The sequence below is a fragment of the Thrips palmi genome, unplaced genomic scaffold (assembly GCF_012932325.1).
Source record: "Thrips palmi isolate BJ-2018 unplaced genomic scaffold, TpBJ-2018v1 HiC_scaffold_15, whole genome shotgun sequence".
NCBI lineage: Eukaryota > Metazoa > Arthropoda > Insecta > Thysanoptera > Thripidae > Thrips > Thrips palmi.
The window spans coordinates 7,006,285-7,271,840 of NW_023144624.1; the positions used below are offsets into that span (position 1 = coordinate 7,006,285).

At 56.3% G+C, this 265,556-nt stretch overlaps 23 protein-coding genes and 3 non-coding genes across 43 annotated transcripts; 14 read left to right on the plus strand and 12 right to left on the minus strand.

Moving 5' to 3' along the window:
• Positions 1–24,091: 24,091 nt before the first annotated feature.
• On the plus strand, positions 24,092–24,542 carry LOC117641133 (uncharacterized histidine-rich protein DDB_G0274557-like; the record flags this gene model as incomplete). The annotated part of the gene is made up of 1 exon (XM_034378250.1): positions 24,092–24,542. A coding segment is annotated over exon 1 (345 nt), but the record flags the coding sequence as incomplete, so codon positions are not given.
• A 79-nt stretch (positions 24,543–24,621) lies between these two features.
• Positions 24,622–36,831, plus strand: LOC117641526 (homeotic protein deformed-like). Of its 2 annotated transcripts, XM_034378938.1 has the most exons (3): positions 24,622–24,852; positions 29,933–29,977; positions 34,609–36,831. In XM_034378938.1, the coding sequence occupies exons 1-3, from the start codon at positions 24,747–24,749 to the stop codon at positions 35,409–35,411; spliced, it is 954 nt and encodes a 317-aa protein (XP_034234829.1). In that variant the 5' UTR covers positions 24,622–24,746; the 3' UTR covers positions 35,412–36,831. The 2 variants fall into 2 exon arrangements, with proteins under 2 accessions (XP_034234829.1, XP_034234830.1); XM_034378939.1 differs by lacking the exon at positions 29,933–29,977.
• An 11,663-nt stretch (positions 36,832–48,494) lies between these two features.
• LOC117641210 (lipase 3-like) lies at positions 48,495–51,001 on the minus strand. The gene is made up of 10 exons (XM_034378362.1): positions 50,845–51,001; positions 50,686–50,765; positions 50,449–50,597; positions 50,255–50,369; positions 49,927–50,173; positions 49,613–49,765; positions 49,467–49,551; positions 49,251–49,393; positions 49,008–49,170; positions 48,495–48,863 (listed from the first exon to the last, which is right to left on the minus strand). Exons 1-10 carry the CDS (start codon positions 50,971–50,973, stop codon positions 48,730–48,732), a joined length of 1,398 nt encoding a protein of 465 aa, XP_034234253.1. The 5' UTR covers positions 50,974–51,001; the 3' UTR covers positions 48,495–48,729.
• Positions 51,002–64,643: 13,642 nt separating this feature from the next.
• LOC117641135 (homeobox protein Hox-B3-like) lies at positions 64,644–99,260 on the plus strand. The gene is made up of 4 exons (XM_034378252.1): positions 64,644–64,682; positions 67,215–67,356; positions 68,071–68,422; positions 99,131–99,260. Exons 1-4 carry the CDS (start codon positions 64,644–64,646, stop codon positions 99,258–99,260), a joined length of 663 nt encoding a protein of 220 aa, XP_034234143.1.
• Positions 99,261–99,850: 590 nt separating this feature from the next.
• On the plus strand, positions 99,851–133,557 carry LOC117641138 (homeotic protein proboscipedia). Its single transcript, XM_034378254.1, has 6 exons — positions 99,851–100,454; positions 120,917–120,928; positions 128,688–128,830; positions 130,451–130,750; positions 131,332–131,723; positions 131,809–133,557. The coding sequence occupies exons 1-6, from the start codon at positions 99,851–99,853 to the stop codon at positions 132,290–132,292; spliced, it is 1,935 nt and encodes a 644-aa protein (XP_034234145.1). The 3' UTR covers positions 132,293–133,557.
• A 1,311-nt stretch (positions 133,558–134,868) lies between these two features.
• On the plus strand, positions 134,869–136,859 carry LOC117641401 (sodium/bile acid cotransporter 7-A-like). 2 transcript variants are annotated; one of them, XM_034378686.1, is made up of 7 exons: positions 134,869–135,092; positions 135,226–135,445; positions 135,526–135,676; positions 135,791–136,034; positions 136,118–136,240; positions 136,321–136,468; positions 136,549–136,859. In XM_034378686.1, exons 1-7 carry the CDS (start codon positions 134,975–134,977, stop codon positions 136,565–136,567), a joined length of 1,023 nt encoding a protein of 340 aa, XP_034234577.1. In that variant the 5' UTR covers positions 134,869–134,974; the 3' UTR covers positions 136,568–136,859. The 2 variants fall into 2 exon arrangements, with proteins under 2 accessions (XP_034234577.1, XP_034234578.1); XM_034378687.1 differs by having other exon boundaries at positions 135,018–135,117.
• Positions 136,860–136,982: 123 nt separating this feature from the next.
• Positions 136,983–139,089, minus strand: LOC117641400. 3 transcript variants are annotated; one of them, XM_034378683.1, is made up of 6 exons: positions 138,948–139,089; positions 138,597–138,766; positions 138,407–138,505; positions 138,099–138,323; positions 137,937–138,023; positions 136,983–137,864 (listed from the first exon to the last, which is right to left on the minus strand). In XM_034378683.1, the coding sequence occupies exons 2-6, from the start codon at positions 138,693–138,695 to the stop codon at positions 137,217–137,219; spliced, it is 1,158 nt and encodes a 385-aa protein (XP_034234574.1). In that variant the 5' UTR covers positions 138,696–138,766; positions 138,948–139,089; the 3' UTR covers positions 136,983–137,216. The 3 variants fall into 3 exon arrangements, with proteins under 3 accessions (XP_034234574.1, XP_034234575.1, XP_034234576.1); XM_034378684.1 differs by having other exon boundaries at positions 138,858–138,993; XM_034378685.1 differs by having other exon boundaries at positions 138,912–138,984.
• Positions 138,968–140,984, plus strand: LOC117641403 (GDP-L-fucose synthase). Of its 5 annotated transcripts, none has more exons than XM_034378693.1 (7): positions 138,968–139,073; positions 139,459–139,593; positions 139,677–139,791; positions 139,860–139,988; positions 140,079–140,292; positions 140,374–140,502; positions 140,577–140,984. In XM_034378693.1, the coding sequence occupies exons 2-7, from the start codon at positions 139,460–139,462 to the stop codon at positions 140,810–140,812; spliced, it is 957 nt and encodes a 318-aa protein (XP_034234584.1). In that variant the 5' UTR covers positions 138,968–139,073; position 139,459; the 3' UTR covers positions 140,813–140,984. The 5 variants fall into 5 exon arrangements, with proteins under 5 accessions (XP_034234584.1, XP_034234579.1, XP_034234580.1 ...); XM_034378688.1 differs by having other exon boundaries at positions 139,009–139,135; XM_034378689.1 differs by having other exon boundaries at positions 139,051–139,145.
• Positions 140,985–141,112: 128 nt separating this feature from the next.
• Positions 141,113–146,230, minus strand: LOC117641405. Of its 2 annotated transcripts, none has more exons than XR_004587482.1 (8): positions 146,097–146,230; positions 144,504–144,573; positions 142,177–142,212; positions 141,850–142,050; positions 141,705–141,756; positions 141,526–141,581; positions 141,337–141,442; positions 141,113–141,254 (listed from the first exon to the last, which is right to left on the minus strand). XR_004587482.1 is itself a non-coding variant. In XM_034378694.1 (8 exons), the coding sequence occupies exons 1-8, from the start codon at positions 146,100–146,102 to the stop codon at positions 141,228–141,230; spliced, it is 561 nt and encodes a 186-aa protein (XP_034234585.1). In that variant the 5' UTR covers positions 146,103–146,230; the 3' UTR covers positions 141,113–141,227. The 2 variants fall into 2 exon arrangements, 1 of the variants encoding a protein (XP_034234585.1); XM_034378694.1 differs by having other exon boundaries at positions 141,526–141,588.
• Positions 146,231–149,722: 3,492 nt separating this feature from the next.
• LOC117641549 (heterogeneous nuclear ribonucleoprotein A1, A2/B1 homolog) lies at positions 149,723–153,873 on the minus strand. 2 transcript variants are annotated; one of them, XM_034378986.1, is made up of 7 exons: positions 153,683–153,873; positions 152,829–152,971; positions 152,625–152,745; positions 152,339–152,549; positions 151,774–152,256; positions 151,444–151,681; positions 149,723–150,467 (listed from the first exon to the last, which is right to left on the minus strand). In XM_034378986.1, the coding sequence occupies exons 1-6, from the start codon at positions 153,728–153,730 to the stop codon at positions 151,467–151,469; spliced, it is 1,221 nt and encodes a 406-aa protein (XP_034234877.1). In that variant the 5' UTR covers positions 153,731–153,873; the 3' UTR covers positions 149,723–150,467; positions 151,444–151,466. The 2 variants fall into 2 exon arrangements, with proteins under 2 accessions (XP_034234877.1, XP_034234876.1); XM_034378985.1 differs by having other exon boundaries at positions 151,768–152,256.
• An 86-nt stretch (positions 153,874–153,959) lies between these two features.
• Positions 153,960–160,859, plus strand: LOC117641550 (glycine-rich protein DOT1-like). Of its 3 annotated transcripts, XM_034378987.1 has the most exons (12): positions 153,960–154,216; positions 154,812–154,950; positions 155,029–155,216; positions 155,293–155,665; positions 155,895–155,969; positions 156,248–156,531; positions 156,611–156,718; positions 156,857–156,898; positions 160,124–160,214; positions 160,291–160,396; positions 160,470–160,641; positions 160,767–160,859. In XM_034378987.1, the coding sequence occupies exons 2-9, from the start codon at positions 154,832–154,834 to the stop codon at positions 160,207–160,209; spliced, it is 1,275 nt and encodes a 424-aa protein (XP_034234878.1). In that variant the 5' UTR covers positions 153,960–154,216; positions 154,812–154,831; the 3' UTR covers positions 160,210–160,214; positions 160,291–160,396; positions 160,470–160,641; positions 160,767–160,859. The 3 variants fall into 3 exon arrangements, with proteins under 3 accessions (XP_034234878.1, XP_034234879.1, XP_034234880.1); XM_034378989.1 differs by lacking the exon at positions 155,895–155,969 and having other exon boundaries at positions 153,967–154,216; XM_034378988.1 differs by lacking the exons at positions 160,124–160,214; positions 160,291–160,396; positions 160,470–160,641; positions 160,767–160,859 and adding an exon at positions 157,517–158,066 and having other exon boundaries at positions 153,966–154,216.
• On the minus strand, positions 160,585–162,560 carry LOC117641551 (dehydrogenase/reductase SDR family member 12-like). 2 transcript variants are annotated; one of them, XM_034378991.1, is made up of 8 exons: positions 162,499–162,560; positions 161,979–162,061; positions 161,753–161,886; positions 161,578–161,673; positions 161,387–161,511; positions 161,176–161,311; positions 160,880–161,099; positions 160,585–160,811 (listed from the first exon to the last, which is right to left on the minus strand). In XM_034378991.1, exons 2-8 carry the CDS (start codon positions 161,986–161,988, stop codon positions 160,699–160,701), a joined length of 834 nt encoding a protein of 277 aa, XP_034234882.1. In that variant the 5' UTR covers positions 161,989–162,061; positions 162,499–162,560; the 3' UTR covers positions 160,585–160,698. The 2 variants fall into 2 exon arrangements, with proteins under 2 accessions (XP_034234882.1, XP_034234881.1); XM_034378990.1 differs by lacking the exon at positions 162,499–162,560 and adding an exon at positions 162,166–162,346.
• A 1,012-nt stretch (positions 162,561–163,572) lies between these two features.
• LOC117641555 lies at positions 163,573–164,991 on the plus strand. The gene is made up of 2 exons (XM_034378996.1): positions 163,573–163,823; positions 164,485–164,991. The coding sequence occupies exons 1-2, from the start codon at positions 163,652–163,654 to the stop codon at positions 164,592–164,594; spliced, it is 282 nt and encodes a 93-aa protein (XP_034234887.1). The 5' UTR covers positions 163,573–163,651; the 3' UTR covers positions 164,595–164,991.
• Trnav-cac lies at positions 164,803–164,875 on the plus strand. Its single transcript has one exon. It is a non-coding gene; the product is annotated as a tRNA-Val (tRNA).
• Positions 164,992–165,032: 41 nt separating the features above from the next.
• On the minus strand, positions 165,033–171,369 carry LOC117641547 (ATP-binding cassette sub-family F member 1). The gene is made up of 11 exons (XM_034378980.1): positions 170,428–171,369; positions 170,175–170,218; positions 169,857–170,098; positions 169,550–169,775; positions 169,242–169,474; positions 168,901–169,138; positions 168,639–168,813; positions 168,353–168,531; positions 165,857–166,090; positions 165,700–165,772; positions 165,033–165,622 (listed from the first exon to the last, which is right to left on the minus strand). Exons 1-11 carry the CDS (start codon positions 171,248–171,250, stop codon positions 165,435–165,437), a joined length of 2,655 nt encoding a protein of 884 aa, XP_034234871.1. The 5' UTR covers positions 171,251–171,369; the 3' UTR covers positions 165,033–165,434.
• Positions 171,370–171,511: 142 nt separating this feature from the next.
• LOC117641548 (protein SDA1 homolog) lies at positions 171,512–175,806 on the minus strand. Of its 3 annotated transcripts, none has more exons than XM_034378983.1 (19): positions 175,721–175,806; positions 175,308–175,406; positions 175,023–175,226; positions 174,760–174,942; positions 174,609–174,674; positions 174,431–174,523; positions 174,277–174,348; positions 174,099–174,197; positions 173,961–174,030; positions 173,710–173,871; positions 173,573–173,631; positions 173,405–173,481; positions 173,111–173,285; positions 172,925–173,038; positions 172,535–172,846; positions 172,217–172,449; positions 172,054–172,138; positions 171,807–171,962; positions 171,512–171,710 (listed from the first exon to the last, which is right to left on the minus strand). In XM_034378983.1, the coding sequence occupies exons 2-19, from the start codon at positions 175,392–175,394 to the stop codon at positions 171,666–171,668; spliced, it is 2,292 nt and encodes a 763-aa protein (XP_034234874.1). In that variant the 5' UTR covers positions 175,395–175,406; positions 175,721–175,806; the 3' UTR covers positions 171,512–171,665. The 3 variants fall into 3 exon arrangements, with proteins under 3 accessions (XP_034234874.1, XP_034234872.1, XP_034234873.1); XM_034378981.1 differs by having other exon boundaries at positions 171,611–171,710; positions 175,729–175,791; XM_034378982.1 differs by lacking the exon at positions 175,721–175,806 and adding an exon at positions 175,521–175,539 and having other exon boundaries at positions 171,611–171,710.
• Positions 175,807–176,010: 204 nt separating this feature from the next.
• Positions 176,011–178,220, plus strand: LOC117641552 (putative lipoyltransferase 2, mitochondrial). Of its 2 annotated transcripts, XM_034378994.1 has the most exons (7): positions 176,011–176,150; positions 176,257–176,366; positions 176,506–176,638; positions 176,707–176,792; positions 176,871–177,015; positions 177,081–177,179; positions 177,264–177,460. In XM_034378994.1, exons 1-7 carry the CDS (start codon positions 176,100–176,102, stop codon positions 177,315–177,317), a joined length of 678 nt encoding a protein of 225 aa, XP_034234885.1. In that variant the 5' UTR covers positions 176,011–176,099; the 3' UTR covers positions 177,318–177,460. The 2 variants fall into 2 exon arrangements, with proteins under 2 accessions (XP_034234885.1, XP_034234883.1); XM_034378992.1 differs by lacking the exons at positions 176,011–176,150; positions 176,257–176,366; positions 176,506–176,638; positions 176,707–176,792; positions 176,871–177,015 and adding an exon at positions 177,857–178,220 and having other exon boundaries at positions 177,264–177,776.
• Positions 178,221–178,292: 72 nt separating this feature from the next.
• Positions 178,293–179,185, minus strand: LOC117641554 (DNA replication complex GINS protein SLD5). The gene has a single exon (XM_034378995.1). It carries the CDS (start codon positions 179,075–179,077, stop codon positions 178,418–178,420), a length of 660 nt encoding a protein of 219 aa, XP_034234886.1. The 5' UTR covers positions 179,078–179,185; the 3' UTR covers positions 178,293–178,417.
• Positions 179,186–179,491: 306 nt separating this feature from the next.
• Positions 179,492–179,598, plus strand: LOC117641909. The gene has a single exon (XR_004587519.1). It is a non-coding gene; the product is annotated as a U6 spliceosomal RNA (small nuclear RNA).
• A 217-nt stretch (positions 179,599–179,815) lies between these two features.
• Trnal-cag lies at positions 179,816–179,899 on the minus strand. Its single transcript has one exon. It is a non-coding gene; the product is annotated as a tRNA-Leu (tRNA).
• A 4,219-nt stretch (positions 179,900–184,118) lies between these two features.
• Positions 184,119–196,317, plus strand: LOC117641409 (nose resistant to fluoxetine protein 6-like). Of its 2 annotated transcripts, none has more exons than XM_034378699.1 (14): positions 184,119–184,253; positions 189,357–189,882; positions 191,127–191,305; positions 191,479–191,696; positions 192,227–192,444; positions 192,784–192,954; positions 193,023–193,116; positions 193,208–193,396; positions 193,472–193,637; positions 193,740–193,819; positions 194,225–194,450; positions 194,531–194,705; positions 194,784–194,926; positions 195,021–196,317. In XM_034378699.1, the coding sequence occupies exons 2-14, from the start codon at positions 189,456–189,458 to the stop codon at positions 195,144–195,146; spliced, it is 2,412 nt and encodes an 803-aa protein (XP_034234590.1). In that variant the 5' UTR covers positions 184,119–184,253; positions 189,357–189,455; the 3' UTR covers positions 195,147–196,317. The 2 variants fall into 2 exon arrangements, with proteins under 2 accessions (XP_034234590.1, XP_034234589.1); XM_034378698.1 differs by lacking the exon at positions 184,119–184,253 and adding an exon at positions 185,100–185,355.
• On the minus strand, positions 196,315–197,837 carry LOC117641411 (exosome complex component RRP4). The gene is made up of 6 exons (XM_034378702.1): positions 197,596–197,837; positions 197,265–197,511; positions 197,052–197,186; positions 196,783–196,962; positions 196,570–196,698; positions 196,315–196,483 (listed from the first exon to the last, which is right to left on the minus strand). The coding sequence occupies exons 1-6, from the start codon at positions 197,718–197,720 to the stop codon at positions 196,400–196,402; spliced, it is 900 nt and encodes a 299-aa protein (XP_034234593.1). The 5' UTR covers positions 197,721–197,837; the 3' UTR covers positions 196,315–196,399.
• Positions 197,838–197,959: 122 nt separating this feature from the next.
• LOC117641410 lies at positions 197,960–201,598 on the plus strand. The gene is made up of 13 exons (XM_034378701.1): positions 197,960–198,157; positions 198,263–198,450; positions 198,530–198,593; positions 198,667–198,808; positions 198,890–199,256; positions 199,330–199,485; positions 199,563–199,809; positions 199,893–200,249; positions 200,348–200,424; positions 200,506–200,726; positions 200,817–201,092; positions 201,179–201,291; positions 201,377–201,598. The coding sequence occupies exons 2-13, from the start codon at positions 198,274–198,276 to the stop codon at positions 201,454–201,456; spliced, it is 2,277 nt and encodes a 758-aa protein (XP_034234592.1). The 5' UTR covers positions 197,960–198,157; positions 198,263–198,273; the 3' UTR covers positions 201,457–201,598.
• Positions 201,599–204,909: 3,311 nt separating this feature from the next.
• Positions 204,910–213,415, plus strand: LOC117640860 (chaoptin). The gene is given in 17 exon segments (XM_034377798.1): positions 204,910–205,225; positions 206,558–206,840; positions 206,912–207,171; positions 207,249–207,430; positions 207,510–207,825; positions 207,900–208,105; positions 208,183–208,402; positions 208,475–208,894; positions 208,968–209,390; positions 209,472–209,756; positions 209,847–209,865; positions 209,868–210,040; positions 210,138–210,272; positions 210,417–210,692; positions 210,777–210,893; positions 210,977–211,209; positions 211,321–213,415. Coding segments are annotated over 17 exon segments (3,879 nt in total). The 5' UTR covers positions 204,910–205,222; the 3' UTR covers positions 211,649–213,415.
• A 57-nt stretch (positions 213,416–213,472) lies between these two features.
• LOC117640863 lies at positions 213,473–222,833 on the minus strand. Its single transcript, XM_034377800.1, has 7 exons — positions 222,616–222,833; positions 222,222–222,351; positions 221,771–221,827; positions 215,396–215,635; positions 215,012–215,309; positions 214,775–214,917; positions 213,473–214,683 (listed from the first exon to the last, which is right to left on the minus strand). The coding sequence occupies exons 1-7, from the start codon at positions 222,726–222,728 to the stop codon at positions 214,540–214,542; spliced, it is 1,125 nt and encodes a 374-aa protein (XP_034233691.1). The 5' UTR covers positions 222,729–222,833; the 3' UTR covers positions 213,473–214,539.
• Positions 222,834–223,613: 780 nt separating this feature from the next.
• On the minus strand, positions 223,614–229,224 carry LOC117640861. Its single transcript, XM_034377799.1, has 10 exons — positions 229,059–229,224; positions 227,371–228,693; positions 227,217–227,268; positions 227,072–227,117; positions 226,722–226,987; positions 226,412–226,608; positions 226,157–226,291; positions 225,915–226,061; positions 225,594–225,800; positions 223,614–225,501 (listed from the first exon to the last, which is right to left on the minus strand). Exons 2-10 carry the CDS (start codon positions 228,688–228,690, stop codon positions 224,215–224,217), a joined length of 3,657 nt encoding a protein of 1,218 aa, XP_034233690.1. The 5' UTR covers positions 228,691–228,693; positions 229,059–229,224; the 3' UTR covers positions 223,614–224,214.
• Positions 229,225–265,556: the final 36,332 nt, after the last annotated feature.

Below are 265,556 nucleotides of genomic sequence, written 5' to 3' on the forward strand. Positions count from 1 at the left end.
CAGGAGACGGGGCGACGGGGGCGACAGGCGGCAGGAGTGCGTCCTGTCTAGCCGATTGCGAGTCAAGCAGCGCGGCAGCGCCGTGCGGTGCGATGGGATGCGATGGCTGCGATGGGATGGACGATACGCCACACCAACTTCTTTGACGTTCCTGTTATCTGCGGCCGCCTGGAGGGCCTGCAGGGCCCACGGCAACCCGGTCACCCCTCCTGGCCTCTAGCACTCCCAGCACAGCCTCCAGCAGGCCGACGCTGACGCCGCCTCCCTGTGGGGTGGCAACATTGCGTGCCAGGCAAAAATTCCTTCGATGTACCCGTGTCGAAAAGGTTGCCAACCTCCGCCTGCTCACTCGCGGCAACTTCTCGAGACCAAAGAACTAGGTGGAGGTTGGCAGCCCTATTTTCACTAGTGCACCACTGGGGATTTTTGCCTATTTATGTGGCAACACTGCTGCCCCCGTCGGTCGGTACCGCGCCTGTGTGGAAAGAGCGCGGGCGGCGTGGGCGGAGTGACGCCCTGCCGCCCTGCCTCGTGGCTCGACTTCACAAATTACCATTCTCTACTTGCGGCCAGTAATGAGCCTCATGACGGCCTGCATGGACGCGTCACTCGCACATCAGCAAGAGAGACAGAGAAGGAGGACTCGCACATCAGCAAGAAAGACAGAGAAAGAGGACTCGCACCACAAAAAAAGTGATCTTGCTGCTGTTATGAGGCCCGCGAGATTAAAATTCTGATATTGAATTTAAGGCCCCCTCCCGGGCGGCGCCCCACCCCCACGACGCGGGGGGCCGTTGGCCGCCCAGTGGGAAAGGGTGGGAGGGTTCCTGCCGCTGGCCCCGCTGGCCCTGCTGGCCAGCGCCGCCGGGTTTCTGCACCGCGAGCGATGAACCCTGGCCAACCCGAACCAACGCGACACCCTCCCCTTCCCCGTCCCTCTCCCTCTCTCCTCCCCGCTGGCACTTTATGACCTAATACTAACTGTCGCCCCGAAACCTGGGGCTATAATTTATGTTAATGGTCAAGCGAGATGGCGGGGGGAGGAGAGCGGGGAGAGGCGCGGGGCTCGCTGTCTCACTCCCACCGTACGCATCCCCCCTCCGGCCTCCCCCGTGCCCGCCGTGCCCGCCGTGCCGTACTTTACTTTTCTCTGCCGCACACTCTGGGCGTGGCAGAGGCCGTCCTCGTCGCGCGGCTCGCGCGGCCAGTGTGGCCCCCGCCGCCACGCCACGCCGCCAGGCCGCGCCGCGCCTCGCGACCAGGACTGACTGCTCAGTTCAGTTCCGTTGTGGAGGTCGGCGTCGGCGGTGCCGGTGCCGACGACGGCGACGGCCTCCCCGCGGGTGTTGCCGGTGTGCCGGCGGTTCGATCCAGCCGGGGCTCGCGTCACGGTGTTCGCGGTGGTCACACGGTGGTCACAGACGGTGGTCACAGACAGCAGTCACGGTCGACCCGTAGCGAACTTCGTGGTCAGTGCTCGACGGACTTTTCAAGAAAACTATGTACGTGTGGATCGATTTCTTCGCGTTATCGTGTTCCTCGTGTTGCGAATCGTGGTGGCTGGCAAAGACCTTGCCAGGACGGGACAGTGTGCTGACGACTTTTGGCGCGAACGACGTTCGGAGGTACACTGAGAGAAAAGTTTTGTTGCCAGAATCGAACGTTCGGTAGCCACGACTAAACCTGTTTGGTAACTTTTGAAGTAATCAAACAGTTCGGTTCCCAGTACCGAAGTTGTTTTTTGATGCTGCTTGATGCTCATTAACAAACCAGAATGGGCCTCCGATGACCCTAGTTAGTAGCTGGGTAAAAAACAAGTTTATTTCTGACTACCGAACAATGTTTGATCGGTTGATCGACTGCATTGATCATTTTAACAGCGTCGGGCAAAATTGTCTCAGCCCGCGGATCCGTCTTTCCCGCCGGTATTCAATACCCACAGTCCATTCCCTCGCCATTCAAATGATTTGTGCGCGGGAAAACTGGTTACGCATCGCCGGGAGTTGAACCCCCGCCGAACCCGTCTCACTATCCAGCCTCCAGGCACGGAACCAACTGAGCCACCGTGACAACTGAGAAGGGACGGGATGTCGTAGCCTCTAGACTGACAGCCCGACAGCAGTGACGTCATTCGTCATGTTGCCAAATTCATCATAAGTCCTGTCGAGCGTTGTGTTATTCTATCGATACACCAACCTAAGTCCAAAGTAGTTTAGTAGCCACGACTGAACTGGCGGCAATCGAACCACTTTCATAGTGTACATCATTTTGATTTTGATTGGATGGACCAAAGTTGTTCGTTTGTGCAGACAAAACACGATTTTTATCGGATACAAAAGGGGTTAGTGTTCACGACGAAACTCTTTCTACCTGGTTACCAAAACGTTTATTACCTGCGACAAAGCCTTATCAATCGAACAAAGTTCAGTACCGGCATCAAAACATTTTTCTCAGTGGGTAAGCGAGTGCAGTGATCGGCAGGTCTGAGTAGTGCATCTGTAGTGCATCCGTAGTGTCGAACATTGAATGGATCGAGCGCAATATGCGATCGTTCACCCCCATTTCACGAAAATGACAAAAATTACCTCACATACCGTCTCGGAGATGCATCGTCGGTCCCGCCTTTTCAGCCGATTTGTGCAGCTGCGGAGACACTGGTACCGCTCGCGTCCTAATCGTTGTCCGTAGCAGTCCCGTAACGTTTGCCTCGTGACGCGACGCGTCAGCTGACGCCGGCCTGACGGCGAGCTTGACCTTCTCAAGGAGGTGACGTCACCCCGCAGGGCCGCAGGGCCGCAGCGCGCGGTGGCGGTGCTGTGGGTGGGGCCCTCATTAGTCACGAGCAGCACCTGGGCTGTCCAGCCTGTCGCGTGCGTCGCGTGCGAGTCCGGTGGTCCGTTCGGAGGGCGCCGCGCTTGGGACGCGTTTCGGACGCGTTTCGGACGCGTTGGCACGGCCGGGGGGAAAGTCAACGCACGCGAGCACACACACCAGCGAAGGGCCGTCGAAGGGCCGCGCACAGCGAGTACAGCGCGTAGTACAGCACAGGGCGGCCCGGCATGGGCGTGGTTCGGCCGCGGCAACACCGAGCAGCGCCTGCTTTTCAGGACCGAATTTCCCCCCGCCAGCGCTGTGAATTTCGTTTTGCAGTGTCTCCGAGCAGAGAGAGCAACAACGGTGTATCGGCGCGCTCCTTTCAATTCGCCACTTTTTGTGATTTTAGTGCCTTCTTCGAATGGGGAGAGCGCATCGAGCGCGTCGACATCTACCTGGACGCGCTCCAGGGTGCTGCTCTGGGTGCTGCTCTGGGTGCTCCGGCAGAGGTGTGCTCGGCGCTCGCATTGTACTGCGACTGCGGGAATGTTCGGGAATTTTCTTTGATACGCACAAAAAATAGCCTGGAAAATTAATTTTGCTAGCCGAGTTAAAATTCGCGCTGATCATCTTCAACGACGTATTATTAAATTTACTGTTTGTTGTTCTTGGAGCACATTTTTATAAGTGACACCGAGTCAAAATCGAATCAGATTGCCCGGGCAATGATGGCCTTGTGCTTTGCGTCTTCCACGCCTTCTCAGACGAGTGACTCTGCTGGGAAGGTTGGGCGGGCAGGGCGCGGAGTGCGTCTGTTGTTTTGCCCTGCCCAATTTGACCACACTTGGAGCTGGCGGCGGGACGCGGCGCACGTATTGATTAGGGCTGGCTGCTGCATGCTGGATGCTGCTGGACCAATGGCTGAGCCGCCATGCCCTCCATGCACGAGCTGTCAGCCCTCGTCAAGCAAGCTCCGCGCTGGCAGTGCGGGCAGTGCGGGACGCGCAGGGGGTGGGGGCGGCAGGCGGCACCAATCCCTGCCCGGGACACACACACACGGCACCCAGATTATATCATGGTCCAGAGGCTCCTTTTCGGGTCGCGTTTTGTGGCGTTTTCTGGCGTTTCGTGGCGTTTCACCCCGCGGCGCCTGTTTTGCATTTAAACGCCGCCCCTGCTCGCCATCCTGCTCGCTCGCCGTCCGCCCTCCGCGCCCTCTGGCGGCGAGCGAGAGAGCGAGGCGGGCGCGGCCCTTTGGCGGCCCCCACCCCTCGTGCGCGCGCACTCCAGCATCCCCTGGCCGGGCTGGCTGGCGTCGTGTAGCGTCGCGGGGTGGCTGCTGGCTTCATCCCTCAGTGGAGCCTCGGCAGCAGGAGGGTGCGGCCTGCGGCGGCCAGGCAGCAGGCATGGCCGCGCCCCGCCGCGCCCCGAGTGAGTAAAAACAAGGACGGGCTATGCATGCAAGCTGGAATGAACGAACGAATGAATGAATGGTGGCTCGAATCGGCACGAATGCATGGACGAAGGAACGAACGGACTAACTAATTAAGAAACTTGTGAACGGTAGAATGAATGGAATCATGGGTGACTGAATGAATGGATGGACGGGATGGACCAATCAACGAATACTGAATGACTGAATGGATAAACGGATGAATGGGTGAATGGGTGAACGAATGATGCAGCGTTTAATGCATGCGCCAAGCTCAGTGGCCTAGGCCAATTTGTATGACAAATTTAGCTGATGCATCGCAAATAATGATTGTGTGTCGAGACGAGGAGCGGCCAAAGGATCGTGCTAAATGTGTAGACTAGTTCAACATGATCAGTGGCGTCGGAAGTGGGGTGACGAGGGGGCTCAGAGCCCCCCCCATCGCCAGCCAGGGGGGGCTGAGCCCCCCCCAATTTTTTGGCCCGAGCGGAGCGATGGCCATATTTAATTTTTGCGCGTAACGCTATTGGACGCACCTGGAGGCGACTTGACGTGTCGCAGCAACCACGCCACGAACAAATGGACATTTCAAAGCATGCTCCTTGCTTTCATCTTGTAGTTAAAAGTAAACAAACGTCGTTGGCTTGAAGCTCGCTACGCTCGCACTTTGAAGTAGCTTTTCGAAGTGACTTTATTTCTATGCAATAACATGTCGTTCACAATCCATGAATATTTACCATGTCAAAAACATTGAAAATCTAAAGAGAAAACAACCGCAAATTTTACATTAAATTTCTTAGACAAATATTCATAGTGCAAACCTGTGCAGGAGTACCTTTGGATTAAAATAGGCACGCACAATTGTTCTCTTTAAACAAAATTTGACCTGTTGTAAGTATCACGTAAAATGGGGGGGGGGGGGGTCGCGCTTAAGGATTTTTAAAAATATTTGAGCCCCCCCCAGCGAGAGGGACTTCCGACGCCACTGAACATGATTGCTTGTTGGCCGTCGGCCCGTTTACGAAATTTTGTTCGAGAGTCCGTTTCGGAAACGCATGAGCCAGCCAGCCTGTCGCCTGCTGATGCTTCAGCGCTTCAGCGCCACCCGCATAAGCCCCATCCGGCAGTTAGCGGCCTGGGCGCGCCCCGGCGGGCCTCAGTGTCATCGCTGCTGGGGGAGTCGCTGTGTTAATTCACCGAGTAATTTATACATCCCGAAAAAACAAAAATAATAATTAAAACCCTCGGCGGCCTGGGCTGCGTGACCGATGGAAGTGCCCTGCCCACCCCGCCTCTCCGCCGGACGCTGTGCTGCCTCGGTGTACAAAATTCCTCGGCGTTTCCCCCAGGACCGTCCGACAAAATGCCTTCCCTTCCCGCGCTCTCGTTCTCGTTCCTCGCTTCGACGAGGTCGAACTATTTCGGACGTGAGCGCGTGGCGGGCCGGGCGGGCCGGCGCGGAAACAGCTGAGCAATGCTAAACAAACGGGCAAAGCGGCGGAGAGGCGGAGCGGGACAGGAAGCAGGCGGAGCAGACCTCCGCGTAGCAGAGTGAACGGGTGAACGGAGACCTTCATTCACCCCTCTGAATCGGGTACTATGATAGAGCTCTTTTTGCAAAGATAAAGTCATTCCGGCATCGCGATTTTTTCCTTGCGTTAAAAATATTTTGACAGAAACTCAAAGAAAATTTTCGAAAGCCTAAGAGAGCTCAACGCCTCTATGTGAATCCTAGCCAAGTGAAACAATGTATGAATGAATGCATGCGTCGCGATGAAATTTTGATTGAATCTAGTACGTGGCTGGATGAACGTCGAATTGAATCCCACGCAAATGAATGAACGGCCACGCGTTGAGGGCAGTGTACCGTAAGCGCAGGCTCCATGAGAACAGCTGCTGAATGTGTGTGAAGGGGATCAGAAATAGATCTACAAGCATGACGCCACGCCTCGGGCCGGCCGGGCTGCTGGCGATCAGCTGTTGGCCAGAACGGATCGGCATCGGCACGATCGGCACCGCTAAGGCACCGCGCGCTTGCGGCAGGAAGGACGGCTGCCCCGCCTTTGGCGCGAAAAGTCACACAGCCGGTTGAATGACTGCCGTGTCGGCTCGGCTCGGCTCGGCTCGCGTCGGCTCGCGTCGTCGTCGGGTTCAACGAGGACGGCGGTCGGACGGCGGTCGGACTCGTCGGACTGCACCCACGCTTTCCGCGCCACTTTGGCCACTTGGCCCGGCCGGGTATCTGCCCCGAGATCGTCACGTCGCAGTTTCAGCCAATTAGAGGAAAGCCCCCCGGGCCCTTCTTGCCCTCCTTGGACCTGTTGAGGCGTCGGTCGCCGAGGCGCTCGCCGTGCCCATGGCCGTGCCCGCGCCCTCGCGCACCTTGAGGACGTCGGTGTGGACCACGGCCGGGTTGGCTTTCTCATTTCTTGACATGTGTCGAAATGGCACTGAGTGCACCGAGGCACCCCCGGTGGAGGGGGTGGCCACACTGCCCGGCCGACAGTGGAGGGGGTGGGTCGATCGAGCGCTCCCTCCCCTCCGCTGCCTCTGCCGGCTGGAAAACAAAGAGAAGCTCCCCTCCGCCGGCCGGCGGGCAGGCAGAGCAGCCAGCCAGCGCGGCAGCGCGGCCAGCAGCCAGCGAGGACAGGTCTTGAGCGAGCGCCCCGCGCCCCGCGCCCCATCCCGAGGGACCGGCCACCGCGTCGCGCGTCCAGGCGCGTCCAGGCCTCCACGCCGAGGGAGAGTCCGTTTTGCACCTCCGAGGTGCTTCCATTTCGAACCTCTGCCGCGACGCGGACGTGAAAGTGCGCGTGGCTTCGAGGGCGCGTCCGCTTCGATCAGACGAAGGAGTCCGTCTTGGTCCTGCTGTCCTGCTCGAGTCCCGGAGGGTCCTGCAGCAAGGCAAGCTTCACCTCCTCCCTGCCGCGCCGCCAGGTTGGGTACGGACCCCCTCCCCCGCCCCGGGCCCCGCCGCGCCGTGTTCGGCCGCCAGTACTTGTTGCTAACCGAGTGAAGCGAGTGATGTGCCCCTGCCTGTGTAGCCGTGTAGTCTGTGTGTTCCGGGCTCCCTGGCCCTCTGCCCGCCGCGAGGCCCCCGCCTCCCCCGCCTCCCCGCGCGCCGCCACTGAGTCTGGACCTCGCATGCAAGAGCACGTCCTGGCCGAGCTTAGCGAAGCCAGCCAGCGTCTAGACCGGCAGCGACACGTCGTTTGCTTTGTCTCATTTGGCAGCAGTGCGCCACAGTGCGCGCGCACCGCGGCAGTGCGTTCAAGTCTCAGCCGCTCCGCCCATACTGTACACTGACGAAGGTGGCGTGTTGGCTCAGTCAATCAAGAGCCTCCCCGCGGCGCGCCCACCGCGACGCCTGCCGAGTCTCTGTTTCTCTTGCACTCTACGGGCCGCCCGATGAGTGCGACAGAGACAGCGACCTGTGCAGCGGCTGGGCCCGGCTCGGCCTCATACGGTGCCGCCTTTCGGGCATTGCAGCACGCGCTTCGGTCACACCAAGTTGGCCCCGTTTGGCTTGGCGGTGTGACGGCGTGCGGCAGTGGCGAGGCCCGTACAGGATGTCCCATTTAGGCCCTTGCCCCGCCCCGCGCCATGGAGGCCGAGGCCGAGCTCGCCGTGAGCACTTCGACGGGCCAGGCCGGCTGGCCCTATTTTCCACTAAAAGTACGTGTCCACTGTTACGCGGCGGCGGCGGCACGACGCCGGGATGGGTCCTCCGTCGACCTGGAGTCTCGGGCCAACAGGCTGGCCGCGTGGGGGAGAGAGAGGGAGGAGAGTGAGAGAGGCAGAGAGAGATGTTGAGAGGGAGGGGCTGTTCGAACTGAGCCTCCTCGTACTGCTCGTACGGCCTGCCAGGGCCCCATGGCGTCGCGGCGTCGCGACGTGCCTTCCGCGCGCCCCTGCAGTGCCTGCCCCTGCCTGCCATGGCCTGCCGCCGCGCATATCAACCAGGGAGACGGCCGGGCCGGGCCCCGGGGGGCACGGGGCCCCAGTGGGGGTACTACACTGGGGGTACGTACTACACTGGCGGCCGCCTGGCGTCGGCGGACGAACGGACGGAGACGCGTCCAATTTCCGGCGTCGGCGTTCCCCGTTCTCCACTCCCGCTTCTTCGCTCTGTCTCTCTCCCACCCCTACGGAAGTCCCCATGAGTGCGAGAGAGACCGAGCGACGAAGCACTATTTCGGAACGAGCCTGCAGGGGGTGGCTTAGGCCGCGCATTTTGTCGACGCGGTGCTCGCCAACCACCGAGCAAATAGCCGGCGCGTTTCGGGTGGCGTGCCACGACCGCCACACTGGAACGAGGGGCGGCGGCGGGTCGACGCACGGAGCACGGTGTACGCGGTGAGCATGGAGTGCGTCATCCACTGCCCCGCCGGCCGACACAAAAATAGCCCAGGGGTGGCGCGGGCGCGGCGGGCGCGGCATGTTGCTGTCCTGGACGTCGATACCGCGCTGGACTACACAGTCGCCGCCGTGGCCGCGCCGCCGGTGTACAGCAACACGGTGAGCACGGAGGTGGGGCGCGGCCGGGCGGGCGGCCTGCAAGACCAGCGCAACCCTACCGCCCTACGGCCCTGCCTGCGCGCTGGGCCCCTACGGGGGTGGGGCTGGGTGTGCTGGCGAGGCTAGCGGGCAAGGGCACCGAGCCTGTTGTGGCCCGCTCGCGCTAGCCCGCGCTCCGCGGCCACTCCAAGTTGTTGCTGGTGCAGCCGCCATTATCCGCGTCCCTGCCAGTTCCGCCGTTCGCTCCCTTCGCTCCCTTCGCCACTGCTCCCTGGGGAGCCCCCGCCCGCCCCGCCCGCCACGCCCGCCACGCCCCTCGGCACTCCGCGCCCCGGCCGCCGGTGAAGGGAGGGACGCGGAGGGGATGCTGTGTAGCAAAAGAGGAGATAACAGCCCTGGGGGAAGCGCGAGGCAGTGCGAGGCAGGGTGTGGCGCGGCGCGGCGGCGGTGCAAGGGGTGAGCATTGGGCACAGGAGCGGGAGTTGGTTCGGCAACGCGGCGCAGACAGACAGACAGACAGACAGACAGACAGACAGACAGTCACACACACAAACACGCACACCCGCGCACACAAGGCGATACTGTACACGGGTGGTGAGGGGTGCATGGCTAATTTCATTTGGTCAAGCCAGAGTGCGCTCGCGTCGCGGTGGCCTGCAGTGCGTGCAGCGGGGGTTGTGCTTTGAGTGGGGTGTCGCCGCGTCGCCGTGCCGGCCGTGCCCGCGGACTGGAGCGCCTGGAGTCCGAGTGCTCATCGAGCGTCCATCGCGAGATTAATCGCCCTGGGCAGCCGATTGGACGGGGCCAGTTTCATCCGGGAAAGAGCTTCCGTCTCTCTCGCACTCCCCGCAGAGTGCCAGGCGCGCGCGAGCGAGGCAGCGGGACGACGGTTGTTCGGAACCGAACGGCGTCGGCGGCCGGTAAACTTTTGCTGAAATGAGTGCCCTTTGAGTTTTTGTCGTGTTACAGGTGGGGCCCGTCCCGCTGGCCGCGGTAGCCCCGGCCGGTGCTCTTCAGGTGGTTGCTGCGCGCGCGGTCCGAGCGGGCAGTGGAGTGGGCGCCGCCGCGTCGATCTCTCATTTCTTGCTCTACATCTACCCTGTAGATCCGAATTTGTTTGAATTGAAGGGACAAATTCGGTTCTAGAGAGGTTTGTGTGGGGTTTACATTTCATCGTGGGAATCATCATCGTCGTTTGCTTGTCATTTTACTTCAAAACTACTGTATTTTTTCTCCTTCTTTTGGTGTAATCTATTGTGATTTTGAGTTCAGGATGCATTATTGAATAAATTTAAAATAAAAACACCTCCCGTGTCAGCAAAAATCGACCGAGTCTTCATTGCACTACTCCTACTACTCCCTCCCCTCCTTCCCGGGAATACTCCTCGCCACCAGAGTCCACCACGGCGGGGAGTAGCGACGGCCGGCTGGCCGCGCAGCACCGCGCCGCCGCCGGGGCGTGGGGTATATCCAGCAGCGACTGGAGTCGCCGGCAGATGGCGTGGCGAGCTCGGGGCGGGCTCGGGGCGAGGGTCGAGCATGGCATGGAGCTTGCTGTCGAGGATCGGCTGCGGAAAAGAGAAAAAAGCAGAGCCATAGGGAAGGGGTAAGCTTGTGATGAAACGAGGACCCACTGAAAAATGGCGCCCATGCGATTCCAAACAGACAATCTTTGGGATGGGATCGAAGCCCACCCTCTTATCGCACCCACGAGTTAGATCAACAAATTCACGCTACTACAGAAAAAGATTCAAACTAAAGTAAATATTATGTTTTAAAATTTTTTATTTTCATTTTTGAAATTTAAAACCTTACGAAAAGTGCATAATACATTCTAGGAATAGAGAGGAAGAGAGAAACGAGAGAGGACAGGCGGCGCTGCTGGCAGACAGACGAGGGGTGTGGGGCGGCCCGGGAGGCGGAGGGGAGGGGGAAAGGGGAGGGGGTGATTAATGATATTTGTCCGTGCAGAACCCTGCGACGTCCTTAGCAACAAAACAACGAAAAGTAGGACTAGACCCTTACTGCTCTGATATAGGCCAGCCTTCAGGGGAGGCAGGCAGGCGTCAGGGTGCGCGCGCGGGCCTTTGCGAGATTCCGCCTCCAGAAATTTCCACAAATTCTGACCAGCATGACCGTGTTGCTCTCACTACACAGGCGCCGTCTACGTAGAGAAACGCGGGCGTAAAGAATATACACGTACAGGGTTCACCCGCCAGCCATTGAATCAGCGAGTCGAGCGAAATTCGCGTCATTCGGAGCATCTGTCTGCCTGCCTGCCTGCGGGTACCGCGGGCCATCGCTGTCACCGCGGCCGTCGAGGTGGTCCATGGTGGTCCATGGTGGTCCGGGCCGTCGAGGTGCGGCGCCCTCATCGTTTCCCGATTCATTTCGAGGCCCGGCCGCCCGGCCCGCCCACGCCAGGCAGGACGCCCTATCCGCTCAGCCGTCGGCCGCAAAAAGAGGCCAGATAAAAGTGATGTTATTCTAGACGACGAGCATCCTGCGGGCTGTGACGGGCACGCCGAGATCGGCGTGGCGCGGGGCGGGGCGGGGCGGGGCGGGGCGGGGCGGGGCGGGGCAGCGCCGGAAGCGAGAGGCCGTCTCCGTTTCATTCCGCGAGCCCCACGAGCCCCGCGAGGGGAGCGAGATCTTAATTCTTCCGGCTCCCTGCTCCAATCTCAATCATAGCGAGGCGCGGCACGCCACGGCACGGCGTGCAGTTCTATAGGATATCTCGCGGGCCGGAGCGGCGCGGCAGCACGGCGCACGCGGGCAGTGACGGACAGCTTGACAGGCGGCGGGCAGGCAGGCAGGCAGGCGGCGCCGCACCCGCCCCTGAGGCCCCGTGGGGCACGAGGCACGGCTGTCACTCGGTTCGAACTGGGCCGCGCTGGCCGTGCACTTGCCTCTCATTACGCACCATTGATACGTCACGCGCCGGGAGGTGCGTCCACCGCGGCTACCGGCCTCCGCGGCTACCCGCTACCGACTCTCAGCCACCGCAAGCTACAGGGCCTGCCAGCTACTGCACGGCGGCGCGGCGGAGTGGACAAGCTGAGCCCCTGGACGCCTAATGCCGAAAACTAAACGAAACCAATCAACTCTATCACTGCTAACTTACGGAGATCCGAACCAGAAGCTCACGAGGTTCGGACCCAGCCGCTCGACCGCGGTCAGGAAAACTCTACTCCGAACTCACTGAGCTACGTTCCCGCTGGCGCCGGAGACGTGAGACACGTTCATCGACATCGGAATATTGCTTTCAAACTAGTTACAACGCTAACCGAGGTCGCCACCGCGAGCGTGCGGCGGCTCGGCGCGCGCAGCGCCATCTCGCGGCGACTCGCGGAACCTCGTCCGCGCGCGAGGCCAGTTTGAGCGGTGACAAAATCTCCTAGTGTCTACGCAATGATCTCTCTGACCAGCTCGAACGGAGATACGCCCGAAAGACGAGTCGAAAAGGGAGATCGATTCCTGTCGGTCAGAATCCCAAAAAATGGCGATGGCGATCGCGGTGGCGGCCGTGTCCGTACGCGCCGCGGTGGGCGTATGTCGCGTGTCTGCGGCGTCGATGGCGTCGACGGCGTCGTCGTGACCAGACACTGTAAACACTCTCATGGCGAAGTAATGAGGCGCGGATGATGAACTGTGCGGGAGGGGTGGGGGGAAGGGGGGGGGGGTCCTGAGCGCCCCTGCCAAGGACGAGATGCCTGCGCGGTGCCGTCGCTGTTCTTGACGAGGCCCTGATTAATAAAATCGAGGCAAGCATGCAGCGCATTAGGCAGGGCAGGGCAATGACGCGGACTAAATGCCGATGCCGCCCCGTCGCGGCGTTTCCACGACAAATGCCTTCATCGCCTCGGCGCTGCTTCGGCGTTGCCCGGCGCGGCTCGTTCGCAGCCCCGCCGAGCCCCGCGCTGTCCCCGCCAGAAGGCGCCACCTCTCATTGGCACCGGCAATCGAGCGGCAATCGCGTGCCACTTGTTGGCGGCAATAATTTCCGGCTTCATCTCCATCTGCCTGGCCGTGCCTGGCCGTGCCTGGCCGTGCCGCTGCAGCGCCAACTTGTTGGGGCCGAGTCGTTCCTCGTCGTCCTCGTCGTCCTCGTCTTCCAGGACGGCGGCGGCGCAGTTTCACACACGCGGAGAATTAATGATGGCAAAGCAGCAGGCCGTGGTGCCGTGCCGTGCCGTGGCGTGCCGTGCAGTGGCGTGCAATGCCGTGCTGTGGCGAAGCCAAAAAGGCGCTTTCTTTTCCCGGGAAGCGACAATAATGGGACAATAATGGCGGTGGGGTTGGCATCCCTGCTCGCTGCTCGGGGTTGGCACGACTGCGGGGCGGCGGAGTAGGCCAGTCACTAAAGGCAGACAAGAGCTCCCAGTCCGTTCGACAGGCATCTCAAAGCAAGGGGTAACCAAATCGAGATAATCAGCGAAGGTCCAGTTGGTCCAGACGCGAAGGCCGTCAAAAAAAGGCAAATACTGGATTTTCCGACATTTTGAAACTGTGTGAGGGCGGCGCCGCTTTTAAACTAAGTGTAGTGTGGCGTTTCGAAAATTCCGCGCCGTTTTCCAGTGCGGGGAGCGCGTGGTGCGAAGTGCCGACGGTGCCGACCGCGGACGCCCGGCGTTGTTTGTCACGATTATCCAGAGAAAGCGCCGTGTCGACGATTCGGTGACAATTCCTCATATATCTCCTGCCTGCCGATAGAGACGTTTCATGGTTCGCGCGGCGGCCGGGGGCGGCGGGGGGCGGCGCGGGGGGCGGTGGGGGAGGCGGCGACGTCCGGACGACGGGCCAGAGATAACAGATGAAAAGGAGTCCCCAATACACTGAGTTCTGAACGAACCCTGAACCCATGTTCACAAAAAAATATCAAAATACGGGAAGCAGGCAGAGGTTCGAGTCCCCGTGGAAGTGACCTCGTTTCGTTCCCGGCGGAGGCCGTCCGGGACGTCCCCGTGGTGCCCCCAGCGGCAGCAAGCGGCAGCCCCTCGGGTGCGCGGCGCGGTGCGGCCTCAAAGTGAGTCGGCACAAAATACACAGATATGGTAAAGGGCGGGCGTGTCCTGGCGTCCTCGCCGTGTCCTGCGGTACTGCGGCACTGGGGCACGCACCGCAAGGATTCCGGGACGCTGTTTTGTCATCCTTCCAGCGAGCAGCCGCCGTCCTGCCGCCGCCTGCCCCCTGGGGCCCCTCAGCGCACTAAACAGCTGAGTCAATGTGTCCCCGACGTGGTCCAGGACGTCGTGGACCAGCACTGCTGTCCTGGCTCGACTCCTGGCGAAGTCTTAGGTCCGCGCGCCGCCGAGCGCCGAGGGACGTTGCTTCGGAGAGCCGCGTCCTGGGGAAGTACTAAATCAGTCGCAGACAAAGTTCGCTAGGAGACCAGAATGTGGAACCGCGACAGCGAGTTGAAACTGTGGCGTCACAAGACGTTCTCGGTACTATCACTGTTTTGACAGTGTGTTCTCGCCACGGCGTCGCGGAGTTTCATCCAGCACCATCGGTGTTCTCTTCCGCGGCCTGCCATGTCGTTTCCGCCCCGGGTCCGCTTCGCTCCGGGACGCCATTGCCGTCTCTCTCGCTCCACTCCTCTCGCTCTCGCCCCCGCGCTGCCTGCTGCCACAACACTGTAGAGGCCCCGTTCCGCGCCGTTCCGCGCTCTTCATCCGGGGACGTAAATATTTAGTAAACACTCCGCGGGGCCGTGGAGAAGACCGCCGTAACTGCGGCACCGCCTCACGCCACTTGGCGCGCACCGGTAGCCCTCAGGGCAGCCCGGCGCAGCCCGTCCCGGCCCGTCCGCATCGCCAAATGGATCACCCTTCCGAGACGTCCCCGATTCAGGGGCAGCCCGGAGGACGCACGGGGCGGCGCGGGGCGCGGAGCGGGACCCTTTCAAAACAGCTGTCTCTTCTTTGTGACGCGTCCCTGCAGCAGTCGTACACGTTTCCTGTTTGTTTCGTTCACGTCGTCGTTTGGCGAAAGCAGGGACTGAGAGGGCCGCCAGACGGACGGACAGACAGACAGACAGACAGACAGACGCGAATTCAAACGAACAGGCCGGTCCGTGGACGCGAAGAGAGAGGCGGCGGTCTGGCCGCGGGCGGCCTGGAGCGCCTGCTGGCTAGGCAATCCGTGCGCCGGCGTGCGGGCGCGTTGCCGCGCTGCCAGGCGCCAGGGCCCTACTTGCGCGAGGGCGGCGACGGCGGGCTGGCGGTGCCCGCGCGACCCCGCGGCGGCCATCTTTGCTACCCCTGCGCGACCTCTGCCTGCCACGGCACTGTTCACACCCCCAGCGAGTGCGCCGCGTACCTGAACAGCCAACTGGGAACGTCGCACAGTGGAGGCGGCCAAAATTCTAGACGCGTTTTGAGCTCCAGAGTCGGGACAGCAAATTTCCGAGATTCGACCATTTTTTGACCAACTTTGGTCCCAAAATCGTTGCGGTCAAAGGCAAAATCGTTGTGGTCAACGTCTTCCCGATACAGGGCATGAAAGAGTAGGGTCTTAAGAATACTAGGGCGTCGAGGGAGGCCTTTTACGGCAACTAGATTGGACACAGTGGTCACCCAAAGTTAGCAAAATCAGCAAATTTCCGAGATTCGACCACTTTTTGACCAACTTTGGTCCCAAAATCGTTGCGGTCAAAGGCAAAATCGTTGTGGTCAACGTCTTCCCGATACAGGGCATGAAAGAGTAGGGTCTTAAGAATACTAGGGCGTCGAGGGAGGCCTTTTACGGCAACTAGATTGGACACAGTGGTCACCCAAAGTTAGCAAAATCAGCAAATTTCCGAGATTCGACCACTTTTTGACCAACTTTGGTCCCAAAATCGTTGCGGTCAAAGGCAAAATCGTTGTGGTCAACGTCTTCCCGATACAGGGCATGAAAGAGTAGGGTCTTAAGAATACTAGGGCGTCGAGGGAGGCCTTTTACGGCAACTAAATTGGACATAGTGGCCACCCAAAGTCAGCAAAATCAGCAAATTTCCGAGATTCGACCACTTTTTGACCAACTTTGGTCCCAAAATCGTTGCGGTCAAAGGCAAAATCGTTGTGGTCAACGTCTTCCCGATACAGGGCTTGAAAGAGTAGGGTCTTAAGAACACTAGGGCGTCAAGGGAGGCCGTTGGCCGCAACTAGATCTGACGCGGTGGCCGCTCAAATTCAGCGGAAACGGCTACTTTTGGAGATTCAAATGACTTTTTGACCAACTTTGTAGATTTTTCTGCCTGTCTGCCCTGGCCAGTCCGAGCCTGCTCAAAACGTGTCTAGAGTTTTGGCAGTCTGCACCGGTCTTCTGGCCCACTGTGCGTCGGTGGCGCTGCCCGTCCCGCTCCTCCCTGCTTATTTCCTTCTTTATCTCTGGTAATGGGCGAGCTCATGCGTATGCGAGCGTGGCCTGATGATTCTGCGGGGCTGGCCCAGGCTGGCCGGCCGGGGCGGCGGGGCGGTGAGGCGGAGAGGCCCGCGGGGCGTTCCGATGTTACTTTTGTAATTGTGGTGATAGCGGTGGTGGCCGGGCTGGGTCTGGCCGGGCCGGGCGGTGGTTGGCGGTGGTGGCGGTGGCGACGGTGGTTGTCATGGTGACGGTGCTGGCGGGCGGCTCGGCCCGGCTCGGCCCGGCTCGGGCTGTCGGGGTGCAGAAAGCATGAGAAAGTCCATTAATCATCCTGTTGGCCGCTACCCCTCCGCCCTGCCCCTCGCCTCCCCTCCCCGCCCCTCCTCGCCCCCCGCCCGGCAGACCCTGGGCCTCTTTCGGCCCTGCTGCACAGCCCCTCCCAAAATCCCACAGCCCGAGGCACCCCTCCGTCCCAGTCCCCACCCGGCCCGGCAGGCCCAGCCCTGCCCAGCCCGGCCCAGCCAGGCCCAGCCAGCCCCGAAGACGAGTTCGGTTGGAGAACGCGTTGCGGTCCCATTCTGCGACCCCCGGGTAAATTCTCGATCCAGATTTTTTGGGAGGCCCCGTAAAACAAGCTGTAAGGAATCCAGCAGAATCGTGCGTCGCATCTTGCACTATACTTTGTTCAAAGAGCCTGACGATTTTGTACAAACACACGCACAAAATCGTTAAAAAAAATCAAAGTAAAAAAAAATTAATTTGCTCGAAAACGAAGTTTATTTTACATGAAGCGCGAAACAGAAGTCTTCAAGCAGAAGGACTGATAAAGTCTTCAATTACCTTTTCTACCGTATCCATTATGTCATTACAAAGAAAAACAGCCCCTAAATTCCAATAAATTAAGTTTACTTTTACACATAGTGGTCCTGGAATTTGACAATTCGGAATCACCTGCTTAAAATTATCGAAGAATTCGAAGCTTGCTGAACCAGGAATCCTATAGGAACGAGAAGTCCACACACTCAGGTTGCCGAGCGACGAGGCGCTCTATGTAACAACCATTAATTGAACGGAAGCGGGAAGGCGATTGATATGTTTATCAACAAGTGTCACATTACGGGGCAGTTTTCACGGCGCACGTGGTTGGCACGCCATTAAGAACGCGATGTCTCCATCAAGTAAAACAGGACTTCCACTGGACGCGTATAATTGTTTTTTTTTGTTTTTGTTTTTCTGTTCCTTGTTTTCTTTACCACTAACGACATGACGAGTGCGGCCGTAAAATTAAAATCGTCACTTTGCAACACGCGACAGCAACTAGCGCCCGTAAATGTTTCGATTTTTCTGCTGTCGCAGCGCCAAATTTATGAGACTTACACCTTGAAAAGTAGCGTTTGGGTCGTGTGAAAAGTGTGGCAAATTTTTGTAAAGTTGGCGCGCTGGGCGTGTACTGAAAGCTCCAACCGCTCCGTGGCGTTGCGGTGCGCGCTGCCGGCCGCTCCATGCAAAGGGTGCCAATCACCCCGCACCACACAAGCCATTAAACACGGCCCACGTTCGAAATTCAGCCCGGACGTTTGACCAACCGAAAAAAAGTTTCGTAATTTTTGATGTCGAACGTTGATCTTCATTGACTATTCTGTTTGAGGAAAATCAAAAAACTTTCTTCTTCCGGTTATCATGAGTCCAAAGTCCAATTAAAGCACAAAAAATATTTGAGTTTATTGGTTCTTTTTTGGAGAACCTATCTTTCTTGCTTGGGAAGCTTTTTCCTCATCACGGAGCCCGAAAGAAGAGAGGAGGGACTGGCGATCGCATCTGAGCGCATTAAACTGTCTCGTCAAAGCGGCAAAGCGGTAAAGCGGCCTGATGAATTCATTCAGGGAGGATCGACTCGAGCCTCCGAATCTTCGAATCTTCCGACCGGCCGCCGAGATCCCCTTCACGCTATTGGCAGTCGGGGGAAACCAATCAAGGCAGCGCTTGAAAATGCAGCGGGGACCTCAGCTGATCATCGGGATGCGAAGCCTCAAGCCTCTCGCAGCGATTCCTGAAAAGTGTCTGCAGTTGCTCGTCTTCGCGCAGGGTTAATTTCTCATATTTTCTGCACATCCTAGTGTGCTGCAAGCTGCGAACAGTCCTTTCGTCACCCTGTCTCTCCCGCACTCACGAGGCGGCCGAGAGAGAAGCAGCTGTACGAATAGCGCAATCAGACTATTGGAGCGGCGCCGCCACGGCCGCGGAGCTTGCAAAAGGGGTTCGCCGAAAAATGTTGCAGAGGAACTGGATGGCATGGAGGAATCGTCATATGCTGCCAAAATACTCTCAACAGTATCGTCCCTTCGCCCACCCTCCCTCGGTACGCCACCCCCTCCCCCTCCCCTGTCACTGGCTCACACAATAAATCACTGTGGCATCACGCCCCCCTCCCCCGCTCCTACCCCCGTTCCTACCCCCGGCATCGGCCAGCCAGTCCTCACTTCGGCGAGGCCTGCATGGAGGTTAGCAGCGAGTGGCGAGTGGCAGCGAGAGTACAGTGTAGGAACCTGCGGGAAACTTATTGGCAACCTTTCGCTACCGATTCAAAAGACGAAAAGACAGTACTTTTTTCGCAGAGCGAATCTCCCGCTGCCGCCTCGATGTGGCGTCGTGTGACGTTCTCCTGCAGGCCGGCCGCCTCCCGCGCTGCGACTCGTAAATAGTTTCACTGCTTCCGGCTGGATCCATTACGGCCGGACTTTTTGCTTCTTCTCCAAAATGTTTGCAGATGCCGACGGCGGGATCGGTTTTCTCGGCGCACTGCTACAACGTGGGCTTCCTTTTCCCACCAAGTCCTCGACAGCGCCTGGCTTGTGGCTGCCTCGGTGGAGGACTTGGAAAATCACTTAGAGTCCTTGCGCCCCACCTCGCCCCGCCTCACCCCGCCCCGCCCTCCACGCCCCGCCAACACACGACAAACACAGCACCACAATATAGCAGATGGAAGGGATCTATCACAATTTGTGCGCACTTAGCAACCCCTCGTGGAGCGGCCCGGCTCTGTAGTCTAATAGCAGTGCGCCAAACACGAAAGCAATACGCCATAGCGGCAACAAAAATCCTATTTCTCCTTCTTCTTCGTTTTTTTTTTAAATTGAAAAATCAAAGCGACCGCCGACAAATTTGTGCGGCAAATACCCACAGCGCCGAACTGCAGATTTGGCCAATGGTAATTTTCCAACGAGCACCTGCGCAAACTAAGATTTGTCAGTGTGTGTATGTGTGTGTGTGAATAAGTGTGTCTTGGCGCGCGTTGTGTGCGTGCGTGTTTGCGCGGCTGTCGGCGAGGCCTCGCTCCATTGGCGCGTCTGCGGGCGCGTCTCTCCCTTCACCCCCTCTAATCTCTCCCTTCTTCCAATGGCCGGGGCTGCTGCCTCCCTTTGCCGCCATTTCTGCGCCACTTCGCTCCGATCTATCTCCTTTTTTTACACCCTTCTTTTTCTTCTTATTGCACTTCCCTGCCTCGGGCGGTTGGAAATAAAGGGAGGAATCGGCGGCGGCTCCGCAACATCTTCTACTCTGTCCGAAAAAAAAAGAGCGTTGTGTCTGGGATTGAGATTAGAAATAAGTAGTGTGACGTTGGATGGCTGGTTACAAACGCTACGAAAATTGCTCGAATCGTTGGTCGAGCTAATTGCCTGTGCTCCCCCTCGCCCCGATTAGCCCAACACGTCTTCAGCAGCGGGCCGCCCACGCCGCCCTGCAAACAAAGAGGCTATTTTTCTTTTTTTAACGTTTCTTTTTGGAACAACCGATTATATTCTTTTCATAATCGTTCTTTTTCAGTGGCTTTTCACAGCTCGGCTTGGAGCAGACGGACGTACCGTCGTCGTAGTGTTTGTTTGTCAACTTTCGCATTTGTGTAATGCACGCGTGTGTGTGCGCGTGCGTGTGTGCGTGCGTGCGCGCGTGTGTGTGCGTGCGTGTGGGAGAGAGACGGAGAAAAGAGACGGTGGCCGCTCGCGCGCTGTGTGTCCGGTGGGCAGATATGATTAATGATACAAAAGGGAGACAGGCCAATGAATGCGAGTGGAGAGAGAAAGAGAGGGAGAGGCGGGACGGGGGGAGAGAAGAGAGCGAGAGAGACATGCGGGCCGGGCCGGCCGGGCCGCCGAGGGTTGGGGCATTCGACCACTGGCCCTACCATGCTTGTAAGGTATGCGCCCGTCCCTGACAACTATACGGACAAGGCAGACGGCCGGTCGAACGGACCGGCGGACGGACAGACGGAAGGACGCACAGACAGACAGACAGGCCTCCGAAAGGGCGCACCGTGCTTGCCTCGACACGTTCAAAGTGAGGGGCGCTGCGTGTGACGCGCGCCAACGCGAGCAACTTGGCGTGGCGTCGCCTAATGTTCCCCGGGACGCCATAAAACGTAAAGCGCGGCTGCGCAAGGCGGTGCTTCAAAGAAGCGGTACAGTCGCGCAAAAAAAATAAATAAGATGTGAGTTTCCTCCTTTCGGTTTTGACTGTACCACCGGCAGCAGCACGGCCACCTTGAGGGCGGTGAAAGGTGGGGACGGGCCGCGCCGGACCGCCCCTCTGGAGGCCGAAGTGCTGAGCTGGCGAGGGCTGGAGCGGGCGGGGGCGGCTGACCGGTGGTGTCCGGGGCGCCCCCTGGGATGGCGCCCGCTAATTTGAGAACGACCACTGGCCACTGCGGCTGGAGGGGAGGAGAAACAGGGAAAGCTAGTCCTCTGCTCCAACCGACGTTATTTTTCACTGTAAAGTACAATGCCGGAAATGAAAAATTTCTGCAAGATTTGAACACAAAATAATTACACACGCAAGACCCTAAAATAAAGTTTTGAAACAAGCTGAGATGGAAGTTGGCACGACCCAGCCCGCTCTGACGCGATGATCACGGCTCCGCGTGCTGCTGCACGCACTGCTTCTGCAGGCTCTGCCGCCTCGCGGCCGCGCTGTCCGAAGGTTCGGCGTGTCGCGGCCGACAGCCCATCCTCGGGGGACGGCAGGCCGGCCCCGCCTTGCCCTCGGCGTCCCTCCACTGACCCGTCCGTCCGGCGAGGAGGCCGACAAACAACGCGCCGCCCCGGACCGTCCCGGCACCACTTTGAGGACGCCGACGAGGCCGTCAGTGTCTTTGCAGTCCCTGGCTTTCTCACGCTGAACTTGCTTCTTTATGGCATGTGGTCTGGAACCGTTCTGGAATGCTTCCATATTCGTCTTGGGCTGGTCTGTTCAACAAAGGCGCAAAGAGGATTTCGTGAGCTGCAGAGAACACTCGGATAATTTTATTGACTAAAGAGTGTAGCTGCAAGCACAAAAAACGCTGAGATGAGAGCGCTGTGGCCGCAAATACTTGGCAGCCACTCCAGCAGCCTTGAGAAAGCGGCCAGGCCCGGCCAGGGCCAGGCTGTGCACGAAGTGCCCCGCACACACATAGGAAATCAATGGCAACGCCACCCCCTGCGTGACCCCTCGCATTTCCATTCAGAAGTATATGGGAATGAAAAGCCAATTGCGATAAAAATACTGTTCTGACTGGAAATTTGCTGGCGTTTTTGTGTGTGTGGATGTGTATGTGTGAGCTTGTGTGTGAGTGTGTCTGTGACGTGGAGGGAGGCGGTAACCGGTGGGGGAGGTCCAAAGGGGCTTGTCAGAGTGTCACAGTCTGGAACGCTCTAGCTCCTCTACGCCGCCGCTCGGCTCCACCCTTCGAGCGAAAACACGCACACACGCACACACACACACACGCACACACACGAACACACACACGCACTCGCAGGGTGATATTCCCCGCACCCCTGCGCACGGCTCGACACGGCTCGGCACGGCTTTCCCCCGAACTGCTCGGGATTTGCTCAAGAGGTCGGTGTTAGAGCAGAGCAGTGGCCCGCCCACAGGGAAGTGCACTAGCTCCCTGCGTGTCCGCCTGTAACCGAGGGTATAACCAGAGCTTAGATCTCTAATGCACGGCGTTGTGTAACTGGGTCAGGCGGGGTGCTTTCGTCTGTCCGTCGACTCGGACGAAAAAAAAAATTGAAATAAAAGTGAAACACTTAGAAGGGCGTTGCAGCCTGAATGGCACCTCTCAGCACCTCACATCCATATCCCTCGGCCTCGGTGTCAGTGCGGCAAGCCAGGCAGGCGCAGTCGGGGCGGCGGGTCGCCTGACTTTCGGTTCATTTATAAACAGCTGTCGTCAAAAGGACCGCGCCCGACTACGTCCCACTGCGTCCGACTCGTCGCGCGGCCGCCTCGGTACAGTTTCATACACTTTTCAACCGGAAGGCCGGATGGCAGACGTCCTACGTTTCGGAAAGAACTCTGAAGCAAAAGTCTGCGTTTCCTTCTTCTTGCGCTCCCGGAAACTCGAGGGGTGTTGTTACTCCCTACTGCTCGCACTCCGCCTACCGATGGCGCGCTGTTTTGACTGTCAGTCTAGCCTGGCGTGGCGCCTCCCTGGCCGCCCCGGCCGCCCCGCCCCGCGGAGCGCGTCGCGCGCGTCGCGCCCTGTAAGCTGTAACTGAGATTCGGGAACCCAGAGGGCGCTACCGTCTTTGTCTCCCTGTCACTCAAATGGAGCCGCGAGACACTGCGAGGGAGCGCGCGAGGAGGGAGAAGAAGAAGAAGAAGAAGAAGAAGAAGAAGAAGAAGAAGAAGAAGAAGAAGAAGAAGAAGAAGAAGAAGAAGAAGAAGAAGAAGAAGAAGAAGAAGAAGAAGAAGAAGAAAGGGAGGCGCAGGGTGCCGTCAATGCCATGCACCCCGCATGCATTGGCTTGCTCCCGAACTGCTCTATGCGTCGCCCTGTCTCCCTCGCACCCCTGCGGTACTCCCCGCGAGCGCGAGAGAGACAGGGCGACAACGCCGTTCGGACTCGGCCCTCTGGCGCCGCCTCCTTTTTCCCCGTGCGTGTTGTTGATACCGTGTCCTCGTTTCGACGCGGGCCGTCTCCACCCCTCAGCCATGCCTCTAGCCGTGCCTCAGCCGCCGTGCCGTGCAACCCCTTCCCCGCCATGGGGGATGCGCGCCACCCCACGCGAGGAAAAACGGAAAACATGCTGATGCCTCGACCGTCAAAAAAAAGTTTCTATTTTAAAACTTTCCCCCAGTTTTGGGTGCCTGGCGCGTGACCTATGGCCCTTGTAGTTTTGAGCGCACCGCTTAGGGGTGGACCCCAACGTCGTGTGTGTGTGGCTGTGTGTGTGTGTGTGTGTGTGCGTGTGCAGGGCCTGGATGCACTTCTGCAAGTCACCCCGAGGCGGCCTTCGCTGCAGACCGGCGCTGGGCTCCTACCCCAACCTACGCCCTCCTACGCCGCACAGACGGCCCTCAGGTACACCAAAAACAAAAAAAAACGAATATCGTGGTTTTGCTTCGGTTTTGCTATCGGGAATTCGGAAAAAGTTTGAGCATTTGCATTATGATGCTGTCTTTCCTCCGCAATCTTGACGCGCGGCAAGGTGACGTCCTCCGTTCGTCCCTGCGAACGCTGCGAACGGCCCTCGCGTCATGCCGTGTGTTCGCGACGCGTTGAGGACGTGCGAAAGCACCCTCATTGGCTGCCCCAATTCCCCCGCAAACCCCTGGCCCTGGCGGCCCTTGCTACTCAGTCGCTCTGTCTCTCTCGCACCCCTGCGGAAAGCCCACGAGGGCGAGAGAGACAGAGTGACGCTGGTTGTCGCCGTTCGGCCCGCTCGGCCCGCTCGGCCAGGTGGTGCTGGGCAGGTGCAGCGGGGCGGCGGGGCGGCGGGGCGGCGGGGCGCAGGGACAGGGACGCAGGGACGGCGCTGCTTGGGACGGATCCATGATGGTGCGCGGCAACGCCGACGCCGCTCTCCCATTGGCCGGCGCGGCTGCGAGGCGGGGCCTGGCGCGTGGTGGGGGAGTGGGGGAGGGGGAGGGGGAGGCAGGACGCCGCGCCGTCGACGCGCTGCGAGATGCCGTCCCGCCTCAGTCCCTCCAGGGAAGTCAGTGCAGGCAGCGCGGCGCGCCTGCGTGAGCCTTTCCGTGTGCAGTGTGAGTGAGTGAGTGAGAGTGCTGCAGTGAGTGCGCCGAGCGCGGCCGGCGCGCCGCCATGAGCTCCTACCTCATGAACCCCACGTACCACCACCAGTCGCCGGCCGTCATCGTGGACCCCAAGTTCCCCCCGACCGAGGAGTACAGCCAGAGCAACTACATCTCGGGCGCCGATTTCTTCGGCCACCACCACCACCATGTGCAGGGCCAGCACCACGGCCACCAGTACGGCTACCACCAGATCCCAGCCCCCGTCCCGTACGGCGCCACCGCCACCACCACCATCCAGATCACCACCAACGCCCCTGGATATGGTGGCTACGGGGGCAACTACTACCACCCCCATCCCCACCCCCATCACCACCAGCACCAAATACCCCCTCCCCCTCTGCCCCCCGAGACCGCGGCGATGCCCCCCGCCAGCAACTGTGCCCCCCTTCAGCCCCCCATGGTGGCCGAGAGCCCCCCGGCCGCCCCCCAGCAACCCCAAAGCCAGCAGGAGCTGCCGCAGCAGCAGCCCGCGCCCCCGCAGCACCAACAACTGCCTCAGGATATACAGCAGGACGATGTGGAGGACCACGACGACCAGGAGGAGGGCTCGGACGACATGGGCTCGCCGCTCACCATGGACGATGACGAGGACGGCGACGAGGACGGCGACGGCGACAGGGTCATCTACCCGTGGATGAAGAAGATCCACGTTGCCGGCGCAAGTGAGTGCTCTCATTTGGATAGCTAGCAAAGCGGGCGGGAGTGCTCGCAGTGGGTCATTAGCACGGGGAGCTGCTGTTGACAATTTTAAAAATTACTGTGTTGAGTGACGTGTGTGGCTGATTTGCTTGCAAATCGAGGGACATGAACTATCAAAAACGTAAAGCATGCTGTACATTGTAGAATGAATATTGTCTGCAAATTAGTTGGAGCAAAAAACAAATGTATTTTTTACATCTATCGCAGGATGCATTTCATGCCCCTAGGAGACACTTTCTTTGAATTAATGAAAAATAATTGCCTTAGAAACGGCTTGGTAATCGATGTCAATTTTTAACATTGAGTCAAAATAATTTTAGTGAAAACTTCAATTTTTCTCTGGTCCAATGAAATGTTTCCGTGAGTGTGGGCTCTAGAAGCATTCTCTGCCTGCCACTCCATGCCATAATGTCGCCAGGAGTGATGCCCATCCTGTTGGAAACGACCCCCGTGCCACTCGTCGGTGCAAATGGCTCCGAATCGCTCCCCAAATCGGCCCCCGTCGTTTGCCGGGACGTTTTCATCATGAAATGGGCGAGCCCTCCCCTCCTGCGTTCCCGCGGCCCGCGGCCAGGCCACCTCTTCCTCCTAATGTCAAAAAAATAACGGGCCGATTTGTGGGTCTGTCAGCTGGGCGCGCGCGCTCGCCGCGTGACACGCCGTGACGTGCCGTGACGCGCCGTGTGACGGTGACGCGACGTGACAGCCGCGTGTATCGATCGCGCTTCCGCCGCGACGCCCCCTTAATTTGTCGCCGTCGTGTTTGGCGCTATTTCCGTGGCGCTCGTGCTAATGAGTTTCGGTTTGTTTACTTCTCGCCCCTCTCGCCCTGCTTCGCGCCCTCCTACAAATTCTGATCCGCCCGGCTGCGCGCGTTCGAATGAATCGCCCTCAATGAGGGCTTGTTAGACCTTTCAGCAGTAAATAGAAAATCAGATTTTAGATGGCTTTATTGTCATTATTACTAAAATTATTATCGACAATTCATTCTGGTGGCTGAAAAAAAAGTAAATTCTTATTAAGTAATTTTCACCTAATTTAAAAATTAACTTAAAATCAAAAATTTTGGTCTTGAAAGAAAGCCAGGTAAAAAATGTTTCAAATACCATAAACCCCCTTTTTCTGGGTGAAGGGCGGGCGCGTCAATCAACCACTTTTCTCTGTCACACAAGCACACACACACACACACACACACACCACATGCACGCACACGCAGGCACGCACGCTCACACGCACCTTATGTCGTGACGCGGCGTGGGCGGCCTCAGCTATCGATAGCAAGGTCGGCGGGCTGGCCGGGCCCCCAAGCTTGCTCGGCCCCTCTCGGCCCCTGGCTCGGCCCGGCGGCTGTCGATGGGGCCATTGCGATAGGCCGCGGAGCCTCGGGGGCCCTCAACGACTTCCGATTGGACAGCGGGGGACTTATTGGAGGCCTTATCTCACTGTCTGTTTAGCGCTAACAAAGCGGGGGAGGCCGACCGCTAGCTCACAAAAAAAATATGAGAGAGAGGAACCGTTTCAAATTCGCAATGAAATTGGAAATCAAAATCACGCTCAATTTAAATTTGAACTCTCATTTTTTTTTCAGTTTGTAAAAATAAAAAAATCACTCAGTAAAATAGGAAAAAATCGGAAATTTCCATTTTTCAAGTGCTGACAAAATCCTTTTTGTTAGGGTTCCTTTTCAAAACTTGCTGGTCTTTTTTCTCTCTTTTTATACATTCCACGGCGGTTGGCAGGCGCCTTGCGTGGCGCGCGTGCGCCTACATTTGTTGCCGACGCTAGGCTGTTTACGATACAGGGGTCAGCGCGGAATGGTTCCGGGAAGACAAGGCGCCTGTCGCGACGACGCGGACGTCGCCGACCACGTCGACCACGTCGACCACGCGGTGGCACTGCGCCATGCATCACCGGCCCAAAGTTATCGCCACTGCGCTCGGCCGTTCCGCGAAGCGGCCCGCCTAGCGCCCGGATTGGGCCCTTCGCGAATGGGTGCGCTTGGGCTTTCTCCTGCCGTGCTGTCGCTAGGGGCTTGCAGCTCTCCGAGTGTGTGAGCGTGTGTGCGTGTGTGTGTGTGTGAGCGTGTGAGCACGAGCACAGGGAACAGGTTGCCACGTTGTTGCCGTTTACGGCGCTGCATAAGAGCAGCAATTAAAAAGCAATGATTGTGATACTTTAAAAAAGTTGAGATGCACTTCTGGGAAGGGGGGAGTCGACCTGGTGCAACCTGCGAGGCGGGCGCGTCGCGCTCAGCCCGGATCGTGCGTTCAAGTCACCGCTGGATAGGACTCTAGCCACGCTTGGCCAGTTCTCCCGTATGCATAGTTCACTACGTCGTGCAATTAAAGTCAAAAACGAAGAAATTTGCCGATGACGCAGGATGGAGTCAGTCGCATAGAGGAATCCAAGCCACCTTTTCATTGGGAAAGCTCACCTCGCGAGGAAGTTACTCTGTGAACTTTCGTCGAGTGAAGCTTTCTTCTCTAATGATCGCATGAATGAAACGCAGTGGCAGTGGTCAGCCACGCCCGGCCAACCCTTTGTGCCGATCGCACAAAGTGAACAAAGACTGACCTCTTTCCCTTTGACCCACTCTCCGCGGTTCTTATCATTACCGTTTTCTGGAAACGGTGTATGTAGCCTTGTGTGGATGCATGTGTGTGTGTGTGTGTGTGTGTGTGTGTGCCCGTGTATGTCTGTGCCTGAACGTCCTCCGAGGAATGCTTCCTTGAGCGCAAGGAGCGTGGCAAGGTGTGTTTGCCATTCCCCTCCGGGCGTTCCGTTTAAATTTGTGGCGCCATGCGATGGCGCGCGAAGCCGTGCGATCGCCAACGAAGCCCGGCTCTCGTATAAATTAGCGGGACAGGTGTTACGGCACCTCCCTTTTACCACCCCGGACAATGTTGACTTTACAGCGGCGCGACCGCCGCGCGCGTTTTAATATCAGTCCCCCTAAAATACGATGCTGTAAAGGCGCCTTTAATGAGTATGGACACCGTCGAAATCATATTTCTCCTGCTTGGAGCGGCCGACTCGAAAGTGCCAATAAAGAGGCAGGGAAGGTACGCGGAACAAGATTGGGATAGTCTTTATTTCATTGCGTTTTCTTTTGCTTTTTTTTTGCTGCGCTGGTGCATGTGAAGTAGTGTGTCCTTGCTGCCTGCGAATTCACCTGAAAAACGAAAGGGAACGCGTTTCTCGCTTGGCTGTTGGCACGCATGTCCAGAGCCATTACCGTGCCAATCACTTTCACACAATGACAATGGCGGGTTTTGTTTTGAGTGTTTCGACAAGTTGCCCCATCTTTCTGCGGAAACAAACAATGCCAGTCATAAGGCGAGCCACTCTGTCCCCGCGAGCAGCACTGCGAGCAGGGACCTGACCCTTTGTGGCCATTGGCAATAAATTAGCCCCATACAACTCTTTGAGGTTGAGGTATTCAATTCATGTTCCCAGGGCCCCTCCTTGATCGCGCTCTTATTGTTGTTGTTGTTGTTACTGCTGTTTCTGCAAATTGCGCGGTCAGTGTCATTCTCTCGCAACACCGATAAAAAAGTTGAAGTCGTTTTGCAGGTTTGGCGAGCTGTCAAGCCTTCGTGAATTTGAAGCAATCGCTGAAGGCGGTTTGCATGGTTTTCACCACGTTGCCAACATGTGTCATTGAGAACAAATAACAAGATATGTTGACCCCTTGGGATGACATTGCCTGATGAAATGGCTTCAAATGTTTGATAAATGTTGGGTTAATCGCATCGAGATCAGCATGAAATGTTTCAATATTCTTGTGAATTATTGTCTGGCCAAAACAAGGGTGTGCACTCGTACTTAGAATTTCATTCAATCTCTTCGTGCAAATGCCCCTCCCCCCAAAAAAAATCACTGATAAAAAAGTAACTGTCTCAATGAAAAGGTTTTGAATGTCAGAAATTGGCATTGATTCTAAGCCGTTTCACATAATGTATTTTATGAATGAAATAGTTTTCTTAGGTTTTGTGTCTGAGCGATTCGCACAAGCTGGTCCTAGAACCCCATGAGGCCCACACACACACACACACACACACACCAAACACCCACGCAGGCCACCCCTTGCGGCCTGGGGGATAAGACGACGGGCAACAAATCTGCGTTGACGCAAGCCCCGCCGCCTCGCCGCCCCGACGCGACGCCCCGGCGCGTCCCCCGCCGCCGTGACCTTGGCAGTGACGACGATACAAATGGCCGCTCATTACTTTGGGTGGAGGGCCCTGCCCGGCCCCACCCGGCCTGCCACAACACGTGTTTGTCTTGCTATTTACGCGTGTTTTGGGGTGGTCGCCGCGGATCGCCGTTTGAGAGTGTGTGTGTGTGCGTGTCGGCGGGGCTGTGCGGCCGGCTGATGGGATGCGATTTGTACGAGCATCAAATGACACTCGCGTTTGATGAGGGGCCATCGATCTCGAGGCTGGCGTTATTCGCTTCCAAGGTGCGTGAGTGAATCCAATCCCCCCAAGCCGAAGGACAGCGATTTGTAAAATCGATGAAGGAGGCTTTAAGAGGCCGACCAACCCCACTACTTGAGGGAGGTTATGTGTGGCGATGAAGCAATGTGTATGAGTGCTTTGCTAGGATTGCCTTCTTCTTCGTTACCATTGCCAGGAAAATCGTGCAGGTGACGTTTTTGAGGACTCTGTACGCTCAAATAGGTCCATCATTTGATTTCAAAATGTAACATTTGCGTGGACTTTTGAGAAAGGGCTTGACGTATGCGGCGTCAGTTCGTCGCCCGAGCGACGCCAAGCGACTTGGTCTCTCCATGCCCCTCATTACGCCACCGACACGTGTCACTGACAAAAAAGGCGTCCTGGACCGGTATGGCCGTCCGCTGCGACCTTGCAAGGCATTCCGCCCCGCCAGCCTGCCAGCCCCGCCAGCCCCGCCAGACGATGCTTTGTGTTGTAAAGTCAGGAACAAAGTTTGGGACCGTTTTGCCTGTTTGAATGCTCTTGCTGATGATGCTGATGATGTGCTTGTCATTAACACTGTGCAATATCGTGCTGTTGATAGGTGGCGCGTATGGCTCGAGAACAGGAGGCGACAACGTCCTGAATAGTAGGTTCCAACTTTTATTCTTACCACATTTTACGTTAAGAATATTTGGCACCAGTAACTTCCTTTCTCTCGCTGCGCTCTTTCCCGCTTTTCGGCCGGGTCGCCTGTGACCCGGTGCTAGGCAGACGTAGGCAGGCCGCCCCGCGGTGGCCACACACTTTGATTTTTCGCAGCCCCGCCCCGAGGCCCCCGAGGCCCCGGAGGCGGTGGCCGGCCCGGTGGCGGCGGCAAGGCGGCGGCACGCAAAGGGAGCCGGCCGTGGAACGTGTCAACGTGTCCGCCGAAAACTGACCTACATTGGGCTCCGCGGCGGGGGCAGGGGGCGGGGGCGGGGGCAGGGCACCACCCACCGAAAGACAAATGGTGCGAGCGGGTTGCAGTGCATCCTAATGCGTGTTTACGGAGAAGCCATGCCCGGCCGCCTACGGCCGCCCGCCCCGCCGGCAGCGCGGCGTTGCCACTGTCGCCCCGCCGCCGCCCCGCCGCCCGACGTTGCCGAATCGCTGTTTGAAAAATCCTTTCGGACGCGTTGTCTGTCTCGTCGGGCCGCCGCGCGCGCACTTTGAGCCTCTCTCCTTCTTTCGTCTTCCTTCCTTCTCCGCCGCGCGACCTTCAGGCGTGTGGCGCTGCCGAGGTGTTCCGGGTCACTACTTCGGCGCGGCATGTACTTGCAAAAAAAGATCTAAAAATTGCTTTTGTCAACGGCAGTGTGTTTTTGGTTCCTCCTCGCCTAGATACACTTGCAACACGTTTCGATCCCGTTTTCAAAATTATCTTACTTTGGTAAACAGTGCTGGGCGTTCAGTACGACCTATCATTCAATTTCTTTTATTGTGAACTGATTCTTGAATCCCACTGAATACCATACAATCATTTCATTCATTTAATCCGGGCGACCTCAGAGTGACAATATTATTGTATAGCTCAGACTAATCTGCTAGACGATGTTCCGTTGTAACCCGCCAATGGCCCCTCATGGAATAAACAAACATTGCATCACGGTCGTCTGTGTGTGCGCCCGTGTGTGTGAGTGTGTGAGTCTGTCCGCTTCTGTGACTGTGTCTCTGTGTGTGAGCGTGTCTGGGTCCATCGTGACGTTGCATGATTGCTGGCGATGAGACGATGCGCCCAAGGTGACGGTCATCCAGTGTTGCCACGTTTTGCAGGGGGTTTCCCGCCCAAACTGAACGCCATTTGACGCTTCTGGATTTAGGACCCGGGTACAAATGGGTTCTCGAGTCAACATCGATTTCACATCAATATCGGTTTAAAGGGTTCGTAGGTGAAAATTTTACGCCACATCGACGTCTATCAATGTCATTTGACGACTTCTCAAAGACCCATTTCTGACCGGGTTACAGTTTTTCTTCTTTTCTTAAAAAAAATTAAATGAAAATGAAAATTAAAAGACTTGCGACACGGTAGGCGTTGGGTGGATTGGCGTCAAAGCAGCAAAGCAGCGTGGGTGTGCGAGGAGCATTGCGGCAGCGGATGGTGGCCGTGCGCGTCCTGTGCCGAGCGGCCGAGCACGCGGAGGAAGCGGTGGGCGTGGACGGGGCTTGCGGCCCACTTTGACATGGAAATTCGGCAAGGCTTACGGCACGCCGCCAGCTCAAGGCCTGTGAATTTTTCATACCACGGGCACGGAGTGACGGTGTTGAGCAAAGGGGTTGAAGAGGAGGGTCGGCTGTAAGGCCCCCGGATTACCGCAAATCCATTCCGCTCTGCATTCCGCGTGGTCGGGGCAGGGTCGGGGCTCCGGCCTGTCCGTGGGGCCCGAGGAATCCTGCTCACCGCGGTTCGGCCAGGAACCAGGACGGCCCACAACCAGCAAGTTTTCAGGAATTTGTGCGCCTTTTTTCGTGGTTGCACTAGGTTAGTCAGTCTGGGTCCGCCCGCAAGGTGGGGTGGTGAATGGACAGCGCGCCGCGCTGTGACTAATGACTTGGCAGGGGCCGTCCTCAAACGAGCCAACGACGTTACTACGATGTTCGAAAGGGAGACTTTGTTGTCTGTATTCAATTAAACGAAAAATTGGTTTTAAATTATGAGATATGTTGGCCCAGACTTGTTTCATTTCTTTTATTTTTGGTCAGTGTGTGTGAGAGAGTCTGACTGCAGCCATGCTGTGTCGAGGCGTATCGCGCGGTGGGGGTAAGAGGGGGCTCCGGGGGCCCAAGTCAGACGTCTGTCTGGCAGGCTCGTCTTCTGGACGGTCTTGTCTGGCACGGCGTGGCGTGGCATGGCGTGGCGGTCTGACCAGCCCAGCCCGGCCCAATCACCATGCGAGCAGCTGTCAGACGGGGCCGCATGCGGTGTCCGTCACACGAGGCCCCAGACGGTGCTCTTCTTTTTCCCGTCTTATTATTCCAGGCCTTCGTGTGTTCTCTCCTGGAGAAACCCCCACCCCCTCCGCTTGGAAGGAAAAATTCTTTCGCCTCCGATGAGCAGTGTGCTTTAGGGAGGAGTACACTCCAAAATGTCGGTGCTTGTCAGTCTAGCCGAAGGTTTAGAGCCTGGAATATTTTCATTATGACGTGATCTGTGGCGTTTTTGATGATAAGAGGTCAACCGAACCACCTTAAAAAGTCAGTTACGGTCAAACCATTGGGATCTTGCTCGCGCAGCACAAATAATTACAATACTTCTCTTATGACGCATCGGGTTGGTGGTTACCAGATCGTGAGTTCAAATCTTCATTATTTTCCTTTTTCTCCCTTTTCTTCCTTGCTGTTATTGTGAGGAGCCCTTGCGGAAAGAAGTGCCGGGATGGCGGCCCTCGCCCTAACCCTCGGCCCTCGGCGTGTGTGAATCGTTCACACGCTCCCCATCTCTCCTTCCCCTCCGGAGGGGAGCGTCAATCAGCACTCCCTCCATTCAATTTCTGCCGCCCTCGCCGATTGGCTGGCCCTCTTTCCCTCTCCCTCCCCGCTCTCTCCGTCTCTGTTCTCTGGAGAATTCCGCCACACGTCGTGCGTAGTGCGTCGAGGAGACTTCAAAAGCGTACCTCACGAAATGACGAAGAAAAAGTTGAATTTGTTGTGTAGTGCCCCTTTTTCCCGTTTTGCGGGCCGTCCTCCACCCGGTGTCGCTGCGTGCCTCTGGCGTGCCTCTGGCGTGCCGTCGGCCTGCAGTCCGCACCCTCCGGCCCGTGAGCTCTCATGAGCCGTGTGAGTCCGTTGAGCCGGCCTTTATTGCATTGTGGAGCACTGGCGGATCTTCGTAAGCCCTGCCTCCCCGTCGGCACCCCTTCTCCGAGCCACAGCCACTGCGTGTGTGTGTGTGTGTATGTCTGTGTGTGAGAGAGGGAGGGGGGAGGGCTGGCGTCAGGTGCTGCAGCTTGTCGAAAAGTTGGCGTAGTTTTCAAATCGAATCGAACGCGCAGCCGGAAAGGCAAAACAAAGGAATGAGCTTCTGCTGGCTGGGCAACCGCCATATTGAGATGAGCCAAGTGTTGTTGTTTACACACGGTGTCGCAAAAAAAGGCACAACATGTGCGCCGTTTCTCGCGTGATGAGTCTGGCTCAGCACTCCGTTAGCGTCCCAGTCCCAAGCCAGCGACCTCACCAATCCTCTTTTCTGCGTTTTTTCTCTCGTAAAGACCACCTTTAGTAAATTGTCTTAACTGACATTGCCTCAAAGGACGCGTCCAAATGTTCGTACTTCCGGCAGTGGTGCGCTCTTGGCGTCTGAAGCGGCTGCTGCCGGCAGTATCGTCCCCGGGCGAGGCCCGTGCAACATCTGGCAGCGCGGAAAAATAATCCATTTTCCGTGCCATCCCTCCACGAGTCCCTGGTCGGGCGGGATGGGCTCCGAGGGTGCCATCGTGCGGCCATTGCGCCATCCCAGCGTGATGGCAGCGGGCGGGCGGGCAGGCGGGCAGGCAGGCAGGCAGGCGGGCGGGCAGGCAGGCAAGCAGGCAGGCAGCCGGGCAGCCGGCCGGGCGGGCTGGCTGGGGAGGGAGGGAGGGACGCGCCGGCCCGTCCTACCCACTTGCCGCCCGCTAGTGCTGTCCGCGACTGACGTTGTTTCGCTGCCCTGAAAACCTCTGACACGCGCGGTTTTTGAACTTTTTGTCTATCGCTGATGAACATGTGAGGGCGTTGGCTTGTTGCGTCGTGAGCGCAGTGGTGATTGCCACTCTGAGAGCACCGACGCTGGACGTGGCACTGAATGTGGTTCAAATGGGCTTGTCCCTCAAGCAACGCGCTGGCTTGTCCACTCGGCTGACTCGAGTCCACGCACTGGCATCCTTCTTCAGCCCTCGCGCGGCCAGACAATTGACGCAGGATGACGTCAGACAGTTGGGCAGCCCAGTCTGGCCGAGTCGGGCCGCGGCGGCTGCGTCCGAAGCCATGAGCCCGCCCGTCACGAGCGCAGCAGCCTTCCCTGCCCCAGGAGGAAAAGGTTTGGGCGTGGCGGCTGTGCCCCGGGCTGGGCGAGGCGCGGCCGCCCTGGGTGGGTAGGCGGGTAGGCCCGGGGCGAGCAGCCCGTCCGGCGGGAATTCTTTCGATACTCGTCCACTGCCCGAAAGAAAGCGGCGTTCGAGCAGGCGGATAGAAATATAGGAGGGAAGCCATGGTTAAAACGTGTCCGGAAAGACTAACGCGGTGCTGCTCTGTTTGTTGCAGGCAATGGCGGCTTCCAGCCCGGGATGGAGCCCAAGCGGCAGCGGACGGCGTACACGCGCCACCAAATCCTGGAGCTGGAGAAGGAGTTCCACTTCAACAGGTACCTGACGCGGCGGAGACGCATCGAGATCGCGCACACGCTCGTGCTGTCGGAGCGCCAGATCAAGATCTGGTTCCAGAACCGGCGCATGAAGTGGAAGAAGGACAACAAGCTCCCCAACACCAAGAACGTCCGGCGGAAGACCAACCCGGCCGGCGTGACCACCACCGTGGCGGGCGCCAGTCCGAAGGGCGGCGCCAAGACGCGCAAGAACAACAACAACAACCGGCGGACGCAGAACAACAACAAGGAGAGCCCCGACATGGACCTGCCGCCGGAGGGGGGCGCGGTGGGCAGCGCGGGCAGCACGGGCAGCAGCGGGGCGTCCCCGGACCTCATGCACCCCCTGGCCGCGCTCAGCCACAGCCTGGCCACCAGCGGGCACTCCAGATCGCCGCCGTCGCAGGGGACCACGCTGTCGCCCCCTGGCGGACTGAAGCAGGAGCACCTCGGCGACGGCCTCCACCACCACCACCAACAGCAACAGCACCACCACCTCATGGGCATGCCGCACCAGCAGCAGCACCAGCAGCACCACCAGTGGGGCAGGCACAGCTCGGGTGGTGGGCTGCTCGCCGACGGCGGCACGTCCCCGTCGTTGCTGCACCAGCTCGGCCAGCTCACGCCCCTCACCCCCGCCATGCCCGCCATGCAGACGTGCTCCCCCGTCATAAAGTCAGACTACGGACTCACGCCGCTGTAGCGCCGCATCCCAGTTCCTCTTAGTTGTTAGCTCCCACGCCGTGATTCCTGCCATCACTGCCACACTGTAAGTGTCGCCAATTCGTGTCGGAACCAACCCCGTGTACATTTTAGGTGGAAATGTTGACAATAATGCACCAATGCAGCGCGCAGGCATGTCGGTGATATTTTATTTTGTGTAGTCAGAGGACGCCCCCTGTCGATATGTGTTATGTAAATAGGAAGAGCATTCAATTGTGATAATCCCTGTAATCAGATGTTTGTTTCGCCATTTTAAAAGCCAGAAGTTTAGGTAAATGATTCCCGTAATGTGTTTGATCATGTGTGACTAGATGTACATGTAAATAACTCTCCGTTTAAACCAGTGCCCACATCCAGCGGACACCGTGAGAGTCTTACCTCACGGTTACAAACGTTACTGTCAATTCTGTATGTTTGCGAGAAAGATGTCTCTTCCTTTCTTGACATTGTGTTCGTTACATTCGTGCAGACACTGCTGAGTACGTGACATCGGCTCATTTTCGTGATAGGTATTCTAGTTGCAGCGATAAGAATGACCTTAAGCAGCCAAGTTAAAATTTAACCATTTCATGTTGTGATTTGTTTTGGGTTTTTGGAATGGTGCTACCATTTCAACGTGACTTACTTATCTGCCTCGTTCTTCAATAGGTCCTATTTTGAAATTATTTATTATAGAAATATATATTATACTAAAATGTTTCATGGTTCTTGACATTAGTCGAACAGAGTGCAGAACGTACAACTTGGTAACCAAAACAGGCAATTATTTCTTCATGTACGTAGGAAAAAATGTACAGATAAAATACTTATCTATGATATTTTTCGGTAAATAAGCTTTTGGAGGAATTGGTGCGATGAGTGTCCTGTGTATGTGAGGTGTTTTAGGATTCGGTGTTGTAACTCGAACTTCTTTGTGCCATCGTTATGTTTTCCTGATCCTGGATATTTGGTTTCATTAAATTTGAGAATTTTATTGTGCTTGCAAAAGTCGTGATAAAAGAGCTCAGTATTTTTACTTTGAAGAAAGTACTGATACAAATTGTGTCATAAGGTATTGTATGTTTGTAATTTAAGTCACCCATTGCTTACTTTTAGTGAATGCAAGACTGGCGCACATTGTAAATACACATTTTATTGTTGTCTGATTTTTAATTGTTCCTTTAATGCAAAATGTTATTTTGCAGAAGTTTATTAGTCATTTCGTTTATAGTGCGTTTACCTCGGGGACGCAAAACTTATATCCACTCTCTCCACGTTCCGTTGCCCATCTTTATTACGTGCCACAATAGTCTAAGCCGTTGTCTGTCACAAAGTTGCTTTAGACAGTCATCTGTGTAGTGTAAACGTGCTCTACAATAATGCAACCGAAATGTACTAAAAGTGTGATAATTTCTGTTGGAGTGGAGAAAATGAATAAAAAAAATCGAAACAAAAATGTGAGACTTTGGCTTCACGTTCCCCCGCATAGTGAGGCGACTCGACCGACCTCTTTGCACACGACTTGACTGACGTGCCTTTCAATGTGCCGTCAGACAGTCTTCAGACAGTCTTCAGACGCACCGTCGGCTTGGTCGGCGCGGTGGACGTGTGGGAGGCCTTGAACGCAGGTGTGTTCCAGTGCAGCCACGTGAGTGCACGGCAAAAGTACCGCCTGGGATTCCCAGGCGCATCATGGGGAAAAGGGCCTATTTTCCAGGCACCGCCTGGGAATCCCAGGCGGTACTTTTGCCGTGTGTGCGTGTGTGAGAGTGACGGCGAGAGACATACAGGGGTCAAAGGACAAGCATACTAAAAGCATCTCGTTCCTCCTCGTTTCCGCGTGTCGCTTTATTGACACGGACCAAACAAGTAATTTTTTTTACAAAAAAAAAGATCACAATTTTTTAAAAGTAACTTCCACACAAGTAAGGAGTACTCCTCTCCTACTCACAAGGGTATCGTCGTGTCGTGCCGATCCCGGAAACGCGCCGACAAGGCGGCAAGGCGGGCCGGGCTGTGTTTGTTTGACAGCCCTTTCTGGCGAGCCCAATTTGACAACCCTTCGACGGCAGCCCGGCAGCCCCCTGGGGAAGAAGCCCTTCCGAAAAGAGGAACAATGCGGTGATGTGCTCGTGCACTCGGCGGCACGGCATTTAGTTGTCACGCACTGACATCGGTGCCGCATCGGCCACCTCGTTTTCCTCGCCAATATTTATGGCGGCCTCGTCATTGTCGGCGAGAGTGAGAGTGATACTGTCTCTCCGCATTAGCGACTCAATGTGCGATGTGCGTGCGACGCGTGGGATACGGTACTGTTTCTTTCATATTTTCGTTTTTCATGGGGATTTTATTGTGAACTATCCGAGCAGGAAAGTGCACCCACCACGAATTAGTTGTACTTGCCCCGTAACACCGCAAAAAAAAATACCGGGAGAATTAAAAATAACGTACGATCTAAGAGCAAACTAGGCGGCGCGGCGTTTCGCGAACACGAGAGCACAGCCAGGACTTGGACCGGACCGGGAATCTCGTGGAGCCGTCACGAGTGGGAGAGGCAGACAGGTGTGCGATAGCAGAACCAGGGAAGCGTCGGTGTGGGTTGGGTGCTGGGAGCCCCGCTGCGCCAGCATGGGCCAGGCCGGGCAGGCGGTGCCGGACTGCTTCAAGGCGGAGAAGAAGTCGCTTTTTCGAAGGCGGTGTCTTGGCAGTGTGTAGCAGTGTGCTGCTCTGCGGCATCGCGCGGCTCACAACCATTAATCACAATGCCACATAGGCAACCCGCACACACTCCAACTCACACACACACACCTACACACGCACTCACAGTCGCTGTGACAGGCCAGCGAAAAGGGCGATCCGGCGGCGTGGCAGAGTAAGAATATCTTCTGAGTTCACACCCCCTCCCTCCCTTCCGTCCGTCCCCGAAGTCGAAAAAAAAGAGAGAGAGATTGCTTTGAAAGCTTGCTTGTCCGGCGCGCTCGATGAGTTCACATAGATGTAAAACAACGACAGCAGAAAATTCCGGCGAAGGACGTATCTCTCCCCGGGGACCAAAGCGACTCTCTGTCGGCGGGCGGCAGGCGGCGGCCCGATGAAGGCTGTCTGACGAACCCGGTCCCACCGCGGTGTCCCAAGTTGGTCCCCGTTGGTCCCAGTCCCACCTGTCTGCAGTGTGACCGCGCCGCCGCGCCGCCGCGCCCTGTCCACCGGGACGCTCAAAGGCGTCGCCGCCGAGCCCTCGCAGGCAGCCGTCCGCTTGGTGGTTGCCTACCCGCGCCGCCATTACCATTAAGGGCTAGACCACACATGATCGTATGCCATTTCGGGCCCGACTCATGCTCGCCTGCACTGCGAAACGAGACAAGCCCCCCAGGCCTCCAGGCCGCCCTCCGCTGGCCGCGCAATCTGCAGCCCTTCCTGCCCGCGTCGCTATTCATCACCGAAACTTTCGGCTTTCCCGATTTGTATCGCTGACGCCGTGCCGCGCCGTGCCGGCCGCGCCGCGCTGCAGCCGGCCGGCTGGAGCCTGCAGCTGACAGCGAGCGGCGCGGCGGCTGACGGGCCGCGCAGTTTGGCGCGCCTCGCCGCCGTGCCGCCGCCGTGCCGCCGTGCCACGGACAGACAGTCGCTGCAAGGCAAAAATCAGGGCCGACGCCGCCGCCGACGGGGAAGTGGCTCCATTACAGCGGCAGCCCTTTTTCGGCCCGCGGGGAACAGCAAATACCGCCCCTGGAAACCGGGACAGTAGCGGAGGAGGTGGGGGAGGGGTGGAAAATTCTTTCCACCGAGCAGGCAAGATGCAAAGAGGCAAACCGGTGTGGCAAAACACCCTCTCAGGAAGTGTGGCTTACGCCATGCTGAACCAGTGCAGAAAGGGTGGCCAACCTCAGTCTTCGGCTACGTCCCCGCATAGGCACTGTCGGCCCTCGCTATTTGGCGTGCAGCTCGGCCCGCTCGGCCACGCGCGTGTTTTCGGGACGTGCGGGCAATCGCAGGCGCCGTGTGGCTGTCTGGCGGCCTGGCGGCCTGGCTGCTCGCGGCGGACTGGCGATGCCCGGCGACGCCAAGACCGCCCTATCCGCGGCCCGCGCCGCCACCGTTACCGCGGTCTTCTCGGCCTCGGCCGGCGTGTGACGGGAGGAGACGGGACGGGACTGCCGGCAGCGTGGCGGCAGCGAGGCGGCAGCGGCGGGCAAGGGTTGGAAATCATTAGTCACTCCGCGGGCTGGCTGCGGCCCGCGCCGAGCTGGCTGTGTCGTGCCGTGCCGCCGTGCCGCCGTGCCGCCGCCACGCTACGCGCTACGCGCCGCCAGCCCCGAACGCAGCACCACTACTTCAGCAGCTATCAAGGGTTTTATCATTGGCACGGCGGGGAATGCATGTGTCGCATAAAATGGTGCGAGTGGTTCGAATGGTTCCCCTTGGACCGAGGTGCACGCTACGGGCAACAAAGTCGACAAACTCGCAGCAAAGTGGCGGTACTTCGGGAATCTTACCAGGCCGGCGTCGTATCCGAGCGCAAAGAGAGAGAGAGAGAGAGAGAGAGAGACGCTGCGCGGGGAGGGCGATATTCTAATTGCTCGCTGCTTTCGGGATTACGAGTTCATTCCGTCCTTCCAATCCATTGCCTGCACCGCCTGCCCGCCACGGCCCCGCCGCCCCGCCACGCCGAGCGCTTGTTTTCTAAGGGTTGGACAAGCGGAAAGACTCCCCGCGGGGGTGGGGTGGCGGCCAGGGGGCGGGGTGGGGCGGGGTGGGGCGGGGCGGGGTGGGGCGGGGTGGGGCGGGGCGGGGTGGGGCGGGGCGGGGCGGGTCCAACATGGACGCCCGCATCTTTGTTAAATTGCCTCGGCCGATCGGGCGCTGCTGCGCCGTTGCTGGCCGAGCCGCGCGGCGGGGCCGGTCGGCCGGTCCCTCCCACTCACGCACACACTCACACCCCTCACACACACGCGCACTCGCTGCTGGTCCCGAACACGACGGGCCGGGCAGGGCCGGGCAGGGCAGGGACTCGTAGGGACGTGGCGCCAGGAAGGCCCTCCCCTCCGCACCGCCGCAGCGCCGCCTGGCCGCCGCCTACACTGTCATGAGGAAGCCCAGAACACCCCAGCAAGGGCCTTCCTTCAACTCCGTACTGCTCCATCCCTGGTTTGGCTCAAGACTCAAGTCATCGCTGCGCTTCGCTTTTGCTGCGTCCCGTCCAGAGCCCCTGCGGACTCGAGGGTAGGCAACCCGGTGGGCAGCGCAGCCCAGCTTGCGGCATCGAAACGCACGTTCTCGACAAACAAAAAGCAAAACGAAAAGCAGTGAATTTCTTTTGGAAACTCAACCCCGCCGCGGTCGCGTCCCGACGAAACTCGATGCTCGTTCGATGGATCGAGGCTCGATAGGTCTGAGTGACGGCGCCCCCGTGCGGGTGCCGGTGAGGCCGGCCGACTCCGAACGGTGCTGCCTCGTCGCTCCGTCTCTCTCGCACCCCCGCGGGGCGCCAGGGGACGCCCCACGAGCGCGAGAGGGACGGAGCGACGCAAGCACCGCTCGGACTCGGACCACTGGGAGCTGCCCGAGAGCTGGGAGCCCCCTCGGCCCGTCAAGCCTTGCGTCAAGCTGTACGCCCGGATCGGCTTTGCCCGGCACATTGGATCGCCGCTATCCCGACACGATCGCCAATGCCAGACAAGAACATCAGAGGGGGCTGCGAGCTCGCTGCGAGCGCCCCCACACTGCAAGCATCTTCCTCTGCGCGTTTCTGTTTCTAGCCTCGCTTTGTTGTTGTTATTGTTGTCGTTTTTGGTTGTTGTTGTTGTTGTTGTTGTGTTCTGTAGTATCGCCCCGCGCCCTGTCGTGTCTGACTCCACACTGGACGCCCTGGACCTCCACGAAGCGATCGAGGCGTGGCGTGGCGGGGCGTGGCGGGGCGTGGTGGGGCGTGGTGGGGCGGGGCGAGGCGAGGCGCGGTGCGGCGCGGTGGGGCGGGGCGGGGTGTGGTGGCGGGCGTGACTAGGGCGGGGGGTCAGGTACGGCACTGAAAACCGGATTTGGATGCCTCCATTTGTAATGTTCCGCCGGCACTGCTCCGAAAACGAAGAAAATACCGAGGAGTGCAAAAACTGGTCGTAAACGGGTCCATCTTCGTGTGGGTGGGCTTTCCTCGCATCGAACAGCAGCAAAGCGCCCGCACCGCGCGACCTTTCGCGGAGCCCGCATGTCCAAGGCTGATTTTGAACAGCGCTCTCGTCGCTCTCTCTCTGTCTCGCACTAGAGTGTGTTGTCCAGTGTGGGTGCGAGAGAGACGGAGCGAGAGTGCAGGCAGGCGAGTATTAATCACGGCCAATAAGCCTCGTGCGGCCGATCGCAGCTCCGCGGCCTCGCGGCCCTGCGCCATTTGGCCGCGGACAGCGTCGTGACTCCCGTCCGGCTCCCCGTCTTGGACCTCTCCCTCCCCTTCCCTCTCGCGCGGAAAAAAGGAAAGGGAGCTTAAGTGACGTCACAGCCGGCACGGCACGCCGGCGTACGTCGGATGAACAGCAGCCAGACGCACGGAACAACGGATGCAGGCGATGCCGGGCGATGCCGAGCGATGCCCGTACAAAAGAAAGGAGGTGCCGTACACCAGGCCAGCGCGTTCAGAGGGGGGACAGCGCGCGCAAGATCCCGGGGAACGCATGATTAATAGTTTTTTTTGGCGAATAAAAAAAATGAAAATAAAATGGGGGAGAGTAGTATTTGGGTGAGTGAAAAGACTGAGGCTGGCGGCGGTTGCGGGGGTATCGGTCCACATGCGATCCTCGGACTGATTCCGCACGTCTCTCTCGCACCCAAGCGGAATGCTCCGTCAGTGCGAGAGAGACAGAGCGGCGAAAGCAGCGTCCGGAATGATCGCTGTGCCGTTCCAACATTTCACTCGGCGCCCAGCACCTCTTGGAGGCGTTCGCGGAGGTCCAGTCGGCCCGGTCGGCCCGGACGTAACGGCTCAATCCTTCTGCAGCCAGACGGGCCATTTTTCTGCCTGGATCGTCGGCCGCGCCTTCTCTTCTCCAATGAGTTTGTCGAATCTCGCGCTACTGGACCGCCAGACACTGGGCAGGGGCTGCGTCCAGTGTAGGGCCAGTGTGTCACACATTTTGCGGACTTTCGAATCAACGTGGTGCCTACCAGTGGATTGTCCTTCGAGCGAGGAATCCATAATTGCTCCCCACGGCGTTCTCCGTGCCTCACCGCGAGGCTGCAGGCGCGGCTGCCCCACAGTGTGGCGCCGCTGGCACCGCTGGTGGCGCGGCCTGGCGGTCTGCCGGGGACACGGCACCACAATCAGGCGCCTCTTTTCCGGTAGTCGATAAACAAGGATCATTAGCCAGGATAAATGGGCGCGTCGTGATGCAGCGCCTTCGCGCGGCCGCGAGCCTGCGGGGCTGCGGGGCGCATCGCTCGGACAAGTGTGCGGAGTGAGGGAGAGGGAGAGAGAGAGAAAGCCTTTCTCGCCACTCGCAGGTACCTGTGGCCGTGGCCCCGCCCTTGCAAGAAAACATACTGTCAAGCGTCGTCTGAAATTATTTCTTAGAGAAAGGATCGACTCTTTCTCTAGGGGTATCATTCGGTCTCGCAAATGGTTGGCAAACTCTCTCTCTCTCCTTCTCACACACACAGACGACCTGTGGCTTCGCATTAATCACCATCAGAATATTTCTCTCGTAGAATCACGTCTCGGAGTACAGAATGTGGGGACCATAAATACGAGAAAACACACGCACACACACATACAAACACGCACACACGTCATCCCAAGCTACCCCCTCGGACCGCCATTGTGACATGGTCAGAAATTTGTATAGCGTTCAGGCCGACTGTTTGCCCCGTGAATTCTTCTAATGCGTCCGTTGCGTCGGCCGGCCGCTCTGCAGCGGAGCAGCCAGCGGAGCAGCGGAGCGGGACAGGGGTGACGTCTTCATGCTGTTGCGAGACGAAGAAGTGCCACCGGATTATTTTGTCAACCATTTATCAAACGTGTGTGTTTGTGTGCGCGTGTGTGCGTGTGTGTGTGTGTGCGTGCGTGTGTATGTGTGTTTGTGTGTGTGTGTGTGTGTGTGCGTGTGCGTGCGTGTGCGTGTGTGTGTGTGTGGAGAATGGAAAAATGGGGAAAGCGAAAGAACGAAGATGACTTCCCTGGCGGAATGTCTAAGCGTGCTCTGTTGCGAACAAAAATAAAATGTCAGGCTAATTCCGTCCGTCGAAAAGGAACTCAAGAATTATCCAACGCGCGCACCTCTGTCTTTTTTTTATTTTTTAGATTTAATGTAAAACCAGAAAAATTGGTTTGCACAAGACCAGCAGATCAGAGTGCAAGAAGAGGCCCCAGTTTAACTGTCATTCGGCATTGTGCAGTCGCAGCTGCAAAATAACAGCCAGTCCGGCCGAGTCGGCCGAGCGCAGCACACGGCACACACACAACACAGAGCACACCCCGGCCGGCCAGCCTCGCCAGCCAGCCCGTTCCGAGAAGCCGGCCATCTTGGGCCTGGGCCGGCCGCAGCCTCACGCAACCTCTGGGAGCCGCCCTGCCTGCCCTGCCCCGCCATTGGCCGATCGGCGGGGCCCGGCCCGCTGCACTGGCTTCACGCACATGGCGCGCCCCGGCCCGCCAAAACTGTACAAAAACTTGCCGCGCCAACCGGAACTTTGGAAAGGCGGGAAATGGATAAACCCGCCGCGTCGACAGAATACCAATCGCGGAGGGAGGGTTGGTGTGTCGTGTGTCTGGAACACTCTTCTCACTGTGTGACGAGCGCGGGACTGTGGAACGTATACACCCCGCGTGGCGCCGCGTCGCGCGCACTGGAATAATTTAAAGGAGTACCGAAATGAAAGGCAGCGCGGGCCGCCCGCTCGCATTTTGTGATTGGCTGAATGCGGCATGACGGCCCTTGTTTATTTACAAGATTAATTGATGGAATCAGGTGGAATTGAGCCGCGAGGCGAGGTGCGGTGGGGTGGGGCGGGGCACCGTGCGGCCGCATTTATAATTATTTTCCCATCCCTGCCCGGGCCATGCTGGCTATGCTGGCTATGCTACGCTGTCGCGAAAGCGACCCACGGACGCACCACTGTCATATTATACGGGAGATGTATTACGACGGGCTGCTACCATGTCAAAATCGTCGCAGAAGAAGAATTTTCAAGAGTTTTTTTTGTCGCGTCGCGAGTCGATTGTAAAAAGATTCGTGAAGCAGGATTAAATTTATCTAACACCCCCACGTGCTCTCAAATCGAGTAAAAAACGCTGTTTCCATCCATGTGTTTCGGGTAAACTGCTGGCTCTCCTTTTCCCGCCGTGCACTTCGTGCTGCTTCCCCGCCGCGGCCGTTCGCACCACTGCCTACACGGTGGCTCCGCCGCTCGGCAGCCGGGCCAGGCCGGCCAGCCCGCTCATCAGCGCCGCCAATTGGATCAATGGCTGTTAGGGCCTCGGCTAGGGCCGCCTCCAGCCTGCAGTACAGTAATTGGGCTCAGGGCCGCTCCACTGCCTGCCCGTCTGTCCGTCCGTCTGTCTGTCTGTCTGTCCGTCCGTCTGTCCGTCTGCCCGCCTCCCTCCGGCGAGGGTTGGCGCCAGAGGCCCCAGTGGAAATCAGCGCGAGGATTACCGAGTCATCGCCCAGCAGAGCGACGCAGGGCAAGCAGCGCCAAACAGAGCGGAGCACCCTCCCCCCGGCCCTCCGGCCTCTGGAGTCCGACCGGCCGACAGCCACGGCGTGCCACGGCCCCACACACACCGGCCAGGCCGGCCACGGAGCCCCCGCTGACAGAGCCAAGTTAATAATTGTTTTTACACCCCCGCGCCAGGGCAGGGCTGGGCCGGGCCGCCCTGCTGGAGGACATGATCCACGATGATGTCCTCCCAGAGTGCCGGCCGAGAGCGGACCGCGGCGACGGACAGCGCCGCCCGCGAAGACCACGCGCGTGCAGCGGTGTGGCCACCCACGCTCACCTGTCGGGCTCACGTTGTCGACAGCGAGCAGGGCGGAGCAGGGCCTCGCGGCGGCCACACTGTCGGGGCCTACACTGCATGTCGGCTGAAGAGCCGAAGATGCGCGCGATCGCGTTTGTTTCTATTTCCGCCACGACGGCGGCGACGGCGGCGTGCCTTTCCTTTGCAGGCCCTGCACTGCCTGGCTCTGCCTGGCTCTGGCCCGCCGGGGGCCGCCAGCCCTACGACTATTAGTCATTCTACGCGGTGTGACGCCCCGCCCCGCCCCGCCCCGCCCCACAGCAGCCCGAACCCGGACGGGCGACGAGCTCTGCGACGGCGACGCGACGTCGTCCTTGCCGACGCATGCCGACGCACCAGGAATGTCTACCGCGGCGTCGGTACTCGAACCCCGGTCCAGGACGGAAGCGATCTTGTTTTGGTGGTTTTGGCGACCAATCGTGTCGATGGGATTAGCGGAGCGGAAGCCCCGTGTTCCTGTTCATCGACTTTGGTATACTTTTCAATTTTCGGGGAGTCCGTCGTTGGCCAAGAGTTCTGAGTTCATTCCACATCCGGCGTAAGGTGGGCGGCGGGAGACTGTCACAGCGAACGGTGATGAATTCATTCATGTCCCGATGGCGTGGACGGCGACCTACCCCAGCGATCGCCGAGTAGTAGTACTAATGAGATAGATCGTGAGCTAAACACGCTGAGCTAACTTGCCAGGCATTTATGTCCTTCCCTGCAAGGGGTATTTTTTTTTTTTCAGTTTAAAATCAGAGACTGCACTGTTGAAGCTATTCACTGCTCTAGGCTAGCGCGGGCGCGCGCGCACACACACACGCACACACACACACACACATGCCCGCACACACTACTCCACCAGGGCGACGAGCAACGCCAGCAGGGCCCGGAGGCATCCGGCTCCCGAAAGAAGACGGAGGGGAAGAGAGACGGGTGGAAAGACGAAGAAAAGGAAAAAATATAAAAGAGGGAAAACTAGACGTTGATTTCATTAATCATGTTGTGTTGAGCCGAGCGGCAGCGGAGCGGAGGGCTGCTGGAAGCACGCTGGAAGCTGCGCTGGAAGCTGGGGCTGGCTGCCGTAAGGCTGCCGGACCGGGGAAGGCCGGACAGCCGAGGCTGGCAGCCAGGGCACAATGTGAGTGGAGGGGCAGCAGGTGCCTTGTGCAAAACACCATAAAACACCCAAAACTCTCAGTTTTACTGCCCTTGAACTCTGTTGCTTTGCCTCGAGGCTCCTCAAACCTTCGTATTTTCTGCAAATGTGTGCCGCCAATCGTAGGACCCCTGCCTGCCGACGCGCTTGGACGCGCCGACGCCCCAATGAGTTGACCATGGCCACAGAGCAAAGCGACTGTGTCACTTGAGAAACCAAGAGCCGCGGACGGTGTCCGGTGTCGACCGGCGAGTTGCTTGACGGTGTAGGCTCGTGGCGTTTTTACGGCTCGCTCGTCAGCGCTGCTCGCCGCATGCGTGGAACCGCATTGTCGCACGGAGGACGCGCGGAGGCGCGACCAATCGACCAATTGCAACGCCAATGGGAATAAAGGTCGGACGGGCCGCCTTTGCGCCGCTTTGCGCTGCCCGGGTCACCATTGGCGCCAAATTCGCCAAAAGTGGCCGGAGTCGAGCCGGAACCGGGCAGATGCCATGAACCGCGAGGACTCGGGGCTCTTCGTTTTCTGGTCAGAGTATAGTGGCGCTACGCCCGCGATTTGACAGTACCATGGACAACTCGTAGTTCCAAGGGTGGCCACCACGCCGGGGCAGGCGGCGCTGAGCTTTGCCGTCGAACCCCTATCCATCCCCGTGCCGGCGTAGCTTCGCGTAGCTACCCCCGCCCGATAGCGATCTCCGCGGCGCCGTGGCCGCCGCGACGCCGGCGTCGGTGCGCGAGGCGCCCTCTGCGCGGCGGGGCGTCGAAGCGCGCACGCCGCGCTGCCGCTGGAGGCGGCTAGTCGCGGCGGCGACCGCCAGGCGGCGCCACCGATCGAATCGCGGCGTCGCGGCGCGTCTCCGCGCACGGTCGCCGCGCCGGAGGCTGCCGCCCGCCGCCGTCATTTGGACGCGCTGTCTGTCTCGCTCCCGTGCGCGAGGCCCTTGGCGAGGCCCTGTGTGCGCGACGGAGACAGCGACGAAAGCCCTTCGGAATGAGCGAGGCGTCTGGCACGCTGGTAGGAACGACCCTCGACGCCCGGCTCGCTGGGCGCAAGGCGCTGGCCAGGCGCTGCTAAGGGTTGCGTGTGACGCGTCCCGCCATTTCAAAGGGATTCCACGGCGGCCTGCCCGACGGCTGCCCTGCCCAGTGCCCGGCCCATCGCGCGCAGCGGCACTCGTCTTTCTGCAATCGATATTGAAATGCCGCCCCTCTATCGGCCAGGGCGTGCCTGGGGTGTGCATGGGAGGGCATAATATGGGATGGCATGGGACGGCATGGGATCCCCGACAGTGGTACTTGTCCGACAGCTGGCCGCGAATGCGAGACGAGACACGGCCCCTGATAAAACGGCTGCGTCCTTGGCGTCTGAAAGGCAAGCAAATGATCGCCATTAGGGTCCCCTACGTGGGGTGCCGTCCCGGCCCGCCCCGGCCCGCCCCGGCCCGCTCCCGCCATGAGAGCGAGCGAGACAGACACTGGAAGCCTTTCGCGCTGCCGCCGTCTCGCGAGAGACGCCGCCAAAGACGCATGCCAACAAACACCTCCACGATCGAGCACAGTTTGATGAACTGGGCTCCATTTTTCGGCATTTTGTTGGGGAAGGCTGTGACGCGCCCTCCGAGGCGGCGGTCGAATATGCCCCTATTTGTCTGGGCCCTGGCAGCCCCGGAGGCCCTGGCAGGGCTGGCAGACAGGGATCAATCAGCCTGTCATCCCCGGCCGCGTCCACACAGTGCTCACAGAGCTCACGGTCCTCACAGTCTTCACAGTGGGGCGCGCAGCAAGGCCGGAGGGAACTCCTCGTATTTTGACTGCAAAGCGACGGTGATGTATGTGGGCTCTTTGATTGGCCGGCCCGACTTTTGAGTCACTCATTTCTCCTCAATTTGTATCTCCGAAGCAAACAGGGCTAAAACTGCCGGCTGACTGGCGTGGGCTCGTTTCTGTTATTCTGTATTGATGTATGCGAGGAGGACCGACTGGGCTCATGATCTAGACACCCCGTGTCGATGCTTGGGGTGCCGCTCTCGTCTCCAATAAGGTGGTTCCCCACAAAAGTCAAGTCTCCTCTGCAGCGCGCCCGGGCGGCAGGCAACCCATCCGGCCCGGCGGTCGCGCTGGCTGCCCGCCGTCGCCCCGTCAGGCGCTCGGCGTGGAGCGCAGGGGCGCGCCTCACTCCTCGTGCACCATGTTGGGGCCCTCGCGCGCCGTCTTCGAGTTCAGCCAGGCCTGCAGCTTCCGCTTCGTCTTCTTCATCTCCTTCTCCTCCGCGGCCGGACTGCCCGAGTAGCCTCGCGGAATGAATCCTGGAACACCGGCACATCACTTTGTATATCGATTGCGTCACTTGTATCGATTGCTTGAATTCATCGACTTATCGATTCATTGATTGCAACACCATCTGGCAGCTGGCGCGAGCTGGCGCTAGCGATGGAGAATTCGGGACCCACCTGTCTTCTCCCGGATGTGCCTGGCGTGGGCCAGCACGGGCTGATGGACGTACTTGTGCTGATCGCGTGCCGTGATAAAGTCCCCGTGGTTGAACAGTTTGAACGGGACCTGGTGCAGGGCCGGCGGGCTGGCCCGGAACAGCTTGCTGAACGCCACCACGTCCTGCGATGCGTGATTACAGATTACAGGCCCTCTTGCCTGAAATCAACTGCGGAGCAAAAAAAGGGGGGGGGGAATCGCACCTCGGGCACGGTGAGGACGTCGCCCGCGCCGTACATGAAGGTGGCGGGCACCGTGACGCGACTCATGTCGTACTCCGGGGCCGTCGTCGAGTTGTACAGCTCCTGGTTGGCCGTGCCGAAGTCGAACCGGCGGAAAGACTCATCTGCAACCTCGCCAAGCTCAAGCTCCTTCCGTCCGCCTGGCTGCTCGTCGGCTTCCTAGGGAGGGGTACTGACTTGCCGCGGCGATCTGCCCGTAGTGGACCACCTGCCTGACGGAGAAGTCCCCCGGGAGGTACGCGCCGGTGATCTCGGCCTGGCCCTGGGAGTGAACGCCACATTAAGACGCTTGCGTCTCACCGAGCGGAGCGTGATCCACTCACCTCGAAGCTCTGCTTCTCGTCGGAGCCGAAAGTGTCGAAGAAGAAGTTCTGCTTGCAGGTGTCCTTGAAGATGGCGCAGAGCGCGGCCCGCGGCGTCGACAGCAGCGGCGTCTCGGATGAAAAGTGCGTCAGCCCCAGACTGTCCCAAAGTTCCTGGAAGCAAACAAAAGTGTGGCCGCCTCCCCTCCTTCTTTCCCCGCCCATCCAACTTGCGCCATAAAGCCGACACCCGCGTGTCTCATTGATAACTTGGATCAGTTTCCTCCGGGTTCATCCTTTTTGTTTTGCTCCGTGCAACTCGCTGCACAACTCACCACCGTCTGGGCCAGCTTGTTCTTGAAGTCAACCACGCTGGGGTTCTTGACCCGGCCCATGAAGCCTGTCGGCGCCAGGGCGAAGTGGTGGCGGATCCTGCTGTCGTACTCGGGCCTCACTGCGTTCATCACGAACATGATGGTGTTGCCCATGGAGTGCCCGGCGTACCAGGTCTGCTTGAAGTTGGTGGCGTTGAGCACGAAGTCCACGATGTTGGGCAGGTCGACCGCGCCCTGGTCGTGCCACCTGGCCGCCGTCAGAAGACACGCTCTAACAAACATCCCTGTCGGATTTCTGTTTCGCACTAAAAGTGGAGGCGATACTGACGAGAAGTCCCAGAACTCGTCGGAGTCGGCGGCGTGCTGGACGTGCTTCTTGCCGTACTTGCTGCCCCTGCCGCTGGCCAGCCACACGTCGAAGCCCGCGTCCGCCAGGGCGTACGCTGCCGGCCAGAGGAGTTATTGAAACGCTAAAACGCCAAAGCTGTGCGGTGTCTCCAACGGGCCCTTGCTGTTGCTCACCCAGACTCTTGCCCGGCCCGAACATGACCCACTCCGCCGCGTTGCCGGCCATGCCGTGGTGCAGGATGAAGGGCTCCAGGGCGGGCGGCTCGGCCGTCGAGGCCTTGCGCTTGCCCTTCTGGCCCTCGTCCTGGGCGGGGCCCTTGATCCTGGAAAAGCGAACCGCAGCAAGGGCGTCCTCCACTCCATTGCCATTTTTGAAAACGGCGTGTTCGCTATGATCTGACTCCGCCTCACCTGAACAAGGTCAGCAGGTACCCATCGCTATCCACCTCGTGTTCCTCCGTGGGGTAGCCGTAGCTGGCGGCGAGGGCGGACTGCATCCGGAACGCCAATTAGGAATTAGAATCGGTCTGAGATGTAGTGTTCCAGTGCACTGTGTAGTGACGGGTGTACCGGCGTGGGTGGCTCCTCCCCGAACAGGTACGGCGGCGTCACGATGAGGGGCTCCAGCGCGGTGCCGTCCTCCAGGGCGGCGCAGAGGAGCGCCACGAGGACGCCGACGACGGAGCTGCTGGAGGTCATGGTGGGACTGCGCCAGACTGCGCCAGGCCGCGCAGGCACACTGTACGGCTGGAAGCCGAATCCGTGCCTCGTCCCAGCGAGCGATGCGATCAGCGGTGACGTCAACTCAGTTCGGATCAGAGAGAGATTGGCCGCCGCCGAGCAGCCCGGGGAGCACGCACGCCAGCAACGCCAGCAACGCGGCCCGGTGCATCCAGGTCCCTGCTGTTCTGTTCCGGTTTTTGGCTCCAAAGACTCTGCGCTGGGCCCCGATAGCCTTCAAGTTGTTGCATCGACAATGCGAGATAGAGACGTGCGGCGCGAGTGTGGTCTGTTCGCGGTGAGCGTTGTTGCTTTATTTCACGATTTGCCGGACGTGAAGCCACGCCAAGGCTGCTAGTTGAACCCCTAACTTGAAACTTGAAACCTTCGCCGTGATTGCGATAGTAAATCAGCTGTCCCTCAGGCACCACGTGTTGCCTAGCACGCGGGCGCTTTCCCAGCGCGCGTGGCGCACGAATAGGATGTAGGATGGGTTGCCTGCCTCCACGGCGGTGTCGGTGATCAGGCAGAAAGAAATCCCTGCGTGGGGCCGGGGCTGGCCGGGGAGGCAAGCCGGGCGGGCGCGCTGGGGCCCTCTGTGGGGTGGCGGCGGACCAGCCTGGGGCATGCTGGGGCCAAAGGTCAAAGGGCGGTGAAACGCGCAAGGTGGGGTGAAACGTCAAAGCGCCGCCAGTCCGCGCCGTGCCGTGGGCATGCCCACCGCGCCGTGCCCACCGCGCCGTGCCCACCGCGCCGTGCCCACCGCCCGCGCCGCGGCCTCATCATTCTTTCCCTCGCTAAACTCCCGCCTCTTTCTTCCACGGCATTGCTCGCCGACGGGAACAAAGGTCGGACGCGCCCACGCGAAATAAAGTTTATCCAGTCCGTGCGTCTGTCGGCTTGTCTGTCTGTTTGCCTGTCCACCTGTCCGTTTGCCCGGCCCTGCCCGTCCAGACCGTGCGTCGCCTGCCGCTGCGCCGCGCTCCGCCGCCGCCGCCGTCCTGGAGTGAACTTTGAACCCTGCGGGCCGGGCGGGCCGGGCCCTACAGGGACGAGGGGAAGAGGGAGGCTGCGAGCCAGCCCGGTGGCACTGAAGCCTTGGCGGCGCGTAGCGGCGCGGCGCCTTGGGTCGATATGGTACAGACGGGGTGGGGCGAGGGTGACGAGGGAGCGATTCGCGGTGAAAGGAAGTCCATGCAGGGCTGCGTGTCTGTCCGTCCGTCTGTCTGTCTGTCTGTCTGTCTGGCGTGCTGGCCGCAGCACCGAGTACATTGTGCAGGCCGGCCTTCCCGTTTCACTTTGCGCGTGTGTCATTACCCCCACGCCACGCCGTGCCGAGCCCTGCCTTGCCGGCCGTCATCTGCCGTGCCGTGCCGTGCCGTGCCTGCCCTGCCCTCGGAGGGCTCTAACCAGTTTAAACACCCCTCGGCAGCGCAGCAGCGCCCCGCTCACGCTCCGGTCGGAACCGGCTTGGCGGGGGAGGCAGAGCGAGGCATGGCGAGGCATGGCGAGGCAGAGCGAGGCAGAGCGAGGCATGGCGAGGCAGAGCGAGGCAGAGCGAGGCAGAGCGAGGCAGCGCGGCGGGCGGCTGGCAGACACCCTTGCCTGCCTGGCCGGCACTCCGGAGCAACCTGATCGGCCCTCCCTCCCCGTTCACGCCCCCAGCCTCTCCCCGTTCGCACCGCGGTTTGCGAGGGGGTAGTTCTCTTTGTTCTGCGTGTGCCCCACGGCCCCACCCCTGCAGGCCCAGCCCGCCACACCCAGAGCCGCCCAGAGCGCCGCGTGCGCCGAGTGCGCCGCGCCCCGGGCGCTGCTGAGCGCCTGTCCTTGAACTTGATGAACCCGCTCGCCGAGCCTCGCCGCCCCGATGCTGCTTGATGCGAAGCGCAAGCACAGCCTGGCACAGCCGCACAACACAAGACTGCCTCAGGGCTCACTCGCCCTCTCTCTCCCGTGCACCCCGTCCTTTCACCCGCAAGCGCTTCGCTCGGCAATCGTCAGCGGAGAGAGTCCGAACGTCGCTTTCGAGCCTCTGCCTCTCTCGCACTCGTTCCTTCCGTGGGAGCGACAGAGAGCGACGAAGGACGAAACGCTATGAGCGCAATCCAGCCAAATTATCGAGTGTGTCGTTCCCCGTGTTTGACTCGCGCCACCCGTGTGTGTTCAGGCTGGTTGCCCCCGGCACACCCGAAAGGTGTTGGCCGACGGCGACGTCAAGCAGAGTACACGCAAAGTCCGCATGTGGGCGCCACCGTCGCGACGTGTGTCGGGTGACTCGGGGCGAACACTGCGCGAAAGAGTAAAATGGAGTCGTCGAAAATTGGCAGTGAGATGACTGTGATTCCTAGTGTTTAATTTAACTCAAAACAGAACCACTAGATAGATTCAACAAAAATGCACCAACTAGCTTTTTTCGACAATTCCGTTTTACTTTTTTGATAGTGCGCAAGGCGAAAATTGAAGAATCAAGGCACAAGAGTACAAAACCATAAGAGCAAAACATAAACCAAACACTCAACTGTTCACCGTTCATAGGTGAGGTCAGGAAGTATAATTCGACACACAACAATTATTCTACAATAAGGAGTTGAGAAGAGAAAGAGAGATAGAAAGAGAAAGGGAGAGAGGGGGAAAGAGAAAGAGAGCAAAGCAGTGGAAGTCGGCGGCGTCTTCGAGTCGTCCGGCGGGAGGGTGAACGAAGCAGAAGCGAGGTCTATCATCCGTGAGATACCTGTAGAGTCGAGCTTCTGATATCTACTGATTTCTACAAAAGCCCGGATCTACAGGGTAGATCACGAATGTGCCCTGTGTCGGTGACCCAGGTGTGGCGTGGTCGTCGCACGGTCGTCGCGGGGGCGTCGCGGCGTCGTCCGGGGTGAGCGGGCAGAGCGCACGCTGTCCCGGTTGCCCGAGCTCGTTCTGCCAAAGGGCTGCCGGCTGCCCTGTCGCTGCGCCCTGGCAGCCCTGGCAGCCCTGGCAGCTCGGCGCGGTGGAGGGTGGAGGGTGGGGAGGCCTGGCTCAGCCTCCGACAACCCCGCCACGCCCCGTCCAGCCGCCAGCGGCACGCCCTACGCAGCCCTGCGCGGCCCAGCGCGGCAAGCCCAGCGTCGCTCAAGGTCGTTCACCCATGACCTCTCCCACACAGGCCCAGCAGGCCCAGCGCTCCGCCCTAAGGACTGCCTGCGGGTGCTTCCCTCAGGGCTCGTCCTGAGGGCGGAGGCACTCGGCCTGAACGAGGCCCTCGAGGAGCTGGCGGGCGCGCCGGCTGCGGCCGGACTGACGGCGAGCTCGGTTCAGCGCGGCTACCGGCTCCGGCCCGACCGAGCCGAGCCGATCCTGGAGAAGAAGTTGACGAAGGACTCACCGCTGTTCTCGACGGGGGCCTGTGGCGATGTCCAGGGGCGCCTCCCTGGAGCGGGCACTGGAGCGGGCACTGGAGCCTGGCCCGGCTGGACCCCAGCTGGAGCCTGGAGCCTGGAGCCAAGCTACCGGCATGTGCGCAGCTTCCAAGCCGAGTGGAAAGGCGGCGCGCGCGCCACGCCCGCAACCCGACCGCCCTTCGCCTGCCTCCGCCGCGGGGTGGAGGGGGATTTCCCATGATGCTTGGCGCCGCGCGGGGGCGGCGCGGGGCGGGCGGCGGGGGCGGCGCGGGACGGGGGGAGGGGGAGGTTGGGGCAGAGCAACATGATGATCAATAAGCAGGAAACAATGACAACAACAACAACAGGTGCAGAGTGACACACGGGGAGTGCAAGGGGGATGGCGATGTGGCTTACACACACACACACACACACACACACACTCACTCACGATGTGCAAGGGGCAAGGGCAGGACTGGCAGGTCTGGAGCCCGGCCAGGACGCGAGTCGCCGGTACTCGACCCGCCGCGCCTCCGTTACCAACAAACAGGCAGAGTGCGGCGCGCCGAGGCGCTTGACGGCGTGGACCCGAGCTCGGCAGGGCGGCGTCCTGGTGGCGGCCTGGAGGCGGCCCGGCGACGGCGCCGCGGTGCCAAGAACCACGCCGAGGCCGAGGCCGCCGAGGCTGCTCGGCGCCGCTGTGGAATGATCCTGGCTGGAGGCTGCCTGGACCGCGGCCCGCGCCGAGCCACGGCCCAGCCGCGCGCAAGGACACCGCGGCCGTCGCCGTCGCACCGCGTCGCGCAGCATCGCGCCGTCCTCGTCGCCAATATCGAGCGGCCGAGCGGAGGGGCGTTCGGCCGCGCTCGGCCGCGTTCGGCGGGGCTTCGGGGGGCGGCGGAAAAACCCGAACGCACCGCACGTCCCCGGCCGCCTCTCGCCTCCTCCTCTCCCCGCCCGGGACAGCGAGGCACAGCGAGGCACAGCGAGGCACAGCGAGGCACAGCGAGGCACGGGGACGCAGCACAGCGAGCTACCCTTGAGGGCTCCGGTGGGGTGGGCGCGGCTCTCCCTTTCTCCATGACCTCCCTCCCTTCCCCTCCCCTCCCTTCCCCTCGCCCCTGCCTTGCCCTTCCTCTCATGACTCGCGGCCGGGCACTGCCCTGGCACTGTCCTGGCGCTGGCCCGCGACCGCCCGGGCCAGCGACTCTTTGTCTGGCATGGTGACGAGACTCGGATATGCCATCACGAGCGCGCGCACACACACACAACTACACGGGTACAAACACGCACTCACGTACACGGACAGGCCTGTGAAAGGGAGGCGTGGTGTGTGAATGCGCTGGATTAGCATAGAGATGTCCCCGTCCGCCCCGCCCCGCTACAGCTCCGCTACGCCGCTGCTCGGCGCGCAGAGTTTGCCCATCTGGAGTCCGCTGCTTCAACATGTCATACTCGTGCACCGGTAAATGGAAAATGGCTGAAATAGTTTCCAGTTCGGCAGTGTGCCTCTGGCGGCGCCCATTCAACGCCAGTCACCCCACCACTGGACAAGTAGTCCCTCCGGCCCACCTGTTCGCTTCCCAGGCCCCAGTCCGGCAGCATGCTGCACGGCGCAGTCCGGCTCCTCAACCTCGGTTCGAGGCTCAAGCAACCACTCAGCCACTTTTCAACGCGTTGTCCGGGGCGCGCAGTAACTGTTGCTGTCCCGGTGCGCGGCGAAGGCGTAGGCACCTCGCAGCAGGGAGGGAGAGAGAGCGAAGAGAGAGAGAGGGAGAGAGAGAGAGAGAGGGGGGAGGGAGAGACCGCCGCCCTCCCCTCGCGCAGCCGTGCGCAGCCCTTTGGTGCCGGTGACCACTCCGATCCACTCCGCACTTCGCCATGTGAGGGAAGCGAACACCCACAACAAACAGGGTATTGATCGAGTGTCGTGGCGCGGCGGTGTCGGCGAGCGGGACTTACCTCAGGCTCAGGACGACGGCACGCTGCGGCACGCATATCACGCCTCGCCGACGGCAAAGTGCGGATCGAGGAGGCCCCCTTCCCCCGCCATCCCTTCAAGGGTTTCGACGCGAAGCGTGAAGCTGTCTTCGCCTTGGCGCGGGCGGCGCGCGGGCAGGACTTCTTCACCTCGCGCCTGCTGGAGAAACCATCCCTATCTCCACCGCTCTGCACGTTATTTGCAGCCACAGTGTCAACCCCGGCCCCGGTCCGGTCGGCTGCTCCATGCTGCGAACAAACACGCGTTATTCGCCCTGCTGGCCGCCTCGCTGGACCGCGGCCACCGATCCGCTCCCCGGCCGGGCGTCGCCAGGCGTCGCCCCTGACGCGGCGCTGCGAGGGCGCGAGAGGGAGCGAGAGGGAGAGAAGGGGAGGGGGCGTTTTATTAGCAACAAGCGGAATACGCGGGCCGCGCGGCAGCCGCTGGTCCGGGCAGCGGGAGAGAGAGGGAGCGAGAGGGAGAGAGAGGGAGGCTGGCTGTTGGGTCCGCCGTCTGGCAGGGGCAGCCAGGGGCTCCGCTCGGGTTGAGCGAGGCGGCGAGGCTTAGGGCCGCGAGTCGGAGCCCTTCCAGCTTCCAGCCCTGTTCGCCCTGTTCCAGCCCTTCCCTGCCTTACAGACATGAAAGCCTTTAACCTTGAACGCCCAGCAGGGAGCAGTGCGTGGAAGTGAAATCCGCCAACTTCGTCTTTGTTGTTTGCCTAAGCGAAAATCGCGTTTGGCGGAAAATGGTCCGTTGCTCTCCCCCTCCTTTTTTTCCGGTTCCGAATCTTCTTCCCCCCCGACGTGGCCAGGTGCAATAAATTCATCTTACGCGCGCGTTCGCGTCACGGGAAGGCCAGAGGTCAAAGGATGCGCTGCGCGGCTGCGCGGCCGCGCGGTCCCCTCCGCGTCCTCGCTCCAGCGCGTCCCCTCCTTTGTTGTCACCCCACGTCGCTCTGTCTCTCTCACTCCCCTGCGGGACGCCCCACGAGTGCGACAGAGACAGAGCGACGGAACGATGCTTCGGAATCGTTGACTTATTCCTCCGGTTTGAATTCAGCTGCTTGCATCCCTCTCAATGGGATGGTGATTGAGCTGCTGTATCTGTGCGTAGTCGGGGATGGATTTCGTGGAGTCAAATGCCGCCAAGCTTCATAAAAAGTGGAGGTGTGCTTTGCAGCTTCACGCTTAAAGAAATCGATGTGCTCGCGCTCAGCAGCACCGACACTGACGAGTAGTCCTGCGGCTCGGCTGCTGCACCGCTGCAGAGACTAGGAAGAAGACACCCAGCATCTTGTTGAAGACATCGGGTACAGTGGCCTTCGCGTTGGGTTGCATTGATGTTGCGGTAGGGTGGCAACCCGTTCACGTTCGAAGTCCTAATCTCCATCGCAGCCAACTTGGGCTGCGCGGGGTATCTCCATCGCGGCGGAGTAGCGGCGGAGCCTGACGCGGGGTATCGCCGCGCCGCCACACCTGTTGCCGTGGCGGCGGCGTTCCCCGCTTGACGCCCGGCGTCTTTTCAGCGCGCGGGGTAGAGACGGACGGAGTCACCTGCCGCCCGGAGTATCGCCACCCGGTTTCAACGAGGCGGGGAGTCGGTCTGTGCTGTTGGTAGCCATGCGGTAATTCCGTTCGAGTGTTTTCCTTTCGCTCCCTTTCCCTCTGGTACTCGGAAACTCCCGTCCACAGCAACCACGATGTGCATGCGCCAAATTCAAACATGCGAAACAAGGTAAATTTTGGCTCCACTTAAACAAAATATGATTACTTATTAATTTTTTTTGAAAAGTAAATACATGAAAATACTTGCTGAAATCCACCCTTTTCGAGCTTCCCTGTCCGTGCGTCTGTCCGCCGTCTATCGGTCTCGGTCGGTCCGTCGACCCGGTCTGTCCTGTCTGTCAGCCCGTCTGTCCGTCCGTCTGCCTGTCTGTCTGTCTGTCCGTCCGTCTGCCTGTCTGTCTGTCACTCAAGCCTGTCTGTCCGCCCCGTCTCCCTCCTCGCCCCAGCTCCATCAATCATGGGCTGCCACACTCAACCAGACAATCGTATACGTCTGCCTCTCGCGGGAGTCGAGTCACACCGCGAAAAAGTGAAAAGAAAAGGAAACCCAGGGAAAGTGAACGAACTCTTTGTAGCTATCCGCGGGCACCGTGGTGGCATCGTGGATTACCTAAGTACATAGATTAATTTGAAGGTGGTGCACCTCTGTCCATCCCTCTACCTCGGCCCCTGCACTGCACACTATCCCACTGCTAAAGTCAACGGGGAAGTAGGGCCGCCAGGGAAAGAATATTTTTTCCGTCGATATTTTATTCCGCTTTATTTATTAAATAATTGCAATCTGTCGCCGCGGGGGCTCGGCGTGTCGCATCGCAAATATACGTCCAATTATTGATAACAGATGTTGCCTGCCTGGGCTGTGATGTGTGGGGGCGTGGCGTGGCGTGGCGTGGCGTGGCGTGGCGTGGCGCGGCGTGGCGTGGCGTGGCGGCGCGGGGGTGGCGGCGTGGACATTAGTTCTGCGCGGCATAGCGCAGCGCACTCGCATGCATATTCAACAATATCCCTCACACGTTCTCCGCATCCTGTGGTCTCACCTTCTCTGCCCTGAAACCTATTTTTTTTTTTTCAAAAAGTTTTTCAATTTTTGCTTTCTAATTTCGATTTTTCTTCGCATCATTTTGTTTGATCGGCGTTCCGAACGAAGGGGCTGCAAGTTGAACCCCTTTCTTTTTCTTCGAGACAGTCGACGCTCAGCTCGCAGTTTCCTCCTCTCTAAAATAACGTCGCTTTTAAATTCTTTGCCAAAGTCGTGAGTCACGGCCCCGCGGCCCCGCGGCGCGGGTGGCGCTTCCTCGCGGCAGAATGAAGCTGAGTGGCGAGGCGCCGCGCGGCCCGGGCAGAGCAAGAGCAGCCTCTCGACAACAAAGTGGGGCTGCCATTTTGCGGTTTGTTATGAAGTCGAGGACGGAGGACGCCTCCCCGTGATCAGGCGGCATATGGAAGGCTGGGGCCTGGAGGGCCTGGGAGGCCGGGAAGGGGGAGCTTGCGGGGCGACTCCGAACGAGCAGCGCCTGTCGTCGCCGCGTCTCCCTCGCACCCACAAGGCGCCCCGCAGCCCCGTGCAGTGCGAGGGAGACGCGGCGCCGAAAGCGCCTCGCCAGGGCTTCGTCCGGAGTCAGCCCACTGCCAGCGACTCACATAATGAGGGCGATGAGAAGCGCTGCCAGAGATAGGAAGGGGTGGTGGCGGCGGCGGGCGGCGGCGGGCGGCGGCGGGCGGCCCGGGTTCCGGTCGGGTGAGGGGGAGGGGAGAGACAGTTTGCACGCTGCTCTTGGACAAGAAGAAGGCCCCCTACGCGACGCTGCGCGACGCCTGCCGACGCCTGCCGACGCCCCACCCCCAGTGTGTCTATAAGGACGTGTCCGTCTTATCAAGGACACGTGCTGGCTGCGCGCCATGCGGCACGGCGCGGCGGTGTCGCGGCGGCCTGCGCTGTACAGGAGCTAAGCAGGGCCTGCTTGATGTGCCCCAGAGTGACCCCCGGAGGTGGCCAGCAGGGGGAGGACGACGTAAGCAGCGTTCCACGCAACAAGAACAAGTCAATAAAATCAAGGAAAACTCACCTCTATTGTGGGACATTGAATCCTCGCGCGACCGTCGGTGTCGGTAAAGTAGTGCTGAGCCGCAACAGTTCATCCCCCAACTCCACACACACAAGCACACAAACGTACACACGCACACTCTCACACACACACACTCACGTCGCATGGACGCGTGCCGGACAGGAGTTCATTGGGGCACGTCCACCACGTCCACGGCGTCTGGGCGAGATTCTAACCCGGTTTGACTAATGGTGCCGTGGCCAGCCCCTTGTGTGTGTGTGTGCCCTTGCTGGACCCATTTTCGCCTTGCCGGGGAAAGAGAGACGGAGTGGGAGAGGGAGAGAGAGGGAGAGAGAGAGGGAGGCACGCCGCAAACTGACCATGTTCTATTTGTCAACGCGAACAATAATTCACTTGTCACTGGGCCAGTGGAGGACTAATCGAGCGACCCCGCGTCGCACCTTCGGGGCGCGTCAGTCTGTGTGTGTGTGTGTGGGGGGGGGGGTTCTGTCAGTCTTTTTGTCTCCAAGGCGCACCTGAAACATGCGGGCTCTGAAGCAATGTGCAACGCGCGGGAAATTCATCCCCGAGCCGAGCGCGCCTGCGGGCTGAGGTATGCAACCCGGGCGGCAGCGCTGCCGTGGCTTTGCGGCGGTCCGGGCGGCGGTCCGGGCGGGCCGACTGGCCGGGAGCCGCTTCGCCCGGTTTGGCTTTGGCTTTGGCGCGGAAGCAACTCAATCCGGTAGGCCGTGCCGTGCTAGGCCGTGCCCGCCTGGCTGCGCAGGCTACGCTAGCACCGCGCGCTGGGCCAGTGGGACAACATTGCTTTCACATCTCCATAATTTAGCTTAGTGCCGCCTCCCCCTCTCTCACCGTGTAATCTGCCCCGCGCAGCGCGGCGCCGCCCCCGCCCGTCTCTCTCGCACTCGCGGCGCCACCCGCGCTGGCCCCGACCCTCTCTCTCGCACCCGCGAGGACGCCGCCGAGCCGCGCCGCCGGGACGGCCGGGACGCGCTCAGTCACTCTTGACGGAGTTTAGGAATCCTCGTCTAATTGTTTCATTAAATTTAATATCGCGGTGGTGTCGGCCTGGTCGGGGTGGCGGTGAGTGGCGGGGTGGGAAGGGGTTGTCGGCTTACGTGGGGCTTATGAGAGATTTGTCGGTCTGAGCCGCGCAGCCCGCGCAGCCACAACAAGGGTGGGACCAGTGTGGGGCCGTGTGGGGCCGTGTGGGGCCGTGTGGGGCCGCCCGGGCCGCCCAGGTGCTCCTCGCGTCCACGGCGTCCGCGGACAAAGGACAAAGGAAAGGACAAGGGACGCGGCCACTGACAGTGTATCGTCTAGAGCCACTTCAGGCGCCACTTAAAAAGCTATGCGTAAATAAGCAACAAGCAGGACATTTATTCGCCAGTTTTCAAAGTTTCACCCCGGCAGTGACCCCTATGGGCCAGCGGGTGGAAAGCATCTTCACGACCTTCAAAGCATTGCCGCCCGTTCCTACGACCACACCGCACCGCCCCACACCCCTCGCCCGCCTCGCCCCGTTCGCACGGTTTTATGAAACGACGCGCCTGCCCGGAGTGCAAGGCGTGCGTGGCTTGCGTGGCGCCATTTGGAAGTGAAGGTAACGCGGTTCGATTCCCGCTTTGAATTATGAGTTTCTTTTTCCTGCGCGACGCGCGCCCTCTCCCCCGTCCAAGGTGCGCGGGGCGAACGGCGACAAACAACAAAGGGGTGACGTTGTTGTTGTTTTGCATCGCGGTAAATTCAAAGTGCGGCATGTGTTGGCGGGAAAGTGTTAGCCGCACTTACGGTGGAGGCGTCCACTGGCCCGCCGCCGCCTTTTAACTTCCAGCACACGATCCCGCTATACAAAACACTTTGCTCCTCACCTCCCCAATCACATCACCCCCTCTCCCTCCCCCTCCCTCCACACACGTCGCGGCACGGCGGCACGGCGGCGCGGCGGCGGGGAAACTAATTTGGAACGCATCGCGCGGAATCGCGCGGCGCAGAGAAGAGAAAAGAAAGAAAGATTCCTTCACCCTTGCCTCCCTTATCCTTCCGCGTCTCGCCCTGTCTTTGTTTTTTTTTCTGTCTCCTTTCTTTTTCTTTTCTTATTTTCTTGGTCCCTCCTCCTTCCTTGCCTTGAATCGCATGATCCGAAGATAACCGTGCGGATCAGAGCCGTGTCTTTGCTGTGCTTGAAGGTGGCCTGTGTGGGTTCCCGTCAGCAGAGAGAGTGTGTGTGAGTGTGTGTGTGAGAGAGAAAGAGAGAGAGTTGCGCGCGCGCTCCACCCTCCACCGCACTGGTGGTGCAGGCTGAGCAGCGCTCCTTGCTGGCAGATCTCCCCGCCATGTTTGATAGATGGCGCGGTTTGGGGTCTCCCCTATCACTCAAGGGTTGCCACCGCGCCGCGCCGTGCCGCGCCACGCCGTGCCGCGCCGCCGCCGGAGGAAGGGTTCCCGCGAGTGCCTCCGAGAGTATGTGCGCCTCCCGATCCGCAGCGCGCACGGAGCGCACGGAGCGCACGGAGGGGAATGAGGCACTGCCTCGCGGGAAAAAGAGCGGCGGCGTCGTTCGTTGTTTCACCGGCAGTGTACCATCAGTTTCGGTCGCGTCGAGTACGGAGAGAGTACCCCTTTCTGGCCAGGCGAGGCAGAGGGCGGTAGACGGCGGGGTGGCTAGGCGGCAGCGCGGCAGGGCCTCCTGTTGCTGGTGTTGCCGCCGGCCGGGCCATTCATTTGGCCGTTGGAGAGACAGAGACAGGAGATTGATGGCGCGACCTTGCCGTGCTTGGCCGTGCTTGGCTAGCTATGCGCTGTCATACTAGTACCTGCCTGGGCTGTCCAGGTTGTCCACCAGGTTGTCCACCAGGTGTCCAGGTTGTCCAGGCTCTCCAGGCTGTCCAGGTTGCCGAGGTTGTCCAGGCTGTCCAGGTTGCCTAAGCTGCGCACAAGGGGGTAGCAGATGTGCCTCCTTTGCCTTTGCCGCCTGGGAGGTAGGCAGCCAAAGTGTCACGGGCCCGCCGCGGTGCGAGAGGTGCGAGCGGCCGCCACCACCACCACCACCACACCACCACCACCACCACCACACTGGCGGCTGGCGGGGTCCGCAATGCCCCGGAGTGCGGTGCCGCATGTCTGCGAATCCCGCTCAAGTTCGATTTGCCTTCCAAAATTCGGGGAAAGAAAAATACCGAGGAGACGCACGCGGGGCCGAAATTGAGAGCGGCAGCGTGACAAAGATGGCGAAGACGGGGTGGAAGGGGGGGGGGATATGAAATCATGACCGCCGGGCGCCTGGCGGGAAGCACTGGGAGCAGCCGTCGGGGGCAGGGCCTTGCAAGGCCTCGGCGGGGGCGGGCCGGGCGGGGCCCGCCGCCCAGCCGCAGCATGAGCATGTAGATGACGGGGATCACGGCGGAGCGGGGGACGAGGAAGGCGCGGCGTGCACGGCGGGCACGGCGAGATGGAAAGGAAGTGTCCTTTCCCCTTATCTTCGTGACTTCGGTGACTGACAAGACGTGCCCGTCATACCGCCACCTACGCCCCGACGACAGCGCCCCACGACGACGACGACCCCGGAGGCGGACCGGCCGGAAATTTTCCGTCGACAGGCCGGGGAGGGGGAAAGGGGGTGGGGTGCAGAACAAGATCAAAACCAAGAGGATCAGGAACAAAAACAAGCGGAGAAACAGAAACAAAGACAAAACAAGCAAAACAAAGATTCAGATTTTGGAACAATGTCACGTTGCGTCCGCAGATGCCCTATGTGGCTGTGCCACAAATCGAGGTGACGACCGCCAGCGGAAATAAATTCATCGGAATGGTCTCGGTTTCCGGAAGCCGGGCGGTGGCCGAGCCGCGGCCGAACAGTCACAGCGCGCCGCCCCCGCGGTGCAACCAACCCGAACCCACCCGCCGACTGGCCGACCTTGCCGCGGCGCTCGCCGGCACTCGCAGTGTGGCGGCAGGCAGCCGCGGTGGCGGCGACCGTCCCCCGTCAACACTCACACTGACGCGGTACACAACAGCAATAGTAAAGTAGCCCAAATCATATACCGTGCTGCAGTTTGTCAACTGGCATTGCTACGACCCTTCCCCCCTCCAATTTCGCAATCTCCCTCCTTTCCTCTCTCCCTTCTCCTGCATGCGTGATTTTTCATAGCTAGGCACGCGCGCATATTGCCAAGTGTATGAGAAATCGGCGTGGACGATGTGCCGCCGCCCGCACACACATGACACACACACCAACACACACCGCACCAGACAGCGAGATAACATGACGCAAAAAACGGTCGATATCACTCTGTCATCGCACCGCAAGAATCCCCCTCCCCCTCCCCTCCCCCTTCCCCTCGCCGCCCCGAATCGTGTGCCCACCGGTGAGGCTCGCGCATACCGCGACACCATTTGATTTGCGCGTGAGGAGAGCGGAGAGAGACAGAGAGAGAAAGAGGGGGAGAGGGGGAGAGAGCGAGGGTGACAGAGGAAGAGAGAAACGGGGTGTGGAGATCGATCGTGGATCGGAAGTAGCCCCGAGCCTGATAAGACGCGGCCTGATGACGCTGGCCGAAAATAGCTCCAGCACCGCCGCCCCGCCGCCACCCCGCCACCCTCCCGACGGCCCGGGCGGGCTTGGCCGGGCTTGGCGCACCGGCCGCAACATGCAAACAGCCGTACTGTTCCTGGGGTCATGAGTCTCCGCCACAACTCGAAACTATTCAGAGATCAGGTATGAATAAGAATAACGCGAATGTTTGCCGCGGGCCCTGTTTCTTTGGTGGCCCGAAGTGGTGGCGTTTCATTGATCGATGGATTACATTCTGCAGTCGCTCTCAAATGGGGAAGCAGAATAATCGCGAAACCGAAACAGCCGGCGGCGATCCAGTAAGAAACGATTTGGATGGGACGCATTATATTTAGCTGGTCAGTGCTTATTCTCAACTCCCAACGTGTTATGTGTAACAAGCAAGGAGTGCCCAGCGCGGCGGGGTGACGTCTGCTGCGGGGAAGTACCAGCCCCGCGCGGTGCCCGGGCTGCCCGGACTGCCCGGACTCTGCGGGGCGTGGCGGCGCGGCGCGGGCAGCCCCGCCGGCCCCGCCAGCCGGCGGACTGCAGCAGACGACGCGGCAGTGGCAGTGTGTCACCTGCAGACTCTGCCGACGGACGACGCGGACGACGGACGGGGCGGCCCCCTCACTGGCAGCCACCTCACTGGGCCGACCGGCTGCTGCGCCCGAGCGCGCCGCCTCTGCCTTCGTCCGGAAGTGACCGGAAGTGACCGGAGGACCGCGGCGAGGGACACGAGAACTGCCCAGCGCCCTGCCCTGCGACGGGGGAGGGTCCGAGCGGCCGTCTCAGACACGTGAGTGCAGAGTGACTTGAACGCGAGGTGCACCTCGACGGCCACCTGTCAGCCTGCCATTCCAATCGCGTTGCTGCCGATGCAAACCGACTCATTCGCCTTCCTGGGGGATCGCTCGTTATTTCGGCCGTGTCGGTGCGTGTCGGCTACATTGTTGCGGTCCTGTCGATGGCACGGCAGCGGCACGCGGCGTGTGGACCAGGCCCGACCAGGCTTCGCAATGGCAGCGCGCCACGCGAGTGTGTATCTTGATTTTGCTTATCTTGCTGTAGTTTTAAATTGGATTGTTTCTTGGCTGTGAAAGCATGTAAGGTCAGCCGCCATCGACATTATTTTTTCAACTACAATTTTTTTCATTCATTTTTTTTTTTTAGAAAAAGCGAAATATTGGCAGCGTGATAGGGGAGGTCCTAATCAGTCCGCGGTCTCGGCCCGGCTGGTGCGGCTGGTGGCTGCGGCGCGCTGAAGGGTGACGCGGCTGGACAAGATAAAACAGCGAGCAAAATAGTTCGCCGAATCGACGGCAGATAGCGCGCCGCACCGCAACGCACCGCCACAGTGGCCACGCAACGCGATCGAAAAGTAGGTAGGCGGCCTAAAATGCGTCTCCGGACGAGGAAATCGAAATCGGCGACGATTATTTTTAGTGGCCTCGACGAAAAGGCAGTGACTCTGAAAAGCGGACTGGCAGTCGAGTTACGATTTTCTCTGCGATTACAATTTAATGGTCTTCAATTTTTCACTAATTTTTCAAAATTTTACTGAATTTTAAACAGAGCAGCAGTTTTTTTTTTCGTTTGTTTATCAGTGGAAATGTTTTCGGGCACGAGCGAGTGCCTCGGAGGCCCCGACGAGTCAGCCGCTGTCTGCCTCGCGAAAACAATAAGCAGGTACTGCACTGCACATGCCCCTCGCGCGCCACGCCACCCCGCGGCACGGCACGCACGCCACGCCACGCACGCACGCACGCCACGCCGCGGCACGGCACGGCGCGGCCCGCGGCGGGGCAACACGCAGACGCAACCGGGCGCTGCGTGGCGCGGGGTGGCGCGGCGCGGGCGGCGCGGTCAGAGAGAAAAAACCCAAAGAAGGGCCGAACTGACATCAGCGAGGTTGTTGTTCGGACCGGCATTCTGTCGGAGCCGAAGTCGCGCCGGCGGAAATAAAGAAGACGCGTGGAAAGGTTGTTGTTGCTGCTGCTGTTGGTGGACCATTGGTGGTGCTTTTGTTTAGGAATTGTCTTGGCCAGGTCATGTAAAGCAAATAACTTAAATTTTCGTTCGGCGCAGAGAAGGGCTGCAATGCGTTGGGTGCTACGGTATTTCAGTGCATTCTTGTTCCGAAATGGCGCATTCTGATTGGCCATCCCCCTCTGCCCCCAGGCTCCCCGAGTGTACTCCTCGGACATGGGCGACGCGGCGGCCGGCGCCGACCTCCCGCAACTCGCCCAACAGGAGGACCTGTCCCCGCTGGTGGCCAGCTTCGTCTTCAGCTTCGACAGCGGCGACGGCGGCGTCACGACCCCCTCTGGCGGCGGCCTCGGCAAGCTGGGCCAGCCCGTGGCCGCGGACACTGGCGGCGACGCCATCGAGTTCCTGTCCGTGTTCGACCTGGACTCGCAGCGCCACGAGGACCTCCTGCAGCTCGACAACTACGACCACCGGCCGAGCTTCGACGACCTCGCGCAGGACCAGGATCAGGACATGCTGCTGAAGCACTACTTGATGTGCCTGGACCGCACGGGCCCCGGCGCCGGCCCGGTCGCCGCCCCCGTTGCCGCCCCCATCGCCGCCCCCGTCGCCGCCCCCAGCGGCATGGCGTGGCGGCCGCACGAGGAGCCCCCGCCCCCACATCCACCCCCCGCCCCGCTGCCGCCCCCGCACTACGCCCCGCCACAGTACGCCGACTACCATGTGTCCACCACCACGCTGCCCGAGTGCACGGAGCGCTTCCACCACCACGACGACGACATCGTGGACGAGGACGGCGACGTCGTGTCCTCCAGCGTGGGCCTCGACCAAGGCATGGGGTCCCTGAAAGGTGCGCGATGTAGCCTGAGCAGAGGGTAGCCGCTGCAACTGGATTGACCCGGCGTGCCCGGACCGAAGGGGCCGAAGCCGGGCCGCCCTGACAGAGGGGCCCTGCTGATAACCTTGCCAACGCGCGCGATCCCACGGATCCCTGAGGGATCGCTCGAAATCCCGTGGAATCCCGCGGACGAAGTGTGTCGGGCTGCCGAGCCAGCCTAGACAGCCGCGCGGGGTTTGGGGTTTTGCGCTTCGGCCGCGCCGAGCGCCACCCGTCCAAGCCCTCTGAGCGGGATGGAAAGCCGGCATTCAAGTTGGAGGAGTTTGGGAGGGAGGGGGGAACTCTGCAAATCCGTCGCCGGCCGGCGGGAGGACACAGTGCCCGGTGCACACGGTGCGGATAGATTCTCGCCAGTTTATATGCTCAATAAGTGTACAGCGGCGTGGCAGGTCTGTCTGTCGCCCAGGGTGTGCGTCAATCCAGCAGCAGCCACTCACTCCAGCTTCCAGCCTCCAGTTTCTAGTTTCCTCCGGCTTCGCGGAACGATGATAAGATGCGACACTTTTGCTGGTGGATAGCGCCACCGCCGCTGCTCTCCCACCGGGGACTTCTCGAGCGGGACGTTCGAATACTCACGCGCTACGTATACGAGTCGATTGCTGGAACAGAGCGAATAAGTTTTTCTCACGTGCTTCCTTTTTGTTCAACTGAGTCTTGTGTTCGCAGACCTCTGCTCGGGCACCGCGTCGACGAGCGGTGATTCGGCACTGGACTCGGTCCTGGACGCGGCGGCCTCCACGTCCAGCACGTCGCCGTCGACGGCCAGCAAGCGCGCGCGCACGGCCTACACGTCGGCGCAGCTCGTGGAGCTGGAGAAGGAGTTCCACTTCAACCGCTACCTGTGCCGGCCGCGGCGCATCGAGATGGCGTCGCTGCTGAGCTTGACGGAGCGCCAGATCAAGATCTGGTTCCAGAACCGCCGGATGAAGTACAAGAAGGAGCAGCGCGGCCGCGGCGCGGACGACGTCAAGTCCGTCAAGCCGAGCCTCAGCCCCGCGGCCTCGGTGTCGTCCAACAGGTCCGCGTCGCCGCCGGGCTGCGGCCGCGGCCCCTGCACGCCCCCGCCGCCGCGGCGGCACAGCAGCGCCCACGTGGGCAGCACGCTGCAGTACTTCGCGGCGGACGCGCCGCAGCCCTTCCGGCACCTGCACGCCGAGCACGCCGAGCACGCCGTGGACGCGGACGCGTACCAGTGCCGCTTCCCCGACCCGTACCGCGCCGCCGCGCCGCCCTTCGCCGACCTGGCGCTGCCGGCCGCGATGCTGGACCGCAGGGACTCCTCCAGCGACTGGGAGGCGGACGCCGTGCTGCCCTGGATGCAGGCGTCGCCGCACACCGCGTCGCCGGGGGGCGCGGCCGCGGACTGCTAGCGCGGCGGGGCACTTGTTGTCCAGCCGCACGCCGCGTTCTCGGTCTCGGACGCCCAGCCCAGCCCAGCCCACGGCCCGGCCCAGCCCACGGCCCGGCCCAGCCAGGTGAAAGACCTGGCGCTGCAGCGCTGCATCGCTCCGAGCTTTATCTTATCGAGCCGGAGCCACCGGAGCCACCGGAGCCCGGACCTGCCTCGGCCGTGCCGCCTTGGTGCCGCCACACCGCCACGGCCATGTCATGTCCGCATCAAAATAACAGCCTGGACGGCAACCTTCCGGGAAAGATTGGCCTCCCCCACGCCGCTCTTGTTCGTCTCAAGGCTGGGCCGAGTCGACCGACCCGTCGGACGCGTGTGTTTTAAGGTACATAATATTGTGATAACTTTTAAGATTATTGTTCTACGTCGCGTTGCGTGTGATTGTTGTTGTTTGTTGCACCGTTAAATAAATTTCCGTGTGGAGTGATTACTTGCTGAATTTGTCTTACATTACAAACAGTCCGACGGACTGGAAAACACCGCAGCCCCGCCAAACACACATAAAACGCGATCCTGGTGAAGGAACTGGCGACAGTCCTCCCCCTCGGTGTTGATCCGGCAGGCCAGGCCGGGCCAGCGCCTCCATGACAGAAGTTGACAGACAGGCGCGCGCCGTGGCCGCCAGGGCCGCCAGGGCCGCCATGCCACGGCCGCCATGCCACGGCCGGCCGGCAGGGATCCCATGCAGATCACACCGCAAACTTTGCCAATAAGGTCTGGGGATGGGGAGGACGGGGCTTCCCTCGCCGCCACCACAGCCCCGCTCCTTACCATAACCATGTTAGTATTCCCAAGTCTTTTCGCGTCATGGATACTGGTTCCAAACAAACGCAACCGCCGCCTTGGACCGATGAAATTCCGAGTTTTGTCCGAGGTAGGGTGTAGGGTGGCCGCGTGGCGTCCGGTTCTCTCCGTCGCGCCACCCCTTTGGGCCCTTCCCCCTCCCCCTCCCTCCGCCTCAGCGCTGCGTCCCATTCGCCTCTCTTTCCCAAATCCCCGCCGGTCCCTGCGCTGCAAGTCAAACTTCTGTCTCATGCATTTCAACGTCAGCCACCTCGGGTGTGTCATGGCTGTTTTATTGCTTCTTCTTTCGTCCCCTTCTTCTTCTTGTTCCGCCTTTCTTCGCCGCCGTTTGATTATTTATTCCCGCGCTAGTAGCGACGGTCGCACCGGTGGGGGTCAAACCGTCAAACCGAAATCTCCCTTGCATTCCCGGTCTTATCCGGGCGCGGATAAGGGCTGAGCCCTGAGGTGGGCAGGGGCTGAGGAGGGCGTCCTCGCCACGGGCCGAGGCAGCGGGGCAGCGAGGCAGCGGGGGCCGCTGACTGCCGACGCGGGGGAAGCTAAGGAACCGAATGAGTCCGCACTTCCCCGCGGCCGCCAGGATATTGTTGCGGGTGCCTTACATGACAATGGGCAGCAAGGAGCGGGGCGAGCGGGCCGGCCAAGGAGAAGGGCGAGCGCCGTTTCTGCTTTTTTGGTGGCGGTCGCACGCAGGGCACACAGTGCAGGGCAGCGCGGGGCCAGCGCGGCCGTAAGACGTCGAACTACCACGGCGCCGGGGGAAGGGCGAGCATTCTGTGTGTGTGCGCGTGTGTGTGCGCGCTGACGCTGACCGCGATTTCCTGGATCCCTTTGTGCTGCCGGCCCCGCCGGTATTATGCTTTTGGTCTTCCCCGGACGGCGCCTCGCCCCTATCGCACTTTTTGATTCCTTGCGCTCGTACTACACCCTACACCACTTCCGCACTGTAAGTCCGCGCGAAGTTTTCACGAGGATGATAAAGCTACCGTCACTTTCACTTTGATGAACGCACCTTACTTCGGTCGTACTTCGATAGGTCGATCGTCCCCTATCGATGCCGTCCACGTGCGTGTCTGGCCTGGCCGCGACAGGGTCGTTTTCGTCGTTCTGTCTCTCGCACTCGTGGGGTAGCCCGCGTAGGTGCGAGAGGGACGAGAGAGACAGTGTGCTGACTGAATCCCCATTCACGTGTCTGTGGCCGCTCGGCCCGGCCCGGCCCGTCTGCCAAAGAGTTGGCCGGCCGGCCCGCGCCATCTCCGCCAGTCATCTCTGCGCTCATCGCCTGCCTCGCCGCGCCTCGCCGCGCCTCGCCGCGCCTCGCTACCTAGAAATAGACACGGCCGGACCGCGGAAGGGAAACTTGTTAATAGTGTGGGGGCTATTCTCAAAGCGGCGGGCGGACACGAACGCGCGAACGCGGGTTCGAATCTCGGCCGGGGCGAGATGTTCGGCCGAGATGCCGAGGTGTTCGGGGGAGGCTCGGTCTCCCCCGAGCGGCACGGCACGGCCGTTCGAGAATGGCAAGCATCCGACGCTGGACATTCCGAGACGGGAGGGGCCGCCCTGGCCGCCCAGGCCGCCGCGCCGTGGGGCTTGCGCTGGCGTGCTGCAGTGTGCTGGCGGACGCCCCAAGGCCGAGACCGCCGAGACCGCCGAGACGGAGAACTCCCTGGCCGATAAGGCCCCCCGCCCAAGGCCTCACGGTCACCTCGCAGCTATGCGTGCATGGCGTGGCAGGGCATGGCCTCGGCCGAGAAGCGCCTTCCACAGATTTCACCATTCTCTGGCTCTCCGTTGGGAGTGGGTGCCGCATGTCCTGGCCGGCCGGACGCGCTTCCTGGCGCTTCCCGGATCGAAGCCTGCACCGCCTGTCAGCGCGACGCGGTGGAGACGAGCGGCGCGACACGCCAACAGATTCGCGCTTCCGAAATGTGTTGACACCCTTGTAAAATGTCGCGTGTGTTTACAGCGGTTACTTTTGAAAGCTGTGCGGCCCTTCAGCGCCCTGGCCGCCCTTCCCCGGCCCTTGCCCCCTCCCCCGCGCCCCGCGCCCTGGCCGGGGCCCTGTGGCGGCGTCGCCCAAGTCCTCCCCTCGTGGCGTCATCTTGCGGGAAGTACCTTGAACTAAAAACGTGACCTGCGAGATTCCTCGAAAGTTGGAGTGTTTACAAACGACCGGGAGATGCAGAAAACTTGACGACCCGCGCGGGGAAAGACCTGCCTGCAGATTTGGGCTGCCGGCCGGGAGGGGGGATAGTTGGTGCGCGAGACATGGGGCAGGGGTTGCGTCGATGAAAACAGAATTCAAAGCACTAACACTTAAAAATGGCGACACATCTCATGAAAGAATAAAACGGTATAGACGAAAAAGTATTGTCGAAACTTCTTTGACGGTGCTGCTCCGGCCTGCCGGGTGGTCTAGGCGCCCACGTGGTCTGGCCCTTAATGGTAATGGCAATGGAGGGCAGGCCACCCAACCGACGCGGCCGTCCGCGCGTTGCCTGCTCGCCAGGGGCGCTGCTGCGCTGCACCGCGTCGCTTTGCTGCATTTATTTATTTTTATTAAAATATTTCCCTCATTTTTCACCCTGTTGGTCGCGCGCCTTTTTTTCATACGGTGCCGATCTCAAATTTAGAATCGTATTCATATGTAAGGGGGTGGATGGCACACGGGGGAAGTCGCGCTGGGCGGGGCGGGGAGGGGAGGGGAGGGGGGGAGGGGAGGGGAGGGGAGGGGCCTTCCGAAGGCCGGCGGGGATCCACCAGCTGACGGCACGGGCCCACGCCTCCCCCACGCCACGCCACGCCGCCGGTAAAGAAAAGTTGAGCTCTCCGCCAGATTCCTTCGCGAGTGAAATATATTTGTTTTCTTGTCGATTTTTCTTTTCCAATATTTCACCCGATCCCATGATGACTGCCCCCTCTGCTGCCCTTCGTCGCTGCGCGGGGGGCGAGGGGTGAGGGTGGGCTGGGCGCGAGGGTGCTGGCGCATCATGAAGCGGCCGCCGAATTTTTCATAATCCAAAGAGAAACCGGGAAGGAGGGAAAAAAGAGGTCAAGGTGCACCGGGAAGGGAAGCGGCGCTTCGAACTGTAAATCTGGGAAGACGACGACTTAAATGCACCGTTTGGCCGCGGAGGGGGGAGTGGGGGGAGTGGGAGGGGTGCGGAGATGGAGGACCTACACGCGAGCAATTAGCATATTTGTAAGCGGGGAGGGGAGAAAAAGAGAGAAAGAGAAAGAAGAGTCGCGGCGGCGCCACGCGAAAAAATGTCTGGAAGGAGAGGAGGCGGCCGAAGGCAAGCTGGCGCTAGCTGGCGCGGGCAGAGGCAGTGCTTTGCTGCGGAAATACGGTTGAATAAATGAGGGAAGCGTTTGAGAGAGTCTCTCGGCGGCAACACGCGAGTACACCCCCTTTTTCTTCCTCGGCTGTTTCAGGGTCACTCTCCAGAGTTCCGCGCGGTGGCTTTTCGGTTGTGGATTGGGTGAGCGCTTTTTGACACCATCACTGTGGATCGGCCTGGAAACAGCAGACGTCACGCCGGCCGGCTGGCCGCCGATTTTCCCGAATAAGAGAAAGAAAAGGCTCTGGATGCGCGAGCCGGGAAGGCGGGAAGGCGCGCGCTTTCTCTCGGCCCGAATAATGAGTGCGTTGCTGATTCACATTAGGTTTGCCATGTTGCCGGGGGGGGGGGGGGGCTGAAAGAGATATCGGGGCCTCGAAAGGGGTGTCCCCTCCCCCCGCCCTCCCCAAGCCTCCCCTTGCGTTTCCTTTCTCTACGCGGCTGAGAAAATAAGGGCACAAGAGGAAGCGGCAAAAAGGTGTCCGTGTGTGTGTGAGTGAGGAAGCAGGGGTGGGGGTGCAGGTGATGCAGGAGGATGTATGTATGAGAAAAAGAGGCACGGCGGCGCGGCCCCGCAGCGCGGCGGTGAGGGACTTCATGCGGAGCGAGTCTCACTTATCGGCGCTGATACGCCCCGCGCGCCGACTGCTCTGCAGCGCTGCCGCCGACTGCCCCGCACTCTTTCGGCACTCCGGGGAGGCAAGAGGGACGCCCGGAACGCCCCCACCCCTTCATTGCAACTGAAAGAGCCGCTCGCATAGTTTTCTTGCCGACCCGCGGCCCCCGCCTGGATCTGACTAAACAGACTGTTTTTCTTGCTTCATCGTAATTTATGAACAGTCCCGCGCAACCGGTGGAAGGAAGTGCAGATTTTACTGAGTGCAGACTACAGTCTAAAACTGCAGTTCAGAAACGGCAGTTTTAAAAGTATTTTTAAAGTAGTTTAACTCTGTAGATCAAAACGTAGTATAGAGTGCATTTCAACAGCAGTACAGGTATAGTTTAATTGCAGTCTCAAGTGCATTCTTAAATGCAGTTCTAACTCCACTGTAGTCAGAAATTAAATTGTACTTCCGTTTGCAAAAAACAAGCACATTCGGGAGTGTAAATTTAAAATTTTTGTTTGACTACAATTTTTGGGTTTCCCTTTTTTTCAGTTTTGTAAGCAACTTCATAGTTCAGCCAAATCAGTGTTCTATTTTGTCCCAATTCCAAATATTCACCAAATTCTCCAAATTTAGTTTCCCTTTTTTGTGTTTGAAAACCAGAAATTGGTGTTCAGTCAGTTGCGCGGAATTCGTTAAGATAAAGAAACGGCAGCGATTCTAATACGGATTTTTTTTGCCCTATCGTTTATAAAAATGGATATGCTGCTCCGCTTATAAATTGTGGGCTTACGGTGTAAAACGTCAGTTTGCGTAGAAATTGTGATAGCCAAGTGCACATCATCTAGCCAAGTGCCATTGTCTACGGTTAAACTGCATTAAAAATGCAGTTGAACTGCAGTGCCCGATCAGTGGGTCACGAGAGGGGGTCTTGTCATGTGGTCCCGGGGCGTGCACGTCTCCGGGCACGCCCGACTGCCAGCGTAGTGGTCAAGTCCTCCGCTCCACGACCCGGAGGATCGTCGTTCGAATACCATCGCCGCCTACAACTTTCATCATCAAAAGTCGTTGAGTAACGATGGAAAGGGGGTTGGGTGGGTGGGAGAGAGTTCCCCCAGAACAAGGAAAAAATTTTAAAAAAAATTTTAAAAATATAGTTTAAAAAATACTTTGCAACTCCAGTTTTAACTGTTTTTTAAAACGAGAATGACCGTAGTCTAAACTGCAGATTTGACTGCAGTATTACAAAAAACTACCAGTTTATTTTCAAGAAAAATGTAGTTAACTGCAGTTTTAAATGTAGTTTATACAGTTAAACTGCTGTATCTACATAAGTCCAACTGCAGTCTTACTATAATTTTTTTGTATGCGACCTGCCATTTGTAACACTAGATAAACTTCAATTTAAGTCCAGATGCCTTACAGTTATTGTAGAGTTGTAGATGCATTTTAAAATTTTAGATTTGAGTGCAGTTCGTTCCCCCCGGGAAGCGAACTCTATCCCAGTCAAGTGGGCTTTCGGGAGGGAAGGGTGAGTCGAGCCGTCCGCGGCGGCCGAGCTGCCCAAGCTGACCGACGGACGGGCGGCGCGGCGGAGGAAGAGCGGACGGGCAGAACGGACTGCCTGGCGGACTCAACGGGCAAGGCCGACCGACCGACCGATGCCGATGCCGAGCCGACGTGTCCGTCGGCTTGAACTTTTGCGTTTCATGTTGTGTCATTTTGAGGCATTCCTACAGTTTGTCTCTCAACTCTGGATGGCTATTTAGGTCAGATCTACCCTCTACTCAATCAGGTCAAACCATTGATGATGCGGAGTTCCCTAGTTCCCTGCCAGAGGGTTTGCCAGCGTGTCTGTCTAGTACAGTCTAGTCCACTATACCGGGGGGAGTGGCCCTATGGCCCCACCCGGGTGGATGGGCATTTATAATAAACCGTGGTGCTCTAAACGCTGTGCAGAAAGGGTTGGAGTAGGCCATAGCGAGGGCCGGGAGGGAAGTGGAGCGGAGGCGAGGGGCAGGAGAAGGGGAGGGGAGCAGGGGTCGCGGGACAGGGGCGGAAAAAGAAGGGGTGGGTTCCGGCGGTAAGGCGCACAGCGCGCACAGCGCACGCCATCATCAATCATTGCTCCTCACTCGTCTGACAGTCGTGACCGTGCATATACGGCGCGTCGGTGTGCGTCTGTGTGCGCCTGTGAGGGTGTGGGCGCGCGTGTGCGTGTTTGCATGTGTGAGTGCGAGTGCGACGTTCGAGTGTTATGAGATATGCACGTGAAGTGCGGGGCGCTACTTTGATTGCAGTGTGCATGGCGGGGCGGGGTGTGGGGCGGTGGCTCGTCGCGCTGCTGGGCCTGCTGCGGCCCGACGGGCCCGACGGAGCGATACAGTGGCGTGCCATGGCGTGGCCGTGGCGTTGCAGTGGCGTGGCCGTGCCAGGCGGTGGGTCCTTTCCGGCGAACACTGCGGCCTTCCCTCCGCCTGCCAGCTCTGCCCGCTCTGCCCCGCGGAGCAGAGCGGATCCCAGCATCTGTCCGCATCCGCCGCGCGCCGCCACCCCTCGCGCAAGGCCGTCGCGGTGGTGGCGGGGCACGGCGGGGCACGACGGCCTCGGCCAGGGCTTGGCGGCGGCGGCGCGGCGGCGGAGGGTGGCGCTTGTATCAAGGCATCGCCGCCCAGTATCGCTGCAAGGCCCCGCCGCGGGCCGCCCCGCCGCCCCGCCTCACTGCTAACCGACTTGTAAGCTCTTCATAAGGAAGTGCTGCAACATATTTCATCCCGGCGAGGAGGTCTCCCCGTCGGCCCGGCGGCCCGGCGGGGAGAGGCCGGCCGCAGACACCGGCGCGCTCCCCGCCGTCCCGCCAGGCCGCCAGACCGCAGCGCGGCCAGCCTTTGCAGTGGGGTTGCTTCATTTGTCTCGAGGCGTCGTCGCGGACCCCGCGGACTTGGTGCGCGCCACGCTGTGCGATCTGGCGGCCGAGCTCCCGCACCGCCGCCAAGCACGCCAAGTGCCAGTTCGTGGTCAGGATGACCTCCGTGGACCTCCGACACGCGTGGGGCGCAAGCGCCACTTCAGTGCAACATTTGACTAGAAATCCACAAGGCCGCGGACCTGTGGGCATAGCAATACAGCTTGCGTGCCCACGTCTCGCTTGCTCAGAACCTCGCCGTCGGTCGCGGGTTCAAATCCAACCACTTCGTGCGCCGTCTCTGCACTCTCGTTTTTTCACATTCCGGCCGTTTAATTTTTTCCGTGGGCTCGCTCCCTGGCTCCTGTGACGCAGGCGGCGCGGCCAGCGCGGGCACCGAGACGCAGTGTACTCTTATCATGTCATCACGACCCTCCCACCCTCCCCCGCCCCACCCCCGTCCTCCAATCGGCGCTGGGGCTTAACTTTTTTAAGTTTCCATGGAATTAGAAAAAAAAATGATGAGACTGGCGAAGCGAGTCCCCCGGCCCCGCGCTGGCTGCGAGGCTGGCTGGGTGCGGCAGCGCGCAGCCGAACGCGCAAGGCGACGCCAACAAGGACGTAAGTGTGGGGGTGGCGGGCCGCAGGGGCTGCAGGCCCTGCAAGGCAGATACGGCCTTTCCCTCTCCCTCCACCCCTAGCCGACACCCCCCGCGCCGCCCGGGCCGCTCCAAAGGAGACCACCAGAACAGCAGAGATAAAAACAAGACGACACTTTTTTTTCTCTTTGGTCTACGCACACCGCGGTACACCGCAATCCGTAGCGCCAACAGTGCGCGGCGCGCTGGAGGCGGCGCCCCACCCCTACTCCCCCACCCCCACCCCCACCCCCAACCCCCCAGGGCCCAGGGCTCATTCTCACATTCACCGCCATTTAACCTTCGCTTTCATGTTTATTCGTGGCTGGGGGAAGTGGGCTGAGATAGGCCCAAGGCGGCCGCAAGGACCCGCAAGGACCCTCCAAGGGGGCGGCCCCGTCGGCGGCCCGGCGACTTGCTTATTTGCGTGTTATTGTTATTCTCGGTGTGTCATTTTAAAAGCAGCCCGGCGTCGTGCTTCGCTGCTCGGTGGCGCTACGGCCGGCAGCGCGGTTTGTCGGGGCCGCCCTCTCACCCCCACCCCACCCGCCCCCTTCCCCGCCTCACGCCACTTCTCGTTTCCACAAATCTGGTAATGGAAGATCCCCGTATTGAAGAAAAAATAGAAGAAACCAGACTGAGCTACATTTTGAAATTTTAAAAAGAAATTAATAAGACATGGCTGTAATGCTAAGTTAGTTTAATTTTGAAGTTAGCCTAAAAATTTAGCTTGTGCTTAATAATTTGACTGAAAAATTTCGACAGGCTTGATTTTTTTTAACCGCTATAGTTTGTGGGCTGCAACCTCTAGAACTTTTTCCGGTGTCTCACTTACGCACCCGACTCATCCTAGCCTACCTTGCGCCCTATTCAAATTTTTATTTTCTCCGGACCTTCCTTTCGAAAGTGATCCCCGGCCGCTCCTTGTCCCGCGACTCCTTCCTCCTTTCCCTCTTCCTCCCCATTTGGCTTCAGCCAGTCATAAAACAAAGCTTGATTACGATATTTTTCCATTCCGCGAGTTCTTTAATTCTTCTTTGTGCGCTTTTTTCCCCTTGAATTTATTTTACATCCCTATTTCTCAACACGGCAATGTGTGAGTGGAGGCAATGGAAGGGGGAACTCCTCCCCCGCATATTTTAGCAAGAATTATTATTTGGCGGTGCAGGCCGGCGGGTAGCCGCAGAGCGCCGCAGAGCGGAGCGAGCGCGGCCAAGGCGGCGTCCTGCGGCCAAGGCGTCGTCTGCTGCGAAACGGGAATAAAACAAAACAAAAAAAGTCATATTTAAAAAACGCCACCCCGCTCACGCGCACCGCGCACAGAGATTTGTCGGATTGCCGCATGGCGTCTGCCGCGTCGCCGCGTCTGCGGAGAGGGAAGAAAAAGCGGCGCGGATAATGACGGAGTGCTGTATTTGAATAAACAGTTTATGAACGCGGCGCGCACTTGGCTTCAATTCGCCGCGCAGCTGGAGGGCCCTCCGGGGCGCTAGGCGGTGCGACGCGGCGCCATGGACACCGCCGTTTAGGTGCTATAAAAGGCGGGGCGGAGGGTGGCGGCGGGGCAGCGCGTACTGGTCCGAACGACGATGAAGGCCCGTCGACGCGGTGGTGGTGGTCCTCCGGCCTCCGGCGTGGCTGCTGGCTGGCCTCCCCCGCCCGGCAGGTAGGCCGCCCATCCGACACCCCGGCTCGACGGGACTGCGTGCCGCCGGGCTGACGGGCCGCTTGGGGTGCAGCGGATCAGGTGAGACGGACGCAGGCACGTCCAGGACCAGTATTTTCAAACTCAATGGCTGACCTGGAATGAGAGAGACATCGGTGCGACCGTGCAGTGTTGCGTCGAGTTCCAATGCAAGACGTAGTCTGGCTCTCGGCGACGCGTATACTCACAGAGTCACACCGGCACATCCGCGCACCCCGCCAGATTTGTGCCGCGCACGACGGCGTGCTCGCGGCGTCGTCGGCGTCGTCGGGGCGCCGGAGGGGCGCGAGGAGCTGGCCGAGGCTGTGCAGGCAGTGCACGCTGCGGCGGTCGGATATAGGCCGGACGTGACCGGAAAAACGGCCGGGCCGCCATGTCCAGCGCCACCGTCACGGCCTCCTTGTTGTTGGTGCGCCGCGCGCTGCATTTCAAGGCGAACCGCGCTGCAGTCTGGACTCGCCGCCTTGCCCCCTTCCCCCGCCCCCCTCGCCGGCCAGCGGCGTCCCTGTCTAGTCGGACTCGTTGGGCGCGCTGGCCTGGCGGACGGGCTAGCCGGGCTGGCCGGGCCCCGCGAGAAGGCGCCACTGGCGCACTGTGGCGCACGCAACCCTGCGGCCGGGTGGGCTGGCGGGCCGGGCCGGCCGGGGCCTCACCCCTCTTCCTAACATCTCTACGCCCTTTTTACGTCCCTCGCCAAAGATTAATGGTGCGAGCCGCTTCAACCGCACTGTCCCGTGTTTCTTTTCGTTCCCTATATAGATATATATTTTTTCCCCTTCTTCTCCAGGAACTAAATTGTATCTTGAAAAGGGAGGAAATTTTTCGTTAGCGCGCTGCTGGTGCCGCGGCGCGGGGGAGACCTGGCGAGCGGTTCCGGAGGGTCGCTTCGTCGCTCTGCCTCTCTCTCGCACCCGAAGGGGTCGCCCCAAGGGCGCGACAGAGACGGAGCACACCAAAGTATCCTTTGGAATCGCTCGGCAGAGGGGCAGAGAGCGTCAAGGTCGTTTATTAAACCCACCTGGCTCGCGGCGGAGCGCGGCGGACGCCCAGACCCAGATTTCTTCACGGCCGGGACGTTTTTCCAATTTTCCCTTTTCCCAGTGAGCTTGTCCTGCGGACTCCGCGGGGCCGCGCTGCTCTGCATGGGGAGTGGCGGCTACGCCACGGCTGCGCCACGGCTACGCCCTTTTCTAATTTGCCCTGGGCGAAGTGGTTGGTAATTGGTGCTGATGATAGACCGGCCAGAGATGGCCAGATTGGATCAAGTATGACGTCGGGGCAAGCATCAACTTCGCCCCGCTCCTTTTTCTGTTATTTCTTGGAGGGTACGAGGGTGGGGCTGTTGTCCATGCGCGTTCGGGGCGCACCCCTCGGTGCCTCGTCTTCTAATTTTTCAAGCAGTCGCTTATTTCCTTGCGGAGTTCGGCAGCCGTGACCCGGCGCGTCGCAGATAGACTCCAAGTTTTTAGCGACTCCCCAGCAGACTGCAGAGTGGCGGCCCCTCCTACACAATTATTGTTTCTTCCCCGAACTCGTCGAAACCATATAGCAGTGAAACTTCCCTCCCCCTTTGCTGCGACGAGTCGTTCGTCGCCAGTCGAGCCCTTCCCCGCCGAGCCCTTCCCCGCCGAGCCCTTCCCCGCCGAGCCCTTCCCCGCCGAGCCCTTCCCCGCCGAGCCCTTCCCCGCCGAGCCCTTCCCCGCCGAGCCCTTCCCCGCCGAGCCCTTCCCCGCCGAGCCCTTCCCCGCCGAGCCCTTCCCCGCCGAGCCCTTCCCCGCCGAGCCCTTCCCCGCCGAGCCCTTCCCCGCCGAGCCCTTCCCCGCCGAGCCCTTCCCCGCCGAGCCCTTCCCCGCCGAGCCCTTCCTCGTCGAGCCCTTCCCCGCCGAGCCCTTCCCCGCCGAGCCCTTCCCCGCCGAGCCCTTCCCCGCCGAGCCCTGCCCCGCCGAGCCCTCCTCCGGCGCTGGGATTTCCGTCCCTATCATCGCGACGATGAGTTTGAAGGCCGCAAAGCCCTCGCTGCCGGCCTGCCCGGCCTGCCCGGCCTGCCGAGGTCCGAGGCTGCACCCTGCAGGGGGCCGCGCGAGCCGCGCTGGTGCAGCCACCCTTTGCTTTGTCTCAAGGAGGGGTGGCTGGTCGCTTGTCTCTTCTCCCGTGTGCCAACACTCTTTTGTTGTGTGTTCAAAAGAAACCCGAAGCGTCGTCCGTCCAATGGGCCGAAGATTAATTTTCGACTGGCGCGGCGCCGCGGTGTTTCGGCGGGCTTTACATTTTTATCGCCCGGAGTCAGTCCCACTCGTCGTGTCATGAGCGCGCAGCCGAAACACTTTTCCGGAACGGTACAGTCCGGGCGGGAAATGGCCGGAAATACGTCTCCTCGAGACAGAAGGCAATATTTGCAGTGGCGTCGCTGCGCGTTGCTGCGCCTTGCCAACCTTCCGGCCGGGCTGCTCTACCGTGACGCGCTGCCCGTCGGCTCGCTGGCTGTGCTGCTGGCCCGACACTCGTCAGGCGCCGGAGTCTGTCTCCGTCAGGGGGAGATGATGCACGCCCAGTGTCACGGCTACCAACCTTGATTGCAACTATTGTTTTGTGGTTGTCAGGTTGGCGGCGCCGCGCGGCACCGCGACGCATGACGGAGAGCCCGCGCCGCCGTCTGATGCCGCTGCTCACGGAACCGTGCCTCCATTTGTTGTTCTGGACGGCTCTTAAACATTTTGCCAAAAAAACAACGCGAAAAGTTCCGAATCGTTGGTACTTTTATCGCTTCGCTTCATGTCGGCTGCCGCATTGACTCTGAGAGTGGCGCCTCGCTAATCTCGTCGCCAAACACAGTGGTGGCGCTTCGCTGAGCAAACAAATCAACAGGCGGCCGACCGCGGCGTGCAGGGCGGGCCAGGGCGTGTGGGGCGTGCAGGGCACCTCGCGGTCCTTCCCCTTTGCAACTGCAGTTGCGTGGCAAGTTGGGGCGCCTCGCTCTCTCCGTCCCTCTCTCTCGCTAACTGATATAAAACTGCCGCGGATGAATTCGCGCGAATAATTAATTCATCGCGCAAGCCGAACGTAACCAAAACCATAAATCACACCACAGAGGAGCTATTTGAACTCTGCCAGTACAACTGCCCCGCCGCCGCGGCGCTCCCCTTCGCGTCCCTCCAGTCCCTTGGTAGGTGGCCCCGTGCAGCCCCGTGCAGCCCCATGCCCTTCGTGCCGCCGTCCCGGAGCGAGGGTGCCTCGCTCGCCCTAAACGCCCAAGGGCTGCCCGAGGGCTGTCAACCCTTAGGTGGGCGCTCCTCCACCGCGTCACGCTTCCTGGGAGGGCCCAGTTCTGCTTCCGGTCTTTCTTCTTCTTCTTCTTCTTCTTCTTCTTCTTCTTCTTCTTCTTCTTCTTCTTCTCTTCTTCTTCTTCTTCTTCTTCTTCTTCTTCTTCTTCTTCTCCTCCTCCTCCTCCTCCTTCCCATGGATGCAGTTGATGACGGACGCTCACGCTCAGGCAGGTTATCCGAAACCTACCCTGGACGCACTCCTCCCCCCCTCCCCTCCCCTACCGTTGCCGGCCGCGTGGAAACCGTTGAATGACCCGTGTGCTTGTTCCGACACATTGCGAATACATTACAGGATTTATTTATTTTTTGATGGATGGGCATCGCTGGCTGGCCGGCCGGCCGGGCGGGGAACACCGAGCCGCGCCGGCGGTCAGGGTGCAGAGGAGCGAGCGACAGATTGAGTTTTATTGGGTCTTATCGGCGCTCTTTCCGCACTCCTTCGCTCTGTTTGGTGGAAGGGCGATACGGAACGGAAGGGTCACACCGGCCGGCGTGCGGTTTGGCAGTGTGTCCCCGTTTAGTTTTCGTCGCGGCACTTCCGGAGTTTATTAGCGTTCTGTCGCAGAAAACAATGATCGTGGCCAACTTTAATCTGTGACTCCGGGGCTCCGGGCGACGTGAGGCGCGAGCTAACGACCAGCCGGGGGGAGCGGCCGGGCGGCGGGGGCGTGTCGCCGCCTCACCTCCGCGACCTCCACCTTGGTGTGCTCGCGGCGCCTCGCTCGCTCAGCCAGCGCCTTGGCGTGGTCAGTCATTGATATCGTGCCACTCGTCCAGTCTCCGGTCGCGCGGACACACACACACACAACCCGTTCGATTTGGCTGCAATGAAGCGGCCCGGCGTGGCGCCCACCCCACGCGGCCACAGGGCCCCACGGCCTCCGGGCCCCACGGCCTCAGGGCCCCACGGCGCCGTGTGCGGCCGGTGCTCGATGCGAGGGACGCCCGCGGCATGCACAAAAATGTTGAATCTGTTGTCGTGAAGGGGGCGGCGGCCGAAAGTCGGCGGGGCGAGCATATGCTTTCTCGTCACGTGTCCCCGGAATGAATCTGAGATGAAAATTCGGAAAGGAATGAAAGTGTCGCCCTTTTGGCCTTTTCCCCCCGGACCTTTCCCCGCCATGTGCTGCGCGGCATGTGTGTCGCGCTCGAATTCATTGACAACTGTTCCCCAAACATGGCACGTCGTCGCCAAACATGGCGCGCCCCGCAATGAATTTCGCCCACTGTAACCGTAAACAACGCAGAAACCGACGGCTTCAGTGCTTTTCAAACACCGGCCCTCGGTTTTGGTTTTCAGTTCAAAGTCTGTGTGTTTTGTCTCGTCCTGAAATCTATTGGACTGTCTAACCGCTGGTCTCTCTAAACGCTCGACAGTTCTTATGCTTTTCCTCGCAATGCACACTTCTGGCTAAACAGCCTACGTTTTCAGCGTGGGTTTTCGCCGACAAATATATTTGCGACTGAACGCCAAGTTTCAGTTGAAAATTTAATTGTGCACGGCTGAAGACTTCTTCATAAAAAAAATAAGGCAGGTAAGTAACTAACTACCAGGTAAGAAGTGGCAAGTTGTTGTTAAACTGTGCTTAATTTTCATTTCCAGAATATTTTTTTTTGTGAAAAAGTGTCCCCTGTTTTCAGGATTGCGGCAGCGGACGACACTAACACGATCATGACGGTCAAATGTGGTCACTTCATGGTCTCACACTTGTTCAACAGCCTGCTTTTCACCGCGCCCTCTCGGCCGAGCGTGGCCGTGGGCAAAGCCGTGGGGGAGGCGAGAAGGGAACGCACCCTCGGCCACATAAATCTTTCGCAAGGGCGCGCGACGCACGCACCACGCATCCGCCACCGCCTTGCAAATTCCAACTTGGCGACCTTTCTCACGGCCTTGTAGGAACGAGTGTGGACAAAATTGTCCGAGTCGTCTCGAGGGACGCGCAGACGGACGGACACAGGCCGACGGACGCAGCGGCCAGTGCCCTTCGTGTTTTCCCGCCCATTGAAAAGATAATTTGAACGACAAGGTCTGTTCCTTTCGGTGCGCGACCCGTGCTTTAGCATGGTCACAGGCGGTCAAATAAATGCTTCAAGTCACGGAAGGGGTTGGGGGACATGGGAACGGCCGCGCGGCGCGGTGTGCGAAAAGAAAGGGGCGTTCCTAGTGTGGTTCGTGTTGTTTTTCATGCCCTGGAAATGTCGTTTGTACACTGCCAGAAATGACACCCGCAGCGTAGGTGGCGGAGTGAGACTCTAGAACCTCTCTAGGAGCCAGGCCACGCCAGGCCGATAGGACTCGGAACAGCACAAGAACTCTTCGCTTCGTGCTTCGTTGTTGTTGCCTCTGTGGGAAGCTCCATGACAAAGTTCTCGCTGGCACAGCCATAAACATTAATTTCCTCTAGCGCACTTTAACACCGATTGCTGGGCTGGGATTTCCTGGTCCTGTTTTCGGAAACTCTGTGCGTGCGAGAGAGACGGCGTGAAGGCCACGCTGCCAATCACAGTGCCTGTGATTTTTTACCCGCGGCGCTGACGTAAAAAAGTAGTGACATATGAAAAAGCATTTGTACCGTGTAGCCTGCCAGGCGCCCGGGGCCGAGCCCGGGGCCCAACAACGAATAAAATGTCGGAAAGGACGCGAGGAGTAAAAAGCTAGTGAACGGCCAAAAGAGGGGAAATCTTGATTTTGACGCATCATTTTTCAAGCCGGCCCCGTCCGCCCAGCCGTCACTGCAGTGGGGTAGGCCACCCTCCAGGCACAGACTGCCAGCCACTTCCCACGCCGATATCTGCCACTGTTTTTTTAATAGTGACGATCGAGTTATACTGGATGAAAAACGCCGGGTCTTTCGTTGAATAAGAAGGTGAAATTGGACTAAACGGCGCAGTGCGGCGACCCCGTGCAAGCCGTCCGGGGCGGGGAAAAAAGGCTCTCTTGTGAGTGGACTTGTGCGTGGCGGCGGGCAGTTTGAAGGGGTTGGGGGGCGCGGCGACGCCACGGCGACGCTCGGCCCGGACTCGGTCTTGGTCCCGCCGGAGCGGCCGGAGCGGGCGGCGCGCGGGAGAACTCGGCGCCCGGAGCAGAGAACGGTAATGACAGAGACACAGCCCCACATTAAATAAATTGTGCTTAATTGGTAGGCACGGTGAAGTCGCGCGGCCACGGAGTGGGCGGGGAAAAGGGGGAAGGGGGACTGCCCAATCATGGCAGCTCATGGGGAAACAACAACAACAACCCAGAAATATGGCCGCCCCGCCTTTGCGCCGACCGGAGCCACTTTTTTGCCGTGCCGTATGACAGCAAGGAGGAGCTCTTGGCGTGGAGAAGCTCGACTGATTGGTCCCGTACTCCGGTTCCTCCGGGTCCTCCGGGTCCTCCGGGCCGGGCTCCTCGACGGGTCGCAGACTCAAAATGACTCTGGAAGAGTGTGGTGCGGAAAAACACAAGAATGCGCACGGTGGGGCGTGCGGAGAGGGAAAAGCAACAGTCACGAGAGTCAAATGGGGCAGAGAGGAGTCTGCATTCTACGGAGGAAGCGTCATCTGCGAATATGTGAGGAATGTTCAGTCACACATACAAAGAGAGCGAAAAAGTTTGCCTCTGTGTGTGGTGTGGTGGGTGGGGTGCGCATTTGGGCGTGCTGAGAGATAAGGACATGGTGGGTAGGTGCTCCACACCTGGTCGCAAATAGTGAGAAAAAAGTGTTGAGGGCATTAAAGAATGGCAAAGTGGTAAACATCACTTGAATATTCAAGTAGCACGCAAGTTCGAAAGCTGAATGCCAAGCAGGAAGTTCCAATCATCACAACAATCTGTTAGGCCTTATAAAACAGATCTTCTCAACTTGTCCCTTTATTCCAGTGAAAATGGACGCGAGAACGAAGATTTCTGGGTGTGTACAAGCGGCGCGGCGGGCATGCATAAGACTGCATCGGGAAGCGTGCGAAAAAAGAAACATATTTCTCAGGCTGGAAAATATATGCGAAAAGGTGGAGATGCGCTGCGGACACACTCATAAAGCCACCAAGGTATCATTTGTTACACTCGCACTGCACTGATAGGAGGACCTTGGGGTGGAGGCTGCGTATGCCGGCACGCGGGCCCGGCACGGCCCGGCAGGGCATCAGATGCGGCCAACTAATATCGCAGCGCGCCGCCGTTTTTCTCCTTTTCATTTTTCATCCGTGTTTTTTCGATAAATATATATGAAGCACTCGACAGTCGCCGCGTGTGCTGCCGCGCCGTCGCCGAGTGACGTAGCATGCGTTATTGGCCAGGGAGGTTTATAGGCAGATCTTGCGCGCGATTTTTCAAAGCGCTTCAAATGCAAGATAGTCTAAATAGACTGACATTCCGGGTGGAGAATACTCTCTCCGAATAGAACACTTTTTTTCTTCGTTCTTCCCCATCGTTTTTTTCCGTCTCGTGTACGCCACGTCCGCCGGGTCACCTCACCCTATAATTAGGCCACAAAACACATGGCGGTATGAAATGGCCGTGGACTGGAAATCGACACCGCCACGCCACGCCGTTCGACCAATCGTATTCCACGATTCAGAAAAGGCAGGGCGGCCATTTTGGGCCGTCCCCCTTTATTATGATTGCAGTGCTCCCTGTAATTCGGAGTGCCCATGCCACGCCAGCCACGCCACCGCCAGGCCCGAGGCCAGGGCTCTGCCCGGCTCACCACCCCGACCGGTTCGGCCGGCGCCGCGTGGCTAGCGTGATGACGGGGTAGCAGCCTATATTTGAACGCGTCAGTCCGTTTCCTTCCTTTTTTTCGCCCTCACAGGGGGTAGTTTAGTACACGACAACCGTTCGTTTTCGATTGAACAACCACACCGACGACCCAGCTCTAAGTTCCGTGGCTCTGTCAATTTTCTCCTATTGGGTTCCATGTTCTGTTAATTTTGGATGTGTTCAAAAAAGATTCTTCACGAATCGAGGATGACATATTTTTGCCCAAGAGATAAAATCGCCCCCCCCCCTCCAAATAAAATTGTAATCGTAAGATTTTTTCGTTTTGAACAATTAGCACAATTTTAATTTTTGTCAAGCGTGTTCGCGTCCGCTCGAATCATTTCGACCATTTCCCCCCCTTCCACGCTCCACTCGTCCCGAAACAGTCGCTGCGCTGCGCCGCTGCGCCCCGCCAGCGGCCATGCAGTATCAAGTGTAATTTGAGACGTTTTGGTCGCCAGTCGGATTGTAATGGTGGCCAATCATCATTGTACCTGCGCGGGGCCGCGAGGGGCCGGTGGGGCCGGTGGGGCGCTGCTGGGACCGGATTCGGAGGGCGGCAAGCCTGCCGCCTGCCTGCCGCCTGCCTGCCGCCTGAGCTCAGGTTTGGGCGCTCGGCCAGCAATGCCACGGTGCTTCCTGGGGAATTTAAGACCGCCGGAAAAGATTCAGAGGGAAATTTTGAAAGGAGTAACATTTCACGGTTTTAATGTTTTTCTTCCTTACGTTTTAAAAAGAAAACGGCGGAAGAAAAACTGGTTGGCTTTTGCCGTAGAGTCGGAACACGCCCACTCGGCTAGTGTAACGTAGGTACCTTATCGCCCCGAAACATTACCATGTAAATTTGTACCCACGCTGTGATTACATGCGCCGAGGTTATAAACCGCGTCCAGCAGCATTAAAATTGCTGCATTTTTAATTGTGTTCAAGTTGTTTCTGTTTTTTGCTAGTGCTTACAACAGTTTTGAGAGATTGACTTACTTCTAGTCCGATTATTTTTGATAATTTGAATATAACGGGATCGGCCCGTTCTAGGAGAGTACAGTGTAACACGGTATATGGAAGGACGGCGTCCGTCCCGCTGGCAGCACGCTGGCCGCGCAGCTGTTCAGGAAGGCCTTCGCGGCCCCCGTCGCCCCCCCCCCCCCCCCCGTCTCTCCCGCACTCCGCCGCGTATCTCCTTTTGCCGTCTCTCCCGCCCGCCTATCCATTTCTCGCCCGGTACAGAGACAAATGATTTGGTATTAATTTTACGATAAGGCGAGTTGACGTCTTTAATTATGTTTCTCAAATTAAATCTCTCTGGCGTCACTGGGCCTGGCCGCGCGCGCGTACCGCCTTTGGGCCGGTAGGGTCGGACTAGGGTCGGCCAGGCAGGATGGGTCGGAGCGACCTCTCGCGCGCGCTCCAAGGTCGTCGGGTCGGAGGTCTCCTCTCCGAGGGAAGGGGCGGGCCGCGTGGGCCACGCTCACAGACCTGCCGAGCCAACGAGTTATGGGCGCGAACACGGTCGCTACAGGATTTGTCGAGAACTCGCCGATGGGTGCAGGGTTCCGTAACACCACACATCAATTTTTATTTTAAAAAAAACTTCATTTATTTTTGAGATTTGAGCTCGACTGCAACTTTCTTTCAACGCCAAGCTTCAACCGTCAGTCACGTTAGCGGTCCTGTGAAAAGGAATAAGTGCGCATTGGAAAGCTGGACTAGTGTGAGGCGCCGAATGAGCCAGCTTGCTGTGTGAGTCCTGGCGCCCCCTGCACTGCAGGTAGTGCTGCCCGGCCAGGCCCCGCTAGGCGTGGCTGAGCGGGGCTAAGCGTGCATTAATGGGGCTAAATCATGCGGCGGCCGCAGCGACGGCCTCCACCGCCTCGACGCGACGCCAGCCTTGCTTGCCCTCCATCTTTCTGCGGTCACAAGTTGGGGCTGACCCCGCGCTGGCCCGCCGGCCCGCCGGCCTGCCTGGCCCCGGGAGAGCGCCCTCGGCCCAAACCCGCTGCTGACCACAGCCTATTCGACGCACAAATCACCCCCGCCCCATCGAGGGGTGCGGCCCTGCGGCGGGGAGGCGGTGGAGGGGAAGCAGCGGGGTGAAAGGGTGTTATGATTCCATTGAATCACCGCGCGGGGCCGGCCGCGGCACTTGCGGGGGCAAAACAGTAGTGGCGCGGGGGGAGCGTCTTCGACTCGGATGACCGCATCTTCGTCAACTCTCACTTTTTTGCGATGCATTGTTCACTTGAGCTTGAGGCTTGAATGGCGCTGGTCTGCTCGTCCCAAGTGCAGTCCAGTAGTGGACACTGGCATCTGTTTGACTTTCAGTGTTTGTCCCGGTCCTTTTCTCCGCACGCCCCAACACCTCCACCCCCTCGGGTAATGGCACCTTGTACCGCACGCATTCGGCCCAATTTAGGAAAGGCGGGCGTTTCTTTTATTACCTGGCCATGCAAATGCGTGGGGGTGTGGGCCACACTGCGGGGCAGCGTGCGGAGCGTGCCGCTGTGGTCCCGGAAACGGCAGCGGGGACGCCGGGGCCGTCGGGGCTGCCTAAGCCGACTAATAACACTAGAAACAGCTTTCTCGGCTCTCTCAGAAGTATTTTATTTGGGCCCTCTCCCTCCGGAGGCCTCGGGGCTGCCCTGCCTGCCTGCGCTGCCTGGCCCCGTCCCCAGAGGGCGGTTCGTCTTGGTCGGGGCGTCACCGGCGGCGCCGAGATCGACGTCTGTGACGGCGTCTGTGACGCGTCCCCCCCCCCCCCCCCTCCCCCCACCCTCCCCCCCACTCGCCGTACCCGCGGCATTTCGTCAGCTAAATAATCAAACTTCCTTGGCACGATCGCGGCGCCGCGGTGCCCATCCCACCAGCGAGGCCGGCGCGGCGCATGGCAGTGTGTACCGAAAAGTTCCCGCAGCTCGGAAATTAAAAACACAGAACAAAGTTTCCGGTAATTTAAGACTGAATAATCAGGAAGACGCTCTGGTCTTTGGTGGGGGCTTCGGGCGGCCCCTTCCACTGCTCCGCCCGCGCTGGCGGTATCAATAAAAAGTGCTTTTGCGAAGGGAAGTATTAAATCAAAACGGGCGCGTCTATCAAATTGTTAGGCGGGACCAAAACCGAACTTAAACCTATATCGAGACTGTTGTGGACCAACCATCGCGTCGATCTTTCTTCGACAGTCAACTCGGCAGAAAATATCGGGAAGTCGGATGTTTGCAACAAATATACTTGGCTAGTGCTGCGCAAAGTGGGTCTGGACGTGACGCGGGCGACGAGATCATGAACAGCCCGCTCGAGTTGACAGGCGCGACCGATCACAGTCACCTTCTCAATCATTTTCTCTGCGGACGCGCCCCACCCCGCAGCCACCCCGAAGCCACCCCAGCGCGAGCAGCCAGGCAGCCTGCCCCGGGCCAGACGGCGGGACGGCGCGATGCCGGGCGATGCCGGGCGGGGTGTCGCGTCGGAAGACAACTTTTATCGGGCCTACATATCATCCCCGCGGAGACGCGCGGCGCCGCGCTGCGCTGCCCCGAAACACGTGACAAATTTACGCCCTTTTACCGCCGTAGCCTCGCGTAGCCCAGAGCCATAAACACTCGCGGGCCGTCGCGCGCACTGACTTTTGGCGCCAAAACGGAGCGGTCACTTCCACAGTACCTTACTTCCTCCTTCGGAAACCCTGAAAGTAAATCAAAAAGGGATGATATTCTCCCCCGTTTTGAGGTTACAGGGCGGCCTTCCCCGCGGTGATGAGCAGTGTGTCGAAGGGCCGCGGTGGCTGCGGGGCCTCGCCTCGAACTTGTTGCGCGCTAAATGTAGATGAATGGCTTTCGCGCCGCTCCCGTCGCTTGCCTTCGGTTTGCCTTCGGTTCCCTTCGCCGCTTTTACGCGGGATCGACCCGAGGCCCTTCGCTGTGCTCACACTCAAATCGCGGACCTTCGTTTTTGTCTTGTTGGTTTTTTTCCGTGAGGTTGCTGGGTGCGCTGCTTCGTTACAAGGGATGAAACGGTTCGCACGCACCCGAGACGAGCGGAGCCGAGCCGAGCGCGACAAGGCCGTGCCGAGCCGAGGCGGGATGATGGATCACGGTGAGCCAGTGACAACGGCAACGGCACGCGTCACTAGTATATGCAATTTGCTGTGGAAGCCGAAATCTGGAGCGAAATTCGGAATGCCGCTCAGCTCAGCCCACTCCGCGCGCGAAGTGCGCGCTGATGGCTTCTGGAAGACTCATATCCACTGTTCGCTGGTCGAGAGCCTCAATGGCTGGCGCCAATCTCTCGCTTTCACTGGTCCTTTCGCCCTCCAGAAGGCCGAAGCTGCCGAACGGGGATAGGCGAGGCTTTGCCGGGGAACGCATTCTCATTATCTCGGTGCTGAAGGGGAAGGATTTTTGCGGCCCCGTTCCGGGAATATCAATTGACGCGAGTCATGAGTGAGGCGGCATCGGAACCGTTTCCCCGGAAAGACGTCGCCGCCAAATGACTCGGCCGGGTGGCCTTCCTCTCGGGGCTTCGGGGCGGGCGGGGCGCTTTCCAGAAAAGGGGGGCTCTTCCGAGAGGCCTACTTTTACCGCGAGCTGTTTTCAAGTACCCTGCTCAAATTGATCATGCAGTGAGTTCAGGACAAGTTCAAACGTGATGACGCGATTCCATGAGACGCTCTATTCCAAATTCCAAAGCTTTTTTCTGCTGAATTGCTACTAAGCATAACGGGTACGGTTTTTTTCACACACTCAAAAGTGCTGTCGAAGTAAAGTAACCTTTTTATTCAACTATCCGGTATTTTTACAAGAAAACCGCGCAGCCTGTATAACGGGGACCGGCTGGGGTGGGTAAACTTACCCCTTATGGCAAGGTGGTCACGTAGAGGCTGTAAAGAGTGTGTGTGTATGTGTGTGTGCGCGCGCGTGTTGGTGAGGGAGGGGTAGACGTGCGCATATGAAGGCCTTCAGCAGGAACTTTCCACAATTTTACATCAGGAGATACCTCAGCGCCGTTGCACACCGACGGCGCACACAGGTACGGCTGCGCGATGCACTCGGTGCCATAACTCTTTCCCTTCCCGGGTGGCTCTCTGCTGCAGCTGGGCCGAACGGCCGACCGCGCCGCATCCTGGCCGGGAAGTATGGTCCACTTGCGCCCCTACAGGGCCCTGTCGCCCTTGCGGGACCGCTGGCCGACCGCCGGGTCCCCGTCGGGGAGCCCCGTCGGGCCGCTCGCACGCGGCCTCGCCGACCGCAGGGCGCTGCTGGCCCAAACGGCGGCGGCCAGCCACGGCCAGCCTCAACTTGGCCGCATGATTTAGCACCAGAACTACTTGTAGTGGCCGGCCAGTGCTGCGGTGTGGCTGCCGGCCGGCTGCGGGGAAAGGGTCGAGCCCTCTTTCTGGGTCCCGAATTTCATCGCCTTCCCTCGCTGCCCGTTTACCACAACAGTCAAACGGCGTACGTTTCTTGTACGACCTTTAGTGAACAGTGGCAAAGGACTCTCTTGTTTGTCGTCTATGACCTTTTTGACTGGGCCAAATTTGGACTCAAGTTGTTTGTGGGTGAAGCTTTGAGAAATTGGGCGCATCGAAACTTGTTTTCCCTCCGCTCCCCTTCCGTCCTTCCGTGCAGATTGCTAATTAGACGGCTCCCGACCCGTTCTGTGGTTTTCTCAATTCATGCCTGGCATGAGGAGGAAGGGGAGGGCGCGCCAGCGGCCGCAGGGTCAGTGGGACCGGGGAAAAAAAACTGGCCCGAGGTGGTATTTGAACCCGGGCCGCGCCTCTCTCACGAGAAAATCCCCGTTGAGCGCCAGAAATGGCGGGCACGCTCTCGCGGAGGAGCAAAGGGCTGCGAGGGGCGTGGCGCGGCATTGTCTCCTTTTTGATTGACAGGCGTCGCACTGCGCCGCGGAGAGGGTAGGGGAGGTGCGCGGGGTGGAGCGGAGCATGGCGCGTCGCGGATGAACACGCCGCCGAAGACTCTTTCCGCGCCGCCTTTGCGTTTTCGTTTTTGGCGAGTAGGGGCACGCAGCATGCAGAGCACCCTGCACAAACCCGCGGGCTACTAATTGCGGTAACGTGGCCACTGCAATTTACACGTCGCGCGCACACGGAGCCCTTTTATTTGTGTGGGCGTGAGCCAGAGACAAAAGTCGCGCGCGTGTGTACCACGCCGGTCGCCTCCAAGATGCACAAGTGTGCGGGCAACGACAGCGCACCTGGCGTATCCCTCTTCTTCTTCTTCTTCTTCTTCTTTTTCTTCATCTTCTTCGCTGCGGCGCTCCACCTCCACCCTTCTCTTCACTCCACATTGCACACTTGAATCCTTTCCAAAATGGCGGCGGGGCGGGGGAAGGGGGCGGGGAACGCGGCGGCTCAGCGTGTTATCCTGTCAATCATCCTCCTCTCAATCTCCTATATTCCGCCTCGCAGCCGGCACACATCGCCTCCCCTCGCCGCCCCGCCCGCCCCGCCTGGCGTTTTGCATTTCGGGAGAGGCGTCTGCAGGCCGGCCCGGCGCACTCCCCTCCAAGTGAAATTTCGGGTTTGGAGGAAAGAGGGGAAAAAACGTCGAAATTAAAAAAGGTTCCTGTAACAGGTGGTGTTTGAACCCGGGCCAGGCGGTGAGGTGGACCCCGGTCCTTCCCTTGCGGAGCTCCCGGCGTCGCGGACGTCCCGCTGCTGCGGCTTGGGAGGCACTGGAAGGGCAGGCAGGGCTGGAAGGGGTCGGTCTGAATACAAACTGCGTGTCCCAGGCCGGGGCAGGCCCCGGCAGACCCCGGCAGGCCCGGCCAGGCCGGCCAACAAAAGCATTTCACCTCCATTAGTCAACATTATAAGACGCACGGGCCGCCTAGTAAGGCCCTGTGTGCGCGTGCCGCCTCTAGCCTCCGCGAGTCACGAGCTCGGAATCCGGCCAAGGAACTGAATTTTGCCAGCCGAAAAAAAGAACACCGGACACAAAGCACGTTATATTTTGGAAGAACAACCGCCTGGCGCCTAGGATGAGGGAGGTTGTGCACCACACTGGACCGACCTGGGGACGAGGCAGCTACGCCACTGCCTGTTGCTTGGATCAAAATGATCGGCTGACAGTGACGACTGCGCCGTGATGGCTGAGTGGGTGCTGCTCCTCCTACGCGGCGGTGCCACCCTGCGCCACGCTGCGCCACTCCAGCGCCACGCCCCGCATCGGCTGCAAAAGAGGAGCGCTCCGATTAGTCAAAGTCAGGTTTGGTCGCGGCGCTTTGACCTCCCCGACGAGCCGCCCGGCCCGCCCTGCCCGCCCGGCGCCGAGGAGAAGACGCTTTTTAAAGGGTCAAAGCACTTTTGGCACTCGTGGAATGGAAACAGCGGAATAGATTGTTAACACTTAAAGACAAACAATTGCAGAAGCCAAACCGTCGACACTGCAAAATGCACTTTTTCAGCTGTGTACTTCTCGCAGCAAGCGCGGAGATCATTCCGGAAGAAAATGCAATAACACGCTTTCTTTGCCTCCGACGCCCTCTGAAAGTTCGCCAGAGAAACAACTTGGTGAACTTCCTGAGTGACACTTTTCCTATAAGGCGGCGCGCGCCTGCCCCGCCCCGTCTGTAGCCTTTTAATAAGAAGTTGCGTATTGGAGGTGTCATAGAACTCGAACACAACAAACTAATTTCATTTCCCGCGCTTTGCACGGACCAGGAATGCACCGGACGCCTCTGTTTTTCTTTTGTTTATAAAAAATATTTTGTTGTCACTTTTTTAAATTTGTTCTTTTCTAAAACTTGATAATATTTGCATGAGCACCAGGACCATGGTAATCTTGTCTTGAAAATTCACAGAAAACTTAAAACAAACTGTTCCGAAAGCAGTTCTGTATACCCTGTTAATTCCTGTTGGAGGCGCTCATAAAATTTGGCACACCCATGCAAGTAGTTAGAGGTTTTCTAGAGCGCTCCATGCCGTCCATAGTTCACTGAGGCACGGGGTCAGGGGCACACGGGGTGCATGACTACAGTCGGGGGCCACCACCGGTCAGCTGTTCGTACAGGCAGCCATCCATCAAAGGGATGTCTCCATATGCCAACTGCCGACAAGCGCACAAAGACGGATCGGGCGCGCCGCGCTCCCGGTCCAGGGCGTGTTCACGCGTGTCACACACGTCCAGTGAAACATGATACGCACGCCAGGGAAATTTGGCAGTTGGCCGGCCCGGGAAACGGGACTAAACAATTTTTCGAAAGTTTAAGAACCATGGTTGAATTCTAAGGGCCACCCACCCACGCCTTGGAGAAAGGCTCACGAACAGCTTTTGGCCACTTTCAAACGGAAATCATAGAAAAAATGCGTGCTCCCTCGGCTCTTTGCTCAGGCGAGAGGTTACAACCCCCCCTCCCATTCTTCTCCTCCACTACGCCACTGGGACCTCCAGCAGTCTACCTGTGTTTGTTTTCACTCACAGCTTGATTAGCATATACGGTGCGAACAGCTCGCAATGAGCGACCGCGAATATGCCCTGCCGCCTTCAAGTTATTTGTATATACAAGCCATCCCGTTCCATAAATCAGAGAAGGGGGAAGGGCTAACACCCAGGTGATGGTTCCCCGGGGAGGCCCGCAAGACGGTCCGCATGCGCTGAGAGTTTCTCATACAAAACGAGCGCAGAGACACAGTGTAGGAAAATATTGCCCGAGTCGAGTGCGTTGGTGGCGGGCTGCGGCTGGTTGAACATGCACTGTCCTGCCTCTTGTACCTTCGTGTCGTCGTCTTTGTGTCAACACCACCACACACCATTAAGAGCCAGGCAGTTTATCATTCTACAATTGTAAAGTAGAATTCTCCTTCCGCTGCTGTTGGAAAAAATGTGGGAATCAAATTCCTTGTACATTAACTGACTCGTGTGACTGCATCAACATGTCTTGTTATTCTAATAATGTTTGCAATAAAAGGCCTTTGTGGTGGCTCTGTGTCTTCCTGTCGCCGGGCTGGTTGTCGTTCAGGCGGAGGGTATTTTTAATCGTGTTTAATCCTCTCCCATTGTGTGTGCGCGCTGACCACAGGTGATTCATCACCTTCCGGAAAGGTAAATAAGAACGAAAACAAATTAAACGCGGGGAGCTCGCTTGTTACAAGGGTGTGAATAAGACAAACGTTTCCCCGCGCGTCTTTTTCGGCCAAGTTTTTCCGCGGGTCGTCCTGCTGCCGCGCGCTCCGCGACGTCGCCGACGGGAGGGTCTGCTCCAGTCTGCGCGGACCGAGGGGGACATGAAAGCTGATCAGCCCATTACAAAGCTATAAAGTGGCCCGCGACGGGGTGCGGCGTGGTCACGACTGCGGTGGCGGTGCCCCTTCGGCAGCCCTTCGGTGGTCCGAGGGACGGTCAGGGTGTATATATACCGCCCCAGAGCAGGCAAATAGGGCAAGTGAAAGCAACCCTTCACTGTGGCCGGATCCCTTTATCTGCCTATGAATGAGTAATCCGAGAGGATCAGTCCCGATGTGTGTGTGCGTGCGCGTTCGTGGACACAGTGGACAGTGGCGTAGCTGCTGAGGGCAGGATAGCAGCAAGGTTATCGGACCGACAATTCTTTCAGCTTCGCAGAGTCTGACAGGGAAATGCAGACAGAGTATCGTTCGAATGCCGCGCCGGAAGAGAACCAAGACTTCTTGGACCTTCCCTGGTTGGTCCTCTTCCACTGCTCACCTGTTGGCCACCTAAAGCGTTATTTAATGGACGGTTGCTCGGCAAGCTAGGCCCCTTCATTGAGCCCTGTCCTCTCTCCACACACACTTGAATTATAACATGCAGGGTGCGGACAAAAAAGGTTGCCGCGGTGTTCGACGCGTCGAACTCGTGTGATTTGGCTCGCAGCGCCGTGCAGCCACTTCTGCAACATCCGCACTGAAATCGTCTTTTAACTTGGCCGACGTGTCTCACAAAGTTTCCCGTGGGGAACCATTTTATTGCAATACTCTGGCTGTACTGCATTCATGACTGGGGCCGCATACAGTGGACGACAAGGAACTGGATAAAGAACTGGACTTTGTTGCCGGCACGTCCTGGCCACCCTGATCCCGTGGTACCGTTAGAAACTCTGTCCAGGCCCGCAGGCTCGGAACAGGAGAAAGAAAAGCAGATGTGACGCAAGCGTGGACTTTGCTTCTCGGGTCGTCGACCTTTCTAACGCTTCATCCAGAACGGATAGATCTTTTCCGCATCCCTTTCCTGAAAATTTAAAATAACACTCAAATGTTAGAAAAGCAATCAGCACCGGTTTTCCAGCAGGCAGCCCGGAGGCGAACGCTCCTTCCCTGTTTATATTATTGGATTACTTTTACCAGAGCTAATTCGTTTTCGGGCGAGGCGTGGCGGCCCGCCGGTGATACGGGGCCCTTCTCTCATTTGTTCCTTGTCACCGCCTGCCGCCTTTGGTCTTGTGCCGCGCCGGAGGTAGGCAACCCTCAGCGGGTAGTGCAGCGCTGTGACGCCGAGGGTGGACGCGTCGGTGTGTTGTTGAAAAGTCGCACCGAGTTCGTCGAGACGGTTCGTTGCCTTTGTACCTGCCGTGTGTGTCGGCTGGTGGCGCCTGCACCCCGACCTCACCCCCCACTCCTCGACCTTGCCGTCTCCGAGCATCACCTCTCATCAACCTAGATTAATCAAACGAGGGAAACGTCAGAATGGCAATTCTCGCGGCGCCGCCGGGCCGAGCGCCAGACCCCGGGAGAGGGGGAGGGGAGGACGGCGGCGTCGGCACAATGCGAGTGTGTGAACACGCCGACAAGGTACAAGGTGCGAAGGAAGAGCCTTCGCGCCCGAAGCACGCTCTGTCGTGGCTCTGGCTAGTACCCTTCTCTCGCGGACCGAGAATAAACTTTGTATCGCTGCACCCATAGTTCTAGCACTCCACTTAGTTCCGCGCGGAAAGCAACGCTTCCCGAACGTAACGCGCCGGACCGTCCCCCAGAGACAGACTTTACTCGCAGCCATTTTTACGACGGCGGCGCGGCGCGTCCCCCCGGGCGAGTCGGGCGAGGTGTTGCGCTGGCTATCATGACTAGGATGACGCGGTGCTTCTCCTTCAAGGGAGAGGAACAAGGGACGGGATGGACTGGTGACAAGATCCTCTCTGGCTGCAGACGACAGGAAAGAAACGCATAATAATGAATTTATAGCCGCACGCCAGACTGATTTTATGCCCATCCTCCTCCCCTCCGCCTTGCCGCGCTTGCCGCTCGGTGCTGAGCGCCTCGCCACACATATTCTTTCCTCCCCGCCGTCGTATCGCCGCATCCTGGACCGCGCTTCTCGCCCTTCACCGAACGGATATCTCGAATTTCGGACCTGTGCTAAGCTGCAGACCTGCATCCTACTGGCTGAACTGCTCGACTCTGCGACACTCGCCTCGCAGACCCTAAACGAAGCAGCGAATGGGGGAAAAGAACGAGGGGGAACTTTCTTTATTAGCGCTTTGTAAAAGACAATGTCGTGACAAAGTCGACGAGGCTTTATGAAAACAAATCGCGACCATGTGAGTGGTCTTCATTGCCAATACAAAGGGCGTAAAAACAGGAAAGGAAGCCCTGTGAAAGTGAGAGGGGGTGAGGGGGTCCTCGCCTGCGCCCAAACCACCCTGCTTCCGGCCGATTTTCTCCCCCGCGCTCGTCTTCTATCTCGGGCTGCCTCCGCGGCGGCGGGGCCCAAATTTGGGGCGATTCGGACGCACTGGGCGTTGCATGAATGGCGTGTTTAGGCTGCTGAATCATGCAGCAGGTTCCTTTGAATGGATTTTACGTTTTTCATTGTTTCTTTTGTGGGACGCTGCGCTACGCGGCTACGCGCGGTGTATGGACGAGCATTCCCCTTCGGCTCTCGCGCAAAGGGTGCAGCGCGCTGTGCGGGGAGAGGGAGGCGGAGGGAAAAAAGAAGAATCTCTCGGGGGCGCTTATTCAGTTTCACGCGTTTTAAACTGCCTTTTCACGGCGGGGTAGTGTGTGCAGATTGTGGGTGGGGTGACATCTACATCGCGCTAAATAGACACCCCCATTAGATCGGCCGTAGGGACCCGGACGGTCAGCCTCCATCCCGTACAATGTTGCAAGGGTGTCATCGGCCTATCGCTCGCTCTGACTGACAGGCCGTCCCGTACACTTTGTCAACCTGTTCGACTGCGGGCTTTCTTGGGGCCTTATGTGGACAGAAGAAGAAATTGAGCCTTGCAGTGCAGTAACAATAGTACAGTTTTCAATTTACGTTCCACTTACCTACTACAGAAGTCCGATTCAAGTAGCTCCCAATGAAGAATTGAAAGTTGAAAAAGTGGGGCTTCAAACAACAACGGCCAAGACATATCGAAGTTTCTACATAAATAGGTTTGATCAAAGAGCAAACCCAGTACCATAATAATTATTTGAGAAGGAAGCCCGGAGTGAGCGCGCGGCGTGTTGCCCGGCTGCGACGCGCAGACAGCCTGATCGATGACGGACTCGCTGCGGACGCGGCGGCACCCAAGCAACGCTATTGAAGAATCGGCCGCAATCTGCATGGGACACCCAGCCTTTGGGGGTAGGTAGTTTTTTACTGATTCGCTTTTTTTTTCTAATCGAAGGGGGATGAATTTTGTGAATGGTACTGGTACGTGTGCATGACTGCGTTCTCCAGCCGCCCCTCCCCTTCCACGCCGGCATGCCCCTCCCACAGCGCTCCCCCACCATCGGGCCTCCCTCCCCTCCCGCCCCTCCCCGCGCCGCCTCGCCCTGTGCCTCGGCCTGCGCCTCGGCCTGGCGGCCAAGTCCTCCACGCCGACTCCTCGGGCGCAGGCTGCCACAGGCTGCCACAGGCTGGGCTGCCGGAATGGGCGCGACGTAGTGCCGTGGTGTGTGTGTGTGTGCGTGTCAATCCGTGTGTGTGTTTCCAGTGCGCGAGTGTCATGTGTTTGTGGTGAAGGTGCTCCTCAAGATGGTGGTGAATAGGGTGACGTGGTGATGTGAAGCATGCCGGCGACCGTGCTGACGGACATGCGCGGCAAGCAGCAGGGACCCGCGCCGCACGCGCCACAGCACCTGGGCCCCATCGGGGGCCTGGCCGCCGCCCTGGGCCCCGGCAATGTGGGCTGCGTCATGGAGGACGACCTGGACGACGAGGACGAGGACTTCGAGTCGGACGACCTGAAGGGCGCGTCGCCTGGCATGGACAACGTGGGGCCCCCCAACGGGCAGCAGCCGCCCCCTGGAGGGCCCAACGGCGCGCCCGCTGGTCCGGGAGGTCCTGGAGGACCGGGGGCGGGCTTCTGGCTGGCGGCGGTGACGGCCGCCACCCTGGGCCCCGCGCACGGTCAGCACCCCATGGAGCACGCCATGGCTCCCATGAACACCGTGGAGACGGGCTTCATCAACAGCCAGCCGTCCATGGCTGAGTTCATGACGGCCCTGCCCCACCCACACATGGGTGCGGACATGGGCCCCGGATCCCTAAGCCCCCAACCCCCTGGACCCGGCGGGGGCTACCCTGCCATGGGCGACGGGCACGCCGGCGTCAACGTCCCCGAGTACCCCTGGATGAAGGAGAAGAAGACCACCAGGAAGAGCAGTCAGCAAGGTGAGAACCACGTCGAGGCCCTGCGAGGCCGTGAGGAGCTTCCAAAGTCATGACTGTCAAACAGTGAAACTTGGTGAAACTGATCTCCCCGATGTAAAGGAAAATGCTTACAGCACACTGGTCTCCATAGAAACTTACTGTCCGGGCAGATGAAAAGTTGATTGTAAACCGGTGGAAACTGAAAACGTGCCAATGAATGGCAAATGGGCCGCCAAAGACAGAAAAATTGACGTCGAACTTAAGCCACTACTATTCTTTTATCAAATGATAAATATTTGAAGAAATTTGTCACAAGCCAAACGAACGTTCGAACGACACGATGGATGCGCCTCGTGCTGCCGGTGCGGAACGGTACGTGCGACGCTCCGGGGGGTCGCCGCCAGGTCGCTGCCCGCTGCGAGGTGGTTCGTCTTTCAATTAGTAGTCAATGGCTGTCGACACGAGTTCGGCCATTTGTTCCGTCAAAATTGAAACGTTTGCATACTCAAGCAGCAGGCCGATACGGCACGCTAGAGAAAACTTACGGATCGGAGCGGCGGGGGGCTCGCGTGCCTCACCCTGTCTTAGCAGCCACTTGAACACTAAAAAAATGGAGCTATAAAATCCACCACTGCTTTGTGCAGCGATCTGCTTGTGTGCGTGGTTTTGCGGTCCTTTTTCTGCTGCGTCCGCAGTGCAGTGGTGGGTCGCGGACAGTGAGAGTGCGATGACAAAAGTAGCTCTAGTATCGAGTGTCCTTCAGGCCGCTATTACGTCAAAGTTAGTCACGATCGCAAGGCCACCGAGTGGCGCTTCGTGAGCGGCTTGTCCCGAGAGGCTTGTCCCGAAAGCGGCCGCGTTGCAAAAGCCTCGCCGGAACGCGCCAAACGCTCTCCGCGCGGAGCCCCGGCGACGCCATGGACTGAACACGGATGTTCACCTTAGGACACAGGCCAACGTTGCCGCTGGTTTTTGGGGTCGCCGCGTGGGTCAAAGTGAAGTGCATACCATGTCCTTGCATCTCGAATACTTGAGTGTTTGAAAACCAAATCACAAAAATTCTAAATCACCTTATCAAAGCCGTATTTTCAGGATGCGACTCCAAAAACTCACTGTTCCTGTAAAGTGGGGTTTTACGTCAAAATTTGAAATTTTTTAAATGAAAACCATAGAAATAAAACTAAGGTTAGTGTGCATGCAACAAAAAGTAGCCTCCTCGATGAGCCTTAGCTTTTGGAAAATCAACAATCACATGTTGCATGGTCCGGGGGGAAACTTGCCTGTTAGCACCGTGCGTACCTGCCCGTATTTTGCCTGCATTGTTGCTTCTCAAGGTGTCCCGCTGCCGTCAAGGCTGGCGGGCCCGGCCGCGAGAAATTGTTGCTTTGACGGACTGGCAACACCGAAAGTCACCTCCTCGCGGAGGCGGCCGGCAGTTTGTTGCGCAGAAATTGCTCCCGCTCTGAAAGGAGACGGCACGGTTTTCTGTTAGGCCGGCCAGAGCAGGCCAGGGCCGCTCGGATTTGGCGCTGCGTGCCTTGACGAGCAAGTGACGGGCGAGCCGCTAAGACCCGCGGAGCAGCGCCGAGCCGTCTGTCAGGGATGCCAACTTCTCGCGGGGCGAGGCGACACGCTGCAGGCGAAAGACAGACCCGACAGAAGAGTGTCACGGGCCTAGCTCCCAGCGGAGAGGACCAGACGGACGGACGGACAGACGGACTGGGCCTTATAGGGACGAGGAACACAGAACGGAACCGCAGCACTGCGCTGCCGCGCCGCAGATGGAAAGTTCCACAAAGTCTTTGATGAGTTCTCTGTCGACGCGTTCGCGGCTACTTTCATCAGTTTCCGTGGCCGGCGGCGGTGTTGCTCGGATACACGCTGGAAGTTGTTGATGACGTCAGCAAATCGATAGAGACTGTCCCTTTAATCGCAGCTTTCGGGCGTTCAAGTCACCTGCCCTCCGCCGGGCGGACGCGCGGAGGGACGCTGAGGTCGCGGCCGCCGGTGCCGCGCGGAGAGCCGAGTAGAATAGACCCGAAAAAATGCCACGAAAATAGCGAGCAGACGCGGCGGCGGCGCTGCAGGCAGCTGATTGACTGATGAGCTGACAAACAGACCACCCCACGGTGCGGCGAGTGGCGGCAGTGGCGGCGCAACAGCGAGGGGGTCGTGGCACGTCTCGCGGCTGATTCCGCGTTCTATCCGACTCTTGTCGAAAAAGATACTGGTGGAGGCGGCTGGGCTCAACGCGCGGGGAACCGAACGGCGTCGTGGTCGTCATTGATTTGTTTGTTTCCTGGATTTGTTTGCGGGTTGTCCAAGCTCTCGCCGCAGTCGCGCGGTGTGTTAATAGGCACTGAATAATGAAGCCGGAGCAGCGAGTCGCCGGGTCGATGCCACGCCGCCAATCAGCCAGCCCTGCGATATTGATCACTTCAGCGCGCCAGTGTCATGCCTTTCCGCCACGTTTCACCTAAGGTGTAGACAGTTTTGCTGAATCCTTTTTTATGACTGCCCCAATGTAGCTTTGCTCTCTTGTTTCTTAAGCTTTCCATTTTGAATCGGTTGAATTATCTTATGCACATGGACCAAGGAATTTCCAGCAATCCTGTGAGTTCCTTTGTTGAAACTTTTCCTCCGGTCAGTCGCACTGGGCCTGGGTGGCGGCTGGTGGCGGCCATGACGGCGTTGCAGGCGTGGGTGCTGGCTGGTCCGGCCCGCCACCGCGCCGTCACACTAGACTGAGCGCGCGGCCGCGTCCGAGAGCGCGGCGCGGCTCTTGTTTGAAGGGGAAACAGGTTGGCGTCGTTGCCATGGAGACGGCCGCGGCGACCAATCGCAGGGCCCGCTTTCAAAAACCGCTGCGGCAAGGGGGCGACCTTGCCGTCCCCACCCCCTAGGCCAGGCCACGCCGCCACGCCAGGCGGGCCCAGGGCCCAAGGGCCCCGAGGGGCGCAAGGACGAAGGGAGCCCCACCTGGCTGGCCTGCAGGGCCCAGGGCTGGCGCGGCCTAGCGGCCCGGCGGGCAATTAATGAGTTGTCCGGCTTGGCCAGGCTTGGCGGCGCCAGATTCGCCAGATTTGATAGGCAATTCCGGGGCCAAAGTTGGCCGTTTATTATTTATCGCGGTCGGAACGCACTTCGCTGCGCCGCGCTATGCCCTTTTTGCGACCAGCACAAAAAGTAACGACAAAAAGGCACCTTCTTCGAAACAATTCCACTTTAAAATATTAATTTTTTTTCAAAAAGAAATTTTTAAAAATAATTTAGTACACCTAGAATTTTTTTAGGAAAATGTTTCTAATCATGAAGGTAGTCAAAGTGTACCAGTTGGGAGCGGTGCCAGCGGACCACACACTGGAGGTAACTCTACTCGTGTCATTAACACGGAGCTGTCAGCAGCCTCCGTCGCCGCGCCACTCCGCGCCACTCCGTGCCCTTGACAGATCACTACGGCCATCATTTAGGGAAAGGGCGCGCTGAACCAGCCGAACCCAGCGTGCCGCTTCTGCGAACCATGCCGCCGTTTAAAGAAAGCCTCCAAGGGTGTCATCATGAGAAATTTTGGGTCAGTCGAGTGTGTGGCTTTAAAGACCAAAAAAAATTCAAATTTCTTGCATTGCGTTTTTTACTAGTTTCCCTCGAGTGAAAAATTAATTCAATTGGTTAAAACATTAACTACACGTGCAGTGACAGATTTATATATTTATTGGCCATCGGTTCTGCATTAGTTTGTAGCACGGTACCAATCGTATGTCCCAACTATATTTGTCCCCTGCTGGCGACGCATATCGAAAACGAAAGCGCAATCAATAATCTGAATAAACGCGAGCTACGCACAGCCTGGCCGGCTTTAGCAAATATTGATGAAACGCGGCGGCCGTCCGCTCAGTCACTCCCGGCCGAGGCTCGCCGGCCCACCCCTGCAGGGCCCTGCCGCCCCGCCGGCAGGTGCAGGCACCCCACGGGGGGCCCCGCCGCCCCTGCCACGCCGCGCCACGCCCCTCACAGCGGCGCCTCATATACACCTGCGTGAAAAATGGACGGCTATTTGGGCAAACAAAGTGCGCCTTACTCCTGCTAATAGGGTTCGTTTGTGCGTCCCTGCGGGTCCCTGCACCGAGCCGCCGAGCGGCCCGCCGTAGCGTCCAGCCGAGTCCGGCCGACGAGAGTGGAGGAGAGTGCAGTGACAGCGGTGTGGAGCGGCCCTGCGGGGCGACCTGTGTGTCACCTTCTCGCCCGACAAGAAATTTTCTTTGAACGCGTGAACTTTATTAGGGGATGGCAAGTTGAAATATTTTGTCAGAATTTTAAATAAGCGTACATTCAGAAGAATTTTTGAGAATTTTGTACTGTAAGTTTCAGTTTGTAATCATTTTTTTTGGTCGTCAATTAGTTGTTTGGCGTAGCTCTATGCCGCGTTCGATATGAATTGTTTGCTGGAAGACGCTACTAATACGGCGGACACAGTTGTATCCAGGCGGGGCGGCCGGCCAAAGCGAGGTAATGGATTGACCCTGTGCAAGGCGCCGCCCTGTCCTGCCCTGCCCCGCCGACCCGCCGTCCGTCGGGGCGGCCCGGCGGCCCTCCCGGTCGGTCCTTAGGGGTCCGGCCTCGGGGTCGGCCCTCCGGCCCTTCGGACGGACCCCAGGGCCTTCGGCCTGGCCAGGCTTGTCCACTAACCACCCACCCTTCGTCGCCGGCAAAAAGTGAGGCACTGGGCTGCAGGGCGACAGCTCGACCGCCAAAGTGTGGGCCCGCCGGCCTGGGCCTTGGCCTGGGCGGCCTGCCGCAGGGGCGGAGGGGCGGGCCGTGTCCTTGCGGTCCTCCTCACGACCATTACCGCCAGTCGGAAACGCGGGGAAAACTACCAATTATTTGGAGCAAATATTGAGTTGTTGAGCTGTGAAAGATGGGTTGGTTAGCCTGCTTCCGTTCCTCCTAGAATTGTTTTGAATATTCGTCTGAGAGTGCATGGCGATTGTTTCACACGGCGGTTGCTATGCGTGGGGCCGCGTTTGCGACCCCCGGGGGACGTGTATTGACACGGGATTTCGGCCACGCCACCCCCTATCTGATCGCGGGTCGCTCCCCTCCACCTGACACGGCTGCCTCGCTATCGAAATTAGCATCGCGTGGACCGTTTGGAGGGGAGGCGCGAGCCACATGTTTAAAACATCATTTGGCCCAAATCCGTTCCGCAGCTTCTCATCGCCCACATTGTGCACGCCAGCCAGCATTCACCGCCAAGCTTGACTTACTGTCTGCAGTGCTGCACCCTGCCGGCGAGGGCCGCAACTACGCGGTGCGGACTTGGCGCCCTCTAAAGCACCTAAAATCTCTGCTAGAAAAATAATTAAAGGACTTCGACATTTAACTATCGACAATATCCAAGATGGGATTCTATCAATTTTAACTAGACTTAATGTACATACGGCTTTTTTTGTTGGGGGGGGGTCCTGGTTTCCTGTGTTAAAAACATTATATTTTCTTTCGGATCTGACATGCGACATGCAGCAGTACCAATTGCGAAAAATGAAACCTGTCCCCCCCTTGCTTAGAGCTTCTACCCCCTCTCTCCCATTCGTGGCTCTTATCAAAGCCGTTCAATGGCGCCCTCCTTGGCGCCGCCTTCGAAACCTGTAAATATACAGATATTTAATGTGTCGTTAGGTAGGTGCGGGGGGTGCGGGGCACGAGGGGTAACTCCGGAAGGAACGTGCCCGCGCCGGCCCGCGCGCCACTGCCGCCACTGCAGTCGACTGGAAGCAGACCAAGAGACCTGAAATATCTCTGGCAATCTCCTTCTCCCTTTCTTTCCTCTCTATCTCTCTTTTTTATTCCAATTCCTTTGCGGTCTCTCCGTCCTCCTCCACGACTCTTCGTTAATTCAAATCTAATAGCGCAGTGAGATATTCCCGCCCAATAGGCACGTTCCATGTCGCCGGAAAGCGCGAAAAAAGGGCGGGAAATGGCTGGTCGATACACGCGGCGACTAGTCCGCGACGCGGTGCGACGTCCAATATCCGGCATGCCGGGTCAATGCCAAGGGAATTGGGACAGAAGTCGTAGGGGAAACTCAGCTCGTTCAAAACTTTTCGACTCACAGGAGGGCATTTGATTAAATTTGAAGAGCACAACGTTTATGGCGCGTTAAGCACACCCTTGAGGTCGGGTGAACACCCGCAGCACCAGCTGCAGCACGGCACCTATTGCTAGCCGTCGAGAGTGTTTGTCATAAAATATGATAATGACTGCATTTAGCAGTCTCTCGCGGGGATGTGTGTACCTCTGGCTGCGTAAGACAGCCGGCAATAACGCTTAGTGCTGCGTCACCGCCCTTATTTTCCTCCCCTCCGCCCCTCGCACCTTTTTTCCCTTCGCCCGTCACAGTGATCGTGTCAGTCCCCCCTCCCCTCTCTCTCTCTCCCCGCTCGCCGGGCCCGTCCATAAACCACGCTATATTCTCAGTGTGGTGATAAGTACATCCGGTTAGACGCCCCGGCGCGAAAATGTTGCCACATCACGCTTTTCCCACCGTGACAGGAGAGATGGTTGAAAAAGGAGCGGGGAGGGGGCACCCCAGGCAGCCCCACGCGGCCTGCCCCGTGCCGCCGCGAGAAACCTCCCCCAGCACAGCAGCGCGCGGCACGGCGAAAACGCGGTGCCATGGGAAGCGGAGAAGGAGCGCTCAATTTCCCGTATTGTGTATACTCGTCCGGACAAGGTTAAACGGACGGCACGATATGACGGTGCTGATGTATGCAAATGTCGCCGTGGGACGCAGAGGCCGGGGAAGGAGGCACTTTGGCGGGGCTATGGGGAATTTCCCGTGATTTTGCGAATGGATGACGGGTGTTTGCATATTCCTAAATGGGAATCTCAATGTGTCGCGTGATGCGGTGCGCATGCCATGTGCCGTTCACGCCAAAAAAAAGACCCGCGAACCGAATGAACGTGCGACCGGGCGACGGAATGGGTGAATGAATGAACGACTGAATGGACGAACACGGAGGCACGTGCTTTATGGTACCGAGATTGTTGTTTCTGGTAAGCCTGCCGTCATGCTCGTCCAACATGACTGTACGAATTTTTTAGTAGATCCCCTAAAACGTTACTATGGTACCAGGTCGGATGCTGTCCCATGAAGCCGGATGTACACGCGTCCGACAGGGACGGAAAATCGGGCTACCGTTTGCATTCCTTGGCACGACCTGGCAAGAGCTGATCTAAATCACGAGGAAGTTCTCTTGTTTAGTTTGGACTGTGTGGTCAGCTATCGAAAATAAGCACTCCCAACTTTAACGTGGAAAGAGCCCAGGCCCGGTGGGTGGCCTTCCATGAAAGAGTGCAGGGGACAACGCCGGCCGCTGCAGGGGCACGAAATCCAAAACGATTCCATCCAGGAGAGGGGGACAAAATTAGAGATAGCCAGGAGGGTAATCTCTAAGCTCAACGGGGCTCTCCCGAACCCATAGATCTTTCCCCCTCCCCCCTCTCTTCCTCTTTCGTTCTGCCACGCCACTTGTCCCGGCTGAGAATCAAGGTCACCAAGCTGTACCAATTTCAGCGTTTCGTGGCCAATTTGTTCCCGCGTGAAGAACAGCACCAAAATCGTCAAATTTGTAAACGCCTCGGCGCGCCACCAGGCTCGACCGGGCTGGTCTGAAGGAGGGCACCGCGGAAGCGGAAAACAAATGCATTGAAAAAAGTACGAGACGGAGCCGGGCGCGGGGCGGCCAGGACACAGCAACAATTAGGAGCTGGATTGTTCTTGCTCCCTGAAGCGTCGTGTAGCTGACTGGATGACCTTCAGGACACTCTTTGTTTACCTCAGCCACTATAGGGAACAAAAACAAACACTATGGCCAATTTGAAAACCCTGTTAAATTTTTTAAAACTTTTAATTTTGTTTCTTTTATGTAATAATTTTAAAAGCTCTGGTTTCGAAAGTTTGGTCTCTCCTTTTTTTGTGAGTCATTATGCTGATGCATGGATCCATCTAAAATCAAAAATGAAAACTAAAATCCGGAATTTGGATAGCATGCAGTGTGCCGGGGCCGGGCGAGTCGGTGCGGCCGGGCCTCGCCAGTCCTGTCTGTCAGTCGCACACGTGACGGACAACGTCCATTACTCATGTAGAAAAAACAAAACGAAACAAAACGCGCCCAGTCGCATTCGAGGAGATGGATATCAGCATGCAACGGAAGCCGGCGGCACCGAGTTTGAAAACGGAGCGCCAAACGCGACGACAGTGTCGGGGATCCAGCAGACTTTTCGCTGTGTCTCCCTTGTCTTTTCGGGGGCTACATGAAATTCAGCTGGGCTTCGGATCGGAAAATTCATTGTGCATAGCCCAACCCGATGCACATGCACGAAGTATGGGCAAGCGTACGCGGCTCGGGCGGAGGCAGGCTGCCTTTCACCAGGTTCCCTGAATGTGTGTGTGCGCCGATGTGCGTGGGTGGCTGCCCCCATTGTCCCAATAATTAATCGGACTGGCTTACAAGGCGCCCCGGGGCTGCTCGGCAGGACGCCACTCCCCGAGGGTGCTTGCCCGCCCTCCCCTTGCGTGCAAAATATTCCTGCGCGCAACAGGTGAGTGGCGGCCCGTGACTCCGTGACGCCACGGCCGTGCGGTGCGGTGCATAATAGAGGCACACGCGTCGCGAGTCCACGGACGTCCACAACGTCCGCGCGGCACAGGTGGCCGAGTCTCGCACGGGCCGCACGAAGAAGGGGACTGACAGGGACACTTGCCAAATGGATCGAATGTCAAAATTGCGCACTGCAGTGAGGGCTTACTCTATGGCATTCTCTGCAGAGGTTTGTGCCCAGAACCCCATGGCAGCTGCTTTTAGCTTTGTACCAGTGCTTTAGAAACTAGAGTACACGCTTGCGGAAGAAAGTTAGTCCACCCACTTCTGTCGTTCGCAGATTTTAAAACATGTTAAAATTTTGTTCTAGCTAATTTGCAGTTGTGAAAGCGAAGCAATCATTGTCGTGACAAAAAAAAATCAATCAATGAAATTTTTTTCGAGTGCCCGTGACTTGCTTCGAGACATGCACGCTGTATAGTAGTCGCTCCGCAGTGTGACACCACCCTGCCCAAACTAAGTGCCGAACGGCTCCAACTTGCCCCGTTGTGGACACGCGTCCTCTCTCTATCAGTGCAGGGCGTGCCTGAAGGGCCTGCGGGGCCCGAAGGCCGTGCCCTCCTGCCCGCCGCCCGGCTGTGCCGGCCGGTCACCCCCGAGCCGCTCGGAGGGAAGGCCGGCCCGGCGCGGCCCGGGCGGCGGGAAGGTGCACCGGAGGTGGAGCAGTAAGATGAAGAGAGACTAATGGGAGGGGCAGTGGGCAGGGCAGGTGTGTGACAGAGACGGATGCGCTGCTCCGGGCGCACTATGCCCAGACAGCGCACTGTTGTTGCCGCATTGTTGTTGTTGGCGAATAACGTCTTAGTGCTGCCTGCCAATAACGCCCTCGTTGGATAGACGCCGCGCGCGAACGGTGACACCGTCAGATTGTTTTGTGAGTCGGAAAAGCCGTGTCGTGGATGTCCAGTCATGGGAGCCTCTGACTTTGGCCTTTGATTTTCGTTGGTTCGATTTTCCACCCCAAACGTGGAAGGGTATCGTACGCCGGTCCTCCGGCCGAGCCGACCGTGCTGGAACACCGCTCTCTGCTCCCCTCCGCCCGGCGCACGGCTATACTGTGCACGCTGTGGGCCTAAAAACTAATTAATGAGAGCTGTAGTGGTAGGTGTGTGTGTGTGTGTGTGTGTGTGTGCGCGCAGCCGAGCCGTGTCACACACCCGAGGACACGCCGACGCGTGACGCTGGGCGTTGGAGGGCGTCAGAGGAGGCGCCCGGGGGGGGGGGGGCGTCTTGCCGTGCGTTTTATATAGAGGGGAGGGCTTCCGAATGCCCCACTTGGCGGCGAGTCAACCTCAAGTACACACACACGCACACACACACACACACACACCTTTTACGCCCCTATACATCCCTTTCTATTCCGCTCCTGATAAAGACACGCGCTCATGCACACATGCGCACGCACCACGAACCCCCTAAAAAAAAATGTCAACAGTGGGGGCGAGGTGGGAGAGGGCAGGCAAACACACTTAATTTCACCCCGAAAGGGTATCGTCTTCCTTTCTACTCGCCATATTTTTATAATTATCGTGGGGCTGAGCTTGGGGTGAACTTGGATGACTTTGTTTGGCAGTGTGCCCCTTCCAGTTTCAAATATTCAAAGTGTTTTGATTTTTGCCGCTCGCGTCGAACCAAGGCCAAGGTAAAGAGTGACTAGGAAACAACGCTCTTTCAAAGAAAAAGCATTAGTGCCTGACGTAGCGAAAGGCTGCCGATTTGGTTCTAATTAATGCTAAACGGGCCCGTTTGACCGCCGGTTCCCACAGTGGCCTATTAGGCCCCCGTGTGGAGTGGCGGGCGTGGTGGTGGTCCCCCGCAGCGCTGGCGGGGCGGCCTCGTTGGGGCGCTGACACACAGCGGCATTGGCTTCGGCTGCTTGCGGGGCCACACTGGGCCGCACGGGGTGGCTCGTTGGCCGCGGGGGGCGCGCGGCGGCGCTGCTGACCGAATTCCGGATTTTCCGGCCTGTTGTCGTAATTTATGAGGCGTTTGATTCCTCATTTCTTTGCCACCTCGGCCGGCCTTTGAGGAGCGGCTGCATCCGCGCGTTGCTCGGCGTGGATGATCACTGCACTCCCATCCGGACAAGCGGTGCACGTCTCAATACGCCGTAGACAACATAGGCAAAGAGCGCTAACGGTGCACTGCAAAACGAAAGTCGCGTTCCAAAAATCGACGACGGCGACATTTCTTCCATTTTAATTTGTGACGCGCGGGTTTTTGTTTCCGTTTTGTTTTCATCCGAGTGCACCCCCCGCGGCACATGTCGTGCCACACCTCACCCATCTGCTTTACATTGGAAACCGAAAGGGAGGGTGCGGAAGGGGGGAGGAGGGGGCTTACCCGCGAGAGGGGCCGTGGTGGGGCGGCGCGTCGCGGCGGGTGTCTCAACCGTGTTATTATTTCGACATTAGCAGTGGATCGCGCCATGCTGGAACAGCCGCCCCCCTCCCCTTTCCCTCGCGTCCCCTGGCGCGCCGTGCCTCCAGCGATACCTGCGAGTCGCGGCTCGCCGCGGCCGGCTTGCGTTCTAATTTAATCAAGGCAATTTTTGTTTCCTCGCGGGGCTTGCGCACCCACACACCACGCGTGTGAGTGCCCCTGTCCCTCGGCTCTGAGTTGCAAGTTTGTCCTGTGGAGTTTTGGCTGGCGGCTTGTTTGCCGTTCCTTTCGTTGACTGGTCGTGATTCAAAAGGCAAATGTATGTATAGTTTTTAAAATATCATTGGTGTACGTTCCTGTCGTGATTTTAGGATGGGAGTGCATATTTGTAATGCAAAAGAAATTCAAATTATGTCCCAAGGTCAAGGGGCCGGTGGTCGGTGAAGGTCGTCCGGTCAGCGAACATTGTTGGGGCACAAATTTTCTTAATCCAACCACAAGCTTCCGTCTGGCCACCACCCATAAGGCTGTATTTTTTTTTCTTTTCTTCAGCGTGATTTGAATGTTTGCGATCTATCCTTATTGATTCGGGTGCAGGGTCGAAGAATCGCAGTTGGAAACGGGATGAGACAGGGGTTTCGGCGCCGGGGTGTCTGTTCCAAAGCCTTGAGGGAGTGTGTCTGGCCATCCATCTGCCAAGGACAGGTCCGGCCAGTGCCGGGCGACCCTGGACGACGCAGGGCGTAGCTCCGATTTTCCCTTCCCCGTTTCCCCGTTCCCCAGAGACCCGGCCGCTTTGGCTTACATTGCGTCTGCACCACCCAGTGCACGCGGCGCACGTCCCAGGTTTCCGCCGGTAGAGCCGCGTTTTTAATCGTGCACATAGTTTTTTCCCTCTCGCCGCCGTTTCCTTCTCCGCCTTTTTTTTCGCTGTGTAGTGGCGCCGTGGTCCGAGCTAGCCCCGCCGCGCCCCGCCACGCCCGCCCATGCAGCGCAGGATCAAGATACGCCGGGAGGTGGTGTTCTTTGGCCGGCGCAAGAATAATTGCAGGAAGTGGGGGGAGGGGGTACCGTGCGAAGAAGTTGTGCCGGTATCACACCCCGCCTATAATCGGGCCTAGCAAAAAACAAAGAAAAAACTAAGTTCATGGCTGACGTAGGCCGGCGGGTTGTGCGACATTTGTTTTTCCACGTGTCGAGCCACGCGGACTGGCCGAAACAAAAAGCAGGCAGGTGCCAAAGGCGGTGTAGCGCGAGACACGCGAGCTGGACGGGCCAATCAGATCTGTCGACAGGAGAAGGGGCCGCAGAGGGGAGAAGCGAACAACAGATAAAATCGGGGGCGCATTCAGCCGCGGCGTATATAATACCGACCGGGCGCCATTTTGTTTTCAAAATGAAACTGTTTTAAGCAGTGGGGTCCGTGCCGGGCCACGCCAGCCATGCCGCGGCGTGCCGGCCGGGCCCGACGGGCTCATTGCCGGCGGGCACGCATAGGCCCACGCATCGGCCGGCCGGGCGGGCCCAGCCTTCCCTGTGCGGAGTGGAAAGGATTGTCGGGAGGCACCGCGCCTCGGGCGCGCCTCGGGCACGCCTCGAGCAAAATGGAAGGACACTGGAAAGAAGCAGAGGGGCCAAAGAAAAAACACCTGGAATGGTTCCGTATAAAGTTTTATAATTTTCTGTATCTGATAGAAGACGTCGCTAAAAAAAAGCTCGCGTTTATTTTTCATTTTTTGGGAGGTTTCAAAAGTTTTCCTCACTATTTTTTTCTGTCTCTCTTTTATTCCGACCTCAAAAAATGTTTTTCAAAAAGTAATTCAGGAGATCACGCAGCCTACTTCGTGATCTATGATCCACACACACCTTTGCACAACATGTAAGGCGTCAGTTTTCAGTTTGTCCGCGCTTTTGTGACGCAAATGACCCGTTCGCGTGACACGGCGTCAACAGCAGCGGCAGCAGCACGCAGTGTCGGTGCTGACAAGCGGGCGGACTGGAGTAGCCGTAATGTAATAGGGGTAACATCCCCACCAACTTTTTACCGCTTCGGGTGCGTTTTCGGGGGTGGGGCACACAAGATTTGGAAGAATACGTTATTATTTTTAATGTGCGAAGCTCCAGCCAGCTGATGTGTTTCCCATCTGTCGGCGTGCTGCTTATCTACCACGGACCATGTCAGGCTCCAAAAGGCACCCAGACTGTTTCTGTTTTGAAGCTGTAGTGGGAGACTCCGGCCAGTTGTCTCACGTTTGGTGCCTCGGAACTGCTTCGGGTGGCACTCTGAAGGGACCCTCACCGATTTACTTTCGTAAGTCGTCCCTTAGAAACTGAGTCGGCTGCGGGCCCTCTGTAGGACTGGCTGCCTTGCGGTGCCTCGGGGGCAAGGGCCGTGCAAGGGCCGTCCGAGGGCCGTAGGGCCGGCCGGCCACTGTGCGGAGTCTCGCTCCCTTGGATGACGACTCATTGGCACCGTCCTTCCCCGCTGGGGCGTCCTTTGATTAATGACGGCTCTCCTCCCCCTCCCCTTCCCCTCTCCCCTCCCTCCCTCCCCGCCCTCCAGCCCACGCCGGCCCCACACTCCCCCCGGCGGGCCGTCAGCCGGCGCTCAACATCTTACGCAAGAATGTCATTCCGGATCGGATGAAAACGCCTCAACTCGAACGCCAAGTCCGTTATGCCGACAGGGGAAAGAGAGAAAGAGGCCCCTGCGCGAATATTGAAATGAGTTCAGGAATCGTTGTTCGGTGAGTGATGCACCGGCGCATGCGCACGTCACGGTTATTTTTGCTCAGCGGTGCATTTATTACTGGGACGGCAGAGGCAGGTGCGCAGCAATTGCTGCTCAGGCTATGCATTTGCCGCTCCTGCGATCCGAGTCCGTGTAGGAAAGGATTTCCGCGTCCCTCGTCTCGGACGCCTTCGCAGACTAAGGAGGAGGAGGGGGAGAGTTGGGGTGGCGAAAAAGAAGGCTGGGAGGGCGTGCTGGAAATTGAGAGAACTGCCGGGCCGATGAGGAACCAACTTGTGTGGGAAAGTGGGCGAATTGTTGTGGGGTGGGAGGGCATGTGTGAGTTTAGTGGACTTGGGAGGCGAGTTGGCCCGCCATCGGCCCGAGTGGAGAGGGCTGATGTTGATGTGCTTGAGTCGCCCGCGACCAAAACACTCACCGCACGGAGGGGCCCTCGTGATCAAATAGAGCGGTGCCCAGGGAGGGCGGGAACGGCCCCGACGTGGTCAGCTACCCCGCCGGCCATCTATCGCAGCCATCTATCTGCATCGCCAGCCTGGGCTGCCGGGCGGCCTCTGGGCGGCGCTGCGATGACAGGAGGCAGCGGATTCCTGTTGACTTTCGTGTTGATGATTTGCCTTTATGGCCCCATCACGACCGACCAGAGGCGACGATAATAAGTCTCAGTCTTCGGCCGCTTCTTCATGTCAGACTTCCAGACGCTTCTACTCTGTGAAATCGGGGACTCAGACTTACCGACCACGCGAAAACTAGCGTTCCAATGCTGTTTCCTGTCACCACTGTTTGATGTTGGTTCTCGTTTCTGTTTCAGGTGAGTGACTTTTTTTTCTTTCCAAAGAAGGCAGTGATGAAAGCTGTTGAAAATTTGGCCGAAGAGGTAAATAGCTCACCCTCCTTAACAAACACTGAATATGATGCACAAGCGTGTGTGGCTGGGGTGAAGGGTGAAACGCCTTATTTTGCTCCAAGGAATATTGTGGGGAAAATTGTGGCTGTAAGAGACGCCAGGGTAGGAAATGGCTGCGCGAGCATAAAGGATAAGGTAAGGGAGGACCGCAGAGTGACGCGGGACCCTGGAGGCTGCCTGCCTAACAAATACGCCCCATCAGTACTCATACATGCATGCGGCCTAGCCCCGGTCGGGTAATGCCTGTCATTCGTTTTTGCCTTTCGCCGCCAGAGTGCAGCAGCACACAACCTATGGCGACCCAATTTTTCTCAACCTTTCTTCATAAAATTTAAACATGAGATATTCGGCGTGGCCATGACAGCGCCACCCTCAGTGCTGGCAGCGCTGCCGGGGACATCACAGCGTGACAAATCTCGGAAGTCAACATGGAAATGCCTCGGGGGAGGGCGGAGGGGATGCGATGCCTTGAGGCCAAATATTTTTCATAAGGCGTCATTTTTTCGTCAAGAGACACATTTCGGTGTGGAAAGGGGTTGGTTGTTTTTGTTGCTTTGGTTTTTGGTGCGCTGATTTTTGGCCGAATTCTGCCGTGTGCTTTGCCGTGGTTTCCACGCAGTCTTTTGTGCAAAGTCCTTCTTGCTGGTGGAAAGGGGTGGGGCTTCCTCTTCCCGGAATAATAAAGCAGTGCTGGGCGACGGTTTACAAATGGGGCGGTCATCCCGCCTTGTCCACACGCGTGTTTGACACTCCGCCCCCTTTCCCGTCGTTCCCTGGACTTGAAGTATTCTTCTGAAATATTAGAGACACTTTTCTCGGCGCCTCTCGAATTTGACTTTCCATGCCATCACTTTGGGCCGGCAGTCTGCACAGGGTGGTGATTTGGTTAGCAGGCTGGTCCAAGGAGAGCTCTCCGTCCAAAGGAGATTTTAGAAAAGAAAAACTTCGTCTACAAACCAAAAATTGAGTTTACTGAGTACGCTTAAAAAGTTTGTCATCAAGCACCTTGTCAAAATGGGAAAACTATTCGTTGGCGACATTGTAACAGTACTAAATACCCAAGGCCAAGATCATGTTGGAACGTCTGCACGCCTTTGATGGTCAGAAGTTTACTGTTTTGAGTTCTGGACGATACTCAATACGTGACTTGAGTAATGGTTGGCACTCTGCCGGGAAAGCACACTATATGGGGTTTCGAACTCGCTGCCACCGGCCGATGGAAGCCGTCTCGAGGAGGTCGTCACGGGACCGCCCCGCCCGCCCCGCCTTACACGGCGTACGGAGCCCACGCACATCAAGAGCAAGCGAGATGAAAAATGCGCGTCTGCCAGCCTGGCCTGGCCGGCAGTTGCTGCCAGCCCCGCTCCAGTCCGGCCCGACGACGACGGCGACTGCCAAGCGCGCCCTTTGGAAGAATTTATGTAAAGAAACATGAGTTTGTCCCTTTCGCCGTGGAGCCCTTTTGCACCCTCTCAATACTGAGCCAAAGTCGGGAGGAATCTGTTCCATAAACATCCAGCCAGCCTTTCGCACTCACTTCCTCGTGCCTTCCCTCGTCATCCAGGGTCCCTCACCATGCGTGCCACTGTGCAAAAGCTCTGTAAAAAAAAAGCCAATGCTGTCTTGGATCTCGGGGCCACGCTGTATCACAGGCTGTGGAATTTTTGAAGCATAAGGTGAAACAAAAGAGTCTCGCTGAATTAGCCTAAATATTCCTGAGTGCCGAAATGAGACGGCCGTACCCTTCCGGAGGGGTGGCGGCACGCTCGCCGAGACTTTATACGCCATTACGCAATCAATTGGGCGGTTTAGGACAAAGGGCCGAAGGGCGCCACCCTGGGGAAGGACGCCCCGCTGCGAGCCACGGGCCCCAAGGGCCGCAAGGGCTCACCTTAATAAACGCCACAAAACGAGCCACCAAAAAAATGGATCAGATGTAATGACTGGGTTGTTATTCCTATGGGATCGATCGAAACAATCCACTGCGATTGAGCCGTTCAGTACAGACATTGCGACTGCAACCTCCTAGTTTTGCTTCACTGCTGTGTGAAAAGCCTTGACGAAACTGGAGCTTTGGGCCGAGCCAGGCCAAGCCAGGCACGATGAATCGTGGGAACGCGTCGCCGGCCAGCCAGGGCCGAAGCGGCCGAAGCGTCGCCAATGCCACAGCCAGTGACAATCGTTTCGAAATCACCGGATTCCGTCGTGTGTTGGGAGAAATTGGCCGGGCAGTGTAAGTCAACGGCGTGAAACAGAGAGCTGGCAACGCGGCTTGGCTGCCCGGCCCGACCGGAGGGGAAATGGAAGGGGGAGGGGGGGAGACACTGAGGGCCTATTTGCCGGGGGCGTTTCTCGCCGTCGGTCTCATTCTATCATTTCGTCTCGCAGGGACTGGACAAGCAAGAACAATGGGTGTCGGTACAGAACTAATCCCGAGGGGTCATCCGTAAAGCACGTCCGGGGGTCAGGCGGGGCCTTCGGCAGGGCCGGCAAGGCCTTGGAGAGGCCAGGCCGTCACTGCCACCTGCGGACGTCGTCTGGCCTGGATCACATTTCGAATGGTTTCGAAAACAATCGTTCATTTTACTTTCTTTGATATTTTGTTGTGAAAACCGGTTTAGGCTATGGTTATTCAATTTGGTGTCTTCGTAACCGCAAAAGTTTCCACTGTTTCTAGATTACTCTCACCAAATGGTCTAGGGCCTTGGTCTGTGTTTTTCGAAATTTGACTCGTGACCCGTCCCACGTCCCGTGTCATGCCTGGCCTCGTGGCTCGCGCCGCGGAGCAGCCAGCTAGAACAGCAACACCGCGGCCCGGCGAGGCGACGACGGCCGGTGGAGAGGAAGCACCTGTGCGCCGCCGGCTCGGCTCCTTTTTGCTCACGATCCTGGTAACGTGCAACGCGAGAGGAAATGTATCCGTCCCACAGCGAGCTTGGCAACACTGCGCCGGCTAGCTTGGCAACGCCGCGAGTGAGCGTTGAGCCCGGCCGGCCCGGCGCGCAGAGGGGCCGCTGGCGGTGCGACGCTCTGTGCTCCGCGCTCCGCTACGCCGCCGGGCTGTGCGCGCGCGCCGGCTGCACAGCTGCCGCGCCGTGACCAATGGCAGCGCTGTGCCGCGCTCCGCCGGGCCGGCGAGCCGCCCGTTGGCTGGCGGGCACAGGCCGCCCCCGCCCCCGCCCCCCACCCAGCGGCCCGCGCCCCCACCAGGACGCGGCCAGCTCGGCGCGGCGGCGGCCCGGGGGCGGGGGGCACCGGCTTGGGGCTCCGGCGGCTTCCCCGGCCACCAATCCCGGCGCCCCCTCCGCGCCGCCTGCTCGGGGCCAACAGGTTTCAGGCCAAACTACAGCACGGCGGCCCGGCCAGCTGGATTTGGCAAACGCGTGCCTGGCGCCGTTGTGTTGTTTTTCCAGGACCACCTCGCCGGCGACGCCTTCCCGGAAACTCGTGGGCGTGCTTTTTCCAGCGAGCACGAACCTTCTATCGGGAAAGAGACGCACGTGGGTCGTGTGCGGGGCACGGCCGGCAGGGCCTGCTCGGCCTGCGCGAGGTTCGGGACGGACCTCCCACAGCGCGGTGGGCCGTGCCGTGCCGAGACCGGCTGGACACGCGAATTAATTAAAGGGAAATCCCGCCCACCGATCGCGCTGCGAGGAGCGACCTCTTTTTCCGAAAATACTCCCATACTTTTTTATATTTTCTATTTTTTTCCATTCTGTAAATTGGCACCGACCTTGCTCCAATACATACCCGTGCGGTGCACGCGGCAGAAATAAAAAAAAGCCATAGGAAATGAGGAAAAAATAAGAGATGCGATCATGTGATGGATACGAGGGGGCGGTGCCGGGGTGGGGGTGGGGCGGCCGAAACAAAATAGTGGTATGAACAGCTGACAGGTAGTTTGTCAGAGGCGGGGCAGTCGGAAGGCCGAAAGCGTGGTGATGTCGAGGGAAGCGGTGCCGGCCGGGCCATGAGACGGCACAGCGGTTGTTGAGGTTCACCGAATCGATGGAATAACTGTTACAGCGTCAGATTTCAATCGGCTATACCATACCTGTCCCCTACAAAGTGATTTTTTTTTCTTCGCGAACGCTGTTGGTTTTTTGCGGTTTTCCCTCCCACCCCAACATTCCACCCACGCGGCGAGCCCTGCTTTTACGATGACGTTTATGTCTTCCCCAGCTGCAGTGCGACCACCTGTAACACGCCGGTGCAGGGCGACAACACTGTCAAATCGGGCCGGCTGGCGTCTTCGGCGGTGTACTCCAACAAACAGCTGCCTGGACTTTGAAAATCAAGTTTCCGGGAACTGGTTCCTCCTTATGTATTCTGCCAACCTCTGTACTTGGAAGGCATATTTTTATTTGTATGAGGCGGACCGGGCGGGTTGGGTCTAACAACATGCTGCAGAATGCCATAATTAGTGCTGGTTGGGGAACAGACAAAGGTTCTGCCCTGAAAATGTCAGGTCGCTAATAAAAATGCGGAAAAATCCTGAAGGATAGCCGCGGCATGTTCATGAAAAAAGAAACACTCGACTCAGTCCTTCAACTGACTTGTAAAAAGATGAAATAAAACTTTTTTTACATTAAAGCTGCGCTGTTGGATATTATTCCAATTTATATAATATCAAGACTTTCTTTAAAGCCGTACCATGCGGCAGTGGCATTATACCAGATTTTAACCGAGAAGGGAAGAGGGGGAGGGGGGAGCAGAGGGCAAGCAGTGGTCCCTACGGTCTCATCGTTTAGCCTTGAGGTCGCCGAACAAGTCCGATAATAATGCTTCTCTCTCCCTCCCCTCTGTTCCCATCTGATAAGGTTGTTTTACTCTGTGCTACTCGTTGCTAAATCCCACTCACTTTCTGCGTCCTCTGGCACAGCCTGCCCGTCTGCCTTCCTTCCACTTCTGTTCTAGTTTTAGACTTTTTTAAAAAAAACGTCTTGGGGACCTTGCCACTGCTATGCAGCCCGTGCTCATGGCATTTCTGCTGTGTTGCTGACCTTATCAAGCCCTAAGCGACATGAGGCGGTCTGACCGACCGGGGACGGACGGAGGCAGGCAGCCCGTCGGACGGCACGGCATGGACAGACAGACGGGCTTCTTTCTCTAGTTTCTGACGCCGCTTGCTGCGGCCGACCCAAGCCGATCCCGCCCAGTTCCGAGTGTCTGCCGGTGTGTCTCTGCCCGGCCCACGGCCCGGCCGGTGGGTCGGTGCACCAGTCGGTGCCGCAGTCGGTGCCTTATCCGGACAGAAAGGCCGCTTTGTGCCCCTTCCCGCCATCGCCGGGCCGCAGCCGGGCCGTGCCGGAGTCGTGATTGACGGGCTGGATGAATGGAATCGGGGAATGAATGAATCAACGAATGAACGCACCCGTTGGTACGTTGGTACCGACTACTATGCGGGCTACCGTGCACGCAGCACAGCCCCTGGGTGGCTCGCCGCGGCCACAGACGCTGGGTACAGCTCGAAAAAAAAAGGGGGCACACTGGAACTTAGTTTTAAACCACCTTGATCTAGAAATGCCAAAAAACTGTTGGAAATGGAGATGATGGGAACTTAGTTTCAAACAATAAATTTGAGTTAAAATCGTTTAATATCATTTGATAGTAAAAATTGCAACAAATTTTAATGTAACAAATTAATTAAGAAATGTAATGGAACTTTGTACTGTTGAGCAACGCTCATAGAATGTCAAGAAGAAGTGGAAAAAAAGCTTGTTACAAGCAGGCTTTCTTGTTTGACTTGCGAACACTAACCCGAGTCTGTCTGTCTTTGCAGATAAAAACAAAGGTAAGTGGGCCCCACGGTTTCGTCTGCGCCCCGGAGCCGCGCCCATGGACGCCTAGGGATTTTTCGCCTTCCTTGGCGCGCTCGGCTCGGCGGCGCCTCCTGTCGCGATCGCTCCCAGGGGGAGGTCACTGCGCGCCGACTGCGCGCGGAGGGGCCGCGTCGCCCGGGTCGGCCGGGTTCCCATGGGACTCCAGGAGGGAGCAGGGAAGGCCGGCGCCAAGGGTTTGTCGAAAGCCTGTCGCGCCACTGGAAATTTTTGGACGAGGCTTTTGCTGTGGGTTAGTTACACGCAGCGAAGGGGAAGGGGGGCAGCGGAAGGGGAGGGCGCGCCGGTCCCAAATCTGCTGAGTCAAGCAGGCGGGTGGAGCATTCACGCCGGACAGCGTCACTTTTCAGAACGCACCATTTTTTTCCTTCTTGTTCATTCTTGTCGTCATTCTGGTGCACTTTATGGTGTAATAAATGGCCGCGTGTTGCGTGGTGGGAAAAGACGGGGGGGGGATCAGGATTAATACATAGCCGGAAGTGAGCCACCTGCAGCGTGGACCGTCCCAGCGTCCCGCCCGCTGGAAGAAAATAGAAATGGGCGAAATTCGGGATATATCTTTGGAGAAATGAGAGAAAAACTCTCAAGTTTTTGAAGTATCTTCCGTGCGACGTCGTGGCTGTGGCCTAGGCCCCGTGGGGCCCCGTGGGGCTGCGGGGGCGTCTCTGGCCGCGGGCCAAGGAGTGCGCGCAGTGGCAGTCTATAGAGCCCGACCCCCCTGCCTGCCACCCCGCTTGCTCTGCATCAGACGGCGTCTCGACACCTCCCCCCACCCCCCGCACAACAGTTCCCTCGACTGCCAGCATTATCGCGCCCTTTCCGCACTTTCTGCGGCCTTTAATTCGAGTCTGAATTGCCCTTTCGGAGGCAGGACAGTCTAGTCACCGGAAAAGGGAAAAGGGCGCATCGATGCCTCGCTTTTCTTGTCCCCGCGCGTTTTTCTCGTTTTTCTTATTTTTTTGTTGGACTGTATGCACGCACGGCAAGAATAAGCGGCCGGCGGCCGCCGAGTCTAGTTCTCTGCGCGTGGAGCGCGTGATAACCAAATTCAACAGAAACTGCCCCACTGCCAGAACGGGCCCTTTTTCACGAGCAGGGATTCACTCCGAAAAGGGTCCTTTCGGGCGGGGCGGCGCGGGGCGGCCCAGGCCGGCGAAGGGCCGCCTCAAGGAGGGTCGGCGCGTCATTCCCTGCATGTGCTACACAGCCATGAGCATTATCTTTTTATGCAGATATTTTTGCGGGAGCCGTGCCTAGCCACGCCGCCCCAGGGAGAGGGACAGAGGAGAAGGGAGAGAGGCAGAGAGGCAGGGAAGGTGTCGCCATGTGTGTGCCGGCCGGGGCGGGCGCGCTAGGGCGGGCCGGCCGGGCCGCGGGGACGGAAGGGTTCAAGAGATGTCCGAGAGGGCCGGGGAGAGGGTCGCAGGGCCGCCGGGCCGCGCAGATAATTAAATGAAGGTTGGACTTTGCATTAAGCGCCGGCCGACGCGCACATTATTGCCGTCAGGAAAGAATGTTTTTCGGAAAGACATTTCCTTTATTAAGGCCGGCCTCCCTTATCGTGCGTGCAAATGTGTGCCGCAGATAAGACTCGAGTTTTACGGAGATGAATTCCCTTCCCTGCGTGTCTTTGCGTCTCTCGGCGGGGCCGGGGCAGGCCGGCCATCGTGTGTCTAATCCAGCCCTTGTCGCCCCGCGGAGTATGTATAAAGTTATATCGGACGGGGAATAGAAAGATATGGGGGGAGGGCGGCACGACTGCACTCTGTGGGTGTGCCTGTGTGTGTGAGTGCGGACAGTGTCTTCAGGCCGGGTCGACCGGACACCCCACGGCCCCGCCACTATTAGCACGTTCTTATACACACGCGTGGCGGACAAGGGTCAGTCCCACCCACACGCATTATCATACGATTCGACTATCATGTGGGGCCGGGGCCGTGTCCACCGATGTTAATGTGTGTGTATGGTGTGTGTGTGTGTGTGTGTGTTGGTGTGGTTGGGGCTGTAGTTGGGGTGCGCAGTGTTCTCGTGCACTTGCTGCGTGAATTTTCTCAGTACGTAGTTCGGTCCGATTCAAACGAAGAAATTGAGTCACAACTGCGCTCGGCGGGCTCGGTTCCTCTCGGTTCGGCCGGAGCGCGCGGCGAAGGACGGCCACGTCTCGTTTTGCAGTGCAGGCGAGCCCGTAATGGTAATGGTAATCAGAGATGCCGGCCCGTGGCGCACGGCTGTCCTTCGGTTGCCTACCCGTCGGGGGTTCGCTCCTCACCTCTCGTTTTGCAGTGTGCTCGCCGCGGTCATGCCAACTAGACGGAGACGCTCTTGAGGGCGGCGGCGACGCGCCGAGGCGGGGAAAGGGGGGGGGGGAGGAAAACCGGAGGAAAAGGAAAAGAAGGAGAGAAAATGAAAGGAAGGCGCGTCTCCCTTCTGCCCCGCCGCCGAGCGCCGCCGAGCGCCGCCGAGCGTGCGGCCGCGAGGTCGCCATAAGGAAACGCCTCTGCCACGGCCAACAACAACATGGAAAAAATTAAAAGCTGAGATGCAAAATAGTGGAGAAGCCCGGCAAATGAATTATGCGACGACAGAGGGGGCGGCGCTGCGAGTTGCAGCAATTGCCGCGAGTCCGGGCTGCTGCCTGGCGCCGCCGCGAACGAGCGAAATGACCGATAGGTTGTTCTTGTCCACTTTTGGGACGGTTGTTTCCCGGTGTGGTGGGTCACGGCCCGTCACGGCCCCACACTCCTCCGCGACGCCCGAGTCGCCCGCAGGCCGCTCCGCGAATAATACAAGTGGAGTTGAATTGCAGCAAAGGAGTGGCAGGGCAGGCCGGCCGCCCGGGAAGGGGGAGGGGAGGGGGGCACCAGGAAAAATATATTGGCCGCGCGCACGCCATCGGGGTATTAGAATACTCTGTAAACACCGCGCGCCGGGTCCGCTTCTTCCTATTTCCTTTCCCGCACCTCCAACCCGTTCGCGTTTGTCCGTCTGTCAGTGTATAGTTCGTGCCGCCGCGCCGCCCCCACAGTGTTTCGATCTCCATTTTGGTCTAGTGGCACGGGGAAAAAAGGCGTGCCCGGTGCGAGATCCACGAGATTGACATTGCAGGTCGCGTGGCGCGGCTCCACCAAAACGAAAAGTAACAAAAAACGCCTAAAAATTGATAATTTTTTTGGCAGGTGGTGATCTTTTTACCAGATTTTTTTTCTTGTTTGGCGTGCCATCGTCGACTGTGCACCGTTTGCTAGTACGTACACATGCAGGCCTATGCGGGAGGGAGTGTCGGCGCGAAGAGACTGTGAAATTTAATCTCTCCTCAGCGCCGCTTGCTCCGCGGCGCCGCTCCTGGGTGAGCGGTTGGCGGTCGCGTTGCGACAGGCTGGCCAACGCCGCCACCGGAAGTGCGAGAAGCCAGGCCAAGCCAGGCAGCCTCCCGCCCGGGTGCGGGCCAGTGCCAGGCCGGAGTGGTCCCCCCGGACGGACAGTCTTCCGTTTCCGGGCCGAGGGCTCGGCGCCCCGCCCTTTTCCTCACATGTGCCGCCCTCCAGATAATTTTAATTTGTTACGTTCTCCTTGAAATAAAAAGGAAAACGCCCTCAGTGACACTTAAAAAATAAAAATTAGGAAGGTCGGCGGATAGAGATTGGAGGAGATATAAGTGCAGGCGAACAGCCAGCAGGGCTAGAGCGTGCCTTCTTACGGTTGACCTTCCCGAGAGGAGTGTAAAATTCGTCTTAAAGAGCACACGGCAGTGTATCATAAAATTAAATAGGCCTCGCCGGGAAGGTCGCGAATTAGACCCCTGGGGAAATGTCGCGATTACCCACCCCACTGCTTGACGGGCTGGCGCCGCGGCCGCCTTGGCCACAGGGCCCTGGCCTGGCCGCCACACTGCACAGCACAGCGGTCTCGCCGCCACCAAGACTTGTCCTTAGCCCTGCAGCAAGCCCCGCAAGCCCGCAGACTGTACCTGGGACAAAATACGGCGCGGTTTCGCAGAGCTGCCGCCGCTCCGCTCCGCAGCCCAAGGCGACGTTGTTGTTGTTACTCTTGTTGGGCTGGAGGTTGCGGCAGGGCCCTTGCCTGCCGGGTCTTCGTTTTTCCCAAGGCCACTTCATTGTCTGCACCAGTACCCGCAGCGCCCAGCTCGGTCACGATCTGGAACGCCTCGCTGGAGAAGGCTCCGCTGGCGGGCCCAGGCGGGCCGCTCCAGGACGGGAATGGGATTCGAACGCCGTGTTCACAAGGATCACCCACCAGACGCCGCGCCGCCTCGAGCAAACACGGCGAGGAGGAAGGCCAGGGACGAGCGGCGGCCGAGGAAAGGAGAAAAAAGAGCGGTCTTGAGCGCCGCTGGCTCCTCCCACTTAAAAGCCACAGAGAAACCATTTTTATAATATTCGTCGAGGAAGCGAAGCGTCCCCCCCCCCTCCCCCTGTCTTTTTCGTTCCTCCTTCGTTGCTCCGTGTTATTTTCTTTATGTCCAGTTCCCTTTTTTTAGAGACGAAAGACGTCACGTTTGATACTCCCGCGAGTGCATGGAGTATCAAGTTAAGCTGTTGATGGTGATCGAGGCGAAATTTGGTTTGGGCCAGCGAATTAGTTCTATTTTTTCCGTCAAGCAAGAGTGTATTGGCTGTGTATTCTGCACCGCACTGGCGTCACTCATCAAAGCCTGTGCCCTCTAAATGACCACGCAGAGTGAGCTATTGCCGGGAGGAAAGGGGAAGGGCTGGGGGCGCCCCTTGGACCGGACACTGGCCATTCAAAAATAATAACCCCGCATTAAAACGTTGACCGCGCCCGGCATGCGCAGTGATACCATCACTAGGATGGCATTCGGACGGGCAGCGTTCATGTAAATGGGCGAGGGCACGCGCCGACGCAAACTTTACAGTGCCTGTTTGCTTTTCGCTTTGTTTTAACTCAATTACTTGTTTTCCTATTTTTTTAGAAAAAGAGCGTGTGTTTTAGTGATCTGTTAATATTATGGCCCGCTAAAGGTAGTAAAAGTCCATCAAGGTGTGAATGGAGGGGCAAATTTTCTCCCTACAACCTGTTGCGTGAAACCTTGCGGCAAAGTTTGAGTGGGCACTAAATCTAAACAGTGTTGGGATAGACGTTTCCCAGCTGGGCAGTTTTCCCGGTGTTTGCCAGATCGAAAAACAGCCACAGACTTGCGGTTTGGCTTTTCCCGATCTCGAACCTCATTCCGGAATTTCATCACGATTCGTTCCAGATTCAGGCTGGGCCACAGCCGAGGCCACAGCGGCCGCCGGGGGCTGGCCGGGGGTGGGGGGCATCATATGGCTTTCATTTCATTCTGTGTCGCAAATCATCAAGATGGATTGTGATGTGCGCCGACTGCTTGGTCCGTCGGGACACGTTCTGTGTTTTTTGCAGTTGAGCCACTTTGCAAAAAAAAATCAGAAAAGATCGATGTGTCTCTTTTAAAAAGATTTTATTTTCGTCGTGAAAAAAATTGAACAACTTTCCGAGGTGCATATTTTGTGACGTGGGGTTGACGCAGGAGGGTAGTCGCGACATCCGTTGTAGCCTCGCGCGCATACAATATGCTGGACGAGAGAAAAGGTTTCGCGGGTCGCAGAAGGCGGCAGAAGGTGCTCTCATCGGTCATCGAACGCTTTTCAGGAGGTGACAGCCACGCTAATTGAGGCTACCCCTTCCCTCTCTGTTTCAATCTCTCTCACGCGGCAGCCGAGCTTCCCTCCCTGCAGGGCCTGCAGGGCCTGCCCGGGCGTGCCGAGGTGTCGTGTTGGGGCGACCGAGGACGCCACGCATCGGACTACTAAAATTCACTTTCACCGCGATGCCCCGGCGCGGAGGGACCAGTTAGTTGTAGCAGGCGGAGGGGTGGGGCGGATGGTGTCTCAGTGCCTGTGTGTGTGTGTGTGTGTGTGCGCGCGCGCGCGCGCGCGTGCGTGTGTGTGTTTTTGTGTGCGTGTGTGTGCGCGCGTGAAAGGGGCGGCGTTTTGTTTCCGAAGGTATTGCACGCGATGCGGTTGTTTTGTTTTTAATATAATTTCCCCCTTCCGTCCACTCACGTGTGGTTGTCTTGCGGTATTAGCTCACAAAGCTCCTCGGCTTGCTGCTCGCTTTTTGACAAATGCTCCACTCGTTGTCCTAATTAAGCCTTAACTAAACCGCCGCCGCCATCCCGCGGCCGGCGGGCCGATTCCGGGCTCGTCTCTCTCGCACTCACGGGCCGCTCCGAAGGGGTGCGAGAGAGAGAGAGAGAGAGAGAGAGAGAGAGAGAGAGAGAGAGAGAGAGAGAGAGAGACGCAGAGCGGCGTGGGCACTGCCCGGAATCAGCCTGCACGCCGCGCCATGCGTCACCACCGCGGCAGGCGCGGCACCGAGGGAGAGGACGGCGCACTCGAGGAGGGGGAGCAGGGCGCGGCAGGGCGCGGCAGGGCGCGGTGGGGTGATTGACAGGCCGTCTCATCAGTATGCCGCTGGCCTAGGATTGGTCGGGCTACCTGTCAATCAAAACCCTCTCCCCTCCCCGGCCTCCGCCAGCCTCCGCCAGCAGCGTCCGAGACTGGCCCGAGAGGAGGGACTTCCCCGCCGCACTCCGCGAACGGGGCGAATTCCTCTCGCCTCGGCAGTCCATTGCGAGAGGCGGCAGGACGCACTCCACTCCTCGGCCGAGCGAGGCTGGAAAGGATGGAGATAGAGCGGCGGAAACGCGCACCGAACCCCGCACGTCGTCGCGCCGCTCGCTCTGCCGTTCGAGGAGAGAGAGGAGAGAGAGAGAGAGAGAGAGAGAGAGAGAGAGAGAGAGAGAGAGAGAGAGAGAGAGAGAGAGCGCTCGGGACGCGACCCCTTGCCCCGCGGCGGCGCGGCGCTCCGCCACGCCCAGCCTGCTGCAGCATCGCAGCATCGCAGCGTCGCGCCATTCGGAGGCGTTGCCAGGCTTGCCAGCTTATGCGCGTCGAAACGGAAAAAACGCCCCGCCGCGCCTGCCTGCGCCTTTCTTATCTCCGAGATTTTTATTTCTTTTTCAGAAGTTGGTCACAGTGTGTCGACGACATGCACGGCGCCAGGCTCGCGCACTCGCGTCGTCGCTGTGAAAAATTAGCCTCCCTACAGTGGAGTTGTTGAGAGCCGAGGGCAGGGCGGGCCTCGCCTGCAGTGCAGGGCAGTGCAGGGGCGCCGGGACGGACGCTTTGGGAATGGAAGGATTGCTGCCGGACGGGCCGGACGGGCCGGACTGGTGGGGCGGACGGCCGAGGACGGGCCGAGGACGGACCAGAGGGAAGCTGACATTTATGAAAAGAAGGGCGCTATGACAAATGGTGGCGCGCCGGGCATTACATCGAGACTCCGTAACTTATGCACCCTTTGCCTTGGGCCCGGCTCGGCCCCCGCCCCGGCATCACCCTTGCCACATGGCGACCTGCTAAATCTGCCGCCGCCACCGCCGCTGCTTACTGATGCAGCAGCAGCAGCGGTGTCTCCGCGAAACTTAAGATCGGATAAGGGAGGAAAAAAGATGTTTCAGAGCGGGCGGGTGCGCGGGACTTATGCCGCCTGCACCATCCCTCACTTGCTTGCCCCACTTCACCCACACCCATTTTTTTAAAAAGTGTATTTGTCATTGGCGCTACACAGCAGCTGCAGCTGCTGGCCGCGGTCGTGGCCGCCACCGCGCTCGCCACCACGGTTGTCTCACGGCCTTTCTTCCTGTTGCAGAAAACGGGCTCCCGAGGCGGCTGCGGACGGCCTACACCAACACGCAGCTGCTGGAGCTGGAGAAGGAGTTCCACTTCAACAAGTACCTGTGCCGGCCGCGGCGGATAGAGATCGCCGCCTCGCTGGACCTCACCGAGCGCCAGGTGAGAGAGTCGACCGCCTTCTGTGCTCAGAGAAGTCGAGAGCCACGAAATGTAAAACAAGTTGTGGGATGGATCTGGCTTTTCGGGGGCTTCCCTTTTGACGGTGTACTGCTCGTTAGGGGTCTTGTCCTCCTTACGCGGGGTGCGACTTCAGGATGTGTACGACACGCCGGCCGCGGCCTGCCGGGCCTGCCGGGCCTGCCCGACGGTCTGACTCAGCGAAACCGCCATAATAGTGTAGTAAAGGCCGCGGTCGCAGCCCCACAGGTGTCGTCCCATTCAGCTTAATCCATTAATGTGTGCTGCCGGCTGCCACTGGGCCTAGGCCGGCCACTACTACAAGCTGGGCTAGCCTGGCTCGCGTAGTGCACCGCGACCGTCCGGTGAAGAAGCTCGCCGTCAGGGAAGCGGGGACTGGCGGGGACCCCCTTTCTTGTTAACACATCCGCGGCCATTCACTGCGATGCCCGGGGAGAGAGATCATTTCGGTTGTCGGCACCGCGCACGGCGTGGCACTGCGACAGAGTTGGACAGACTGCGATCAGAGCGAGGTTCCGGACGTTCCGCGTGGCGCACCGCTGTGGGAAGAGGCCAAAGGGTTGGCTCGTCGCGGCGGTACTCCGTGTCTGGTTATCGCTCTCCGCGTGAGAGATCCACTGCAAGGTGTCGCCTACCCACCCACTGCACCGTTGCCGCTCACCCGGAGCTTCGTTTGCTTCTTCCCCAATGCCAGATTAAAAACGCTTCTTTATCTGTTCTTTTTTTGCTGGCGGGAATCCGCGCCACGCTGAGCGAAGCGCGACGCTCCCATGCAACTTGTGGAAACGGACGGCGGGGCTCTGCGGCTGCGCTGGCTGCCCTGGGCTGCCCTGGGCTGCCCTGGGCTGCCTCGCCGCGGGCCGCGGGGTTTATCTGCAGTCAGTATATTTTGAAAGCGCGCCCCGCTTCAGTTGCAGGGAAAGAAAGCGCCGGGTCGTTGGGGGAAGTGTAAAGTAATCCGGAGAAACGGCGCGGCCGCCACGCCCCGCCCCGCCCGCCCCGCCACGTCCCGCCCTGCCACGGCATCGGCCCGTTCGCAATCAAAGGCGATTTAGGCTACGATATTTGCGACGCCATTATCAGGCCGCACTTACCGCGGTAATGTGTCAGCGGGCGGCTCATCGCGCGTCGCCAGCCCCGTCTGGCCGGCCCGCCTGCCAGCCCTGCCAGGGCGGCTCACTCGTCCAATCCGATTGGCAGCCCGCCAGCGGCCCTTACCTAATTCGGACGCCGGTGAGGCGGGAGGGGGAGGGGGGACGCGGCCTAACCTAACCTGCGCAAAGTACCTCCCAGATCAGCCAATTACGAGGCGGGCCGCGCGATAAGCCGGGCGGTACCGCGCGGCGCAGCCCTGGCGCGGCGCACTCGCGCGGACTTTTTGCAGAGGGTTCCCGCACCTCGATAAGGCAGAGCTGGTGCACTGCTGTTGTTGGAAAAGGAGGGGGTATTTCGTGCACCATGCCACGTCTAGGAAAAATAAAAATAAAAGTTTGGTCCTAAGGGTCTGGAGGATCAAAACGGGATGAAAAAACTTTTGAAAATCCTAATTGATTTGAAATGAATGTGGCGTCCCTGTTGCAGGTGAAGGTGTGGTTCCAGAACCGGCGCATGAAGCACAAGCGGCAGACGCTGAGCAAGAGCGGCGACGACGAGGACTCGAAGGAGGGCGGCGTGCCCAGCGGCCGGTCCAAGGCGGACGAGAAGAAGAGCTGCCAGGGCTGCGACCTGCCCTCAGACATCCCGGGCCTCGGCCTGCCGCTCAACAACAACAACAACTCGAGCTTCAACAACAACAGCAGCAACGCGAGTAGCGGCGCCAGCAGCGTCGCGAGCAGCCTGTCGCAGGCGCAGGAGGAGGACTCGCGGTCGCACGACGGCAGCGTCACGCCGCGGGCCAAGGCCTCGGCCTCCACCACCGCGGCCGGCACGGCCTCCGCGCAGGACGTGAGCGTCAAGGTGGAGGCCGGCATCCAGAGCCCGCCCTGCCTCACGGCGCGGACGCCCGGCCTCGGGCCGCAGGGCCTCGGCCCCGGCCCGGGTCCCGGCGGCCAGGCCGTCAAGGAGTGCCCCGGCGAAGTCGTCAAGCCCCCGCGGGGGTCGGGCGGCAGCCTCACGCCCTCGCTGCCCGGCACGCCCCTGGGCACGCCCCTCGCAGCGCCGCAGCAGGCCAGCCCGCAGGGGGGCCCGGGGGCGCCAGTAGCGACCCCCCAGGGGGCCACGGTGGGGCCTGGCTACCTCCAGCCGCGGCCACGCTCCTCGCCGGGGGGGCCGCAAGGCCCGGCAGGCCCTGCCCCCGGCACGCCGACCGGCGCACGCTTCCCCGGCACCGACGCCATGTTCCAGGTGAGGATGCGAGAGAGCTTGAGCGTCGTGCGGCATCGCGACTCAAACCGCTGTCTGGTTTGCATTTCTGCCTCGCCCTCCTGATGGAGTCTGACGCGCCCTCCTCGTTCTGCTTCCAGGGTCCTGCCATGCCTCACCAGGCCGCCTCGCGGTCCCAGGCGATGCAAGACTTCCGGGTGGCGGCTGGCCCGGGGGCTGGCGTGCCCAGTGCGGTGGGGGCGCAGTTCCGGCCCGGCAAAGCCGCACACAACAGCAGCCCGGACCCCGCGGCGTGTTACAGCCAGACGCCCTACTCGCAGCAGCAACAGCAGCAGCGGTTCGGCTACCCGGCCGACACGCCATACTCCCGCCAACAACAACAACAGCAGCAGCAACAGCAGCAGGTCCAGCACCGGCTCAACGGCGTGCCCGCAGGCTCCGGACGGCCGCAGCACATGAGCAAGGGCAACAACTACCTGCAGAACAACTACCACGCCGGCTACGCAGGCTACAACGGCGCCTACGACCACACGTACAACCCCTTCGGCCCCTCGTCGCGCGGCGGGGGCGGGGCGGGGCGTGGCCGGGGGCGTGGCTGGGGGCGGGCCCGCGGCAGGCAGCGCCGCCCACAACGGCCACCACAACTACCAGCAGACGTGCTTCCCCGAACAGGACGCCAGCGGGTACTACCCGGGCTACCAGTACGGCGAGCAGCACATGCAGCACATGCAGCAGCAGCCGCAGCAGCCCCAGCAAGACGTGGGCTTCTACCCGTCCGAGCAGGCGGGCATGCAGCCGCAGCAGCAGTGCGGCTACGAGTACGCCAAGCAGCCCTACTACGAGTACACGCCGTCCCCCGAGCAGTTCCCCGGCGTGGCGCCGACCGTGCCCGCCGTGCCCGCCGTGCCCGCCGCCTGCGTGCTCACGCCGCCCTCCAGCTCCGGGGACATCTGCTCCCCGTACCAGTTCTTCGAGCAGGGTGGCGGCGCGCAGCAGACGACGCAGGACATGCAGCACGACAACAGCAACAGCTCGTCCGACTTCAACTTCCTGTCCAACCTGGCCAACGACTTCGCGCCCGAGTACTACCAGCTGAGCTGAGCCGCCTCCGCCTGAATCTTGGCGAGGTACCCGCCGCCCGGGAGGCCCCGACCAGCCCTGCCCTGCGACTGGGAGGTCCGCGTTGAGGGCCTCCGGCCTTCGCGACCCTCTCCTTGCCGTCGTGGAGGCGGCGCGGCGACGCGGCGACGTGCAGCGCGATGTCACCAGTCAATTACCTACCACGTCAATTGGGCGGGCGGGTTCCGTCCACGACAGTGGAAGTGTGCGGCGGTGCAGTGGCAACGGACTGAGCGGAGCCCCAAGCTCTGCGTTGTGGACTGCAGTGTGAAACTCTTTTTACTTTTGCATGTTTCTAATACTCGGCGCCTCCTTATGCGCTCCACGCGAAACGGTTTCAGAGTCGCCCCGAAAAAAAAATCCGCTAAAACAGCCTCACGTCTGTCTGCCATCATCCCAAAAGTGCGCAAAAAACAAGCCTAACTAAAAAATCATTTCAAGAAAAGCTTTACTTGTTTGTCTTTCTTTCAGGGGACCTCGGCTTTTTCAGGTTAGAAGGAAAGGACCAGGTCATTTTCAGTAATTGGATAATTTTTTAAAAAATGATCCTCGTGGTTTTGTTGTCTTTTTGTTGTTTTTTCTTCGCTCCCGCGCCCGGGCCGCGCCCTGACCGCCCTCTTCCTGCTTGAAGTCGGAAAGCCCTGTTCGAGGCCCCGCTGGCCCTGCTCGAGGCCCTGCTCGAGGCTCGGCTGGCTGCAGCGCCGAGGCGTAAGGGTGGAGTGCCGGGCGTTATTGCTCGGGAAATGAAAAGGTTGCCGTCGACGCGGGGGCGGCGGTGGGGCGGGGCGGGGCGGGGCTGGCGCGGTGAGGCGATGAGGTGGTTTCAAGAAGTGCAGCCAAGCTGGATTGTTAATATTCTGTGATTAATGATTGAGCCGGTGGACCTCGCGCTGCGCAGCGAAGCAGCGCCCAGGCGCAGCCGTGGCGCAGCCCAGGCACGCCGTGGGGAAGGCCAGGCCTCTCGCCCTTCGGCGAAATAGCTAATCAGATAGCTAGTTATCCATTAAAATTTATTATTATTATTATCATTATTATTATGATTATTATTATTATACCAGAAAAAATATGTTATTTGTTGTTCATTCGTTCATTTGTTGTTTGCTGTATATAAATCTTATTATTATTATCATTATTATTATTATTATTGAATCCTATAATTAAATTTTAAAAAAAGAGAGAGACAGAATGAAAAGAGAGAAAAAGAGAGAGAAAGAGAGAGAGAGAGAAAGAGAAATTATTGTATTAATAGTTACATGTCATTATTCACTATATGAAGGTTTTTGCCTGTGAATTCACAAAGTAGCGAATTAAACCATTTCATCATTACAACTTTTAGAGCGTGCTTCTTTCCCTGCCTTCGAACCCCCACTTGACACAACAAGTCGTTTTATGACGAGTCTTTCCAAACTGGTGAACTGAACAATAAAAGTTCAAGGGATTGGGGGGGGGAGGGAGGGAGAGAGAGAACAGAGAACAAGTAAAAGGCCTACGCACAGCTCGAGGTGCAAAAGAAACGAAACCGGAGAAATAGCCAAAGTCACGGGAAGACGGGGGAAGACGACGAGGGGAGGGAGGGAGTGGGCGCGGACGCCAGGGGTGGAAGGGAAAGAGAAAGAATTAGGCAGGAAAATGCGTAAGCGATACGGTGGTCGCGGCGTGGCGCGGCGCGGCAGTCGCAGCTCAGCCAGGGTTCGAGCTCAGCAGGCAGGCGCTGGGCTTCGCTGCTTCAGCTTCGCCGGGCTGGCTAGGCTGGGCTTCCCTCCTCCCTCCCCTTCTCCAGCCTTGCCTCTTCTCTTCACCCTCCTTTACCCATTGATCGATGTCCCTCCCATTATGGAAATGATGCGGAGGGGAGGGGAGGGGGCAGCGCGCGGGGGAGGGGCGGGGAGCGCGGCAAAAGAGAGGAATGGCAGAACGAAACAAGTTTGCTTTACTTATTCAATTGGCCCGCTAGTAGTGGCGGCCTGGCGGGACGTTTGAGAGGGGAAGGGGTGTACAGGTGACTCTGACCTGGCGGGCCGGCCCCGTCGCCCCGTCCCGGACACCGACGAGGACGGGGACGGGGAAAGGTACCCAGAACACCACACAATTTATACGTAGAAGGGGTCACACTGCACAGCTTTAAAAAACTTTAGAATGAAAATGAGCAATTTCAGTCGCTGATTAGCACTTGATTCAGCCTATGGCCGTTCAGAAGAAGTGCGTCATGTGACGCGGCTGAAGTCCTGCTTCGAACAAGTCTTTGACTGGGGCAGAGGCCTCGGCCACAAGGCAGTGCGAGGGAAAGCGAAAATCAGCTGATTCCGACCTCTAGCGGTACTCAAGATTTATCTTTTGTTTATGGGTTGTCAACATGGAGGCTCTCGTGGACCACCCCATCCCTTCCACGGCCAGCGCCAAGCGCCACGCCACGGCGACGGCCGTGTACTTGTACTTCCCTCCTCTCTCTGGCTGGGCGCTGGCGGCATCTCGCGGCGCCCAGCCGCACCACGACGATACTCCTTGCTAGGGGCATCTCCAGAGCCCAGAGCCAGCTTGGCGCTACTCCGCCAGCAAGAGAATTTCTTTTGTTGATTTTGACAGCGCGGCGAGTGGCGCCGAGGTAGAGAGTGGTTCGGTTGACAGAAGCAGAAGAAATACCCGGTGTGGCAGGAGTGATTCGAAATGAGGAGGAGAAAGGCGATCAGGCCAGGTGAACTGGTGAGGAAGTACTGGTTCCTGTTCGGGATATTGGGATGCATACTGCTCGCTGAGTTGGCCCCCAGTCTGGGTGCCAGTGGCGGTAAGAGTTTGAACTGTTATGCCAGGTTATGTGGACCATCTCACAAAAACAATACTCATTGATAACATGAAACTTAAACTGTTTTGAAAGCACCCTTTCACTCTTTGCGCTGATTATTTTTCTCTGATTTCAGGCCCACTCGCTCCCGAAGTTACAGTGAAGTATGGAGCAATTGCTGTGATATTTTTCTTGAGCGGAATGTCACTGAACATTGTGGATATGAAGAGAGCTGTTGTCCAGTTTAAACTTCATGCTTTCATCCAATTGTTTACATTCCTCTTTGTTCCGCTTTGTGTTAGATTGATCACCTTTGCTCTGAAATTATTTGGTATCAATGAATGGGTTTTGAAAGGGTATGTTGTTTCTGCTGAAACTTTATCGCACTGTTTTTGAGTTCATTAATTAAATCTGAATTTCTGTTTGTATATTTCAGCCTGATTACTGTTAGTGTAATGCCACCTCCAGTGTCTACTGCTGTCATATTGACCAAGGCAGTGGGCGGCAATGAAGCTGGTGCGGTGTTCAACTCTGCTCTCGGAAGCTTTCTAGGCATCATTGTCACTCCTCTATGTTTATTGTTGTTTGTCAGTAATGTTTTGGGAATTTGTAGCCAAAATGCTTTGTCAGTTAAATTTATTTGAGCGAGAAAAGTATCACTAAAATATTTGATTCATTTCTTTTGTGTGTTTTGTCAACAGCTGGGTTCTTCTACTGTGGTGCCTTTTCGGAGTACTATTGTTCAACTAGGTGTCACAGTGGTCATACCACTTCTAGTAGGCCAAGCAGTCCGAGCAATCGGCATGTTGCATCACACTGATTTGCCTACTTCTGAAATAGGTCAAGTGGCCCTTCTGTTGATTATCTACACAACATTTTGTGATGCATTCCTTGAACACGATGCAGGAATGGATCCTGTTGACATTCTCGTAACTGTCATGTTAGGTAGGCTTTTAATAAAAAAAAGCTTGAAATTCTCACGAATAATTTTTTACAACAGTTGAAGTTTTGCATTATCTTTCACACAGTTGTCATCATTCAGCTTCTTCTAATGTACCTCGCCTGGAACATCTCTGGACTTACAAAAATGTTCAGCACTCCTGATAGAGCTGCTATAACTTTCTGTTGCTCTCATAAATCACTTACCCTTGGTAATTATGATTCTTCATTCTTTTCATTTTTCCTTTTGCTAAACTTGAGCTGCGTAGGTTCAAAGTTGTATGATTTTCAGGAATCCCAATCCTACGAATTTTGTTTGCTGGCTACTCTCACTTCTCATCTATTTCCTTGCCATTATTAGTCTATCATCCTGCTCAGATAATCATAGGAAGCTTATTGGTTTCTGAAATGCGGGAATGGATACGAACTCATCAAAAGCGGTATTATACAAGTTCTTGGGCTGACATCTTGCATCCAGATAACTAGACCATGAATTTAAATGTTTTCATTTTGTTTGCAGGTCTTTTCTCCCACCTTGAATGGAGAGGAATTGTGTGTTCTGACTTGGCCTCAGCTTAGGACTTCAGAGGATCTTTTAAAATTTTATTTATTATTTCTAGATATGTATTACGAGTTTATGAATTTTTTGCATTTATAATGTACTTAAGTTTAGTTTTGTATAACCATTTTGTATTTGGTTTTTCTTTGTTTTCCATGAGCCTTACTCATGAGTGACTGACTGCCTGATCAAGTTTATATTCATAACTTTTTGTTATTATTAATTGTTTTACTTCATGTGGCTGTGATTACATGGTGTTTTTACAAAATTGACCTCATGTGTTTGTTTTTTGTTTTTGTTTTTTGTGGGGGGGGTTAGGGGGTGTTTTTGTCTATTTTATATCCTGTAAGAATTACTGACAAATGCATACATGCTTACAGGAAAGTTGACAAGCCTTAAGGATTCAGCATTAATCTTTTTAACAACATATGTGGCAGTTACAATTCTGACACCATTTACGGTGAATAAAATGAAAGTGAGCATCTTACAAACTATCTGAAACACTGTAATTCTGCACCTCTTCAATTTTGGATGTACGCCGTACGCATCAGTTAAGTTTCATGACAAGCAATTGCACTGTCACCCTACCCACCTGCCCCTCTGCAATTTCTAAACCTATTTCTAATATCTCAGACTTCTTTTTTATCTTTGATAGCTTGCCTACTAATTCTTTTTCTAATATTCGATCGCAGAATCCTGCATGCAGAACATACAGTATTTCTAGTGACAGGAATAACTAAGAGTCCACAATCCACTGACCTGTATGTGGTAGAATATTTACTTTCCCTAAACATATTAGGAGAAAAAACTGCTCTTTCCATTTTATTTGCTACAGGCTGTTCCTGCGGTTGATTGCACCCAGCACAGATATCATAACGCCTCACTAATTTCCAAATAGCCAAGGCATACTCAAAGGACTCATCCACAGCATGAGTGGACAGTGAGATTCTCTCTGGCAGCTTTCCCCATATTTCATGGTCAAGTCCTAAGGGTTTGCCATGTACAAACAAATGCACAACACCATTTTCAGAGATGTGAATTTGTCTCTGTGGTAAAAAACACATACTGTCAGCAAGCTTCAACAGTGAGATTCCATTATCACCTGTGACAGTCCAATTAATGCACTGCCAATATGGTGGCAAAGAATGTTTCAGGCGAGTTTCAACTTCCTCAAGATTACAAATGTTGGACGAGGATGGAAAAATCTTGGCAAGGATGGGTTCAGGTGATGAACTTAACTGAAGCTCACATGATGTGTCAGGACACTCTGATGTATCCTGTAAAAGCACAAAAGAAGTGAGAGGCAAAGAAACGGAGATATACCCTCAGACTTACACAAACATTCTTACCTCTAATATTTTAATTTCTGCGACCTTAAAAGGAACAGCACCTCTCCATTGGTGAGTAGATGCACTTTGGTTAACTTTGGTGATTTCCTTAACAAGAAATTTAACATTTACGACTTTCTAGTAACTAACACAGAAACAAACACCGATCATAAATCATCATACCCTAACTGAATTGATCTGTTGAACCTCAAAAGGCACATTTACAGATTGATTGGCATTGACAGGTAAGCTCCGAATATCAAGAGAAGCATCAATTGCCTTGCAATCAGCTGGTGATGTACTCAAATTGTTGTCAATAGAGTAATAAGTATCAATGAGACAGCATGGCTGTTCAGTAGCAACGTGTGCGGAGAACTGATCAGTTGGAGTAGATGCTCTTGCTTGAGTCTGAAAGGTAACTTTGAGTTGATCATAGACAGTTCATCTTCACGATATATCAAGATAAAACTATTCACGTAAAATGTACAAACCAGAGTACTAGTATCAGGACAGTGCACTGGTTGGGTCAAGGGTGGGTTTTCAGTTACAGCTTGTACATCATCGGAAATATGCTCTGCTCCAGATTCATCCTGAAAAAAAGAATAGACAGATGGTTGAATGACATTTGATATGAGTGAGAATGTGGGCGGTTCAAAGGATACAGATCTAAATTGTACTCACAGTCAAGCATGTATCAGGATTCTTCTTCACAGAACGTTGTTTTGATTTCGTAAAGCGCTTACGTAGAGCTATTCTCCTGTTGCCTCCAAGTCTCCCCATGTTTTGTTAGGATTGGAACAATATTGTTAAGAAATAATGTTTTCTGAGTGCCATCAACACCATTGAAATACCTAAAGGAAATAACATTTAAAACAAGGTTAACATCAAACCCTGGCACAAAAATACACAAAAATGAAAGATATTAAAGCAGAGATATTAAACTTGGTGCACTCCTAAAGCCAGAAATCGACAAAAGAGAAGTTTTGGAATATTGACAATGTCACAGTGGGACGTAAAAATTAATTTTCTAACGGGCTTCAACTCTTCTGTGGTTGTAGTTCAAAACACCCCGCCCGGCCAGGAAGAGTGCTCGGTGCTTGACTGCCAATAACGTGTAAACACACAGCAACAAACAAACAACAACAAAAACGTCTGCTAGTAAGTGACAGACTGACCAAGACTGACATCATTCAAATTTTCCGGAGCCGGCAAATAACTAGGCAGGTTAAAGTACGCCTGTCTCACTATCACGATGTCATAATGCACTGTTTCATTTGCATCAAACCAAGTTCTGGTCGTGAAATTTCTACTCTATATTTCACATTATTTTTCGCTTGTATGTTGTTTGACATAACCTGCACGTCGGTCAACAGATGGCTGATGGCTTTAAATTTTGACTTTTTGAAATGTTCTATGTCAACAGACGTCTATGAATTATATATTATGATTAATGTCCATTGATTATCCTCTACTTTTCAAGGTTTGATGTATGTAAATAATTAATACTTTTTTTCTGTTGAATCGCATTATATTATTCTTACAGTATGGAGAATAAAAGGGTGGTTCTCGTTACTGGAGGTACAGGCTTAGTAGGACAAGCCATTAAAGACCTTGTGGATAATGAGCAATCCCCTAACGAAACATGGATCTTTGTGGGGTCAAAGGATGCAAATTTGAGGTAACAGACATTAAATGCATATGAAAGCGGGAGTAAACATCTTTATTTATTTATCTTAAAATTTACTTATAATTTTTTTTCAGTGACATTGGGCAAACAGAAACTCTTTTTGAAAAGCATAAACCCACCCATGTTATCCATTTAGCTGCTATGGTTGGTGGCTTATTCCACAACATGTCACACAACTTAGACTTTTTGGTAAGAACCCATTATTTCTTATTTCAATATAATGTAGTAACTTTACATGGATTCCAAATTTTTTGCAGCGAACAAACATGCATATCAATGACAATGTCCTCGAGACCAGTTTTAAAACTGGAGTTGTGAAGGTTGTTTCCTGTTTGTCCACTTGCATATTTCCAGACAAAACAACATATCCTATAGATGAATCTATGGTAAGTGTTCAAGCAAGGACTTTTTCTTAATGTTTACTTATAATTATATGATTACACTTTTGAATAAATCTTTTTTTTTTTTTTTTACAGGTTCATTTGGGTCCACCTCATCCATCTAACTTTGGGTACAGCTATGCTAAAAGACTGATTGACATTAGCAACAAAGCTTATTTTCAGCAACATGGATGCATGTTTACCTCAGTTGTCCCATGCAATGTGTTTGGACCATATGATAATTTTAATCTGGAATCCAGTCATGTCATACCTGGTCTCATAAGGAAGCTGCACCGAGCAATGGAATGTGGTAAGATCATTGATTAACAAAACACGCATTCCATAGAACATACTTTGTGTGTCTTAAACCGTTTTTAACTTTAACCATTAGGTGAAAATCAATTTACTGTCCTTGGCTCTGGGAAACCCCTAAGGCAGTTCATTTACTCAAGAGACTTAGCCCGTCTCTTTGTCTGGGTACTGAGACATTATGACGATGTAGAACCTATCATCTTATCAGGTCTGTCAACTCACTTGGTGAACATATGCATCATCTTTGAAAAGGATTTTCAATGGCACATTGTTTTCTTCCAGTTGATGAGAAGGATGAAGTCAGCATCAGTAATGCTGCAGAACAAATAGCTGGAGCATTTGGATTCCAAGGACAGTTGGTTTATGACACAACCATGGCTGATGGCCAGTTCAAAAAGACTGCAAGCAATGCTAAACTACGCAAGTTGAACCCTAATTTTACCTTCACTCCATTTCCTCAGGCTATTAAAGAAACAGTACAATGGTTCAAAGAGAACTATCAAAATGCTAGGCTGTAGAAAAGAATTGAATTGCTTCACTCTATTCTATTAGCTAGACAATCTAGTATTTTCAGAATAACTATGTTGTGATTTTGGATTTTCTGTCTGCATAATTATTATTCAAGCAGGCTTGATGATGTTAAAATTTACTCAAACAAAAGATATTATAAAGAAACAGTAACTGTCTGAACTTCTGTATGTTTCGTGCACCATTTCCATTATGCCTTTCCTAAGGTTACACTTCTAGTTAGGGCAAACTCTGGCTGAAATACAACTAAAGATACTGACAAGAGTTTTATAGTTCAGGGAGCCAGTAAAAATTTGGCCAAAATTGAATTTATATTTAAGAGAAAATGAAGACCAAGTTTTTTATGTACTTTTAAGTCTTTTCTTCATTAACATTTAACAATGATGGCTCCTTCAAGATTTTTATTTAAACTCGTTTTCTTGGTGCATGGCCCTGTGGAAAATCCAGCCTTGATAAATAAGGTATTCTTGGAGATTTGATCAGAACACACAATATAATTACATTCAGTACTCACAAGTATTTTGTAAATATGCAGATCAGGTACCTGAGATTCCTCATTTGGTATGATCAGTACCTGAAGATCATTGTCCCCATTCTTGTGTCTGCGCCGATTCTGTGGCCTGCAATCAAAAGCCTTTACATTATTGTAAAAATCTTTTTTTATCTCCTGCACGTTTATGTTTTTGGCCTATCAATACACAACCTGATTCTGTGAACCTCTTCATCGCTCTCATCCGCAGCTTCCGGGTCTTGAAATACCTGTCCACTTAAAATGAATGAAAGCATTTTACTCGAGACACAATGAATGCAGTCTTGAATAGAGCCAGGGAATGACCAATGACCACTCCCTGGCGCTATCCTGGAGCCACAGTGCATCATTACCTGGGGATGGAAATGTAATCGGCCAAGGCGTTGAGACCGAATCTCCGGGCCACTGTAGTAGAGGGAGAAAATTCACGTGCCATTAAAAGCATTCTGTAGCAATGCAAATTTCCAAGTGTGAAGGTGAGGGTTGCCGACGGCCGACCTTGAAAGGGGCGTCGCTGGCGGTCGGGCGCTTCCAAGACCTCCGCCTGCGGCACCTCGGCGTCGTCCTCGGGGTCCTGGGGCGCCTCCTGAGCGTCCACCACGGCCGCGTCGTCGGCGTCCACCTCCCTGTCCAGCACCTTGCCGACGCCCTTGGCGCCCAGCTCGGCCAGCTTGTCGTGCGAGCTGCGCTTGCCGTGTCCTGCGGCAACATTGCACAATCGCCCTCTGTTAACATGGCCATGGTTGGTGGCGTCGCGAGTCTCAAGAAACACCAGCAATCTTTTAAAAAAAAGATTTTTTTTTTTACATTTTAAACCGTACTTACCACCCCAGCAGGCGTGGCCATAGCGAGAACAGCCACCTGAAAGCAAAAAGCAACGACAAGGGCTGAATAAGGGCGTGGCACCTTAAACCGTGGAGGAGGGAATTCCTGGGGACTTTGTGCTGCTCCACGGCGCCGCGCAAAGCCACGCCTCGCCTCGCATGCCCACGCGGGCGCCGCGGCGTGGGGTGCTGCGCTGTGGCTGCGCTGTGGCGCCGTGGTGACACCGTTCATACAAATCTAATTATCAGTTTCCCTTCCCCGCGGCGCAACGCAGGCAGAGTCGTGCCGCGCCCTGCCGCCCCACACAGGTTGGCCGAAATTCGTCTCGAACCCATCCGGTGTCAGTAATGAGAGCGCCCCTCCCCCCCCCAATCGCCGTGTTCACGCTTCATTTTCAGCCCGCCTCTCTGTTTTCGCGGTACAAGTCCACGATACGGCCCTGCCACTTTGTCACGCACTCGCCAACGCGGCGTTTCCTCATTTCGGATTTCAGACGCCATGCGGCTTGTGCACCCGGCCCGAGCCCGCACGGCCCCCGAGGACACGACAAGTTCAACTCTCCAGGAAAGCGACAAAGCATTGCAGAGGGGGTCTTTTAACGAGTATGACCCCCCCCCCCTTCCCGCAGGGCCTCGGGCATGGGCGGCAGTGCACTGCAATGCACTGCCCTGCCCGGCGCGCCGGGTGCAGCCGGTGCAGGCAGCCGTGGGGTGGGCCTGCTGGCCCCGACACTCCCGGTGCACGGCGATTTCTTCCACTTATTCCCAGGGAGGGGCAGGGGGCCTGCCTCCGCCACCCCGCTACGCGAGAAATGATAAAAAGTTTAAAGGCGCCTCCTCTCCTCCGCGCGAGGCAGCGCCACGCGGCGCCACGGCGGGAGGCACGCCGGCGTCGAGTGCTCATTGGACAACTACTGTGAACGCCGAGACACCTAAACGGATTAGCGCGGCGAGCGAACGTGGGGACGCGTCCAAAGTGATTGTGGCTGGCCGTGCGTCTGGGAAGGGGAGGGGGATGGGAAGGGGCGCGTGGGCCCCCGGCCCGGAGATTTTACTTAATTGTGGCTTCTTTGTCGAGGCAGTGGCTAATGTTTTAGTATTAACGCGGGCAGAATGGGCGGGTACAGCGGGGTTAAATCTAGCCCCCCGCCTCCAACCTTTTCCCCTCACATCTCCCACGCCACGCACCGCCCTCTTCTTTGGACCCAGAGACGCGACTTTTAGTCAACTTGGGAGAAAAGTCGACACGGAGCCCCCCTCCCCCTCCCCTTTTCCACCTCCTCGCCGCCCGCGTCGCTGCCGTGCGAGACGAATACTCCGGATTCCTGCAAATTCCTGGCCCCGAAAGCCGACAGCTTCCAAAGCGCAGCGCGGCAGCGCGCGTGCAAAGTGGTGTCTCGGCGAAGACCTCGGAGCGCGTCGCGTGTCGCGTCGCCTACACCGTACGCGGCACGGGCTGCTCACATGGCCCGAGCAGTCCCTCCGCGAAGACCGCCTTACAGCACTGCAGCAAGTGTGCATTCTCACCGCCTCCTCTAAACCGGACTGCAAGCCGAGTTTACGGTGCAGGCGGCCTCCGCGAGTGGGCAAAAGTCGTGCGATTTACACGACTTGCATTTTCCCCCTTTGTTGCCGCCTCGCCCATCCTCCCCCCCCCCCCCTCCCACGCGTCCACGCGTTATGAGGGAAGTTACTAAACCAGGTGGGAACCTTAGCGCCGGCTCAGGGCGGCTCGGCTAACGCACCGGGGCGCACCGGGGTCGTGGACGGGGGAGGGGGGAGGGGGCACGGTCTTGTGCCTCATAATGGGTCACTGTCCACGCGAGGCGAGAGGCGAAACGAAATGAAGCACAGACTTAATGCGGCCAAGGCAGAGTAAGGCCTACCGCGGCGTTTCTGAGAAATACAGAGAGGAGGTGCAATGCTCGCGTACGGCGGCTGCAGCAGTCTAGGCGAACCTCAGACCCGAGAGCCGCACAAGACAAGCACAAGTCCCGCGCCGTTCCGAACAAAAGTGGTGACCGAGCTGCCTGGCCTGCTGCGCCGCGCCTGCTGCGCGCCCGGTGACGCGCTCGCCGTCCAAAGTCCCACGCCAGTCCTTTGTGTGTCTTGGCTTTTGGTTTTGCAATCTTGCAGTCGCGCCTAATACGTTCGTCCCCGTATGTCCTCCCGCGATTTCCCTGGGGACGGAGCGCGAGGCTGGGGCTCGGCCCGACGCCGGATTTATGCGCGAGACAGCTGCAGACTGATTCCGCGCAGCGTTTCGCCTCGGTCTCTCGCACCCGTGTGGCGCGACCCGTGAGTGCGAGAGAGACAGCGGTTACCTACCTGTGGCGCCGTCGCACAGCCAGCAGAGGACCAGCACGGCCGCGACCTGCAGCAGGATGCACTCGAGGAGCTGCAAGCAGAGAGCGCGAGGATAGGGACACTCTGAGAGAGAAGAGAAAGGCACTGCTTGACAAGGGAGGTACACTGGCGCGGCGAGGAGCGCCCGGCGGGTAGGCAACTCTGCTGCTTGCGCGCACGGGTGTGCCGCGGGCTGGCCTATCTTCTCGATCGCAGGCGGCAGGCCGCGCCAGGCCCAGCGCGAGGCGCTGCGCTGGGACTTTCAAAAGCACGGAGAAAATCCTTTTAAGTATTTTGAGCACGTGCAAGGCACAAGATATTTAATTCGTTTGCGCGAAGAGTTACTTTTTCGCGAATCGCGTCTGCTTTTTGCCTCCTTTTCTGGCAACCCCGATGGCAAAAGTCGTCAAAAGTGTAAAGTTAGCACACTCTGGCTTAATGGTGATCGTTTCGAACAGTGCATGAGTCACACCAGGTGCTGTCAAAGGGGGTTCACATGTAATGATAGTCGCCTCCCCCGCCCGCCTGGCCGCAGGGTGCCGCACCCATGTCCCATGTCCCCGTGGGGCCGTGGGGCTGTGGCGCCGTGGTGTCACAGGTCATAAAGGCGTTCAAGCTCTGCCCTAATCTTTACTGGGGCTATTAGGTAAGACACGATCAAAGCCGTATTGGGCGCAACTCGGCCATCACCTCACCCACACATACACGCACGGCATCGTACCCACGGCAAACAACCAGGTGAGGGCATCACCATCGAAAATAAAAATGACCGACGAGGGAAAGGAACTCCGAGGCTGGAAACGGGCCAACGGGACGACGGCGGGTAGCTACTGGATGTCGATTGCATACGTTTTATCACATTTCGCGACCCGCCTTGGTTGAGCTCAGTCACCGCGGGCTTTAAAAGAAGAGAAGTGTTTGAAAATTGTGCAGCCGTACATTTTAGTAGAAAGAAATTTTTCCAACCGCTACGGGATGCCTGTGGATTCACATCCAGAAAAAGCGTTGCTTCGCGAGGCGGGGCTGCCTATCCGTGGGCAGCTTTGAGGCCGAAACGCTCGACACGCGAACAGAAGATAATTTCATCTTTCGGCCGGTTGTCTTAACGGGGGTACTTGCAGCTGGGCAGGGCACGTAGCTGTAAGCTTGCTGGCTACATATTATTTTGCACCGCTACTAAATAGATGAACGAATCGAGTAGACCTATACGTAAATGAGCATTTTTGGCCGAAAGTGCATTGAATTTTCTGCACTGCCGGACACACTGTGACACCTGCGAGACTTTGGGCCGCTACACTGGTGCTCCCTCGGCGGCGCCCTAAGGCCCTGCGACCTCGGCCGGCCTAGGCTCACAGCAAGCTGTCTTGAGAACGGCTGAGGACACCTAGCGCTAGAGCTTCCCTGCACGATGGCCCAGGGTCGGGGCGCTGGGCAGTGCGGCTTGCCAGTGGCAGTCCAGAAAGCACCTGCATGCAACTCCGGAATTTTGTCGAGTAGGTCGCGGGCCGCCCCGCAGAGCGTGCCGCGCTACATGACTCGGGGCGGTACCGGCGGGGCTCGCAGGACGGCCGTTACCTTCATGGCGCTGGGCTGCGCTGGCTGCGCTGAGCTGCGGACTGGGGCTCGGGTGACTCCGCGACGGTGCTGTGCGGTAACGACGGCTCACATGCCGGCACGGCGCGGGGCGGGGCCGTGGACGACGGGGAGGCTGCGGGCTGCGCTCTGGCTGCGCTGCGTCGGGGTGCTGGTGGTGCTGCGCGGTGCGGCGGACACCCCTCGCCGAATGGACTAGCTGCGTCTGGGCGTCGGTTTCCAGAGGAAGCACCTTTATACCCCGTTCCGTTGCGTTGGGCCGCGTCGCCGCCACCCCCTCCTCCCGGAGCACCTCGCCCACCCCGCCCCCGCACCCCGTTCTATGAACGTCGCCCCCGCGCGGGGACGGGACGGCCGCTTGTCCGCAGATTTGCGGACTCGGCTCGCCGCTTCACCGCGGCGGTGGTCACATTTCTTGTTTCCTTCCTGTCGAGAAGTGGGCTGTAATTGGAACTGAAAGTGAAAGTGAACGGGGGCATTGCACGGCCTCGCCTTGCCTCGCTTTTCAGCGCCCCTAAACGGCCGCAATAAAAGATGGAGCATCAAGGCAGCACCCGTATGGCTCGCAGGGCTCGCATCCAGCTCCAGGGCCGCCCCCTCGCCCTCACCTTCCGCCTATCGGACAGTCGAGTCCGGCCCGGCCTTGAGCCCGGCCCTGGGCCCGGCCCCAGTGCATGACGGCTCGGGGCGGGGACACGCCGGACACGCCACACTGACACGTCGCTCGGAGACCAGGGGTGAATGATTGAATTTCAGTCGCATTTCGATCACATAGTTAACACGAACTCTTGCGTTTACACCGAAATTCTTAGGCATTTAGCCGCAGTTTACCAAAAATTCAAAGTTATTTGCCCTTGAGTCGGACTCATCGGGGTCGGATATGACCTGCTAAACGAAATTGCCAATTAGATACCTTGTTCATCGCGCAGCTGGCGCAGCCAGAGCGGTTTTGGTTTCACAGGCAGATGCAGTTTCTTCTTACGACTACGCAACGCCGGATAAGGGCCCAGGGCACGCCCGCCGATTCCCCTGCAGATAGGCAACATGCAACTCGCACGAGAGCCCCCCGCCCCGCATCAAGCGTAGCAGACTGTCCTAGCGCATAGCGCAGTGCGATCAGTCGGCTTTGCGTCGTTTTGGCATCAATGTGTGTCGTGTAATGCAGCCCTCAACTCTGGGTAAGCTAGTTGTTGGTGAACTGGGTCGTGAAATTTTCAAAAAGGCAACTGTGAAAAAAGTAAAGTAAGTACAATCATAAATTTTTTCAAAAAATATTTTATTAGTTCCTGTCTAAAACGTATCACAGACAAATATCACTGCACCGCTGTAAACACATATAAGCCCAGTCCCTGAACTGACTGACAGTGCTGTCATTTCCATCTTCTTTTAAGAAACCACAGACCCAGCATAAAGTTACTCACTTCCTGCTTACCAACATTTCTCCTTTCCTCCCTAATCGACGATATTTAAAACAAATTTAAGTTGAAATAAAAAGGTAAAATTAAAATTCTTATAAAATGCAGCATCATATTACTACCATCTCCATCAGCCAATACTTCTATTTAACTGTTATGCTATTTATCAAATTAAGATCAAACCAATGCATGCATACTGTTAAATAAGTAACCAGATAAATAAGCGTAACCAATCATCCTATAAAAACTGCAAGCTTTACTAGTCACATAAACAAATGTTTAAATTTCATCGATAGGAAAAGGAAGATAGATTTCTGGCCAAAGATAAAAATTAGCTAAAAACTTGTCAACTAATTCTGTAAGCTCTGAGAAAGAGTGAGAAAAGTTACTGTAAGTTACTGAAAAGAGAAGAAAAAAAGCAGCAAACTTGGAATTAAATTGATTTGAAAAATTGAAACACCTTTCCCTATATTTGATCTGAAATGAGGGTTTTGAGAAGTCTGAGATAAATGTGGTGTTATAAAAGAAAATGTCAGTATCAACATTAAAGGCAGTACCTATTCAAATGGACAAATCAACACTTCAGTACCATTACTAAACAGATAGGAAAATGAGACCAGTCTTGGAATTGTTGCCTAAATGTAAAACCAGTTTGGAGTTTGTTATTTGGGATTATCATGGCCTCAACAAGACCAAGACTAGTCAGAAATTGACACAAACCATCAATACAGCATTGCCAACATTTACGATCAAAGAGCCAGCTAATATTGACCAAACAAGCATTTGATCGATTAACACAGGAAGCATCAGGCATGGGAAGCACCTAAGAACTATCATGCAAATGAGTTGTAGAAGCAACAACATGCATAATGCACCTTTCACACAACATGGACGATGAGAAAAGCAGAGAGAAACTCTTGTGATAAGTGGTTAAATAAACTGACCATTTGAAACAAGAAGAAACATATAAGTTACCTTTAGAAAATAAAATCTGCAATAAAAATTATAAAAAGAAAGGGCAAATTTGATGATAGAATAGTTTGAGATACTTGGAAAGTATTTAAAAAGTTGAGAACAAAGCAAAAAGATGTCAAACTTGTGAAATTATTCAATCATTAATAAATAAAATTTGAAAAAGCTGTACGGAAACAGACAAAATTGAAGAATGCTCCCAGGTGTAAAATAAGACTAGAAACAAAACAAATGAAAGGGTGAAAGATAAAATGTGATCTCAAATCTACACCAAAACATAAATCTGAAGATGACACAACTTTACAGAATATAAAAACAACTGGAATAGATATGTAGGTGTGGGTCATGGGGATGGGCTAAATGAAGTGAATCATCAAGGCAGTTAACAAAAATTTGGGTTCAGGAGTTGCTTAAAGGGGGCTTTTCAATCTCATACAAGTCACGCGAATGAACATCAAGGACCAGACCAAACCAATCCTACAATACTACAATTAAACTGGTTTGAAAATGAAACTCAGTTCCACTTAACACTAGTCTCTCCACTACTATACCTGCGAGTCCGTACCTAGAATTGGAGATCCGATCCACCTACCGTTCTGACGCTGTGTCAGCCTCCATGTATCCTGTCCGCTGCTACCTTTCAGCTAACAGCAAGTACTCTTGCTGACTTGAATTTGGCTATGTAAATTTGATGTTGATGAATGCATATTTGAAACAAAAATGGAAGAACCCCAAAACAAGTCTTTTAACTGCTGTATTTAAGTTTAAGCATTATTTAAAACATTGACTAGGGTATCAATTTTGTAGATATTCCTGACCAAATGTTCAGCTATGGGAAAGGCCTGTACATTAAACTTTAAAATCACAGGCCAGAACCCAGCATCAACCTAAACTTGCCAATCTGCCCCTGTAATGGCATGCATCACATTTGCCAAGTCCAACGAAACTGCATCTAGAGTCTGAGAGAACTCACGTGGCCTGATAACAGAGAGCTGAATGCTAGCAACAAACTACCACCAGGACTCCTAAAATACACAGCCTCTCATCACTACCAGATACATAGCTTCCATGTTGAAAAGTGACAATGTAAGAATTTATTTTTTGAAATTTATTATCAATTACTTCAGAAGATTAGTGGGTTTATCATTGAATTGTGTATGTGCATGTGTGGCTCCTCATGAGAAATAGGGTATGGGCATAATTCTATCTTGCAGAAAATAAAAACCTTCATATTTACTTTACTACATTTCTTTAAGATATCAATAAATACATAAAACCTTCCGCCGATTCTTAACATATACCTTCATAGAGACACTAACATCAGATCAGTGGCATCTTGCATTACAGAAAATTGTACATAAAACTCCTACAAACGGAATGATTAGTCACCTAAATAAAGAACTGAGGCATGTTCAGTCTGTAAAAGTTAAGGGGCCCTGATTTAGTGGAGAATGGGTGGTTTTATTTCATTAGGGAAGTACAAAATTACAGTTCATGCCTAGTGTTTGATCCTCCTGACAACCAGAATTAATTTAAAATTGTGATTAAGACAGGCTTTACAATCTTATTTGCTAAAGTCATGGTTTAAGCAGAAACCACTTCATCTACCTAAATCAATAGTGTTCCCTAATCACAACTCTCATGATTGCTGTAAATGGTTAAAATACCTCAATTCTAATGGTAAGTTGATTTCATTTGAATGTGTCACTTTACACTTTCAACAAGATTTGAATTAGATTCAATGCAAAATTCGCACAATACTGTTGAGTCCTAAAACTTAAAATTCCTGAGTAACACGCATAGTCACACGAACACAAATATAGTCCTTCACTAAGGTCAAATCTGCCAAATCTGGCAAACAACTGCTCATCTTCAAGTGGATCGGATCGTTCATCTGACTTGGCTAATCCAACCCTGACCAGAAAGCCCTACAGTACCATAACTGTATGCAGGCTGTAGAAGGAACCTAAACAACAGGGTGCAAAAACAACAACTGTTAGTAACCCATTTAGCTAACTGAAAATTGCTATTATTTACCCATTATTATTGATGCCCGCAAGGGTATAGCTAAAAGATCATGAAAATGTGTTCCAACAGACCCCTTAATCAGAGAAGTGGTTCTCATTATCTCTCTCTAATTGCAATGGGTATTTACTACAAGAAAATGATAGCCCCATGATTATAAACTGGTTGTAGCTAAACAGAAAGCAACTACCTATTACTATGAGAAGGAAAATATACGGGGAAGAGAAGCTGGGGAAATGTACAAATACACTAAACATAAAACAAAGCACCACCCCAAAAAAAGAGATAACCGCAGAGTTCTGAAAGCAAATTGAAGTTCACCAAATGCAAAAAGAAAATGCAAACATGAATTGCAGGGTGCAAATAAACAAAAGTGAACACATTGTCACGAATTACAAAAATATTAAGGAGGTAATGGTAGGTATGCGTAAGCATTTCCATTGGTTTGGCCAATCCTCAATCAGAAACAGCAGTTATCAGAGAAAGAAGCAAGAGGAAAGATATTTTGGAACTGATTACAACATTCCACTACAGCAGCATGCCTTAAAAACTGTTAGATGTCTAAATTAATAAATTATTCCCCTCTCCTCCCCCAAGAAAACACAAGAACTTAAAATACCACAAGGTGTTATGCAAATTTGGACTAATCTTACTTGCTTTCCTTTTTTCAAGTTATATAACAATAATTAAGTTTGGGGATGGAATGTTTTCATGAGAGCCAATTACCAAACTTACTCATTGCACACCCCAAGTTACTTTCAAAGATTTCCAAAATGACCAATCAAACCAAAATGACCTGGCAACTACTCAGACAAGAGACAGCAGCAGAAATGTTGAATAAGCATATCCTTATCACAGCTGTAGATCAACAAACTACAAGGATGAAGAAGAAGAAAAAACACAACAAAGACACATACCTGGTGTGGTTATTCGAGTGGCCTTAATATCTTCTGGCACCACCATACCCTCCTTGCCCACCTCCATAGCCACCTCCGCCGCCTCCTCCGCCCTGGTTGCCTCCGTAGCTGCCGCTACCGCCGCCGTGGCCTCCTTGATTGGATCCGTAGCCACCCTGGTTTCCACCATAGCCACCTTGGTTGCCTCCATATCCACCGCCGCCACCGCCTCCGCTGCCACTGCTGCCTCCGCCACCACCTGCGAGTAATTAATAGAAACGTCAATTCAAACAGGCCCAAATGACGCTACAAGAAACTAGAATGGCATAACAGCGAAGGCCTTACCCTTACCCGAGTAGGGCGCAGGCCGTCCTCCTCCGTAGTTGCCGCCGCCCCCTCGCACCGGTCCTCCTCCGTAGTTCTGCTGGTAGCTGCCCCCGAAGTTGTCGTTGTTCCAGTTGCCTCCAGAGCCGCCGCCTCCGCCGCCTCCACCCTGGTTCCAGCCACCGCCGCCGCCGCCGCCTTGGTTTTGGTTGGACCACGGGCCGTTGCCACCGTTGCCCCCGTTGCCTCCCCAGCCGCCGCCGCCGCCACCGCCTCCACCGCTGTAGCCTTGGTTGCCCTGGTTCCAGTCGTTGCCGCCGCGGTTGCCGCCCCAAGAGCCTCCCGATGGGCCCCCCCTTCCTGGACCGCCGCCCCCGCCGCCACCACTGCCGCCGCCCCCGCCGCCGCCACCCCCTCGACTGCCGCGGGACTGCATGTCTGCCATCTCTTGCCGGCTGAGGGCCTTCTTCACATCAATGTGCTTCCCTCGCAGTGAGTGATTCCTCTGCACTGTAAACAACATTGTATTATTAAAAAAATTATGAAATTGTGCAATGAGCACACAAAGCTATAATTTAAGAAAGCGACTTACAGCAAATCTTGTCAACAGTATCATAGTCGTCAAATTCGACAAAACCGAAGCCTCGCTTTTTCCCAGATTCCTTATCCATGACAATGGATACAGTCCGCACTTGTCCAAATTGTTTGAAATAATTACGGATATCATCTTCATCCATCTCTTCCTTGAGTCCACCAATAAACAACTTCTTTACTGTTGCACCTGCTTCTGGCCGGCCAATTTCCTTAACAAGATAAATGCTTGTTAGTTAAGCATAGAGGAATGCAATGAAGTTGGGGATAACCTGGCAGACACTTACAGTTCGGGGCACAGCCCTCTTAGGTTCAACCACTCTACCATCAATGCGGTGGGGCCGGTGCGCCTGAGCCTCATCTACCATGGCAGCTCTTGCGTATGTAATGAAGCCAAAACCACGGGACCTGACAACATATTACAATAATATAATAAGAAATTTGACGCTTAATAGAAGCTTAGCTAAACCAAGGTAGACGCAAAAACATACTTTTTGGTTTTGGGATCCTTCATGACTACAACATCCACTATGTCTCCCCATTGTTCATAAAATTTTTTCAAGGACTCATCTGTTGTTCTATAATCCAATCCACCAATGAAAAGCTTCCTTGTGTGTTCTGCTTCATGTGAGCCCTGGAAATAAAAAAGACCTAAGTGATAAAATGTCTCAACAGAGAAGTAAAATGGAAAACAAAGTGATGACTACTCTTCAAAGAAGTAAAGTACTGAGGCTGTCTATTTTTTTTGAGGGAGGGGTGATTTGAAGAACAGTTGAAACCAAGACCAGGCACAGAAGAAAATATCTGGTCGAGTTCTTATCAACAACGGGAAACAGGAAGGAGGCGCAAGAGAACGCTGAGCTGAGCCGAGTAAAAAAATATAGCGTCCCGGCCGCCCCTCGCCTCGCCTCGGGGGTAATGACCTTATTCGAGACTTCCAAGCCGGCTCAAAGCTCAAACCGTACGAAATATAAAAGCGTCGAACCACTTCCTGCGAAAGGCAAAATACAAAGAGAAGCAAACAAATTTAGAATAAAAAAAGAGGGCTGGAAAAAAATAATAATGAAAAAATATTTTAAAATTTCAGCAGAGCGTCCAAATCAAAACACTGGACCAGGCCCTAGGTCTCACTTACAGATTTGGTGTTAAAATGCGCATTAAACACAGCATATTCTTTGAAATTATGACCGTCGCCAGATAAATAATTTTAATTTACTATGAGATTGAAAAGGCGAGAATAACATCGAAGCGAAATGGAAATAAAAGTGCGGCGTCTCTGCCTATGGAAGCCGAGCATCATGGCAACAGAAATACAAATATGCGAGAAAAGAGGTAAATAACTTACTTCGTTATCCATGTGACCACGATTGCCGTCCATTTCTACTTTAACCATGTCAGGTGGCCAGTCCGAGGTCTGATTACTTTCTACTATTCCAGCAGAAAAGTGCACTTCTCCTCCAGCAGGAGGAACACAAGTCAAGGCCCAAACAAAATGGCGGGGATCGCAGCTCTTTTCCCCTCCCCTCTCCTCTTCTCCCCTCTCTAGATCAATACCAAAACTTCCGGCCGATACAGGGCTGCGAAAATTCACGGGAAAAAATAGTCTGCCCATCATAGAAAATGGAACGTGAATGAGAATGAGACTACTGGATGTAGATTCGGGTATTTATTACACTTCAAAGACAAAACGAACCAGAAAGAGACTTTGCTTCTGCTTTTCTTTTTAAGTGAAGAGTTGCGCTGGCACAACTGTATCCCGGCACCATATCCGCCATTTATTCATTTTTCTTTTTAACTTCCGACCGAAAGCCCTCGCCGAGTCGGCCATTTTGTCGAGTAAAGTGGAAAAGCCGGGCCGGGGCATAATCTAAGATTCCAGGTAAAGTTTCCCTATTTATGAGTATTCGTTGTACTTTTTGGGTCTATCCGCTCCCTATTGCATTCCTACTTGTTTGCATCGAGCCGTTCGTATTCGCCGCATTTCCTGCACCAAATTGTGGTGTACAAACTTACCGGGTTAAAGTAGTTGTGCCTACCTTCGGGATTGAATTTTTAGCTTATTTGATTGTTAAATGTGGCTCCAAATCCGCGTTCAGACGTTTCCATGGTCTCTGTTTCAAAACATATATAAGTTTTACACTCTCTGATATTGAAACATAATTGTATAGAATGGGTTATTTCTTGGTGGTTACTGCCTGTACTTGCCCAGAGCTGTTTTAATAATTTAGCACACCCACATTCAATTCCATTCGGAAGAGAATCAAGCTCGAAATTGCTTAAAACAGCTTGTTTTTATTTGGTCTGTATGCCCCAAGTGGATGTCCTTAATTTTGCACCCCTCGTTGTTTCTACTGTTGTTTATTTGTCTGATTCACCAATTGTTCTAGGTGTATGTCATCATTTCTTTGTACTTTCCAGTCTAAAATTTTGTGCCACTTTTCACTCTATTAGCCTTTTTTCTGTTTTTTTTACAGTCCTTTAAATACTTCCAACAATGGAAGATAGGCCACAGCGAGGTGGTGTTGGTGGCGGGTTTCGAGGTCGAGGCGGGCCACCTGGACGTGGTGGGCCCCCTCGAGGACGAGGCGGGTTTGATGGTGGTATGAGAGGAAGGTATGTCACATTTCTATTTTGCATATTTTCTATCATTCTTAAAGTTCCATTCAAATTAAAATTTCATCTTTGTTGTAGGGGAGGACCAGGCATGATGCGAGGTGGTCCGCCAGGCAGGGGAGGACCTCCACGAGGTATGGGAATGGGTCGTGGTGCCCCTCCAGAGAGAGGTGGATTCGTTCCCAGAGGAATGGGAGGTCCACGAGGAAGAGGTGGAGAGTTTGTACCCCGTGGTGCTGGTGGAGACCGAGGCACATTCAGAGGTGGTGAGTACTTTTCAATGTTAAAGTTTAAATGTCTGAAAATTTCTTTAAATTTGACTCATCAATTCCTTTTCATCAGGCCGAGGGCGTGGTGGCTTTGAGCCCAGGGGTCGAGGGGGCTTTGAACCCAGGGGGCGTGGAGGCTTTGAACCTAGGGGGCGAGGAGGCTTTGAACCCAGGGGGCGAGGAGGCTTTGAACCCAGGGGGCGTGGAGGTTTTGAGCCTAGGGGAAGAGGCGGCTTTGAAGGCCGTGGAAGAGGAGGTGGCTTTGAGGGCCGAGGCCGTGGTGGATTTGATAGGGGAGGACGAGGAGCCTCATCAGCTCCAAGTGACCGGTTTGGAGGTGCTCCTCCAAAACGCATGGGAGGCCCCCCTGTGAATGATGATTCTGCACCCAAGCGAGGTCGCTATGATGGATCTCAAGGAAGCAATGGCTATGGTGCTCCATCAAGGTCAGTATAAAATAAAATTGCTTCATTTTTATTGAATGGGCTTCTTATCTCTAGCGTTGTATATGTGGCTTTCTGCATTGTAGATTTGATTGTAATTTGAAGGATTTAAAATGTAGCATGTATTATAGTGAAAGTAGATATTTAGCTTTTCGTAGAGAGTAATTTCTCACAGTTTTTGTAGCACCCACATGGTAGTTTCCTTATCTGTGTTTTCTTTTGCATATTCAAGCCAATTTTCCTCTAATCAGTATGACAATCAAGGATTTGATGCATCATCCCATAGTAATGCTGGCACTGCTTATGGGTGAGTTTGGCCTTTTTAACAATGCAGCTAGCCTTTGTTTCTTCCTTCTGTGGGTGTAGGTCTCATTTATTTGTGCTTTGGTATGTGTATTGACTGTTGGCCTGTTCTTCTATGGTTTTTGTTTTTTAATCCTTTTTTATCCCCCACCTCCTTTTTGTTTGTTAGTTTGTTTGTTTTTGTGTGTGCCTAAGACTTATAGTTGCATCCTTTTCGTAATTCTCCCAAAGGGTACTTGTTTTGTAATTAATAAACCCAGCCTAATAAATTTTGTTTTTCAGGGGTGCTCCTCCTAACCAGAGCTACAACACACACCAAACATACAACTCTGGTGGTTCCAGTGGGGGTTACCCAGCACAGTCCTATGGTTCAGACCCACCAGTAGCTGCTGCAGGCGGCTATGGAAGCGGTGGTGGTAATCCCAACTACAGTGCTCCAGCAACTGGTTACAATGAAGAATATTCTTCAGGATATCCCTCTGCTCCTGCAGACAACAGGCCTAATTACAGTGCCCCTCAACCTTACTCACAGACGGAATCATACCCTAGCTATAATAAGCCTGCAGGTTAGAGTTTTGTTTGTTTTGTTTGCTTGTTCTACAGTTTTTATGCTACTTTCCATACTATATCTTCTTCCCTTTTCAGCACAAGATGACTATTCCTCTGGAGGGTACGGGAATGCTCCCTCTGGAAACTACCCAGCTGCTGCCCCCACTTATGATGATAGAGGGTATTCTAATTCTGGTTCTTATGGTGCGTTGAACAATTTTACCGTTGATGTCTATCATAATCTGCCAACCTTAATTTGATTTTTTTTTTTTTTAATAAGTTGTGACATCCTTTGGGTTATTGAACTTATTCTTTTTACAATGATATGCTTTTGTGTTTCAGACTCGCCGAGTTATGGGTCCAACACCTACAACAAACCTTATGGTGAGTACTACCACCCTTAAATATTTATTACTTTTATTTTCCTTTTTTTTTCGGTTGTTTTTGTCTTATAGTTTTGTCACTCTGGGACAATCATTTGGGTTGCCCTAAGATATGCCTCAGTGTTAGTTTGGGGAAATTTTAAGTTCTCAGGAAGTTGGAGAGATTGTGTTTCACTTTCACTTAGATGAGGGAAACATGCAGATATTTCTGCTGGGATTTTAAAACTGAATCATCTTAGTCTTCATGAAGCAGGTGCGGGTCATCAGCTCAGAAGCTATAGGTTTCTAGTACGAAGAGCTGGAGGACAGTGCAATATTTATTGAAACTTAAGATGATATTGCTGAAATTGGCATTGGGATAAACAATAAATTTCTCTGCACACACACCATCTTGTACAGAGTACCGTAGTTTGTCTATAAATTTTCATTTGGAGAAAAGAAATCTATAGGGTAGTTTTTCCACCTCAAACTATCATATTTCCATGTGAGAAAAAAGTGAGCATGTATGAAGCTGCCTTAATTTACCAGTTAAAACGAAGTGAGGTTTACATTACGCGTTGTTTCACTAAGCCATGAGCTCTTAGTGTATATGTGTGTTTTGGAATTAACCATGTTTCAGGCGGCAGCTCAGCTAGCTATGGGCAGAACCGAGATTATCAAGCACAGCGACGCTACTAAAACATAAATCAAAAATTGAAACTGCTAATCTTATCAGGCTATATCTCAAATTTTAATCTATTGATTGATATTGAAAATATCATATTTACTTCATAAATTATTGTGCTCTCAAATATTATTAGGAAGTCCCTTGTTAATAATTTGACGTTTTGACGAATACTTAGCGTAGGAATGATGCTGTGATGGTTGAAGCATCTCTCATATGAAAACTGTACATAATTCTTCATGTCATTGTTTTGAAGAAAAGATTATAAGTTATCTAAGAATCGTAATCATCTCATTTCAATTTTTATTTTGTATTTGTCAAAGAAAACGCATGTACATTCCATCATGGTTTTCTTTTTGTTGTGAAATTAAGTGAAGAATAGTTTAGGGCTATATTCACAACTACCTTAACACTCGATCTGTTACTTCAATGGGAAGATTTTATTTAAGTGTGCAATTTAAAGCTAAACTTTAATAAAAGCTTGTAGTAATTGATCTACACAATATCAGAGACTCACCTTATTTTGACCTTCATTCACCCTTAAGCTGCATTTTAGTTTATGTTTGGCGGGGGTGATCAGACCCTCGAACACTTCAACTCGGGTTTGGTTGTGAGCTGAATGATGCTTGTGGTGATCCAGCCATTCAGAGTATTGTTTGAAATGAAGACTGTGTAACTGAAAACCATTATTTGTATGAAGATGATTAATATTCTAGCACGCTTTCCATACCCACAATATTTTCTAAGTTGGTTCACTTAGACTGGATTATTTTATGGGCTTTATTATGGATGCTCTTGTGAGTTACATGCTGCAAAGTCCTGCTCACCTATGTGTGTGCTCTATTCACTCCACTACTGAAAATTGCTATACTTTATTTCTGCTTATTTGCCAGTGTGCCTTTCTATAAGTGGTCTTTGAAGGTCTGACAGAGACCATTTCAGTAGTTACTCTTCTTGGAGAAGTGGAGTTGCAGGTAGCCATTCTTAATTTTCCTCTTAAACTGGTAGGGGCTAGAAATACATTTTGTCAGGACTGGAACGAATCATTTGAGTGCAGCAACCTCAAAGACCGCTTGGCATTGAAACTGGAAGGATTCTACTCAGTGAAGACCGTCAAGATAATTTATTTCAAGTAAGTCTGGGAAAGTATGCTATTATTACTGGTAAAGCAGAGGTCTTGTCTTTAAAAAAAAAAAGAAGAAGAAGTAATGAAGTGGTTAAGCTCATTGTTAACCTTAACTTTCAACCCATTGTAGCATTGAATGCAAATGCAATGAAAGAGATAAATTGCGAGTAGTGAATGCTAGATAGTGAGAATTTAAATAAGATTTTCCAGTTCCATAGTTCACTTATGGTGCCATAAATCGTGTAGTTTTCTTCTAACAATTTTTCAGTTGGTGGATGCATTGCCTTATTTCTAATACGTGAATAAGTACCCACTACTGTACATCTTGAATCCAAGAACTTGACAGGTCTAAAAATGAAAGTCATTACTAACAAGCTACTCTGAAGGTTATGAAACTATTGTAAGTGTAAGTGAACACATTTTGTCATTCACAGTATTAGAAATGCTCTGATGTTTAAGTTAACTTGTTTTCGATTTGTTGCTGCATGAGGCAGATCCCTGAGTGGGTTTAAATCTATTCAACTCGTTTTTTTTTTAAATTTCAAAAAATAAAAACCTTTCTTTACATTTTTTTCTAATTTTAGGAATGTTGATTAGATTGAGCTGTCACCCATGCTTGACTCCCCTGTCTCCTTCCATCGTTTCTCCCCTTTTGTGTGCTTCCATTCGTGCTTCTGTGTTTTCTTTTCAATGAGACTTTGTTGAATTGAGATCGGACGATTAACTGAATGACTTATCTCTTTAGGATCAAGTAATATGGAGGCGTGGAAGTAAGAAATGTGCTAAATTTTAATTTCTAAGCTGGACTGTGGCCCAGAGGAGTGATATAAACATTAACAGATTCTGGCTATCAGTGAGAGAAACGAAGTGAGAGCTTGCATGCAGGAGAAGGTTGAAATTGGAAACTATACACTGTGATACAGAGTATTGGTGCCATGAAAGTGCATAGGTGTACCACGGGCAGGAGGAGACGCCATGAACAGTACCATTCTACTGTATTTTGATTCAAAATGCTAAATGAAAACTCCCAAATGAGAGAGAACTGAAAACGAAAGCTGTTGAGGTTTTTCTATATTTGTGGTGAGAGAATCTTTTCAAACTGAACGAAATGGAGGACTTTTGCCACTATTTATTTGCCGAAGCTACCTCTGGTGCACTGATTTCTCTATAGAATTAACACTGATTCGCAGCAGTGATAACAAACTGACTCTTGTGTGTGTGAAGTATAATTCATCTATCTAGTTTGGGTAAATTAGCAATAAACTATTTTCATTGATGATCATATGATCATTAAATTTGTCAAGTAAAATTTGTTGAGTGACAAGTAGACATTAACTGTTCATATTGTCGGTTTCTTTTCTGTGGTAATGCGAATTGTTTTTCAGATGCAACTTCTTTACCTCTGCCATTTTATATGACAATTTTTATGTTTTCAGGAATGAAATGGATGTTAGTGAAAGCTTCAGAATTCATGGCTTTTTCTGTTGAAACATCCAGATATTGTTGTGCAGCTCCTGGATGAAAACTGTAAGTTACTTACTTCTAGAGTACATTACTATTCAGTGGGCTTCACTGTTTGACAACTCCCCTCTTGATCTTGCAGTTTGGCTTCATAGATTGAGACTTTTTCTCTATCAGTGTCAATGGCTCAATGTCAATACATCTAACTATGTTGGAAATGATGTAGATTGTCTGTTCTCCACGTGAAAGTAAGTTACCTTAATAGAAACACTATCAATTTAGCATGTGACACCTGTATAAATCTGTTCTTTTCTTCATTAGGTATGCACTGGCAAAAATGTTGTGGATCCCACAAATTCTCAATTAATGAGACCATTCTCTTGTGCAAATGCTCTATGATATGTGGTGCAAGTGGGCAATATGGAAAATTCATGAGTATTGTGCATGGATGCAGATAGTTTATTATTCCATATTTCTCTTGCTTGACAAATAGGTAAATCATGTCAAAAATATTTTTGTTATATGGGTCATAATGTGCCATACCTAAGAATTAAGATAATCTTTCTCTCATTAAATCATCTAAATAAGACATAAACTTGAGTTTTTCCTCTTTTGTAGAATGAGTCCAAGCAAGTGGCAAGTGTGCAGAAACTGGTGCTCGATCTGGAAATAAATTGGTGTGATAATGATAATAAAGTAACTATTGCATTGCATAATTATTCTGAATCTACCTTGAAAGAAATTCCCATTTGGATAGCTTAATGCTGCGGGAGAAACTGCCAACCACGTAATTGTATCTGCCCCTTCCTCTGATGAACGAAGCCTTCCTTCCATACGTTTGTGAAAATCGGGGAGAGCAGAACGCACTGAAGGTGTATCAGCCCAACCAGGATGTGCAGAAGCATGGAAAATGCCACTATTTTCTTCTGCATACTGTTCAGCCATCACCACCTGAAGGTTATAAATTAAAGAAGCTGAACAGATTCTGATTCAGATGAAAAATGCACACTCACGTTTTTCTGCTTACCATTTGTCTTTTGTTCTGAGCATACGAACGCACACCATCAAATGGCTCCTGTTTTGAGAGCTGAGGATCGTCAGAGTCAAGTTTCTCCAGGAGCATGCCTCCAGAAGTAACCATGATGACTCTCCCATGATCAGACCTGTAAGGGAAAAAAAATTAAGAACACTTCTTTAATTTTAAGACTTCATTGGAGCAGTAAATTTAATTTACTTACTTAAGCAGTAGAGGCGAAAGGAATCGAGTTAAAATATGAGGAGACAAAACATTTGTCGCAAAATTATATTCAACTCCTTTTGAGTCAATGCGCTTCTCATGAACCATGCACCCAGCATTGTTCACCTGGAGCAGATTTTAGTTATTCGAAATAATGACAGTTACACATTTTAAAAGTAGTGCAATACCTACAAGCACATCCAACTTCTCATGACTATTTGCAAAATCTTTGGCAAATTTGTACACTTCTTCTGGAGCAGCAAGGTCAAGAATGTGTAAATGAATGTTCTTTAAAATGGAAACAAATCAGATATTAGTTTATAAGTCACTGCAAACCTCATGTCATCAGCAAAAATAACTCATTAACCTGATTATTTGTTTTTTCTATTATCTTCGCCTTGGCATCTTCTGCTGTCTGGGCATTTCTACACACCATGTGAACAGTCCCGCCCCGATTTGCAACTTGTTGTGCAACATTTTCACCAATCCCACTATTTGCTCCTGTAAGGGCACAACATAAAAAATAAATTTAGAGACTGACTTAAACCTTCTTCAGACCTTCCATGAGGTTTTGGTTAAAACAGACAACATACCAGTAATCATAAATACTTTGCCGGAACAGTCAACATCTAGATCTCCATCGTTGAACCTTTGAGATGCCGTCTGGTATCCGCTTCTGTGAATCAAAGAGCAAGAAATCAGTAAATGCAGCGAAAAGGGGCGGAACACTAGTTGCATAACTATTTACAGAAGAACCACAAGATTGCAAAAGAAACATACTTCGTGTATTCGCGAAAACCCTTCATGAACCACACGCATTTTCGGTACAATGTCATGGTAATCGGCTGCAAGCTATCACAAAAGCGCAGTAAACTTCAAAATGTCAAACAAACAAAAGTTTGGACTAGGAGGTTAGACTTTCTGCTTATCTCCCGGCCCGGCCTTGAAAACAAACAGGCAGTACAGGCAGCTTGATATATTTGAATCGTTATATTACTTGAGCGACAGATCCTTGCATTTCGATAACTTATCGATTAAATTATTTTGATTGTAGATGCGACATCATGAATGATCTTCTAAGGCAAATTATAACAATCAACTCCCATTTTTCACCTAATTTAAGGGGCGAAGGTTGGTAGACTACTTCCGGGACGGGGGTCCCCCTCCCCCACGGCCTCCCCTCCGCTACCCCTTAAGTTATCCTGCCAGCACAGTTACTCCGTTACTCTGTTGTAGCCTACCCTAGGAACACACTCATATATACTGTGGCACTGCTTCAAAAACCAATATGACGCAGAAAAAGATAACTTATGGGAGCAGCAGCCTCCATAGGCGAAAAGTTTTCCACGCCAAAAATAATTGTTTGATGTGCGGCAGTGAATTCCCCCCTGGCGGAGACGGCCTGCGTACCGCCCAACACGAAGAAACTCGGGGGTCATGGGAGTTTACGATAAGTACCAACGTGGTCCACTTCACTGGAAGATTATCAACGTGCAGATAAGGCAAGACAATATGGCCTTAATGGGATTAAATTCGTGCTACGAGATGAAATGATGATGCACGTCCCTGTTTGGAGGGTTGTAGCTCAACTTGCAGCCACTCAAGAGGAGTGAGCTTATGAAACGGTACATAGAACAGGCAACGCCACGCAAACGCAAGCACCACAGCAATGTTCATAACCAGTAACCAGTTTCGTAGATTGGACGAAAGTAAGCGCGATTTTGGCGCGCTCGCTTTCTTGAAAAGATTTGAGTATTTGTCTTCGAGTGAGGAAGGCGTCCTTATTTACACTTCCTGGACCCACCTTCCACGGCCCTTATCCTTATCTTTCATTAGAGAGAGCACCAAAGTGGACTCCATTCATAGTACCACGGAAAACTTCGTACCCGTCTTACGCGTCTCGTCCAACGAATGCAACAGCTTCCTTAAACCGATACACTTTGTATGAATAGATTTTCAGCGAGGTGACTTGGGATCAGCGGTTATGGATGCAGATCTTGCTGAAAAGGCTTCATTATTCTTCACCGTTTCAAGGATTTTTCCTCTCACCTTCGTAATCCCTCCCCTCCTAGCTCGGTCTTGTTTACTAACGCCAAATCCTGCAAAGGGGGGCTGGCGCGGCTGGCGGCTGGCAAAGTCACCCGTTCTTAGAATGACACCGTGTGGAGTGGCGGGGCCGGGCGATAATCGAGTATAAATGGGCCACCAGGAGGGCCCGACGCATTATCTCGCGAACGTTCACTCTCCGACGCATCCTCGCTAGAACATGAAGTCCGTGCTCGTGGCCCTGGTCGTGCTGGCGACGCTGTTGGCGGCCTCCAAGGCCGGCCCCGCGGCCGCTCAGCGCAAGCTCAAGCCCCTTGCCGAGGTCCTCAAGAGCGACCGCGCTCCGACCGCCGAGGACGCCGCCGTTGTCGCTGCCGCCGCCGTCCCAGTCGGTACGTCGCCCTGCCGTGCCAAAGGCAGCCAAAGGCCAAATGAATAGGGGACTCCCTGGCACCGTTCTGATCGTTCCGATCCAGCGGCGGCAGGATGGGCACCTGTCGGGCCCTTCGGCCATTCCGGGCCAAACCGCCTGGTCGGTTGGCCTAGACGTACCAAAAAGTTCTGACCACAGAAAAGCGCTGTACAGAGTTCTCCAAACTGCCCGCCTTTTGCTTCTTGTAGCGCCTGTGCCTGAGAGGTACGCCGTACGCCCATCCTGCAGCACGCCGGCGTAGCGACAGTGGCCTACCGTGGCCCTGTGAAACAACAGGCGCGAGGTAGGCCACCGTCTCCACAGTGGTGTGATGCGGGAGAGGTGTGATGCCTACCCCACAGGCGCTAGTCGAGAAACTTGTGCCCAAGCAACGGTTCGAGCTCACGGGGGTCCACTGCCAAGCTGATTTCTAATTTCCAATTCTCCGTGAAAGAGTATGTGTACGATGGGTGGCCTAATATCCCGGCGCTCGTCTTGCGCCGGCTCGAGCTTTTGCAATTTTTCATTAGCCCTTTCCCAACTGTACATCCCTAAACAGTGCTGTTGGTCGAATAGGACGATAGATCCCCTGGGCAAATTTCGGTGCACCAAGTTTAATGCTCTTTACTCTGTCCACCCAGAATCACGGAAAGTTGTCGGATGTTACGAGCCGGGCTGCAACTACCAATGCCAACGCTACCAGTACGCCGGAGGATATTGCAGCTGGGGAGAATGTCTGTGCTGGTACTAATAAAAGAACAATCAATTTAGGGTCTGAAACAGATTATTGGACACTCGTCCGCTTGGAGCCGGCCTCAGTCATCCAATCGACACCGCTACACCTGAGGCCCGTGGGGCGCCGCCTTATAGGTAGGCAGCTTGTCGGACACCAGACCCCGCACTTTCACCAATGCCACATCACGTCCAAATGTGAAGCAGGCCACTCAGCATGACAGGGCGTTTCCGTAGTGTAGCGGTTATCACGTGTGCTTCACACGCACAAGGTCCCCGGTTCGATCCCGGGCGGGAACACTTTTTCGGCCACCACTAATAGCCCCTGCGTGAAACATCTCACGAATACAACCCTTGTAATCAGAGTTTTTATTTGATTTCTACTTCAAAATCTTAAAATAAAGTTGTGACCATTTTGGGAAGGGTTCAATGATTTAAAAATACAACAACCATAACAAAGTATGCAGCAAGTTTCAATGTATTTAAGATGCAAAACTTTCAACATGAACAGCCAAATTGCTTTTCAAGATGAAGCATGGTTCATTCTCTTTGCTACCTGGAGACCAACACTCAGAAGTTACCTTATTTCTACAAATATTTACCCCTGAAAGTTCATTTCCCCTAACACATAGTTACAAGATAATAAATAAATAGATTCTTCTTTTTTTAAAAATTAGTAGATAACAGGAGTAGTGTAGAAGATGATGGAAGTTTCTTATATGTGCACAATTCACAATTCAAGTGAAATAATATACATCACAGCATTAGGTCTGTAATTGAATAAAATTGTCCCCGCAGTATTGGTTTTGGCCCCTTGACGCATTTACAGAATGATTGTTATTTTTTTCTAAAATTCTTTTTACTGCTCAAAAGCAGCATTTGCTACAACACTTGGATTGTTCACAACTTCTCCTAGTTTCTCCAGAAGCTCTTTACGGTAATCATCAAAATCACCATCAACTTCATTAATTGTTTGATCTTCTATCACCCAAAGAGTACATTCAGTGTCTCGAATGAGGCGTTCATCGTGAGAAACTATTATCACACCTGAGGCAAATCAAAGAGAATGTTAATAAACAAACGAGTATTAATAACTACATCAGGACAAACAAAGTATGCCTTACCTCCAGCATAGTCATTTATAGCATCAGCCAGAGCATCAATGGATTCAATATCCAAATTGTTAGTAGGTTCATCCTGAAATGTAAGGACAAAAATTGAGTAAGTCTGTGCAGTTTGTACTTTAACATAATGTTCATAAACACATTATACCATACGTACAAGAATAACTACATCTGGAGCATTTAAGCATAACTCAGCCAGAGCTACACGTGCCTTTTGGCCACCAGATAAATCCTTCATTTTAATGGTGTGAGCATGGCTGGAAAGACCAAATGTACCAAGCTGTTTACGGGCCTTTTCGTAAGGCAGATCAAACAGCCTCATCAGATATTCTGAAGGGGTCTCTTCGGCAGTCAAATGTTCTCCTGAGTGCTGATCAAAACGACCAATATGCTGAAACATAAAGAGGTATCACAGTAAGGAACCATATGAACCAAGAACCTAAGCCATTTGAGCATTGCTAAGTGTTTGGTTTGACCAAAAGGTGCCAATATAACTACATAACCTTAGCATCTAAACCGACAACAATGCAAGTCAATTCAACAATGATCCATTCTTGAATCCTTCGCCTCTTGCTTCCTTTAGAAGAAATTTGGCCACATTAACCAGTATCACCACACCCCCTCTCAAAAATGTAAGTCTGATGACTGCTAATGTAAAAAATTAAAATTTTAACTATTCAGTTCAGAAATTGTGCTATTTTACCCTTCAACAGGGGGTGTTGTGTTTCTTACTTGCCATGCAATAAGATGACCCTCAAAATAGCAGCAGATCAAAGTCACATAGGAGCATCATTCATGGAAATACGAGATTTAATAATCTACTTCTTCTATATGATTATGCTGGGAGTATTTACATTGGGAGTTTACACCCAAAATGCATTTCACCTAAATAATGCAATTGCCAACAGTTTCATTCATCAGCCATACTATTGTGACGATGACCGCACTAACATTTTTAATGTATCATCCATTGATGAACTGTGGTGCTACTTGAACCAACGCTTCATAGTGACTCTCAATAACCACCCATTCTGGGGACCTATCGGCACTCAAAATGAGACCTTCCTGTTGCGACAACCAAGAATTCGCCAAGTTCGAGTGATGGAAGAGGAATGCCTTGTTCCAGTAGGAAACCTAAAATGTTATGGAGAGTTCTCAACATCAACAGAAGAAAAAGGCCCTTTTAAGTTCTCAAATGACTCAGCCTGGGTTTACAACCCACCAGAAGAGATGGGGGACATCTGGTTCAAGGGATTGGTTTCCTACTACAATTCAGCTGGTTATTATTTTACCATAAGTGATGAATCACAACTGGCATTCTTTGAAGAAAATGATTGGATTGATCAACAAACAAGAGCACTCTTCATAGACTTTACACTCTATAATGTTAATATAAACTTGTTTAGTGTGTGTCAAATAATGTTTGAACTCCCACCTACAGGTGGCATTATTCCTTCCTACTTATTTTCAACAGTTAAGCTGATCCGTTACAATGACAAATTTGACCATGGGGTAATGGCATGCGAGTTTGTATTTCTAGTTCTATGCATTTACTACACAATTGAGCTTATTCTGGAGATATGGTACTTCAAATTGAGCTTTTTTAAAACTGTTAATAACTGGATAGATGCATTCATCTTAGCACTTTCCTGGGCAAGTATTGGATTGCTGAGAACCAGACATGAAGCAAGTCTCTCCATCATTTGGGATGAGGACACAAAGAATATTCAAGAATTACCCGACTATCAAGAACTCAAATATATCCACCTGACAGTTGATCGAGTGACTGCTGTCACATTGTTCTGCACCTCTCTGAAGTTTTACAGGTAAGAATGAAGCAGATGTGCCTAAATCCAACTCGTGATAAAATAAAGCAGAAGTATTCTTGTTCCAGATTTATCCATTTTGACACCATTCATCAATTATATACAACACTCCGGTACTGCTTCAAGGATATGGCAAGTTTTTGCTTCCTCTTTTTTATAATACTATTTGCCTATGCAGAACTTGGAACCCTCCTATTCAGCAACTATGTAGAATCATACAGAACAATAGAGGAGTCTTCATTCACTTTGCTAAGGATAATGATGGGTGAATTCCATTACCAAGAGATAACAAGAATTCTCAGCGTCATTGGTCCTCTTTACATTGTCAGTTTTGTCATGTTTGTTGTCTTCCTCCTCTTGAATATGTTTTTGGCTATCATCAATGCTACCTATTCAGTTGTCTCAAGTAATGTCAAGGTTACAAGAAAATCAGAATATATACCATTTTTGAGCCACTGTTATAGAGAAATTGTAAAACGGTTTCAACCACCCAAGACTGAAAAGAAGGTCCAAACAAAAAATAACAGTGATAAAATCACTGCGTGTATGAAAACTAGTGGATTTTCAGAACTAGAAATTGATGCATTTTACTCCAGATACACAGTGGACAATAATAGAGAAATTCCTGATGAAGTTTTCCAAAGAGTTGTGCACCAAAATGTTGCAATCAATCATCTCTTCAAGTTAAAATCAAGAACAAAAGTCATTCATAAGGCTGTGCAAGAAGTGATTGCAAAGAAAGAAATTTTCTTGGATAAAGTGGGGCACTTAATGCGAAGATGAGGATTGGAATGATGCTGTAAAAAATGATTATGACAAATGCTTACCAATCTGTGATTCCTCTTAACATCTCCTTTAAGTGGTGTCAGATCCCCAGTCAATAGTTTCAAGAAGGTAGATTTGCCCACACCGTTTGGTCCAACTATGGCCACTCTTGAGCTCAAATCTATACCAAATTCGCAGTCTTCGAATATGTTCTTCTGGCCAGGGTAAGCAAAAGTAACATCTAAAACATGAAAAATTAGACTTTTAGGCAAGTTTTGGTGCTGGGTCTGTAGGCAGGCAAGAAAATTCTTCCCAATTACTAGAGATTGCACATTGAAATAGACTTACTGTGGAGTCCTAGGATTGGAGGTTGAAGAGGCGGGGGCTCAGGGAATGAAAACTTAACAATGTATTCCCTAGGCTTCTGTAGGAGCTCAGTTGGACCACTGTCATCCTCTTGCTTCTGAATTTTTGATCTGCCCTTTTCCTGTTTACGAGTCAAAGCTTCTTTCTGCTTCTTTTCCTGGATATTATACACAAAGTTGCCATTTTAAGTCAAGCATTCAATAAAGGTGTCACAATGAAAATCCCAGGATGAAAATGAACTTACTGCAGCCTTCTTAGAAGAACCATGAGATTTCAGGTCCTTTATTCTCTTTTCTTGTTTTTCATATTCTTTAATCATTTCTTTCCTCTTCTGAACATACATTTTCTTGAACATGGAGTAGTTGCCCTTATAATAATGGAGTTTGTGCTGATCAAGATGAATTATGTCAGAGCACACATTGTCTAAGAAACTCTGGTCGTGAGAAACAATGAGCAGAGTTTTCTTCCATCCTTGAAGATAACTGTAGAGGAAAGTATGAGAATGGGAAAAAAAAAAAAAAAAAACACATAGTAAGAAAACAAGGACAACATAAAAATATCAAGACATGTTTTAAAAGAACTCACTTGTCAAGCCAGATGACAGCATTAAGATCCAAATGGTTTGTAGGTTCATCAAGAAGCAAAAGTGTAGGTTCAACATAAAGAGCCCTCGCAAGGGAAACTCTCATACGCCAACCACCAGAAAAACTATTTGTTGGTCTATTTTGCATAGCACGAGAAAATCCAAGACCAGCCAAAATACGCCGTGCTTTGGGTTCTGCAGAATCAGCACCAATTGCTTTCAGTTCATCATAAATCTGCAATAATTAAAGCACTTAGGTGGGACTCTTCAAATGCAGCTCAACTTAAAAATGACTAAAGCAGCAGCCCACCTCTTTAATTCTTTCTTGACCAGATACAGTTCCAGCTTCAGGCGAAGCTTCTAACTTCTCTAGTTCCTCCAGGAGAGCTGTTCTTTTAGTATCAGCTTTCAGGACCACATCAACAGCACTTGCGTCTTCTGCAACTACTTCTTGTTCACAGTATAGTATGTCAATATTGGGAGGAATTGCAAATTTGCGAGCAGCAATGTGCCGTAGTAGAGTTGTTTTACCATGACTGGAAGTAAGTGAGCGCGTTAAAGGAAACATAATTTTTTTCTCACCAAAACTAAAAACAAATATAAAGTCAAGGACCTACCCATTAGGGCCAACAAGACCATAACGTCTGCCATGAGCAATAAGCAAATTTGCATTCACAAACAAATCATTGCCTTTGGCAGAAATACTAAAATTTTCAACTTTGATATCAACAGCATTTTCAAGAGCTGCAATTTGCCCTGCTGACTTCTGAGCTTGAGACACTGTAAAGTTCTCATTAAGATCACTGTGACCCTGACCACCTTTTGTAGTAAGCACCTCCATTTGCTTCTCATACTCCATCTGGAAATAAAATTGAAATAAAGTAAAATCCTCCCAACACATTAACAGAGTCCTATAATATTCATGAAGTACAAACCTTTTTCTTTAATTTCTTCTTTTCTTTGCTGGTCATTTTTTTCTCTAAGAAAGGCAAAAAGAGTAAAGTGTAATGTTAGAGACAAGCACACACTATAAGGGACAAAAATTTTATCATATGTTGCAACCTTAAAACAATTTTGTGATATAGAAAGATAACATGTATTTTAACAATTCTCCCAATAATGCTCATTAAAAAGGACTACAAGAATTTGAAGAATTTAAGAACTATGAAATAAATCTGGGTCACTTACCAGCTGGTTTGCCACTTTCATCAGATTTATCTGCATTCATAGTCTTACTACCATCTTCAGCAGACTCATTCCCTTCATCAGTCACCACAGAGGTCTTTACAGGCTCCTCGTCTTTGAAAGATACTTTCGATAGCTTCCTGGAAATTACTTCATCCTCTTCTTCACCTTCACTGGAAGACCGCTTTGCGGAAGTTCCTTTGAACTTGGTTAAACCTGCTGGTTTCTTTACAGGTTCTTCATCTTCCTCCTCCTCCTCCTCCTCTTCACTTAAGCTGTCATTGTCGCTCTTAACCTTTGCTTTGGCCTTTTTCCCCTTTTTCGCTGCAGGTTTTGGAATGTCCTCTTCATCGGAATCGCTTTGTTTCTTTTCCTCATCACTTTGGTCACTCCAGTCATCACCTTTTTTGCCTTTCTTACCCTTCTTCTTAACTGTTGCTTTTGGAACAGGCTTGGATGTTGTTTTACTTTTCTCTGATTCATCGTCACTTTCTTCACTGCCACTGTCAACTTTCTTCTTCGACTGCTTGCCTCCCTTCTTTTTTGATGGCTGAGCGATATTTAAAACTTCATCATCATCAGAAAGCTGTGTAAGTTTCGACAGCTTCTCTATCTTTTCATCATCATCGCTCCAGTCATCATTTTTCTTGGATTTCCCCTTGGCCTTTTTCTTCTGAGCTGCTGGTGGCTGTTTGGCTTTGGAGGTTACCTGCTCCAGATCACCATCGGCGTTTGACTTTCCTTTCGTTGACGTCTTCTTCGGCTTCTCGTCATCGCTGTCAAAGTCTGGGTCTTTCTTGTTGCCCTTTCCCTTTTTCGGGGCCATGGTGTACACGGTCTACTGACGTTGAGTTGTTTACGAAAATGGGTTCGAACACGAGCAGTCAGCAGAACAGCTGCGCGTGTGCGTGTTCGAAAAGACAGGAGACAGGACGGACAGACAGACGGACGGACGGAAGGGGAGGGGGAGGGGTGAGCCATATCTATTCGCACGATTTGCAAGAAAACTGCGAATAGCTGAGAGTCCGCCTGTTGCTTGAGCGGGAAAATTAGAGTAACTCAAGTGAGAAATGAGAAAAAACAAATATCTGGTTATACAACGGCTCTGGTTGTACATAGTTTATTATAATATATTTCATAATTTCAAAAACTATGTACAAAAAATATATTTACAAATTAATTTTTGTATAGGACTAAAAATTAACAGCCACATCATGAAAACACATAAAAAAGAAGCAGCTTTACTTCATTTTTTTCTGTTTAATTAAGTGGTCACGAAGAGCGATCTGCAAGGAAAAATTGGAGCATATAAGAGTGTGATTTTTCTGGTGACAGTAAAAAAAATCAGGGAAAAGGAGGAACACAGTGACTGGAGTAAGTACCTGTTTGTCCTTGAAGGAACGCTTAAGCTTGCCACGAACTTTGTGCTTCAACATCATGAAGTTCTTGTTCTTTTTCTTCTCTCTGTTGGTTGTACTTGCGTGAGGATTTACCCTGCCTCCCTTATATCCAAATGCAGATCGTTCAGCTCTATCCTTCTGCAAGGTTAATTAAAAAGTTAAGTTAACATTGATTGATATGGCTCACTTCCAGCTATTGCACAAAATTTCCTGAAACAAATGAAATTACCCTCATGGTTTCCAGACGAGCTTCCAGGTCATGACGTCGCTTTTTATAAATGTTTTCAATATCATCCAGACGCACAAGTTCACCCCTAAAAATACAAAAAAAGGCTGATTAAACGAAAATTCAAAGGGACAAGAGGCAAAGATTATCATGAGCGAAAATTTACCTCTCACGAAGAGCATCATCTTCAGCTGATCTCTTTAGCCCTTGTTTAGAAACCAAGTGCATTTGCTTCCGAATTTGAGCTGCGTCAATTCGCTTAAAATCTTCATCTGTGAGGATTCGATCTAGCATTATTTCTTCAGCCTTGGCTTTCTTTTCCACAACATTTTGGCGCACCAACTCTTTTCTGGTGAGCTTTGAAGATTTGCTAGACTTTGAATTCTTCTCTGAAGTGATCTGAAAATGTAATTTTAAGAGACCAATTAATTTCTAAAAACTTGATACAACAAAATAAAATTTGCGATATCCAAATTGCCTTGACCTTGCTCCTTGAAGAACTTTTGGCCTCATCAACATCTTCTTCTTCTTCTTCATCATCTTCTTCCTCGTCTGAGCTGTCTTCATCATCACCAACATCTTCCTCATCACTGTCATCCTCACTCTCCTCCGTATTTTGTTCTTCATCACCCCCTTCATTGTCACATTTTTCTCCGTCCTCCTCTTCATTCTCTTCTTCATCCTCTTCAACCCACTCCCCTTCACTCTCATCACTACTACTGATTTCAATTCCTGATCCATCATCACCTACATCAACCCAGCTGTCATCACTGTCATGCCCAGATTGATTAGTTCCCTGCAAAAAGTGTCCGGATTTATTTCATGAGTTTATCACAAAGCTATTTTAATAATTGATATCATCATTGAAGCATACCTCCTTTGCCTTAGCCGGTTTCAGCAAAACCTCTGCTCCAGGGATGTAACTTTTTGCATCAACTTCACCATATTTCAAGGTTTTTAATTCATCTGAAGCTTCCGTTGCCCTACCCTGAAATCAGAGTTGTGCTGAATTCCTAGTTTATTATATCAGAGAGAGCAGAATAGAATTTATTTGTCTTACCCGATCTCTCTTGTGCAATAGTTCAGGTTGATGCTGACGATAAAGATGTATAAGAGAGTGTGCTGCCATACCCACACTTCTATCCTTGTATTTCTTGTATTCAGCTAGATCCCTTAATAAGTCCTCAGACATTACCAAGGGACAGCGTCCACAAAATTCTCGAACTGCATTCAGACTGAATACAAATTTGTTTTAAAATAATATACACCATATTGTGTTGTTTACAATCAAATTTGTGAATATAAAAAGAAGTTATGGTAATATGTCTTAATAATGCCTGTCGTGTCTACATACCCAATAGCAATGACATCTGAAGAATTTCTCTCTGTTATAAAGTTGTTCACTATTGTCCTCAGCACTGGTTCTAAAGTCTGCAAAAAGAGCATTAAATAAATTTAGGTGGTAAAATTCGAGCAAGGCCATTAATTAGACTCTAGGAAAGCAAATAAAGACAAAACATACATCTGGTGGAACCAATTCATGGGCAGATTGAGCAGCAAACTGAAGAAGTTTAGTGACCTCTGGAAACAAGACATTTACAAAAGTTAAGTGAGTTGTGAGAATAAGTGAATGAATTCAGTAAAGAATAGACATTTTACCTCTCTGGTGAGGTTGAATAAAACGCTGAATATACGGGTAGAAGTTAAAAAGAAACAACTGATGAAGACCAATGAGTCTCGAGATCATGTCCAATGTTAAGAGTTTCACCTCAAACCTTTCGTTTGTCTTTTCGAGCTGTTTAAATAGTTTCTCAGCAAGACCTTTCAAAATTAACAAAGCATACAGTATTGTTAAAATTAATTAATGGGATTGAATATCACAAAAGTAACGCATGTTATTGAATGATTACCTTGAGGATCATGCACTAAATGAAGAGCAGAAAAATTGAACACAGGCACAGATTCCTTCTTTTTCTTTTTCTGGAAAAGAAAAACTGGTGATTTAGCAAGGATGTAAGAGGGAGAGAGGGATGGTGAGCTTTTTATACCTTCACTAGCTGTTGAACACGCTGTAAATTCTTCTCTCTTTTCCTAGTCTTCTTGTTAAATTTGTTAGCCAGCATAACATCTTTGGGCTTCACTTCATCCTAGGATTGAATTTAAAAAGATAACTTAGTATATCTGCAAGTAAACTGACACTAAATTAGCTCAGGCAATGAAAAATACCTCAGAATCACTATCCTCCTTAACTTCTTCGGTGTCTGCTCCAGTGAAAAATTTAAGAGCAGCAACCATTACCTAAATAAAAACAAATAAAAGAAGACCCTTTAGATAACCCTGAGTGCAAAATTTAGTGCTCATACATCATATTACCACTTACCTTTGTTACTCTTGAAAAACAGGCAGTAGCAATAACATTGACTGTTTTGGCATCACGCCAAATGTTCTTCCTATACAGATCTATCATTATGTCCTTAAAAAAAATGTTAACAAAATCAGTAAAAGAATAACTAGGGTGATTAGCAGAATTATCACACAATTACATGAGATCCACTTACTAGCGACACTTTTGCAGCCTTGGGGTTGGAGTCATTCAACATACTGTACATAAAATTCTGAAGAGACTGAAATATAAAAAATGGGAAAAATGTTATGCTTGAACCAAGTGTATGCTTGAGCATAAAAACCAACATAATAAGTCCAATGTACCGTATTCAACTTAGTGTTTTTGTGCTTTGAATTGACATTTTTAATGTCAGTAATGATGTGAGTCTCAAGAAATTGCCGGAGCTGTTTGTCTTGGCATCTCAGCAGATGAAAGAAGAGAGACAAGAGGTCTGTTGGAGCCAACAGGTTCTTGTTACGGAGCAATATCAAGGCCCGGCAAAATGTCTGCAATAAAAGACAAGGTATAAAACCTAACTTGAGATGAACAGAAAAAAGGCTGATGTCATTTGGAATAAATATCTTACCATGCGCATTCCGGGGTCAAGAACTGTGTGATGAGTTTGAAGTAAAGTCATCAGCTCCTGAGGATACAGCTTGAGTTCCTCTGAATAGCACTGAGCTACTTGTGCCAAGAACATGACCAACTCTTCTAAATTCTTTTCATACTTCTCTGGATGCAGCTTGAAAATCTCCAGAAGAGCTGAGTAGTGGCGGTACTGCTGAGCAAACTGAAAAAAAAAAACAATGAATAAAGTAGAAAATGGCTTATGATGCATTGACTAAAACATTAAAAGGTACATGTTACATACCTCATCTTTATAAGACGCTGGGTCTCGTTTGATGAGGTTCTGTAGTTGAGGAATATTATTGGGTAGTTGATTATTGTGTCGCACCATTTTGATGTGATCCTGCAAAATAGACACATGAAGGCATTCAGACAAAAATACATAACACATTTAAAAAATAATTTAAAAAATCAGATGGGCACAAAAGAAATGTCGGATAAATATCTCATAATTTACTCCCGAATCAAACACAACACAAAATGTTGGATGTCCTTTCTGCCTTAGAACAGAGGACTCGAAATTTAAATTGGCGACGAATGCATTATGGTCCGCACCCCAACAATACAATAATTGGAGAATTTTAATCCAACACCCTATCCACTTTCAAAATCACTAGAGACATTGAAAATAAAAATAATTACGAAGTTAGAACTAACCTACGCACCTTGCAGTGCAGACACGTGTGACAGAAGATGCAACCAGCAACACTATTCTCATACTTCTTTTCTCGTCAAAATTCTCATACTACAAGTTGCACCACCTACACTTGCAAATGAAACGAAAACTAAACTAAAGAAAATATTATTTCGGAACTTACACATTGTCATTAAGGTCGTTTACGTTTTCTTAATTATTATAATTTCAAAACTTTCACACATTTATCCATTTTGAAAACAACATAAATTGCAAAAGCATCGTAACTAATTTCTTGTTGGAATGTTGGTAGAATAAATGTGAGTCGTCTGCTTGCCGCAGTTTTTACTTTGAATTGGGAAAATTATCTCAATTGCGTTGTTTATTGAATTGTAATTTTTGATGGCTGGACACAGTACCGCTCGGAAACTCCCTACCTGGATGACTCGAAATGTAAAATGATCACAACCTAAGTCAAAACTGTTTACCATGTTAAAATTGATAACAAATTTTCTAACCTTCTGATGCATGCTCTTTCATTATGACTTGTCTGCCGTAGGTTTCTGATGTTGAAGAGGAAACAAAGAGTCAGCGAAATATATCATTTAGAGGCATCATCAAATATTGTTCAAATGTTGACGATCTAGGACTAGCATGTGAATCATTAATGTGAGACGTGATATTCAATACTTTTCGAGTCAAAGATTTCCTTGTTGTTTTGATCAGTTGTCTTCCTCCGTCGGAATCAAAGTTAATTTTCATTCATAGCCCTTTTTATCTTAGTTATTAATATTTCCCTTGGTTTCAGATCAGAAGCTGATAGAGAGGATGAACTGATTGTAGGTTTCGATGCAGAGTGGCCTGTTGATTTTACACAGGGTTCTGGAAAAATTGCCCTCATTCAAGTCTGCATTGATGAAAGTACCTGCTACCTTTTTCATGTAGGTGTGCCATGTCTTGTGTTTTAAAGCATTTATTTATACATTCAATCTTCTTTTATTATTTTTAGGTCAGCCTTATGAGAAGTTTGCCCAAGATTTTTATTAACTTTATTGAACATCCGAAGGTGAAACTTGTTGGTAACTGTATAAAAAAGTAATCATATTTAGTCTACCAGTTTTGATTCACCTAACTTCTTCCTTGTGCATAACCAATTTTGATCTGTTTATTTAGTGATATTTGGAAAATCGGAAGAGATTTCAATTTACCAGTTTCTAAACTTGTCAGCAGTCACCGAGTCATTGATCTAGGGGAATTTGCTAATCAAGTCCTTCACTGTGCCCAGACTTGGAGTCTAGACAGGCTTGCACTGCATCTGGTATGTTGCAGTTTATTCAACTTCCACTGGACAAAACATGGATCTTAGACAACTTTTCCTTACAGATGTCGATGACTGTTGATAAGGCTGACTCTATCCGTAAAAGTAGGTGGGATTTGGAACTTTCACGTGAACAGCAACTGTATGCTGCAACTGATGCTTATGTGGGTATCTTCATCAATTTTAGGTTGTCAATTCTGGCCAGAGGGTAGATCTTTCACTGAAACATTTTATTCCCCTGTCTCCAGGTGTCCTTGGCTATTTACAACAAGTTGAGAGCCAAACAAAGTCAAGTGGCTTAAAGAAGAAAGAAGTCAAAGAAATCAAATTTTCTGATGCCATGGCTCATGTTGTACATGTTTGGAATGTCGGGCGTATGACATATACGCCTGCTCTTCGTCTCCAAAAGCATTTGACTGAACGCTACAAGAGTGCCATTGATAGCTCATCCAATACAAAGTCTATCAATGACATTCTTCTTCTAGTAGAGCATGATCCAGTTTATACTGTTGGAATCAGAAATAGAGAATATGATAAGAAAGAAGAAATGAGATTAAAGAACCTTGGCGCTGAGTTTCACAGGACCAACCGTGGTGGTTTGATTACTTTTCATGGTCCAGGCCAGCTTGTGGCTTATCCAATTATGAACTTGAAAAATTTAGAGAATCCAGGTGTTCGTTGTTATGTCAGTGCAATAGAAGAAACCATAATAATGATGTGCAAAGCATTTGGCATCAGGGCTGAAAGGTCACCACACACGGGTAATAAAGACTGATTTATACGCTTATGTTAATTTTTGTGGTTGCTCGATAGACTGTACTAGCTTTTTCTTTTGCTCAAGGTGTGTGGGTCGCTGACAACAAGATCTGTGCCATTGGTATTCATGCTAGTCGATATATAACGTCTCATGGACTGGCGTTAAACTGCAATACAGATTTAAAATGGTTTGAGCACATTGTACCCTGTGGTATTGAGGGCAAAGGAGTAACGTCACTGACAAGAGAACTTGGTTTGGAAATGTCAATAAATAGAACAATTCCGCACTTTCTTAGGAGCTTTAGTTCAACTTTTAAATGTAAACTTCAGCCTTTGCCTCAAGAAAGTGCTGAGCTTCTAATAGCAGGAATTCAATAATATGATGTCTGTAATGATCTGTTCTAGTTCAGGAAAGTTAGCTATTGGTAATTAAATTGGAAGTGTTCAAAGTTGTCCTTTCTTCACCATTCCCTTTCACTCATAAATCTGTTAACCAAAAGAGAAAAGGAAGTGGAACATGCTTTTCTTAACAAAGATTTGTATTTACCAAATTTTATCAACAATTTATAACAGATTAACAATGATGACCCATGAAAGGAATTTTTTAGTAAGAGGCAGTGAAACTTTACAGACACAATAAGTAAAATTAAATTAGTTGAATAGTACCATCCTTTACAAAATTGGCAATAGGCTTATATTGCATGATATGCTGTGAATTCTCTTCTAAATCGACTTCTTCATCTCTACTGTCACGGTCTCCTTCAATAACAACTCCATCAACATCTTTCTTTGCCCGTAAAAAAACATGACTCCGAAGGTTCGGCACTAAAGATTGCTGAGTAGGCATAAAATCTTGGAAAGGTGGTGGCACATGTTGTAGTACCAGTTGTTTGCAGTGATTTTCTTGAAGTGCTAGAAAGTCCCTTGCAAAAATCAGCTCTCCTTCAGACAAGTAGGAATTTTCTGGGCCTCGAAGTGCTTCCTGCTCCAAGATGTAGGCAGTGTTTTTTTCGATCTTCTCTAATCTAGATCTCAGATAGCTTGTAATTGTATACCTTATTCTTGCTAGTTCCATGTGATGTACTTCAACTCTAAAATCATTCTTCTTCAACTTGTTGACATTTTCTTCCATTTGTTGTATCTGCTCCATCATGCATTCAACATAGTCTGCCTGAGACGGGAGCAAATCTGGGCAGAATTTCTCATTCAACCAAGCCTCTTCCAAGGTTTGTAACACTTTCTGAGCAGTGATAGGTTCTCCATCACCATCACTGAAGAAGTCGTCATCGCCAAAAGTATCCTCCATAGTATTGATTCTAAAACTTCTGGACTTTTGTTGCTCAAAACTTAGGTTAGAGAGGCTGCTAGCTGCTTGCAGACAACAACAACAGTGACTGATTGGAAACCGAATTCCCGCCAACCGAACTAACAGCTGACTGTCGCGCCGTAATGCGACCTGTTCCCGCGAGATGGCGAGTGCGTCGAAAACGACTGCGAGCTGAGGACATATTTCTCGATATTTTAGAGTACTTCAGCTCAAATGTGATATATATTTACTTAAAATAAAAATGTCTGATACATTTTTAGTTGTGAAATGTCTTGTATTTGCTTCAATACTTGGTATGCAACCTAAAATCCCACGGTGTACAGGGCAGCAACCCACTGACGGTTTCTGGCCCAGACTTGCAGTATATATACATTAGCAGGACGTCTCATCCCCGTACTCGCTTCGGCGGTACATATACTAAAATTGGAACGATACAGAGAAGATTAGCATGGCCCCTGCGCAAGGATGACACGCAAAATCGTGAAGCGTTCCACATTTTTTGGTAAATGCCCCACTGCTATTATGATTTGTTCATCCCTTATCTTCACGAGTGTTATTTATTTTACAATAGATTAGAAATTATTCAAATAACTGGCCTGGTTGGTTTCGATCGTTGCGATAAAACGTAATTTTCAAATAGCGTCACTGAACCCTCTAAGTAGTAACAGAAGGGCAAAAGAGCTGCAAGTAAGTATGATGACCACCCATAAAAATATCTGTCAGAAGTGGGATTCGAACCCACGCCCACAGAAGTGGACTGCGACCTGAACGCAGCGCCTTAGACCGCTCGGCCATCCTGACACATGCTTCTGAGACAGGAAAAACATGCTTACAGACTGCAAGCAATCTCTCCGTTCCTTACATTTTATTAAATTCGGCTGGTACACTAGCAATAAGCTGCTTGAGCGTGCCCGCGGGTCAGTTTTCAAGTCTGGAAATTGCAAACTCAGACAAGGCATCTTAGGGCCCCATGTTTCGGGGCACTACTTCCCTCCGCGCGCGGACGCGGTGGAAAGCGGCAGAGCCGGGCCGTGGCGAGCCGGGGCCGCGCCGCACGCTGTCTTACGGTGTCTGTCTCCCTCCGCCGCGCGGCACATTTCGAACTGGTTCGGAGCGGCCGCTGGCACTAAACGGACCCAGCCGACGGGCATCACCACAAATGGGCTATACGTCGCGAATAGCACAGAGGGCTCGGGTCTGACTGGGCCGTGCCTTCGCCAAAGCCATGATGGGGGAGGATGGGGTGGGCGATGGACTGCGAGAAAGTAAGATGCGGTTGCCGAGCTATTCCGAAGAGTCGTTTCGTCACTCTGTCTCTCTCGCGCCCTAGCGAGACGCCACACGAGTGCGGGGGGAGCCGAGCGACGAAATGATCTGGCGGAATCAGGCGACTGGGCTCTGGAGCCGTGGCGGTGGTAAGGTGGCGGTGGCCAGTGGCCGGCCCCGGCCCCGTAACCCAGGAAGGCCCAGGAAGGAGACAGTAGCCGCCAAGTCCTACGATTTGTGCGCGCCCCACTTCCCCTCCTTCTTCGAGGAACGACAACGACACCTCGACGGCGATTCATTTCTTTCCTCGCCGCGGGCACCGCGGGCCACCTGCGCGGGGGAGGGGGGAAAAGGGGGGGAGGGGCGAAGCGCGCTTCATTCGTGTGTGGTGTGGTTCACTGGCAATGCCAAAATGACGCAAGCGCAACGTAACACTCGCCCCGCCCGTCGCCTCCCCGCTCGGCCCCTCGGCCGCTCGGCCAGGCCCGCCGCCAGACCCAACCCGCCGTGCTAATAGGGCTCAGGCCGCTCAGGCCGGCTGGGGCCTTCGGGCCTTCCCTGCATGCCTGCAGCTCCCTCCCTGCAGCCCTCCGTACTCCCGCGCTCCGCGCACACCTCCGCAGCCCTCATGGAGGCCGGCGCGGCAGGCGGCCGATGCCGGCGTATTATGTCGGCCGGCCGCGCATGTAGCGATGTAACCCTGTCGGCCTGGCCGGCGGTAACCCTTCGCGCACGCGTCACGCCGCGTGTCCCGCCGCGTAACGCGCTGCGATGCGCCGCGCACGGCCGGGCACGGCCAGGCCCTACACGACGAGGACGACGATGCCGTGCGCACCGCAGCAGGCTTTCCCCGCGCAATTTGTCGGTAGCGGGTCGGAGGCCACCGGCATCGTTTTGCGAAGAAAGCGCTGCTGTACTGTAAAGCGAGGCGCAGGGAAGCTCACAACAATGCAAGTACCTCAATGATCTTTGCAAGGCGGCAGAAATTGGCGTCGTGTGACGAGTGCGTGTCCGCGAGCACGCCCTCCACGCCGGCGACGACGGCGTGTCAGACGAGTGGACCTTCACCTTCGAGGCGCCGGCCGACGCGGGGCGGGGCGTGCCGCGAAGTAGGTCGGGTTGCCTACCCTGGCCCGGCCTAGCGTAGAGCTGTACATCCCCCGAAGGGGTAACGTAGGGCTCTAGCCTAGCCCGGCCCAGCTCGGAAAGGCGCTCGGTGCTCGACGCGCAGCACGCGTAGGTAGGGAGGATGAGTATCGCTTTTGGCGCGTCGCCTTGCGTCGCCAAGCGTCGCCTAGCCACCCCTCGTCCCATGTCGCTTGCCGAGTCAGGTCGCGGGACTTGCAACACGGTGCCGGCGAGCCGCGCCGCGCTGAGCCGTGGCTGAGCCTCGCCGCGCTGCATCTCCGGGGCCAAGCGGCGGAGCGGCATGCAGAGCCATGACACGCCAGAGCCTGCTGCTGCCTGTGGCTGCCTGTGGCTGCCCTGTGGCTGTTGCTCCACGCGGTCCAAAGTACGAGCCTGCGGCATGCCTGCGGCCAGGCCGGCTGCCTTTTGCCTCGTCATGTCGCGCCTCAGCCCTCAGTCACACCCACCAGGACAGACGACCACCATGGCGTCGACCGCAGCAGAACGCCGACCTGGGCGTCTCGGCGGGCGTCACCAAGTCACCAGGGTGGCGGTGGCGTTGGCGCGCGTAACGGCAAAGTTTGCGCTCGACGGGGCTCGCCGGCTTCCGTCACACGGCGGGGCTTTAAGCACATGTCAAACACGCGGGCGGGCGACGCCGGGCGACGCGGACCGTGGGCCTACACATTGCGTGCTGCGCAGTGCTGCGCCCGGCCCGGCCGGCGCCTTGTAACGACTTGCTCACCCAACCGGCCAACCTGTCGGCCACGCGCGCCGCGCGCCGTGAGCAAGCTCGCGGTGCTCTTTACCTTGGCGGGGAGCCGAGCGGAAAGCCGCGCTGCGCAGTCCTGCAGGACCGGCCAGGCCGCCCGAATCCGCGCATGACTCTAAGTACCGCGCCAGGCGCCAACCCCGCGGCGGAACAGACTGCACTTCATTACGGGCAGCCACCCACACCCACCCGACGCACGTATGCACGCTCACACGCCCCCATACACACACACACACACGCACTCCACCGCCGCGTCGGCCTTTCCGAAGGCGGCTGGACGCTGGACTCAGAACGGCTCAGGGAAAGGGCGCGCGCGCACACACGCGCATTCACACACACAAAACACACACACACACACACACACACACACACACACACACACACACCGAGCTCTGTAACAACTCTCTCGATTTGGACCATCGTACGTTGGGGCGTGGCCGGACGTGCTGCGCGCGCCGCGGGGCGTTGCGGGGCGTTGCGGGGCGTTGCGGGGCGGGGCGGTGTTGGTCCTGGACCCGCACGGGGTGGAAAGGGGGCGGGCGTCTGGCTTCCGGAGACTGGCCGCGCCGCCGCGCCGTTTGGCCCACATAACAGACGGGAGGAATCGGCCCACATTCACAAAGGCCCATAGCCGGAGCCTGAGCCCACTGGCCGGCCGGACGGCGGGGCGGCCGGGCCGGGAACAGGATGGCGCGGCCCGGCGTGTTCACAAAACAACGCCACGCCGCCCACTCGACCAGCCCCAGGGCGTTAACGTTAATTTCAGTCGAGGACGACAGCATGTTGAACTTAAAAACTGCACAGCGTTGCATTAACAGTCACAATTTCCGTAGCGGACGTCGATATTTTGATGGGCGGAAACTTGTTGGTCAATGAACGATTTCCCGCGTAAATCGAAAGGAGTCGGCTTTGAATCGAGGGCGCCAGGATTCGACTCGATTCGGGTTGGCAGTATTCGTGAAACACCAGCGTAAACTGACCTGCGCTCAGCTTCCCGAAAACGGACGCCCTGCCACTTTGTGTCACTTTGTATCGCTTTGTGTCACTTTGCTGGCAATGCAGCCGCCCCGCCGCGCCGCTCGCGGAAGTGCACGTCGTCGTCGTGGTCGTCGTCCAGGAGAGTGCGGCGGGAGGAAACACTGCTGCATTTGGAGCGGCCCGCCAGCTTCCGCAGTCCGCGTGCCGGTGGCAGCCTGGTGGCAGCCGCGGCCGATCGACGTTGCCGTCGTCACCTCTGACCCCCGCGGATCCGGCGGCGGGGCGGGGACGCATACCGATCGACGGGACGGACCGCGTCCGCCGCGTCCACGACGAGCAGGAGCAGGACGCCCCGTTTCCCCGTGTTGCATCCGTTTTACGGGGACCTGTTACATAATCGGGACAGGTTCCGTCGCCCCGCGCGCCGCCACGCCCTGCCCGGCCCTGCCCGGCCCTGCCATGGAGCTGCCATGCTGCCAGGCTGCCAGCGTGGAGCATGGGCTGCCAGCGGCCCGGCCGGCCCGGCGAGTGGCGAGGCGAGGCGACTGGCCAGTCGATCTGGTCCAATAGCCTGCTGCCCCACTGCGGCTGGTCCACGCCGTTCCGCTGCGTTCGCTGCGTTCCGCCCCCGACTCGACTGCCAGACTGCCACGCGTTGAGCGCGGGCTAGCGCGGCGCCGGCCCGCGTGCCCAGAACACGTGCGTGCACACGAGCGTGCGAACGCGGAGCGTCGTGGGACAAGAGGGGGCTCGACGGACGAGCGCAGTCCCCGACGTCGCCGGCGTCCCCGACCAAGTCCTCGACGCCCCCGACGCCCCCGACGCCCCCGACGCCCCCGACGTCCCCGTGCCGGGCCCAGCAGCACCACGATTATGCGCCCAGCACGCCATGCATGTCGCCGGCCAGACCGGGAGTACCGGGTGCGACCCGTCGGTCCTCTCTTGTGAAAACGAAAACGAAAAAACGGAGCCGGCGGGTTGCTTTTCTGGCGCGGCATTTCAAATAAATAGGTGAGCAAGTTTGGTGTTTACATGGCCTCCCGCTCCCCTCCCTCCCCTCTCCGTGGCCGGTGCCTCGCTCACATAATTCCCCCGCCCCTCCCGGCCCCTCCCGGCCCCTCCCGGCCCCTCCCGGCCCCTCCCTGCCCCTCCTCGCTCTCTATGGAATTCCACCTGTTTATGGTCCACTTCCCGGCCGGCCCGGCGCGCGGTGTTGCAGAATGCAGAGCAAAGCGATGACCGCACCGGACTGGAGGACTGGGAAAGACTTAGATTGGAAGAGTAAGACTGGAAGACTCGGACTGGAAGACTTAGACTGGGGGACTTAGACTGGGAGACTAAGTTGTAAGACTTTGCGTGAAATGTGGTGGATCCGCGTGCTGCGTGCCCGCCGCGCTAGACGTCCGTGAGGTCCGCGGGGTTGTGAGAGGCCGAGCAGCAGGTGGCAGGACAAGGACAACGCCCTTGAGGACGCCCTTGAGAGCGCACTTCCCGCGAAGGGCTGGTCTTCCACCCCCGCCGTCGAGCCCGCCGTCCAACACGCCGAGTCCTCGTAACGAGCCGTGGCTCTAAGGACGAGCGCGCTGGCCCGGCCCCGGCCCGGGGGTGGAGTGGAGGGGTTCGATGGGTACCCCGCCGGACCCCGGGCGCTCGGCCCCGGCCCCGCCCGGCCGGCCGGCCTTCCCTTACCGGAGTGGGGCGTCTCAGCGCGGAGGGGCCGACGCGGGGCTGGCGGGGCTGGCGGGCCCGGCGGGGCCGGCGGGGCGCTGGAGCCAGCCAGCCCCCTCCTTCTGTTTTGGTGCAGGCATCGCCTGGCTTTGCTTTTCGAGGTTAGTCTCCTCTCAGTGTTGGCTTCGAGCTGCAGCGGGACGCACCCTATCAGAACGAGGACCGCCGGACACTCCACCCGTTCGTTCGCGCGCGCGCGCGCGTGTGTCAGTGTGTGTGTGTGTGTGAGTGCGTGCGTGTGTGTGTGAGTGAGTGTGCGTGTGTGCCTAGTTTGCGGCGACAAAGTCGTGAGTTTCTATACTCCCGGCGTTAACAGCTGCGCACACAAACATCCCTGTCGGATACCTCTCTGCCGGCCGACCCACGAGTCACTCCCAGCTAACAGGTGAGTCGCGCGGTCCGCCTAGAGCGAGGCAACGCGCGAAAGGCGCCCGAAGGACCGAAAGGGGCCGAAACCCACGGAAAGGAGCACACGCTCACTCTTCGTCCACGCCGAGCGGCGACGAGCGGCGCCGAGCTGCAAGTCCGTCAAAGAGCGGCGGAGGCATGCCGGTTGCCTACCTGCAGACCGATTCCGCGAGCCGTTTTCGTCACTCCGTCTCTCTCGCGCCGACAGGAGTCACCCCATGAGTGCGAGGGAGACAGAGCGACGAAAGCGACTCGCGGATTCAGTCTGCAGCCCAGCACGCCGGACGGCGGCGCGGCGGCGCGGTGGAGCTCCTTGCAACAAACGAGTGCATCTATTGCTATTACCCAACGGAACGGAACGGAACGGAACGGGCGCAGTGAGGAAGTGGTCCTGCACTGCACCGCGCTGCAGTTGGCGGTTCGCGGCTCGCGGTTCGCGGAGTGTGATCTGAATGGAAGGGCCGCCGCCGCGGTGCAATAATGCAGGGCGATGCAAGGCGTGCAGCACGTGCGCCGCTTCCATTACGGACCGTGACTGGAGAACGGGAGCAGGGCGTGCGGCGTGCAGCGTGCACCGCCAGTGCCGCCAGCCAGCCGGGCTGAATCTCAATAACACTAATGCAAGAAAGGATAGGCGGCGCGGAGAGGACGAAGAAAAACGAAAAGAAAAGGGTGAATGCTTTCTTTCTTTCACAGCGGAGTCCCCAATGGGTAATCTCGGGCAGACGAAAGCGAAGGTGACGGATGTTTCAATCGGCCGCGGCGCAGGCAGGCAGACGGACGGGCAGGCAGACAGCTCGCGGCGCCCGGCGCACGCACCATGCATACCAAATGGTGGCGATTAGCAATAGCGTCGCCGCGTATCGCTACGCATTGCTGAGCGTCAGCGATCGGCGTCGCTGCAGGGCCCGACATGCCCGGCAGGGCCGATGAGTGTTGCCAAACAAAGGACGAAGGCGTCCCTGCAGGCCCTGCAGGCCCTGCAGGCCCTGCAGCGGGGTGCGTTCGGCTCGTTCGGCTCGGCCGTTCGGCTGGCCGATGAAGCTGGCCCTCTTTGTCTAGGGCCGGCGCGGCGCGTGGCGTACCGGCTTACTGGAAGGTCGCCCCGGTTGGCCAACCCAACCATGCCAAACCAGCCAGGACGACGGAGAGACGGAGAGCGAGACGCACGTTGCCAACATTGCGCCCCATTTCTTAGGGCCGAGTGGGCTAATTCCATTTTAATGACAGTCGATGCGGCCTGGCCGGCCTGGCCGGACTGGGCAGCACAGCGCGCAGCCTGCACCGCCTGCATCTTGCACGTCTTGCACTCAGCGGTCAGTGACTCGCCGCCTCGCCGTGTTGCAAAACAGGCAGTGCCGATGCGGGCCGCGTCCACGTCGCGTCGCCGCGTCCAGGCCAGAGCTCGGTCCAGCCGGGCCGGCCCCCTCGCCCCGCATGTCCAGGTGTCCAGACGTCCAGGCGTCCAGGCGTCCAGGCGTCCAGGCGTCCAGGCGTCCAGGTGTCCAGGTGTCCAGGCGTCCAGGCGTCCAGGCGTCCAGGCGTCCAGGCGTCCAGGCGTCCAGGCCCAGGGCGGCAGTGCCAGTGAAAGGACCGCGGGACTCGTGACGCGGCGTGACTCGGCCCGGCCCGCTTTGACCGCGATGGACGCGGCGCGCACTGCACGCGGTCCAGAACCGAACCGAACCACCTTGAGGCGAGGCGTGGCGAGTTCGTTGTCCTGAGTCCGGGGGGCCGCACCGGGCCGGAGGGGCCACACGCCGCGCCACCCGGCGCCACCGCGGCCCCGCCCCACTTCCACATCGTGACCCCCGTGAAGCAGTGAAGCGGCGCATGGCTGTCACTCACGGAGGCACGCATGCAAAACCCGCGGAAGAAGAACCTGGGAGGGAAACAGGGGAGATGGAGTGGCGGCACTCGGGACGGAGCGCGTCTAGCGCCTGCGGGGTAGGCCGCTCCGTCGAGCCGCCGTGCGTTGCGGGCCGGTAGACGCCGTCCCGGCAGGCGCGCGGCTGAAAAAGCGGCCACGCCTCGACGCACCGCCAGGGCCGGCGTCAGGGCCGGCGTCAGGGCCAGCGGCAATCCAAGGGCCAGTGCCCTTCCCGCCTGCCCGGCGCCGCCGCAGGGCCCCAAGGACTCCGGGCCGCCTTCAAGGACGACCCAGAGGGCCCAAGGACGGGAAGGGACCGCGAGGGTCCTCGCCCCCACCTCCTCTTTCCCGCCTTGCTCCGATCGCGACTCGCAACGCATGCTCCAGAGACCAACTCGATTTTCGCACACGCGGCGTGGAGCGCGGGGCGTGCCGGCGCGTCCGTGCAGTAACGGTTACCACACTCTGGACATGCGCCGGTACTTCCCCCGATCGGGCCGGGCCGGGCCGGGCCGCCGCAAAGGCCGCCGCAAAGGCCGGCGGGGCGGGCCGGATCGCCTGTTTTACGAGACGCTCGAGGGTGGGGCAGTGGGCCACCGTCCGGACGAGGCGCATGAGCGCCGGGTCCAGCCAGCCAGCCAGCCGGTTTCAAAGTCGCATTATCTTCTTCATCCGAGCCGAGCAGGAAACGCCTCGCCGCGCCGCACCTCGCCGGGGATCCCCGGATCCAGATCCCCCCGTCGAAACAAATGACGAAACGGGAGCAGCCGGACGGACCCGGCGCGCGGCCCCGCGGCGGCAGCGCCCTGGCCTGGCAGTGCGGGCACCCAGCAGCTGCTTCCAGCCCGGTGGTTGCGAGTTCGATTCCCACCAAGGTTGATTCACCGGCAGTCTGCTTTCTCGGGCCGCTCCAGAGGGCCGCGGGTGGTCCTGTCGTTGCAGCTCCAGCCTCAGTCCGCCTCCAGTCGGCCTCCAGCAGTCGCTCGTCGTCCGGTGCGGCTCATGCTCACGCGGCGCGATGACACCTTCCGATTCATCTCTGGAGCGGGCGGCTGGAAGGGCTGGAGGCGAAGGGCTGGAGGGGGCGTTGCGTGCAATGCCCTGAGCTGCTCGGCCGGCACTGCACGGCACGGCACGGCACGGCTCGCCGCTAGTCCGACGCGCTGTACCGCGGCTTACATAACGCAGCCCAGCCTCCTATCCGAATCACCTGGCAGTAGTCATTGAGAGGAAAGAAACCGCCCGGTGAAGCAACAAGGACGGGGAATGCAAGGGAAGGCGAGGGACCGCTGGGACTTCCCTCTGACCGGCCCTTGCCCGCGGCGGGGTCACGCGGCGCCGCAACACGCGTGCGCACGCGCGCGCCAGTTGCAACGCCAACGCCTCTTTGCACTGGCATCACCTTTTATATTGGTGTCATTTTTTTCCTCCCAATGTCGCCGTTCGTTCGTCCCCACACTGCTGGGCCCTCGCCCGCCCCGCCTCGCCTCGCCGTGTCGCCAGTTTGATTGTGGCTTGTGTAATTCTGTCTGGTGACGCCGGGCCCGCGGGCCCAGGCGCCCCGCCCCGCCCCGCCCGCCCCGCCCCGCCCCACCCCACCCCGCATCGCCCGCCCCACCCCACTGCCGCCTCCCCGGCAAATGGTGTCATTGCTAAGGTCGCCGTCACTTTGTGACCCTCACCCCGGCCGGCGGGGAACTGGGAACAAATGGGGCGCGCCCTGCTGCCCTGCACTTCCCCGCCGACCGAGCACCGAGCCACCCGTGCCCACGCGAACCCGAAGCCGCGGCGGTCTTCCAGCCGCCCAGCCGCCGATGGCGCCTCGGCCGTCGAGTCGGTGCGTTCCAATTCCAAGCGAAGGCGCGGATAAGGTGTGCTCGGCCGGGCCGTCACGTCGGCGTCGCTCCGTCGCAGCGTGTCGGCGTGTCGCCACGGCGGTGACGCGTGACCAAGCGGCACGCGCGCCTCTAACCTTGTGCCGACGTCGCCGTGGCGCTCGACCCCACGGCCCCACGCCTGGTTTCGTTGTGACCCGCGCGGTGCTCCGCAAGGCTCCGCAGAGCTCGCCAACGACACCGTGTGCTAACCGCGCCCCTTGACTGTTGCAGCGTCCACGCCATGACGGACTAGTGCACGCCTCGACCAGCACCCCATCTCCACCAACCGCCTCGCGCTTCGCCAGACGCCAGTCCCTCCCGACGACTGCCATGGCGTCCCGGACGGCGACCCTGCTGGCGGCGCTGCTCGCCCTGGGCGCGGTGATGTGCCACGAGCAGCAGCACCGCTTCGCCGCCCCCAACTCCACGGCGTCCACCACGACGTCCACCGCCACGCCGGCGCTGGTCGTGGAGGAGGGCGGTGGCCGTTTCGAGTACGTGGAGGTGAGCAGCGCGACGCCCAGGACGGCCTCCAAGGGGCCGGAGTCCCGCGGCGACGTGACCGCCGCCATGGACCCCGTGACGCGCGCCGGCCTGCAGTTCCTGTCCAACATCTACAACCCCCACCACTGGACCATCCCGTCCGGCGACGACCCCGCGGCCGCAGGGCCTCTGGGCCAGACCGGCGCGGCGTGCCGCAGGCAGCTGGGGACGTACCTGTCCGCCCTGGACAACGGCACCACCTGGGCAGTGCAGAGTAAGTGCGCAGCATTGTCACAGCAGAGTTTACCGGGCTCGTCCGCTCGGCCCACCCACTCGGCGCTCTGGGACTTGGCGCGCCCGTCGCGCAAGACGTCGGATTCTCTGCAGACTTGCAGACTTGCAGGCCTCGGTGCCGGGCCAGGCCAGGCCAGCGCGTTGAGCAAGCGAGATGAGTGATGTGTGAGGCAAGCCGGAGGCAAGAATCGGGCGAATACAAACAATTGCGGCGCCCGTCAGCGCGGCACCGAGTAGCAGCGAGGTGCACCTCCGCCGTGGGGCCGGGGCTGGAGTTCCCCTTCGACGCTCTCCGCGCCACCGTGAGCGGCAAGCTGGCAAGCCCAGCCAGCGCGAGTGTTCCTTCTCGCGGCATTCCTTCGACTTCGGCTTCAACTTCACTCCGCGCGTAGTGTGCCGCAGGCGAGTGCAGTGCTCCACGCCGGGCACTGTCCGGTCCGCAGAGCTCTTTGGATTAGCAGCGCGTCAACAAGTGGCAGCCTTCAGTGCCTTCGCGGGGAGGGGGAGGGGGAGGGGCCGCGGCGCCGGAAGTGGGTTAAGTCTATTGGCTGATATCCTCAGGGTGTTTGGCCGGCGAGGCGAGGTGTGGAGTGGAGTGCCCCGGGGCCCCGGGCCTCTCTGGGGCCGCGGCCGGGCGGGCCGGGCGGGCCGGGCGGGCCGGGCCCTCGGACCAGTCTTGTCTCTGGACGCCGGAACCAAGGTGACGTAACGCGGGCAGCGCGGGCAGCGCGGCCGGAGTGGCGCGGCGTGGCCTACATCGAGGAAGCGGCGCTGTCCGGGCTGTCCACCTGTCCACGGAACCTGTTATTCCCCACATGTCGTGACTCATTCACTGCCCCCCGTGCCCCGCCGTGAAGAGGGGGTGCCGCGGCGTGCCGGGGGAGCGGAGCAGAGCGGAGCCGCGTTTGGTTCGACGAATCCGCACCGCACCGCGCCGCGCCCGGGGCCGAGGGCGTCAATTTCAGGCTGACCGAGTGCGGCAAGGACGAGCTTGTTGTTGTCGCGTTATACGTTGTCACGGTGGTGCCCCGCACGGCACGGCACGGCACGGCACGGCGTGCCACGAGACAAAAGCCCCACGCTAGAAAGTGAGCGGTGGCGCTTGGCCTTCCCGTTCATCATCATGGCATTATGGCGCCCAATTTGGCGAGGGAAGGCCAGGGCGCCGAACGCGGCGGGGGCCCGGCGGACGCACGGGCCTCACCGAGTCCTTCCTGTCCGCAGTGACGGACGCCAGCGGCCGCTACTCGTCGCAGTTCTTCTTCGGCAACGACTTCTGGCTGGGCTCGCACACGCTGTGCGAGCAGCTGGGCACGCCCTACGCGCTGGAGAACCCGCCCTACCCCGTCACCTTCCACGTCCTGCAGATCAAGGTGCACCTGGACACCGTCCTCACGCCCCACGTAAGTGCTTGCGGTGCGCAGTGTGCCTAGCGACCCCGAAGGACCTCTTCGTCGCTCAGCCTCTCTCGCACCCCTACGGGAAGAGGACGTGGCCGTCCCACGAGTGCGACAGAGACAGCGACGAAGCGATCCAGCGACCACTCTAACCGTGCTTGCTGCCTCGCCGCTTCCAGCCCCGCCTGCTGCACCTGGGCGTGTGCCTGCCCAGGACATGCGACCCCAAGGACATCACGACGCTGCTGCACGCCGCCGGCCGCAGCGGCGCCATGTCCTTCAGGACGCCCAAGGCGCTCCGCGGCACCGCCAAGACCCCCTCCATGGAGGTGGTGCGCCTCCGCAAGGTGCCCGGGCCGTACGTGCTCATGGCCGACACCAAGCTCCACATCCTCGCGTAAGTGGCCTTTCTTTTTCATTCGCAGAGCGCGAGGCTTTTATTTATTTTTTTAATCGGGACGGGTGGCCTGAATGGCGCAGTGGGTGACATTGCAGCGAAATGCAAGCAGTGCGTTGCAACACCGACCTGGCTGCGCCGAGCGTGGACCAGCAGGCAAGCAAAGCAGGCAGGCCGAGGAGGAGGCTGGGGGCTCCGCGGAGACTCAAACGCAGGGGGCCATGGGGGCTCCGCAGGGCGGGGCGGGGCAGGAAAAAAGCGGCCGCACTGAAACGCGGCAGCTGGGTCGCGGGGAGGCGAGGGGAGGTCCTCGGGGCTCGCCTTGACTCGATTGTGGCCTGGCGCGTTGCGGTGTGTCACCGCGACCACAAGACCCACGTCGCGGTGGAGGTGGCATCAAGCGGTGCAGGCGAGATCAAGCGCTGACAATGCGCCGCACCGCACATTAAGCGTGCTTCGCTGCTTCGCCGCGCCAACAACAACAAGGTGGTTCTCATTTCGACGTGTTGCTCTTGCTTGTTTCTCCCCAGGGGCGTGTCCGCCGCCGTGATCATCCTGATGGTGGCGGGCGCCGTGCTGGAGGAGGTGACCAAGCGCACGGCCAGGGCCACGTCCTCGCCGCACCAGGCTGACTCGGAGCAGCAGGCGGGCCGCGGCGGCCAGGCCCAGGAGATGCAGGAGCGGTCCTCCAAGGCGATGGCCGCGTCGCCGAAACACAAGACGACCGAGCCGCTGCGGCAGAAGCCAGGTGAGCGTTCCGTTCCTTTTCGATCGCGCGCAACGCAGGCGCAAGGCTCGCGGCCTGCGGTTGCCTGCGGCCCGCGCCGCCCCCGCGCCGCCCCGCCCTTTATTTGCAAATACTTTCTAAGCGAGCGCTTTATGGAGAGTGGCGGTGCCCGCGGTGCCCGCGTCGCGCGTCGCCCCGGCCGTTGCACAATGACACTCAGGAGGACTGTGCCACACCGCGCCGAGTCCTCGCGGGACTGGGCGCGACGGCCGCCGCCGGGCCGTCCAGGAAGCGATTGCAAGTGCGCTGCCTTCGTCTCGGACACCGGCCGACAAAATTAAACGTTGGGGTTGTTGACAGGAATAATGGTGCAGATCGTGATGTCGTTCTCGCCGCTGTCCAACGGCGCCAAGATCTTGAACATCGACGTGCAGGAGGACGACACCCTCACGGCCGTGCACGGCCTCCGCTTCCTGTCCCTGGCCTGGGTCATCCTGGTGCACACGTACCTGCAGGTGTTCGCCATCGCTGGTGAGTCTTGAGTCTGCCTCGCCGCTTGCAGCCGCTTGCATGTCTCTGACCAAACCACTCTTGCCCAGAAAACAAGACGCTGCGCACCATCACCGAGCGCAACTTCCTCTTCCAGACCGTCAGCAACGCCACGTTCTCCGTCGACACCTTCTTCTTCATCAGGTGGGCAACTCGTGGGCCAGCATCCGCGCGCTTCTGCGTCCGTGTGGTTGTTGCCGTGTTGTATGTCTTGACCATGGCGCTCTCTGTGCAGCGGTCTGCTCGTCGCCTACCTGTACTTCAGGACGACCTCCAAGACAGACAAGGCGGAGGCCGGCGCCAAGGTGGACCCGCACCCTGGCCCCGTACACAATACCGCCCGTAGCGACACCAAGAAGGAGGCGAACATCTTCAAGCAGGCCGGCACCAAGTTCCTCATCCTCATCGTCTACCGATTCATCAGGTGAGTCACCGTTCGCGACATCGGCGAGCTGGTGTGCTTTTGTTTCGATGGTTCTTACATTAGAATTGTGTGCAGGCTGATCCCCGCGTACCTGTTCGTGCTGGGCATGGTGGAGCTGAGCATGAGGTGGATCCACAACAACTCCGTTTTCGAGCCCAAGATTCTGGACCACCTCAACTGCGACAAGTACTGGTGGAGGAACGCCCTCTTCATCAACTCGCTGTTCCCGAAGAAGGACATGGTGAGTACGCGGCCTACGCGCTGGCCAGGGGGCTGGAGGTCATGCCAGTAGTGCCAGCCTGCAAGCTGACCAACGCGTTCATGTTCACTTTCCGTGTTCCAGTGCATGCTCTGGAGCTGGTACATGTCGAACGACACGCAGTTCTACGTCATCGGAGTCCTCCTGCTGCTCTTCTCAGGCCGGTAACTACTTATGGTTGGAGGACAGAGGATGGGGCAGTCCTCGGTGCTGTACGCGACGTCACATAGTTGGTGGGGGAAAAGGGGGAGGGGAGCCTTGCCTCACCGCGCCGTGTTTGAACACCGCCACGGCGCTGCCAAGCACTGCCAAGGCGGTGAGGCACTCGAAGGCCTCGAGGGAAAGTCAATGCAGTCCCTCGAAGCGCGGAGTATCGCCGGTGCCATAATGTTGGCCAAGTGTCGTCACTGCATTTTGTTTTTCGACACTGCAAGGGTGTGAAGTGCGAATAAAGACTCCCCAAGCGCCTGCCGCCAGAACGCGCTGCAGTCCCGTGGCGCGCCGGTGTGCGGCGGGCGGCCTAACCGCCCTCGTCAGGCGCCATGGCTAAGAGCCATCCCCTGTTCCAGATACTTCCGCCTGGTGGCGGGCGCCGTGCTCACGCTCATGGCCAGCTCCTGGATCACGACGGCCTTCGTGTCGGTGCAGTACGAGTACCGCGCCAGGATTGAGGAGCCGTTCGCAAAGTTCGACGAGCTGTACGACAAGCCGTGGACGCGCATAGGGCCGTACCTGGTCGGCATGATCACCGGCTGGCTGCTCTTCAAGACCAACGGAAGGATACGGATGACCACGGTAAACTACGCATGGCTCACAGTATGGTGGTTTTAGTGTTGTTTGTTTGTTTTTTTTCTGACGTTTGTGACTGTGCGCAGCCCATGGTGGTGCTGGGGTGGTTCTTGTCCCTGGCGTGCCTCACATCACTCGTGTACGGCCTGCTGCACCAGAAGCTGGGCGCGGCCTCCTCGGCAGCCTACGTCTCGCTGGGGCACACGGCCTGGAGCATCGCCCTTGGCTGGATAGTCATCGCCTGCTGTACGGGACACGGAGGTATGTGCGACCACCTCATTCCCAAACTTTATTTCAACGAAATATTAAGTCACACATTTTTGTTTGTTTTGAATTTAGGGTATATAAACGAGGTGCTATCCTTCCGAGCCCTGCAGCCACTGAGCAGGCTTACGTACTGTGCCTACCTGCTGCACCCCATGATTCAAGTGCTCACATCCTACCAGATGGACGGCCCCCTCCACCTCCACAACGCACTTGTGGTATACTTTTTTAACATTTTTAATTTGCTTGTTTTGTTTTGAGACTCTGCCTGCCCCATTAATCCTATACATCCCATTTTCTTTTGATCCCCAGCTGACTTTGTACTTTGGCAATGTGGTAGCTTCATTCATGCTCGCCTTCGTCATTTCCCTGGCATTTGAAGCACCAGTCGTCAGAATGTTGAAGATTGCTATCTCCCCACGAAGCAATACAGAATAAAGGAGAAATAACCAAGTGATTCCAGAGAATAAAGTCTAACTTCAGCATTCTGAAAAGGTTGTGCACTGCTGTCGCTGCACTCTGTGAGTTGGTCCAGTGGAATCCTATTCAATCAAACATGAAAGAAGAAATTGTCGGAAGAAATTATGGGAACCTAGTGTATTTTAAAAATTTAAAACTTTGTTATGTCTTCAAAGTCCCTTTAAAAATTTCTGTTTCTTTTTAGATTGAATTTTTTGACTGATTATGCAGATGTACAATGTGCATTTTAGGGACATGTCTGGCTGTTCTTGCAGTAACACAGAATAAGTTTGTTTAAGATTTACCTTGTACCTAAAGCTGATGGACTTGGGAAGGATTAAGCTCTTCTAAGCAAATAGTAAAAGAATGTGAAATATTTAGTGTTGCCAAGGGTTGACACCTGATTTGCTCATCTGATTTATTCAAGACGGGAGACTGATCTTTTGTACTATAACTGGAAATTATTTTGTACACATTTAAGTTATAAGTCTTAGATTAGAGAAGAGAATGAGATCCTTAGATTTTAATTATGTGACAGGGTGAAAATAGAGAATTGTTGTTAAAATTGGCAAACACATTAAGATTTTGATGTAATTTTTTTTTTAAGAAAAATAAAAAAGAAACAAACTTTGAAATATTTAGACCTATGATCTTGTGATATTGTCACTTGATGTGTCCTGTAAGTGTAGGAGATGCTTCAAATAGTTAGCCTCTCTGTCCTGAAAGAAATCATCAACCTAGATGACTCACTTCTTCAGGTTGAAGGTCGCCTAGTCCAAAGCCCATGTAAATATTAAAATTGTGACATCTACGCACATTGATTAAAAATACTTTTGTGTTCTAATGTGTCCTGTGCAAAGTTACCTCTGTAAATTAGGTTTAAGATTCTGTTATGTTTGATGAATTTTGTTGTTGCATTTCTAAGGCCATCAATCTCTAGCACAGTAAGAATTGTGCAGCAGGGAATTGTGAAACAATATCAAATACACTGCAGCAGCCAATGTGGACAAAATTACTAATAGTGTAATTTTGTTATTTATTTTCTAATGTACATTATTTTAAAAACATGATGTGAGTAAAAATCAACTGATTTGTCAAGTCACATGTTCTTGTGCTTTGTATTGTGATAATTTTATTTTAAAATATATTTGAACACTTGACAAACATTTTAAATTTATTCCCCTTCCAATTCTTTGAGATTTGAACAGTATGAAAAAACAACACCGCAGACTTTAATCATCTTTATAGGACTGAAGCCTGTGTCTTGTGTGCAAAGCAACATCTACCATGGTTTCAGGAGTTAATAACTCCTTGATCTGTGATACAATGACAACCATGATAATAAATGAGATCTAGTTAATTGAAAATTGATAATAAAGCCTAAAGAAAAAAGTGTACTTACGGAGTAGCTGAGGGATTCCTCAAAGGCATATTGAATGGAGGAATCAAACAACATCAATTTACTTGCAGCAAGGGCTAGTATACAGTTTCTTAAACGGGCTATTCTTTCACGGTCTTCTGTGTCAATAACCTAGAATGAGAGTAAATAGAATGTTAGGATGAATTGATAAAGGTAACATTTATTTTCAAAAGTTGTGTTATCCATGTACAGTACCTCCTCTAAATTTTGTGTAAAACCACCAACTCCACTTTCATCTTCCGGACTAGTAGGATAGATCCAAATTAGTCCATTGTTTCCAAGAATTACACTTGCACCACACAACAAATTGTGAAAGTGATTTTTCCTCCTCAGTATAAGAGAAGGTGGCACTTTCACAAGAACGCCTTGAGACAGCTAAACCAACAGGAAACAAGAAGGAGGCAAACTTAAATCAATGGTGTTGCTGGGGAGCTACTGAATTAACAGTGGTCAACATTAAATACCTTTCCATATTTTAAACTGCGAGTATGTAAAGAAAGAGAACCATCAGAAAACACACTTTGCACTTCTGCACTGACTAGGTCACCTTCTTGAAGATACTTCCGCATCATCTGTTCATCTTCTGCTGATCTCCTTCTCTAAAACAAGATTGATAGAAATGTTATTTTGAAGAGAACCCAGTCAATCAAAATCAACAGAATAACAAAAAACATTACCAATTCACCACCAGGCAAGTTAACAGATGAAATCAGTAAGACTGAATCAAGTCGAGAATTTGTTTCTACTTTCCAACGCTTCTGCTGAACCTCCGTTATTCTTCCAACGACAACATCCCCTATTTCACCCATATAACGGCACTTGATGGGTCGCACACAGATGAGCTGGTTTACTCGTTCCACAGTGCCAGCGACAGAAGCCTTCAGGACATCCTTGTTGTCTTCATCCAAGTAGGTACCATGGCCACTAGTTATAACAAGGAAAGGAAAGATTAATCATCAGATTCGTCTGCAAACCCTCATGTGCCAGCAATCCAAGAAGCTGGATAACCTCATAACACGTTGGTTGTCTGTTATGGTCTGGCCCGGTGTAAACAGCTGAGGGGCTCCCTTTTCACCGAATGTCAGCGAATGATTCACTCGCTCGGACGCGAGTCTAATTTTGATGTCTTGCATGTCCAACGCAATTCGCTCAGAGACACACAGGGGAAAATATCACAATTAAATTGTGTGCTCTGCCGCTTGGACGATGGATGTGATCAAAACAACGGTGGTGGATGAACGACGCTAACGTTATTCGCAGGTATATGTAAAGTGTTATTTGTAGGATATCGGTACCAACTTCTTAAAATTATGAGAACATATGTTATCCATGAGACTACAGAAAAATTCTCAAAATAAATTCTGTCGTATCTTTGACGTAATTTAACTTTCAGGTTTAAATTTAAGAATTGATCTAACATTTTTTAAAAGTAAGTTTTTATGACTAGAGTATTTTTGAAAAATTGGTACGAAATCAAACTTGACTTCTTGAAAGTCGAAAAGCATTTGGCGGGATGTGAGGTTTGAGAGTTGTTTGTGTTTTCTAGTTTCTTGTCTCTTCTGCTCATCAGGTGAATATTCAACCCTGTCCTCTCGTGATTTCCTTTTCAATGAGTTGTTTAAAGCTCTATCTCTCTATTTATCTTTATATCTACTGTTGTGTCTTTCTTTTACAGATTTGGGTAAAATGCCTGGTGTAGATGGTACATGGCAAGTGGAGAGGCTGAGGGAGATTGCAGGCTCTGAAATGGGCCATGCCGTTCAGATAATGCCTCCTCCGTCTTACCTGCAAGCACTTCAGTACGAAGGGAATGTAAAACCCATTCCTGGCTTGTCTTCGGATGTAATCCTTGTGTACAAATGTGTAAGTTTTAACTTGTGTTGATTGTTCGCTTTGACTTGTTTGCGTATCCTCTTATGGAATGTCATTTGTTCTGTTTCAGAGAGATAGAAGTAGCACATCTTCTCTTCCTATTGATGTCCGTGAGGAGATTAACAGCTCACTCGGTACATCATTTCGGTTTTGTTAATGTGACTAGAGTTCTGTTAAAACTGTGCTAATGGAACTGCCTTTGTCCAGATGCCAGCACGGAGCTTGGAGGAGATCCATTGCCAGCACCTTTTGATGATGACGAGACTGACATTTCAACTATTGAACTGAAGCAGTACCAGTGGGCCAAAGGGGAGTTAAATCATTATCCCCTGAAGATCCATGATGCTTTGTATGTTGCCTCCATAGTTTTAACTTCATATTTAGTTGTAAATTTTATTGACATTGTGAATAATTGTTTCTCCATTTTTAGGAATATACTCAACAGAGGTTGTGATTATTTAAATGACACATCCTGTGAATGTGATGTATGGTGCCTCGTAGATGGTGGGGTTGGAAAAGGGGCTTTTAATGAATCTAAGAATGGTTTTTCAAATGGAAATGGGAACCATTCTGTTGATGCGTCCATCTTAGATTCATCTTTATCTAATGGCTTAAGTGGTACCAATACCATCCTAAAAGAGAAGTCAAGAATTTTGGTGGGTGTGCATGCTACTGGAGAATGGTGGACTAGAAGCTTTGTTGAGTCTCAGGGCATGTGTTCAGTAGGCTCGCCAGAAATGGACCCCGAGATTATGAAGAAAACTCACTCTGATATTTCTTTGATGCCTCCACACATGGTAAACAAAATTTCTGTATTGATCAATAGCCCCAATAGCCAAATTCAATGTCAATTGTTATTTTCTTTTACAGATGAGCGTGTCTGTTCTTTGTCGGTACAACATTGTTGGAGAACGTCTGACATCAGATGTCCCTCCTTCTGCAACTTGTGCATCTTGTGTTAGTTTGGAGTTGGAGTGGAGGACACCCACCATATCTGTCCCTCTTCAAGATGTATTTGCCAGAGTGGTCTGTAAAGCACTGGCGTACTCCTTGAAATTAAATTATTATTACAATTACAAACTTTTGTTATCCTGTGATTACAGCTTGTTCAAGCTTCTGTTGGTCATCATTCGAGTCCTGCACATGGCCTCTGGAAGCAATTGTGTGTTTTGCAAAAGTTGTTTGAAGTACTTTTTACCTGTTGGGGAAACAAAAGTGCACCTGACATGCTGCCACATTTAGATCCTACCCCTGACGAAACTTTGGACAGTGAAATTCCTCAAGAATCACTCAAAAGCCGCATACGAACTCTGATAATGGGTGGCAAACAAGCACTTCAAGCACAAACTGGTGAGGGAGTGTTTCTTAGTTACACTGAGTGTTGTAATTTTGACTCTATATCCCTACACTACTTTTTGTTTTGACTCTTGTAGCCAATAGAAGAATGTCTGTTGCCCCTTCTTTGTTGGCAAGGCAATCTGTTGCGCCTGGAAGGCAGTCCATAGCACCTTCATTGTTAGCAAGGCAATCCATGGCACCTCCATCATCAAGAAGGCAATCTATTGCACCTTCATTGTTGGGAAGGCAATCCATAGCCCCTGGTGCACATAGAAGGCAATCCATGGCTCCTGGGTTCCTGGATCGCATGGCTCCCCAAGTAAATGAAGAAACAAACGAAGATGGTGAAGCTGATAATAAGGCATTTTCTCTTAGTGAAGTTTTAGATCTTGCTGCTACAGGAAACAGAGATAACTCTGACCTTACAGATGGGCTTTTCAGTCTTCTCAGTGGTAAAATATTTACTTAATATACTTACGTAAAATTTGTGTTATTTTGTGTATGACTGTGGCTTTTAACATTATTATTATTATTATGATTATTATTCCAGAATGCAAGACATATCATGAGTTGGTGAATGCTTGGGACCTCATTTTTATGGAACTTAATGAAGCACCAGCACCATTTGTAAGTATAGTATGCAATCCACTGCCATTTAAAAGGTTTAAATGTGTATATCTTACGTAAGACTCTCTTAATATTTTACAGATCCGTCCCAAAAATAGTACTCGAGCAGCTAAGCTTATCCAGGGATTTATATCTGGTCAAGTGGACTCAACTCCAAATTTTATGGAAATTGAAGGAAGCTTGTTTCCGTTGGAACTTTTGCTTGAGCTGGGCATGGAGAAACTTACAACTGATTATTACTATGTATTTTCAAAATCAAAACTTGCTGGTCGTGATGAGTTGCAAGATCCCCAATTAATCAGGTTCATTTCAATTGCATTTTAAAAGAAATTGTCAGATGTATTCCTGATAAAGTTGGTGTAAATACCCTTCTCTTTTTTTACAAATTTCAGGCCCAATTTAGGTGTGCCCAAAGAAAAGTGGCTTGCCAGTTGTGGTCAGCTGTTAGGGTGGTTGGCGCAAGTTCATTGTGCTCTGGAAATGACTTTGCCATTAGAAGCCCCTATGACTAAAATTACCATACAAAGCATGGCATCTAAAGCTTTGAAGCACTTTCAAAGTGAAAACTCACCCATACGGTCAGTGGAAGCGCTTCTGACTCCTGGAAATTCAATTCAGGAGTTCAACTTGCCTATAACCCCTGCTGCTATTCAAGAACATGTCAACAGGTAACTTTGGCTTAGTCTGCTCTGAAGAAAACCCTTCTACTTTAAACTTTAAATTTTCTTATTTATTAAAAAAAATTATTTTAAAGGGATTTTGATTGGTGGAGAATGACCCTGGTGTCAGAGAATGAGTCTATGAGGGTCAAGACTGTTTTCCTACGAAGCCACCAGCGTCCAATCTTCCCTCCTCAGCTGTTTGAAAGTGAGTATATTTTTTCTCATTATATATTTAATTTCCTTTTCTTCAATTTTTAATGACCTAATCACTATAACTTATAAAATTGCAGCTGCAGATTCTGACACTTCAACTAAGGACATTAAAAGTTATTACTGTGCAGAAGCTGTGACCATAAGTCAGAAGCTGTGAATGTTCATAAGCTAGGGTATACATAAAGCAGGTATACTACCTGCTTACTTTTTTAATACTTTTAAGTACTTTTTTAATATTTTTTATACTATAACTAGATGAATTTATAACTGGTTTGAAAGTAAAAACATGTCAAAACTGCTGCTGCTGATTTTTTGAACCGCCAAATACCCTGAGACACCGAACTTTTTGATGTCAGTAGTTTTGATGAGAAATCATTTTCTTTCATGAAGGAGGTGTGGATGGATGGTTCTCTGAAAACCGTGGAATGGAGGCAAAAGTCTGGCGAGTTTGTCGAGAGCTGCCGCTCGAGGCAGCGAGGCACGGAGGAGCGCCTGGCCGCGCCCGGCGGGTCGGCAGCACGCGGTATTGATTGGCAAGTGTGCCTATGGCAGGCATGGTCCTGAAGACCCACAAGCATAAGAACATTAGCATGGGGCGGTCGGGGTGAGGTTGGGGCGGCAGGGCGCGGCCGGCAGAGCATGGAGACCGTGGAGACTTGGCTACCCACAAGGCCGCCAACGGCCAACCCCCGCCGCACTTTCGCATATGGAGCAGCGGCCTGGCCGGCCAGGACTAGGACAGCTGGAGGGAGGGAAGTACCTCTGCAACGCCGGAGGGGCTGCGCGGCAGCGAGGGGTCGAGCAGGGTGTTTGTTTTCGACCGCGTTGCACTTGGGCACGACCAGGGGCTTGGCAGTGTAGGTGTAGGGGCGGGCGGGGCATCATTTCCATACGTCGCATCTCTAATCGGATCACAACCCGCAGGTCGCAGCGTCGCGGCAAAGGCCACAGCGGAGCGGCGGTGAGGCCTCCGCGCCGCGTGGATCGTGGATGGATGGCGCCGTCGCGCTCATCCGATTGTGTGTATGGCGTGCTGCGCAGCGCTGCGAGGCTGGCGACCTGCCTCAGCCCTCAGCCTGCCCGGCAGGGTCGCCAGGGGCCAGGGCAGGATCCAATTTAATTATAGGCTGGATCAATCCGGAGACTCCCACAGCACTGAAAAACTTGAGGGGCTGGGGTAGTATGGCCCTCTCGGGTGGCCGACATGGACGCAGCGGTGGTGCCCCTGGAAGTCAGTCCCTGCCACAGTCTCCCCGCCCTTTCAACATGAGAGGATGTGCATTCAGCTGGCGAAATGACGAGCCTGCAACGCTCCCGGGTGCGTAGGCCTGGCGTAGGGGTGCCGCGACTCGTTTCACTGCCACGAAGAAGCCCGAGGAGGACGGGGCGGACGAGGCTAGACGAGGCGAGGGGAGTGAAAGTAAAGCGGCGTGAAAGGCTGATTGCTGATTGGCAGGCCTGCCCCGGCGTCCGGTCCGTCCGGCGCCCGTAGGCCGTTCCGTTCGTCACCGGGATGGCCAGCCCTCGTCTCTGTCATTCTCTGTCACTTCTTCCTCGGGCCCAAAGGGGCGCTCGAGCGGATTATCTGAAGCATCATGTGTCTAGACTCATTACCCCGGTCCCGACCGACCCCGCCCTCGCCCCCGCTCCGTCGCATCAGCGCGGATAAGCTGAAGGGCGGGAAAATGGAGTCCTGCGACAGGTCGAGAGAGGGTAGAGGAGATGCTCCAGGGAGAAGAAATGTACCCGGGCTGAAGAAATGCTCTCGGGCTGAATTGTGGGCGTCCATGCTGCGACGCGTACGGATGCGCCGTGGCCAGGCCGGGCCGGGCCTGCCTCGGGGGCATCCCCGGCGTGCCCTGGTCCGCCGGCAGCCACGGCACCAAAGCACCGGGCAGCCTACTAACAGCCAACCCTTGTAACAGGATTGTGCGGTGGGGCGGTGGGTAACCGGGACAGGCCAGTGGACAGCCGGCGTCGCGGCGGTGGGGACTGGGGGCGCACCAGTACGCCCGGTACGCCGCACGGCCAGCAGTTCGGGGGAAGGGGGAGGTGGGCACCCCCGTCGCGGCTGCGGCCATGCTGCGGCCGCCCCGCCGACCGCTTCCTGGCCGGCCTCGCGGCGCTCGCAGCGCCGGCCGGTACATGACCCTCATGGTCGTGCCGCAGTGCCGCCGGATGCACGTGCGGCCCAGGAGGCGGCGTGCGTGCTGCGCGGGGACTGGCGGGGACGCGCAATGTGGGCAGAGCCAAGGAAGGCCGAGCCGCGGAAGGATGAGCCAAGGAAGGATGAGCCACGGAAAGGCACAGCCGCTCTGGGGGTCGGGAACCCTCCGCCTGCTGACCCACCTCGACGGCGGCGTCGTCATCCCGGCCACGTTCTGGAGACTCGCGCCGCAGTCCAGACGGAACCAGAACGGGGGGCGTGGAGGCTCTGTTGGGGGCTCCGGGGGGTCCCGTTGGGGGTCTCCAAGGGGTGCGCCTCGCCGCTTCGGCGCGCGGGTGACGATGTACACTGTGATGCACATATGACCGGAGCGCGCGGCCGGCACTCCGGGGCTTCTCAGCTCCCCCTTCTAATTGGATTGAGCAACAACAGCCAGCCTGGCCAGGAATTTGTGTTGTGCCAGAGGCTAGTCTGGCACCACTGGGCCGACTGGGCCCCGCTAGCCCCCTCCCTTTCCTGCGCCTCGGCACCCCCGTCTAGGTTAGTCTAGGCCGGTCTAGGCCAGTCACCGCTCTAGCCGGACTTGGAGCAGCGGTCCGCGGCGGCCGGGGGACACTCTGATACCCTTCCCCTGCACCCTTCTCCCTCCCCCTCCCGGCACAGGTGCGCGACCGGCACTGCAGCGGGGCAGCTTGAGCCTGGCTTTGCTTAACAACTCCATACACGAGTCGAGACGCCTCTGGCGTGGCGGGGCGTGGCGGGGCGTGGCGGGGCGGGGCGTGGTGACAGAGTCAATAAGTGCAAGTGGTGACCTGCAGGACCGCGAGTTCGCTCACCGCGACACGCGACAAACCGGAAGCACGACAGCAGCGGGATTTGCGCCCCGATCCAACGCACCGCACGTTTCGCTTCAAACGGGCGGAACCGGCGGGACTTCCCCCGCGTCCAGAGACGTCCAGGGGCGCCCCGCCGAGGCCCTCTGAACGAAGCGAGGCGGGCGGCCGAACCGTCGTCGTCTTGACGTGGAGTACAGTAAAGCACTGACAACACACAATCTGAGCCGGCCGTCGCCGCGCCGCCACGTCATGATCATGACGAGTCTGGAGAGGCCGAGGAATGCCCGGGACTAATGACGAGTGGGCGTTCAGAAAAGGGGAAAGAGGATCCGCGTGGGAGGCGCTGGGCGGCGGGGAGTGGAGGGCGGGGGGCGCCGGGCGAGGGGAGGGTGCCGGCCGCGTGCCCCGGTGTGCACCACGGCCCGCCGGCCATGGGCCCGGCCCTGCCCTGCCCTGCCCTGCCCGCCGCCGGCCGTGGATGGCCCTACCCGGCCCGGCCTGGGCCCGGCCAGTGAGGCAGTAGTGTCGCAGACCGTGGCACCGGCCGAGGCGTGGCGGCGCGTGGTGGAGCCTGGCGCTGCAGGAGCTGCAGGACTCGGGATGCGGCCGCAGTGACGGGGCAGTGACGGGCAGTGACGGGCCGACGAGCGGGTGCCGTGTTCCGTGCCGTGCTCCGCGGTGACCGGCAGTGTGGCCAACGAGTGCGAAGCGTGGCCAAGCCCGAAGGGAAGAGTGACCATGTGCGCGAAAATGCGGTGGCACGCTGTCACGGGATGAGGGACGCGCGTCCGGCCGTCTGTAGTACTGTGTGGTTGTGACCGTGTCCGCGAAAGCCCCCGCGACGCCGTCCGTGACATCGTCCGTGACATCGTTAGTGACAGTGGTTTCGGCGTCAAAGGATTTCCACCTGCGTCGACACGATGGTGCGTATTTTGGGTTGCCGGCGTCGTGGTGTTAGGCTGGAGCTGTGGCGGTCGCGATCGGTGTGAACCAGAAGTGAGGTCGCCGAGTCGCACCACGCGTGCTGACCGCGCCATTCGGCGAGTTCGCAGTGGGCCAGCGCCAACATGTCGCCAATAGGCACTCAGCCCTGTGAGTAGGCAACCCGCCGCCCGGCTGAGTGAGGGATCGCCTACCCTTGGCGTCGTGCCTCTCACGCCAGTGGCAAGGCAAGCAGCCGCCCGCTAACGTGAACTACCCTTTCGGTTGGCTTCCTCGTTTTCTGGAGAGAATTGGCAAAATTAGAATCTTGAACTAAACTGGACATTGAGTAGGGCGCTTACACCCTAAAAGTCGGCTTTCCTACAGGTAAGATTCCTAGATAACGTTTCACCTAAACGTGATGCAAATCGGAGGTTTGCCGATGCAGCGCGGCGTGAAAGTAGGGTTGCACAGTTTAAACAAAGATGCCTCGTCAACCCGCGGCCTCTTCCCTCGCCCCACGTGCTCGCTGGCGGCTCGCGGCTCCCGGACGGCCCCCCGCTAGCCGGCTGGGGCTGGCCGGCGTGTGGCGCTCTTCGCTGGCTTCGAATTAAGCCTAACAAGAGCAAGAAGCAGACCTCCGCGGAGTCCTGCCCGCCGTGCCGGCCGCGCCGTGCCTCCGCACGCCCCCGCGACCTACTCAATGGCGCCTCGGCGACCAGTCGGGACCAGTCAATGCGAGCTTGTCGTAACCTTTCAATCAAAGGACTGCTACCCGGTTTGAAGGTCTTACTGGGCGTCGTGTGCGTGTGTGTGTGTGTGTGGGGGGGGGGGGGGTAGCCCGCCCGTCCGTGCCGCACTCATTCATTAGCGAGCTTGGAGCACGCGGCATGCGGGATGGCCTGGACGACGCGGGTTCGGGTTATGGCCGAGGAGCGGGACTCGTCAGGCTTTGGCTGCCGCTGGCCTGGCCGCCTCTGGCTTTGGCGTGGGATGCGCCGTGCACTATGGGCTCCTTACTTCCGCCTGGGCCAGGCCCGGCCAGGCCCGGCCAGGCCCCTGACGCTCCGGGCGGGGCGCTTGGAGAGGCTTCTTGACAGCTGCGTCCGGGCCGGGCCCATCCCATCCCCTGCGCGCCACCTGGGCGGCAGGGCAGGGCGGCGTCGGCTCGGGTGTCGCATGCGTGCGATCACGCCAATATGAACGCGCCGCCGCGCGCTGGCCTACACTGTGCAAAATGACGACGCGATTCAGTTTTAGAGCATGGTCGCCTCGAGCCTTTGTCGTCGCGTTGGTTGACGTTGGCGATGACGCGTGCCGCGTGCGTGCCGCAGGCGGCGTGGCTGACGGTGCTGCTGCTGCTGCTGCCGGGCTGCCTGCTGCCGGCGCTCGCGCGCTCCCGCCTCTCGCTGGACGACCGCAACAAGGAGTACCTGCCCTGCTTCTTCAACCCGCTGTGCACGTGCAGCAAGTCCGTGCCCGACCTGGGCATCGTGCGGTGTCGCGACGTGCCGCTGCCGCGCGCGCCGCCGCCGCTCAACGCCTCCAAGGTGTACTCGCTGCACCTGGACAACAACGGCCTGCGCTCCCTGGACGCCCACTTCCTCACCGGGACGGGTAGGCAACGTCGCCCTGTCGCCTTGCGTTTTCGCGGGGCAGCACTCTCCATTAGGCCCTCTGGGTTGCAGGCCTGTACCGCCTGGAGCTGAGCCGCAACCCGCTGGTGCACGTGGCGGACGAGGCGCTGCTGGGGCTGGAGCGGTCCCTGTCCGAGCTGGAGCTGCCCTGGAACCGGCTGACGTCGGTGCCGAGCCGCGCGCTGCGACACCTGCAGAAGCTGTACCTGTTGGACCTCACCGGCAACGACATCAGCGATGTGTCGCACGAGAACTGGCGCGGCCTGGAGCGCTCGCTCAGCACGCTGGTGCTGGCCAGGAACGCCATCCAGGTAGGCGGCGTCAAGGTGGCACGCCGACGGGGTGCTTGTCGTTGTGCCACGGTTCGCTCTGACCGCGTCTTGCGCAGGCCTTCCCCACGCCGGGCACCTTCAGCGCGCTGGCGGCCCTGGAGACGCTGGACCTGAGCGGCAACGCCATCGCGGAGGTGCACGGCGACTCCCTGTTCAGCGGGCCGCACCGCCTGCAGCACCTGTACCTGGCCGACAACCAGCTGCAGTGGCTGCCGTACCAGCAGATGGCGCACCTCAGGTAAGCCTTTAGGGCCCTGGCGGCCAATCCAAATCGTTTCCTTCCTCGAGCGTGACCGCGACCTTCCTCCTCCTCGCAGGCAACTCCGCACGCTGGACGTGTCGTCCAACCGGCTGTTCAGCCTGGAGCCGCAGCCCGGCGTGTCGCCGCACGAGACGCGCCTGCGCCTGGTGCTGGACGAGCTGCACCTGGAGCACAACGAGCTGCAGCACCTGCCGCCGCAGGCCTTCCACCACTTCGAGATGGTCAACAAGACGCTGCTGGACGGCAACCCGCTCGTCGAGATCCAGGAGAAGGCCTTCCGCGACGCGCACATCCGCGAGCTGTGGATCCGCGACTGCGGCCTCTCCTACATGCACCCCGAGGCGCTGGCCGGCCTGGAGGGCTGGCTGCAGGTGCGCCCTCTCTCTCACTCCCCGCGGTGTAGACACCACAGCCTCTGTCTGACTCCCCGCCCTCGCCTCCGCAGGTGCTGCAGCTGCCGGCCAACAACCTGACGCAGCTGCCGGCGCAGATGCTGACGCGGATGGACCAGCTGCGCGAGATCAACGTGCGCGACAACCGCCTGGACAACCTGGACCCGGACGCGCTGTTCAACGCCTTCCGGGAGCGCGTGCAGCGCGTGGACGTGGGCGGCCGCAGGAACGGCGTCACCAGCCTTCAGGAGTTCAAGAAGTGAGTGAGGGTGACGCCCGCCGGCTCGCGTCCGCGGCCTCGCCGTCGCAGAGGTAACCCTGGCCCTCCCGTTGCAGCATGCGCAGCCTGCGCGCGCTGTCGGTGTCGCGCGTGCCGCAGAAGGCGCTGTCCATGGCGGACTTCGAGGACTTCGCCCCCGAGCTGGACGAGCTCAAGGTGTCGGACGGCGGCCTGCAGACCATCAAGAACCACGCGTTCCGCCACGTGCGCGGCCTGCGCTTCCTCGACTTCTCCGACTCGGACATCAACACCATCGAGAACGACGCGTTCCAGGAGGTACGGGAGGGACCGGGGTAGGGACGGCTGTGGGGCAGTGTCCAGGTGCTGACGCGGTGCCGCCTGTTGCAGGTGAGCCACTCGCTGCTGGAGCTGCGCCTGACGCGCGGCCTGTCCAGCTCAATGCGGCAGGTCCCCGGCGAGGCGCTGCGCCACCTCAACATCCTCACGCTGCTGGACCTGAGCCACAACCGCCTGCGCTCCGCGTCGCCCAGCGCGTTCCACCCGCTGCGCGAGCTGCGCTCCCTGCTGATGCGCGACAACCAGCTCGACACGCTGCCCCACCTGGAGGGCGACGTGCACCGCCACCTGGAGGAGCTGGACCTGTCCTTCAACGAGCTGCACGTGCTGCAGCAGCATGCTGTGTACGACCTGCCGCAACTGGAGCGCCTGGACCTGAGCGACAACCGCATCGGCCGCGTGGAGAAGCACGCCATCGCCAACCTCAACAGGCTGCGCCGCCTGGACCTCCGGGGCAACCGCTTGCAGCAGGTAAGGAAAGGACTCGCGCTGACGCCCGCCCTGGCGAACCAGCACTGTGTCTAAGACAAGCTTCGCTCCGCAGGTGGACCCCGAGGCCTTCCAGAACCTGCCCGAGCTGGTGGAGCTGGACCTGGCGTACAACGACTTGGCCGAGCTGGACTTCGGCATGCTGGACCAAGTGGGCACGCTGTCGTCCTTCCGGCTCAACGTCAGCCACAACCACATCCACCACCTGGAGATGTACCTGGGCGTGGGCCGCGACGCGCACTTCCAGGCCAACGTCAAGATGCTGGACCTGTCGCACAACAACGTGTCCACCGTGGCCAGGTACTACTTCCGGCCCGTGGAGGAGTGCATCACGCACCTGCTCATGTCCTGGAACGCGCTGCGCAACGCCACGCGGGACGTGTTCGGCAACATGCGCTACCTCACCTGGCTGGACCTGTCCGCCAACGAGCTGCTGGAGATCGACTTCGACACGTTCCGGAACTCGCGCAACCTGCAGGTAGAGCTTGGGCGACGCGGGAGCTGAGTCTCTGGTCCACGGGGGCTGAAATAACCTCTTCCTCGGTCCATCGGTCCGTAGGTGCTGTACCTGGCCCGCAACTACCTGTCCGACGTCCCCACCGAGCTGTTCCGCGCGCTCAGCCACCTCCGCCTGGTGGACCTGTCGCACAACCGCCTGCGCACGCTGCCCGACAACCTGTGGTCCGAGCCGTCCATGGAGCGCGTCGACCTCTCGCACAACCAGCTCAGCCGCATGCCGTACAACAGCTTCTCGCCGCAGGCCGCCGCCACCCTGGTCGAGTGGGACCTCTCCCACAACTTCCTGGTCGCCCTCACCTCGCCGGAGAACATGGGCAAGTTCCGGGTGAGTCGGCGTCCCACCAGGGCGCTTTCACTAAGGAATGAAATAAAGCGTGTATTGTTGTCTGAACCTCAATTCCCGTTTCTTTTCCAGTCACTGCAAGTCCTGGACGTGTCAACAACCGCCTGACGCAGCTAGAGGACGCGCCGTTCTCCGCGCTGCCCCGGCTGTCCATCCTGGACCTGTCCCACAACCCCGAGCTGCGGCTGGAGCCCCGAAGCCGCACCTTCCAGAACATGCAGGAGTCCCTGCTGGACCTGAGGCTGAGCAACATCACGCTGCACCAGGTAGGCCGGGCCGGCCCGGCCCGTCAGGCCCCGCGCCGTGGTGTGCGGCACACTGTACGCCGTGGCGGCACCACACTCAAACGTATCCTTCCGACAGGTCCCCGAGATGCCGCTGCCGGCGCTGCAGGCGCTGTGCCTCAGCCACAACATGCTGGTGCAGCTGCCGCCCGAGATGGCCAACCACCTGTCCTCGCTGCGCCGCCTCGACCTCAGCTTCAACGGCCTGCCGCAGGTCAGCCTAGAGGGTCAGCCGAGCCAACGCCGGCGGACGGCGGGATAGGCCACCACCGCCCCGCCCGCGCGCGGCTGTGCGGCGGGTCGGCCTACGCTCACTCTTGTCGCTTTTCTTGACTGCGTTTGGTGTTTGGCGGTGTAGGTGCCGTTGGTGACGACGCAGCTGCCTCAGCTGCGGCGCCTCAACCTGGCGGGCAACCCCATCTCCGTGCTGTCCAACACGAGCCTGCTGGGCGGCGCGGAGCGGCTCAGGGAGCTGGACTTGCGGCGCCTGCCGCTGCAGCACTTCGAGACCGGCGCGCTGTCCAAGATCACCACCCTGCAGAGCCTCATGCTCACCACCTACAAGGGCGTGCCGGACTTCAACATCCCCATGCGCCTGCAGGACAACCACGGGCTGCGCAGCCTGCTCGTTGAGGTGTGACCGCTTGGTCTGGCCCGCATGGCGCCTCTGCTCTGCTGCTGTGCACCCTGCACTCCACTAATGTGCTCTTTGCTACAGGTGGACGACGAGGGCGAGGACCTGGACGGCGAGATGCGCGGCACGCTGCCGGACAAGCTGTTCAACATCACCTTCACCGGGCTGTACCTCCGCTCGCTGCCCGTCGACATCTTCATGGTGAGTCCCGGTGCTCGTGGTCGTGCCCCTCGCGCCGCGCCCCCGCGCTCTCGCTCACGCCCGGCGTGTCTGTCTGCCGCCAGGGGGTGCGCACGTCGCGGTTCCTGTTCACGCTGCGCAACACGAGCGTGGACTCGCTGCCGCGCGGCATGTGGGAGCAGATGGACCACGTGCGCAACCTGACGCTGGACCTGCGCAACAACTCCCTCAAGCACCTGGGCAACCCCAACATGGCGGCGCGCCCGGACCAGCGCGGCATGTTCCTGACCAGGCTTCAGATGGCGGGCAACAAGTGGTCGTGCGACTGTGACTTGGGGTGAGTCCATGTTCTGGTCGCATTCTGTCTCTGTCGCACTCATTGGGCGTCACGTAGGAGTGCGAGAGAGACCGAGCTTTCCTCGAGGTCACTGTGTCCGTCCTGCCGCAGGTGGGTGGAGGTGTGGGAGCGCAAGAAGAGGCAGTACTGGTGCCCGCGGCCCAGCCGCCCCCTCGGCCCGCCGCCCGCGCACGAGTCCCGCGAGTTCCTGCACTGGGAGTCCAACGTGGACTGCCGCGAGCTGCACGAGGACGACATGCGCGAGGCGCACTGCGGCCGCGGCGGCCACAGCGTCATGGAGGCCATGAAGGGCGACCTGGAGTGCGGCTGGGGCGCGGGCGCGCACCTCGGCCCCAGCGGCCCTCTCGTGCTCCTCATCGTCGCCTTCTGGACGGTCTTCGCCCGCGCGCTCAACCCCCTGAACCCCGCCCAGTCCTAGTCAGGGGAAGGGGAGAAGTCAAGTCAAGTCGGGGCGGGGCGGGGCGGGGCGGGGAAGTCCTCAGACCCGCCGCCGCGGCGCCCGCTGCGCCAGGCCTAGTCCAGGCCGTTCTGAATGTCTGAATCCAACGGAGGGCGGCGCCGCGAGTGCCGCGAATGGGCACCGCGACACCGCTTTGCCTTCGCCTCACAGTCGCTGGCGTGTGACTGTCCCACTGTTTCGATTTGCAGCGCGGCGTGGTGGCGATGGCGAAGGTGGCGGGCCTGCTGGAAATCACTCGACGCGTCCTAAGCGCGGAGGCGGGGCCCCGGGGCGTCACGGAATGGAGCGGGTGGGGTGGGGGTGACGCCGAGCTGTCGGAAAGCCAAACTTTGCCCTGGATCGTGCATGTGATAAAGCTGTAGGCTTGCTTTGCATCTGAAAAAAAAAAAATTAGTCTGATTTATGGGTTTTATTTTTCATCGTCGAGTAAGACGTCTTTCGGCGATGCTGGATGCAGCATAAGCATTTAAATCGGTCTTGGGTGTTTAACTTATGGGGAGATTTCGTAGCTTCAGCAAGCTACCACATTATCAGGGTAGATACTGTATCAACAACAAAAATGTATTTCATTTGTTTTTACAGTTTTGAAAAATTGATTTCTCCTTCAAAATAAAACGAGACAGACAAATTAAAATTTTGACATGTAATTATATTTTGCTCATGGTCGGAAGATAGGGGGTTTACTTGTCCTATGGAAATTTAGGCTTTTTGAAGATATTTTCTGTACGTGTCGTGTGGGTGGCCTATCTTTTTGGCGCCCCCGCCACAAAGTTGGGCAACCCTTTCGACACACAGTTTTATTTATTTATTATTGTGAAGAATAACGTTGTTGTGATGTCGCATTGACTACCGGCTCATGTGTTCTTTTCCAAACTGTAACTGCAGTTCATAGTTCATTTAAGACTGCACATCATTTACAATTACTGCCATGTCTGTCATCTGTGTCATTTCCTTGAGAGGTGTGGCCACTGGATTATTTCCACAGGTTTAAACGACATGGTGGTGCCTTCTCTGATATTTTTTAAATGATTTTTTTTCTCATTTCATTCTGCACCATTCAATACATTTTGTTGTGTGACTCATTTATTTAAATCTACATGATCACTGCCGACGAGAGTAGCAATATGTCGTAGGTAAACCTAATGTAAGGGTCAACAGAGGCCTTGATGCCAGAAGTGAATTTGGCCTTTGCCATATTGATCTCCTTTCCAATTTACTGCATACTTTAATCATAAATTACCAGATTCTTAACAAAGCTGTTCTACAACTGTTCTTGACTTTAAATTTAAGCAAAGATTTCACATGAGGGGCCATATATATTAGATCTGAATTGAGACCATGTTTACTAGGCCAACACTTTGTGATACAACCACATGCAATTATCATTAGAGTAGCTGCATCACACTAGCATCTTTTCAATTTAAAATTTACTAGAGTAGGAAGAGAGGCTTTTTTTACAATGATTCAAAAGAATCATACTGAATGAGTTCTAAATTACTTATTGTTGCAACATTGAAGAATTTGATAACACAAATAAACATGGTGTCAAAACATATGATTAGTGGTAAGAACTCCGCTCAGATTATACTTTGTGTAAGAGTTGCTGACGTGGAACAAGGAGCAATTTGATGCCAACCAAATCAGTTGTTATGTTGCTGCAAAGTGTCAATTTTGCTGCAGGGTTTCAGAAATTGTATTTTAAATAAACGTCATATTCTGGCAAAATGAATGTGTTCTTATTTTATTCCTGGGCCCAAGGTCAAATAAGGAAAAAGACAGACATTAGTTGTCTACATAACAATTTATTGTTCATATTCACAAAACTATACAAAATCATCTCAAAGGATACCGTAAGCACAGAGTACAAATCAAATGTGCTGTTCTAAATAAGTGAGCTAAAGCTGAATGTATAGTAAGTAACAGTATTATCCATCACAGCCAAATTTCCTGAAAGAACAATACTCCAGGTACTACAGAATGGATCAATTCAATGAAAATGAAAATCATATGTAGAAATGTTTAGAATACTGAAAAGACACAGAATGATTGGAATGAAATATTACCGAATGTCCTAGTGTTTTTGATACTGACGGTTAATACAATTATTAAATAAACCAAAACGCCACATAGTATAGACATTCTCTTACTAACAGGGTGAAATTTTGTGCCCAGAATTGTTTTTTTTTTTTTTTATAAACAGAATCAGGTGCTCAACTAGAGAGAACTAAGATCACTCTTTAAAAAAATATTCAATGAAGAATATTTTTTATAATCTAGGTAATTTTACACACCTACATAACACAGTTTGAAAACAAACACATAGATAAACATTGGAACGTACTAGAAAGTCCTACACAAATAAACAATTGAATTTTTCTCTGAGTCTATCGATGGAAAAGACAAAATCCATCACAATGTCGCAGAAGATTTTTAAAACTTCAATCTTCAACCGCAATGTCAAGAGTAAAATAAAACCATGATAGGAGAGCTCACTTAAACTACAGGTGCAAAATACTAAATCAACAAAAGGGACCAAAAAAAAAACTAAAAAAGAGAGCGAGTGTTAAACCAGAGAGAGCTAACAATCCCATAGTTACAGCCACTCAATTGTGCTAATACAATAACAGTGCGCAATATAATAATAGTAATAATACGATCCCTAACCACCACCCAAAACCCTGAAAAATAAGTCAGAAGGCCAACAAAACATTAAAAAAGGGACAAACTGTCATAACAATAAAACTGACTAAAATTACAGAGAACTTTCACACTGTAACCGAATCACATAAAAATGGATGAATGCACCGGAAGCACTAAACTCAAGCTCCAAATGCTCCATGTACAATGTGCTACGCGTTGCAACTTTCGATCGTCTGGCCCGCTAGAGGGGGAGCGTTGTTCGCTTCCGGGTCTTCCTCGCGTTTCCTGATTTCGATGGCGAGTTTGTACCCCAGCTCCGCGCGACGATCTCTCCCCTCCACCATGGCTTTGACCTGCAACAGGACGGAAAGGAAAGGCAGTCCGTGAAATTGCGAAATCACCGCAAAAAGTGGCGGCCAGCTTGGCGTCAGCGCTTGCACTCACCTGGTTGGAGTTGACGATGACCCCGCTGCTGGAGGCCACGGTCTTCTTCGTCTTCTCGATGTCGCTGAGGTCGACGCCGCGACTGCAGTCATCGATGAGGACGGTGCGGTAGCCGATGGAGAGCGCGTCGAGCGCCGACGCTCCTGCAAGACAAAGGCAGACGGAATCGTCAGAAACGAGGGAACGGCTGGGCTGGCGGCAGCGAGCCCGAGCGGGACACACTCTCCGGGCACTCACCCACGCAGACGTCGTACGCCAGCCCGCACACGTAGATGTCCGTGGCGTTCTTGGCCCTCAGCTCGTCGCTCAGCGTGGTGCGCGTCAGCTTCTTGTTGTCCCAGAACACCGAGTACGAGTCCACCTCCGGGTTGGTGCCCTTGCAGATCTTGATGGCGCCCTCCACCACCTTGAGGTCCTTGTGCAGCTCGGCGCCCCACGAGTCCTGCACGCAGTGGCGCGGCCACAGGCGCTGCTTCATCAGGGGAGGGCCCTCGAACACCACCGTGTCGTACGTCTTGGCGTCCTCCGCCTTGACCTGCAAACACGCCAGTTAGAATCAAAATTTGACGACAAGGGAAAGGAAGGGCAGAGCAGCCTACGGCCTTGGCTACGGCGGCCCACCTGACTGGACGGGTCCACCCGCCGGTAGGGCAGGTTGTCGATGAAGGACACGTGGTCGCTGGGGTGCCAGTCCAGCGAGTAGAAGACGGCGTCGAACTCCACCGTGTCCAGCAGGCGGTTGATGGGCTCGATCACGTCCAGGCCGTTCTGCTGCGCCGCGCACTGGCTGATGTTGAGCGTGCCGCTGATGAAGTCGTTCTGCACGTCCACGATGAGGAACACGGACACGGGCCGGACAATCTGAAAATGTTACAATCATTTTTGTTTTTACAAGTGTAGCGCAACTTTCGCCTGGCCGTCACCCAGGCCGCGGCGAGGAAGCGCCGCTGCCGTTTGCGCCATTCCCCCTCCCCCTCCCCCGCGCTACCCAGCGAGGTTCAAGTTTAGCAAACTGCGGCACCACGCCTTCGATTCCCGCCGACTCGGAGCGATAAGCCCAAATGTGTGGAGACACGAAACCTTTCATGGCTCCGCAGCGCAGCACCGCGCGGCGCTCTGCCGGGATGGCGGCGCCGGGCAGCGCGGTACCTCCCCAGCCTAAGGCCCCAGCCCAGTGGTTCTCAACCTTAGGGTCGCGAAAAAATTTTAAGGGGTCGCGGCGAGGTAGCTGGGGTCGTGTTTTGGGCCGATTTTAAGCAGCCACTGCGTCTGATCCGAGGCGGGCATTTTGCTCCCTCAACCGGCAATTGGTCTTTGAACCTTCCTTTAGCATGCCTTTGTTACGGAGTGTGATTATCAGTCTTAGTTTGGGAGCAGTATTGCCTCAAAGTTGGCCGAAACGGTCAGAAATGTCTTTGAAAAATCGTGTTTTGGGCCTATTTTAAGCAGCCACTGCGTCTGACCCGAGGCGGTATTTCGTCCTCCTTCAACGGGCAATTGGTCTTTGGACCTTCTTTTAGCATGCCTTTGTTACGGAGTGTGATTATCAGTCTTAGTTTGGGAGCAGTATTGTCTCAAAGTTGGCCGAAACGCTCAGAAATGTCTTTGAAAAATCGTTGTGCTTTGTTTTTTGTAACTTTGAGACAATACTGCTCCCAAACTAAGACTGATAATCGCATTCCGTAACAGAGGCATGCTAAAGGAAGGTCCAAAGAACAATTGCCCGTTGAGGGAGCAAAATGCCCGCCTCGGATCAGACGCAGTGGCTGCTTAAAATCGACCCAAAACATGATTTTTTAAAGACATTTCTGAGCGTTTTGGCCAACTTTGAGACAATACTGCTCCCAAACTAAGACTGATAATCGCACTCCGTAACAGAGGCATGCTAAAGGAAGGTCCAAAGACCAATTGCCCGTTGAGGGAGCAAAATGCCCGCCTCGGATCAGACGCAGTGGCATGCTAAAGGAGGGGTCCCGTGGGGTCGCGAAACTTTTCCTGGGGGTCGCGGAAATTTTTGGCTACAAATTTGGGGTCGCGAGCCGAGAAAGGTTGAGAACCGCTGCCCCAGCCCCCCGCAGCCTGCGTCTGCGTCACTCCAGCGCGGCGCTTGCGGCGCCACTTTCAGTTCCAGCGCGACTTGGCTGTTTGTTCCAGCGCGACTTTCAGTTCCAGCGCGCGACTTGGCCGTTCGTTCCAGCGCGCCCCCTGGCGCCCTCTCCGCACTCCATCCAGCCAAAGCCGAACAGGGGCCAAAGCGCGCCAATACCGTACCGCCGCGATCCGGCCGGAACCAGTCAAGCAGTCGGCAGCCGCCCGGAGGAAAAACACTCTAAATCGCTGCTCGGCTGCTTCGGTCCGCATCGCGCATCGGCCTATCCAATGCGAGGCATGACGACGCGGGAACACGCGAGGGCTTCTGCAGGGCGCCACGTCATTGAGACTGACGGCGTCACGGTGACGTCACAACACGAGGCGCCGGCCGGGGCGGGGCGGGGCCCACTTTTCCTTTTTGGCAGCTCTGCCGGCGCTGGCTGGCCCTGCAGCACGCCATTACTCACAGGCAATACGGCATCCCCTCGCTGCCCCGGGCCAGGCCTAGCCAGGCCTCGGCATGACCCGGCACGGCACTCATCAGCGGAATCCGAATCAGCATTGCCAATCCCGATGCAGCGACGGCCCGGCCCAGCACAGCGGCACCGCACCGCACCGCGCTGCAATCGCATGCCTTCCTTTATTTCGCTATTTTTAGCCGGCCGGGACAAATAGCTCACCGACTTGAGCACGGGACGGAAAAAAGGAAAACTTTCCCGCCGGAAAAAGAACGGCGGCGGATTCAATGTCGCTAAGTCTCATCGCCGCCGCCCCGCGCGCCTAGGTCCACTGCAAAGTTCGAAGCCGACTCGAGGCTGACTCGAAAGGCGTCAGCCGGCGTCAGCGAGGCGCGGGCATTGCGCGGGACGCGGGGTCGCGCCTTCCGCCCCTGTGCTCTCGACGGCGGCGTGGCGGCGATGACAGTCGGGCCGTGTTCGCCATTCCGATACAGGTCGATGCGGGGCGACGTCATCGCCATGAAAAGTAAGTACTCGGCGATCGCTGCGTCAGAAGCAGCCAGAACACGAGCCGCGCCGAGCCGCGCCGAACCCGACCGCGGACAAGGCCGACAAGGCCGAGCCGCCCCACTGGATGGATGGGCCGAGTCCTCCGCGGCGCGGCCCCGGCCCCGCCTCGGCCCCGCCGCAGTGAGGCATCAGGCGTCACGCGCGGGCCGGGCCGGGCCGGCCTACACTGCCTGCCCTTGGTGCACTCGGCCGAGCCATTCGCCCTGTCTCTCCCGCACCCTCGCGGGACGCACCCCGAGTGCGACAGAGACGAGACAGCGCGACGAACAGAGTCCGCAGTCGGCACGGCGGCACGGCCCGTTGGCGGCGACAGTCTCCGCTTTCAATCCGCGCTGTCGGGCCGACGTCGCGCCGGCTTCCGGAAAGTGGACGAAAGCGAGGAAAAGATTTGGCGAGGCGCAGGGCTGGATGGCGGGGCTGCTCCCGGCCCGGTGATAAATTAAAGCCGCCTAATGGTGCGGGAAGGCGCGTCACGCGATCACCTGCCTTGGCTGGCAGGGCCGCGCAGGCACACCGCTAGAGGACAAAGGAGGGGGAGGGGGAGGGGTCTCGCCCTCCGGCCTCGCCTTGCACTTCGAGAGTGTCTAAAGATAGGCGTTCGCCAACACAAAGCGGCAAAGCGGTCTGCCCGAGGAAATTAATTTGGCCCAAGTGGGGCAACGCCGGCAACGCAGCGGCCCTATAAATACGCTTCGCCTTTTCGCCTTCCAGGGAGGCTTTGGCCCGCCAAGGGGCGCCTGACCTTCCGCAAGCCGGGCGGGGCGGGGCGGGGCGGGCGGGGCGGGGCGGGGCGTGCTGTCTGCAGCGGCGAGGCTCGCCCAGCGCAAGGCGCCCGCAACACCGACGATAGGCCGCCCGCTCCACACGCCTGTCGGAGGGTTGCCTACCCTCGGCACCGCAGGGGCTCGAGGCTCGAGGGGTAGACGGCAAGGCCTGGGACTCCGCAGAGCGGCGTGCGCCTCCGCGCTCATTGCATGCCGTACCCGAATGTGGGGCAGAGGCCGGCAGAGGGTACCCGACCCAAAGTGCAGCCCGGCCCCACCCCACCTCTCGTTCACACGTTGCCGCGGCTCACTCTGGCTCACTCAGGCCGCCTCCAGCGCCGCGCAGCCGTCTCACTCCCACCCCCACTGCAACCACAACCGCCGCAAAATGGAGTCTGCTCCCACCCCCGGCCGACACCCCCACCGCCACCGCGAGGCGCCCCGCCCCGCCCCCGTCGGTACCGGCCAGAGATCGCTCCATCCAACGCGCCCTGCCCGCCCTGCCCCGCCCCGCCCCACCGCCCCGCGCCGTGCCGCCACCCCCCGCGTGGCCTGCATCTTGCCTCTTGGCGCCTCGGGGTCGGCGGCAACCCCCGACGAGTCAAGCACCCCGACAACACCTCGCCTGGAGCACTTCCGGAGAGAGGAGGGCTCTTTGCGCCCACGCCAGGCCTCCGCCCTCTTTACAGCGTGGCCATCGCGAGACCTTCACTGTAAAAGCCAATGGAACAGAGTCCCTCCCGACCTCCGCGAGTCCTGGCGCGTCCTGAGTGACTCGGAGCTTTCCGAGTCTCGCTTCGACCGGGCGGACCGGGCCGCGGCGCCGTGGCAGTGATCGCCCTTCATGCCGTCCGGTTCAACCACCCCGGCACCCCGGCCGGGCGCTTTGGCTGCTTTGGCACCCTCCTTGGTACCCGCATCCTGGGGGCGGGGCGGTGGCAGCGCCCCTCGGGGCCCGCGCTCCCCTCTCCCTCTACCCCTTCTCAGCCGGCGCGAGGTTCGGTCGCGTTTCGCCTCAAGAGGGTTGTGTCCGCCGCGTGGTGCTTTATTACGCCAGGTAACTAAGCGGCCCGGCGTGCCTTGGGCGTGCCTGCGGGGGTCCGCCAGTGGCTCGTGAGGCTCGCGACGCTCGTAATAACGGCCATAATGGGGCGGTGCGAGGCCCGCGAGGCGCGACCAACAAGTCCCGGGGCACCACGTGGAGGACGCCATTGTCGTCGCAGCCGACACGGGGCGACGCGGCCAAAGGCTAAAGGCACCGCCATTTGTTTCGCGTCCACAGAGAGCGCCCGGCAAGGCTCGCTTCGTCCCTCTCGCACGCCAGCGCGACGCCCCGCGAGTGCGAGAGAGAGGCAGCGACAAAGAGAATAAACACTCATCGGAATCGGCCCATCGGCCTGCAGCTGGTGACTTGAACGCATCTCAACGCAGCGCATGAGTTCGTCGACCACCGGACCGCGGCGACCACGCTTTATGCCATATCTTTCCTCATGCAAGGTAAATCATAGAAAGTTTTTGTTGTTGTTGCGAATTGTACGGTGATCGGGGGTTGGTGATTTGGCGGTTCGCCGATTGGCGGGTCGATGGTGCCGCGAGCGCCAGGGAGAGGAGGCGCCAACCCCCGCGGCGGAGTCCACGACCTTTCCCTCAGCGCCACGCCGCGCCCCGCCACGACAAAGGAGAGCAAAGTTTGACCGATCAGACCAACCAGCTACGGCAGCGCGCCGCGCCCCGCCCGCCGCAACAAGACCGTGCCCGGCAACTTGCGCTGCCTGAAGGCCTGCAGGCAGCCTAACCACGAGCGGCGCGGCGCCTACACCCTGCAGCACTACTACACCGCCAGCGGGGAGTCGGGGAGGGGGGGCCTGACGCCACACCGCCACACCGGCCCCGCGGCTCCGAAAAGTGCACAAAGTTTGGCCGGAATGGATGGAGGCGATGTAGCGCCACACCCGGGCGTGGCGTGTCGGTCACGGACGACCGGGCCGCCGCGCCGCGCCCGCGTGGCGGTGACAACCGGGAGCCCGCCCGCCCACTAGGGCCGCCGGAACGAAAAAGGGAAAAACATCCAGAAATAGGGCCATCAGTCGCCTTTACGGGGCAGGCGCGCGTTGCGTGCGAGCCGCGTGTGGATCAAAGGCCGGACCGTGCAGGGCCTGCAGACCTTGAGGCGCCAGGGCGGCGGGGCACGAGGAAAGGCACTCGTAACGTTTTCATCATCTATCAGGCCCTCAGCCAGCCAGCCCCCAGCCCTCAGCCAGGCCCCAGCCCTCAACCAGCCCTCAGCCAGCCTGCGCGAATGCACAGCGGCCGAGCGATTCGGAAGAGTCGTTTTGTCGCCCCATCTCAGTCGCTCTCATGCGGCTGTCCGTAAGGGCGTGAGAGAGACGGAGCGGCGAACCGCTCTTCCGAACCACGCGGCGAATCACGCCGTGAGAGCGGGCAGGTGCGCGCGCAAAATAAGCCAAAGCCGCCCGGCGCAGACCCACCAGGCCCACCGGGCCCACGCACACGGCAAGGCCGGGCCTCGCCAGGCTTTGGCACAGCGGTCCCCCAAAATACGGCCACGGCCCCGCGGCATTTTCGGCCGGCCCGAACGAACACAGCGCATATACGTACGACCGAAAGCCCCATAAGCGCAGAAAGGTCGAGGCTCGGCGGCAACCGCACTGGAGCGTTCGAAAACGACGCTAGATTACCGGACAAGTGACCCGCAAACTACGTCGTTTAGGCAATCTCGCGAAATTGGATCCCACTGCTAAAACTGCACTAGCTCGTTACACACGCTCTGCGCTTGATTCGGTTGCAGCGTGAGGCTTTGCGCTGCCGAAACGTCTACACCGCCCCGCGGGGCGAGGGGGGGAAGAGGGGGGGGGGAAGGGAGGAAGAGGAGGAGGAGGAGACAGGTGTTGTATTCGTGACCGCGACTACGTATCGGCAAGCACTTTGGGCGGATGTAGGAACGGGAAGCTTCTTGGAAACGATGGAGCACGGGGAAAGAAAAATAAAAGGGGGGAGGAGGAGGGTTGCACGCGCGCTTGCCTACCACCGATCTAGTCTAATCTAGACATCTGCCTCCGGATTCTGCCCGATGTGTAACCAACAGCACTCACCGTTTTGATCCACTGGTTCCAGCACCGCGTGAACTCTTCCCGGTCAATGTAGCCGTCCTGGAACACAGACGTCAGTCAGGACTCATTGCCCCAAATCAGAGCAGAGTTGGATCCCATCACAGGCTGAGGCCGACTTTTCTTTAAACTGGGGAGGCAAGGCAGTAGCGGCCAGCTTCTTGGTTTTAAAAATATCAACAGTTTGTCAGACCCTACTGCCACCTCCTTGAATCCATTTTGCACTTGCTACTTTGTGCATCCTTGAATTTGATTATTGAATCAAAGCGCATCCTATGTGGTGGAAATTTTCGGCAAACAGTTCATGAGCAAATATTAAGATTAACAATTGTCTATTTTTAACAATGAAGAGAAATTAAAACATTTCTTTAGTGTGCAAAAGACTTCAATACATGGTGCACAGAAAAATATCAGCCTTAATTTTACGTAAACATACCTTGTTTCTGTCGAAAATATTGAAGACCTCATACAATTGTTTTGGTTCAAGTGTGTAGATTTTGCCTTTATCATTTCTAAACAGTGCTCGACACACAGAACCAAATTCTTTCAAGTCTAAGTAGCCATCCCTGAAAAGCAATAGATAACAGAGATAACAGAGATAACAGAGATAACGAGCATGTAAAAAGATTAAGTTGCAATCAATGAAAATGATTATATCACGTTTCAAAGACATTTCACATTTCACAAGACGTATTAAGGGTGTCAGCAGATGGCAGGCCCAAAGGTAGAAAACTTGAACTATATTGAAGGTATGATCATGACAACCTTCTGTCAGGTCTCAGCCAGGGAATTCTCTAGTACAGTACCAAGGGAATCATAACCTAACTCACCCGTCTTTGTCAAACGCGGTGAAACAGGCGTCCATGTCCTCTTGTCGGTCAGGCTCGTACGCCCAAGGACCATCCAGCCCCTCACAGGGCTCCGCCGAGCACCCCGACTCCATAACAACTGAGGGGCGAGCAGCGGTTGCAGTCAATAAATTCGTGCAGACGCTGTTGTTCGCGACCGGTCGCTAGGTAGCAACACAGCAGAAGACAAGCGGACGGACAGACAGACACCCCTCCCCTGACCCAGGCTAGCCACCCTCCATGACCACCGTTTCGCGCGTCGCTCCACCCTACCACACTAGTTCGGCAATATTTTTTTAAAAAGCCACAATAGAAGATGAACCTCTACAGAAAAGACATCTTTCTTTATTGAAGCTATTGTAAGTCTATAGATTACCAATAAAACTACGTTGAGAAAATATTTGCTATTGTAACCCTGATGCGCAAGGCTTCCGCCACTTCCGCCGTGAGCCCTGCGCGAGGCTATCGGAAAGGTAGCGGGTGATTTGAAACCAGGATCTTTCCGAGACCTCACCTGTGTTCGGATTAAGTGAACCGAACAAAACTCATCGGTTGTCTCGCTCTTTTCACCGACCTGTGGTGGTGCCGGCGCCAGCCGTAACCGTGGTGGCTTCGTCAGGACTTGGAGTTCCCTGACGCTGCGCTTGCACTGCGGTGCCCGCCACGGCCGCACTGGTTGCAGATGTAGGTGTAGCAAAGGCCCCAGAGCACAGCTCGACGAGGACGACCAGGGAGTGGAACGCCAGAGCCCACGCCCAGTGGGCCGAGCGTGCCATGACGCCGCTCGGACTCCAGGCCTGGACCCGCCTGGACTCGGTGGCACACTGAAGAGCGGCCGCGGCCAACTGCCCTGGCACCAGGCTCACGCGGGCCTCAGGCCAAAGTATGCCCTGGCCCCGCCGCTACTCCGTGCGCTTCATGGAATGATAGCCATGAGCGTATCAGTGGCATGAGGCATGAGGGAATAAGAAACAAATGGGTAACAAAGTAACCAAATTTATTATCAACCCTTCAGAGGAGACCCAGTTTGGCAGGCCGTTAGAGGGACTGCCAAAAAAGATTACACAGCGAGCCCGATTCACCCAATAAAGCAAGAAGACTGCAACACTGCTAGGGAAATAGTAAACCTAGTTTCACTACATTACCTGTGTTCAATTTATTTTTAACACATCTTTGACTTACTATTTCACTGACACTTTCCTTCACTCAGGAAAGAAAATGATAATTAATTAAACTTTATAAACAAAACACAACAACATTGAAAGAAGAATTTATCTGTGTGGTTAATTTGCAAAATAGGCACTCTCGCCCAACACAAAAGCTTAATGAATTCCACAATCTCCATCAACAACACAGATAAAATGATCATAAATAATTTTAACCAAATACAGGTTATTACATTGAAAAAAAAGGGGGAAAATTAAGCAAACTTACTTTATACTCAAAAAGTAGACTTGTTTAGAAGGGCAAAAGTAAGGAAGTAATGTATGCTGAGACAGGAAAAAAAATTTTGTAAGAATTCCACAAAATCAAAGTGCTAAAAGAAATAGTTAAAATTCCTGGATAATGGCTAAACCATTACTATTTAGTTGGCAACTTGATATTGTAACACTTGCATAATTTTTCAATTACTTGATTCATATCTGCAATGATCTCTTCCTTTTTACATGCCTTCTGTTTGCAAAATGAAGCATACATTCTTTCTAGTGAGGTTCGGTCGTGACTAAAAATAAATCGTGAAGTCAAGTTTTTTACAACAAAAGGCACAATTTTCTTGATCCTCTTTTCTGCTGCTTTTAGCTTATTAGAGGAATGAAGGGGCATTCTAGGAAGTTTTTTAGTTGGTTTCTTCTTGGGAGTTAGAAGATTTATCTCTGGCTTGTCAATGGAAATCTTCTCTAGGCTAGAAGCGTTTTTGGCTTCTTCATTTGAGTCAGATGCTCCATCTGTCTTACTATCAAACATTTTCACTAAAGTTTCATCTAAATAAAATTGCCGTACAAGTGCTTTGTAATCATACCTTAGGATACCTTGAAATATTGGGGCATAATGTTTAAGCACTTGTTTATATAGGTTACCAATGGCCCCTTTCCTTTCTTTTAAACTTTGAATGAGCCGCTTGAGAGCAGCAACATGATCCGAGCCATCACAAAAGCCACATTTTCCTAACAGTATAATTGACAAGATTCTTGAGTAATGGCGAGCATCTTTTCTCTTTGATGAACTAGTGCCCTTGGCACATTTTACGAACTTTTGATAAAGTTGCTTCACAGTTTCATTGCAATAAATAGGAGAATCAATGAATTTCATTTCATTCTCAAGGAGACTTTGCAGAGGGGAATATTGTTTAGGTAAAGATGGGGGCAGATTCCACGCATCACAAATGGTCATTCCAGCATGATCACTATTTGATACTTCACCGGTAGCTTTTCCTTTGTAAGATTTTTGTTTGGTTGTTGGTGTTGTTTCAAACGGTGTTTCAGAGGAAGTGGAGGACTCTTCAAGATTTTCTGTATTGTATAGCAAATCAGCCTCTCCTTGGGTCTCTGCAATTTGATTGGAAGGCGCTCCTGCAGGAAGGCTTAAATTGTCTGTAGATGCTTCACTTGCACTGTTGTTTGTTGCCTCACTGTTCTTGATGGATGCTTCGTTTTCACTTGCATTCTTGATAGCAGATTCGCCTATTTTGTTGGTGGATGATTCACAAGCAATATTTGCTGATACAGTGCTTGCATTCTTAGTGGATGCTTCACTTTCGGTTTGGTTGGGTGTTTCACTTGCGATCATGTGAGGAAGGCTTGCATTCCGAGAGGACACTTCTTTGGGTGATGTCCAATTCATCACTCTTGATCGTACCTCCTCTATAGCCTATGTAGGAGAGAAAGCAGTTAATATCAATCGGTATTAGGAATTGCCAATTGATCAATTGATGGCCAGCATTAAAAATATGTCTCACTCACCAAAGTTGAGCCCTTCATGGACAGTTTTTTATAGGTAATGTCAAAGCTTGTGTGGATTTCTACTTGACATTGCACTGAAAGAGATTTTAAAAGCTCCTTTCCTTCCTCGGTATTCAACAGTGATGCTGCCTCATCAGTTAGCATCAATGAAAATGATTGGGATCCTTCAAATTTGGTTTCTTCAACACAAACATTTGAATAGCTTTTCTAAAATGAAAGAATAAATTATTAGACTACGAGAAGAAAATTAATTTAGACTACAACAAATGGTGTTGGCTTGGGATGTTTCCATGTTATATTTAAAGAATTTGTAGAGCTTACAATAAAGGGTGAAATGGATTCACACTTCCAATGTGGTAGATAGCATTCATGAGAGAGATGTCCTCTTTTTGCACAGTTAGAGCACCAATGTTCAGATCGGGGCCTATCATCTCCAGCAGTTGGTTGTGTAATGTCTCCAACAGAAGTCTAAGGGCATGACAGATTCAAAATTAATTGTGTTACAAAGGAGCAAAAAAAGATGAACTAATTCTGAAAAGATTAAGAATAAAACTAAAACACACCGTTAAATGGTAACGCCTCCACAAATCTGGACATGTCTTCCAGGTATGCGTGCGAGCTTTGCAAATTTTACAAAGTATGGAGTTGCTGGTACAGCTTTTGCATCTATCAGTAAAAATGGTGTTCTTTTTGCCGCACTGAAACAGGAAGGTTGCAAACATTGCAAAGTGAACTTGTTCTCTAACCCAGCAGGTACATATGATAGATTTTTCAAAGAGGGGTCCACGGCAGTTGTTGACACACTTAAGCAAACATACCCGTAAGCACATCTTCTCCTTGCACCGTGTTTCAGAATGCCCGGGTTGACCACACATATGGCATGAAATAATTTTTCGTGGCAAACGACATAAGTGAGTCTTATGACCAAACTCATTGCAGTTCACACATTTTGGCCCTCGAGGAGATTGCATTTTTGTTATGTCAGCTCTGCACAGTTGCCACAAAGACGGGTTGTCTGAAACAATATTTTGAAGTTTGATAAGCTTAAAGCCTTACATGTCAAAGAAGACCAAATCCTTGACAGTTCATTTATTAAAAAAGAGCAACTGCGGTAATAAAAAAGCCTACCACTCATTTTTCCCAAATATTTCTGATGGTCCAGATACTTTGACGCTTTTATGGGATTGTGGAGCCACCGGTCTAACCGGTTCCGTTTTTTTCCTGATACGACATCTGGCAGAAGAGATTTTTGTTGAGACTTCTGATCATCAACTAAATTTTCCTCTTCTACAATTATATCTTCATGATAGGACGAACGTTTGAGTGGTGTTACATCTTCAGGATGCGAATCAATTTGAGTGTTTGACTGTCTTTTATGTCCTTTCTGAGGAGACCTAAATTTTAAGAGAAAAGAAACCCAAGATTAGAGCTTATTTCAAAATAATGTCTCAATGAAACTAGCTAAGATTATCACTTACGTATTTTTGGTTTTGGAGGAGTCAATCACATTTATAACAACAACATCTGAACAAGAAACAAAAAATTATTATTTAATACATATCAAAACAAAATGAGACAAACAACAAGAAATGGAAAAATTAATAGACTGAAAACTTTTCTTACCATCATCAGAGCTGCTATCAATAACATTTTCCACAACTTGTGAAGAATCGTTCTGTTTTGTAAAAAAGAAATAACAGTAACAATCAGTGCTTAAAACAGAAGCCAAGAAATCTAGGAAAAAAAAGAAAAGAAAAAAATTGAAAGGATTACTCACAGTGGGCGCATATTCCCCATCTGATATATCAACTAAAACTGGTGTTGGCTTCACTGGAGGAGCAATTTCAACAATAGAACCAACTTCACTCTCCGAGTCAGTGTCACATGTGTTTACATGAGACTCTTGGTCTTTATGGTCTCTGTGGTCTTTGAGCTGCATTGAATATATGGATGGTTCCTCTGATTCTTGTTCATTTACATTATTATCTTCATCATTAATAATATGTTGGGTCTGAGCATCTGGAGTGTTGGTACGGCTGTCTGAAATGAAAGAAGTGTCATGCAATTGAAGACTACTGACACTTTCCTCTTCGATGGAGTCCACTCCAAAACTGTATTTAGATGACATATCAGCCCATGACATTCCAACACTCCAACCAGAATTTAACTCTTGAGCTGAGCTCAAAGAAGTCAACTGGGTTTCCTCCACTGATGATCTACTTTCTTCATCCAGCATAGATGAAAGAACTTTAGAAACTTTGGCCTCAAAGGTTGGCAGTTTACTTTTTTGGGACACTCTAGATGGAGTAAACTGCGGATCTTTTTGAAGCTGTACACCCTCAGATGTCTTTGGAATTCTTTCCTCACTTTGATCCACATGAGTAACTGGTATTGTCTCAGTTTGTGAGTTTTCAGTTGCAGCTGATTTGGAACTTGGAGGAGACGTTGTTATTGGGCTTTGCTTTGCATTGGGTTCAGCTGATTCACTTTCATTCTGCTGGGTTATTTGACTTGATAATTCTTCATCTTTCGAAACATTTAGAGGAGGTGAAGTGCTACTTCTAACAACAGGTGTTGGTTTGGGCAAGTACGACTCTTCGTTTGATGACCTTGCTAAGAGCTTATTACTCAAACCAGAAGGTGTATTACTTTGTTTTCTCTTCATCACTTTTTTTGAGTTGCTATTTCTGCTAGGGTTGGTGGGGGCGACAAAAGTTGGTTTTGAGTTGTGAACCTCTTGGTTGACATCATAGTATCTTGAAGGAGTAGTTCTTGAGGGGTGGTTGAATTGGCTCCGATTACAATTCTTGGAAGATTGAGGAGCAGGAGAAGTAATCGAAAGTTCAGCCGCTTTGAATCCCACTTTGGCCACAGAATCATCCACACTTGTAATATTGACGTTTAGAATTGGACAATTTTCTGGCACTGGAGGGGGTAGATCAGTCGAGGAGCTCTCATGGTATACACGACTATACAACATTTCCTCCAATTCCTGTTGCGCATCCTCATCTTCACTTCCTTCAATGTGGGTTGGAGACTCCAACTCCCGTTCACGATCCTCATAAATCAACATTGCATCGGCACGGGCTAGATCCATGGCCTAGAACAGTAAGACAATAACAAAATTAGAGAAGGTTCAGACTACTACCGAAATCCTCTTTGACACTTCTGATTTGGTATAATTCTCAGATCATTTAATTTTTCAAGGAAAGACAGCTCAACAGCAGTACACGGCATTTCACTACAGCAAGGAGCGCTCAGAGCACTGTTTCAAACCAGGCATAATGCACTGTCTTCAGCCCATAACGAGGAGACAGATATAACCAAGGACAACATAACCTTCGCGTACCACCACGAGAGAGGCACCTAACCTCCGTCGTTTGTTTTGATGCTCTTTATCAGCAAAGATAGGCCGGATAAACAATCGGCACTATGTTCAGAAGTTTTTCCGCACAGCATACGTACCGATGAGGATTAAAGTGCTACGTGTAACACAAATCATTCGAAATACGGGAATCGCAAGCACGGAACTGGGAAGGCAAAGCGCCAAGTTGGAGAAACTCAACCGCATGTCGGTCGGGTGGCGCATGAACGTTGTTGTGTTTCGTCATCTAGCCAACGCCACAAAAGTATGAGACATTAAGCGGTCAGCTAGGGACTGAAAGACTCTAGTTTAGAATCCCGCCTTTTATCGTTTGCAACATTTTTAGGAGCACTGCTCATCGAAGTAGTGTAGCAGAGGAATCTGCTTTGAACTAAGTTCTCACAATTCAAAGATGAGTGGTCTGGGAGGGAAGGATCACCCGGCCGCGTGGTGGCATGCCTGCAGCACGTTGGGTTGCCGACCCGCACGGCGGTGGGTGAGCAGTAGGAGCACGTTGGGTTGCCCTCCCACACGGCGGCTCGGCGGCATGGCTGGTTTGCAGTGAGCTGTCTGTGCGGCTCTGCGCCAGCCGGTACGGCGGTCTGCCTCCTCCAGTCCAGGGTTCCGACGGGGCGGCGCCGCGGCATGTAATTGTGCACTGCAGTAATTGCGTAATTCGAGTGTAATTAGCATCAAGTACTCGCGAGCGGCGGATTCCCAGAGGACGCGCCGGACACTCACATACCGCTAGGATTTTGTTTTCCTGTGAGAACGAGTTCTTTGATCGTCACGAGATATGGAGGAACACAACCACCAAGAAAGCGAGAAAAATGTCACACGGACGCGAAAAACCCGGCGGGCCAGCGGGCAGCTTCCGGCTTTCGGGGGGACTTCTTTTGACGGTCGAAGTGGGTTGAAAGTTCGTGGCGGTGCCTCGGCGTGGCGGCTTAGAGCGCCGCAGGGGGAAGGGGGAGGGGAGGGTAGGCAGCTTTTCTCCCACCGGGACCTGGGTAAAGAGCCCTATTCACGGAAGCGTCACGTGACACGTGACGAAGATCCGCGGAGTGAGGACCGAATCAAGAAAGAGGAAAGCAGTGAGCTAGCCTCTCCACGGCCAGAAGAAAAACACAGAGTGGCCCACCCTGGCCGGCCACGTCTCCGCATCGTCCTTCCCTCCAAACACAATGCGAGGCAGGGCCAGGCAGGGGCGGCACGGCACGGCACGGCACGGCACTGCAAGACCAGGAGCGGAAGCCAATCGCAGCGAGGCAATGGAACGGCATCCTGCTCCACATCCTTCGTGGTCCTTGTTCCTCGCCTCCTCGCCCAAGTCCCCCATGCCGTCGTCGTCCACCGCCGCCGCCGCACTCTGCTTACGTTTCGAAAATTCCCGCCCAAATTTGGAATTTCCGGCCGTCGACGCTTCCTGCGAATAAACGCGCACGGCTCGGCACGCGACATTGCCGCCGAGGTGAGGCGGGGGAAGAGGAAAGGGGGGGAGGGGGGGGGGAGTCCGCGGAAGTCGTCGTTCAGACGTCCAGGCCTTCAGCTTCAGGCCCCCAGGCCTTCAGGCCAGGCAGCGTGTTCGGAACGTTCAAACCAATCGGCGGCCGAGATCGGCGAAGCAAGGGCGATGCAGGGCGGCGAGGGCGGGCCACCACTGTACGGGAAAGGGCAATGTGGGCACACTGGCCGGGGCGGCAAGGCGATAGGCTAGGGCGAGGCGAGAGGGCGCGAGACAAGCGACATCCTTCCATCCTTCCGACGCTCGCGGTGCAGGCGCGAGGCACGTCGCTGTCATTTGGATGGCGCGCGGCGCGCCAAACTCCAAGCGGGATGGCCCGCCGCGGTTCCCTCGGTTCGGTTCCCTCGCTGCACTTGTCGCTGTGCGTTCATCTTGGGTCGCCGCCTCGCCTTGCCGCCTTGCCCCGCCGCACGCGGAGCACGCGGAGTAGTAAACTCAAGGCGTCCGGTTTGTAACAATGGCCAATGGGGCCGCGGCCGGCGGGCGGGGCTGCGGGGCTGCGGGGCTGCGGGCGGGGCCCGCCAGTGGCGGCGGCAGCGGGCGGCAGCGGGCAGGAAGCCTCAAATGGATCCAAGAGGTTATTTGGAGGGAGACGGTCGCGCGGGACTTCCCTGCCTGCCCCCCATCCGGCCGTCCGGCCGTCCGGCCCAAACTTGACATTTGCAGCGAATCATCCAATTTCCTGTACAGACGCTCGCCTTGCACGGCCGAATCTCGCAAGACATACGCAGTCGCGGGAGTCGCCGAGTCGGCGGCGGAGGGCGTCGTGGCGGGCGAGGGAGAAGGGAGGACGCCGGCCGCGCCGCCACGCCGGCCGGACGCGCTCCACCGCTCCACGTATAAGGATGGACCGAAGGCCGCACGCACGCGCGCGCGCTCACACACACGAGGCAGGATGCCACATGGCGAAAGTTGTTGTGATGGGTTTGACAAGTAAGCCGTCTTGCGTCTGGCAGGACCTGGCCGGACAGTCGCGGTATGAACGGCATGCCCGTCCCGTCGGCCACTAATTAGAACCCGGGATTCTATGCCGACCGGCGCGCCGGCTCGTCTCTCGAAAGCCGCGCCGGTCCGCAGCATTTGAAGCATTTCGAACGCGGCGCTCAAGGACAAGGCAACGCGGCGGCCGCGGAGCCATGCCTCGGAAACCCTGGCGAGACTCGTCACCGATCTGCCTGATAAGGGCATTCCCCGATTCATAGAACAGAACGAGCGCAGTTCGGCAGAAGTTCTGCGTCTGCTGCCGGTATGACTCACTGCATGTCGTGGCCCCCGAAGCCCCCGAATGAACGGACGAACACGGCACGAGAGCGTCAGCGAGTGGTGCTCGCTTTCGGCCGATCGGAGCGACAAGTGGCGATTGTGGTCGTGATTGTGGGGGCGCGGGGCGCGGAGCGGAGGGCGCAGCGCAGGGCGCATTCCTCGGGGTGAGTCACGCCGTTTCGCAAAGGGCCACGAGGGCCACGAGGGCGAAAGCGCAGACGGGAAATTTGGAGAGCAGAAGACTTCCGGCGAGTCCCCGGCGAGGCACGCATGCCTGCCTCCCAACGAGCGTGTCCTCGCAAGGGTGCCCCGCTGCCGCGCGCCGCGCACTCACCACTTTTCGGGGGGCAAATTGTTTTCATTCGCAGAAGGTTTCTGGGCGAAGGGTCTGTCGAGGGCCTGCATCCGCGGCCGGTGGAGGCAGTGCGGATTTGAGAAAATATTTTGGTAGGCACACCGTCTCTGCCGTTACCTGGGCGTGGGCGACGACGACGACGACGACGGTCTCGGTGCGCTCGACGGGGACCTCGCGCGCGCCGCTAATGAGCTGTCGTCGGCATCCTGGCGGCTCCGGGCGGCCGTCCTGGCGCCCTGATCGTCTTGTTTTTGTGGCCCCGCGCCCAGAGGTGTGCGTCCGGGGTGCGGGCGGGCCTGCGGGCCGCGGGGCCCCGAAAACGGGAGGCGATGGTGGGCACTGCCACGGCCGTGCCGTGCCAGGCCATTGTTTTGAAAGGGCGGATTAGCAGCCGGCCAGGTACCTGCGACGCGGCGGCGACCCATCGAGCGTTTCCGCTGCCTTTCCTCATTTTGCCAAAGTTGTCCGTCACGCCGGCGAGAAGGCGGGGGCGGAAGAGAGCGACTCGCTCTCGGGCCGGAAGTCGTTGGCGAACTAACTGGTGTGGTATTCATTCAGCGCGCCCCGGTGGCTGACGCGCTGCTGACGCGCGGAGGGCGCCACTAGAAGAACATCCCCCAGTGGAGCGCCACAGCGCGACAGCGTCGCACCCTGACTGTGATAGACGCTGAGTTTTAGTACGCTTATACAGCCCGCGTTTCTGACAATCAACCAGGATCCTCAAAAAAAATTCAATCTGGAAAAAAATTATTCTTGTTCGGGGTGTGAAATTTGGACGTTTTTACACGAAAGCCCCTCGTTGGCCCCTTCCGCACCTGGCCCGCCGCACCCTTCTCACGGAATTAATAAAGCCGGACGCACGGTGGGGCGGGGCGGGTCGAGGCGGGGCGGGGCGTGGAGGTCCCTTCTGGACGAATCCCTCTGCGCTCACGGACTGCCGGCGGAACACGCCATGATTCATGGCCAGCGTCTGTTTAGTTTGACGCGCGGAGTGATTCTTGTGGCTGACCGGCAAACTGCCACTGGCGCCGTGTGCCCACTCCGTGTGTCCTTTACCTCCCCCGCGCGCGGACCGAGTGGCCGTGTGAGTGAAAACGACGAGGCGAAAACAAAACCCCACGCCGCGATTTCTCGTCCGGACGGCGCGACGACGACGGGGGTCTTTGACTCGACGACGGCGAGGCTCTTTAGGCGTGCCCTGGCGAGCACGGCGAGCACGGCGAGCATGGCAAGTAGCGAGGAGGTTTATTTAATTAATTTCTCCGGAAGAGATCCATCGCCGGGCCGGGCGCGCACGCCCACCGCCCAGTGAGGCCCTAATCAGCCCCCACTCGCGGCCACGCGGCCACGTCGACGGCGTCCTGGAGTCGGGGACCGCCGTCGTGGAGTGCCTGTCACCGCCACTGCCCGCGCGCCGCCGGAAAGCAGTCATTTTTTTGGCGAAGAGTAAAACCATTATTTTCTAATTGACCACAGCAAACACAGCCTACGGAATCGGCGCAGATGCACCCACTCGCTTCAGCACGCATCATCACTGTTGCATTGGAGGGAGCTTCCGCCTAACCAAACGACCTCGCTGCGTGCGCCTGGCATTCGTCATACACGACCCCCATTCGATGGGGTGCCAAATGAACGCGCCCCGGTCGCCTCTCCGACGAGGCCGTCCTCCAGGCTGGCGCTGCAGCTCGGCTGCCCCGGGCATTTGTCACGGTGCGAAACCTTGACTTGGAGGTGCCAAGCGAAACCGCCCGGCCAGCCCGGCCCAGCGGGGCTTCGCGGCTTGGCGTCGGCGCCACGGCGCCATCGGGGCAAACGAGGGTGATTGCCTTGTCGGTGTGCCGCGTGCCCAGCGGTGCGAGAGGCGGAGGCGCCACGCTAGGGCGCCACCCTGCAAGCAGCGGCCGCAGCACCACGGCGACGGGGCCAGGCCTCTAGGCGCCCCCAGGCCGGCGGCCTACGGCGGCCCGGTCGCCGTCAAGCACCTCCTTTGCCGCGACACTTCCGGGCCGCTGCACCTGTGTGCCGCAGTGCCGCGGGTAATGGACATTTAATCGTGAGGCTCAACAAGAAGGAAAATCGGATTTTCCGCTTTAGGTGCAGGTGCAGGCTGCCGCACCGGGGCTGCTCGGGGCGGGGGCGGCCGGGGCGCGCTGGCGCCCTCGTGGGAGAGAGACGGGGAGCAGGGGGATCGTGGCCAAGACGCGGACGCGGACACCGAAAACGTGTATTTCGGGTCGGACATCGATTTCGGTTTATTGACGACGTCGCCGCCTTCCTCTTCTCGTTAAGCGGTCTTCTTTATTTTAGAGCCTGCACGACGACGGCCTTCCTGAGCTCCTTTGGGCGACGCGGCGACGCGGCGACGCCATCGTGTCGACGCGACGCGGCGCGGCGCCCTCCAGGGGCCTCACCAGGCTCGCCAGTTACAGGGTGGTGGATGGGCTGGGGCGCTGTCAAAGGCGGGGCAGGGCGGGGCGGGGCGGGGCGGCCTGCGAGTGATGTTGGTGGCAGTGTCACTGTGATGGAGCGACCCGCCCGCCCCCTAGCGCCCCGCTAACGCCCAACGCCCCGGCGTGCCCCAAGGCCCCGCCACGCTCTGCCATGCATCGTCTGCTAAGCAGCTAAGCAGGTAGGCGGGGAGGCCGGGCGCGACGCGGCGCTAAAGACGGGCTAAAACGGGATGCACAATGGACGAGTGCGTCTGAGAGAGACAGAGAGGACGAGGACACAGAGAGTGAATTCGCAGTGTGCGCGTGGAGTCGCAGACGCCGGAAGCGGTGCGACCGGCAAAACACCAGATTCACCCAAAACTTTATGAATGTTCACGAGATGCGTGAAACTTTCTTCTGCTCACACACCCGCGCGCACGCTAACTTTCCCCCACCCTTCCCACACACACAGACGTGTAATTAGAAGAGTGTCAGCCGGGGCCGCGCAACGACACCTTAAAAATGGCTCGAGTGAGCCTCAAGCCTCCCGAACCAAGCCCCTCCCTTCCGGCCTTCCGGCGGTGGAGCCCCTCACTCCGCGGGGTGCGTGGGTGACTTCGTGAGAAACGAATCAAATCCGAAACAACTGACGCGTCAGACGGTTCACCTCCTTTCGTAACGCCGGCTCAGCCCGCCCCCGCCCCCCGCCTGGCCCAAGGCCTGGCCCCTTTCCGGAGGGACATCCTCCCCAGCATCCCTGGCTGGCTGGCTTCCCTCCTCCGGCCGGCCCCGTCCCGGAGGCTCCGGACAAGAGGGAAGTAAGCCCGATGTCATTTCCGGGTCGTGACACGGCTAGGCGGGCTGAGCAGGGTACCGCCCCAGGTAGGCCGCGAGCCCCGCGAGCGTCTTATGTATTGGTTGCTGGAGTTGTGTGCGTGTGTGTGCGCGCATTAGCTCGGCAACACGCGCAGCAGCGTGCGAGCGGACCAGGCAGATCGGGAGTCGATTCCATGAGGCTTTTGCTTTTCGTCCACCGTTGCAGCGTTACAGCACGGCAGCAGCAGGGCGAGGTGTGAACGGAAGCCGTGTCCGCTCGCCCCTTGCCCGCTCCGCGCTGCTCCCCCTCACGGATGAAGTGTTTTACTTAGCGCCCCGCCGGGCGGCCGGGCGGGCGAGACGAGTGATTTCTCATCAAGCGTGTCAGAAAGTCAGAACGGCGCGCGGGGGTATATTCGGCGCCGCGTGCTGCGTGTTCCGAACGGGGAAGAGGAAGGATTAGGAAAGGTGGGGGTGGGGGGAGGGGGGTCGATGCCGGAATGTAGATTGGTAGGGAAGGTCCAATTACTCTCAACACGTGTCGCACCCGCGCCGCGTGGGGGAATGAAGCGACGCCCGCGACGACGGATTGCCTCCTGGAGGAACAGTGAAGCGTGTCCTCGGCGTCCTCAGCCCCGCGCGGGGAAATGGTCCCAACGCGTTCGAAGAGTTGGCGCGGTTTGCATTTCACGCCAAACCGTGCTGTGAAGAGAATTTTTGGTCGGAAGGTTGACACTGACTCCGCCCCCCTCCCACCGCGCGACAGACTCGCACCCTCGTTGGGTGTTGCGGTGCCCTTCCCGGATCACCGCCTTCTTTCACCGGCCGTTTCTTCGGCCTTGTTTGCTTTACGATTTGCTTGATCCGACGCAGGGCTTCCCTTTTTACGGCCTCGGCGATTCAACGTGCGCTCTGGGCGTTGGCGGTCCTGCACTGCAGGGCGAGGCTGACGGCCAGTGATTGACACGTCCTTCGCCTCGAGGGGCGCTTCCCCGTGCATCGTGGGGAAGGTTCAGCAGTTCACGGCGGAGCGGGATCCAAGCTTCTCGATCCAACCGGAAATACGCACAGTTTAGGTCCGCGACCGTTCTTTCTTCTGCCCTTTCTTGTACTAGCCGTCGGGCTGCTTTTGCTCCTTGCCACCGGGCGACGTTTGACGAGCCGAAAGTGTCCGTTGATGCGCTGTCAGTCCGAGCCATTGAGCTCCACGCCCCCAAGGCCTCCAGGCCCCCGGACCGCCCCGGACCGCCCCGGACGGAGACACCGCCCCCGCAGCCGCCTTCCGCGCGGCCGTCCAACGCAGAGGTCTCGCCATGGTAATGGTGGGTAGGCAACCCCGTGGCCACGCGTCCGGGGGTGAGTGGTGGTGTCACCCGGCTGCGTGTGTGTGTGAGTGAGTGAGCCCCGCGCGCGACCCAGGCCCGCCCATAGCCCAGCGCAGCGCGGCGCGGCCACTGAAAGGATTTCCGCTTCCGCTTTCGCAGCTCTCCGCGGTGCACACACTCAGTACGGCCGAATCCGGCGTTTTGTGTTCGTGTGTGTGTGTGCATGTGTGTGAGAGGGAGCGGGTGTGTTTAAGGACGGGCCTGTGTGAGTGAGTTCAGTGTCGCACCGGTTGAGGCTGTTTGCTCATCGTGGCTGTGTGACCGACGGGCACATGCACCCCGTGGTCGCGGATTGAAACACCCCAGGCGGGACAATCGCGAGCTGCCCTGCAGTTTGTCAAGCCACCGCGATTCAGAGATTCAGATTCGCGGTGCCGGTGCGGTGGCTGCCCTGTCACAGCAGGCCCCGCCGGATCCGCATTCACTTTCGGATTCGCCTTTTGTCGCCGACGGTCCCAATGCCATTGGCGAGCCGAGCCACCCGCACGGCGCGCGCCGCGGGATGCAGTGTACACACTTATTGACATTTTCCGGTCCATTCGGCCCGACTGTCCGACTGTCTGTCTGCCCGTCCGTCCCTGCGTCCGGCCGTCCTCACCTTGCGGCCGTGCCGGGCCTGCCGGGCCTGCCGGGCCATGCGGCCGGACAGGACATCCGTCCCAATGCGGCGCGCACGGCTCTATCCCTTTCCGGTTTAGAACGGATTCGAATCGCCGCCGCCGGGGCCCGCGCCTAAACCGCTTGGCCGGCCGGCCTGGCGGCCCGGCGGCCCGGAGGAGGGTCAAGGCCGAGGCCCCGCCTTGGCCGCGTGGCCGCCTGGCCGCGGGGCGCGCGGGGCCACCGCCGTGGCTGAGGGGCGGCGGTGCTTCCTGTCCACACAGTGTCCACACTGCGGCACTCATTGTGCTCGCCGGTGTCGCGGTGTCAACATCCCGCCCCTCCCATGTAAAACCGCCCCGCTGAGCTAAACCCCCCGGAGGGGCCTGCCTGCCCGCCAAATCGTTCCTTTCTTATTTGTATCGTATTATGTCCTTTCCGGAAGAAATGATCCGTGCGATGATAAATCACGAGCCGAATCTCCGTCGCCGTCGTCATCGTCGTCGTCACTTACGGCTTGTTTTCGTCCGGCTTCCGTCCGGGGCTCCGCAGGGCCTCGCCTGGCCTCGTCGCGTCAAAGCATTGACGGGGCGACAAAACGCCTAGCCCGGATTGTCCCCCGGATTGCCCACAAAGCTGCAGGCAGCGTCCGCCGAGCTGGCCGAGCTGGCCGAGCCCCCCACGGCGTCCTCGCGGTGCAACGGGGGCGAGGGGCGGCGGCCGCGCCGTCACAACCGTTCAGTCGGATTGATCGAGGACGTCGAGTGACCGTTGGGAAAACGCGTTGACGCGATCGAAAGCATCGGAAAAACATGTTGATAGCTAGAGAGAAGTCTACGACTGTTATCCTATTTCCTCCAAAAAGAGCAAATTAGGACCTTTTTGGCGGGAGTTTGGGATGCGAATGGGGTGGAGTCGCAGGTGGCGCGAGACATGGCGCGGCCGTCCACATGTGGGGCCACAGCCAGCCGGCCCTTAGCAGTGAGCCGCCAAGCGGTGTAGGCGTCACGGCGTCACGAAGAAAGTGGCCTGGTCCCGCCTGGACGCCCCGGCCAGTCCCCGACCCGGGGCACCCGGGGCACCCGGGAGGAGGCATCGGAAGCAATCAGTTCCTTTCAACGAAAATTGAAGGTTAGCAGACGACTTTACCGGAGGGCAGGCCTGGAAATGGCAAGGCGAGAGTGGTGCTTTCCTGACCGCCAGTAAGCCACAGAATTCTGTTTCTTGTAACAAAAAAACAAATGTTAATAAAAAAGGAATGCTATTGCATTTTTTCCTCCACCGGCGTCCATCTCAGCAACGCCCTCACGGCAGCAGTCTGTTGCACTGCGGTTTACCCGGTCTGGACCAGAGAGATCCCGAACCAGAGGTCCCGGACCACCCCCACCGGGTACCACCGGGTACCACCGGGCTGCCGGAGGGCCCGCGGTCGCGTCCGTTGAGGACGCCATGGAGGACGCCAAGAAGGACGCCACCACACCGCAACGGCCAACCTGTTCATTTCCTGTTGTGTGTTTTTGTGAGCGGCCATTACATTGGGTCGCGCATTATGGCTCGTTAGCCACTTCACACGTACTTCTGGAAACTGGGCAGGGAATCGGGGGGTAAATGCTCGATTCCGGATCGACGGAGGGCGAGGGCCGCGAGGGCGGTGAGGCTGACGCCGGGCCAGGCTGGCCGGGCCCTTCTCGGGGGCGGCTAAGTGACGATTTCCTGTGGCGAAAGAGCGAACCTGGGGCGTGTAATCGTTTCCCTTCCCGTATCAATGAGCGCTCCCTCGTGTGACTTGCCGTTTGCGCTCTTCTTCCCGTCCCCGAGTCATGCCACTGGCGGAATGCCCGCGGTGCCCGCAGCGACATAGCAGTCGCGGGGAATTCGCAGTGTCCTAGGGAGGGTTGGCATGCCTGGCTCGGCGCCGGGCTGCGTCCGAAGCCACGGTGAGGCAGGCGAGGCAACCCGCCGACGCTGAGCCCGGCGCCTCGTCGCCTGTCCCGCTGCGAAGGTGTGGGGTGTGGGCGGGTGTGCGATACGCCCCGGCGATTATGGCCGCATTCCGAGAAATGGACGCGCCGATGGAGAGATGCGACGCGAACGATGCGGCCGATGCGGCCGATGCGGCGCTGCAGACCGATTCCGGGAGTGGTCGATCTTCGTGCCGCCGTCTCTGTCGCACTCACGGGGGCGTCGCTTACAGGTGCGAGAGAGACAGAGCGACGAAAACGACTCTCGGAATCAGTCTGCTGGCTCCGACGTCTCACTGACGTCCGGGCTGGGGTCTGGGGGGCGCGGCGCGGCGGCCAAGTCGCTGACGGGGCGGCGGGGGCGGCGGGGGAGGCGTACCCGGTACGCTGTCTTATTGATGGCCGCATTCAAGTCGCTTCAAGAGACACCCTCTGCATAACAACGACGGAGTGAGAGTGATTGCCTCGTTGGGTCGGGAAAGAGGAGGAGGGGGGAGGGGAGGGGGCAGCCGGGCCCGGCGGCAGCGCCGGCGCCAGGGAAGCTGTACGTCCTGGAGCGGGCCGCCCGGCCGGTCCTGGCTGCCCGTCCCGGCAACGTTACCTTTTGTTTGCTGAGATAGGAAAGAGTTTATTGGAGCCGATACGATGCGACGGCGATAGCGGACAGGGGGGCCGGCCGCTGCAGGGCAGGGCCCTGGCAGGGCCGGCAGGGCAGGACTTGGCCATGACATCCGATACGTGCCTCGGAGCTTCCTAATTAGGCCCAGTTACTGCCTGCCGGCCCGGCCGGCCCGGCCTGCGCAGCCTGCTCGCTTGAGACGAGCTCCCCGCTGGTCGCCTTCCGCCCCTCAAGAGGACGGAGCGCGGCCGGAGCGGCGATACCCCCGGCCGCTGCAGCGGACGCGGCGTCGCTACCCCGCGCCGGCGCTTCTTTCTCCGCCGCGACGCCGCGCGGTTTCGCCTCGTGTCGCGCAGACATCCTCCTCCTTCGGGACATCCTGCCGGCGGCGCGGCGGCGCGGCGGCGCGGCCTTATCAGATCCCTATTTTCACCCTTTTCACCCGCGGAGAGGTGCGGGCGGTCAAGGACAAGGCGGCAGAGAGAAAGAGAGACACAGACGGAGGGGCTCGGGTTTCCGCAAAGGATGAGTGCGACATGCCGAGGGCGGGGCAACGGGGTGTTTGGTCGCTGGGGCGGTGCCGAGTGTGTCACAAGGGCGAACTAAAAATTGTGTGTGTGTGTGTTTGTGTGCGCGTGTGTGTGAGTGTGTGCGCGAGCAGGGGTGCCCAGGAATGTCGGTCCGGGGCGACGCACTGCGACGCACACGCCGCGCGCGCGCGACCACCGGTGCGGGGGCGGGCGGGGAGAGCAGGCCCGTTGCCCGTTCCTCAAAACCGGAGGGCTCCTAGAAGGGGGTGGTGCCCTAGACTTCCTGTTGGGGGCTGCTGCCACGCCCGGCCACGCCCCGGCAGGAAAGGGTGGCATGCGCAGCTTGCGCTGTGTGCAGTGTACAGGAAAGTGCACTGGGATGCTCCGATCGTGCCGGATGTGTGACAATGTCACTGCTTGGCGGGCCCCTTTCAAACTCGTTGCGGTGGACGTGGAACGACGTGGAACGACGTGGACATGCAGGCCGTGCTGCACGCCGATTCCGAACACAGCTCGGTTGCTCTGTCTCTCACGGTCCTCTGCGGGTAGACTGCAGAGGGAGAGAGACAGAGCGTCGAGGGCCCTCGTCATTAGCGCGGAACGACGGCAAAGCGAGCGCCACGACGGCCTGGACCCGCCTGGACCTGCAGCAGGCCATCGAGACCATCGGGACCTTCGGGACGGGGGCGGGGGTCCAGACTGGGGTCCAGGGTCCAGACGGGGCGGGCGGCGCGGCGTGGCGGCGGGGACGCGGTGTCGCGCCGGCTGTCCCGGCTGTCCGCCCCCGAAGCCCCGAAGGTCCCCGTCGGCGGCTAGGGCCGGCTCGCACCGCAAAGAGCGCCCCCGCAGCCCCGGCCGCCAGCAGGCGTCGCCAGGCCCGCCCCCATTAGTCTCCGAAAATATTACCCTAATCGGAGCAACAAGCTGTGCCATGCGGCGGGCCGTGCAGGCCGAGCAGGCCGTGCAGGCCGTCGAACACGTCGCTAGCGCCACGCTACGCCACGCTAGCGCCGGGCCAGCCGGCTGGCGGGCGGTGCCCTTGCCCTGGGCGGTGCGGCTGGGTGCGGCCGGCTGCAGGCACTGCTTTGGCTGGGGGACACTTCCTTATCGCGATGCATCTGTCGGCCACCTTTGCGAGCGGCAGTGCCGGTGGAGCCAGAGGAATTGAGAGGACAATCGTCCGCCTTTGTGATGCGCGAACCGCCACTAATGCCGACTAATTTGATTCCTTTTCGAGCCTGCTCACTCGACGACGCGCAATCTCGAGTACAGTGTACGGGTTCGATTTGCTTGGCGGCGAGGCGTTTCCCCGATCGCGCAGTGCGTGTTGTGGCCAGGGGCGCCCGCCTGGCCCAAGCGCGGCTCGCAGCCTCAAGCTCCAGGACCTCCAGGACAAGCTCCAGGACCTCCAGGACCCAAAGCCGCTGAGACAAAAGGAGCACGCCTGCCGGCGTCCCCATAATTGCTCACTTCCTAACAACTTGCCGTTGTTTTTTGGCCTTTCCATTTGGACAATTTTAAGGGAGCTGGGTCGTCCTTTTGTCGGCGCGGTGACGCTGCACAGCGCTGCAGGCGCTGCATGACGCCCGAGGCACTGTAAGGACCTCGGTCAGCCGTCGAAAAGTTTCAACGCTTCTTTGCCACCAAGGACACCCCCTTTTTCTGGCCCGTCTTGATAAAATTGCCCCGACCGCGTGTTCGAACCCTCAACCTGCCGCCCCGCCCGGCGCGGGTCACCTTGATCCGCCCCTTTCCTCCCAGAGGATGCGGAAGTTATCACACGGCTGTCGCTGCTGTCGCCAGAACGCACACACACGGTTAGGCATCCTGTTCCTGTCCTTTGAATCGAACACAGCGTCACATCCGTTTGGACTAACGCTGACCACATGTCCCTGCCGTATCCGGTACAACGACGGCCCCGCCATGGCCCCGCCATGGCCCAGCGCTGCACCATTTCGGACGGGGAGCTCTCGGGGCTTCGGACACAAACTAACTGATTACAGGATACTCGCTGCGACCTTCGCTTCGGCGCCGGACGACACGGCAGGCAGAGCCGAACTTGGGCCCGTGCGAATCCTCGCCCCCTAGACTCGACTTGACTTGAAACGCAACGGCTGCTTGGACCGCAAACTAACGACCCTCGCCGGGGGTCGGGTCGGGTCCGCGCCTTGGCCAGTGCCTCGCGGACGTGCGAAATGGAGCTGATTGCTGCAGCAAAGGGATCCTCGTTGCACAATGGCCGCTTCCGGCCAGCGTCCCGGCCGTCCCAGCCTGGCTCCAGCCGTCCTGCCGCGCGATATACCTGTTCGTTCGCAGCACGATATGTATTCACAAGTCATCCGCCGGCCCACCTCCACAAGGGGCCGCCCCGCCAGCCCCGCCAACCTGACAAATTCCTTTGTGGGCCGCTTCCGGGAGGCCCTCCTGCGGGACCCTGCTAGCACACTGCGAGCACTGCGAGCACTGCCAAAGACGCCGTGGTCACCCCGCACCGCCCCGCGCGATGGCGATGTACCTGTTGCCGAATCCGAGATGCCCCGCAGAGAGGAACGCAAGCAAACAGATGATGATGCGATAGCTTCCACAATCACACCGGGCGTGAATCGGGCGCGTGGGGGGCCCGGCGAGCCTGGGTCTGTCTTGGCCTGGGGCTGTCTTCGGGGAATTGTCTTCCAAACATCCAACAACTCGTTGCGAGCCGCCATCCCTCCTTCCCTGGCCGCTGGCCGCGGGGCCGCGGGCTGCCTCTGCTCGGTGGATGGTGGATGCGGCAGGCTTTCCCAGGGGGATCGGACGGGGTATACAGCAGGCGTTACGGCGTACGGGCCCTGCGGGAGGCTGCGGTGTTCCCAGGCGGCTCAAGCGACTCTCTTCTGGCAAACGAATTAATGCCCGCCTAGCCCTGCAGCCCTGCAGCCTGCCCCAGCCTGGCTCATCCGCCCCCGCGGCCCCCGCGGCCCCGCCATTCAGCAGTCTGGTCCTATCGCTGCGATCCGGGGGACGGGCATCGTGATGGCATCGGCAGCGGTGCGGGCGGATTCCGAGCAAGTCCTTTCTGTCCCTCTCAGCGGGGCGAGAGAGACAGACGAATCAGCCTGCATGGCCAGGCCAGGCACCTGCAGCACCGTGTCGCTGTATTGACTTCCTGCTCATTTCGCCCCATCTCGCCGTTGTGTCAACAAAGGGAAGGATTACCCGCCTCGCTCCCACACGCACAGCCCTCGCGGCGTTGCCAAAACCCCACCGCAAAATCGGAGGAGCGACGCACGAGAAAGCAAAAAAAGCCCCATCCAGCACGACTGCTACTACTCCTGGCGCTGATGACCCGAGCCCAATTTATTTCTACACCTCGCTTATCCATCCGGTGGGAACGGCAACGGCCCCCAGAATAGCGTGGCGTGTAGCACCGCCTGCAGTCTGCGGCTGGTGATAAATTCGCCGTCGGATGCAGCTCGCCTTTCGTAAACACGCTTTTGTCGAACGGACTATGTAGCCCCCGCCCCTTCTAATCCTCTCCAACATTTTGCCAATTCGAATTTGCCGCGCGCGGCTGGGACCGCGGCGGCCCGGCCGGCCCGACATGACGAATGGACGGATTTCCTGCAGCCTCCGATGCACCTGTCACACGACACGTCGCCGGCCCCTCTCGCTCTCTCGCCGAACGGCCGGCCAGCCAGTGAGAGCGAGAGAGGCTGACGTTTCCGGACGGACAATGATGACGGTCAGAAATACACGTGTCGGGGCGCGACGGGAAGACGAGGCCGACGAGGACGACGAGGACGGTCTTTAGGGACGACAGGAAATCTGGCGGCTGCTACTCTGCTAAAATGTTTCAGGTTCAGGTTGATGGTCCCCGCTGGATTATCTTCTTCTCTAGGTATTCCGGGGGAGAGAGTGCGATGTCACCCCTCCAGTGCAGGCGGTATTGTCTCCCGTTGGTTCCGATACTCATGTGCACCTCAATTGGGACACGAAGACGCCAAGACGTTCGGTGATTAATCACTCCACCCTCCAGGGCTCCAGGCCTCCAGGCCTCCAGGGCCTCCAGGCCTGTGGGCGGCATCGGTAAACACTCGCGTCACGAGTCGCATCCGTCACGCGATTCAGACGTCACGCCGGTGTCACGCGTGTGTCGTGTCACGCGCGCGTCACGCGCCGCGGTGACGCTTCATTGCCGCGTCCTGCCGTCCCGATTTGCTCGTTCATTCATTGAATCAAATCCCCGCAGCCGAAGAGGCTGCTTGCTCCTCGTGCGCACAGCGGCACAGCCTTGACATGGTGGCGGCCAGCCGACGGCCAGCCGACGGCCAGCGCCCCCAGTTGTATTTTTTGTGTTTTTTGGCTGCGCGACACGCCAGGCCCGGCCCGGCCCGGCCAGGCCACCTCCGCTGGCGCGCTGGCCGATGCAACATCCGCCCCGCCCGTCTGTATCTGTAGTAGTGCGTCCTGTCCCAGCAGACGACGCGGCGGACGACGCGGGGGACGGCGCGGTGGCCCCGGCCGGCAGCGCTTCCAAGGTGGCGCGGCGGCGGTCGACGGCGACCTCCGAGTCATTATCCGCGGGGCTGCCACTGCCACTGCGGGCTGCACCGGCGGAAATCCGTCTTAGCGGGCGGATACTACACGGCGAGCTCCGCGGTGCTGCGCGGTGCTGCGCGGTGCCGCGCCGTGCCGCGCGCCGGACGGCCAAATAAACTTGACCGGGACTTGTTTTCCTCCGCCTCCGCCCACGCCGCCGACCGCCACCGACGAGGAGCCCAGAAGGCCGCGCAAGGCCGCGCGCCTGATCGAAGACATCCTGGAGGCCGTGACGGCGTGTAGCGGCGTGTAGCCACCCCGTCGTCGGCGTCCTCATCCTTGAGTCGCACGACGGCCGTCGTCCGGTCACACGCGGCCGTCACACTCGGCTGCTGGTTGCCTACCCGTTCCCGTGTTCCCACACGTACCGGAAGGACGCGGTCGTCGCCCAGGGCCGTGGCCGCGGCCGTGGCACTCCCGCGAGGCCCGCGGCGGCCAGGGTCTGGAGGCCGCGCGGCGCCGCCCCTGACGGCGAGGTAGGCAACCCGGCGGTAGGCCCGCTTACGCCGGCATGCCGATTCGAATGTCCGAGGCATTATCATGCCTCGACCCCCACCGCCCCGCCGCCCGCCGCAGGGGCCGCAGGAAATGGGGAGATTATTCCTCGGCGAGGACCCCGTCGAGACCCCGTCGAGACCCCTCCGAGGAACCGCCCCGCCCCGGTGCAGCGCGGAGCAGCGCGACGTCACTCAAGGGCGTGAGCGACATGACACGCCTCACGATATTGAAAAATTAGATAAGGGGAATCTCTCAAGTCGTACGCATTGAGGCAGTCAATACGGTTTGTGTCTGCTCCGTCTGTAGACTGTCCTTAGGTTCGACGTATGATTGAGTGTGTTTTCCTACTGCCCTAAAGGGTCAACCCAAGTTCAACCTGTAATAATTCTCAATTTTATTTCAATTTTTTTTTTGCCCTGATGACGGTTTTGCCCTGTATCTGGACAAGTTCGTGACTGTGGGAAAAGGCCCACGCGTTTTCCAGAGTCGCGTCGGTCACCTGTGGCCGCCGCGCCAGGGCGCTATAAAGGCTCCTGTCCGAACAAGGGTTTGGCTTATCGGGCGTCGATAAGCGGAGCTGGGCAGTCCCCGCGGCCCCCGCAGCCCCCGCAGCCCCCGCAGCCCAGCCCGTCTCGGCCGCATCCTGTGCGACTGAGCCCCTCAGAGACACTTCAATAATCGCCTGACATCTCCCTATCGGCGGCCGGGCATCTTTTCCAGGCGTCCGCGCCGCGACGCCGCCGCGACGCCGCCGCGACGCCATGCATGTGGATGGATTGCCGTATTCATGAGTCCGTTTCCGCCGCGGTCCTCCTGGGTCCTCGCGGCTCTCGCGGCCTCAAAGTGAAGTGGATTTGCATCGCCCTGCATCGCCCAACAAAGCAACAACAACACTATCCTACCGAATTGATGTATGGCCGTGCGCCGCCACTGTCATTTGTTTTCCTCTTCTTGGATCGTTACAACATCCGGCCGATAGCCGTACTGTACCAGTAGTACCAATAATCGTTTCCCCTCCTTGTTGGATGGGTCTCGGCCGCCGCCCCGCCCCGCCCCGCCCCGGCTACTGCGGCTGCCCCGGGGCGGCCGTGGGCTCGGCCTGGCCGGCCGGGGGCGCAAGTCAAATGCGCCGCTTCCTGTTTGGCGCGTTCAAAACAGTGACCGGCAGCACAAACACGGCTGCGGTGTTGCGGGTCATGGTGGTGCGTGGCGCGGCGTGGCGTGGCGTGGCGCGGCGTGGTCGGGAGGGTAAACGATATGAAGCAACGTGTACTGGATTGAGACAGGGCCGACAGGCCCGACAGGGCGAGTACACCCTGCAGCTGCTGCTGCTCGGACTGTACGGAGTACAGTCAGTCGGCCGTGTCCTCCGCCTCGCCGAGTGGCGTGGCGGTGGCGGCGGGCGGGGCGGGGCCTCGCGGGGCCGACGACCCAGCCGGCAGCGCCGAGGCGTTTCCATTTTCGCGGAGAATGCTCAACAAAATAACCGCCTGCCTGTCGTTTTTCGAGCGCTGCCTTCTGAGAGTGTGCCTCGACTGTCGACGCGGCCCTCATCCCGGACGCCGCGCCCCTCAGCAGAAGCCCCTCGCCGCGTCGCCGCGTCGCCGCGTCGCCGCGCCTCCACCTGCCCGGTGCTCCGTGATGATGCCGGTCCACCGCGCGCTGCTCGAGTCCCTCCTGTCGGTGCTCGAGTCTTTCGAGTCCACGGGGGCCGCCGCGCTGCCGCGGCAGAGGACGCCGGTCAAGATGACGGTGACTGGCAGTCTCGGCGCTGCGCGGTGCGCGGCGTGCGGTGCGCGGCCGGATTCGTTCCGTGGAATCATCGCAACATTACGGAGGTGAGGTGGACGGTCTGCCTCGGTGCGCCTCGGTGCGCCTCGGTCATCAGCGAGGTCAGCGCCTTCCTGCGCCTTCCCCGCTCTGCTGCCGCGCTGCCCAGCGCTGCCACTGCTCGAGGTGGTCCCTTTGACCGCGACGCTACCGCTGCTTGTACTAGTCTTGTAGCCGTTTCGTTCGCCGCCACGCTGCCGCCGCCTCGGGGCCGAAGGGCCGAAGCACGCCGGGTCTTCCTTTACGAATCCAGCAGCATCCCGGAATGCCGGGGCGCGGCCGGGGCGCTTGCTTTTCCCCAGCCCGAACGGCCCAGGAAACGTCAGTCAGGTCGAGTTTTTCCCGTTTCCCGCTGCCCACCCCGCACCGTACACCTTGGCGCGCGAGGCGAGCCCTATGCCGGGCCGCGGCACGAGACACCCGCTTTCCGGTAAAAAGAAATAAATTGGTTTTGTGACGGACAGCCCCGCGCGCGCCATCAAGCGCGGGACGGGTCCGCGACGACGCGCGGGGACGCGAGGACGCGACGGGCGCGACGAGGGACTTCATTGAGGAGAAGGGCGCGCCGGGCTGACGGAGTGCGGCGGAGTGCGCGCGGCTGGTTATGGCTAGCACGTGGGGGCGTAAAGGGAGGGGCAGGGCAGCTGAAACGCGTCCCATTATCGGCCGCGGAGTGGCTGGCGGAGCTGGCGGGGCGCCGCGACACTCTGGGTGGCAGCGGGGCGGGACGGGGCGCGGCGGGGCAATGAGGAAGGAGGGCGGCTGGCACGGGCCTGCTTTATGAGCCCTCTACACTACACAAGCACTACATTCCCCTGTCCTCCCGCGCAGGAGCGCAAACTCTAGCAACCGTCAAGCCCGGCTAATTGACCCTTTCGCGCAAACTTCGCCTGCATTGCGATCCAAGCCTGTCGTCAAACACGCACTTCATCAGCCGTCAGCCCGAGCGCGGACTCATAGGGGCATAGATAACGACTGAAGGGTAGGCGAAAAGCAGCGCTTTTCTACTGTAAAGTGCTACTTGCTGCCCCCACCTCTGGATCCGAATCCTGTCTCTAAAGATCCGCGCCACCGCGAGCCAGTGTGGGCGGGCGCCGTGGACCTCCCATCCTGCGGACAGTCTGAGGCCGGGCTTGGTGGCAGTGTACTGGTTTCGCATCGGGGAGGGGGAGAGGGGCGTAGAGGGGCGAGAGAGTGGCGCCGGGAACAGCGGATGTGTCTCAGACGGCCCGGCGCCTCTAGGGCGAAGTGGCGGTGCCACGGCGGTGCCCCGTCCGAGTATTTCGGGAGCGGAGCGGAAGAGCATGGACTGGCGCGGCCGGCGGCGAGGCCTGGAGAGCGATAAGCCTCCGCCGAGGGGGTAGGCAGCCCCCGGCGGCACCAAGGCCTTCGGCGCCCTCGGCGACGACGCGGTGGTCGGTGGGCGGATGCCGCGCCGCACGGGATGCCGCCGGGCGACGCCGGGCCACGCGGCCGAGCCCACGATCTTTTCGTCGCTCTTATCACTGGCTGATAGCACGGGGGCCGGGCCCGGCCGGGCCATGGGCCGCGATGGGCCGGAAACCGCATCGCACGCGCTGTTTGGCGGCCGGGCCGGCCGGAGATACCGCAAGCGCCGAGGCGTGCCGCGTGCTGATGCAGTCGCAGGCCGCCGCCAAGGCACGGCCAAGGCACGGCCAAGGCACGGCCAAGGCGCCACCGAGACCGAGGGCCCCGGAGGGCCGCGAGTTCGGAATGCAGAGGCGCGGCGACCAGAGCACGCCGTCGTGGCCCTCCAGCCGCACCTATGCGTCAACGGGCGGACACCCGACGCTCGATCGGCCCACGTGACGTCACCGTCACGGCGCCAGCGACCGAATCGGGTCGGGACGCATCGGTCGAACATGGGACTCGTCACGTCAACCGTCCGTGTGGTGCGGAGTGTGCGGTGTGGGCGGCATGGCGCCTCTCTTCGCCCTGCTTTGCTTGCCCGCCGTCCGGGTGGGTGGCGGCTCGTCGAAGTGCTGACGTCCACGTCCAAGTCCACGAGGAGGCGCTCCTCCAGCCAAAGGCTGTTACGGAGCCTCTCTCTGCAAAATGATGAGTGGAGAGATCGCTGTTAGTGGCATCTCGCATTGCTAAAAATTCCGCAGCGTGGAAGCCTCGTCCAAAGTTCGGGCCTGCCTTCTCGGCGCTCAGCTTGGGAATAAAAATTTTATTGCGTAAGAATAAAGTGATCAACTTGAAACGGCGGCCGCGTTTTTGCGCGGCGGAGCCTCGAACCAAAGTCACGCAGTGACCTTGTCGTCACCGCCTGCCTCGAGCTTCGTACCGGAGGAGCCATCACTCTATCATTCTCTTGAATCATGCCGGTGTTCATGCCGTAGTGATCACTGATCACCCGGTTATTTGCTTTTTTGCCTCGGTTGAAACCCGAAGCTTTGCTCGCATTTTGTTTCCAGTGTGCCTTGCGCTGCAAGTTAGAAGTGCCTGGACGGTACAGAGACCTTGCCCAGGGTCGACTGCCCCCCCGCGCTCCCCTGCCCCCTCGGCGGCGGGGCGGGGCGGGGCGCGGTGGGGACGGAGCAGGTCTGGGCAAGGCTACGCCGGCTACGCCGCTACGGGGCAGGGGGGGCCTTGTAACACTTTCCAGCGGCTCCGCGGCTCCGCGGCCCAGGTGCCACGTGCTCTCCGAAATTCGCCACGAAAGCCGGCGGCTGACTCGCCGACTCGCGAGCAGACTCAAAGGGTAAAGCGTTATCCGCTCGGTAGCGATCCACTTCGCTATGCGGATCGCGAACACGAACACACCCTTTCGACTTTTCCTCAGGGGACGACCCCAGGTTAGCAAAACGCGGCGAAAGGGCTCGACTGCACGTCGGATTGCCTGATTAACATGACAAGCCCATACCATCGGCAAATAGTGTGATCGAGTCCATGCTGCGGCCGTTCGGTTTCCGTGCCACACACACACACACACACACACACACACACACACACACACACACACACACACACACACACACACACACACGACCGCGAGGATCGTCGCTGCGTTACCGCCTTACCGCACGCTGACCGGCCTGGAATGCCACGCATTAGCATACGACCCAGGCTGCAGGGCCTGCAGGCCTATGCCGCCGCAGGACTGCCCAAGGACTGCCCTTCGAGGCGCTCGGCGTTTCTAGAAAAGTTTCTTTTTCAGGCACCGTATCGGCAGGTGGTGCGCCGCGTCGTGCAGTCCAGGCGGTCCGAGCGGCGCCGTGGCCGGTGTCGCAGCGCAGTCGCCGCAGCAGTCGCCGCAGTCGCGGCCACGGGGGACAAAGCCTCGCTACCGAACGGCCGCACGGCCCATAAAGGACTTTTGTGCCCGTCCAATTTATGGGCGGTTCCAAGGGCCCAAGTCACACCGCCGCGGTGCCGCGACATGCCGAACACGGGAGAAATCGGAGGACGGAAGGGACATGTTACAGAGGAGAAGTAACAACGACGCCGGTAGAACGGGTCCTGTGTGCGTGTGAGTGCCGGTGAGTGCCGGCCGGACCGCGCGCTCGGACACGCATGCGTTTTCCACCTCTAGGATGCTGCGAGGCCCGCCAGGCCCGCCGCCTTGACCACGGGGGAATCGGACGGCCCGCTTATCGGCCAGGCTGATTACGATAATTCGCCTCCGTCTCTCTCGCACCTCAATGCACCTCCCCACAAGAGCGAGAGAGACGCAAAGCAGAGTGAGGAATCGGCCCCGGGCCCTGCGGGACGAAAAATATTGGGAGGCAACAAAGGAGGCACAGCCGGCCGACAGGTGGTGTGCGCGCCGAGCGGCCGAGCGGCCGTGCGCGTGGCAGGGCGGTTTTTAAAGAAAGGGGATCGACAGGTCACGGGCGGGGCGGGGCGGGGCGGGGCGGGGCGGGGTGCCAGAGGTTGCAAAGGAGGCTGCTGGCAGCTGCGTAACCCGAAACGCACCATGTGACCCCCTTTAGATGCATAGCTTCGCCGACACCCAAAATTTATATTCTTCACTCTCTTCGCTCTCCTTTTTTTTTGCACCCTCTGTCGCTTGAGGCTGCCGGTCGGTCCTTCGGCCCCCGGCGCCGCGCGATCGACACTTTGCATAAAAGATGACGTGATAGTGCAAAGTAGGTAACAGCTGCTGCCTGCGCCGTATCGCGTATCGAACCAGAATCATTTTCCCAACGGACCTGCTGTGCGGCCTCTGCTGCACTGTGCGGTCGGGTCGTCAGTCCCTGGCCTGGCGGACCTGGCGGACGGGCGGGGCAGACAGGCGGACACACGGACTCGGGATGCAGATGGGGCGAGACCTCCGCCCACACGCACCAAATACTTGTCTGCGGCTGCGGCGCTGGCCCTGTCAAAAGGCCGCAAAGGGGCGCTACCAGGGACAGGAGGGGGGGGGGGGCTTTCCGGGCAGGTGCAGCCTGGTGCAGCAAGCCTCGCCAAAAGGGTTTGCCGTGCAAAATGGGCCGTGCCGAGCCAAACATAACGCCCTGACATTTAACACCCCTGGAGAGCAAAGCCATGCGCGCCGCCCATACGTTTTGTGACCGTGTCGGGAACGGGGGCAGCTCGGCTGAAGGGTCTGAAGCCGCGCGGCGGTGGCGGCGGCCGAACATTGATTTTCAGCCGTTCGGGCGGTGCGCACTGCGCACTGCGCACGGACAGCCTCCGCCAATGCGCCGCCCCCGGGGCAGGGCGCGGCGCGGCACGGCCGCTCTAGAGTCCTGACGGGGATAAGCGGGCAGATGTTTGGGTGCATCGGGGCCTCGGCGCTGGCCTCACTGGCCTGGCCTCGGCGGCCTCGGCGGCCTCGGCGGCACGGGGCGCATTGTCGGCGGCCTCCTCCACGGCGTGTGCGCGCGCACGCATCGCTGCGCTCCAATATCAACGCCAAAATGGGACCGAGCCAAAGCTAACTTGGCGGAAAAAACGACGCGTTCGACAAAAGTGGTCCAGGTAGGGGAGGGAGAGGAGTGGGGGGCACCGCCAGGTCCAGTGCCAGGTCAGACCAGCCAGCAGTAATCGCTGCGACGAGAAAAAAGTGGGAGAACTGAAAAGACTTGAGTCTGAAGGGGTTTTTATTTTCGCGAAATGGAATGCAATGATCGGCGAGCACGTCGCTACGTTCGCTATTCGTACTGCAGTCAGTAAACTACCCGACGGAGCGACCTGCAACGAGAAAGAGCGAAGGCGTCTTGGATTAACATAATCGGCTCGCACCGCCGTAACATCCGTCCCTGCCAGACTGCCGGGCTGCCAGGCCCGGACAGGATGGAGACAAAATAACGAAACAGTGGGTGGAAGCGACAGCGCAGTCGAAATAGACGGATAGACGGACTGCACAGCAACAATCAACGGCCGGAAACCAAATCGATTCATCTGTGGGAGTCCATCTGCCTCCCTCGGCCGGCTGCCTGGCTGCCTGACTGCCTGGCGGCCTGACTGCCTGGCGGGACCGGCGCTAGACAGCCAGCCAGCATGAAAAAAATAAAGATAAAAAACACAATCCTTGAAGGAAAAGTGTCTGCACGCACTTTGATGGGGCGGGAACCACCAACTACATTACCTCAGCTAAGGGTGCAACACATGACCATTTTAGACATAATTTATTTTCTAATTGTCAGGGCGAGCTTCGGAGAATTGGAGCGTCAAAAGCGCGCGGGTTTCCCGTAGGCAAAAGGTTTCGCCGAAGGCGCTTTTTTCCGATTCTGGCAGCCCTTTGGGCCCTTGGACCGGAAGTATTGCATCATTGGAGGCAGCAGGGCAGCCAAAAGGGCGAAAGGGCGGTAACTGTGACCCGATTCCCGGCGAGATAGGCTGGCTTGTCGCGCGACGACGCCGACGACGCGCGGGGTGGGGAAGGCCAGGGCTGGCCCTGCGGCCTGCGGCCTGCGGCCCTGCGGCTCGCGCCCGAACCGGAAGTCGGGATCCGAGTCGGTCAGCTCAGGAGACGAGTCCATTTCGTGAAATGTCGGAAATGAGAAGATCGGAGATTAGAGCCTAGGCGGCGGAAGCGGGCGACCTCCGCGGCCAGTGAGGTGGGGGGGCGTGTCGGCCGATGAGTCGCATCGCTATACTTTCCCCGATGACGCTTCCACCGAACGCGGCGAGTGAACACAAACTGGGAATTGAAACAAGCGGGGGATTGAATCTCCCTGCCCCCATGGGGGGTGGTCCCTGGGGGCGGTCCCGGGGGGCGGTGCGTCCAAGGCGACCGGAAAGCCCCAGGAAGGGTCGGCCAGGGTCGGTCAGGGTCCACGAGAATCCATCACTGGACCAACCCTTTTGCATGCTGGGTCGGAGGCCCTCCAGCCCTCCACGCGCACCGCACGCCCTTCCCTTGCGATCGCAAGGGCCGAGCGCCCCGCCCACTTCCTCCCCTCCCCAATCACGCCAAACATTCAGAAAGGGCGCGTCGGTTGACCGGAATCCGGTAAGGCCCTAATCGATAAGGAGCTTGGCAAAGGGTTCGACTCAGGTAGAGCCCTGATTGGATAATAACAATAATAGTCATCGAAGGGCACGAGGTGGACCTGGACGACGACGAGGACGGTGTGGGTGTCCAGGTAGACAGGGCTGGCGGCCTTCCTTGATTTTTGACAGGTCCGACGGTTTTGCAATCGCCCCGTCAAGCTTGATCCAGGGCATCCAGGGGGAGCGCCAGAGGCAAAGGCAGTTGGTGCTCGAATCAATTCGATATCACCACGACGGAGGCCCTTCCCGGCGGCCGGGTGGGCCTTCCAGTGGGCCTTCCAGGGGGCCGCGGGGCGAGGGCCTCGACGCGGCGCAGCTGACGGCCGCAGAATCTTCCAGCCTGCAGAGCAGCGCCATCAGGCAGACTTCGTGAGCTGGGCCACTGCGAGTCATCGTGGAGCTGGAGCGTCGTGAAGCGGAAAAAGAAAGAATACGTGTCCAAAAGTGGCGCTCGCAATCTGCTGACCCAGCGTCCCCTGCCGGGCCTGGCGTGGCCCGGCGCCCTGGCGGCTTGAATCAACAGGGACCGCTCCAGAGACAACGCCGGCAACGCTGGGCAGCGCCACTGTGCGAAGACGCGCGACGTGCCGCGGCGGCGAGTCCCCAGCAAGGCCTTGTGCCCTGGGCCCTTGTGCATTCGCCTCTGCAGGTGCAGCCGCCGCCACCCGCCCTGCTGCACCTGCTGCCCATTGGCACCTGCCCGGGCAGGACGCCCGCGCACGTGACAGCGGAAAACGCCGTCAAGCCGCGACGCGTACAAAAGTCGAAAAGGGGAAAGATGCGCTCTAGGCCCGCCGCCGTCCGACTGCCTTGTGTAAGTGTGTGCTGCGTGTGTGTGACTCGCGGCCGCGCGGCGCTTTGCCAGCGAAGTAGCGGTGCCACCGCGGGACTCGGCGGGACTGCAGCGGTGCAGGGCAGCCCAGCCAGCGGCGCGGTCTGGACGCGGTGACGCGGTCAAGGCCCTGAGCCTGGGCGCCCGGCTTGCCGACGGCTTGCCGTCTGCGCTGCAGCATGCCCGGCTCCGGCGAGCCGGACTGCGGCTCTGACCCGCTGGACCTTGCTGGACCTGGCGACAGAAAGCTGCAGCCCATTGCCCTGGCCGATGAATTAGCAACAAAGTATATGAGGACCGGCCTGGAGCCTGGAGCGGTCTGGAGCGGCCTGGAGAGGGAGGGAGGGGCAGAGCCGGGGTCGTGTTGCTTCACCTGCCCGACCTCCAACGCGGCGGCGTCACCGCGCACTGCACGCGCTGCAAGCGTGCCGCCGTAGCCGCAGTAGCCGCCGTGTGTGTCGGTGTAAGAAAAGACGAAGCGTTTCGCTTCGCTAACGCAATCAGGAGTACCTCTGCTCCGAAGCAAAATTTGTGAAATGTCTGACTGGTGATGGGCGACCACGACGCTGAAAATCAATGCCTGGTAATGCTACTCCGCCAGATTCTCATGAACACCGCGGTAGCTTTGTTCCACTGTTCTGTGAGTGTTGCCTACGATCGATCCATTGCATCGTCCTTGCTGGAATCTTCGAGCAGAAACAAGAAAACTGCGGACGGTCCTCGCGGCGTCCTCGCGGCGCGCCGATGCATCCCGTCGGGTACACCGGGAGGCACCGGTAATGGTCGGGTAGTGCGTCGTGGACTCGGCGGACTCTATACTTTAGATGTACCGATACTTTGCTCCCGGTCGGCCGGGCTGCCGGGCCCGCGTGCTCGAATCATCACGTAATGATCGCACTGGGCTTTGGTGACGCCAGATGTACAGAACAGGCCAATTTGACAACCAATTCAGATCGGTAGGAAAATAGAAACAAGAATAGACGGTGGTTCGAGAGTCAGTTCACCCGGTGTTTACCTCTCCCATCGCCAGTAGCTACGACTATTATTTTATTACGTGCAGACATGATTATTTTCATCACATATCCGCGTGCGAGGTTTCATTTTTGTGTCTGTGTATTCTTTTTTGCAATCCTTGAGATCGTCATACTTTTTATCGATCAATTTGATCATTTCAAATGTCGAGTTTCTTTCTTCTCACGCTCTTATTTCATTGTAAGTAGTACATACAGTGCAGGGTCCCCTTGTTACCCCTGATTATTGCCCCCGATCCAGTGGTTCCGCCGGCGGTGTCGTTTGAAGCCGCCTAGGCAGGTGCTCGCTGTCCAGGGGGCGTTCCAGAAGTCGAAGAAAGGGGTGAACCTGAATGGAAGCGAGCATGAATGAAGGAGGTCGTTTTGTTTCTGGGCTTTCAGGGGCTTTCTCTCGTGGAAGTCACCACCTGTAATTACATTCCCAGAGGTACGACATGGCTTTCCGAACCCTTCCCCGCAAACGCTCCACTCTCGCCGGTACGACAAATCATGCCCGCATTTCACTGTGGCGCGCGGCAGCCTTTTCTTCCCCTCCGCTGTGCTTCTCCGCGGGCGTGAGTATCCGTTGGGACGAGTGGAGTAAAGGGGACGCGTACGACGATTTTTCTCTTCAAAAATGACGTGAAGAGCACAAAAACGAGGGCCTAAAAAGGGGCGCAGCGGAGACGCTCTTGGAAGGGTTGCCTGCCCTGCCTGCCGGCCGGCCCATGAGGCAGGTGGGTGGTGCACGGTGGTGCGGCCTGCGGGCAGGTGCGCCAGTCCCGGCAGATGGCGCGGCAGTGTAATGACACCGAGGTCTTGTCCCCTGCGGACGAAGGATTTCGCGGCACTGCGACGTGACGAGTCTGTTCGAATCCGGCCACCAAAAAATCCACTCCGCCGCCAACTCCGCCGCTCTCTTTTGGGAGTGTACCCCGCAGCGCCGTGATTCGAGTGCGACAGCACAAGGACGACTCTTTCCACTCATTTTCCAGAGCCGTGCCCCCCGACCTCGCTCGGCACCGCACCGTCTTCTTTTCTGAAACCTTTCACCTCGCGGCCCGCCGAAACAACCAACAGAACATGTCGCCCGGAGCGCAGACCGCCGCGCACGCCGCCCTGCCGCCCCCGGCGCGGTGCCATCGCGCTCCCTTTCGTAATTGCGGCGTCGCTGCGGCGTCGGAGCGAGGAGTGCGAGCGAGGAGTGCAGCTGCTGGCTTGGGGCGCGGAGGGCGCGGAGGGCGCGGGGCACCCAGGCTGACCCGAGCACGAGGTTGTGTCCGTTGGCAGCCCCGCAGCGGCCTGCAGCTCCTGCAGCGCGCGCCGCCCCTGGCGCGCTCCCTGCGCTCCCTGCGCCTCGTCTCGAGCCGTCCCGATACAAAAGCGGCAGCTGCTCCACATCTTCTCACCTTGCAGGCCGCGGGTGCGTTATCTCTGCCATCGGGAAAACGTCTTACACGTACCTCGCGGCCGTCTCGCCAGCCTCGCCAGCCCCGCAGCCCCGCCAGGCCAGGCGCGATTCCAGCAGATCCCAGCTCCGCACGCGAGCGCCGATTGTGTGTATTCGACCAAAAAACAATACAACCATGAATTCATTTTTCAGGAGATTTTCGAACGGGTGTTTTTGGCGGTTCACTCCACTATAGGGCGTCCCAGGCGGCGTGCCTGGTGTTTCTGTCCCGTCGATAAAATACGACACCTTTTTAATTTCAACGGCCTGGCCCGGCCTGGCCGATGGGCGACGAAATTCCCGCTAATCGCGCGGTCCCATCGGGGATCCGTAAATCGCGAAAACGCAACGCCGCGCGGCACCCCGCTGCCTGGCTGCGAGAAAATGCAAGTTTTCGGAGTGGTGGCCGCACCTCGCCTGCATACGCGAGAGAAGCCGTCCCGAGATACGACGGTCAAGGCGGACGGGAGGCAGTGGCCGTGCCGGGCGCGCGCGGTCAGACGGTGCGGGGGGGGGGGGGGGGGGGCAAGGTCAGAGGGGTGACGTAACGTCTAACGACCGCCCCGTATCGCACGCGGCGTACCTGCCTCGATGCAAATCAGACGTTATAAAGCCAACCAAACGTGCTTCTTCAGCGGCGAAACACAAGCAGTCGCTAAGGGAAAAAAAATCAAGGGTAAAGTTTTTCTCAACACATTTATTTCAGAGCGTTTCATTTATTTTAAATTTTTCAAAGTTAGCATGCATGCTTTACTTTCACGCTTAGACTGCAGAGTTGCTCGTGTTTCAAAAGGAACGTGCGTGGCAGTGGGGACAGCGCACGCGTTGTTGCGACCTTGGCAGCTGGGCTCAGATCTCCAGCCTATTTTCAGGTTTACAGTCGCACGAGTCGCACTGAGGTGGGTGGCTTCAAAACACCGCTCCGAGATGCGTGGGTTGTTGGTGCGAAGGTATCCCCCTCCCCCTTTCCCCCCTTGCTCTCTGCCGTGTGAAGGTCTCCGCGACTCTGAGCACAGAGACCGCAGCAACTGCAGACAGACCGCGGGTTGGTCGTTCGAACCGCAGTGCGGCGGGCTGCTTACAAGTTTCATTAATATTCGCGTTTGAGATTTTGGGCGCGTTACACCAACTTCGGAAAAGTAGGGGAGGGGTTGACTTTACAAGGCAGGGCTGAAAGAGGCCTTTAAAAAATGGAGAGTGGCTGGGCCGGAAACGTCACCACACAGCTGCGGCGGGGCAGGGCCGGGCAGGCGCGGCGCCCTCCGGATGGACTTAGGTGAGCGGATCCAGCTGCACTGACGTCTCCTCGAAATGGTTCGATATAAAGCCGTTTTGTGCGGCGATCCGTCAAAGCGCAGACGAGCCGCGCCGGCATCACCCTGTCCTACTTCTCGGCGTTCTCCGCGTCTTCGTCGCCAAGGCGCACAAAGTCGCTTTTGGTGGCGGCGAGCTTCGGCTCGGCAGGCAGGCAAAGCTTTTTGAAGCGGAGTCAGCGGGCTGGGATCCGAATTCCTCCCGATCTGGGAGATTAGGAGATGGCCACGCGGAGCCCCGACCAAAGTCAGTCCAGTCGCTCCGCCAAGACCACGCCCCGCTTCGCTCCAACCGACGTCATCCTCTTCATATTCGAAAAAATGACTGAAATTCTTGGTGGATGGCCCGTTGCAATGAGTGGACTCCGTTCGGCATTGGTAAAGTCTGTACAGCGGATGTCTCATATTCACAGGAAACAACGACTGTATGGTAGACTGGACCCATATACCGTTTCCTTATTTGAGCCGGAGCGAGCTCATTGGGCGCGCATTCAGGCTGCCAACACAACGCCAACACATTCAATTTCCCGGCACAATGAACGGACGGCGACAGAAAGTCCATATGGAAGCATAGCGTAGCATAGCGCGGTGCGCGCGCACGGAAGTCCTGCCATATTGTATCCCCATTAGGACTTCTCACTCGCACGCGCGCCTCGAAGGAAGGATGCGGGCATCCTGTGGGCCTCGTTGGCCATCCACAGGAAGCGATTTGCCAGAGTCAGTGTCGCACCTAGAGGCCTGCGGACGGTCATCCTGGTCCTCGTCGTGGCGGCCGTCGTGGCCGCCGTCGTGGCCGCCGCGGTGTGGCGTCGACGCCGTGCTAGTCACCGGAGCGGGGAAGATTGCCGCTGCATCTGGCAGCACGCACGCGCCGCGCGCTCAGCTGTGCCCCGCGCGTCCTGTACACGAGAAAAAAAAAACTGGTTAGACCGAAAAAAATCCCCGTCCTCTCCAATGAATCATTAACTTAGATGAGTTCAGAAGAGCTTCTTGTAGTTTTATTATTTTATAAAAATAATTAGTAGTTTCTCGTCCAGAACGTTTCGGCCTGCTGGCTTGGCGAAGCCATGTCCACCGGATTGTTGGCAGCAAAACAACACGGAGCCACCCACATGGAACTTTTTCCCAACGGGGTGAATGAGCATCACAGCCAACTCCCGTAATTAAATAATTGCAATTCTAACTTGTAGCGAACCAGCGCGCTAATTATGAGCCAGTGCAACTCGCCGCCAGGACGAAAGAAAACAATTTTGCATCCAGACCCTTTGCCATAATGCATACAAAAGAAATCACGCGCTCTTTGACCAGAAAGGAAGAGGTAAAGAAGAAGTGTGATGTCGGATTGTGACACTAAATGCGATGGAACTAAATTTAAACAACGGCTTGAGACTTTCGCGTTTGACCGATACGAAGACATCGACATGTTTGCCTTGGCGCAGGCTGTGGAGCTACAGTGACCAAGCTCGGGCCAAGGGTGTTCCGGGTGCGCAGTCGCTCAGGGACACAAAACGCCTTTCCTCCCAAAAAAAACACGTTTTCGCGGCGCTTACGTGGCCCGGTGTGTAATTATGAATTTGAAGAACCGTACGTCCGTTGATTGATCTTGATGAAGGCTGGTCGAGGCTGGTCGAGGCTCGCAGGCGCTGACCGGGGGGCGGGATGGCCACACCGTGGGAGAACTACGTGTAAAGTAGACCGAGAGGGCCAGCATCTGGTCCGGCAGGGCACCGTTGACTGGGGCACCGTGGGACTCGAGCAGCAAACAGAGTCGGCAACAAACAAGCCCAGCTGCCGAGGCGACATCGTACGGACACGCGCGTGAGCATCCATATAGGACCATCATCATAACCAACCGTTACAAATTTTTAAACAGACGACAAAAAATAAAGGCCACGGCAGCTGCTCAAGCCGCTGGTTGCCTTAATTTCTGTGGCACTTGCGGCTCGCGGAACAATGGTTGCGTGAATGAAGCGTAGTCTTTTTCTTCGGGCCGGCCATACAGCACTGTAATGAGAATCACGATTCCGGCTAAGCGCGCAGCTTGCCGGCAGCTTGCCGAGCGCGCCGCCACCGCGCCTCCGGGCCTCCGGGCAAGGCAGCCAACCTCGACGCGCGGGGTCTGTGACTTCTCCGCGGCGTCGCCGGCGGGGCGTGGCGGGGCGGCCCGGGGCGGGGCGGGGAAGCTTGTTGCCGGTAGAAGCCGCGCGGCCAGGCCATGCCAGGCGCCATGGCCGCTGGCCAGATTCCGTAAACAGAATGCCCGCGACTGCGCATTTAAAAATAGCGGAGGCCAATCAGAAACCTCCAGCAAGCGGCAAAGCCTGCAAAGTCGCGGCGCGGCGGTGGGGGGACTTCCCCCGGCTCCCTCGGCGACGTGCCGCCCGGCCTGCTCGGCCTGCCAGGCCTGCCACTTGTTGCCGTGGCAGCCGTGGCCTGCGCGCAGACCCTGACCACCGCAACACCTCGCCGCCCGAGAGGCCGAGACGTGTGTTTTAACCTCGACTCAATTCCGTTTCCGGCAACAGCGATGCGGAAGGGAGAGGGGGTCCCAGCGTCCCCGACCCGCCGCCATGCCGACGCCATGCCGCCGCCCGCGACAACACTCTCACTCACTCATCGGCAGAGGCCGCCGCCGGCGAGCACAGCGCCATAACCTTCGCCTTGGCCGCCATGCAGGCCGGCCAGCCAGCCAGGGCCAGAGCCCAGGGCCAGCGCGAGTGGCGGTCGTCACGTGACCGGGTCGCACACTGGCTTCCGGGCGGGCCGACGGCGCGGCCACGCGGCGCGATTGGAAAGTCATATTGACGGCGACCTGGTGTCCTGGTGTGCGACGACGGCGGCCGACGGCGACCCTGTCCGGAGCAATTAGGGCCCCGGTGTGTTCGGATGTGTAAATATTTATAGCGGCGGATGTCTACCTGCTTCCTGCCCCCTCCCCCCTCTTTTTCCGTCGCGCTTGTAGTTATTTACGAGTGATCGAGGCTGGCGCGCGGCGCTCCGGTTTGTCATGTTTGAAAATTTGGGACGCGGCGACGCGCCCCACGAGCGGCTGATGCATCGGCGGCGGACGCGGCGTTGACGGGGAGCTGCGGGCGCCGCGGGCCTCGGCGTCTTGCCGGTCTTGTTGCGGCGGACGTTCACGGCGGTTTGGCGCGTGTCTCCGTTCCAGGCCAAGGTCGCCGTCGGCTGCCGTTGGCGCGCGTTCTGCCCGGTGCACGTATTCGAACGAGGCTCCGCCCGCCTCGCCTTCCGGTGGCAGCCGCGGGCCGCGGGCCGCGCGCTGCCATGCCCGCCACCCCGGGCCCGGACCCGGGCCGACCGGCACCGGCATCCGCCGCGCTCGCCGCGCCGGTCTCTGTCGCCCGTCGCGCCAACGGGCCGACGCGGTACGGATGGGCGTGCTGCCCGCGCCCGTCTGGCGTAGTCTGGCGTAGTCTGGCGCAGCTCACGTTGATAACCGAGTTTGGCTGGTCGGATTTCCGCTTCCCATGCGACGCCTTTTCCCGTGGTGCAGCGGCCGGGGGCCGAACCCTGCCCGACGACACGCCATTGCTCCCCCGGTGGCAACTCGCTCGAAAACTGAAAATTTCATACGGCGCCAGTGGGGTTCGAACCCTTACCCTTCGGATGCACATAGAAAGCGGCGACCGGGCCCCACCCTCTATGGCGCCGTATGCTCGGATGTTTTCCAATTGGGAGGCACGGATGCTCTTAAAAAATGGATTCGGAAAAAAACCTCGACAAACTTGTCAACATCGAGCATGCCCGCGCCGCGCGTGGGCGCGACGTGGGGTGTAAAAAGTAAAACAAGCCGGGGTGCGTCCAGAAATCACGTAACGCCTGACCCGGTAACCTGGGATGGGAGTCCCCACCGCCGCCGTGTGTGACCTCGTCGAGCTCGCGTGGTTTGCGCCTATTCCGGCCTATTCCCGAACGCATCCACACATCGGCGCGGCAGCGCGGCAGCGGATTTCCGGGACTCTGGAGAGGAAGCCGCGCCGCGACAGAGAGGAAGCGTCGCGCCAGCCGCGCCGCATGGCGTGCGGACTTTACATCGCGTTGCCCGGCGATGCCCGTTGCACCACTACACTACCAAGGGCGCCCACCGTGCCATTATCAACGGGCAGTGTTTAAAACGCGCTCGGGGAAGGACGGAGCACGGGGGGCGGGAGCACAAAGGTGAACGTCCGGCCACCACCCCCCGGCCGCCGCCCCCCGCCTTGCCGCCCCCCGCCTTGCCGCCCCCCGCCGGCCTCGCTTCCCGGACAACGGCTATGCACCCTCCCCATCCTGCCGCCGCGCCGCCGCGCCCCGCCCTAACCCCGCTGCACCTAAATACTTCCCCCGGCGACGTGCGCCCTCCCGGCCGCGGCGGATTCCAGAGGGTTCAAGCGGAAACTCAAAATAAATGTCTCCAGCGGCACGCGCCCCGCCCCGCCGCCCCGCCCCGCCCCGCCCCGCCCCGCCAGATCCGAGGGGAAACAGGCGGGGGAGGGGGCTGCAGGATGCAAGGGGGCTCGTTTGGGGTCGCATGGCTGGCCGGGGAGGGAAGTTCACCTCGGGTCGTTTGTTTGTCTTTATTTGGCCATTTCCCTGTTATTGGCGGGCGCACAGTGACCCCGCCGCCCCGCCGCCCTGTCGGTCAGGAAGTGAAGGCCTCATCGCCTCGTCCCACCCCGGGCAGCCGGCCGGCCCGACCCGGCATTGGGGTGCGGATGTAGCGATGCACGCGCACACAGTCCACACCGTTAGTCCCGGAAATGTGTGGCCGGGCCTTGCCGCGCGCCTCAGCGTTGGACAGCCGAGGACTGGACTCATCTCGCCCGCCGCCGCGAGGGGCGTGGCCCCCTTTCCACCCCGTCGCTGGCGCCGCTTGCGCTGCCGGGCTGGGCTCAAGCGGAAAGGGGTTTCACACATCGACTTTCTTCTTTTTCCTCCCGTAGTTTTTAGGGGCTTGGAGTGCAGAGTGCCGTTCTGTTTCCTTTTTCCGCCGTTTTTTGCAGCCGCGCCCCGCTTCCGCCCCCGCGCCCCGCCAGGTATGACAGCAGGTCCGCCAGGATCGGGGCGCCCCAGCCAGCGCAGCCAGCCCCAGCCCCAGCTCAGCCAGCTCGAGCCCAGCCCAGCCCCGCCCGCCAGTCCAGGTCCCGGTGCACGGCGCACGCGGTGTGCGCACCCCCTCGGCGCTATCGAACCCCATCGCCGGGGCGGGGCGGCGCGGGGCAGCGCGGGGCGGTGGCGCGGGGCGGGGGTTGTTACACTATCACGGGCTTCCGCTAGCTCCCTGTTTCACCGTTTCACCTTTATTTCCGGACGCAGGACGCAGTGCAGGACGCAGTGCAGGAGGGAGGCGGGGTCCAAGTCGGGGACCGTTAGGGTGCGGTGCCCCGGGAGCCAGTAGAGTCGCCAGCCATAAGACCGATTCTGAGAGTCCGTTTTTGTCCATCGCTCTCCGCTTGCACCTATACGGGACGCCGATGAGTGCAAGAGAGACAGGGCGACGAAAACGGCTCTCGGAATCGGTCTTCCAGCCAGCCAGCCCGCAGCGCCCACGCGCGGGCCGGGCCACGACCCCTCGTCCGCCTTGCTCATTTCGCGAAGGTAAAAAGAAGACCGGCGGCGAAAAGGCCAAGCCAGGCGGGCGGCGCGGGTGGCGGCAGTGGCGTGGCGGCAGGGCAGGCACCACGAACACGGCCGCGGCACCGCGGCGACGTCACCAGCCAGCCCTACCCATCCGGGAAGTGCAGCCAAAAAGAAACGCTGCCACTTGGAAGCGAACAACCGAACCGGGAGGCCGGGAGGAAGGGCTGGAGCGCCGCAGCGCCGCCAGAGCCGCGTAAGTCGTCCGCCGGCGCCGAAAGTTGAGTGGCTGTGCCCCGGCGTTGCCAGTGTACGGCCCACGCGGCGGCCCGGCCCAGCCAGCCCCGCCGGCCGGATGGACCACGCATGAATATGGATGCATCCGCCAAAGCACTGCCCCCCCCCCCCCCCCCCCCCTCGCAGCGCCTCCTTGATTTGCAATTATACCATTCTCTGGAAGGCGTGCAGCATTGTCGTGAGGACCGCACCGCCGAAATCGCATGCAGGGTCACCACGGGCGTCGCGATTCGCAATGCGCTGCCATTGCCATGCCCACTGGCCGGAAGACACGCCGGAAGAGCGTTTGACTGGCGGCAAGCGGAGCAATAGCGGAGCAAAGTCGGGCTTCCGGCGAGGCGCGCTGCCGCCCTGCCGCCCTCCATGCAGGCCGTCTTGGGTCTTGTCCATCTGCCCGCGGCCGCCAGGGCCCCGCCAGGGCCGCCAGGGCCCCGCTCGGCCACGGCTCGGCCACGGCCACAGCACGCGACTACACTACACACTAATAAAAGATTTAATTAGCGCCTACTGCATCCGGGGCCGACCGCACCACCGCCGCCGCCGCCACCGCCACCGCCGCGACCACGCCGACGACGCCATCGACGCCGGGGCACTTGATTGAGGGGGGCGGCGTGGGGGCGCCTAATTGGGGATTTAAACCGAGCGCCGGGCAGGGCGCGGCGCGACGACCAGCGAGCTCTCTGTCTGTCTTTCTGTCTCTCTTGTCTGTCTGTCTCTCTCTGCAGTAATGGAATCAAAGGGCTCATCGCGGCGGCCGCCTTACGCAGTGCAACGCAGTGCCATCAGTGTCGCCGTCATTGCCCGGCCAATGCCTTCGCCTCGACTCCGTCTCGACCACCCAATGGCGCCCGATGGCGCCCGATGGCGCCCGATGGCGGCAGCGCAAACAAGTTCCGTTTCAAAAATTGCCGTTTTCGCGTCTCATTTTTCGCTGTTTGCCAGGCTGTTTTCGGTGCAGCGACACACTAATATCCGTCCGGTCAGGCGGAAGCTGGCGTGCTGGCTCGCTTCCTTTTGGCATTGTCTGCCATTGGCCCATTCAAGCATTGCTTCTTGCCTGGCCGGGACGCACCGTGACGCACCGCCTTTCTTGCATTTTCTCAGGAGGCACACCGATATCCGTCGACACGCTTCGTTACCGGGTACACCGGGCAATAAAATCGGGCCAAAACACTGGAAGGAAGGAAGGATGCGGAGGGAGGGACGAGGGGGCACCACGGCACCACGGGGGCTGCAGGACAATGACGTTTACAAGGCCCTTGTTAT

What these genes read in the sequence shown, in the direction of transcription:
- LOC117641554 (XM_034378995.1), bottom strand. Translation starts at nt 179,077, where the DNA reads ATGGAGGATACTTTTGGCGATGACGACTTCTTCAGTGATGGTGATGGA.
- LOC117641410 (XM_034378701.1), top strand. Translation starts at nt 198,274, where the DNA reads ATGCCTGGTGTAGATGGTACATGGCAAGTGGAGAGGCTGAGGGAGATT. An exon ending in TAATCCTTGTGTACAAATGT is followed by an intron (nt 198,451 to 198,529) that starts GTAAGTTTTAAC and finishes GTTCTGTTTCAG; the next exon opens with AGAGATAGAAGTAGCACATC. An exon ending in CTTTGATGCCTCCACACATG is followed by an intron (nt 199,257 to 199,329) that starts GTAAACAAAATT and finishes TTTCTTTTACAG; the next exon opens with ATGAGCGTGTCTGTTCTTTG.
- LOC117641409 (XM_034378699.1), top strand. Translation starts at nt 189,456, where the DNA reads ATGGCGTCCCGGACGGCGACCCTGCTGGCGGCGCTGCTCGCCCTGGGC. An exon ending in CACCACCTGGGCAGTGCAGA is followed by an intron (nt 189,883 to 191,126) that starts GTAAGTGCGCAG and finishes TCCTGTCCGCAG; the next exon opens with TGACGGACGCCAGCGGCCGC. An exon ending in ACCAAGCTCCACATCCTCGC is followed by an intron (nt 191,697 to 192,226) that starts GTAAGTGGCCTT and finishes GTTTCTCCCCAG; the next exon opens with GGGCGTGTCCGCCGCCGTGA.
- LOC117641548 (XM_034378983.1), bottom strand. Translation starts at nt 175,394, where the DNA reads ATGGTGCGACACAATAATCAACTACCCAATAATATTCCTCAACTACAG. An exon ending in AGGCTGCAAAAGTGTCGCTA is followed by an intron (nt 174,524 to 174,608) that starts GTAAGTGGATCT and finishes ATTTTTTTTAAG; the next exon opens with GACATAATGATAGATCTGTA. An exon ending in CTCGTCTGGAAACCATGAGG is followed by an intron (nt 171,963 to 172,053) that starts GTAATTTCATTT and finishes TTAACCTTGCAG; the next exon opens with AAGGATAGAGCTGAACGATC.
- LOC117641555 (XM_034378996.1), top strand. Translation starts at nt 163,652, where the DNA reads ATGAAGTCCGTGCTCGTGGCCCTGGTCGTGCTGGCGACGCTGTTGGCG. An exon ending in TGCCGCCGCCGTCCCAGTCG is followed by an intron (nt 163,824 to 164,484) that starts GTACGTCGCCCT and finishes CTGTCCACCCAG; the next exon opens with AATCACGGAAAGTTGTCGGA.
- LOC117641550 (XM_034378987.1), top strand. Translation starts at nt 154,832, where the DNA reads ATGGAAGATAGGCCACAGCGAGGTGGTGTTGGTGGCGGGTTTCGAGGT. An exon ending in CCGAGGCACATTCAGAGGTG is followed by an intron (nt 155,217 to 155,292) that starts GTGAGTACTTTT and finishes CCTTTTCATCAG; the next exon opens with GCCGAGGGCGTGGTGGCTTT. An exon ending in TTCTAATTCTGGTTCTTATG is followed by an intron (nt 156,719 to 156,856) that starts GTGCGTTGAACA and finishes TTTGTGTTTCAG; the next exon opens with ACTCGCCGAGTTATGGGTCC.
- LOC117641210 (XM_034378362.1), bottom strand. Translation starts at nt 50,973, where the DNA reads ATGACCTCCAGCAGCTCCGTCGTCGGCGTCCTCGTGGCGCTCCTCTGC. An exon ending in CGGGCAGATCGCCGCGGCAA is followed by an intron (nt 49,394 to 49,466) that starts GTCAGTACCCCT and finishes GCGAGGTTGCAG; the next exon opens with ATGAGTCTTTCCGCCGGTTC. An exon ending in ACGTCCTCACCGTGCCCGAG is followed by an intron (nt 49,171 to 49,250) that starts GTGCGATTCCCC and finishes CACGCATCGCAG; the next exon opens with GACGTGGTGGCGTTCAGCAA.
- LOC117641552 (XM_034378992.1), top strand. Translation starts at nt 177,356, where the DNA reads ATGGCTCATGTTGTACATGTTTGGAATGTCGGGCGTATGACATATACG. An exon ending in TGAAAGGTCACCACACACGG is followed by an intron (nt 177,777 to 177,856) that starts GTAATAAAGACT and finishes CTTTTGCTCAAG; the next exon opens with GTGTGTGGGTCGCTGACAAC.
- LOC117641549 (XM_034378985.1), bottom strand. Translation starts at nt 153,730, where the DNA reads ATGGTTAAAGTAGAAATGGACGGCAATCGTGGTCACATGGATAACGAA. An exon ending in GTGGTCACATGGATAACGAA is followed by an intron (nt 152,972 to 153,682) that starts GTAAGTTATTTA and finishes TTTTATTTCCAG; the next exon opens with GGCTCACATGAAGCAGAACA. An exon ending in AAGGATCCCAAAACCAAAAA is followed by an intron (nt 152,746 to 152,828) that starts GTATGTTTTTGC and finishes ATATGTTGTCAG; the next exon opens with GTCCCGTGGTTTTGGCTTCA.
- LOC117641405 (XM_034378694.1), bottom strand. An exon ending in CCAGCGACGCCCCTTTCAAG is followed by an intron (nt 141,757 to 141,849) that starts GTCGGCCGTCGG and finishes CCTCTACTACAG; the next exon opens with TGGCCCGGAGATTCGGTCTC. An exon ending in TGCATATTTACAAAATACTT is followed by an intron (nt 141,255 to 141,336) that starts GTGAGTACTGAA and finishes GATTTTCCACAG; the next exon opens with GGCCATGCACCAAGAAAACG.
- LOC117640861 (XM_034377799.1), bottom strand. Translation starts at nt 228,690, where the DNA reads ATGGATCTAGCCCGTGCCGATGCAATGTTGATTTATGAGGATCGTGAA. An exon ending in ATGGGGAATATGCGCCCACT is followed by an intron (nt 227,269 to 227,370) that starts GTGAGTAATCCT and finishes TTTACAAAACAG; the next exon opens with AACGATTCTTCACAAGTTGT. An exon ending in TGATAGCAGCTCTGATGATG is followed by an intron (nt 227,118 to 227,216) that starts GTAAGAAAAGTT and finishes TTTCTTGTTCAG; the next exon opens with ATGTTGTTGTTATAAATGTG.
- LOC117641138 (XM_034378254.1), top strand. Translation starts at nt 99,851, where the DNA reads ATGCCGGCGACCGTGCTGACGGACATGCGCGGCAAGCAGCAGGGACCC. An exon ending in TGGACCTCACCGAGCGCCAG is followed by an intron (nt 128,831 to 130,450) that starts GTGAGAGAGTCG and finishes TCCCTGTTGCAG; the next exon opens with GTGAAGGTGTGGTTCCAGAA. An exon ending in CGCGGTCGCACGACGGCAGC is followed by an intron (nt 130,751 to 131,331) that starts GTCACGCCGCGG and finishes TTCTGCTTCCAG; the next exon opens with GGTCCTGCCATGCCTCACCA.
- LOC117641547 (XM_034378980.1), bottom strand. Translation starts at nt 171,250, where the DNA reads ATGGCCCCGAAAAAGGGAAAGGGCAACAAGAAAGACCCAGACTTTGAC. An exon ending in GCTGTCATCTGGCTTGACAA is followed by an intron (nt 169,139 to 169,241) that starts GTGAGTTCTTTT and finishes TTTCCTCTACAG; the next exon opens with TTATCTTCAAGGATGGAAGA. An exon ending in TTAAGAGGAATCACAGATTG is followed by an intron (nt 166,091 to 168,352) that starts GTAAGCATTTGT and finishes TTTATGTTTCAG; the next exon opens with CATATTGGTCGTTTTGATCA.
- LOC117640863 (XM_034377800.1), bottom strand. Translation starts at nt 222,728, where the DNA reads ATGGAGTCGGGGTGCTCGGCGGAGCCCTGTGAGGGGCTGGATGGTCCT. An exon ending in GGAACCAGTGGATCAAAACG is followed by an intron (nt 215,636 to 221,770) that starts GTGAGTGCTGTT and finishes TAACATTTTCAG; the next exon opens with ATTGTCCGGCCCGTGTCCGT. An exon ending in TCATCGTCAACTCCAACCAG is followed by an intron (nt 214,684 to 214,774) that starts GTGAGTGCAAGC and finishes GTCCTGTTGCAG; the next exon opens with GTCAAAGCCATGGTGGAGGG.
- LOC117641551 (XM_034378990.1), bottom strand. Translation starts at nt 162,221, where the DNA reads ATGACATTGTACCGAAAATGCGTGTGGTTCATGAAGGGTTTTCGCGAA. An exon ending in TAGAAAAAACAAATAATCAG is followed by an intron (nt 161,674 to 161,752) that starts GTTAATGAGTTA and finishes TCCATTTTAAAG; the next exon opens with AACATTCATTTACACATTCT. An exon ending in CTTTCGCCTCTACTGCTTAA is followed by an intron (nt 161,312 to 161,386) that starts GTAAGTAAATTA and finishes TTTCCCTTACAG; the next exon opens with GTCTGATCATGGGAGAGTCA.
- LOC117641401 (XM_034378686.1), top strand. Translation starts at nt 134,975, where the DNA reads ATGAGGAGGAGAAAGGCGATCAGGCCAGGTGAACTGGTGAGGAAGTAC. An exon ending in TCTCGTAACTGTCATGTTAG is followed by an intron (nt 136,035 to 136,117) that starts GTAGGCTTTTAA and finishes TCTTTCACACAG; the next exon opens with TTGTCATCATTCAGCTTCTT. An exon ending in TCATAAATCACTTACCCTTG is followed by an intron (nt 136,241 to 136,320) that starts GTAATTATGATT and finishes TATGATTTTCAG; the next exon opens with GAATCCCAATCCTACGAATT.
- LOC117641403 (XM_034378693.1), top strand. Translation starts at nt 139,460, where the DNA reads ATGGAGAATAAAAGGGTGGTTCTCGTTACTGGAGGTACAGGCTTAGTA. An exon ending in CACACAACTTAGACTTTTTG is followed by an intron (nt 139,792 to 139,859) that starts GTAAGAACCCAT and finishes AATTTTTTGCAG; the next exon opens with CGAACAAACATGCATATCAA. An exon ending in GCACCGAGCAATGGAATGTG is followed by an intron (nt 140,293 to 140,373) that starts GTAAGATCATTG and finishes TTTAACCATTAG; the next exon opens with GTGAAAATCAATTTACTGTC.
- LOC117641411 (XM_034378702.1), bottom strand. Translation starts at nt 197,720, where the DNA reads ATGCAAGACATCAAAATTAGACTCGCGTCCGAGCGAGTGAATCATTCG. An exon ending in TTACACAAAATTTAGAGGAG is followed by an intron (nt 196,699 to 196,782) that starts GTACTGTACATG and finishes CTCTCATTCTAG; the next exon opens with GTTATTGACACAGAAGACCG. An exon ending in AGGAATCCCTCAGCTACTCC is followed by an intron (nt 196,484 to 196,569) that starts GTAAGTACACTT and finishes ATTGTATCACAG; the next exon opens with ATCAAGGAGTTATTAACTCC.
- LOC117641526 (XM_034378938.1), top strand. Translation starts at nt 24,747, where the DNA reads ATGGGCTCGCCGCTCACCATGGACGATGACGAGGACGGCGACGAGGAC. An exon ending in GATCCACGTTGCCGGCGCAA is followed by an intron (nt 24,853 to 29,932) that starts GTGAGTGCTCTC and finishes TGCTGTTGATAG; the next exon opens with GTGGCGCGTATGGCTCGAGA. An exon ending in AGGCGACAACGTCCTGAATA is followed by an intron (nt 29,978 to 34,608) that starts GTAGGTTCCAAC and finishes TGTTTGTTGCAG; the next exon opens with GCAATGGCGGCTTCCAGCCC.
- LOC117641400 (XM_034378683.1), bottom strand. Translation starts at nt 138,695, where the DNA reads ATGGGGAGACTTGGAGGCAACAGGAGAATAGCTCTACGTAAGCGCTTT. An exon ending in ATCCTGATACATGCTTGACT is followed by an intron (nt 138,506 to 138,596) that starts GTGAGTACAATT and finishes TCTTTTTTTCAG; the next exon opens with GATGAATCTGGAGCAGAGCA. An exon ending in CAGAAATTAAAATATTAGAG is followed by an intron (nt 137,865 to 137,936) that starts GTAAGAATGTTT and finishes GTGCTTTTACAG; the next exon opens with GATACATCAGAGTGTCCTGA.
- LOC117641135 (XM_034378252.1), top strand. Translation starts at nt 64,644, where the DNA reads ATGAGTCTCCGCCACAACTCGAAACTATTCAGAGATCAG. An exon ending in CGAAACTATTCAGAGATCAG is followed by an intron (nt 64,683 to 67,214) that starts GTATGAATAAGA and finishes GCCCCGCCACAG; the next exon opens with TACGCCGACTACCATGTGTC. An exon ending in GCCTCGGTGTCGTCCAACAG is followed by an intron (nt 68,423 to 99,130) that starts GTCCGCGTCGCC and finishes TACCTACTACAG; the next exon opens with AAGTCCGATTCAAGTAGCTC.